The sequence below is a fragment of the Strix uralensis genome, chromosome 11 (assembly GCF_047716275.1).
Source record: "Strix uralensis isolate ZFMK-TIS-50842 chromosome 11, bStrUra1, whole genome shotgun sequence".
In the NCBI taxonomy this organism is placed as follows: Eukaryota; Metazoa; Chordata; class Aves; order Strigiformes; family Strigidae; genus Strix; species Strix uralensis.
The window spans coordinates 23659047-23945750 of NC_133982.1; the positions used below are offsets into that span (position 1 = coordinate 23659047).

A 286704-nucleotide genomic window follows, 5' to 3' on the forward strand; every position below is an offset into this window, starting at 1 on the left:
CAGACACATCACATATATATAGAGGTATATGTATGTATATACATTTATAATGCATACATATACATGTATGTATATAAAATATATATATAATGTGTATACATATACATATATGTGTATGTGTAGTATATAAAACTATATATATAGCCTTTGCAATACTTGCAGCCAGGTAGGAAGCACAGAGGTGATGACTAACCTCTGGGTTTAATGTCTAAAACTGCAGATGGAAAGAAGTCATTTTACTGGCAAAAATATTCAGGTGAGTACTTTCACAGGCACAAACCGAGCAGCTGCTTGGTGGCCAGGTAGCAAGTGGCTGGGGGAGGGCTATGGAGGATGCTACTGAATTTATGCTCATGGAAAGCTGACAGCAACATTTCTGAGTTAGATAGACATCTCTGTAGAGAGGAAGGCAGCTGAAAACAGAGATGACCCTTGTTAAGAGAGTAAATCCTATCTGGTTTTGCAAGAGGCATAACATGCATGCTTCTGTTAAAGTACCAGCCTAAAGCACCAAGAACAACCACTGGAAATTTGGCAACATCTGGTTTTCAGTGCTGAAAACATGCCAGCCTGCTCAGGCAATATGAGACAATTTTAGGAGATGAAAGACAAAAGATGAAATGGAGCTACGCCCTTGTGCTTTGTATCTGGTGTGGTGAGAGGCTGGCCACCACGCTCTTGCGCTCTGCAGGCTGGCTGGCAGCCTACTGCCTGGCTGGTGCTGGGCAGGCTCAGCTGAAGCCCCAGCATCCCCAGCTCAGGAGTGAAGCATGCAGGAGACAGTGCCTTGGTTTGCAGACAAGATGGCCTCTTGCTCACCAAATGACACTGCTTGCCCTTGAGCAGCTCAACTTGCATTCCCATCAGCAGGTAGCAGTCCCAGCCTGATCCTAACAGAGCACCTGTGCTGCAGGAGTCCAGCCTTACCTGGGTAGCAGCAGTATAAACAGGCAAAAAACAAACCCCGCAACAACCTCAGCTCATGCTTGACTCTGGCTGCTTTGGTAGCTTCTCCTGACGGGTGGGATGAAGGCTCTGCTCTGCCTAGAGCAGACCCCTTGCTGACTCCCAGGAGCATCAGCACCAGCAGGGCTCCAAGGGGTTGGCCCTTCACCAGCTTGGCCCTGGGGGCACCTGGGGCTGGACCTCTACTCACAGACAGATTCACGGGCCTCCTTCACTACATGACCTTCACCTCCTGTTCTTTGAGGCTATACCTAAGGAATTTAGATTTAAATTAATCCTTTGGCACCATCAGGTTCAGGACTTCCACTCTGAAGACTAGTGAGCTGCATTAAGAATAAATCCCATCAAGGAGAATACCGGTGGTTTTGCTCCTCGGTGCTGGTTCAGATTCTTCCAAAACCGCTGTCGCAGTGACATGGTTCACACTGTTCAGGCTCAAGGGGCTCATTGCTGCTGAGCAGCCTGATGGAGCTGGACTCCTGCTGAGCAAGAGGGAGGGCCAGATGGCCTCAGGAGGCCTCTTCCAACCTAAATTTCCCTGTGGTTTTGATACCAAAAGCCATCTAATGGAAATAATAAACTGAAAACTACCCATGATAGATGGACCCTCTGTCTTCCGCTGTTGTTTTTGTGTATAATGTGGTCACAAACAGCACTTTCTTCTGTACCTATCTTATCAGGAATAAAAGTGACAGAGGAAATGCACAAGAAAAGAGTCATTTTCTAGTAAAGTCTTTGGCATAAATAAAGAACTGTTACTTGCGGGGCTTTTGGACTCTCTCCTCTCTCTGGCTGAAGTCCACAGGTGCTGTAAACTCAGCCACTCTCGCCACAGACCACATGGCCAGAAGCACCCCAAATTCATGGCCACTTTTGAAATAGCTGCATGAAAACAGAATTAAAAAGAAATCAAGACACAAACCTACAGGATGCTCATGCATCGCATAGCTGAACCAAACCTCTTCATCTGCCTCTTGAACTTTGGGAAGATTATCTTGGGATTTGGGCATAGATTTGTGCCTGAACTTTGTGCCTGTCAGCCATCTCAAACACATAGTTTAAACTCTTCAGTAATCTCTGATCTTTCAGGGTTAATGATCAGATGCAACTTTGAAGCTGCTGAACTTGTGAACCAGGATGTGTTGGGAAAGGCAGAGGCATGTAAAGATTAGCCCTTTCTCAGGAGGAGAGTGTTAGCCGAAGCAACGGGAAGGGTTTGCATTTGGCAGGGATTTTGCTAACGGGGGGTGATGCCATGGCCCTGCACATCTGCAGCAGCCCCTGTGCTTCAACGAGCTCAAGCCCCTGTTCCCCTTTTGGACTCTGCATTCTTGTACAATGCTGTGAAATCAGCAGTAGGCATAAACCCATGGCTGCTGCATTGTGCTATATGGGGTTGGGTTCTTTTAAGCTTGTTTCAGGTTGAATGAGATCACATCCAATAATTTCTTACCATTTTTCTGCAAAGCATTGCTCTCACCACCCTGCAGCTACTCACCCAACCCATCCCCTGATGAACCATTTGGACACAGGCGGAGGGTGCCCTGCCTCAGCTGGCCCTCAGCCTGGGAGGAGGCAAGCAAGGGGCAGCTCGGCAGCCCCCACTCCGGGCCCATACCCACCCCACCAGGCTGCTGCGGTGTAACGCCGCTCTGCACCCACCTGCTGCCAGGCTGCGGCTACGGCCTGCGGGTCCCGGGCCAAGCCACGACAGCCCCTGCTTTACCTCGGATTCTTTTGCCCTTCACTCCTCCCAGGCACAGCACATATTTCCCAAGTGACTTCAACTTTACAAGCTATTAGGGTACTACTACCTGGTGTGAAAACATAAGTGGAGCAACTCTAATGGGATGCAAGATATGTTTGTGTGAAAACTCATTTCTAAAGAGATAAATTTGAAAACTGTGTACTTCTCCAGAAGAAGGTATTTTCTTCCCATTTTTCCATTACATATTTTAAAGCTGAATAACATAGGATTTTTAAGTATTAATCTTTTCAAAGCCATAGTTGACCTGGCATCATGCCCATCCTGTTTACCTCCTCAGCAAATCTACATTTCCCCACAGAATGACCTAAATAAGAAGGGTAGTATCTTTAGGGTTGAGAAAACACTTGGAGATCGCTGTATTAACCATTCGTACCTTCTTGCTCTTCTCCTCAGGCCTTTTCTACAGTGCAAGGTGTCCTGCTGCCACAACACAAGCGCAACTCTTTGGCCAGGCTTTTATGGGGTCTTGATGTTTCCCTCCCGAAATAGCCACACGAGGGGCACACATTCAACCTGGCTGCGGGTGCCCGGGCACTTGCCTATTCCCCTCAGCGCTCAAAGGCTGTTTAAATGCAGGGTTTCTTCTTGCCATAGAGAAGGAAGAGCTGCAGCTCCCCGCAGAGCCAGGCCGCAGCAAGGCTTTAAGGCTTAAACAGCACTGGTTTAAAATACATACAAAATTATACACATGTACATGCAGATGTAAATTGAATACATATATGCATTGTACACACTATACACGTATGTATATATACACATATGTATATGTCTATATGCATGTGTGTATATGCATGCATATGTAATTTATATACATATACACATATGCATGTGTGTACACATATATGTATATATTATATGTGTATATATGCATCGATATGTATAGAAATTATGTCTATATATGCATCAATATGTATAGAAATTGTATACATGTACACGTTTGTGTGTGTGTGTACATAAACGTGTGTGTACAGCTATATAAATTATGTGTGTATGGATATATAAATTGTTTCTACGTATTTATTTCTACGTACGTATTTGTTTCTACGCTATTTATTTCCCCTCTGCAGGAAGAGCCGACTGTGGGAGCTGGCTCCTGCTCTCCTTCATCCGACGCCCACCCCCTCAGCCACCGCGGGGGGCCCCTGCAACCACCCGAGCCCCCGCAGGGGGGCGGCTGCGCCCGGGCATGGAGGGAGGGAGGCGGGGAGGGATGGAGGGAGGGATGGAGAGAGGCGGGGAGGGAGGCAGGGCTAGATGGAGGGAGGGATGGAAGGAGGCAGGGAGGGAGGCAGGGCTAGATGGAGGGAGGGATGGAAGGAGGCAGGGAGGGAGGCAGGGCTAGATGGAGGGAGGGATGGAGAGAGGCAGGGAGGGAGGCAGGGCTAGATGGAGGGAGGGATGGAGAGAGGCAGGGAGGGAGGCAGGGCTAGATGGAGGGAGGGATGGAGAGAGGCAGGGAGGGAGGCAGGGCTAGATGGAGGGAGGGATGGAGAGAGGCAGGGAGGGAGGCAGGGCTAGATGGAGGGAGGGATGGAGAGAGGCAGGGAGGGAGGCAGGGCTAGATGGAGGGAGGGATGGAGGGAGGGAGGCGGGGCCGCAGGCTGTGGAAGCCGCACTGCTGGGGAGCCCACGCCTGAGGAGGCCGGTTCCCACACACGCCCGGGCAGCTCCGGCAGGAGCGGAGGTGTTTAAAGCCTTGTAAATGCCATCACTGAGCTGCTGCTTCGGCTGGCTGTGTAATACCAAACAAAAGACTCTCCTCATTTAGTTATTCTCTGGTGCCACCGAGAAGTGAGCTGACATCAGAGGTGACAGGTGGGAATGGAGATATGAGCTTCGATGATTAGCCCAGTGTTCATTCAGAAACACTAATTGTGTCAGGGTAGTGTTGGTTTGCTCCTGCCCTGTGTGGTGCCCGTATCCACACACCTAGTCAAGAGGCTCAGGCACACCAGCCACTGCAAACCCTGGCTCAGGCAGCAGGGTGAAGCTTGGCTCTGCTGAGACCAGCACCCCAGAAAGCTTCCTGCTGCAGCTCGCCAACACGGGCAGGCTCCATCCTGCAGGACAACCCAAAAATGCCAGCCTGTCATGCCTGCACAGATAGTGCCAAAGGCACCCAGGCAAAGCACTAAAGGCCTTTGGAAAATTAACCCCCTGCAAGTGGATAGAAAGATCTTTGAATCTGCAAAAGGGAAAACGTGCAAAACTAAGAATTTGGGGCAGGGGACGACCACCCCAGACTCTGCCCAGCACTGCAACCTGGACTGGAGTCAGGCTGGACATCCACCCAAAGGCCTCCTGCTACAGCAAGGTAAGCCTTTAAAGTTCAGCTTCCCTTCACCCATCATGGTAAAACACATACCTTTAAGTACAAAGCACAGCAGAACATCAAGACTAGCCATTATCAATTGCATTTCCTACAGCCAGCCTCCAACAATATCAGGTTTCTGCCATTACGTCTTGTCTGGAAAGTCTAAAGACTTCCCTGTGAAGTGTTTCACCTATTTTAGAAGCAGAAGATCCCTGCACCCAATGTAAAACACTTATGTCCCACAGTCAGCCTTTAGTACTTCATAAAATTTCAGATCATCTGGGCAATATTGAACTTTTATGGAGTAAGGGGAGGGGAAATTTTTTTCCTTATGTTTTGCTTTTGACATTGCCAAAGAACTTTCATGTCCTGATTTTCAGAGTCATTTGATTACTGGTGCAAGATGCACCATATGATCCCAGCGTGTGACATGGCATTTGAACGGGGGGAGCTGCGGCCCTGTGTGCCCACAGCGCTGACGGCCCCCCGCTGGCCCTGGGCACAGAGGCTCTGCCATTGCGGTGGCGGTGGGATTGATCTGGGCGGCTCTGCCCCTGCAGCACGCTGTGGACCTAGGCAGAGCACGGCTGCAACTTGGGGCTGCAATTCGTTATGGCATCTTGTGAAAGCTCTCATCCCTTGTGCATGTTACCTGGGCTTTCCTCTCACCAGAACCGACCTGCTGCCCAGCCGCCCGCAGAGCCCCCACCAGCAGCTCACCCAGGAGGGCTGCGGGCGCTGGAAGGGGCTGAGCTCTGGCTTGGCTCACAGCCAAGTGAAGGAAATCTCCAGTGCTCCCCAATATTTTGCACATGCCACCCCCGCAGCCCAGCAGCACACACAGAAGTGGTCTGTCGTGGGGATGCCTCTGGCTCATGTCCTCCATGCAGGTTAAATAGCCTCTGGGACTTGTAATAATTATTAAACATTTTCCTTTAACCAACAGCTTTGTTCCTGGGAAATATCCAGAGCCTCCCAGCCTGCCTGCCTGCCTGCCAGACCCACTCACTCATCTGCACTGTTGTCCCATCGCAGAGACAAGGCCTGGGACAGAAAGAGCTTTCAGGACACAGTGAGCTATTGGGATGGAAGGAGCTATCAGGGTGAAACACAGGCACTGGCAGTGGGGAGACGGTGGGTCCCCTGCTCATCTCACCCCAGTGGGACAGGGTGACCCCGAGAGGTGCTGCTTGCCCCATGGCACAGGGAGGGGAGAGGCTGCACAACCAGCTCTGACCGCGCTTCTGCTTTGGTGGCAGCCCGGACCCTCTGCTCAGGAGCAGCCCAACACAGGTTCCCTGACATCCTCAGCTTTACTGCAGCCCATTTGCATATGGAAAGGCCATGTCAGCCCTCAGCAAGGAGCCTGTCGTGGCTGGTAGTTAAGGCAGCGAGTACTCCGGCTGCAATGGTTACCAACTGCTTTTTACAGGCCAAGGCCAAGGAGTCTGTAATGAAAAAAAAAAAAAAAAAAAATCCCAAAGCATCAATCTCTGAGCAATAACCTTGTGCCCCACAGGAGCACTCAGCAGACCGGACACGTTGGAGACATTGTGCAGAGCTGTGCTGGTTTCACTCTGATCAGATGAGGATGAGGTTGGTTTTTGCAATTTGTGATAACAGCATTTTGCAAGCACGATGAGAATGTGTGGTAAACCCCAGGCGAACTGGAGCAGCCTGTGCTCACAAACCATGCAACATGGGTTTTTAGCAGAGTCAGGCTAAGGGCTTTAACTCCACTGTGCCTGTCCCCCGTGCCCCTGCGGCACACGGCAAGCTCTGCTGCCCGCGCCCAGCCCTCAGACACCTCCGGCTGCTGCCTTGCTTCCCCTGGGGCCTGAGCCTGGGTTTTGGCCGTGCTACCTCGGTCGGAGGTGACCTGTGGTGTGGGTGGCCCTGGTCCTGTGGGGCTCCGGCTGCAGCTTGGCAGCAGGTCAAACTGCAGCCAGGCCAGGGGGGACGATGAGCCTGGAGAAGCACAGGACTGAGCACAGCAAAGCGAAGGGCATGCTCACTAGCTGGGGAAGAGCATCACTAGCAGCTGCCCAAAGGCTTGAAGCGGGTGAGCAAAACGGTAGAAAAAAATCAATTTGCTTTGACAGAGTGTCCTTACTGCCTGTGAACTGGTTTGTATTAATAAAATTATTACTGCAGGGTAGTGGAGTGCCCATTTGTCCCGTTAGTTTGCTTTCCTCAGAAGAACCCGACATTAAAGTGTCCTTCGCGTCCACTTGCTTTGCTCCTAAAACGCACATTGTACCTGGACTAATTGAGGACATCCACACTGGCACAGGAGCAGCCATGTGTCCTGCCCTCACCCCAGATGCTGAGGGACTCATCCAAAAGAAAACAAAGATGCCATTATTTTGATAAACAGGACAACGTTAGAGGCAAGTCAACATGACCCAGAGCCCAGGCATGTGCTGATTAATTCGTTTCCCCTCCCTTAAATAGTTTATTTCTGCTAATCAAGAAAGGTCTGCAGAAAACAGATCTGGTCACAGTAACTTGCAGTGGTGCCGATACAGGCTGCTTATATTTGGTACACCTCTTACTTGGTATTGTGCTTTGACCGAGAACCAGAATAACGCAAAAGGTAAGACAGCACATAGTAACAGTGGCAAAACCTGCCCAACAGATAGGTCTGAAAACCAATTCTAAGTTGTGAACCAGCATCAAGTAGATACTTTGTCAGAGAATTTTTTTCTTGCCACTTCGAAATGTCACATTTTTAATCAATGAACTGGACAAAACCACCATAATTAATAGGGAATCCAGGTCCTGGCTCCAGAGCTGGGCACACTGGACACACATAAATGTGTTGCTACCAACAAACATAAAAATCAACAGCTAAAGCTAAGACAGACTCAGGGATGGGATGTGGTGGTTGGACCAGCCCTGGGCAGCACATGATGGACCCTCATGGAATTAACAGGACTCATCCAATTTATGAAAAAAGACTCCTGAGTGGGAGCACCCCCAGTAGGGCCCAGTATGAGTGCTGCTGGGCTGGCATATCCCGTTCTGGTGTCCACAACCCCTCCCCAGCAGAGAGCTTCAACAAGGGGAACGGGTGCGCAGCACAGGAGCTTCTCCTCTGCTGGGGGTGAGATATGCAGCATGGAAAAAGCCACCTACAACCCACCAAGTCTGCTCCGGATCACCAGTCCTCATGCAACATCCCCGCTTCCCAGCAAGCCCACACAGCCATGAGCATGCAGGGGAATCCTTGTGCTGTGGAGGCAACCTCACAAATAACACTCAACTGCTTCAAATGGACAGCTACAGGTGGCACTGGCAAAAACAGACCCCTAAAAAGAGCCACAGAGTCTGTAAAATCTTTTATGGCAAGACCAGCTAAGACCAGTCAGGCACACAGCCACTGAATGGAACTTTCTAAAGGAAATATTGTGTTTGGGGGATCTTTTTTACAGTTGCACATACTTTTCAAAGTCCATGGTGAGATTATTAGAGCTCATTTCACAAGTGAGAAGCCACAAACCATGCAGAGCAAAAGGTACCTTGAAACCACCATTGGAGCCATGAGAAAGCCTCTTGCCCAAAGAGTATCCACAGGCCCACAACAAACACACCAAAAACACCATTTGGTGGGACACAGTTAAACCATATTGGCCTGGGCAGCTGGATGCCTGAGACATGGGCTGATGTAGCTTACTGTTCTCATGCTTTTTTTTCCCTAGTTATCAGCTAAATCAGTTTTGAGACTTTATTCCTCAAAACAGCTTCCATTATCCCAGAGGAGCAAGGAGGCAAGGTAGCTCAGTCACTACCTAAGCAGACACTGGCAACTCTGGGTGTCCTTTCCTTCTCTTTGTGATAAATAAGGGTGACCAAAGCTGGCCAAGAAACTTGTGCTATTCCCCAGTCTGAAGCCTCAGAAATAAATGCTCTTGGACTTCTTTTTTGTTTGGTTGTTATCTCCTTGAGGAGTCTCTAGGACACTTTGGAGGCTTCAGATAAGATTACAGCCAATTACAAAGGGAAGAAAGAGTTCATTTCTCGGTATCTTTTTGGACAAACAATCTGAGGCAAACAAGGTTTAGCAATCTTTCTGGGCTTGCAGGGTTTAGGTTCCAAATAGCTCATTTGATGCTGTAAACCCGAACGCAGCCCAGCCAGTTTTCCGGCGTGGCACTCTCTTATCTGCTCCGACCCCTCGCTCCTGCTGGCCAAACCCACCAGCCAACCTTCTTATTGCAATCTGCCCATGAAACGCTGTAGGGATGATGTGGTTTCTTCACCTTTTGTCCTGCTCTTTGGAGCTGTGAGTAGTCATCAGCTACCTTACACCCCGGCTGGGTCAGTGCCAGGTATATGCGGTGGGGGCTTTGTGTCCCCACACAACCGACACAAACCCTGCATGTCTCCTCTGTGACCCTCATGCTTTGCAAAACCCTGATACAGCTGCTCACTGGCAGACTGGTGAACAGGCCCAGTTCTCTGCCTGAGAGGAAACATCTACAGAGGAGCTGCTATTCCTGGCATACCCCGTTATTTGCAATCCTGCTGCTACAGCCCACACCACACACCTGGCGCCACCGAGGTGAAAAGTGAAAAGAAGGTAAAATTCCTGTGCCCACACAACAAGATCTTTTTATAGCCAAGAGGATGAGGTTTTTCACTCTCCTCCTATTTTCCACTTAGGGAGTAAACAGGAAAACCAACCTGGCCTGGTAGCTAAATTGGGAGCACACAGTGTCTATCCGTGTGCCTCCCAGTGATGCTTCCTCATCTCTGCTGCCATGCCAGGGACAGTGGGACGGCACTGGGGCCAGTACCCTGTGTCCCCGAAGTGTCCCTCAGAGGGAGGCAACTGCCCTCAGCTACTCCTGAATGGGGATGCTCCCTGCTGGGACTGTCACCAGTTACACCCGGAGTCAGTGTCGGGCATGTGGGGCCGGTCAGCATCTGTGCCAACTGCGGGCAAAGCGCAGGGCGAGAGCATGAGCACTGCACCGCAGCCACTCACAGCATGGACATTTTCACCTTGCTTTGCCACTGGGAGCCTTTTCTTCTGCCCTTACCTGCGAGTTCTGTGACATTACTCTGCTGCAGTGGAGGGGGGGCCTGGGAGAGGGCTGTGGAGGTCAGGCTGGGGGAGCATGAGGACATGGGCTTAGTTCAGTGTATGCAGCTCTCTCATCTCCTCACCATGTTCAAAGCATCTCTACAGCTCCTGCCACAGAGGGGCTGGGAGCCAGCGCCTCTGAGCGAGCTGCACATGGCCTTGCAGCTCCCTGCATGTAGCTGAACGGGTTCGTGTGCACTGGCATGCACGTAGCCTGAACTCATCCTGTACCTGTGGACCTTCACCTGTGTTCATGTTTGTGTTGCCACATAATGACTTGCCACAAAGAGGATCTCAGGCTCCCCCAGGAACCGGAGTACGGCACTGCCCTATGTCATTCTTCCTTGAGTCACTGGGTGATGAGCTAGCCAACATCTGCCCCACACATACACACACACTCACACGTATCATCACCAACTCTGAAATTCCTCCCCCTGAATCCATCCAAATGCAACAAAGCCAAAGGAACCCCTCCATCCATTCCAGCATCCCCACCTCCCGCCCCACTCCCACCTTTCTGGGCCACATTTCTCCCACTGTCACTGCCTGTGCCTCAGCACTCACCACTCCAGTGGGGTGTGATGGACGCATGGCCCCAGGAGGGTGACCACCAATAACTGAGCAATTGCTCTTACAGCAAAGCATCGCCTCCTCGATGACGCTGCCCAACATGTCTTTGCCTTTAGCAAGGGAAGGACATCAGCAGCTGCAAGAGAGAAAAAAAAAAAAGCAGTAGTGTGGACAAGTGGAACCCAAACTGTGGTGAGTCTTCAGGCCCTAAGAGACATAGCAGGTCTCTGGCCTGCTCATCAAGACAGCTAGTGTAAAAGCAGTGAGTGCAGCAGAAGGAGCCTTAGTAGCAACATGATGACTTTAGTCATAGTCACAAGGCTAAAACAGCCAGGAGGGGGAAGTTTTCTCAAATACCAAATAGGAAAGTTGCATAACCACTGCCTAGATCCTTCAAACAGGGCCTGATTTCCCCCTCCAAAATTAGGATGACTTCCCCTTGCATCAGTTTCCAGCTGCATCGGTGGCACAGAGTGAACCGGGGGGGTTGCAGTCCCTGTCCACGGGGTGGGCTGGGAGGGGCGGTTGTGGAAGGAAAGTGCTCACCCTGTCACAGCTCAGCAGCCTCTGGAGAGTCCCACATGCTCAAGGGGGTGGAAAAGCATCTCAAAAAACATTGCCTGCCAGGCTAATCACAGAAGACAGCTTTGAAGCTCCTTCATTGAGAGATCACACGCTGGTAACCAAAAGGCTGAACCCAGGGGATGTCTCCTGCGGGCACTCTGCTGCGACGCCTCCTGATGTGAGCCTGGGCAAGGCGCCGTGCCCTACCCTCTCCCAGGCCTCCCCTCTGAGGCTGCCTAGGACAGCAGCAGGAAAGCTTCAAGAGGCTTTGTCAACAAGACTGCAGTAAGGGTTTAAGTTCAATTATTTTTGATCCCCTTCCAAAATGGACAGAGAAAGCAAGACAAACAGAACTCAAGACACGAATGCAAGAGCTCACTGCAGACAAACGGGTGTTTGCCCAGTGCAAGGACATCCGTGAGAGCAGTCCTGGTACCCCCAAGCAGCAGGAAAGAGGCTCGATGCTGGAATTAAAAGGCTGCCTCAGCCCGTGTTGCTCATTCCCAGGCACTGTTCGTGTGCATGAATCACTGGCCTTCCCTTTAAATCATTAATCACTGCAAAATCAATAAAGGCCACATACGTTTTTCATGTATCAGCCATTAGTCTGACCTTGCGTCTATCTCTGTAGAGGGTATGAAATAAAAGCATTTCAGATCAAAGCAATCAGCACTAAATGTACCCAGCCCTAGCACCCGGTGGAGCCCGCTGATTTACAGCCGCTGAGCTCATACCAAGGTTGTTTTGGTTCCTGAGAGCCCTAGGCAGTTACAAAGCCCTCGTTGTCCTCTAGGGACACAAGCAGGCAGGAGGAGCCACTCCAAAAGGATATTCTTTGGGATTTGTTTATATCCTTAAAAATAGGGACTGCTTGCTTGTCCAGGAGCAAGTGTCTGCACTGCCCTCAGGGATGAGCAGATGCATCTCCTTCCCCAGGTGCTCACACGTGGAGTGATCACACCCAGCACTGCTGGGTCCCCTTCCCATGGCACCTGCCCTGGCTGCCTCCCTCTGCCTGAGCCTGCCGCGCTCTGCTGCCACAGAACAAACACCTTGCACAGCAAAACCTGCTGGGGACACACCACCACCAGTAAGGGAGACCAGAAGGACTGAAGTAATTCACCAGGGATGGGGCATTCAGCCCTCTGCAGCCCTTGGACCTCAGGCTGAAGTCCCCTCCAGCTGATGTCCCAGCCACCAGAGCCAGACTGCCTACATTTTTTCTGAATGCATTTATTTATTTTGAGACTAAGATCCCAAGAGCCAGGCAGTGCCACCAACCAATTACCATTACTATTGATCACTTCTGCATCTGGCTTTCTGGGTCAAGCCTGCTCTAATTTTGTTAGGAGCAGGGAAAAGGCCAGCAAACTGGGAAACCACAGTGCTCAGAGATGAGCCTGGGGCACAGAGACAGGTCTGCCAGGTCCAGAAAACCCAAACTCCTTCCAAATGCCCATGAGCTGGAGGCAGGTACGCCAGTCTGCTGCATGGACCACTGATGACTGCACACCAACCCCCTCATTAGCGTGTCAAAGTGCTTGTAACAATCTCTGGCTAATGCTGCTGCAAAGGCCACGGAAGTATCTGCCTAAGGAAAGAGAATAGTTTGCTTTTCGAAGCAAAAAAGTTCATCTTTGCACTAAGTGGGGAGTTGGGAGGGTGGGTAGGGACACTGCAAAGTGAAGTTCATATGATAGCAGGAGACACACAACTTGGACCTAAACAGTTTCAAGACTTCTCAAAGCTTGAAATCAGAAATAACCCTGCTTACTAGAGACAGCTCTTTATTATGGATTGCTTTGGTTTTAATTTAAAATCATCTCTTGTTCACGCTTTCCCAGCTCTGAACCTAAGGACCGTATCAGGTCCCAGCTATCCAAAGCCTCTCTCACAAACACCGTGGTCCCAGTGAAGGTGCAGGGGCCAGCTGGACCTGGCAGGCTGGATTTCACCCAGTTGTCACTGCAAGCCCATCATTCAGCCATCCTCCCCAAAACATCGGCGTTTACCTTCCTACCACAATCAAAAGGCCATTCACCACATCGAAGGCACCCAGCAGGCACCCTCCCTTCGTGCCCTCCCTGTTAGGTGGGGTGTCTTTTCATTGTGCCCCTCTGTCCCACCTCCCCGCCTCCGTGCTTGACACCAGTGCCTGTTTTTACTGGAAACACCTCCGCGCTCAGCCCTCTCTCAGCACCGAAATAGCTGTGGCCAGGCTGTGGCTGGGCGCTCTTGCAGGCGGCGCTTTCGTAACTTGGTTTGTACTGGCTGCCTCCCTCCAGTGTGACATCCACCCCTTTATGTTCCTCCTTGCAGTTACTTATTTCCAGGGCAGCTACTGCAGAGTTTTTCACCCTGTGTCAGGCTGACACGCAGCATGTCACACACAGGCATAGCCCCTTTAGCCGTTCCTGGAGCATGTCCCCTTCCATCATCCATGCCGGGGCCAGGGACACAGGTCAAGTCTAGCCACCCATGACCCTGTAAATCTACAGCCCCCTCCCTGGACAGGCAGAGCCAGGAGACCAGCAGGCTTTAGCCAGGAATGTATGAGGCTTATACACCTACCTCCCAAAAGACCGCAAAGTTTCTGGACGCTCCTGAGGCTCAGCAGCCACCGCGGACTGGCCGGCTCTGCACACACCAATAGCCCCCGGGACAGAGCAGTCTGCAGCAGCTCGTTGATGCCATCAGCCTCCTGAAATATTATGGGGCCTTTTTAGTTTCGAAGGAAACCACAAGCACCTTTCTGCTTTAACCTCTCTTCTCACTCGCTCAGCTGTAGTTGCAGACACAGTCCTCGCCCTCCTGTGCTCCCCGGTCCCCACCCTGAGCCTGGGTGCGCAGGGACCCCCGAGGGACCCACCAGTGCACGGTGGCACGGCACAGCACTGCACTGCAGGACACCAGCACTGCAAACACTCACTCAGCAGTGCCTGAGGTGTAGTACTGAGTAATGGGGGGATGATGCCAGGCTGGTCATCCCGCATGTGGCTGCAGAGGATGCCCAGCCTCGACTCTTCCCACAGATGCAAGGGTCTGGCATATATGCAGCCAGGGGCATCCCACAGATAGGGGATTTTGGAAAGTATGGCCATGACCTGCTGCATTTTCCAGCTCTGTGTAGTTGCTCCCAGCACTGCACAGACAGAGAGACAGACACATGTACACACTGCTTATCTCAGCCTGCCATTCCCAGAGTAATCCCACTGTACATGCAAGTCAGGTTTGCTGTATATATGCAAACCGTGGGCAGCAACCTCCTTATTCAAATTTAGTAGTCAATGGTACACACCTCTCTGACTCTGAAAATAAACAACCCAGCCCCATTGCGTTGCCTTGGTCTCTCTTCAGTGAGAACTCTTCTCACATCAAAGCTTTCAGCCTCCTGAATGCTCATTTCTCAGCAGCCTCCATGTCAGCACCAGGATGGGTTTCTGGGGTTTTTGGTGCTTGATAGGCATCGTCTCACAGAAGTAAACATACCCAAGCTGCACGAGCAAAATTCCCCAGAGATTATATGGGGGATTTTATTCAAGGGTGATTCTGGTTTAATCTCGCAGCTAGTTTTACTATAAACCTTTGGAGTATCAAATAACTCCATCTGCCTAGCTGATTACATTGGGATATTGTTATAAAAAAATGTTACTTTGACATTTATAGTCAAACATGAAAGTTTAATGTTAAAGGATGGCACAGGGCCAGTGTTGGGCAGCCACCAGGGGAGGGCAAGCTCCCCCTGCCCATGCCAGTGCAGGTCACCCTGGGACAGGCAGCCCCTGCCCACCTCTGCCTGCGCAGGGGTGCGCTCACACTGGAGGGGAGGATGCCCACGTGGCTGAACACACCAACAAACGATTGCTCTGCCCTCACCGATGCTCTCCCCACAGATGCTCTGCCCACTCCAACACTCTCCATCACGGCTGCAGTGAGCACACGTGCAGCCCATCACGCTGGAGCCCGTCTCCTGCCCTGTCCCAGCAGCAAGCACAGCGCCTAGAGCAACACTAACCAAATGAGGCAAGGAGGCTTTTTTTTTTCCCCTTTCTTATGCTGCTTTTTCCTCTTTTCCCCTGACTTTTAAAATTCCAGATGAGAAAAGTAATATTGGAAGGTTATCCTTTGTATCTCATGATCAGATCACAAGTTAGCATGTGACTTGGGAGGGAAAAACAAGTCTTTCCAGCAGATGTCAACGCAGTGAGCGAGCTCTGCTGACTGCTGTACCTTGGTGTCTGCTGCCAAAGTCAATTCTTGTGCATCCTTGAGGTAAAGAACCTCATGATTCATCAGGATCTTATTCTAATTAAAGAAAACTCAGATGACTTTCATTTTGGCTTTGCCTGTTTAGCAATTGTGAATGCAATGTGTATGTAAGGATAAATAGCAGCCCTCAGCCACTGTTTTGTAAACAGGCTTCAGCTCAGGAAGGGCAAGGACAGGTTTGGAGCCACCCTATAAGTCGTGTGCTCAGGGAACTGAGCAAAAACCTCCCACTGAGCAAAGGGACTGATGAAACAGGAGCCCAGATAGCCACCCTGCTGGCTAATAGCCTGCAAAATGGCCCATAATGTACTCTGAAGGCCAGCGCAGCATTAGTGAGCGGGCCCACACCACCCTGGGGGACTGGGGAAGCATCTCTCTGTAGGGGAGGGGATCTGGTGGTAAATCAGCTTGCTGCCTTCCCTCTTAAAGCATGTTGGGGTTTGCCCATTGCCGGAGGACTGGTGCCCAGGTGCTGCCTGTGCCCCGGCACACGCGGGCACCGGGAGGCCCTTCCCCACCTGAGCACCGGGGTTTGCCCACAGCCTTGGCAGGGCTCGATCCGCCGGTGATATCACATCTCGCTGCAGCGGCCGCCACTGCTGCTGTCACATGATGGGTCAGCAGTTCGTGGGAAATCACAGGCTGAAAGCTTAAAAAAACCCCAAGTTACTGTAGCCAGCTCCTTCCCCACAGGAAATAAAAACTGGAGCTGAGCTTTAGCAATTTGTATTTGACCAGACTTATCTTGCCTGGGGCCTGGGGTGGGTTTGTCTTGCTGAGCTCCTGACCAAGCTCCCAGCCATGAAACCCATCAGGGAAAGGACTCGGAGAAGGGCAGGAGGGGCAGAGACGGGCAGGTGAGGGGGCAAAGGGGGTTGCTGTAACTCTCCTGGAGCTCCACATCAGGATGACTCTGCATGGAGAAGAAAGTCTCTCCCAGACCTTCCCATCCCCACGAGGCCGATGGGAAAAGCCGGCACAGCCAGTATTCCCACAGCCGCTGTCCTCGTGCCCTGGCTCAGCCAGCAAAGGCGATCCTGGCGCACAGTGCAACACGGAGAGGCTTTTGCCCTTCCTTTGCCCAGGCTCCATGGACAATCAGGCAGTTATTTTTAAAGTGGCTTTTTCTTTTCCCCTGCAGAGGCGCTTGAATGGCTTTCCCCTAGCACACGGAAGCGCAGAGAGCACAGATGTCGTCTCTCATTGTGATGGGAAAGGTTATCGGGTACAAAACAAAAGTGAAATCATCCACTGGCATTCCTGGGACCAAAATAGCCGCCTGCTCTCTGGCGCTGACGTTATCGCAGGGGAAGGAAGGCTCCGGATACAGGCAGTGTGGCTCCAGGCCTCATGTACCAACCCTGCAGCAAGCCAACACCCTTGAGCAAAGTGAAATGAGGCATTCGTGCCATGACTAAAGATAACTTAGTGGGTGAGGTCCCAAAGTTGCCATCAGTCCCAAGTAGCCACAGAGGATCGCACAAGCATCACACCAGCAAAAAAACTCATCTCTCCGGCAGAGGGACACCCCTAACCAGGGATCTGTGAGCTGCCGGCTCCCGCTCCAGCAGCCTGGGGGCTGCGGTGCCCTGCCCACACCACCGGCTGTACCCGGCTCCCCAGCAGCAGAGCCAGGGCTGCCCAGGGACACAGTGAACAGCAAAGGCAAGGCTTGGCTGTCAGCTTGCTAAAAGTGTCTTTGCTACTGGACTTACCTGGGGGTTTGTTATTGGCTTTTTCCTCTCGCACAAATAGATTAAATCCAAGAAATGGCATTGCTGCAAAGCCAGGTGTATCAATCAGGCCTGCCCCAACAGAGCTGCCTAGGCGTTTCTCAACTGAAATTTGTCACAGACCACTGGTTTGCTGAAAGCAGAGCTTACCGTGGGCCCACAGGCGTGCATGCTCAGGAGGGCTCCAGCGTGGGGCTGCCCAGCATCACCCTGAGCCAGCATCACGTCCTCATACCACCGAAGTGCTGCTCCCACCCTGGTCCCCTCGTTGCCTTGTGCCTTTCTGCAGCCACTCCTGTCAGGCCCTCTTCAAGAAATGCCAGGGGATCCCTGCTGCCAGCTGCTTCCCGGGGATCTCCTACGCCTCCTGCTACAGGAAACGTGACCACTGGAAAGTCCTTGTTTCGATTTCTCTCCTCAGGGCAGAACCATGCAGGCACAGAGTGAAGCTCTGGGCTGGCCGTCCCTGGGGCAGTCCCCACAGAAACCATTTCTAGTGGCACTCTGAGGAGAGGAGCTGGAAGGCAGGGGATCACAGGAAGACTCCAACACCCCAGGCTGGTTGCTGCTCACAGTCCTGCTTGCCATCTGCAACTAAACCAAAAGCCTGGGTAAGGGCTGCAGGACCAGGCCAGGAGGGCTGTGGGGTGTTTTGCCAATGGAGAATGCAGAGACACCAAAGGGATCCCTCGGAGTCCGGTGGAGATGGAATAGCTGGCAGCTGGCATGCCAGAGCTATGGCATCAGCCAGGAGGTGGGGAGAGTGAGATATGGGGAATCCTTCAGTGCTGGGCAGCCTTCTGTGATGCCCTTGGCACTTCTCAGTCTGGAAGAAGAGCTCATCTGGGCTGAAGAGGTAAAACTCCTGCAAAGCACAGAGACTTCATTGCTTAAATATCCCCCTGTGAGACAACTGCCAGGGGCGAGGGGTGAGTCACGGCAGCGCTGAAGATGAGAACCAAGGAACATGAAAACTAGGGCTAAACTTTACTCCCCCAAATACACAGTAAAACATTTACCAAAATTGTCCAATGCCTTTTCAAAATAAGCCGAGCACTCCACTGCCTGCCAAACCCAGATTCTTTTCAGAGAAGATTTAAGATTCTTCTTCATTTGAATTGCAGTAATGAACTAATACCGTGAGTGCCTCCAGCTGCCAGCAGCTGGCTCAGACTTAATTGCACCCAGGAGCCTTTCCTGAGAGCTCTGGAGCCGCTCCACACCCAGCGCAGCCTTGGTGGCTCATGCAAAACCAAGCAGGTCGGAAACGTGAGCCAGCGCTGTCCGTATGGACCCTGGCAGGGACAGCAGAGCCGCCAGCGTGGGCTCCGGTGTGGCTTTCCTGGCTTTGTTGACGGGTACGGCTTTATCGCTGTTAAAACACCGTTTGTTGCTGTGACTTTTTCCCCCCTTCTTAAATGTCAACTTGAAAAATTCGGGAAAGGTCACTTACCAGAGGGACTGGAACAACTCCAGTCACTTGGATAAACACGTGTAGTGTCAGCTGCTGTGAGAGGGGATTTTAAACCAGTTATTTACCTGATTGAACAAGTGGTGTGTTTCTGCAGAAGGGCGAGACTTTATGTACCTTGTGGGAGGCAATAATCTCTTTACCACGCATCCATCCGCTGCCAGGATTGTTAACCCTTCGGGACACCCAGGCCAAGATGCTTCACTCAGGATGCCTAATTCCATATTCTAAGTGGGCATGAGCACCCGTCAAAGCCCCAGGGTTACCCCAACACCACTGGTCTGACACGATGGAGAGCAGGTCGCCAGCAGCCCCACAAGACCCCTTTCCCGGGCACCCGCCAGGGCTGCTCTGCACCCCTGAATCACACTTGGTTCTTCAAGCATGCCGAGGCACTAATACTGGGCTGGAAGCAATGTGCCAGAGACCCCGTTAGTGAGGAGCAGCATTATGTGTACATAGATGTATGCAGAGCGGATCCAGAGTGAGGCGTGCTGGGTCCTGCTCTTACTGGCAGCGTGAGCAGAGACCAGCTGCACTCCTCAGCTGCCCCCAGCTGCAAAGAAAGGATAACCAGGGCATCCTGTGGATAAAAAGGCACCCATTTAGAAGATTAGGGGAATGAGATGGGGTTTTCACTATCCCCAGCTATGGTGGGGATTTGGAAGGTGAGAACTGTGCACTGCAGCAGACACAGTGAGCTGAGCTTTCCCTTACTGCCTTCCCAAGGGTGCTTCAGCATCCAGCAAACACCATGCAATCCCTGGCAAAGAGCACCTGGAACAAAAGCTCTTCCCCTGCTACCCCTTACCTCCCAGTCAGTGCCCAGCCACCTTCAGTGCGTGTTTGAGTGTGCCCAGCACTCACAGCCCTCCTGCCCCTGCAAGCTGGTGGCAGTTTGACCCTTGATTTGCAGGTAGTCATCAAATCTGGTAATTGCCCCTGCTGACAGCCGTAGAACAGGGCAGGAGTTTGCCTTCTGACCCGGGGAGTGGGGAAGATTTGGCAGACCCAAGCATGCCCGCTATTCTTTTTGGGGAGCCTGGGCAGCTTCGGTGGGGCAGAACCGCAGAGGGTTTCCTGCAAGGTCTCACCAAATGCCCAGCAGCAGAGCAGTGGGCATCCCCAGCAGCTCTAACTTCTCCCCTCTGCCCAAGCACTGTTCCTATTTCAGTGCCAGCAGGGCACGGTCGGAGGCCTGATAACTACAACTCCTTCAGAAAAATTCCCAGCTACCACAGGCACAGGTGGCAAGGGGCTGCTTTCACAAAGAGGTCAGCAGGCGTGTTGATAAAGAGCAGCCCCTACAGACATGGCCTCATGATACCCTTTAGCTCTACCTGCTGCTGCTGCGCTTGATCTCAGCAGGTATGTTTGTCTCTCACCTGGTACGTTTCCACCCTGCCGCTGAACATGCTGGCTGTAGTCAAGTCAAAGGATTTGACTAAAATAATAAACCTTTTTCCATTTGTCTTCCCCATCCCAGCCTTCATCCCCATGGCTTCTCAACAAGGGAAACTTCAGAATTTCATTCAACAAAAATCCATTGATGTTTGCCCTTATTTATAGCCAGTGTGCTCATTTTTGACTTGCAAAGCGTGCTCCATAGCTCAGTAGCACCCAAACTAGCACAGGGACCAGAGCGGTTCCAGACAAAACTACTGTAAGTTGGGCCTCCAAACCACCACCACCAGCTGAACCTCTTTGGTTGATCAAGGTTCCTAGACACACACCATCCCCATTCTCTCAGCATCCTCTCGCTGTCTGGTGCGCATCCTGCACCCAACACTTCTGCGAGGGCCTGGATGAGACCATCAGCACTGCAAGCTGGGAAGGCTGGAGTTACTCCAGAGGGCTGGTGCTAACCCCACAGCAGGCAGGGAATGACTTTGCAGGTGCCTCCTTCATGGTCATCCCCTGCGGCCACATTTGCCAAGAGATTTCCCAGCGGCAGCCCCAGTTTCAGCGGGCAGCAGAACACACCTCCCCCAGCCCATCAGCAGCTCAGTCTGTGGAGAGATCAAGGCAAAGACTGAGGTATTTTGGTGTAAGCACTCTTCCCACAGCAAAAAGGGCACTGTCTGTGATCAAGTTTAGCTCTGCTGACAGTTGCTGTGCTTACTCCTAAATAAAAGCGGAGCACACAGCCTTATTTGGGACAACTACTTGCCTGCAGGAACCTAAAGGCTTATATTGACCCTGTAAGAAAACCAGTGCCTGTAAGAAAACCAGTGCCTGTCAGGGACCCCACATCAGTCTCGTCCAAAACAACCAACGCTGCTCAAACCTAACAACTCACATCATCGTGCTCAATGAACAGCTTTGTGGCCTCCATCAGCCATGCAAAGGGTACCACAGCAGTGCAAGGTCAAAGGCATAAGGTCTCTGCACAGCGGGGAACCACCGCGAGGCTTTCAGAAGTTAAGCGAGACAGAAGAATTGTCAGCAGCAGGGAAAAGGGCAGCTGTTGGTCCTGCCAGTAAAAACAAAAAAGGAGAAATCAGCGCACCACCGCTTCCGATCGGATGTGACAGCTCTGTCTGAGGTCCTCAGCAAACCCAGCCTGTGTTGCAAGCGCAGCAGGAGACCCAGGCGCTCCCAAGCAAGGGGAAGTGGAGAGCCCTGGCTCCAGGGGTGTGGGAGGGGGAGCCATGGAATGTGGCCCCCACTTCTGCTCTTCCCCATAGCCAGCACTACACCCTGGCTCAGGCATGTCTCGGGAAGGAGCCCAGGACCAGGTTATGTGCATGCCAGGGCCCCGTTAATGCTGGTGTCCTGTCCTGGCAGCCTTCCCCGAGGAGAGGGTGGGTTTCTCTAAGAAAACCAGAGACAGATTGTTCCATATAGCTGAGGAAATGAAGAGCCTCTTGCACCCCTGTGCTGGCCGGGGGAGACGGCTTCAGGCAGCCTGTTCCCAAACACAGCAAAGTGTTCCCACCAGGCCCCACACACCCCTTGAAATAATTCATTTTTTGTGGAATTCAGTCACTTTTAAAAAACACAACAGAAAACCCTTCCACAGACTTGCAGCAATATTTTGTCTGTAAATAATCTAGTGAGCAAGGTCACATTCCCAAGTGAAAGCAGAGGAGGGGAGGGTGGGCAGGGGGGCGGAGGAGGGGTGTGGTGCAGAGGGGTGTGCAGGGGGACCAGGAGCAAAGCAGAAAAGTGGGGGTTGAGGGAAGGGGCTCTGGGTGTAAGAGGCAATTTCACCTTTCTTTTGCTGGCAGGCCCTGAAGCAGGGACAAGTGACACCTCTGTCCTCCCACACCTTGGCACGTGTGCCGGCAGGATGGTGTGCTGGTGCAGAGCCACGTGGGGCTCGGCCTGCCCCGCTGCTGGCTCGCAGGGTCGGTGGCAGCGGCTGGCTGGTGGGCACGGGCAGCCCCGCTCGCCGGGGAGCATCTTGCACCGCTGGTGCATTGCCACGGAGATGGCAACACTGGGCACTCCCAGGGAAGCAGAGGCTGTCCTGCCCAGGCTCTCCCTACAGACACAGCACAGGATGGGCTGACCCTGGCACCCAGACACCGCAGAGGTGTCCAAGTCCCTGCTCTGCTGGATCGCTGCTGGAGCGGGCTCTCCGCGGCAGCTCCCGTGTGGCCACGGGCACTGCCAGCTGCCGCCAGCCAGGCCATGGGGCCCGGCTTCGCCCTGCCAAAGGGCAGCTCCTCCGGGAGAAAGGAGATGCAAATCTTGCCCGGCTCTGCAGTGCCAGCTCGGGGAGTTCAAAGCTGTCCGCCAGCCGTGTGGCAGCGAAGGGAGCGGGAGCACGATGGGAAACCACCCACAGCCCTGGATCGAGTGTAGAGCAGATGGCAGAACAAACACCACTGGGATTTCTGTTTCACATAATCTTTTGCCCTTCTCACTCCCACGTTTAACCTTTTCCTCCCATGGAGCCGATCTTCACTTGGAAAAAGTGACCAGGGACGCCAGAAGGGTTTCAGAGTGGCAGGTGGTGGTGTGCTCTGCACATCACCAAGGACAATGCACAAGACCGCAGAGGATTTTTTTTTTCTTTTTAAATATTCAGGCTAGTTTTTTTGTCATTTTGTGCCCTTTTCAAAAGAGTTTATGAGAAATTAGGGTTTTTTTTCTAGACCAGGGGAAGGGTAATGCCAGTATGGCAGAGAGTTGGCAACATGACTGGCAGTAAGGACTTTTAAGGATGCTGGGTTCATGCTATAGCTGTGAGTGTGACTTGTGCTGAGCAGCAGCCTCGCACAGGAGGGGTGCTCACACAGGGACTGCCAGCAGGGCTGTTGCAGGTATATGCTCTTCAGGGCATGTAAGGATAAGGGAAAAAAAGAAAAAAAAAAAAAAAAAGAAAAAAATTCAACCCCTGCACATGTTTTACAGACTTCTCACGCTCCGGAAAGCTCAGGGGTTTCTGTGGAGTTTTGGGTCGGAAACCACTTGCTGACTGGCTGACTCTGCAGGGCTGGGTGTCACCCACAGCAGGCAGTGGCTGGGTGACAGCCCCACGCTGAAGAGGGCATGGTCCCTGCCCAGCGGTGCTGCCCTGTACGGGGCTGCGCGAGGAGACAGAATCCAGCACAGCCCGGGCAGGAATCAGCCCTCTTTGGCAGAGTTGGCACCTGCTGGGCCACGTCCCATGTTCTGCTTGAAAATGCCACCATCCAGCTGAGGTATGAAATGCTCAAGGAACCACATCACTTGCGGGCTCCCAGTATAATTAGGTTCAACATTTAAAGCCCTTGTCTGTACCAAAGCACCCACCGTGCAACGTGCTGGGTATCAGGAAACAAGCATTTGCCCTGCGTGTCAAGCACCGTCAGCTCTCAGCTGCCGCTGGTCTTGTCGTTACCATTTTACAAGATTACTTTACACCCAGCTGGTGGAATTTGCTCTTATTCACATTATAATCATTAGAAAGTCATCTAACCACCACCCACCCAGTATAGCACCAACATGACCACTCCTTCATAGCCTTGTGCTTGGCACCAAGAGGCGGCGTGGCCTTGCTGTCAGGGGCAGGACAACACTGGGTGCATCCCAGCACGGCCACGCTTCCAGCGGGCAGGCTGCTGGGACCTCTGGGAGCGCATCTCCCACCTGAGAGGTGGGAAAGCCCCAGGCTGGCAAAGGCACAAAGCAGCCGTGTCCAGCCAGAGGAGCAGGAGGGTCCAGCCTACGTGCAGGAGCGAGCTTTTGCTGCTCTGTTAACAAGAGGTAACACTGCCTGCCCTGCACTGACTCCTCACCGGAGCCACATGGCTCTGCCTGTATTTTAGGAGTTTCCAACCAGCTCATCATGAAGCTTCACAATTAACACTTAGAAATTAATTACAACGGTCTGAGATTCTTCTAAAGACACTAACAGCTACAAGGAAGAAACCAACCAGTCTATTAGCTCAGCACGCTACAGACAGTGCTTTCTCTCTAGAACTCTGATGAAGCGAAGCCCTTTTGCACTTTTACTATTATGCATTGCAAATTAAAAGCGCCAGCAAGAGCTCCTGGCTTTGGTGTCAGGCTGCAGAGCAGGCAGCCTGTAGCAGAGCTCCAGATACTATGCGTGGTCCTCCCTGAGGTGCAATGCAGCACAGACAACTTCCCTGCGGTTAGACTGAACCCAGCCATCATTCCCCACAGACCTTGCTGCGTGTAAGCCACATTTTTTTAAAAGAAAAAGTATCTAAAAGCTGTAAGCAGGGTGTGGGGTTCCTGCTGTTACTCACCATGTGCTGAACTGTGCAGAGACAAACAAAAGAGCAGGTTGGGTCAAACACAGGAACTCCCTTGAGTGAACTGTTGTCACAGGTCAGAATCATTAAAGGGATTAAATCCAGAGAGCACAAACTTTCTGCTGTACCAACAGTAGCTCTCTGCAGACAGGCTTTTCTAATTCCCTGCACCATGGTGTCTCTTACTACAGGACATCATGGATTTCAATTGCTGGTGTGGTCCCCTACTGAATTAAACCAGCCATTTTAACAGGTTTAATTCTTAACAGAAATGTGTAAGGCACGTCAGCTCTGACACAAAATGGGTGAACATTCAGAAACCACGAGATTGCCAATTGGCAAGTATCAGTTACAGGCTGTAGTACTAGAAACTTATCACAGGCTGGGCAGAAACAAATGGCCTGTTTGAAAGGAGACCGCTTTGAGAAGGAAAGCCAGGTCCTCTCTTCCTCATCTCATTTGAATAAAACAAATAGACCAAGCCCAGGCAGAGAAAAAATCCAACTAAATGATCTTGTTAGTTCAGCACAGAGTTGATTTTTAGACTTCCTACATTTGACTTCAAGTTAATCAGGATTTTATTTTTAACTCAGTTCTCGTTTAAGAACTTCAGTTTGTGACAGGATAATTGTTAAAAGTTTGAAGGTAACATTTTTAAGTGCTGCCAGTAACAGCAGTATTTATGAAGGAATCACACTGACTCTTTTTAAACCTGAAAGCAAGTAATTTCCCAGCTGCGCCAGCTCTCCCCACACCACATTTTGTCATTGCAAGGATGACCCAGCTCGAGTCTGGTACAGAAAGCAGCCAGAGAAACAGAAGTGAAACCCAGAAGTTTTGTTTTCATTATCCAGACTGAATGAACACAAGAAGTGAAATTATGTGAATAAATAGCACACACTTGATCTTTTTTCCTTCCAATGAATGCCCAATTAGTAAGCCATTTGTAACGGGGCTCTCCCATCCTACCTGGGCTTGGGTACCACCCTGCAGGTCAGACCCACGCTGCACCCCCTCGCGACGGCAGCATGCATGGACACAAAAAGGACGCACCACCAGCACCAATTCCTTCAGCGAGACATGCCAGACCAGATTTTTTGCATACCACAGCAAAACAGCTCACAAACTGCCATATAACACCATTCTGCAACTCACATTTTCTGAGCTCTAACAGCGTCTCATTTTTTCCGAGTCAAAACAGAAACCCACTGGCCAGTTCAATGCTCTTAAGAAGCCTGATGAATAGATTGCTTTTTCCTTTAATGAGAAGGCAGCTGGGCTCCTGCAACGGCACTGCAGCCCTCGCCCGTGGTTACAATGGATGTCCCTTCAGAAGGGAACTGCGTAGGGAGCAGGTGCAGTGCCAGCAGATAACGCTAACAGCTCCAGTAAGACCATTGTGAACACCACTGCAAGCTGGGAACACCACCGTCTCTGCCACTCAGCCCTGCAAAGCTCCCCGTACACAGCCGAACAGGAAAGACCCAGAACTGGTACGAGCAGCCAGGCGACGGATGCAGCTCAGCCAGCACCTTCACTTCTCTCCCCTCAAACACAAGACCCTGCCCAGCACTCAGGTGCCTTCAAGCGATCCACAATTGATGGCTTCTGCAGGCGTAGGCACATTGGGGCCCCAACAGAACCTACAGCAATTACTGCACGCTAATCGTTAGCTAGGACGAGGCCTGTTGCATCCGCCACCTGCCCGGGAAGTACACCGACGCTGAAGGTCTGAAAGCTGTCATGAGGATTAGACGCAGCCTTGTACTTCAACACCACCCACTCTCCTTCTGCATTTAAAGAAAGGAACAGCGGTGTCTTGCTTCCCTTTTCTGAGGCAGAAAAGAGGATGAGCAGGAGTTTTCAATTGAAATACAGGACTTCATTGAGACAAACTGTCAGGCTGAAACGGGAAAAAAAAAAATAAAAAGATCAGAAGAGTCATACAAATGTAAGTTAGTCTAAACTGCCCCAAAATCAAAGGGGCTTCAGTGATTTAAGCCCTGTTCTTCAATCCTACATCACCATGGCCTCCATGGCAGCAGCGAGTGGCTTGGGGAGCACAGCTCCAGCTGGAACGGGCAGGTTACCCCCCTGTGCCGGGCTCCAGCACCCCGGGCTGTGCCCACACTCCCAGGGTGGCTGAGCAAAGCAGCCTCCCAGCAGAGTCTAAAGCAGCCTGGCTTCAGGCATCAGGAAGCTACAGGCAGCATCGCTGGTACGCTACTGAGTTGCACTGCGGTCTCCTGATTCAGCCTTACAGCTTTCCTGAATTACCCCGTGTTCTTGTAGCTCTTAGGAAAACAACCCCCAGCTTCTCCCAGGCCAAGAACAGTGGCCAGCACTCTCCAAGCTGCACCTTGTAAAGGGTCAGGTTTATGCCAAAGGCTGATGTAACTTTATTCAAGGACATTTCCAGTCAGTTTTCTTCTCTTTTCCAGAGCACACTGTAAAAACCAGCATAATATCCTCTCTGCTATTACTCTGTGGGGCCTGGCAGATCAGGTTACACTGGAAATCAAGATACTGCTATTTTATCTTTGTTCTGCTTGGTATCGGAGAGACATTTCCATGCAACATTTGACCTCTGTTTTGAGCATTTCTTGCCCTGTTATTTGACATGCGTTGCAGCACACATCCCCCTAAGCACCCCACATTTTGGAAACTACCTTCACTTCCCAGCATCAGCCAGCTCGCTCCCACCGTAGCCAAAGTTTCAGGCACCGCAGCCTCCTGGCCGCCCAGGAAGACTGGAGGCAGACACTCAAGAGCATCCAGCTGCCGCAGAAGCAGGCGCCGTCCCTGTGGGAACTTGAGAGAGGAACTGAGCACGACGGTCCCGCGCTTAATCCTTTTGCTGAGAGGAGTCAAGCTGGAGTTTAGAGAACTGGAAGTCAGAGAACAAGCAGACGTTTGTTCAGAGCGGGCGGTGTGAGGGGGAGGACCGCCAGCTCCTTCCCGCCTCCACGGGACTTACCATCCCTGAATGTCCCTTTTTGTCCTTCTCCCTGCATCTGTGGCCAGTCGGCACAACGCCGCTCTGTCCGGTGCAGGGCCGCAGCCCCCCTGCACACCTCCCCCGGGGCCCAGTGGCCAGCAGAAGGAGAAGTCAGGTGGCCACTGCCGGCCACAGCAATGCCGACCTGACTTGTTGGGCTGATCTCTCCCAAGAGGAAGTCTGATGCCCACCGGGTGTCTTCCCTCTCGAAGGGCAGAGCCGTGGGCCGACGGGCAGCCAGGGCAGGAGGCCCAACAACAGGCTCACACCATTTAACAGGCATCAGAGCCACAAGTGCCACAGCAACATCTGACTTGGAGATAGGAGCATGAGACCGCTTTTTAAGAGTTAAGACCAACACCCTCAAAAATTACAGCTGCTCAGTATTACTAATCCGCAAAGGTTGAACTGCTGTCACCTATTGCTCAGTCGTCATCATAACTCCTATTAGAAACTCCAGTTTCAGTAAAAACCATGCATGTGTGAAACGGAGGCAGCAGCAAGTCTTGGCAGAGAAGAAACACGAGCTCTGTTGCTCTCTACAAGCAGAAGCAGCTCTCAGAGGAGTCTGTCTGTACCCAGCTATGTTAGTAAACTTTGGAAAGTTTTGGCCTACAAAACCACCGGGTTATTTCCAGACACAGTGGTGTAGATGGGCCTTTTGGACTGGATTTTCCCCTTAGGTTGTCTTAGCCCTAGTTCTGGCTGCAGAACTCCTCTGCAACGAAGACTGGTATCACACTGCTCTGGTGCTGCACAGCTCCTCATTGCAGGTCAAAGCACCAGCAAGAAGAAAGCAGACTGATGGTAACCACCGAAACACTCACTGTCCGAGTACCATCACCCATCCAATCAAATAAGCAGAAAGTTAAGTTTTTTAAAATAAAAATACTTAACATTTATTCACCGTTGAAGTCACCATAGTAAAATTGTACACGCTATGAGTAACCCAGGAACGTTATTAAAAAGTACCAGAAACATAAGGCAATTTGTACAACCATTGAAAGAAATACACAGCATGTTGAAAATAGAGTGAAATATTACTCAAACAAGACAACGCTTGATACGCACTAGAGTGACAAGAACCAGCATTAAGTTTTAAACAAAAATAAAGATGTCATGGCTACAAGTATTATACAGTGATAAATACTTCAAAAATATATTAAGATATATGGAAATTCTCGTTTTGTCAAGGAAATCCAGAGAAATTCCAGCCTCCACTGGATTTCAATATACCAATTAAGGTTTAATATTTAAATTCCTTTCAGTACAAATCAGTACTGCAGCCATTACTGTCCTGTATCAATACTTATCTTCTTGTAGTGTAATGAAATCAGCCTTATGTTATATTAAGCCCTAATGCCTCTCGCATCACAGGCGCTAATTGCTCTAAATCAACCAATGAGTTGCCTTTCAGTAACAAGTGCTGTGCACTGCATTTGAAGCCATAAACCACGTTAAATCACAGTCAACGTTCGCCCAATTTACAGTATTAATGGAAGGCAGGTTCAAAGACTTGCCTCCATGTAAATAAGACGTCTCGAACACAGGGTTTAGTAGCAAGTCCACCATAACGTTTTCCTAGCATAACATCGAGCACTCAGAAGTTACAGTACATGAACCATGCTAAGGTTTAGGTTACACCTTCAAAAAGAAAGTCCAGAGGATGTTTGGAGATGACAGATTTTGAACATGCACAAATGGTAGTTTAGTACACATTTGTTTGTGCTGTTACTGGGTAGCGAGTGAAGCAGTTTATAGCCAAGGATTTGGTGAGACGCTTTTCCGAGCCAGTTTAAAAATATAAACTTCTTCTTAGAGAGTCTGTTCTATAGAAAATAGATTGAAATCTGGTAAATTGTCAGTTTTGAGAGTACTTTCCCGTGGCAAGATCCGTTCATCAGCCTACCGCACCACCAAGAGAAAAGCCAATCCTGCTATCCCAAAGCCCGCTGCGGCCATGATGGCATTGCTTATGGTACTGCTCTGGTCAGCCGTCTGGGAGCCGTGTCCGCCGAAGAAGCGACAGAAGCCATCCTAGAAAAGCAAGAGAAAGGACATTGAGTTGGTTGGCTTACAGCTAACTGTCTTCGGGCATAGTTTGGTTCACACTTCCAGCACAGCGTTTGTCAGCTGTGGAAGCCTCTATTCTAATCGGGAAAGTCTAAGCCTGCTGCCTTGGGCACACAGAAAGGCTTTGGGAGAGCCTTCGCTCTGGGAGAGCCTTCGCACAAGGCGTCTGAAAGCACCAGCTACAAGTGTTTGTACACTTTGCTCAAAAGACAATGGCAAACTTCCTATCAATATGCTCAGCATGTCAATACGTTATTTTTGCCCTTTTAGGCAAGTTTCTGACGGGAGCTGCCAGCATTGTTCCCCCTCATTCAAGTTTCAGAAAGGATCTGAAACACAGGATATGGAAATTTCCACTTGAAAGACAGGAGCCCGAAGCTGGTCCCATCTCGGTGGATGCAGGGCTGGTCACACACTCTCCTGGAAGGGCCAAACGGACACTGCTCGGAGCTGACCTGCGACAGAGGAAAGCTGGCAGCTGCTCTCCCAGATCGTTATTTGTGATAATCAGAAGTGGCAGCAATACAACTCCAGATGGTCATGTTTGAACTCTGCTCCGCAGATGTCTATGTAAACAAGTTATACTCTTAATTTCTTCCGGAACTTTGTTCTTTACACTTTAATTTGTGCGAACAGGCAATGTGATTTTGCCAAGTGATGGTGTACATCGCAGTCAACCGCCACGCTGTTCCGAGCAGTCAGACCGACCAGCGACCACTGGAAAACTAAGTTCATTTTGGTCTCTGGAAAAGTCAACGAAACCAGTGACTGCTTCCCCCAATTTCTATTTTTAGTGCTTATTTGTACTGGCATCAAATATTCCACTAGGACTGAAAATAGGGAATGTGCAGTTCTGTGGGATAGCTGACATTTTGTTCAGAAACGCAAGCGGAGCTGCACGGATGCCTTAAAAACATGCGTCTGAAAGCCAGAGCAGCCATCGCTTTAGATCTCAACGTACATGAAGGCGACTGCCCACACCTTCCCCAGCCCCCGACCCGACCAGTTCCAGGACAAGCAGGAACCAGAGCAGCAGGTCTAGCGGACGGGTGGCTTCGCACACAGGCGTTATTTACAGACAGGCACACCGGTGTTTTGTGTTTACGCTCGGGAGAAGACCTGTGCCAGCCTGCCCTCCAAAATCCGAAGGCTGCGGACCGGAGGCGACAGGAAACCTTGTCCCCACGAGCCAGCTGCATCATTCCAGTATTTTTAGGAGGCTGCAGCCTGACAAAGCTGGCCACTGGCACCTTCAGAGAACTGGCCTAAGCCGCAACACAGGACACCCGCCGGCACCGTAAATACCGCAGCGGGTGCCCGCTGCATGTCGCTCTGAATTAGCCAGACCCCGCAGACGCTCTGCAGCCCTTCCCCGCGGACACCTCCCCGCCGGTGCCGCGCACGCCATCCCCGGTAGGTACCCCGGCACGTTTCCCCGGCAATACCCCCCAGGGCCAAAGCTGCAGCACGGCGCCGGGGGGCTGCCCGGCTCCGCCAGACGGGCCTCCCGGTACCCACCCCGGGCCGGGCTCCCGGCTCCGCGCCGCCGGTCTTCCCGGGGCCGCCCCCCCGCCTCCCGCCCCGGTCCCCGCTCACCCATCCGCCGTGCGCCTCCAGCCACTCGCCCCGCTCCTCGGCCAGGTAGGCGGCCAGCGCGGCGGCCAGGCAGCGCGGCCCGTCGCCGCAGCCCCGCTCGGCCAGCGCGGCGGCCAGCGTGCCGGCGAACACCACCAGCGCCAGCAGCCGGCCCCAGTTGAGGCCGCCGTCGGCCTCCAGCTGCGCCGCCACCCGCTCCAGCAGCGCCGCCGCCTCCCGCGGCTCGGCCCGCGCCAGCGGCGCGCAGGAGCGGAAGAAGGGCCGCTCCCGCCGCTCCAGCTCGGCCGCCGCCCGCCGCAGCGTGGCCGCCGTGGGGCTGGGGGGCAGCGCGGCGCCGCCGCCGCGGTGCTGGAAGTAGTCCTCCAGCAGCAGCGCCGTCTCCTCCTTCAGCGAGCCCGGCATGGCGGCGGCCCCCGGCGCCGGCCCCGCAGCAGCAGCAACAGCAGCCGCAGCCGCAGCAGCTGCCGCCGACTAAGAGGCGGGGCGGCCCCTCCGCCCGGCCCGGCCCGGCCCGGCCCAGCCCGCCCCGGGGCGCCGGGGAGCGCTCCGCTCCCCTCCTCCGGGGCGGGGCCCGGCGCGGGGCGGGGGGGGGGTCGGCCCCGGGCCGGCGCGGGGGTGCTGCCGGGGGGGGGCACCTACTGCACAAAGCCGGGGGGTCCCCGGGCCAGGCGCTGCGTTGGCGGGTCCGGCCGGCCTCATACGGGGCTTTTGTCCACAGGAGTGGCCCGAACCTGGCGTTCTCTGCACCGAAGGAGCTTGAGGGTCTCTAGGGCGGGAGGGTGCGTGCGCTCTGTGTTTACCAAACAGATGCAGCGGCGTTTGCTTTTTGATGGGCACGTGCGCGAGATGTAGGATTAGGAGCTTTGTGGTGGGTCCTTCGCTACTGCTGCTGTAAAATAAAATGGCTGAGAACAACACCGGCCAAGTGATGCCATTGGCACGGCACCACCGAGCCCGCTCAGCCAGAGGCCTGCCCTGCGGCCCAGCCCTGCCCTGCAGCCCGTGACCACCAGCAGCTGCTTAACAGACCGTCAGAACCCCCGGTACCACCTCAGGGTTTATGGCAGGAACACCCACCCTGTGCCGCCTGCGCACTCCCGCTGAGGCTCCGATGGTGGCCCGGTGCAAAGCGTGGCTGTGGCTGCCCCCTCCCTGGCAGGGTTCAAGGCCAGGTGGGACGGGGCTTTGGGCAACCTGGGCTAGTGGAAGGTGTCCCTGCCCATGACAGGGGGTTGGAACTAGATGATCTTTAAGGTCCCTTCCAACCCAAACCAGTCTATGATTCTCACCTCTCATCACACAGTGGGCTCAAGGTACCCCACCTGCCAGCACAGGACTGCTCAGCTGCACCCCACCTATCTTGAGTTACAGCACTCTGTCTCCATTTTACACCCCTGTTAGAAAATCTAAAAATAGATGGTTGGAATAAATCCTATTGCAATTTCTTAGATCACTATCAAGAGTTGGCCTGATCTCTTAGTCATTCCTAAGGCAAACTCTCTTAGTTTTACATCCCCATATTTGGCTTTTGTTTTGTTTTTAAGCAGAGAAATCTAGTCTGTGTTTATGTGCTAGAGCAGTAGCTGGAATGATATCTTTACTTTTCACCAGTGCTTTACACATATCCTTTTTTAACTAGAGTTTTCCTTACAATTGTTAATCCTCAAGCAGGAATTTCCTATTGCATTTCTCACAGCAGGAGAGCAAGAGGGAGAGGCTGCTCCTTCTCTAGCAATATCCTTTTCCACCCTTCCTGTTTATATAGCACTTTTGTTTAACAGGACGGAGCCGTCTGACAGTGATTTTGCCCAAGCTATAGCTCCCTTGCTCTCCATATGCTTAACCTGGTCACAGCCCGCTTGCGTAGCCTTTCCAGCCCCGCTTTTCCTTCACTCCTGGCTTGGCTGAGGAGCGGGTCAGGAAGGTAGGGCCAGTGCTGGGGCTCTGGGATGTGATGCTGCTGCTCCACTGCTGCACCCAGAGCGGCACAGCTGTTCTCCAAGGCTAGGGGAAAAGGACAAGACGTGGGTTAAAACCTCTCCGTCTGGAAAGGAATAGATGTTTTTGAGGCACAAATAGCCTGACAGACCAAAGTGGGGGGTGTCTCAAAACGCTGGGTTTTCCAAAGCCTCCCTGGCCAACCTTTAGTGAGTCAGAAATACAATGGATACTTCAGTGCCCTGTTCCTCTATCTTCATTTATCTAACGGGAAGTTGAGGCCCATCCTGGTTCACGGTTTTCACCATTACTTCAGACCAAAAATGTGATTTTCACAGGTGCCAAGTCCATGCAGCCCAATTTAAGAGTCCACAGGCAGTGGCCCTGAAGCGCAAGAACCGTGGGATTTCTCCTTGCAAGAACAGAAGTGCAAAGACGCGATGTCAGCCTCATCCTTGCTGGAACTGGTGATTGTTTGGGCACTGATGTCACTCAGAACAAGCTGGCTCAGCACTTTCCCCAGCCCCTCAGAGGAAAAGAAATGAAACAACGTGCCTAAATTAAGGAGGTGCTTTTTTCAGTGTCTAAACTGAGCATTTCCACCACTCACCTTCATGCTGACCACAAAACCTACACTAAAGTGGAGAGGACAGCTGACCCCAGCACCTCTACTGACAAGGCAGAAAGCCGAACTGCTGCATCTCAAGGTGATCTGCAAATATGGTTTAGCCAAACAGTGACAGCTTGAGCCCTCAACAGCATTTCGGTGGCCAGCTTTCAGTGGCATCCCACTGCAATGCGAGGAGAATCCTGCGCTCCCACAAAACACACACACTGCATTTTTCCACTGCATTCCTGAGTATGGTGATAAGGATCTGGAAAGAAAACATCATGTTAGCTGTGATCCTTCTGAGCAGGATTACCCAACCTCAACTCTGGGCTACTGAATGAAGAAGTAGCTCAGATGGAGTTTCAGGTATTTTCAAGGACTGCTCGCTCTCAACTGCTGTGGCTCACCTTGGGTATTTCCAGAAGATATTCCAGAAGCAATTTTCTGGTAGATCTGGATTTTGCCCTAGATTGGTGCAGGACAAATGATCTAAGAAACTCTATGGTGCAAAAAGTAAATGCCAAAAACCCAGAAAAAACAGCTACCATTACAAGTACCTAACTGACGGGAAAAACAACTATATACATGTTCTCAGTATGTAAAATACAATTTATTGTATTTAGGCCATTCATAAGTATCAACACAATGTAGTATGTTTGAAACAAACATCTTACCAATAAATACTATCTAAACATTAATCTTTTGATCAAACATGTACAGTGTATTGACTCAATATTGCACAGTGAGCTCTATATGACATTTCCATAGTGCATTCAGTTTGTTACAGGGATAGTTTGCCACAAACATTGCAAGGCATCAGAGTTGACTTTTCCAAGTGAAAACAGCTGAACTATTTCATTAGGGACTGAGGGCTGATACAAATGTCAGTGTCCTAGGTTAATTGGTTATGGATTCATGGAACCTAATGTTTTCGTGAATGAGGAGACTTTTTTTCTAATACAATCTTTATAGAATTGTAAAAAAAAAATCACCCTTTCCAACAGAATGAGGATATTATCATCAAACTTATGTGAACAGCCAACTCCAGTGATCAGTGAGCTTGTGACTCGTTTCAATCTAAATATAAATCATATCTTTGATCTTTCCAGAGATGTATCTCACTGCTTGCATTTCAAAGGCCAGACCGTGCAAGACGCCAGCATTAATTACTCCTGCACTTTGCTCCCTATGTGCCTCTGCTCAGGTTAGACTCAGTACCTGTCGGTATGAGCAGAGGCAACACATGCTGGTCTCTACAGTTTTCAACGTATAAATGCAGATATAACGTCCCAATAGTTCTATAATTGTATAAAACTGTATCTCAGCTTTATCTGATTAAATTTTAATTCTACAGCATCAGCTCCACATGGGGGTAGTCCTGCCAGTTTGTATTGTGTTACCATGCTCACACAGAGGGCTGGGTGCTGCCAGCGATGTGGCTGCTGTACTGCCTCCCCGAAGCCCAGCGGCTCCTCGATCAGATGGGCTCTGGTGAGCACGGCATCAAACGCTGGCAGGACTGTGGCTCACAGCAGGTTTTCAACAACTCACTGTTCATTCTCAAGTCCAACTACGACAAAACTATCTCCACCAGTGGGAGATTACTGTTAGAGTGAGGACTGTACAATTTGGCTTGTAAGGTTTGACCCACATTTGCATGAACTTAAACTGCTCTGATGCTGCAGAAGGACCTTAAAACGGGCATATACTGCCTTAATACATATTTAAGCTACACTGCCCTCCAAAGTGGTATGAACTGCTCAAAATACAAATAAGAATCATGATCACAGAATGACTATGACTGACTTGGAAAAGATTTGACCATCAATATAACAGTGCTCAGTGCTTAGCTGTAGTATCTCTTAGTGCTTAGCATGTAGTATTCCTTTAAGTAAAAGAAAATTCACTCACCAAGTGATACAATTAAAAATTTCTAAGAAACTACTGGTTAAGTATTACCTCATGATCATGTAAATCATGTTTATATCCCTCCTCTTTGCAGTTTATCAGTTTGTATATATTTAGATTCTTTATATTCAGGTAACAGAGATGAAATACTTATTTCTACCTAAAAAGACAGTAGGCAAAAACAGGGATTGAAAGGATTCCTTTTTTGTACAAAAAATACATTTTTATGACAACAACTGGTACCTTCACAGTAGGTCCTTTGCTCCTCTACTTACTAACAAGGTTCAGTCATCCATAACGCCATCATAAAGTATCAGAATTGTTTTTCTTTCCGCTTTTCAACACCAGAATTCAATGCACTACTACGGAATGTTTCCGAACTCTTATGCTACATCCTGATAAAATCAGGAATCTTTTTTCCTTTTTTCTTTTTTTTTTTTTAATTTTACTTTAAAAAGGAACGCAATTCATGCAAATAAATACATAATGTGCACTGAACTACTCAATTCTAGGATACAAGTGACTTCAGAGAAAAGTCCCTTCATAATTATCTAAACTAGTTCTAATAAAAGAAGATAGTTTCAAAACAGAATTAAAAACATCTCATTTTACTACAAGTTGATGTTTGCTATTTGTTCAAGCAGATTACATTTTCTACCTAGCTGTGTTAATCTGTGGGTTCAGTGTCACGCTTTTGTAGTGTAGCGAATATTTGATTTTGAGGGGTGGCTTTTTTATGCAGTTTTTGTAGTCCGGGGTTTGTCTTCATTTGATTCTGCACACAGGATCTCAGGTTAAGCCCAGATCTGCAGAGAGAGTTGAACAATCATTTATGACATTGACTATTCTATCAAACATTTAATTAAAATTTGGCAAGGGAGTCAGATTAGTGGTACAGAGTATCAGCAGCAATTATATTATTTAACCCATACATTCAAAATTTAACAGTTCTGCTATCACTTCGTGGGAATTTTTTAATTTGAATTTTCTGATCATGTTTTACGCTGTGTTTTTATATCCTTGTTAGTCCCTCTAGAGTCAATTTTCCTGTAACAACCCTTCCTCCCCGTCCCTTTTTTTTAAACAATCAAACAAACAAACAAAGAAACATCCAAAGTAGGTGCTCCCAGCACTTACTCGGAGAGTGTGGTCCCAGGAGCCCGAGCAGAATGCCGTTCCATCGGGAGAGACCCGCAAGGTGCTGACACGATTTTCATGTCCGAACAGAATGGATACACGGGACCCTTTCAGTACATCCCAGACATTTATGGTGTAATCATTATAGCCTGCAAACAGCAGGCGACCTACAAAGAGAATGAGATTTTACAAAGTGAGGCCTTAAGTAGCTAACACATCTTGACTTCCACAAGGGCCTTCTAGAGGACATTCATTCATCACGCAGTGAGCCACAACCCAGCTTTCCTGTGCCACCCTCTGCACACAGCAAGCCCTGACCACTGCTTCCCCCAGGTTGGCTGTGCTCCTGTTAGACACACTGCTGAGCTATCCGTACTAAATGCTGAACCAATTAAACTTTATTAGTTAAAAATATAGTTAAAATTGAGTTAAACTATGTAGAAACTGTTCAGTCATTAGAGATGGGGGATGACTCCAAATCACAACAGACTGAAGAGCACTTCAGCAGCTAATGCAGGGTAATAATATTTTGCTCAAACTTTAAGCAAGAAGTTGAATACAAATGGTTGAATGGTGAGTAGACAATTTGGTGATTCATTGTCCCCAGCAGGACAAGCTGAGGTGCTTGAGACATATGCCTGTCCCAGGCAGAGGGCACTTCACCACCCACTCATCCCCGCCCAGGGTGACTGAAGAAGCTCTGCATTTGTGTTGGGGCAGGAGAGAAGACTCGAGCTCATGTATCCAGATTTGTAGTGAAAAATGGTAATGTCTCTGTTTTCATGCTCCTCTAACATACTTTTACTGTCCATTAATCGTTTATTATCCTTTAAAAACTATGTAAGTGCGCTTAATAGTCTAGTTACATTTCGTGTTTCCTTTGAAATGTTTTTAATCATTATTGTGAAATTCTAGCCCAGTTGTAGTTAATGGCAAAGTATTTCCTGCCTTCAGTAGGGCCAGGAAAATACTTTTCATTGCTACAATGAAGCAATAGCCAGCTAGGTTACTTAAAGAGTAATTATTTTTAGAGGGGAAAAAAAGGCTTCCATGCATTAAAAGTTTCTTTTGATGCTTATTATTACTTTTAGTAACAAATGCTTTATCAAATTAAAGTCTCAAAATTTTACAGTTCCCCTCAAATCCCAACACTAAGATAACCTCCGAAGTTCAGGTCTCACCGCTTAGAGAGAAGTCCACACTGGATGCTCCAAAAATGATGCTCTCTTTGGAATAAATTGCTACTTCTCTGTCTGCACGAAGGTCATATAAACGACACTAGGATTAAAACAAAACCAGCACACATGCCTCAGTAAAGGCTGGAGTCAATGGCTACTGCATTTCATTGAAAAAACGTGAGCGGGAAGGACTGCAGCCTAACAGGCATCATGGGAAGCGGCTTCTTTCCTTCCGCTATTTCTGCCCGCTGTAGCTGGGACTCCTCTGGAGTCTAACAGGAATCTAAGCAACACAAGGCTCTTTTGTATAAACTGAGTTAAGAACTTGCTTTTCCAAACCACTTCTCTAAGCCTCCTGCCTGTCCTGCTATAAAGTGGTGGGCTTTGGACCATGGCTACCCACTGAAAGTCTCCCCACCGCGGTTTCCTACATATTAGGGCATCCTGCTGCTGAGGAGGTGCACAGAGAGACAGCCTCTAAAGACAACAGTTGAGCCACAGCTGGAGTCTGGGAAACAGAGGATTAAATCTCTAGTCATCTTTGAGAAAACAGACCACGTGGCACAGTGCTCAGACAGTCCCTTGGCACAGGGAAGCCTAGATGGTAGTCCTCGCTCTGGGTAAGACAGGATAGCAAACAGACCCTGCCCTCCCATGAGGCCTCTCTGTCTGAAAAAACCCACATGAAAATAATTCAAGTGAAATAATATATTTTTATACAGATCTTTGGTTTTTACTTCTCATGAAAAATCCCCAATCACCTCTACAACCTGCACTTCCTGTTTGTATCATTTGCCAGCATACTTAGGCTTGTTTAATGTGAAAACAATGTATACAGCCCAGACTTTGGTGCCATGCAGAAAAGCAGTCTGTTAGCCCTGAAATCAAAATGCACTTTTGAAACTCTTTGAACTAAAAGCCTTCCTCAATAAGTTAAGTTTAAGCAAACACTGGCCAGATGGGTTTGCTAAATATTAAGAATTCACTAATGAAAAATGGCTGGTATTCAAGCCTGCACATAAAGAAGAGGCTGCTTCACTCACAGGGCGGTGGGGAGCTGCCAGGTATGTGAAGTCCAGGTTTCCCAGTGCTCCACACTGATGAATATTTCCATCAGAGTGTCCTGATAGGGAGTCGGGGTCACCGCAGGTGACAGCACTGCCATGTGAGCATGCTTTTATGGTTTCCCTCCAGACAGTCAGGATTATCTGTTCCTCAAAATCCCTAAGTATATAAATCAGGTCAAGGATACCAGTCAGCATATCAGTCCATAATGCTGAAAACACCAACCTCTTCATTTAAAGAATGAAGTAGATGGAAACTGCCAAAACCTCCATCAAAAGTACAGAAATGGAATTTCCCATTCTCCTGCTCAAGTTGGGGGTGTCAGGAGTAGTTAAGAGAGAAAAAAAAAAAATCAAGTAAATTAATAAGCACAGGAGCCCAGAGCCTGTGGTACTGGGCATAAAAAGAGAGTGCTCTCATTAGAATTTAATGATGGACAATTTCTCCATCTCACTCCCTCAGCATTTCAACTGCTCAAAGTACTGCAGGCAAATGGGCAGAGAACCACTAGGCTCACCACAGAGCTAGAGGTATTAATTTATAATTAGAGCTTTTAGACCTAAAAGCAGTGTACATTCTCTCCAGAAGTCTTGGAAGGTCTCCACATCCAGTGAAGACAAAGGGAATGCTTCTATTGAGTTTAGCTAGTATTGGAGCAGACTCAAAACATGCTCTGAAGGCAAAGTACTTTAGAAAGAATCTTCACCCTCATGCAATTTGGTATGATGTTTGAATAAATTGGAGAAACAAGGTGCCAGGTGCCTAGCAAACATCTGGCTCTTGAGTTAACTGCCAGCTCAGTCCTGCAGGGCTGTGGTACAGGCAGAGCCTGGTCCCCCATGGGGATCCACCAGTTGCAGTGAGATCAACCAGCTGTGTGCATCACTTAGGGGCCCAAAGGCACCAAGAGGTTAAGTGGCATTTTTCACACGAGGCGCTGACCAGAATTACCTGTCAATGCATACTGTGGCCTTCCTAGCTGCTTGCTCAGAGATAAGATCCAGTAAGAGTTATTATATCATCTAGGATGACCTGGATGTGGTGGTGACACATTGCAGTGAAAAGCGCTGGCAGTGAGTCAGGCTGACAGTGAGGAGATGGCCCTGGCCAAGGCCACCCTGGGGCTGCACGCGCAGGATGCACAGAGCTGCAGAGGCCAGCTGACAGCATCTGCCCAGCTCCACGCTCAGCTCATGCTCAGCTCAGCTCAGCTCATGGCCCCTCCGCTTGCCAGGACACACGTGCTCGTGTGCAGGCTCCCTTCATGCCCTTGTGCTGTGCTGCTCCTTCTGACACGTTTCATCTGGTTCCTCCCATGTTGTGACCAACAACTACATGAAGCCAAATCTCTTCCAGTAAGACAAGTAATTTTGATCATGAAACTTCAAAACACAGAAAATCTGAAATTAATATCTGGACAGTACCTAATGTAGAAAAGTTTGCAGAAGTGACCTACAAAGTGTTACTAGCTTTCCCTATAGCATTATATATAGTATTTAATATGTATTATATTATAGCACAATTATTTCTGCAACTTTGGTGTCACAGGCCCAGTTTAGTCACTTAAAAGTCCTCTGTGGATGTGACCTAGTCTTTCAGGAAAATCTGACTTAGGAAGCAACAGAACTTCCCTAAATTAGGTTGCTGAATTAACATACCGTGGCATCATCTGAACCAGAGGCAAAAGCATCTCCACTTGGGTAATATCTGTGCATGAGTAAAAAAAAGACCAGAACACATTACATGACTTGGATGAGGTCAGACTTCAAAAATAGAACCAGTGCATTGCTCAACATTGCAACTGTGTCCTCTCCCAGAAACATACTGACCTGACACTGTTGATATCTGAATCGTGGGTTTCAAATGACTGGATGCACTGACCAGACCGCATATCCCAAACCATGGCTTTCTTGTCACATCCCTAATAAGACAAAAAAAATTCACCACAGCTGTGCAAATGGTGACATTCACTCCTCAAGTGCCTGACACACATCATCAAGCTGAGCTACATTCAAAGGCTCCGGACATCACAGCTCTGAGGGGATTTAACCAGCAAAGCAGCCCCAGAACTGGCTGCAGTGGTACCCCCAAGCCTGGTGCAGTTGCAGGAGGAGCTGGAGGCTGGAGCCGCAGCGGTGCCGCAGCCCAGCACGGGCACGGCGCTGCCGTGCAGCACAGAGGGGTGCAGACGGGCCTGGGGTGTTTGCTCAGGCAGTCCCATCCCAACCAGCACGCACAGCCCTGTTCCACTTGTGCTGCTGCTGTACCTGCGTCTGCAGTCCCACCACACCACAGAGCTGCAGAACTGACTCATTCCCTTACCACTTAACGTGCCCAATATAAAAAATTAATACCCAGCATTTAAAGTTTTATAACTAATTCTTTTCATATACTGAAACAGAAAATGAAATAAGTGCATCCGGATGGTCTCTTGCCCAGCCTCCTACCAGAGTTAACCCCTGCCGTGGCTCTGCTCCCACATGCTCAGTGGTGTGGTTGGGATGAGAAAAAGAAGCGTAACAGCATTTCATTTCACTGTCAAGCTCTAACCTGCCCTTCCAAGCTGTGCTTTGAAAAGATCATTTAACACTCAGTGCTTGCTGCGAGGTGCTCAGCACCCTGAATGCTTTGGGCAAGGGGCTCAGCCCACATAGTTTGCAACGTCCTTGGGGCAGGAACCACCTCATACCCATAGGGCCACGCTCTCAGCTGCGATGTCTCGCTGCTGTCACAACTGTGGTGACAGGAAAAAGAAGATGGACTTTTCTTTTAAGACTCATGGGAGATTTTAATAAATATGACCCTGCTGAGGGCCAGGCTGTAGGTAGGCTCAGCTCCAGGGGGCTCAGCCTCTCTGAGGCTGTGGGGAAAGCACAGGGCAGGCCAGGCAGCTGCTGCTTCTGCTGAGCTAGAGCATCCTGCCCAGCAGACCGTGCCACACGTTATTTATTTTTAAGCAAATATGATTGCTAATTAAATTAAACGGTTTCTTCACAACTCGCATCTTTCTCTCTCTTTTTTTTTTAAATTCTCTTGTTATTTCAAAGAAGCAATGTTCCTTTGTACCAACTTGTGGTTTCTGTGCAGGGGAAACCAAACAGGATAGAAAACCTTTTGGACTCAGCATATTTCCCTCTCAAGCCCCACCACAGCCCAAGCTCAGCCCTTTGTATTGCTTCCACATGCACTGTTCTTACTGACCTCTCTGGGAATTTGGAGGTAAGACTAATCTGACAAGCTGGTGCTTTGACTCCTAAGGTTTTGAAGGAGAAACCAGCAACAACCTGCAGAGACGGGCCTCCAGAGTGCTATCCTACTGGCCCGAGGAGCAGCGCTCAGAGGGCACTGAGCACAACAGCCCAGGACACAGGCCTGAGATTACCCAGGAGGGCTGGGATTTTCAGTTAAGTCGTTAAATGTAACAGCACCCAGTCTACCTGCTGATGTATTGGCACTGCTTATTCCAGCTCAAGGTTACCGTATTACACAGGCACAATAGACAGGGAGTCTCTCTATGCCACCAGACCTTCAGGTTGCACTGTTTTGGCTATACCTGCATTGACATGATACAAGACAGATCTTCACTGAAGTGGTATTTTGCATGTGATGAAGTAAGCAAGTCCCTGTAAGCACAGACATGCCCAAGCTGCTACATTAACACAAGTATGACATATCCTCTTAACAGTACCATAGCTGCTTGCGATTCTTTGCCCTATAATAAGCTGAGCTGTTCTCAGGGAGAATGAATCTATCCTTTCTGGGAAGCAAGCTCAGTGACAGGAAAGCCCGGGAGGAGTAATGCACTCGGAATTAGCTTTCAGTCACGCTTCGGAGCAGCTGTGCTAGCAGCAGGCAAACCGGGCCAGCGTGCTGGGCTCTGCTCCTGATGGGCCAGCCAAATTTGATAAAAGAGCCGTAACAGAAGAGGCCCGGGTTTATTGTGTAGGGATGGGACCATGACTCCGAGCACAAGTGGAATCCCATAATCCATGGTCAGCATCCTCTGGCACAAGGGCCATTTCCATCAGCAAGCACAGAACCAGCCTTGGGTCAGCGTTGGTGGGGCTCAGAAACCAGGTACCTTCAGCAAAGCTACTGGTAGCAATCTGTCTCCAGTAAGAGAGGTCATCTCTCAGCTTCTGCCAGCTCTCACCTGCACACTCAATTTCTGATGTGGGAAAGACCAGGACCATCTCAAAAAGTCGCTGAGCCCCATCCCACTCACCTTTATGCCTTGTCTGCCTCACTGCCCGGCTGCATGCCAATGGCTCATCTGCCCAGGAACAGTGATTCCTCAACAGCAGGACAAGATTTGAAAGATGCCCTAGGTGCTTTCTCAGACCAGTCCTGCAGCCCCAGTGAGGTTTCTGTGTTCCTCTGGGCCAGGACAGGGAACAGGCAGTGTTCAACTGACGAAGGGGCTTTACATGCCTCTGGTACCACTGGAAGGCACAGGGGACTCAGCAACAGCTGAAGATGTGGCCACACCTCATCTCCCTGCTCCAACTTGTACAAGAGTTTAGCCAGCGTCCAAGCTACCCCCTGGTTTCTGGGGAGCGGTTGAGGGACATAGTGGCACGCACGTTATTTGCAGCCCCACTTCGATGCCCTGAGCAGCCGCCTGGCACACCCTGTCTGGCTCCAGAGAGCTGGGCACGAGAAACAGCCAAATGCGGGAAGCTGTCTGCTGTGCCGGGCTCCTATCCACAGGGGCTCACACCTCGTCTGCGGTACCAGCCCGCTGCTCTGACTCTGAGCCTTTCCCTTCCCGGGAGAGGCGTTGTTTTGATCTCTGGATGGGTTGCTTTGGTGTGGGGTGGAATTTGCTAAGTAAGCAGAACTGCAGTCAGACTGGCTGGGTGGGTTTGACCCCACAGTCAGGGGTTTAATTTGCTCCAGCTTGGAAAATGTGCTTGCAATGAGTGGATTGTACTGGGGCTTCCAACACATACTCCAGCACTCTCTCAATAAGATCACGAGCCTCTTGCTTTACTCCTTTTCCCTTCCACGTTCCTCAATTTTATATTATGACAAGAAGCTCCTGCTTACCCCAGAGACAAATGTATTTCCCGTTTCAGAAGGGGCCAGGTCCAGGCACAGGACATCAGCTCCATGACCATGGAAACTCTGTAGAAGCTGCCCACTCTCAACATCCCACAGAGCACAAGTTCCATCTCCACTTGCTGTCAGGATCTATAGGATGTGGCAAGAAGAGTCACAATACAAAAATCAGCAGATGATCTTCAAGTTCACAAAGAAACTACTGACTTCCTATATATACACCAAGGACAGTTCTAATTTAACTAAATATTATGCAAAAAATCAAAGCCATAAAGACAATTTGAACCTAAGCACAGTTTATGTTTTTTATTCCTAAGGAAAGAAGTGGAAAGGAGAGCTGCATTGACACAGCTATACCTATACAGTGTTTCAATAGTGGTCAGTTTTGTGCAGTGGGGTTTGGAGAACTGATGGCAATAAGGATCTGCTGGCATTTCCATATCCTCCAAAAAGGAGGTAGAACCAGAATGGTATTCCTGCCTGCCTCTGTATTTAACCCTATCCCTATTTAGGCTGCTGGAATTCAACCCGGGTAAAAAGAACTGTTGGAGTTAAGTACACCTGTTTAACACTCCAATTTTTTTTTTCTGCTTGAAATAGCCAGGTTAAACCCAATTAATTGGGCTTAAGACATGGATTTTCTGAAAGGGAAGTAAGCCTGTCTAGACAGTTGTTTGATAAGTCCATCACCTCTCACTTGTCCAAAACCATTTGCGTGTGAAAGGGCTTAAACATACACTGGACCGAACACAGCTCAGAGCTTCCCTCATCTGCTACAGTGCTTGTAGAAAGCACATGTGATCAGCGCTTGTTATTGTGGCTAAATCCTGATGATGCTCAATTGTTCAAAATTTCCCCTTGGCACCCGAAGCTGTTATGCAATCACAAATTCTGTAGGTTGAAATGGGCCCTGTGCACTGGCGTGGAAGGAGGCAAGGACGAACTTAGGAGGGCTCTCAGTCTTGTACACAGGTTTTTCTCATGGTCAGTGAAGAAACTCAAGGGATCCCAGTGGGTAGTTAGAAAGTTAAAAAGAAAATACTCTTCAAGAAGAAAATGATCACACAATCATGAAACCATTCATAGAGTTGCATAAAGGTTAAACACTGAATGTGTTTGACAGATGCTTCAAAAACTCCTCCCATAAACAGAGGTCTGCAAAGCTGCAGAACAGACTGTTCCGAATCCTGCAGTAGACACTATACTCTGAGATGATAATAGCAGAAGAAAGTCCTGACTTGTCTTTCTGGCCAGATTTTGAGTCTACATCAATGAACTTCTCTGTTTTGAGGAATATTTGTACTTGGCTGAGGAATGAAGACTTTCAGCTCTGAGGATTCGCTCTTGTAATAGCATGTAAAAAAGATATGAGGGGAATAGGAGTAGCTAAAGGTGTAAGGGAAGGGTCTGTTGGAAACCCAGAGCTGCAGCTAATGCTTAATTGTTACGGACTCAACTTCAGCGTATTGCTATTGAAAACAAAACCAAACCAAACCAAGTCAAAAACCCCCCAAAAATCCAAAACCAGAAGGGAATTAACAATCAGACTCCGGCTTGCTGCACAAGGGGCTCCGGCAGCGCTGGATGGGGATCCTCGCCTGGCGCCTGGCGGCAAGAGGCAGCACTTGCACAGGGCAGGGGACAAGAGGGACACAGCTCCTGCTCGCCAGGAGCACACGCACCGGGGCTGGGAGCAGCGGGCAGAGGGGCCACCCTCACCTCTGCCTCCTCCGCCACCGCCACAGGCCTCGTCCTGCTTCTCAGCCCCGCCGCACTGGGAGCATGGCTGCCTGCCCTGTGCAAAAACACTTGAGATCCCAATTAACTGTTGCTATTAATACACATGGAGCATTGCCACGTGGGGAGCATTATCACACCGCAGAGCTGCAGATACCTAATTTAGGAAGCGAGGCTCCCCCGCTCTCTGAACACTGAGGTGGGGGAGGCTCTTTCTGGCAAGACTGATTTGGGGCACCAAGAATGAGGGGCGCACATCCCCCAGCCCTGCAGCTCAGCACTTGTCTCAGCCCAGGTGGGAACGTGATGAGGAGCAAGGATGGGAGGGACCCTCTCTTTCAGCACCCACACAGCCTGACAGTGGCTTTAATCAATGATGAACCACCACCACTCCTCTTTCCATTGCAACTCCTAAACTCCTACCCTGTCTTTCATTCCTCTGAGAGAAAACAGCTGTAGTTTAAGAGAGCAGCCAAGGCAGAACAGCAGCATTCACAGCACCCAGCAGTGGGTGCTGGGTGCTGCGGGGGCACTGGGCTGGGGACACCTCTGCCATGCGCTAGGGCTGCTCCACGACAGGTACCACATCCCTCAGTGACACGAGCCAGGAGAGCAGAGCTGCTCTGCACACAGCTGGGAAAGCTCCTGCACAGTGTGCTTGTTGCAATGTGTACCTGCAGTTACTGAATAATTTTAATTCTGAGGCCATTAGGTAAAACAAACAAAAAAAAAGGAATCTGGGACTCTCTAGGATGCCTTACGTAACAGGGGCCCAGCAGAAGCTTGACTAACGCACTTGCTTGTAATATGCAGTGCTATAAAAGATCACTTATAAGCCTATCAATCACAAGAAAATTTCTTTTTAAAGTCTTCAGAAAAATCTCTGAATCACAGAATGTAAAGCACCTAAATCCACTGTGCTATTATTTAACAACAGTAATACATTACCTTCAATATCAATGCAGTTTGCTGTATTTAATACGGAGAAAAAAGACCCAACTTTTCTTTCTTTTTTTATTATAAAAAATAAGTAACTCTTTTTCCTTTCAGAGGATTTAATCACAACGCATATAGGTACGAACAAGAAAAGAGAATACTGGTTTTCTATCTCATCAAAAACATTCCATTTAATTTACAGACTGCTCCAATTACACAGGGCTCCTGCACAGTAAGGTCAGGGCTAAACAAGCCTGAGTGCTGGGTACCTCCACCACTCGTTTCCATGGCAATGGACTTAAATTAGCACCTCGGAGTCATTATAGAAACCATAGAAGGACAGACAACAACATACTCTCGGGCATCTCATGTCCAGAAATAGAAGCAACGAGAGCTGATATTTCCTTCAGAAGAGCTCTAAATATCTGGAATAAGGGAACACGTTATACTCTTTCCAGCAGCTCTGCTGACACAGAGAGGAATGCTGAGCAGAGCTTCAATTCAATTCAAAAAACAGAAAGGACAAGGGGATTATCTTGGCTCCTTTCATCACCTTTTGTGTTCCTGGTGAAAGAGATCTTTGAGATATTCACTACAGAGGAAGGCTGGCCTGGTCTCAGAAGATCTGCATTTGGTTCCTGGCTTTGCCATCATCTCCCACTGTGGGCCTCTATGCTCCAACCCCCCAGCTGCGAGACAGGGATAGCATCACTCCTTTCCTTCAAGGGAACACACCACTGCATGTACAGACAACAGGGCTGGCCCTGTGGGGCCATCCTCAAGCTTAAATATCTTACTTGGTACAAACTAAAAATACTAAGAACGAAAGGAGACGCAAAGTTGGCTGGACGTCCAGGATAAAGCAGACAAACAACACATTCTCCATCAGCTGGCATAGCACATACCCAACCCAGTCCTAGCCGAACTGGGTTTTTAACTACTTGTATTAGTTTGAGCTCCTAAAAGCACAAGCCAGCACGGACCCAGTGAGCAGAGAACACACAGGTAAGAGCGAGCTCCCTCTGCAGAAGCGACAGGCCTTTGCAGGGTGCAGGCATGACAGCCTGGCCACGGGCTGTGACAAGCATTTCCTTAGAGAAGCTTTTGCAGCACCTTCACTGCCCCCAGCGAGGGTTGTCCAGCAGCCCCCTGCATGGGGCAGGACACAGCCCTGGGTGCCCCAGGTGCAAGGACTTGCACCGCGTACGAGTGCAGCTCATATAAGGTGCTGCTGGACGGTGAGCAGCGGGTAGGGAATGCATTTACCTGCATGTCTGAGTTAGTGAAGCTGCAGGCAGACAAGTAGTTTGTGTGCATTGCAACTGATTTCTTCTTTGCAGCCATATTTTCATTTTTGTCAAATGTCAGAGGGTACACAGAACACTTGTTGTCCAGGCCACTAAAGAGAGTAATAATAGCAGTAACAGAGAGAGGAGAACTGGTTAAAACTGCAACGACAAAAGGCGAGTGGTGATAAGAAGGAAACCACCTGTCAGTGCTGCGCTGCCAAACCCTTACAAGTACCGACTTCCCTGTATTGTGCTGTCCGGGATCTCCCCGTGCAGGGAAGCCCCAGCTGCCTCACCAGGCTGGCTACTTTACAGAACTTCAACAGCTGCGCCTCAGTATTTTTTACCCTCATCGAGTTTATAAATGGCACTGAATGAAACCTCACGAAAGTATAAACTGGGAGATGACATAGCAGTCCCCTCAGGGTTAACGTTTCACATACAGCCAAACTGCCATTTTTCTGTTGACATCTGTCATGCAAGGATCAGCATTTAAGCATCATTATTTATCTACTTTAATAAATTTGACCTCTTCCTATGGAAGAGACAGTATAACAAGTAGTGGGTGAGAAGACAGGGTTTTTAGCAGAGTTTGGAGAAAAGGCAACAGAAGCACTGACCTCTGTAGCTGGTGTGTCCCTCCTGGACAGTTGCACCAGTTAAGCTGTGTCTCCCAGGACAGATGTGGGACTCTTTTCTAAAAGGTCTGACTTGTGTCTGACCCTTTTCTAGAGCCATAGTAGGTCAGCCCTGCCCTGGTCCCTCGGATCCCAGCATACCACCAGGTGCTGGTTCTGTGCCTTATATTACATGCACAGAGAGCACTTAACTGGCAGCACGAAGAGAAATACAGAATTAGGTAGTGCAAGCAGTCTCTCTTACAAGTGTGAAGACAAAGTTTTCTTGCCATTCTTCGAGTTTTAGTCAAAAACACAATTTCCAGACTTCCTCTCCACACACATTTATGGAGTCTGCCTGTCTGTCTCACTCTGTTGCTTTCTAGATTTGCAAGCTGCACAGCAAAGTCTCCCTTTGTTCCTTTCTCTTGTCCCAAGCTTGCTTTGTCTGTTTGATCCACCCAGTCCCTTTTTAAAAGATGTTTTGCCAACATCTCATCTCTTTGTTTTCTCCCCTGCATAAACTCAATTTTTTCAAACCTGAGCTCTCAAAAAACTTGGAGAAGATTATCAAGGATGAGGTTACTTCTCCCCACCCCATCTTGGCAAGATCTATTCATGCACTGGTAGTCATTAATGACTAACCTTCTCTGCGTTGTAGAAGAAAGAGTGCAAAGTGAGAACAGGATTAAAATCCCTCTCCCTTAGAAGATATATCCAACACACACAACCAAACTGGAACAGGGAAGTCGCATGCATGCAGAATTCCTAACCCATGATATAAATGCTGAAAGAGGATTATTTTCCATGCTTACACAAATGTTATTGCACTGAAGTCAGTGGAGATAACGTGTACAAGCCATTATGGGAATAGAATCAGAGGCACTAAATGTAGTCCTTTCACCCACAACTGAGGCACGCAAACTTCTAGCTGTCAGCATCTGAAGGCACTGGGACACCACTACAAATCAAGCTTCTCTGTGTAAGCAGCTGTGGAAACTGGGAACTTACCCGCAAGCAATGGCACATCCAGATGGGGCGTATGCACACGCCATCACCCAGGTACACGGCATCGTCACTGCATGTTCCTGAAACACAGTATTTCTTTAAACTCAGATGTCATTGTTTCTCTAACTGGTGCAAGGAAAACAGAGTAAAGTAGTATGCTGAGTATTTCTGTGGGACATTCTTAATCACGTGTAAGGCTGGGACAACCCTTACTGCAGAACCCAGCAGAGCAGCAGGAGGATGGCTAGTCCCTCCCTGACACTTTCCACCTTATTCATGAGCCTCAAACTGATCAGAGAATGTTTTATCTAGGTTATTCATGCTGTAAAAGGTCCCCACTGCTGCATGTGTAAAAGTGAGTCACAAACAAGCTGTTTTTTCTCAGTTGTGTGGAGCAGGGTGCCACAAGGCAGCCCTGGCAGGACTTGGAGGAGCAGCGGCACCATTTCACAGTGAACACCACGGCTGAAGGATCCCGGGTGATCACACATGGCACCTGGTGCAGGGGTTACCCAGGGAGGAGCCCTCCCTGTCAGCAAAGAGGCTGGATCAGAGCCTCCCACTGGAGACCACAACAAACCCCAGTGCCCTGATTGGGACTTTGCTCAGAGACAGGTCAAGGGAGGTGGTTTGCCCTGAGCCCCTTTGATTTGAGGTGCTGGTGGAGGTTTGCATGTTACCCCATCGTCCCGCTGCCTCCTGTGACACCTGTAAGCCCTTCAGCCCTTCATCTTATCCCATCATCGTTTGCCCTGTGTACAGAAATCTGATTTTTGCTGAAGTTTCACTTACCTTGTTGGTAGTGAAGGAATCCCACACAATCACCTTCCCATCCTAAATGAAAGCACACAGAGAAAAATTGAGGCCTTCCAGAGACATGGCTGTCAGCTGACTTCCCAGATTTGGGGAAAACTCTGCTGTTCCTTTCCATCCCCCAGTCTGTTATGTCATGAAATTTTTGTCTCCTTTTTAATAACAGCACAATGGTCACTGCAAAGCACCGAGGGGACACTCAGTAGTGCCAGTTATGTCTTTGACCAGAAGAAAAGCGTATCTCCTCCTCACTGAGATGACTGATGTTGGCTTAAAAGACTGATTTATTTTTTTATTTTTTTCCCCTTCCCTTTTAGCAGGTTTATGAGAACTCCTCTCACTTGCAGCACATGCCACGGACAGGACCATCTCCTGAGGAAACTGCCACTAGTGAGCCCTCACATGCCTCCTTTCATCCACGATGTGTTTCTCCCAGCCTGTAATCACCACCCGCCAAGCCAGCCACCCCTCCCAGGTGGTATCTGTCAGTGGCTCAGTACCGGGCCTTACAAATACAAGAGGTGACCTGTATTACAAATCACTTGCCGAGCTGGCAGCACTCATGAGGACTATTTATGGACGTTGCACTGTTCATTCATCTTCCCTTTCCTGTCTTTTCCTGGTTTTCCCTTTACTTCTCACTACACTTACTTAACCTTCAATTATCCATTGATACAATCTGCTAAATAGCCATGGTACGAACCCTCCACAGAGAGCTACACAATCGCTTTGTGTATGCCAGCTACTTTGCCTTATGTACATAATATTGTTACCCTCCCCATATCATGAAAGCAAAATGTTTATTACTGAGCAACAATTGTTGCTGTACCTAGACTCACTACAGTTCTTAAAATAGAGTAAAAAATGCAAAAATGCATTACAACTTGCCTGTTCAGCCTTCTGATCTATACACTGACATTTTAACCACATTAAAAAAGTGACATCAATTATTTAAAATTATTCTCTTTGCTGAGATCACCATGAATGGTAAAACTCACAGTAACTGAAGGTGGCTTGCAATGCAGATTGCCTATTTTTATCCCTCAAGTGAGACCCCTGACAGATTTCATATAGGTCAATGAACAGCTGTGAGATGCAACAAGCTCGCTCACTGCCATACAGGGCTCAGAATGAACCAGGGGATCTAGAAAGTAATTATCTCATTATCTCCTCCAGCTCATGAGACTGGTCTTGAGCAGGTGCTAGGACTGTTTCTCAAAATGGCCAAGTAAATGCAGTAATTTTGGCAGGATGTTTGAGGCTTTCAAGGTCACACCAATCACACAGACTGCAGAAGAAATTTCTGTACACAGAAATCTCTAGAAGAATCAACACTTCTTCCCCTCCTTTTTTGTGATTATTTTATCTGAACACATAAACTGAAATCATTACTAAATATTTTATCTGTAAAGAACAAGGAAATAAAAGTGGCCTCAGGTAGGTTCTCTCTATTTTCTATTGTAGCAGGGAATATGGGGAAAATCTGCATATGACTGGACAAGAAATATTTTGGGTATTAGCTACAACAGGTGTAGTGATGATCAGAAGCTTGGATTTATGCTCTCTGAAAAAATACATTACCAATGAACTGGTTTAAGGGCATCCTGAAAATATTTACACCATACACAGGTATCGTCTGCAAAGAGTGGCACATAGCACAACCAGATTTGTATAGTGCCCAACAGTAGCTTGGAAAAACATCTGCCCAACAGCGTACCTGGGAAGAGCTCACAATTCTTCTCTTGTCTTTGCACCAGTCCATACAGAGAACCTTATTTCCGTGGCCCTTCAGGGTCCTCCTGGTCTTCATCACGAACTGGCCCAGTGCCTCCACACGCTCTGCCACCTGATGAACTGCAAACAGCTGATGGTTAGAGCACCCTGCATCAAAGCTCTGCTCTGGCAAATGTCTATGTTTATGAGTAATGTCACTTGGAGGAATTAATCCATGAAGTTTGAGTCTATGGTGCAAGCCAATGAACTCTGCTTCAGAGCTGGCAGGTGGTAAAACCAAGGTGGGTGGTGTATGAACATATTCACCAGATAAAGAGAAGGATGAATTCACTCAGGGCTTGAATTCCAGAGCTGTAGCAGCTGAAGTTCTTGCAGACCATCACACCCAAGTATAACTGGAAAAGAGATTACCCCCTTGCCCCCTCTTATTGGGAAATCCTCAACCTAACTGAGACTTGAAAGCGCACAGACAGCCTCCAGCCTAACACATACCTCAAGGTACTCAGCAGAAGTGAAGACCACTCTGGGTCTTGGAGGAAAAATCATACAAAAGAAGAGGGTAAGCATCAAATCTCCAAAGCTTCAATGGTAAAACACTTGTTCTGGATGCGAGACTCCCAGCTGCAGTCAGCTCTCGGCACCGCAGTGGTGGTGCAGTGTGATACAGGTACTAGCCACTGGCTCTGGAGACTCCTCTGCTGAGCCATCCCTTCTGGTGGCCAGGGGAGCACTGAGGGCCAGGACACAGCTCTGAGCGAGCAGGGAAGCTTGGCATTCACTCTAAGAGTGCGCTACCCAACTTCTCAACAGCGTCTATGGACATTGAGGACTTTGCGGGTGGGTCAGCTTTTTCTTTCATGGGAAAGAGAAACAGGGCAGGCAAGCATCCTCTGGTGGAGAAGTCAGTTCTTTCACACCTCATTTAATAGCGGTACTTTCAGCTGATATTCTTAAAAACCCAACAAATTTACATTTCCAATTGTGCAAACTCACTTTGACATAAAATTCATCCCACTGCAGCTGATACAACTAAAAGGTGTCTCATGTAACCCCGATGCCTCATGCTGGGGTTATCTGCACATGGCTGGGAGAAGGCATCATCTGAGGAAACCTATCTGCTCTGCTTCAGCGTTGTTCACCCAGTGTGGAGCTTAGTAGGGCCATGATGTATCTTGGCACCCTGCGGCAGCACTGACACATTTCACACAGAGGATCAGGGAGGGTGGGCATTGCTTCAAATGTCACAGCAGAGTAGGGGTCCTGGGGTAGGAGACCCTGGCACCAAAATTAAAAATTAGTCTGTCTAGAGAAGAGATAATAGGACCCAGCACTTCCCTGTGTTGTGTGTTTGTCCACACAGACATCTAAGATGATCCAGCTGCTCTCAGCTAAGGGGGCAATGCCTGACTCAAACCTTTTGAAATAATGCAGAAGCTCACATGCTTTAATGAGCTGGTGGAGGAAATCTTAAGCTTTTCCATGCCATGCTGGAGACTGAGCTCCACATCCCACATGGCAGGTGATTGCTCTGGAGCTGCATTGCTGCTTCACCCTTCGTCACTTTTCTAGAGCTGCAAGAAAGCTCAAGGGCTGTCACAGTGAGAGAGCAGGCATCCTCAACTTTGAGATCATTCCCTGGCACGGGGTCAGGGCAGCAAATTCTGCCTAAGGCAGATACTGATTTCTAGTGGATTAACTGTTCAAGAGTTGTCTTTCAAAACCACCAGCCCCACAGGCTGTGCCAGAATAATGTTCTCACCTGAAACCTCTGCTGGACCAGTCTCACCCAGCCAGGGGACAAGTGCTGTCCACCATTCCGGACAATTTGTGCACACCAGCTCTAACAGAAGGTCAGAAGCAAGTTTCTGAGAAAGTACCATATAAACCCACTGAGGAAAAGATACATTTCCTCCTACTTCTGTCCATGGAAACATGCCAAATGATCCAATCAAAAGACATGAAAACACAGGACAGGAGGTTATTATGGCAGCTGGAAAGATGCTTGTGTCCAGAACATATCTGAAAAAACAAATGTTTCACAGACAATGGACAAAGTGTTTCCATTATGTCAACACAGCCGAGAGCCTGTGGAATTGTCTGGTTTAGCCTTACTGATTCTCTGAGGACGCTTATCTCCAACCACAGCCATAATAATCCTGCACCTGCCTAGCACAGGTTTTAGAGTCAGATAATTATTTTGAAGCATTCTCCAGTATTGTTTCAAGATAGTTTAAAATTATGCACTCAGGCAAGTAGATCAGATAAAGCCATAAGTAGCTTGAGTGGGTTTACAAAGGTCCAGATATAGCAGGCTATTTTTCTAAAATTTATGATTTGATGCAGATTATGACTTGATGCAGATACTACTGGGTCATTGATCTTTTCTGTGCTGGAAGTCAGTTGGTCCTAATGGTCTCTTCTGACCTTAAAAATTTATGGATTGCAGGAACAGAACAAACTGTTTTATCTACACCTAAAATTTTAAGCGATAGAATCGAATCCTTAAAATTGTAGGATTGCAAATGAAATGAACGTTTGGTATTTCCTTTTTCTATCCACATTTTTGAGAGCTGCTGTTCAAAGCCCGTTGAACAAATAAGGGCAATTCTAGTTCAGCCAGCTGTTTGTTTTGGGAACCATAGAGGGAAAATCATGATCAGAGCAAAAAAATGCAAAAGATACAATTTTAGATTAGGAAAAAAAAAAAAACAACCAAACTGAAGAGATACTTTATACTGAAACTTACAATCTCTGCAGAAATAGTTGTTGGGGAAAATTTAAGTGCAAAAAAGCTCTGATACAGAATCAATGCTATAAAACATCATGAGGGAGCATTGTTCTACAGCAGCATAAGACTTTTGTCTTGGAAATCACATCACGGCTATGCAAACACAGCCTTCCAATGTAAATGTACAGCTTTTACATGTGACAAAGACATAAATATCCTATGACCATCAATGATACACACAGTTGTGGTATCACTGCAATCGTAAGTAAAACTCTTTGTGAGCAAAAATGGATTGAAGCAATGCTTAAGAGATCTGTTAAACAGAGGCCCCACTACTTCTGATACAGAAATTACACTGTAGGAATACAATGATTTATGGTAACGTTTCTATAATGATGCCATCTCATCTGTTTTAACGATTCCTACTAATAGGACACCCATATAACATATGATTGTCTAATTTAGACAAGAAAATGCTCTACTTGCTCCAGAAAAAAATCTTTTAACCCTCCCCCACCTGAAATTTTAGAATGTTTGCCAGTCCTGCAGTTACAAAACACTGAGAGCTAAATCACTGGGTACAAGCTCAGATTGCTTTTCAACATTTAAGGCACCAAAACAGACAAAATAGAAGTTTTAACGGCCCGCTGATATCTCTACTGAAGTGAGCTGTATGGTTTCAGAGGAATACAGTAATTTACATATTTAAAAAAAAAAACCCTGCAATATATATCATGGTAATTATAAAAATGAAATGATGAGAAAGATTTTTATGCCTCAGGACAGATGAATTAATACCTGTTTGAGAAGCTCCATGAAAATAAGGTTAGCTTATTTTTTCCTGACAGGGGCGGGGGGGCGCGGGGGGGGCGCAGGGCTGGGATCTGTGCCTGGCATTTCTAGGACGGTACCAAGAGCCGTGGCGGTGCCCGGTCAGGGTGCGCTCTGCGCTGCAGCCCGGGCACTGACTCAGCCGCAGCTCTGAATCAGCACCGGATCCCCGCAAGCTGTTCCCTCGGCGGGAGGCGGGGACGGGAGCTGCTCCGTGAAACACTGTTCCTTTTTGACGCCCTTCCACCTTGGGTGAAACCCCGGCCTCGCTAACGCAAAGTCCCATTCCTCAAGGCGGGGTTTAATCTTTGTTTCTGGCACTAAGATGGACCTAAAGCGACGCAAAGAACTCTCGGCCCCGCTGCGGGGGTTATTTCACCGTCTCTCCCTCCCGCCCCGCGCCAAGGGCAGCGCGGGACGCGCAGCTGCGTGCGCGCAGCCCGGGCCAGGCCGGGAACCCCCCGCGGACGGGCCGGTGCGCGGCCGCGGGGCCCAGGGCGGCTGCGCCGCGCGCGCTCCCCGCCGCTTCCCGTTTCCGCCGGCGCGGAGCCGCGCAGGGGTGTTGCGCGGCGCGGCGGGGCGCGCAGCCCTCCTGCTCGCAGCGGCCGTGGGAAACCGACTGCCGGGCCGCGATGCCTCCCGCCCCGCTCCGCGCCGGGCCCCGCCGGTGCCGCTCCCGGGCCGGAGCCGCCGCCGTGCCCCGGCGGTGCCCGCGGCCATCGCGCCCCGGCCCCACTCACGCTCCACGTCGTGCAGCTTGGCCCGCTCCTCCTCCAGCTTGCCCTTCAGGCTCTCGGCCTCATTTTTCAGCGATGCCAAGGTCTCGTTCTCGCGCAGCCCCTCGGTTGCCATCTTTGCAAAGGAAGCGGGGACAGAGAGGAGGATGAGAGCGGGCGGGAGGAGGAGTTTGCTCGCCTGGCTCTCGGGGATGCTGCGGAGGCTCCTGCTGCCTCAGCAACGGTGCCGGAGCCGGCCCGGGCTCCCTCCCCCTCCCCACGCTGACGTCCGGCCCTGCCTGGATGCGCCTGCAGCCAGCACCTGGCCGCAAAATCACCGGCAGCAGCCCCTGCCCGAACCCGCATCCCCGCTGGCCTCGGGGCAGGCACCTGGGACCAGCCTCACCTCCTGCCCTCCTCAGGCTCCCCCCAGCAGGCAGTCGCTGTACGTCCCAAGCCCTTGCCACAGCCCAAAGGCTTCATTTCCCCAGAAGTACATGCAGAAGGGTGTTTCTGCTTTGTACCCAAATTTCTTTGTACTAGAAGTTGCGCGCCCTTTGGGAAAAGAGAAAAAAAGTCAGCGGTCGGCCCGATGGTATTTTAAAATACCAGACTGGGAAGACAGATCCCATCCAGGCTTAGCAAATCCCAGCTCAGCTCCATCATTCCCTTATACCCCTATGGGTAGGGGACACCAGGAGACTCAATCACACAGGTGGTCTCTGGCCCAGCTCCTGCGCCAGCAGGACAGACGCAGTGGTGTGGACCCTTCTCTCCTCATTTTAAAATCCAGTGTTACCAGAATTTCCTTCCTTTTTTTTTTTTCCCCTTAAAGCCACCTCTTTCCCCTGCACACAGATAAGCACAGTAGGGTCTGTGGCCTTCCCAGCCCTTGAAAAGGACCAGTTTCCAAAACCCCAAAGGGAACAAGGAACCTTCCAGTTTGGTGTGAGCCTGGGGCCCAGCTCCACGGCTTTGCCTGGTGGCAGATCAGGAACATGTGCTGGGCACCCGGAGCAGCTGACACTTCCAGAGAAAGCCGTGGCACATGGCCTTGCAGCTTTTTGTTCCCTGGGAGTTCCTTGAAAACGCCCTCTTCTTGTTACAGTAACTGCCCTTGATTTACACGGAGTAACTTTGCTCATATTGACTCCCATTGTCCCCCTTTAGCCAGAAAACTGACATTCCAAGGGCTATTGTTTAACCTGGAGATGTGCCAAGACTGGAAAGGAAGATAAGAAAATACTTGTTTGCAGCTGCTGTTTAGACTCTGGGCACATCCTGGACACAGTGTGAGTCTTGGAGAAAATAAAAAAATCCTTTCCCACACTGGGCTTAGCAGCAGTGTCACTGTCCAGCTGGGACGCAGGGGCAGAGCTGCTGAGCTGTCACCCTGGAGGCTGAATTCCGGCCCTGGTCCAGCTGTGTGCTCCAGGTCTCTGGTAGTCAGTGGATCTGCAGGCAGCTGCTGGGTTACTTCGCTGGAGAGTCAAATGCAGGGGCTCTACTTCCAGTTGTCTTTGTCTGTGGAAACTGGTGTGACCTAAACCCACCAGCCTGATGGCCATGTAGGCAACCCTGAACTTGAAATTTTGAATCCTGAACTGAATTGGTCCAGCTACATCCTGTATCACAAAAGAAAACATAGGCAGTATAATCTATGGAGTTCACATACTGCTGGATATGGGAGCATCCTTCAAAGCCCCTCAGAGTAAACAGTACATTGGAAATGCCTTCCATCACACTGACAGTGCCAAGGAAATAAAAATTCAGTATTTTTAAACTGATACCAAAAGAACAAAAAAAAGCATCTTTCAGCAGGAAAGTGACAGGAAGCTTCTAGTGTGTTATCTTCATGTCTGAAAAACTAAACCTCCTTACATTAAAATCAGTAATGCAGCTGTGTCCTGGGGGAGTGGCAAGGGAAGATTTTGAAGAGAAAACCATTTTTAAAGGATTTTAATCTGTGACAAACACCCTGTTTCTGACACCTGATAAGCGTGAAGGGGGCCAGAAATTAAATCCAACAAAAACCATAGGAAATTTCTTTGCCTTGATAGGGATGCATCAGCTCTGAGAAATGTGGCTTAGATAACACCTGTATGTCAGATAGTTGGCACAGTTCTGACAGTGAAAAACCCAGACTTTCTTGCCTTACTGATGTGAACACTCTCACTGCCTTGGGGAACGGGATTAAAAAGTCTATGGTTTGGGAACCATACATGTTCAGACTGATACACGATACAAGTCCTGAGATGACAGGGATAAGCAGAACCACGAAGTGAAAGAGCAGCTTCTACTGAACAGAGTAAGCTATACAAGTTTGTGATACATAATGTGTATTTCATTAGTTTGAATAGAAAAGTATTAAGCTCATCTGTCCAAGCTGCTTAACTACCCATGTAGTTCTTGGCTAACTATGCAAAAAACCACAGGTTAGAGTAAGGCCATTTGGGAGCTTTAACTAATAAGAACCAGGGTTGGATTAATTTAGAGGATAACATAGTACTAGGTCAACTGAAAAAGAAAAAAATATTACTATTTAGTAAACAGTCAAGGCTTTTTGTTTCTCACTTTTCATAAAATCTAACCATACTGAAGGCAATGTACTTTTAACAATGTATTAGCAATTGCTTTAAAAAAATTGTAAGTAGTAAACAATTTGTTAACACATGATTAGAATTCACTATGCTGAAGGCATGTTTAATCTGAAATGGCAGTTCAGTCAGCAGCTGTGGATAAAGTATAGGTTATCTTAGTCTGGTCTCTGCTTTCAGGTGAGTTTCAAAACACATCAGCACAGGACAAAAAGCTGTGAAAACATCCTGCACAGGAGCTCTGGTATGTGGAATATATGGAAAAGCAGTAACAAGTAACTGAACTCAACTTTGTAACGTTATGATCTGTTAATTGTGCAGTAACGACTGGCACATAAAAGTGTTTGTTGCTGTGGCTTCATACTGACCACCAGCATTCCCTAGAAAGCTGACCACTTACAAACTGGCTGCTATGTCCTCAGCAGCAGTGAGCTTCCAAGTTGCCCATAAGCATCTTATAAAACAGCTTTTTTCCTCTGACTCTTCCCAATGGAGCAAAGGCAAGCTGACCCATGGCTTCATCTATTTTGAGGTAACCACTCTGAAAGCAGTCAGCTTCCTATAGGTCATTATTCTATGGAGCTGCTACAGAAACAGTAATCACCAAGAACTGTGGCAAAACCAGCCATTACTGCAATCATAAATGTGCCTTCCACACACGGCAAATACATCAGATTGTAGTGATGGGGATGCATAGAAGAAATCTGGTACTGTTCCATTAATAAGGACTTTGGGGAAAATGGAGGATCTAGCAGCATGTCACAAATTGTTGCCTATCTCAAAAGTTAGGTCTTTAAAATAAAGTTTTCATTCTCACTAATTCACCAGCTGATCTCTTTAAATTGTCAGCTAATTTACTAATACTTTTGTGGGGAGACTAAACCAGCAAACTCTGATTGAGTTTCTACTGATTAGCACCAATCTCCAAAGCAGGCAAAACCCCAGAGGGAAAAGATTATTTTGTCTAAAAGGCTGTATTAGGTTTACACGGCAAGGTGTTGGTAGCAGGGAGGCTACAGGGGTGGCTTCTGTGAGAAGCTGCCAGAAGTTTCCCCCGTGTCCAACAGAGCCAATGCCAGCTGGTGCCAACATGGACCCACCGCTGGCCAAGGCCGAGCCCATCAGTGATGGTGGTAGCGCCTCCGGGATAACATATTTAAGAAAGGAGAAAAAAAAAACTGGGGGAGAGCAATTGCAGCCAGAGAGAGGAATGGGAATATGTGAGAGAAACAACTCTGCAGACCCCAAGGTCAGTGAAGGAGGGGGAGGAGGTGCCCTAGGTGCCGGAGCAGAGATTCCCCTGCAGCCCGTGGTGCAGCCCATGGTGAGGCAGCTGTGCCCTGCACCCATGAGGGTCCACGGTGGAGCAGAGACCCACCTGCAGCCCGGGGGGGACCCCACACCGGAGCAGGTGGGTGCCTGAAGGAGGCTGTGACCCCATGGGAAGCCTGTGCTGGAGCAGGATCCTGCCAGGACCTGTGGCCCCATGGAGAGAGGAGCCCACGCTGGAGCAGGTTTGCTGCCAGGATTTGTGACCCTGCAGGGGACCCACGCTGGAGCAGTCTGTGCCGGAGGGACTGCACCCTGTGGAAGGGACCCACGCTGGAGCAGTTCGTGAACTACAGCCCTTGGGAAGGACTCATGTTGGAGAAGTTCATGGAGGACTGTCTCCTATGGAAGGGAGCCCACGCTGGAGCAGGAGAAGAGTGTGAAGAGTCCTCCCATGAGGAGGAAGCAGCAACAGGAACAATATGTGATGAACTGACCGCAACCACCATTCCCTGTCCCCCTGCATCACTGGAGGGGAGGAGGTAGAGAAATTGAGAGTAAAGTTAAGCCTGGGAAGAAGGGAGGGGCAGGTATTTTAAGATTTATTTCTCATTACCCTACTCTGATTTGATTTGCAATAAATTACGTTACTTTTCCCAAGTTGAGTCTGCTTTGCTCGCGACGGTAATTGGCAAGTGATCTCTCCCTGTCCTTATCTCCACCCACGAGCCTTTTGTTGTATTTTCGCTCCCCTGACCACTTGAGGAGTGGGAACGATAGAGCGGCTTTGGTGGGCACCTGGAATCCAGCCAGGGTAAACCCACCACAAAGGCAAACAACTGAAGTAGGACTATCTCAACAGTGGGAATCAGCAATTTCTAATTCTGTTATCCCTCAACTTACATTAGCTTTGGGAAATCACAAAGACTGGCTGATGAAGATGCATGTGTGCATCTGCTGGACTGAAATTAGGAGCTGCATGTGCAAACAGGATGTTGCAAAAAAGATTAGCCAATTATATACCACATTATGCACATGCATCCACAAACACATGCACAAGTGTGGCAGGGATATATTGTGTATTTCGATATAAGCCAAAGCTACCCACAGCTCTGAAAAATCAATTCAAGAAAGTAAAGGATACAATTTCCCTACCCATATGTATTTCAGTGCTAGTGCAAAGAGCTCTCTATGTTCTAAATATTTGTTTTTAAATCTTTTACAAAATAAATACGAAGGAAGCTACCAGAAGATCTACCAGATCTTCCAGAAAGCCCAAGATCCTACTGCAGTGCTAATAGAAAGCCTAACAGGCTGTTAGGTACTGACACAATTCTTCCTGAAGTCTCAATCTGATTCTGCCTAGCAGCTGTTGGTAAGAGTCTAACTTCCATAATGCGAATAACAAGGAGAAAGTTGCAGGAACTGTAAATAACAAAACAGCCAGTTTCCTGCAATTCCAACATGCATTTATAAAATCATACAAAAATTTACTGGATAAATAGCTATTTATAGGCTCTTGGCCAAGAAGGACCTGAACAAAGCAGCAGTTTCAAAGTCAGGAGAAGCAAATAAATCGGGGAGTGTCTTTTGTCTTGCAGTCATTACATCTAAATTTCCTCTTAAACAATGTAACGCATGAGAATGTGCAGCGTCAGCCAGTGAACTATACACGCTGTACCACCTACAGCCACCAAATCAGTGCTCTCATCTGCCTGTAAAACAGTGTTTTGTAAACACAGCTAGATAAACATTTTAACATTCCTGCAGAGATCATTTCATCTGACACTCAAATACAACAAACTATTGGACCCTACTCAGTCATGATAGAGACCAGTTTTGGGGAGGAAACAGTGAAGGATGACTTCTCCAACTGATAATACACAATGGTTCAGAAAGATAAAACCACTCCAAGTTAGAGTATAATCAGGACAACAAAATTCTGAAGTATACAAAAGGAGTTTTGGAGACCAGCTCTGCAGTAGCCACATAGGTTCATGACCTTAGCTTTGTATTTTACCTAAAAAACCCCACTGTGATCTCTCTAGAACACTGCTCCCTACCAGGAGAGTGGGATATCACCTCACCAGTAATTGCTGGAGATCAGAAAGCCTCCAACATCATCCCTTCTTGTGCAGGTATCCTGGCAGGACCTGCTGGTTAGGCTAGCAGGTTTGCTAATCCCCCCCATTACCACCTTCTGTGGTGATGCATACACAGGGTGACAGAAGACACTCCACTGCCCTGCAACCTTTTCCCACCTTATCGTCATTGCAGCTACTTCCAGCTCTCACCCAAGTACTGCACATAGGATATGAGACAACATGGTCTCAGTATGAAATGTGGGCTGCGAATGAGTTCTGACAGCACTTCACTTGCATCTTTGTTTTTGAGACAGACTAGATGAACTTCATATCCCCTAGTCACTAATGAGTGAGTTTATTGCAATGGTTTCATCTCTTCTTGTTAAGTTTTGTTAAAGATAAAGGGAAACACTCGAGATTGTAGGCCAAGCAGACTTGCACACATATACCTCAGAGCATACACGTGCACAGCTGAGGAATGCAGTACCCTAGGGGAAAAAGCTTGTGGCCATATTCCAATCAAGAATCATAAAAAGTATCCTTGAATTCCAGGGCCACCTGTGTTGCAGGCTTGTAGAAACACCAGGTGTCTGCAGAGCTGTTTGGCAGTCTACAGGCCTAGCAATGCTTATTTGCTGTCCAGAAAAATTCAACATAACAGACCGTTAATACATCCAACCCCCATTTTTTGCAGTCTTTGCACATTCTGGCTGATAAAATCAGTAACATACCATTTCCACACATAGCGAGCAGTAGCTGAGTTGTTCTGATTCGACGTAAACAGGCCTAAGAGGCTTGTCTTTGGAGCACTTGTCACATGGACCAAATACCTCTGCTAAAAAGGTCTGGTCACACATCTTTGCAGTTCGAGGGAGCTGAAAGAGACAAAGAAGAAGGAAAGAGTGCATTCCAGTCCAGTGCAAAGCTTCCCACTACTAGCTCTGCTTGCTAATGCAGTTTAGACTCTATATAGCCATCTGTAGGCTGGATAATCTCTCTGTGACTAATCTCTTGAGCTTGATGTACTGTCATGCAAGGCAGTCACATGCTCTGTAGATTATATTTTTATGAAAAAAAAACACAAAGCAAAATAAGGATTGTGTTATAATGTGCACTGATTACACATTGTTATAATGTGCACTGTGCACATGGACTCATTGCAGGAAAATTACTCTTAGTTTTTACTTAACTACTGTCAGCAGACAGTAACCAGAAATGCATAACAACAGCTGGATTTGTGAGAAGTCTGCATTGATCAATATTTATGTTTTTTCCACTACATTATTAAATAGTCAATATTATGCATAAAAGTTGAAAAGATGACCTAGGATTCAGTCAGCAGCTACAAAAATGTTATGAACAATGTGCTGCTTTAGCAGAAATTGATGCTTCAAGCACACTGAAAGCTGGGTCATTATGAACTCACTTTTGTTCTCAAGCCAGGCATCTCTAGGATCAAAGCACTATCATCAGTGAATTAAAAACTACTTGAGAGTCAGAAAAACAAACAAGAATACTACTGTAGTGTCATTTTTCTCTGTACATTTTTCATAGGGAAAACGGGACCTTTCACCACTTCTAAAATGAAAGCTTTTAACATTATTTAGACATGTACATAAATAATGAGTTTATGGTTAACAATTAGAAGAAGCTATTGCAAGAGATTTAAATCGAGCAAAAGAATTTCAATGAACTATGCAGATTTTAGAATTTGTTTGGCTGGACATTATAGAAAAACCAAACCAAACTTTACTCCATGTACCTGCCTGCATTCTGCCGCTTATTCTTAAGTGTTTCAGTGGACTACTTGAAAAATGAGATGATAAACTCAGAAATCCTGCCCACACTCATGTCAGTAAAACTTTTGCTGTTGTCTCCAGGAGATGCACAACTTCATCCCAAATCATGTGGGAAGCAATCTGTCCTAAAGGAACTACAGCACGTTAATCTGAAATTTGCATGGGCTTTCAATCAGCTACATGCAGTCAAAGAGGTTTATATCCCATTTGATGAAAAGCAACAAATATGTCCTGAAGCTTTTAATGCATTCTTTTGCAAACAATGAGCCTGAGACCACAAGCTGCCAACCCTTCAGGGAGCTTCTCTGTGTTAGTATTGCTTATAGCTTTAAAGTGACTATGGCACCAGGGCTCAGTTCTGCTAGATTCTTAAACCTGGACATTTACAGCTGAATTACCTGCTATTCTGAGGAGCACTCGGGTGACATAATCACAGATTTATATACTTTGTGTGAAACCTCAAAACACTAAGCCAACTAGACTTTGGGAGGAAAATTTTAACTTCAGAAGTGTAAAATGAAGGTATTACAGGGAAAAACACCATCTTATTTCAACAAAATATTAACTAGATCTACAGACTTTAGACAAGGATCTATTAGGCTTGGAATAAATACTCTGGGCAGAATTAATCTTTGATAAATTTGCTGGAGTAACATACATGGTGAATCATATCTACTATCCATATTTTACTTCAGATGAGATTATGACATATTACAAAATCTCGCTACAAGCCAACAAAATGTCTGAATAATTAAAAACCAGTATATACCTGAGATTGTTTGTGATAATGATGGATTTGTATACTATTTTATAAACTATTTAAACCAGAAAGGTCTAAAAAGATTACAACCTCATATGCTCTAGCCTGAATTTTTAAACTTAATAGGTTTTTAAAGTTACAGTAGAAATTTAAAAATAGTAGCACGGTGAAACATTAAGAAATATGCTATTTACAGAGAAATTCTGTACAATGAATCTTGTTGATAAATATTCAAAATTACCCACCTTTTCAAATAGCAAGAACCAGGAGATTCTCAAGATGACTAAATAAGCCGTGTGCAACTTCTAACGTAGAAAGGCAACGTTCCTATTAAGTCTACTTAAAGGGTATTTAAAGCTCAGCCTCTCCAGCTGTATCACCTCAGGTCAGTTATGTACTCATGATTATAGTTTAAAGGCTTTAACTGCCCTCTTTCAGAACACAGGATAAAGAACATAAACTATTAGGCATACTAGACCTTACCTGCCTGTTCCATACAGCAGCAATTTTTCAATGGTTTCCAAATGTTAAAAGTTTAAACATACTGGGGAGGTGACAACTGATTTTTCTAACTATCAAGTTGACATTCTGACAGATAGCAGTGTCAATGTTAAGTTTATCTCATACACTTAATGAAATTTAAAAATCAAACAAATTGATTAGTGGCCATGCTGGTTCTCCCTTGGATATGTTTTTACTATTCATCTGTTTTAAGACAATAAATTTAAAATCAGTAAGATTAAAAATTGCTGGTTTTTTGCACTCTAAAAAAATTTGGGGGAAATTTATGAAAACATGTCTGAGAATTTAGAAAGTGCTGAAGGTCACATCTACTACTGAGACTCTACTGAAGTCACTGAAATCATGCCATTAGATGCTTGCATTTGATAGTCAAGAGGATCTGTGACAAAATGAAGAAAAAAAAAAAAAAGAAAAAATGTTGGGTCTCAGCCCAGCAGAGACTTGGGCAGAAGTCCTAATCTTTTTTATTAGAATATTATGGGAACACAGGACTGAAAGGGACCACTTCTGCTGCTGAGTCCTATTCCCAGAAACTGCAGGAGTCACATGTCTAAAGACATCCGAAGATGCCAACAGCATCTCACACATCTCTCCATAAGCCATTTCAGTGCCTTCGCACTGCAGTAAGGATCATCATTCGACATTTTCACATTTGAATGAAATAGCTTTCTCCTTTGCTATCATTCTAAGAAAGTTAACCTCAGTAATGGCTCTTTCATTCACCTGCCTTCACTAAAACTGCTCCTTATATTTAGAAGAATTACAGATAACAAACAGAATTTTGTCCCTACACACTGGTTGAAAGCATTAATGTCAGCACAAGCAAGGTAAGTTTCTGAGAGCACACAGTAGACATCGATCGTTTTGAACTTTCTTTTAAAAATATATTTGTTGTTTGCTTACACAGTGTTAATAGCATACTTCACACAAACCTCCCAAAGTAACCTAGTATCAAACTGTCAGAATAATTTTCCTTGATCAAAAATTTTTGTCATAAAGACATACATGCCTCTGACACTTCTATGCGATGTAGACGTAAGAATGGGCTGTGATTTTACTCATACCATCCCAGGTAACAGACATACAGCTCCAGTAACTGTAAAAAAAAGGCTATATACAAATTACAGCAACAAAACTTGCTTGCATTAAAATATTTACAGAAATGCATGAGGAGCCAAGACAGCATACCATTCTGACAGGAAGATACACAACGTCACAGCAAAGCAACTGGACCATTAAATAAATGTTTATGGTGCAATACAAGACTGACAGTATTCACTAATATTCACATAGTTCCAGGTAACTTCTTTCAAATGATCCCATACTGAAAACATAACTACTGCATCACTCAAAGCACTACAAATTGATTTAAAAGTTACTTTATTTAACAGATTAAAATACTAAACTACCTATGTCTGTGATATTTTGTACAGCTTTTATTTTTATTGAACTTTTGTTTTTCCTTCATATATCTCTGTGGATAACACCATGACTATTTCACTGTACATAGTAAACACAAAGAACACTAAACAGCAAGAATGATTCCTTCTTTATATTTACAAATTGTTCTGTGAAATTAAACAAGCAGTACTAATACTGTGTAATAAAAAGAAATCAAATCAATTGTTGGTCCCTGTAATATTTAAATTAACTAAATTAATTAGAACCCTTTAAATATTTCAAAGCTTTAAGACTCGATTTTACTAACTATGTCTAACAGAGTAGCTAGAAATCTAGCCTTATTTACTGAGGAATTTCTAAGGACGGGTGAATGCTGTTTCTCCAGTTGTTCTGACAGGATTCAGTACTCAATAAAGTTACTGTTTGTGGCATTCTGACTACAGGAAGAAGGCTGAACAAAGCAAAAAGGGGACCACTTCTGCTTCTAAGGATCCTGCAATTGAAATGAAATGAAATAAAGGTGAAATGTAAGGAATTAAGCTTGGTTTATCAGTAAGACCAGACCACAGTAGTTGCATTCTCTCCTACTCAGTGTCTGGTCTGGAAGAAGGAAACCAGCAAAAAAGAAAGGAAGAAAGATGATGTGCACATGTGTGCATACTCAGTGTATATTCTGAAACACTGCACGAGAGATGGAACCAAACCAGGACATGATTCCTGTTTTTTAGAGAAACAAAGCTTGTAACTCAAACCTGGATCATGATGTGAATTTTATATCTGTCTTTTCTATTATAATGACTGATATGAAAATCCAAACTTGTCACTGCAGAGAACAGAACTGCAATCTGTCTTCAAGAGCACCTGAGTCCTTGCCCTGGCTGAAGAGCTGCCTGGTGTGCCTGCGCTGCAACGCAAGCATTCAGGGAGGCACGCCAGCATGCCTACAATGTGGGCTCGTAACAGCAACTCTCTTAGATTGATCTCAGCTCCCCAGCTTCAATGTAGCTATTTATATTGATTTTTTTAAACAATTGTGGAAGGATCTTCCTTCCCTCCTACTCAGTCTTCTGGAGGAACTGTTATAAAAGACTTCTTTTATGAAAGGAATAAAGGTATAAGAAGTATAGAAAGGTGAAAGCTACTGTAAACCAGATCCAGTATATCAAGGCAATGAGCAGAATTACCTTGGGAAAAAACTTTCTTGTTACAAGAAGCGAAGGCAAGGAACACTGTAAAATAATAACATTTATCACATGACAGTCTTCCCCTCTCAGTGGTGCTGACAGGGCACCAACGCAAACTTGTCAGATAAATGCTTTTCTTGTCAGGTTTGGGCTAAAAAACTGTATGGTTAGCTTTGTGTCCAGCTGATGATATAAAGTCATCACTGCAGGACTGTAACGAAGGGAGAAGAGTAAGAAAAGAGGGAAGGAAATCACAAGCTGAAATTATTCCTACTTTTTAAGTCTTGACTCAAGAACAAGTTTTTAACAGTTTAACTCACTGCAAGCTGCCATACTACCCATCAGCTGGAGATATGAACCATGAAAGTCTGACTGTCTGTATATAGTCTCTGAGGAAATACCAATGCACTGGTTTTATTAAACCCTTGTGAGAAAGCCAAGTTTGAAGCTGCTGGGGACTTGTATCATTTCCAAGGCATGTGGAGAGGGGGTGAAAGGAAACGTCACTTGGAAGAGGTATTTGGTATCGAGCATCAGCTGCGGAACATCCTCACGACTGTTTAGCATAGCCTGAAATTATAACAGAAAGGGTAAGAAAATATTGAGATAAGTATTAAGAATCAAAGCAAAACCAGTACATTGTTTGCTTCCCATTGCAAATCTTGCTTTCCTACGATGTTAAGGAGACTCGTTTTGATCAGTTCCAAATGTCTAGAAGCTGAGCAACTTAGTAATAATACGATGTAAAGGTCAACTATGACTACATAGCATCAAAAACTATGTGTGTGAAGTATCCTGTAACTTGAGTATGAGAAATAATAGCTGTAGCTCTTACCTGGACTTTACGAACAAATGATGGAGTCACTCTTTTCTCAAAATCATCTATCGGAGTGTATGAGTTGAGGATTTTAACTATCTGTTCAAATCATAAAAGACTGTTTTAGTACGTCACAAAAAGGGAGAAGACAGAAGGAAGAAAGCATTAATGTGACATCTTTATTGTCATTTATGAGAGAATTTTGAGTGGTCACCTATTGAGTTGTTACATATATGACAACTGCTATGACTAATTTCCAGAAGTGTCAGCAGGATCAAGGAGATGTAGAAGAAGCTGAATTGGTTAAGGGAAACAACAAAAAAAGCCTGTGACAAAGTAAAGAAAACACACTGTGGAATAAAAACATGGATAGAACAAAGCAGGCAAGTATTCACTACGGGAGCAGTTAAAATGGGTTAAATTCAATTTAACAAGTGGTGGTGTGGAATGCTGAGGAATGCTATTTTTATCAAATGAAAGGCCAATAGCTCTTTGCAACAAATTATTTTAGATAGCTAAGATTCTGCAATTGGTGCTGCCAGAAGAAAACAGATGGTTCATTACCTGCACAGTAGAAAGAGATGTGCAATGTTCACATATTTCCTTGGCATCATCATCTGTGATCTTTTTGACCTGAAGGAGCCAGGCTGCTTGAGATAGAGGTTCCAAAGTTTCTTTAGCATTGCTGCTTTGAAGATTCTTGTCCTTAAGCCATTCTTCCAAGTAGCTGATATTACATCTGGGTTAAACCATGAATGGACAACAGAAATGTCAGGTTCCCCCTAACAAGCAAGTTATATTAAAGACTTCTAAAGAAGAAATGCTCCTCTAATGCAGTGTTCAAAATCATACATTTTAAGTTAAAAACGATACCTGCAGATCATAAAAATCAAATAATAGCTTGTTGATCTGTAAATTTATTCACTTGTATATTTCAGTTCTTTTTATCTTTTTATTTCTTAAAGCTTGGATAACAGAAAGCAAGTTATTAGTTTAGCTGTTCTTTACAGAAAATTACTAATATATACTGGCATTACCTATTACACTGTAGCACGATATGTCTTCAAAATATTAATTTACAACTGAGCTTGTACAAGAAATGAGAACAATCTTTGCACATTACAAAGCAGGGCCGGGCTTATAACTGATGACCTAAAGGTTAAAGCAGCTTTCTTCTAGTAATATTTCCAGATGGCTCAAGATTTTACTGATTTTCTTTCACCTTGGTCTGCAGACTGTCTAATGGAGAACAAATGAACTGCATCTTCCCACTCTACACCCTCAAAGGCTCTGTCTCAGTGCCCTTCTCATCAGAGAGAATGAAAAATGCAAGTCAGCTTCTGTCTGTCTGCCAGCCAGGGGACACTGCACCTGTTTACCACAGTAAGAAAGAATTAAAAATACTGTTCGGCACATCATGAGTGAACTAGCATGGAAAGAATCCTAAACATCTCTGACTTTAAACTCCAGACTGTAATCTTCTCTGTCTTTTCCTCCATTAGTGTTTCCATAGAAAAAACAATTTGTAATATGTTATGCTGTGAAAGCTCAGCCCAAAATGCAAAGAACTCCTTTTTCAAAAAGAGTAAAACATAACTGGATACTTCCAGCAGAACAGTTACAGAATATCCAGTGACTTTAGAGATAAAGTATATTACAGGAAAGTGTTAAAAATTAATTCTCAAGCTTGTTGAAACTTTACTGGCTTTACCTTATCTGCATTCCTTTTCTACAGGAGCACATGTCCTTGCGGAGGAAGAGACTATTGAGGGTGATAGCTCCAATCAGAAAGAAAAGCTGCTTCACTGCCTGCTTTAGAAGCTCAGAGTCCAAGCCATTCTGGCACATAGTACTATAAAAATAGCTGAGCTGTTGCAGGATAGAGGTCATTGTGTAGGTATCAGTGTCGTCTATACTAGAAGAACGTTTACGGAACCCTGTAGGTTTCAAGCCAGAAATTCCTTGAAGACTTTCATATTCCAGCATGCCTGGTACTGAAACACAATAGAAAATAACTGATGAGACCAAAACTCCTAAGGCTACTTTCAGTTACCTTAACTTAATTATTGAACAAAACCTACTTTCAGGATATTTCAAAAGTTAAATGATACAAGAAAAACAAGATACCAACAAAGGCTTCTGGAGCACACAAATTTTAAAAAGCCTTTTTGTTTTTGTAGAATGTTCATCAGTTTCAGAGCATTACCCCACACCAGGAAAAGTCTTTCCAAATCCTGTGGGGATATACCATTCAGGGGAATTTGTATGTGCAGAAACACACATGCAGGTACACATGCATATAAATCAACAGGAGAAGGAAGTGTGTCCCATCCTTTGCCTCCATACTTCACAAGCTACATTTAAGTTTGGTTGGATTGCTACTGTCTTACCAATCATGGGCTGAATGTTGTTCTCCATTACAATAATGAATTGGTGATAGATACGAATAGCCAAATCACTAAGAATCTGTCTGTATTCTGAGAGATCAAAATGCTTCAAACAGTTCTTATTCTGATGTGGAGTGTTAAACTTCATAAATTCCTACAAATTGTAAACATAATTATTAGAAATCACATAACATGATTATAAATTGTTACTACAATGTAATGTATGTATTAGAGTAACTCATTCCACCTTTGGCTGAACACAGTCTCAGAATGAGCCAAAGCTAGAGCTAATTTCAATGGATGCTTCCAGTTCTGGGCTTCCTGTACTTAATTTTCCAGTTTATGTTGACATTTACTCTGTTCCTAAAGCCTGCTAAAGCCAAAGGAAAGACATGCATAGATTTCAATGGACTTCAGAGCAATTCCCAGATCACTTAAGGAGAAAGCAAACTCCTCCTCCAAAAAAAAAAAAAAAAAAAAGCCAGAACGTGGTTGTTTAAACTATGTTGGGAAAAAAAAAAATTAAAACTACATTTTATTGCTGCAAAGGGATCTAATGTTTGGACTTTTCATTAGGAAAGTTCTGACTTCAAAAGTCTACACTGAATCCCAACTTGTGTGAGGTCTTGAATGTTCATTAGAAATACAGATTAAAACTCTAAATTCTGCATTCAGACCTTTCCCTACTGTTGCAACTAAATTATAAAAGACTGTTATTAATTAAGTTTAAATGTTTTCAATTCTTCACTGCTCTTTAGAGGTTATCGATATGACCACAAGAGGGAGTATTGTTGTTTAGACAGTACACAGTTACTGTGATTCTTAAGGCTTTATGGTACCTCTTTGCTTTAATCTTGAAGACTATAGTCTCAGGTGTCTGTGCAATTTCAGTTCAGTACCTAAGTTTATAAAACCTAGCAAAAAAATATAGTAATAGTTTTCATTTTAAAAGAATTAAAATAATTTTGAATCTCAGGATAAAACTTAGCTTAAACAAACAAGTGAAATAAGGAATTTTATTGTTTTGCTCCTTTCCTGAGGTTGTCATCTGTAACCTTATTTTGGTAGCAGTACGTGTTTGAATGGTCACAATTATAAAATCATAAAACAGTTTTTCACATATATATGTAGCTGGATATCTGAAATCCAGCTGACATTAAACTCCTGTGGAAGAGTTCAAATTAAGTAGCAGTTTCCATGTCATGTCTTTAATCTACTTTAGCACTTTAATGTTTCCTTGACTTCACTTAATCCATTAGTCCTATGCTGTTTTATTATTTGTGTACAACATGTAACACCATTGCAGAGCAATGTGAATATGTAAATATTTAGAAGGAACAGTGGTGAGCTGGTGAATAATTATCTATCTGACTATTTTTAATTCCAGTTAAAGTCTGTCAAAGGTAAAGTAATGAAATTATTTGATTAAATCAATCCTACCTCTTCCCCGCTATACTGCTTCAAACAGTTAAGAAAATAATATGCATTGGAAAGCCAAAAGGACAACATCTCAAAGTCTTCTGAATGATCCTGAAAATAATAAGTAAAGCAATCTTACATTGGTATTGTCTTACAAAGTTAATTTAATTAACTAAAGACCATTACAGAATTGGTATAATAGAGCCTATTTACAGCAGAAGGAGCAACATGCTAGCTGAACAAATCATGCTGTGTTTTCAGGCTAATACACACATAGCAAAGATCTTTTATCTGATAAACATTGTTTAAGTCTTCTTGTATGACAGACTGGCTAAATAAATTAGCCTGAACCAAACAGTTTTACACATTGCTATGCATAGTGTCGTAGTGTACTGGAGGCCTTCCTGCAAAAAAGTGTGAACAACACCTGTATACACAAATGAAACTGAACTACATATAAACACAATTCTAACTATGTGTAAGTATGTTTTATTTTTGTTAGCTAAGTAAACACAAGCTTTTCTAATGGATAATCTGTGGTATGAATTTGTTTGTGAACAAACTATAGGCATCCTCTATACAACAAGTTCAACTGCATAAACCATAGTCCATTCCTGCCTGTGCTACAAAGTATGCCTGGTGTTTGATTGCATTACAAAACCATAATAAAGCATTCACACAGCTGAATTTGTTATGTAGATGAGACAACAGGCTAACAACTCTTGTTTATAACTTGATTTTGTAAACTGGCTGGCAACTAATGCTGCAGTACCAAATGACATGTCAAAAAAAAATTACACTAGTAGAACAGCAGTGTAAAAACCTCTTAAAATTCCGATACCTGCCCGCTGCCAGACATACTAACCTTAATTTCTGTCCATCCGAGTTTTATGAGTGCTGAAAGCACAGGTGCACTTCACCTAATTACCTACTCGTTGTAAAATGTAAATGATTTTGCCAAGAAGCTCTTCAGATAAAAGCAATTCATGTTAATGCATTCTGTGCATTCTGTATTCAGCACAGTAGAACCTTACCTGGAGGCTTTACAGGGATACTACTACAAACTTCAAAAAGAATGTCACTAATAATTATTACTCTATTATAGGAATACTAGCAAATGAAAGTGTCAGCATTCCTCAGGTACTATGCATGCATCTTGTAAACCATACATTAAAAGTCAAAATGTACAGTACAATACAGCCAAACATAAATCATACCTTAACAACTTGTTTGATACCATCAATGGTGACATTCATGAAAGATTTCAGCATGTCAGCATCATTCAGATAATCTGCATACCGCACACACATGAACAGAATGTGAGCTGGAAGGCCAGGTATCATATTAACTACAACTCCACGTGGCTTTAAATCTGCATAAAGGAAAGTCATCAGGTTTATTATATAAAAATTAACAATTCAACACATCATTCTGAAAAAGACAAGCACTATGGGGTTCATTTCTTCAGTGACCAGTCACTTGATAATGGATCTACTGATCAATTGCTTGTAACTGGAAACTTCTGTAACAGCATTGTTCATATAAGAGTATTAATTTTATTAATTAAGCTTTCCAGAGAGGTAGAAGAGGATTGTAACAAATTCTAAGGTCCAGCATGGGCTATGCCAGACAGGACAACTTTAAAAAGCAATCTGCATTTAACTACCCACTGGAGGCCCCACTAAATCTGGCATTGCTTAATTTTGTTCACAAAAATATAAACATTCACAAGGCTGAAGTAGGTGAGAAGAAAAAGATGATGTTGTTTCCAAGCAGTGTTTAATAATGGTACTAATGTACATGGAAAATCTGTCGAGTTTACTATTAATTGTAAACTAAAGCAAAAAGCTGTTTTGGCAGTAAGATTGATATTGTAAAGTAACTCAGTGGAAGGACAAAATTCCTCTACAAGAGAAACATGAAAGTACAGTTCCTTTCAGTGAAGGGAATGATATGGAAAGGACAGACAGGAGAGTAATCCATCACACATGGACTGACTTACAGACTTAGTAGATGACCAGGAAGAAAAAGGTCCCTGATATGCTCTTGAGATTTACAGCTTTATAAGTGAATAAATAATAAGAAAGATAATAGAGTCAGCATTATGTAGTCAGACAAATGATTTTCACACTTCTGTACTTGAAATGTCTGGCAGTAGAAACAGAGCAGTATAGAGCCTCCAAGTTGTATTGGTGGTAAGAGAGTGGGAAAAAGGAAGCTCTGAACATAAGTGAAATATGGTGCCTTGTAGTTTTTGCTGTAGTGTTCTACGCTCAATAACGTTGACTACTGATAAAATTGAAAGTGTTACTAAAATACCGAGGATCAGATTTTGAATGATCCTTTCTTCATCCTCTTTTTTGTACTCCATCATTCCAATGTACTCTTTGGACAAAGCTGGCACATGAGCTTCAACTGCCAAACACAAAAGCACTGTTACTTACAGGTAAACGGCTAAGCTAATGTTCATGTTAGAACAAACTATTGGAGAAAAGCAGTTTTCTCTGTAATAAACATAGCATGGGCCCTGTTCACAATAATGTTCTTAGGTTATGGTTCCAAGCATTATAAGTTAAGTAACATTTATTTTATTCATGTGAATAGTTTCACTGGATTCAGTGGAATTACTTGGAATTAAGACAAATAAACAGCAACAACACATCTCTACATTAGTCACCTTTGCAATGTTTTTAAGAGTATTTTATAGTGAATAATTACTTGCTATAGAAGAGCTTTGTACAAACTAACTTCATAGCAGGAACCATCTGTCATTTGAAGGCTAATGGGAGGAGTTACTCATCTGATGCAAAACTAACATTCTGTTGGCTCAGAGACAGTTTGTGTGAGGGTATGTATTAACTTTTGTCGACAGAATCTTATTCCTCTGGCTTAATCTTTATTGTATAGTCTAGGTCCCATATGTGCGTAATATTTAGCTGGGGAGAGAAAAAAAAATACAGGAAAGGACTTTTATGTCATTTCAGTTGATGACTCCCCTGGCACTTCTTTCTGAGGTTTTAAATTTATAACCCTGCCCAAAACCCTACCTTTTTCTTTTTTTAAAAAATATACTTTCCTTCAAACACACACATGTTCAAAGATATTAAAAAAATCACCCATATAAGAGTATCTTACCTTTTTCAATAGTCTTGGTAAGAGTTTTGATCTGATCCTCCAATTTTTTTATTATTCTATCTTTCATGTCTAGTTTTTCTTCAAGATCCTATAATAAGCAAAGTCAGTGAGTTCAGAGCAACCACAGTTAAAAAATATGTTATACTGCTACATGTTATTGCCACAATTAAAGAGCACTATGATGTGCTTTTACTTATATCTGGTGGAAGAAGCATGAAACCTTCCTATCTTTTCTTCTCCCCCAATGAACTGAGAAAACATCCTGTCCATACCATGAAATCATGATTTCTTTCTTTTTATCCTGCATTTCAGGTAGTTTCTTAATGACGATTTCATTTCCTCACCATGTTCTCCACAGTAAGTCGAGTTGTCTCTTGCTTTATCTTGCTTTGTAATTCATCCTGGATTTCATCTTGCATCAAACCATTGCTCAGTCCCTCAGTTTCCCGGGTTGTGACTTTCAGTTTCTCTTTTTCTTTTATGTCTACTTCATTCCGGGCCTCATTAGTTCTAAAAACAGATAGATAAGAAGGTCTGTCTTTTATTCATCTTTCATTAAAGCATATTCGTATCATACCTGTCCATTACTTACTGACTGTACACAAGGCTGTAAGGCAAATCTAACACTGAATGTGATACTTCAAAGACTTTAAGTGACTTTGTTACTGCAACTTACAGCAACTACATTTCTTACATTTAAAAAAAAAAAATATTTACCGTCTTTGCGTTCTATCCCCTTCTAGCTCATGATGCAGCCGATTAGACATCTCTTTCATTTTTTTCAGTAATAATTAGCAAAGCCCAAAACAAAAGAAAAACAATAAAATCAAATTTGCTTTCTGTTCTGTACCAGTATTCAGTATATGTCTTCTTACACTCATAATTTTGTTTCATCTAACAAAATCAAATTAGATGCCAGATAATATATCAGAGAAATATCTGACTACTCCGCACCACACAGAAGATTATATGAGATGAGGAATTTTGACACTACTAATTTCTTGCAGTTGGCAGTAAAACTACTTGCAAATTTTAAATCTGTTGCCTAGGAAGACACTGCAGTTAGACAGGCTCAGAATCTTCAGCAAAGTATGCCTTCCCAAATTGAGGACTTTCAAACAATCAAATTTAGCAAGAACTTTTCCCTCTGGCTCCCACTATGATTTTTTCAACCAGCTCTGAAGTCCACCTCATAGAGTATACCTTAAGTTCCAAAACATCTTTACTTTTTAGGATTGTTTCCAAATCATAGAACTGAATGACCTCAAAAAGGTAAAAAAGAGAAAAAAGTGCACATACTTTCATGTATTTTATTGTTTAATAACAGAGATATGAACTATATAACACGTTTTTTTTGTTGTGTTTCTTACCTTTCACTAGCAAGAAAGTAAGTAATAAGGCAATGAAGATATCATGTAATATTGCTTCAGCTTTTAAAAATTCAAATATAGGGAATTCATCTTAAACATCTGAAAGACTAGGGACCATACTGGTACTTTACCTTTCAACTTTACAGCCTGTTCTTGAAGACGGTTTTCAAGATCTAATTTTTGATTTTCAAGTTCAGAAACTTGCTGTTTAAGATCTGGGATAACCTTTCAGAGAAAAAGATTTGTGTATTTCAGCACATTCCTTCTTTTCAAATGTCTGCAATAGTTCCTATGACACTGGAAGACCTTCAACTGCAAATAGTCAAAGATGGGGAAGAGACTGTGGAGCAGTACTGCTACCTGCTTGCCTGACTTAACTCTTCTGGAGGCATCTACTCTGCTGCCACTCCTAAAAACAAACTAGTGAGCTAACAAAATGTTTGGACTGCCCCAGTACTACCATTCTTCTGTTCTAGTTTAAAGGAAATTACACCGTGGCTTTAATATCCCTAGCTCAATCAATACTGGAAAAAAACCTCAATATGTTATAAAATCATTTTTAAAAAATGACATTATAAGTAAATTTTCTTTATATTTTCAATTATAGTAACTTTGTTTTGAAAATATTTCTTTAGTTATTTTTCACTCAGCAGAAAAATAATATGGCTGGGACAGAGTTAATTTTCTTCCTAGTAGCTGGTACAGTGCTGTGTTTTGGATTTAGTATGAGAATAATGTTGATAACACACTGAAGTTTTTGTTGTTGCTAAGCAGTGCTTATCTTAAGTTAAGGATTTTTCAGCTTCCCATGCTCTGCCAGCAAGCAGGTGTACAAGAAGCTGTGATGGAGCATGGTCAGGACAGCTGACCCAAACTAGCCAAAGGGATATTCCATACCATAGAACATCATGCTCAGTATATAAACGGTATATAAATTCTTATCTCAACCCACAAATTTCACTTTTTCTCCAATTCTCCTCCCCATCCCACTGAGAGGCCGGGAGGAGTGAGCAAGTGGCTACGTGGTTGGGGGCTGGGGTTAAACCACAACAATGGTATATACTGTCTTCTGGAGTAACAGCACTTCCTTGTGTTAAGATAGGTTTTACACAGTAGTAGTAATTAGACTCTTAAGCCTTGCCTGCAATTAGTTAGCAACCTGATATGCTTAGCTGCCCTCTGGTGGGGAGAGCCTCGGAACTGCACAAATCTCTAATCACCATAAATCCCACTGGCGTTTGGTGTTTTACTATTAATTCATAGAACTTGTCAACCTGAGAGACAGAAATAGCTTTAAAGAGGCTTCTGAGAAAAAGATGCTTATTTCTGTTCTATGACTACATGAAAAGAATGAAGTAACTAAACTCCCAACTTGAATGCCTCAGTACAATGAAACTGAAGTTGGTTGATGTGGGTTGACCCTGTCTGGCCAAGCACCCACAGAGATGCTCACTCCCCTCCTACCCCCACCCCACACCCCAGCAGAACAGGGAAGAGAACAGGAAGAGCATAAGTGAGAAAACATCTGGGTTAAGATAAAGTCAGGATGAAGCCAAACACCCCCTTTCTTCTTCCTCTACCTCAGTTTTTCTATGTGAGCATGACATTACATGGAAGGGGACATCCTTCTGGTCAGCTCGGGTTGGCTGTCTGGGCTGTGTGCCCTCCCAACTTCTTGCCCACCCCCAGTTTAACTTGCTGAGGTGGGCAGAGTAGGAAAAAGAGAAAGCCTTGACTATGCAAGCTCTGTTCAGCCACAGCCAAAACCCTGTTATCAATACTGTTTTACCCACAAATCCAAAATGCAGCACCATACAGACTGCTACAAAGAAAGTTAACTCCATCCCAGACAGACCCAGAACACACTTATAATACTGACCCATAGAAAGTTACAGTATCACAAAACTGCTTTTTAATAAGTCTGAAATACTGAAAGGCCATATTTGTTTGAGCCTTGAGATTTCAAGGATATGACTGCAAGATTTTGAGGGCTTTGTACCACAAACACATTTGGATTGTATTACTAAGTAACAAAAACATACTTTGCTTGGTCTGACACCTTGATCTTACCAGGTTTTCTGAAGTTAGCCTGCTAACTTCAAGTCGAATACCATCATTTATGTCATTTTCCTCTCGAAATAATTTTTGGAGATGATTAATATCTTGGCTAAGATGTTCAACTTTAAAGTTCAAACCTTCAATCTCCTTTTCATATATTTCTTTCTGAGACTGGAAATGACTTTCCAATACTCTGTTAAAAAAAGGAGAAAGAACATGGCAGATGCAGTACGACCTTGATACAATGGGTCAAGTTTAATACAAAGTGAAAACAAAGTACTGTGGTTAACACACAGACATTCCATTACATCACCTGTGCATTAAAGGAGTGTAAAGTTATGCATGATATCTCAGAGGAAACACATTTCCCGAACTGACACATACACACTTATCTCACTGACTTAGTAGAAGTCTGTTACACTGATTTTAAGCTGCTCAGCCAGTCATATAATGCAGTGTTTGTTCATTTCTTAAACAGATGTTCAGTATTGTACTGTCAAATTAGTTACTGATCTTTCCGTTTATTTTCTAGATCACAGCTTGGAGTTATGAAAACACTGAAGAACTCAACTAACCTTGTAGCTTTTTTCAAACCCTCGTAAGCAAACCACAGTTCTCCATCCTCATTTAAGTGCTCCAAATCCTCCGTAGAGAGTCTAGAATACAAGGTAGTATGATTAGTGGGCAGGTGAACAAAAGCTTTTTTCTTAAGCTTTTTTAAAGAGGTCTCAGAACAAAATTACCTGCTTCTTACATCTTCAAAATCGTAACTTTCAAGAAGCTGTTTTGTAACTTCTGACATCTTTTCTGGAAAAAACAAAGTTTATTACATGAATAATTTTCTCTGCACATTTCAAATTAAGTTTGATTATAAAAATCAAACCAAACTCTTCCTAGATCGACAAGGTTCTTTCCTAGTACTCAGCAAATATATCTGATTTACTACAAGAATATGATGAGGTACTTGGTTCTACTTCGGGACATGTAAGGTGCACCAGATAGGTATACCACCAATATTGTTTTTTTCTAAACAGATCAAACTTTCAATGCAAAGTTACATCTTTCTGTTCTGAATCTGGACAACTGCTAGAGTTGTATAGATGATTTGTCATCTAGTGCTAGGCTACTACATTAAATGCTGCAGATACAGGCTTGCTCTATGACATTGTTAGCATGAACAAAGTGCACAACAGCAGGGCACCTTATTAAGTACCTTTTCCCAAAGACAACTCAACTCAGCAAGTTATTTAAGTGTATTTGACATTTATGGGACCTAAGGTTAAAGACAGGACTAATGAAAGCTAGATAATATATTATTTACATATTCTTGGGTCTCTACAAGCTACTTGTTAAACTGTAAGTGAAGTTTAAATTATTAGTATTGATTTTTAAACACAGAGGAGAAATGTCTGAAATCAAGAGTTTCTTCAAAGGGGTACCCCAGATCTCAGTATTCAATGATCACTTTGTAAAACTCACCTGTTGGGGTTTTTTTTCCCCTTGTGAGTAAAGGTATGAATCGAATGAAATCACTATGGGATGGGAAAAAGAACTGGGGTTTTGTCAAAGCTAACATGGAAGAAATCAATTTAAACTGGCCTCGTTCACACTGTACTTGGTAAGTTTTCTGAATTATCTAGTATGTAGCTTACCCCTCAATTCTCGCTTCTGCGAGTGGGCCTGCTTTTCAACATCCAATTTTTGTGTCTGCAGCAGTTCAATTTCCTTTTGCAACTCGGGTATTTTCTGAATCAGACAAAAATTACAGACTGAGACAAGGAGTGAATGACAAGGGATGAGTATCAGTTAAATCATAAAGATAATTATAATTAAGAACAAGTTCACATGGTAAAAGGCTTAAAATGTGTTGTGTCTAAAGCCTCTGGTTCTCGGACATCAGAGCAGAATGGTAATGTGATATAATGAAAACATATGTGTTTGTGTCATGGAACTGACTTGGAGGAAAAAAACATGACTTTACACAAAAGTACTTTTTTCAGGTTTAGTTTATAAACTACATTTATGAAAAATCCCCTGAGAAACTAATACTTTCTTGGAAAAAGGAAGAAAAACAAAGATCCACCCATTTAAATGTATAAATATTCAGGCATAATTACTCTTCAAAACATGCACTTTTTTCTGTGAGCAGCAACTTACTCATATTGTATACTACAAGAAAACAATGCAACATTGTGGTGTATCAAATACAGCTTATTAACTACAACTTCTTCTAAAAATTCACTGGAGACAAAAAAATTAGTGAAGATAATCTATAAATAAAACACCCACATTCTCTACTTGCTTTATCTAACAAAGATTCCAAAATGACATGCGTCATATTTTACCTGGGCTTGTTTTGTAAGTTGTTCTACTTCCATTTTCAAGCCATCCTGAATGACAATTTCTTGCTGAATTTGATGTTGTAGCTGAGTTTTTTCTTCTTTCAGAATCTTAATTTCTCCCTTGAGCAATTCAATCTCCTTTTCATAGTCCTGCTTCTGATTTTGGAAATTTTTCTCAAGTATCCTAAACAAGACAGCAAAAAGGTGGTTTTATTTTCCTACATTTGTAATTGAGAGAGTGGGCTCTGTTTTTATTTGAAGGACATGTTTCATTGAAGAAAATGTAAATGAACCATAATTACCTGAAAATGCTATCCTACATCCTCAGAATCAATCTACAAAATGGATGATAATGGGATGGGAATGTCCCTAGGTTTTCCTACATCTAATGCTGGTCATGCATCATTATGACTGGGACTGAATTCAAGGCAAAACTGAGTTTTTACCACTTAAAGGCTAATTCTCTAACTCTTTGAGAGTTAGCCTAGCTGAGCAGCCTACCACTACATTTACAGCCACAGTCAGCACTGAAGGACACAGCAACAGAGAGCCCTGTGTTCTTCTCAGTAAAACACTGCAAGAAGCTTTCTATTTTCTACTAGTGCCTGCTGGAATGGACTGGCTTCCAACATAATATAGCTAATGGGCAAAGCGGAAAAACTAGCTAAGAAGTACTCTTAGTATAGTCTGACGTTATTTGCAGCTGAAATCAGACTGAGCTCAAACACCACACAGCTTTCAACCTTCAGGAACAGTGACTGACTGCACTCTTAACACTTCAGAGAACAGCATTTATCTGGCACCTAAGGTTCTCTGTCTTATACTGGAAAAGTTACTGGGAAATAACACTTGATCTGAGAAAAACATGTTGCAAAGCAACAACCATCTATTGCTAAATAACAGGATTTTTAATACTGCAAATAAAATACCAAAGGGGAAAAAAAAGTTTCCCCCCTATATTTTTAACCAAATGTCCTTTACAAACACTGCCTTTTCTTCAAGCTGAATCTTCCAATTCTGTCCTTTAACAGTCCACAGGAATTCTGACTGGTATGGCCATCTTTTGGTCAGGCTTTTCCAGTCCTGACAGAATTCTGAGGATATCTCCAAAGAAACCACTATGATCAGGGTTGCCTTTCAATTTTCAGAAAGACACATGAAAAAACAGGAAACTGCCAAAGCAAGATCAGTCTCAAGTCTATGGTATAATTTCCTGCATGTGACTGACCCACAAGCAAGCATGTGCTTTTCCTCAACTGTCATGAAGTACTTCAGTACTAGCATTAATGTCCAAGAACACTGACATAAGTGATGTGAGCATAACACATTTACAGCGGGAGAAAGAAAGGCAGGGAAAGAGAAAAAAGGAATGCTGTTTCAAAGGAATAAAATTCAGATTCCATACATTCTCTGATTTTCTTCTTTTTGTACATCACTGAAGAGCTGCTTCGTGAGGTCATCCATTTTCTCTGTCAAAAAACATTTCAATATTTCAAAGACCTTCATGCAATTATGTGCATTTATTAAAACAGTATGACTACAATGAGAAGTTTTGGTTTAATAAGTAATCCTTAACATATTTTAAGGCTGAAATTACTCTCTTAAGTGCCAAAAATTATCACAGTAAATTTTAAAAGTAATACTATAGAATAAAAAGGTTCTGAAACACCAAAGTGTTATTTATCTAAAGTATACTTGATCTCATGTGCTGTCTGTGTCCTTTGAAATTAGACTCTTAAAGCAGTATATTAAAGGAACCAAGGATGAAGCAACACTTTGAAGGAAAGCATGTGCATGAGACAGGAAACATAATAGAAGGAGAGCTTTTGCTACTGAAAGAATAAATTTTAATTTAATTATTAAATTAAAAGCATTTGCACTATACAGTCTAAGCAAGAGAAGCTTAGGACCAACTTTTAATTTACTGTAAACTCAGCATTTATGTTGCTTTTATTAGAGCAAAAGTAATTTACCTTGGCTGAAAACCTGACTTTACAACTTTACCCCACTGTAACTCCTTTATAACACCTTTAAAACTCCTTTTAGTTATTGTACCTTTCATTTCCTCAGTTTTTTCTTGGAGCTTTATTTCTAAGGTCTCTTTCTGTTCTTGTAATTCTTTATTCTGATTCTCAAGTTTTAACATTTTCTGTACACACAAAAAGAAAGCATAATATACAAAAGAGGAAGAAATATGTCACAGAAGGTCTTACATTTTAACAAGCATGTATGGACTCCCTCCCTTCCCTGCCACGCCCACCAAAGGTGAAGTTACTTAGTAACTCTCAAATCATTCAACTGAAAAAATATTTAAACTAAAATAAAAGCACCAGGATGGCAATTAAAATTTACCTGTTCACTGTCCTCTTTATATTTTTTCCCCTTCTCTTCATATGTTCTCTTCTGAGCGGTTAACTTTTCAAGATCTAATTCGAGTTTCTGAATTGTATCCATGTCATTCATATGAGTTGAAGCCAGACTCGTCAATCGTTCCAGCAAACCATGATTTTCTCTACTCTACAATGAGCAAGAAAGGTTAAAAGAAAACAGCAAAATGCACACCTGAAACTGTTTAATAGAATTCTGAAGGAAGCACCTGACCTATTTCTGCTCACCAGCCCATATCAGTCATGATTATTTCAACCAAGGATTCTTTCCATCAATTAGATTAAAGCTACCATCTTAAAGATGATTTGGCTGATACGGCTCTCAAAAATAAGCTGTAAAATAAACATAATATGGTTCCCAAAAGTTACTAAAGATGTTGCACCAGAGCAGTATCTTACACATCCTTCATCCTAGTACAAATAACCCCATCCAGAGATTGGATGGATTACTTAAGAAATAGTAAAAAAAAAAAGATTGCAGACTCTTCTCATTGGCACAACTAACCCAAAAATATAAGGAAACCCTAGATAATTCTTTCTACACTGGATGTAGGAAGAATACTAGTGGTTTATTATAGAGGACCGTATCTCTTAGATATTCTCCTGTCTTGTCAAGCAAAATATGGATATTTTAATTCACATAAGCCTGTAGTCAACATGAGAGCTCTGAATAAAGCAGATATGACCAAAAAAAAGTTAGTACAAATCATAAATTGTCTGGTGTCCTTCACCTGTTCTTCTATCTTTTTCTGCAGTTGCTGAACTCTGTATGAAAGCTGGATATTCAATACAAACCGCCGAATATTCTGAAATCTGCGCCTGGCAAGCCATGCACGGGCGTATTTCTGAAGGATCACAGCCTTGTGTTCTTCAAGCATCTTTAAAATAAAATATTAACATCTGTCTGTAATTATCTATGGCTCAATCAGCATCAATTGTAACATTCTGTGAATCTACATACACTGGTAATGACAATGATTCTCATGGAAGTATCAAAATACTGAAATATCCACACTGCAGACACATTTGAACCACTGTAGCAACCACGCTAAATAATCTGCATCAAGTATAAACCAGACAGAGTTCTTGGTAGCTCAGAGATTAGATCTAAGCTACTGTTTATCAGCATTTTTATAGTAACAATATAAAGATAGAGTAGAAGATATGAGAACTGGACGTGCAAAAGGTAAAGTATTAGGGATCATTGCCCTTGTCTCCACCTTTCTTACAGAGCAATAGCTGTTTCCAGTTACTAAAATAAAATTTTTGATAGGCTGTACCTGCCGATATTTTTTTCTCGCTAGAAATCCTCTTGTGTAAGCTTGAATTGTTACAGCAGCCACATGGATGAGCTGGCAAAGTCTACGGACCAGGTAACCCCGACAGTATTTCTGAATAATTATAGCTGCCCATGTTTGTTTCAGAGTTCTTGCAGTTATAGCTTGCCTTAATTCAAAAGACAATAAAGTTTACTTAGGTCACATTAGATTTCTCATGCTCATTCCCTTGGTCAGTCAAATCACACACGAAGGAAAGAAGATACTGAAAACAGGCATCCACTATCTAAAATACAGCTGCTTCTTTGATTAAAGTGAGAGAGAGGGTATTATCTACAATCTTTGAAATCCATTTCACAGGCAATTGTTCTGACGGTCTCTTTCTGAAAATTTCGAAGCCTACATGGAGCCATCTTCCTCTCAGTCTGCTCTGTGAATGACTGGTGCAGTTTTTCTGCTGCGTAATTCCTCTTAATGATTTGTACACACTAATTTGTAGACCCTTGTAAACTGCTTTTCCTTTCTGCTACCTGACTTCTTCTCTGGCTCTAAAGCTAAGCAGTTAAGCCCAAGCCGACAACTGGGTCATGCATCATTAGCTAAGGACTGACCTTAAGCCAGGCCTCTCAGCAATCTGGCAGACAACATTTGAAATCTGCTAGAGTACCTTCTTCATATCAGCTGAATAACTTGAACATTTTCAAATACATAATTACAATCAAGAGGAAATGGAAATACAATCTGAATTGCTCCTTCATAAAAATTACACTTCCAAATTAGTGTTGGGCCTTAGTTTGACCTTCTATATCCCTTCAGGCACACCCTAACAGCAAATTCATTTATCAGCCAAAAGTACCGTACAGTCCGCTGTCCCCGGAAATACTGCTGTATTATTATAGCTGCTTGTTTTATGCGAAGGAATTTCTTCCGCTGCAACCAGCCTCGAACACATTTTTGGATCACAATACATGCGTGTCTCAGTTTATCTGATCGCAGTTTTTCTAAGTAAGCAACCTGTCCTGCTCTGAAGAAAATTTTTGTTCTCCCAAACTGATATTGGTTATGATCCTGAAAAAGAAAACAATAGGTATATTTTTTAGTTTATTATTTTAGACCAGACACCTTCTTCCTTTTATAAATTGTCACTTCAGTCAAGCTCTTCTGAAATGACATGACCTCGCTAAATAAGAATATCCTCTCTGCCTTCTTTGTAGATAGGAATATACGGGGGGAAAATCCACTTAGCAGGAAAAGAACCAGAGAATTACATCCAAAAATTGCACCCTAGTGATCTCAAATTAAAAGGAGTATCTGGACTTACCATCAAGGTCTTGAAAGCAACCTCTTACCCCCTCCTACAAGCCTGGTTCCTTGAGCTCAAGGCTACCTTTTGGTGCACATGTCTGGCCTTGAATCAGTGAGCTGTGTGAGCAAAAACTCAAGGGAGAACCTGCTTTTTAGCTCAGGCTCTCACCCCTGGCCTGTGCTGGAGCTATGTTGCAAGTATGCCTGTGTTCGGTCTTGTATATCCCTGAGCCTGAACTCAGTCCTGACATGCTGACTTGAATTGCTGGCTTGACTTGGACCAGTCTCATCACTACAAACTTGTCTAACAAATAGGAGCAACATGCAAAATAGTACATTTTTAGAACAGTTCTCCAATATACTGCATTCCACCATCAAAAGCCCTCTTGTGTGAGTAAACTTCTAATACTTGACGTTTGGGTACCATTTACTGTTCAATGGTTTATAAATATAGGTAGAATACCTTCCATTTTATAAGTGAAGATATTAAACACAGAGAGATTAAATCATCTGCCTACAGACTCATCATGACTGTGTCACAACACAAGGTTACTGACTTGCAAGCCTACGGGCAACACAGCAACACAACTTTCCTAATCAGGAAAGTTAGTAATAATGTAAATCTCTTTCTTATTTGAGAAGCAAGATACTACTGCTGGCAAAAGAGACCTTTTATTAATATAGATGCTATCATATATAATGGGTCAAGTGCATACAAACCAACCTGGATTAGCCGCTGCAAAACAATCTTGCAAATCTGCTTCTTATCATTTATGGAGAGTTCCTGCTGTGTCATAAGAATGCTGTAACGGCTGAAAAACTCAATGTAAGTCCACCTGGAAAATTAAAAGTTAGCAAATGAAATGCATTTAAGAGACACCTAAATATTTTTTGACATACGGAGGCCCACTGCTATCCCTACCTGGATGGGTAGCTCTGTGCACTAATTCGAATAGTTTCCAAAACACCACATGCTCGCAGTTGTTGAGCAACTCTTTTTGAATCAAACCTAAAAAAGTAGAGTTATATTTTACATTTTTACTGGGTTTGGCATGCTATAATATTTAGAACCATTCTACTAGTTGGATTTCTATTTCTGCCTATAGGACGAAGGGTTCCCTACTTTTTATACAGTGTCTCGCTTAGGTTTTTTTTTTTAAATATGTGATAGGGAGCATCTGAGTTTTCCTTTTCTTCCTCAAAACAAAAGGAAGACTGTATGTATTTCTCTCCTATGAAAAGACCTGCTTCCTTTCAATATTAACTGCAACAGTTCATATCAGCAAGCGGCAAAGAATAATGCCACTCTCAGCACAGAACATGCACAGAAAGAGATTCCCTCAGCAGTCTATCAGGAAGAAACTCTCTCTAGGTACCCTTTAGCACACTGATTATGAATAAAGCAGGAGTTACTCATGAATATCTGGGTTCAAGATTATCAACACAAGGCATGGAAAGACCCTTTACGATTCTGGACCAGAGCTCATATGCCAACAGAGCACTATGCTACAGTGTCAATCCAGCACTAGCTAAGGCATCCCCATGGCTGACAGGGAACTATACTGTGCTTTCACAAACTTATGGTACACTCTTCTAGCTTAATTCAGACATATTTTCATATTATCCAAGCTATTTCCCCCTCATTGCTTTTACGCGGAATAATGAGGTCTTGCTGCAGTGACAGTGAAACATCACTAGTATCATTTGTAACATGTTTTGCATGGACAGATTTTGTCTGGCTTCAAGAAAATGAGCTAACACACTTAAAAAATTTGATTTAGAATCAAAGTTTGCCTCTTCCCTCCTACTCAGATATGATAAAAGCTTTTATTTCATTTGTCAGTACACTACCTTCCAGCTGAAAGCTATGTAACTGAAACTAGAATGCTTCCACATGCCTGCCCACAAAACAGATCAATAGCTGCATCAAAGTTAACTCCTACTTGGAAGTCAGTGGTTATCAAGCTGGTCACAGGAATTATGCAAATTATCTGGCATCGTATTCTAAGATTAAAATGCTATAAAATTGTGGAGAAAAGCCAAGGCTGTGTTCAACACTGCTTATTCCTTTTCTGAGTTCTAAAGCTCTTCTAAGTATTTCTGTGGGCAAAAGGGAAGTTCACAAAGAAAATGGCAGTGGCTTTTATGTCCTAAATATGAATTGGTGCTAATCCATACTGTACAAGAGTAAACACACCTATACAAAGCGTCCATCAACTTAAATCAAAAGTGGACAACTTTTCCCCTAAAAATGTTATGACAAATACACTAATAACCAAATTGAAAAATTTCAGGATAAGAAAGACTTTCTAAAGTATCAGTAACTATTACTGAATTATTCTATTTTTGTGAGACAACTTTTTTTTTTTTACCTCAGCTATCTTGAAAGGAAAAATACGTTCTGCATGGGAAGTTGTTCAACAATAAGAATTTAGCTTGCTGACATGTAGCTACTGTGAAATAGAAAAATACTCTTTCAATTTTAAAGGTAATATAACAGCTCAACACCACTAACATACTTACTCAAAAGGCAACTTCTCATCATTTGGCTTTATGCATCGTACATAATGAGGGGTGGTTGCATTGAGTGTCACCATAAGTAAAGATAAGGAACTCCGGAACTAGAAAATACCAGACATAATAGTTTTGCTAATGAAACATTTACAGCTAAGTAAAAAGTCAAATCTTAGGTTTTTTAATTATTTGTTAGGTTTTGGCTGGACACTGGGAGATTTTCTTAGGGATTAGATCTTAAATGCAAGAAATTTAACAGTCCTGCTCTACTTAACAGTCTCCTATGTATAAATTAAACACACCTACTTATAGGCAGGCCTGGATCACTGCACTGTGCCTGGCTCTTGCTGTACTGAGAACTGGATAGTCCCCCGTGAACAGTAACAGAATACAGTATCATAGTCTCAGACTGCCCAACACACCTCCCTGAAAGTACGAGCATCACAGAACAGGACGTTTATGTAGTACCTTACTGCCAACAGTCATCCGGAGTTGTTTGTTAGGGGACTTGAGAACAGGTCTTGCAGATCTGATGTTTATAGTTGAACTGAAAGGTGAAATGGACACTGGATTGTCTTGAAAAGAATTTGCACACAGATGAAACTGGAAGTGTGGTGAAAGAATCACAGTTAAATACTTTGTAACTGTAGTAACATCTAAATAAAAATGACATTTACTGTAATCTAAAATGCAAACCCCCTCCATCTTCATGCTTAGGTCAAGTATTGCAAGGCTTGGAATTGGATCTTTAAGCCACAAACAAACAACAACTGAAGAAACAGTTGCAACAATTCTGAGTCTACTGTGAAGCACTTACACATTTCACAGACAAAACTCAACAACTGTTAGGTAGGCCTGCAAAAGTTATTTCAATATAAGCAAACATGGACATAAATCCAGAACAGAGTTAAAAATAAGACCACTTAAGGTTATATTTTCACAATATTTAATTTAAATTAAGAATATGGGTTTTGGTCAGATTAAGTTAGCTTCTTAATAGTACTCCTGAACTCTCAAGGCTGTAGACGTGAAAGGGAAAGGGCCTTCAAGCAGATGGGAAGTGGCAGGCACATAGAAGACATGTGATGTTTTCCCTGCCTTGGCATTCTCTTAATCTCTTCTGAAGAATAAACAAAGGCAGCTGTTAATGATAAACCACCTATCAAAGCTACGTGTAATAACTATAGGGGAAAAAAAAAAAAAGTGAATTGTTCAGTTACAAGGATTCCAAAATGCTCTTCAAGGGAGATACTAAGGAAAAAAACCCCTAACATAACTAGCAAAGTAACTACACATATATGAAAAAGTTGAATACTGTAGTTTTCCATCATTGACATTAAAAATACACACTTGTAGAATATTATTAAAAATTAAGACTAAACTAATTGATTCAACCTATTAAAAAAGTTTCTGTCAGAAAAAAATCTTTTAGATCAGATCTGAATGAATTCCAGTAAAATCAAGTATTCAGAAAATTAATCATTACTGATTGTTCACAAACCTTGCTCTCTGTCAAGATTTCAACCAATACTTCATGTACAGTATCCCTGTTTTTTTCCAGAAATCCTTCACATTTATATTCTACCTGTGCAAACAGGTGAAATCATTAACTTTTCAGCAATACATGAACAGTTAGAAAAACAATAATTTTTACTCTCTACGCTGTGGTGGCCAGCAGCTGTTTATTAGTCTTAAACACAATAGCTGAAAGCCTGCTTTTTCCAGTTTCATTATGGCAAGCATACATACATGCATACTGCAAATACAGAAGCAAGATAAACTGTCAGCATCCACTATCAACTGCAATTTCCTTCTGCCTTCAATAGGAATTTCTTTCCTCCTCTCTTCATTATTGTATGATTTCAAATCAAAATATCAAAAAAGGAATACTATATTTGAAATGTAAATAACAGACTAAATGTGTACAGACTGCAATCTTAACTTTTATACATTGTATTCTTTTTCTGACTCTTTCTCTTGATAATTTATTTTTATACTCTCAAATTAATTATCTCAAGCACTTCTTATGTTTAAATGGCATGTTATGGGCAGTATTACCAATAAATAAATAGTACTATGTATTGAAAATCAATTTTAGAGAAGTTCCAAACAAGTGTGGTTAGTATTTCCTCTGTTTTCTAAGTTCATTTCTTTTCTGAAGGAGTAACTGCTAGAAACAGGGTGAAATACTGCTGGGTTGTTTACACTCTACCTTATCAGCAAAGTGTTGAATGATGAAAGACGTGTTTGACATCCTTGGCTTTTCAAAGAGTGCATTTTTATTGACAAAATTATTATACAGCTTTTGAAGCCAGTTTTCATCTGTTCCATGAGGTAACTGTAAAAATGAGAAGGGCAATCTCTTTAACAAAACTCTTACTATCAATAAATACTGTTTGATAAAGCATCTTCAGTGAGTTATGAAGCCTGGTAACAACCAGTTTTTGTCTTTCCAGATTAGCCAGTGGCCCCCTGTAGCAAATTATTTTAAGAAAGAAGGCCATATTAATCCACAAATTTGCTGACTAGAGTTAATTCTCTGATGAGTCGTAAGTCATTTTGTCCTAAGAGGATGCTACCTGCAGTCAGGGACAATCTGATCCCTGAGAATGCTAATGAGCAGAATAACAAATAAACTAACGAGTTAGGGAATATTCCCATATTCCTCCATGGTTTGGATTCTGAGAAGTACGAATTGCCAATATCACCAAAACACCTTTTAGAGACCATTTTAACAGGGGTCACCTTTCCCTGCTCTGTTCTTCACTGACAAAGTTACCAACAGGTTTGGAAGCCTAAGAGAATTGCAACAGTCAGGAGAGAGCACAGAGGGAAAAATAGTAATACTGAAGAAAAAAAATCAAAGATGCAGGTTTGGTGCATTCAACAAGAACTTGTAAGAAAGGAAAGGAAGACCGGTTTTTTGTACCAAAATTAGTGATTCATGGAATAACTGAGTTGTAGAAACATTAGTGGAAGAGATCCCTGGAATTCCTGCTCAGAGCAAGACTACCACCAACACCAGAGCAAGCTGCCATTTGAACTCAAATCCAGAAAGTATCCAAGGATGGGGATCCTACTGCACCTCTGCTTACCCTGTTCTAGTACTGCACTACCCTCACAGTGAAGTAATCTAGTTGCTGGGTTAGCTTCTAGGTAAGAATCTAGTTTTAGGTTCTTAATTTTATAAAAGAAAAATACACTAAGTGGCTTACAATTAAGACTAACAAATAGAGGCCAAACATTAATGTTCCTTTTATGAAGAAAATGCTCTACTTCCCATTTAAAAGGGCAAAACATGGATTACAAGCTCAACTTGTAAAAATCTATATAATTTTTTATGAGCTCTAAATAGAAGAATTTTTAAATTACCAAGCACTCTTCATCCAGAAGTTCTAAAATTCCCATTTTAGCTTCAATAAGGTCAATGACAGGTTGGTTGTCATAGAAGTCTATTAAAGTCCATGGGATATCTTCCTTCATATACTCTTCTTGTTCCAGTTTAAAGACATGCTAGATATGTGAACATTATGAAAATGTAAGGTTACAATTAAGGAAGAAAATAAATACAAGGTGTGCGTGTGAATGTATGTGATTGTATACATAAGATAAAACCAAAATATTTATATATTTTGTACTATATTACATGTCTGTCTTGTAAGAAAATAAACTCAGAAATTTTCATTTATATATACATGTGTATGTATGTATATATATAAAAAAAGAAAACATTTTTATCTATTACTGGATAGCCATTATGCATAAATATCCATTACTCAAATACAAACAGCATTTGCTAATATCCATTATTGATAATCTCAAAACTGAAGCAAAATAAGATAAAGTCTGTCACAAATAAAAGAACATACCAAGTTAAATTGCTGCTGCAGTTTTTCATTAGCATAATTGATGCAAAATTGTTCAAAACTGTTCACATCAAACGTTTCAAAGCTGGAACACATGTCAAATAAGAAAAAAAATTCCTTGACATTTAAATACAAATAGTAGTATTCTTGTAAGACTTTGGAGCTATCCTAATATTTCTAAGAAAATTAAACAGCCATAAGACTAATGAAGATGGCTAAGGCATTTCAAAACTTCCCTAGAAGTTGATGTTACCAGACATAACAGAGCTAAAAAATCCAGAGTTAAAAGTATTACATCAAGATTTAAATTGAAACCTCATTCACAAAAATTACTAACCTTTATAGTTGCTGAACATTTTCACTACTCTGGATGCTAACGAACTTAGACGACTATGACCTTTTAGTAAAACAAACCCCTCCAAATTCATTAGCAGCACAAATTGGAAAGTGCCTCTTATCAAATCCAAAGAAAAGGAACAACTTAAAAGTAAATTTGTTTCCAGAGGCATTCTTACCCGTAAATGTCCAAAACACCAATAAAAGTATGTTGTTTGCCAGGAAACTGCAAAGCTTGGTTAATTCTTTCCACAATAAAGTTAAATAAATGAGAATAGATCTTCTTTGCCAGAGCATCCCTTGCATTAACAGCCTGAGCTCTTGTCATTGGCTTTATTACAGTCTCTGAGGTAGTGATAATCTTTCGGTGGCACATCCATTGTGCCATTTTGTCACAGTTTAAATCCAGAAGTTCACAGAATATACTGAGATGTTTATCTTCCAGCTTTAAAGAAGATAAATAAGATTACATTTAATACTTTAACTGTTGTCTAGACAGTGAAATCCAGCACCACTGACATCAAACTATGACTCTTATTTTTAGATAGACAAGGGGCTCTGTTCACTTCTTCATCTGCCAGAATAACAGGAAGAGCTAAAGCAAATAATACTGGATAGAGCTCCTGATATAGGAGAGAAAAACTTGGGCTGGGTGAGATGCTTTGGATTACGACACTGAACGAAAAAGTTACTTTAGTCTAGGTTTAGGTCTCTGTGCCTTTTAGACTTGCACAGTCTGCCGGGACATGTTCTGAGCACCTTAGACAATGCTCTGTTTCCTGCATCCTGCAGATAGTCCCAAACAGCTTTTCCAACAGCTGTGGCTCAATTGGATATGGGGTTCTCTTAGCCACATTTTGCCTTTTGTTCAGACTTTCTGAACTTGGTCACAAAACAGGATTCACATAAACATTCGCTGTGATTCTATACAGATGAAGACAGAAAAATCTCTCAAGTTTAGAATACCACATTTAATGCTGCTCTGAGCCCCAGATAAGAGAAAAACTATTGCTAAAGGACTTTTGGCATAAAATATAAAAGAAAATGTCAGTATCTGAATGAGCTACTTCCTTACACTGATGGATGATCTTTCATCTCCAACAGCTGTTATTTCCACATTGCCTAAGTGTAGGATTGCTGCCAGCATTTTAAAAACATCCATCTGAAAATCCCCCTTCAAACCTAAAAAAAACAATTCTTGATTATTTTAAATACTCAGAAACAGTATAATTAATTAAAATAGCACAATGCTGGATTACTTGCTTTGTTGTATAGCCAAGAATTGTACAGCATCTCTGCAGACTACTATGCAAAGCCTTGGTTCTGCCTATTTTTTGCCTGTCTGATCTGATGAGAGCTTAGGCATAAATTCTTGTACCTCCCCAAGTGCCAGCTCAAGTCTGATTTGGCTTTCACATAAGCCATATAGGGGCAAAGAAGCTTCCAAGTCCACTTCTATTATAGCATGTTAGCTTAAGGGCCAAGAAGACTCCAGCCCTTAGTGATTCTGACCATTAACAATGAACACCAATTGCTAACAGACATTTGTTCTTGCCTAGTACTTTTAAAACAGACCAAGAGTACAATGGATAAGGTATGAAAGAAATTATTCTGGTCATTACCACTAATGTTTTGGATATTTCAGAAACAATCTACCTTTGTCCATTTTGGAAGAAAGCTGTATTTTTAAATCTACTGAAAAGGTATCCTCAAGAATTTACCCAGTAAGGCAAATGTCTTCTGAGTCTCCACCATATTTGCTCTGTCATCAACTCCTTCTATTACGGTGCTGCCACCCATTCTTGTGTAGTTAAATTCTTCTGCACTTCCTATAGATAAGAAGCAAAAGTTGTAATGCTGAAAAATTTGGGACTGATGTAACACCAGAAAATTCAAGATGCTGTCAGATGACAGGTCTTCAGCAATGAGCTGGAGGTCCTCTTTTTCTGAGAGAAATCCATGCGCCTAACTCAGTTAAGCTGACACAAATTAGTATTCATAATTCCTAGCAATGTTAATACTTGATCTAATAAACAAACAGAATGAAGACTGAGTAAACACATACCTAAGGCCTGCCTCTCCCAGGTGGCATTAAAGCTTCTCTGTAGATAAATGAACCAAGCCCCTAAACGGTCATTATGGCATCTGTCACTACTGGAAGTGTTAGAATAAAATCTTCAAAGACATGTAGGTACTTGCTCATGCACTATTCAAGTTACTAGGGATTTGCTACCAAGCTCAATTCAAACAGGATTAATAGCTAAGTGACTTAAAAATGCAAGTCCCATTGTAAGTCTGTGAGATTTATGCTATAAAGCACTTAACATCCCAGCATTTAAAAATCCAATCTTCAAAATACTGCACTGCAAAAACAAAGAGTAGGTTATTTTCTTGAGACCTACCCAATTTAAGATGCTTAAATTCGGGTTGCATAGCAGATGCACACAACTGATAAAATATATGGTAGTTTCTCTCACTCTCTGACTGTAAATTAAAGCAAAGAATACCATTACAGAAAGAAAAAAAAACAAACAACAAAAAAAACCCAAACAACAAACAGAAACACATTCAATATTCAACACTACTGTAAAGAGATACTTGAAGGCTAAATTCTGCTGCAACATAGTTTAGCAAAGAAATTGCCCAATATAAAATGGCACATCTTAAGACTTCAACAAGAGCTTTGAAAGTGATAAATTCAAGTCTACTTTATTTCCATTACTGATATGCTGAGTTCTTTCCCCAAGGCTGTTACTTTAATAATTTCTTCAGCTTGAACAACCATCTACTGATAAGAACTGACAAATACTGTAATGAACGACTGTGTAGCAGTGCCAGCTGAAACACTGCCCTGTGGTAACTCAGAAAACTATCTATTTCCAAACCATCCTTCAGGCAGCAGATATACAGAAGTATTTTTCATGGTACTTAGAAAGTTAAAAATACTACTATAAAGGAAAACTTTGTGAAAACAGTTTTATAAAATTAAAGGCTTTCTTTAGTAGATTGTCACATTTATGTTCTGACACTGTAATGAATCATATGCAGTAAGCCCCAGCCTTACCAATTTTGAGCCAGTTTTTAACCAAGACTCTCTCTGCCCTATATACACTGTTCCTTTCCAGATACAATTGGCACATGTTACTATTGTGACTGAAAGTCACAGATTTCTCAAATACTTCTTGCAATTATCTCAGGGAATTGTCCCCAAGATATATCACCCACTTAACATAAGGAAGAACATGGAACAAATTAGTTTCTTACTATAAATGAGATTAGCTCCTATTAAAAAAGAAATCAAATGCTGATTAGACATACTATTCAGAACTTCACATAACATTTTCTACATGAAACTAGTAAAGGACAGTACATTAGTAGCTATACTGACATTGACTGTTTTTAACTTTATTTTACCCACCTGAAAGACAACTCTGGATTTCTCAAGCAGGTATGTTCTCATGTTAGCTCCAATGATTTGGTAACTCTGATCAAAACTGATTTCAGTGTATTTTCCAAATCGACTGCTATTATCATTCCGTGTGGTTTTTGCATTGCCGACAGCCTATAAAAATTCGAACCTTTTAGAACTTGTTTTACTTGCATCTTTCATAAGAATAATGTTGTCAAAACTGACTCAACTACAAGTTCCTAAAATCAAAGGTGCTCAAGGATCAATCTCAGCATTGAGCTGTGAGATTTGAAGATAAGCCTCAAGTCAAACAGTATAACACTACATAAACTGAAAGTACATTTTCCCAACATAAGGAAGTTTAACCAGTTTCTATTTCAATTAATACGAACAAACAACTTGTTCAATATGGTTTTCTCATCATCTAATTAACATGATGTGGTCAGATAAAACTCTGGAAGCAAACTAGTGCCTCCAAAGGGCCATTGGTAAATTAGGCAGAACTGGGTGTTCCTGAAGCTCGACTACCTCTTTCCATCAGTAACATTCAGATGTTAAACTTCTAATTTAGATATTCAACTCAGGCAGCTAAAACATCCCTAGAGATTTCAAAGAAAGATTCCCAGCAGCTCTCAGAATTCTCTCCTTGACGAGTACAGACTTGGCAGATACTCTCTGAAACTTACCTCAGTTATTGGATTGGATGCCAGTACTTTATCTTCCACATGTGCATTGCTGCTTGACTTACTCACAGTGGCAAAGTATCTCATAGTGTATCTTGCAGACACAGTCTTTCCAGCTCCTGATTCTCCACTGACTATAATAGACTGATTTTTGTTATTTCTAAAACCAAATAATCAAGACAGTTTAAATCAGACATGTCTAAAATGCACATATAAATGTAAGAGTTATATATATGAAACAAACGTATGAAAACACAGCTGTGGTCAACTGTCATATCAGTTCCATCTTTCGTCCATTCTTCTCTTACTCCTCTTCAGCTTAACCCCTAGACTGATGTCATTGCTATTCACTCAGCTAAGACAGTTTTTTGCCCCTCATCAAGAATGAAAACATTTATGAGTTCTAGAAATTTCTCAGCTGGTTAAAGAATTACTCCTGCTCTAGTTAAGCTACCCATTCAAAGGTATTCTTAACAGCCAGTGGCTGTTAAGTTACAGTTAAATTACAATTAACACTGACTGCCCCTAGACTTCAAGAGTTATTTATGGACATTAAACAACATACTGAACCTTGCCATTTGCTTGTATGCTTCTTCTGCCACAGCAAATATATGTGGATCCATGTCCCCCATGTTTTGCCCACTATATGCATGGATAATAGCATCTCCATATATTGGCAACTGTTTATAGGGGTTTATTGCAACCAAAATTATTCCTGCAACCGAATGTACAAAACAGAAATGAAACATAGGTTAGTTCAATGATAATGCCAGTTTCTGGCAACAACAGTTAAACTGATACAATTGCAGTATTTTCTAAACGAGGTAGGAGATCCTGATCAACAAACAAGTCTACACTCATCCAAAAATGAGTTCACTTGAGTGAGTTAAAATACACTTGAGGAAAACATTATGCACATCATATTGCAAACTAACCCAAGATTTATTTAAGATTTTTTTTTTATATTTTGCATTTTAATTGGCTTACCACTATAGGTGTAGATAAGCTTAGACTCCACAAAACGAACTTTAAGATTGTGTAGAACAGCTGGTTCATGGAGATAACTAAGTGCAGTGAGATCATTTTCACCAACAAGTATGTCAGGATTTCGTAGGGGTGGCAAAGCAGCTGGATCAACAGGGTAATTCAGTTCCTGTCAACAAAAATGACTTGAAATATCATAAAATGCATTATGTTTGCAACAAATTGATCTTCTACCTTTACACAGAGTTACAGGGTTGATGGAGCTCTGTCTGATCTTGTATTTCATCAACTCCAGACATCCCACTGAACCTGTGGGACTTGGAGATCATGGAAGTAAGACGGAGGTAACTATGACTGCCTTGCATTTCTGATTTACTTCAACTAAAGATGAGTTTCAGTGCTTGTTTGAAAAGTGAAGCGATCTTCGAGGCATGTGTTCTATACTAATGTTATACACATAGTAGAAATGCACTATTCATATTTTTAGGTAACAGCTGTTTACTGTACAAATTACAGTATGATAAAACTCTGGGCACTGCAGGGTTAGCATAAAAGAAAATACGGACAAGTCATTTAGGTCTCGTAATGGCGAGTCCTATGTTTCTACATAAACATATCTCAGCAAACCCCACAATAATTAAGGCGTTTTTCCTTACAGTTCCATCTTCTAATTGCACATGGAGAAAACGGTCTCCAGCTTTGTAGTTTTTTGTGATTTCTGCAGACTGCCAAACTTCTTCATTATCAGGGATCCAAACCCTATTGTACTACAACAGAAAAACAAGATAATAGTTAGCTTAGCTATTATCATAATACTAGACTAGGACAAAAAAGTAGTTTTCAGATGTCAAGTGCAACCTAAAAGCTGAACTAACTGGATGCCAGGACTTCTTGGGATTATTATTAGCTCTGTACAGCTCGCTGGTTTTTTGTATTTTAGTTATTCTTCATGACAGAAAAAAAAATGAGAGCAGACTCATTAATCTCAGACATGCTTGTTCTGCTCCTGTTTAGTGTAAAGTCTGCAGAACACCAGAGCATGCAGGCAGGGGAACAAGGGCCAGACTGTTGCCAGGCTCTTCAAATCCTCTAACACCGAACAAAGAGAATAAAATACAGTTAAGGCAGAGCCCTGATTTCTATGAATTTCAAATGAGCAAGCACCAGAGAAAGCACCTGGTTTACCAGAATTTAGACAATCACTTCCCTGAATTCAAGTCTAGCATACTGAACTTAGAAAGGATTTTGCCATAGGCACAGATGTACACACAAGAAAGACTCTGCAGTTACCTTTCTTTTAATGGGACTGAAGTGCAACCTCCAAACATCTTCCCCTGTTCTAGGGTGAACTTCAAAGACTACTGGCAGGTTTCTTTCTTTACAAAGAACCAGCTGGCTTAGCTGAGCTCAGTCCCTGTAAGGTACTTCAGTTCTGCCTCAGGAAGAAAACACCTTTCCTAAAAGCACTTATTTCCAATAGAAGCAGATGCACTATAATTTTCTTTCAGGTATTTGAAGAATCGAGACAACAGAATTACCTCGAGCCTCTGAAGCAGAAATGTTTGAATGTAAATTACACCATTAAAACCATCTAGTTCTATTCGGGAGTTAAAATGCTGAAGCATTAGCAACATCTTTAAATGTTCTGCCCTAGAAGCTATAGGAAACAGCATTCCTTAAAAGGACATAACACAGCTGGCAACCTCAGTAAGTCAGGAATTTCTTCACCGATGTGGTGTGTCCTTCTCATCCTGCCAGGGTTTAACAAAGCAGCAGCATCCCTCAAAGTCTCCCTAATGCATCAACCATGCATTAATAGACATAGTTTTTAGTTACACTGAAATCACTTCTGTTCAGGGAGTTGCAGTTTGAGGCAACTTCTGACACATCACCATCTTCCTTAAACCTTGGTGGAAAATATTTTTTATGCCATATAGCGTGTATCTCAGATGGCAATGAAGATAACACTGAAGACTATATTTGGATGTAGGAGAGGACAGGAGGAAGGATAGTGATGTCAGAAAAAAAAACCCTGAATACTGCCAGTACATGTTAGTGCCGAGTTTTTTATGGGCCATCTCTCCTCTAATTTGTGATAAAGTAACACCAGAGAGCACAGAACCATTCCATGTCTCCTTGCACAAGCAACCATGCCAAATAAGCTTCTTCCAGCATCCTTCTGCTTTCATAGCCAGAACTCTTCATTTAATTCCCCTACCCTAGTTATATTCACAGTCAGTTTAAACCAACTGTATTTAAATAAACCCATGAGAACTGCTATAGCTGCTTACTTGAAAAATTAACATTACTCATGGATTTCATGAAGTGTTAGCATACCCACTGATACCTTGGAGACTCATATACCTTTCATTTTGGCATTGCAACTGTTGCTTTTGGCACAAATGGCTTTTTACCTCTCTAATTTGGAGGAAGCCCTGGAAGCTCCAGCAGATGCTCAGAATATGAGGGTCTCCGCCCCAAGAACCCCACTGAACACACCACCAATGGTGGGTGCCTACAGAGGTCCATACAACTGCATTGTACCTCAACAGTAGCTTTCTCAACTCTAACCCCCGAGGATCAACACCAAACGATCTAGGGTAAGAGGGACTTTCACAGGGATGTCCTACAAATTAGCTTGGGTTGCTTGGTAACCTCTCCAGTTGAGTTTTCCGTGTCTCTAAGGATGGAGGTTGACCTTTCTGGTCAACCATAAGCCAACCTGGTATGCACATCAGGTGATGAACACTAACCAAAACCTCAGCTGCTTTCAGGACACCTCTTTGCTGATGCCTTCAGCATGATGGCATTTTTGACACAATATCCAAATTCGCAAAGACCTTTTCTAAACAACCACAAACCACTATGATGACAATGTTTTCATCTATTTGATCAAAGGGAGAAAAATCCAGCTTCACATATATGTATTTAGTGGGCAAATGAAAGGCATGGCTCAACTGAATCAGTTTTAACTCTGCTTTTTCCACGTGTATTTAAGTATAAACTGACTTTTGTGTCATTCCTACACTATGTTGATTTTCTGGCTTATAAAAAATATCTATTCACAGCTGTTAAACTGAATTCTTTATTTGCTGTTATTCTACGTGAGTCAAGAATATCACCACCAAATAGCCTCAGGGCACATAGCGTGTTCCCATGTAAGAAAGTGAACTGCACTAGGTCACTGACAAGAAAGGGAGGAAGCAGCATGTGATCGAAGTACTTAAGCCTCTAGAAAAGGTCCCTGCAGTTCCAGGAGCCTCCATCGGCAAATGTACCCAGCCTACCAAAGTTCGCTTTCTCCAAACCCTGCCTTACAAGTAAACAGAAGAGAGTTTGCTCATTTTAGTATCAAGTTACACCCATGCTCCTTCCTCCCCTTCACCTGCCCAACACTATTCCTGATTAAAAAAAACCCATTTGTTCTTTCAGCTGCTTCAAGTGTCGTACCAACACAACAAGTGATAAATATCACTGCAGCACCACAGGAGTTTGTTACGGCAGCTGCTTCTGCGATAGAGGAGATACAGGCTTGTAAAATCACATTGTGTGCATGTTATTTTTGTTATTTGAAGCTAAGCAAACAAACTGTATGTCTCAACACTCTGGTGACTACAGGAAAAGTGAGAAAAATGGTGCAAAAAATACAGCAGCCGCATTAAGGAGGAAGAATCTTTGTTTCAGTGCCAAATTCTGCCAAATATTTGCATAACTAAAAGAGTGAGCACTTTGCGATTAAGCGGCCAGGAAAGTGCTGTTAAAATTGCCTAACCGCTGGGTAGCACATCAGAGCCCTACACCTAAAGACCAAAAGTCTCAAAACCGAAGTATTCTCCCAGGCCGCCCTGGGATTTTAGAGCCGCTCCGACACGCTTTAGCTGTCCGACACAGGTGACACGTTCCCCCCGTCAGGTCCAACCCAAGTGGCTCAACATGTTAACGCACCGCCACCGCCACCCCAGACAGCACCAGCACGCTCCGCTGAGCCTGGCATTACTGGCCCGGCCTGGTCACCCCTTCCCTTCCCCTCGCCCTCGCGGGGCGGCCGTCGCCCCTCAGCGGGCGCGGGAAAAGGCGCCCCCGCTTCCCCTCGGGCGCCGCCCCCGCCATGGCGGGCCGGTGCCCCTCAGGGCCGCTCCCCGCCCCGCTCACCTGGGTGTAGAGCTCGGCCAGCGCCATGGGGGCAGAGCAGCCGCCGCCCCGGGCCGCCCGCGGGGAGAGACGTGGTGCGGCGAGTTCCGCAGGGGACAGGTGGCCGCGCCCGCCCCCGGCCGCCGCCCCCCGAGGCGTGGGGAAGCGGCGCGGCCCGGCCCGCTCCTGGGCCAGTCCCAGGCGGGCGCGGCCCTGCCCCGCGCGGGAGGAAGGCGGGTCCCCGCCATAGGCACGGCTGAGGCGCTCGGCTCGCCTCGGTGACCCGCAGCACCGGGGTAAAGCATTCCTAACCGTGTGGGGCTTTTTCTACGGACAGCTTGCACGCTAGCTCCTAATTTTGACAGGTATATTAGTAGAGGTGAGTAGTAGTCCCAGTGACGATGTTGGCAGAGCTGGCATCTTGGATAGATCGTCAGCGATCAGGAATAATGGCCACTCGAGCTGCCAGCAGCATCGTGAGGGAAGCCATTCCTGCCCGAGTAGGGAAAACCAACAGCAACATGAATCACCTTCCTATAAAACACCATGAAGAACTTTCTCTAACAAACTTAGATAAAAAACTCAGAATGCATTTAGTAAGCTTAGGGCACTAACAGGTATTATATTTAACTATCCTCTCTTGAGGAAGAAGATTTGAAAAAACAGTCCCAGGTTTTGGCAGGTGGATATATGCCAGAGGCCCACTAGCCCTCCCTGCCTGCCTGGCACCAAAGAGCTTTCATGGCACAGAAGACAATTTTTTAGCAAAGTACAAATCTTAATTCTTATTTCAGTAACCATTAATACTTGGTGACAAAAATATCGTAACAGAAGTGGGTTATGTCGAACAAAGTTTTTTCAAATACGCACTGCAGTTTATGGCACAGTCCGGGTATCCGGGTGTGTATTTATACAATCCTGAGATTTTAACCAACTCCCTTGGCAGTCAACACTAAGTCTGCCATGAAGGCAGAGGGAACCTGTGTGATCGTCTGGGGACTATGCCAGCACACAGCTTATGAACAACCAACCAACCAAACAAGCAAACAAATCCAAAGCAAATCTTACAGTTGTATTTTTATTTGGACATTTTCCAGTGATAGCTATTAGGCTACAGTTTTTATGATGCATACATTTACTAAGTACAACATCAGACACTACAACATATCAGAGCTCAGGTCATTCTGACAATGTTTTGGTTTTCATCTATGTACTGTAGTGGCATTGAGTGAAAACCTGTGTTTAAAGGCTTTTATTTATCACATGAAGTATCAGCATCTTAAAAAAACCAAGTGTTTACGCATAGTTTTTGTACGGTATTTGAAATGTGTTCAGATTAAATCACAAATTACACAGACCTTCATATTGCAAATGCTGGTGTTTCCAAGTTGGGAACAAATGTTATTTGATATCAACCCACTTTTCAACATTGAAGTTGATCCTATTTTTTTCCTGTGATTGATAGATTAATCACATTTAACGGACTTAAGTAGTTTCATGTTCCATCCCAGATTGAAGTCTGAGAATCAATTTTTCAAAATTTGGATAGAAGACTGTGTCCTAAACATCAGAATAAAATGATCACTGGAATAAAAATACACCAAACTGAATGAGGTAATTATTGTGCAAAATCTCTAGAATAACTGTATATAATTCTAAGGGGTCATTGACAAATATTTTTCCAGCATTGGATAAAATCTATCATAGCAATAGATAATAAATTAAAATATAAAAGATATGTCCACATTAAAAGAGCATAACAATGATTCAAAGGAAAAAAAACGTTGTTAAAATAATTCTGCATTATATTCCATGGTTAAAGAGATATTAGTCCTAAGGTGAAAGATATATTATACACTGACACTAAAATTTTACTTCTGAAAAGTGCATGTAAAATACTGCCATGTAAAATGTTAGATGAATTACCAATTACACATCTATTCCAACTTAAAAATATTTTCCTTTAAAACATGTCAAGCAGCATATACTTTTAATGTGATATAAAAGTAATACCAGTCAAACCACTGAGTTTAAGGATAATACCTATAAATTACTAAACACTACTTTTTTAAAGAAACAAGATACAATAAGGCTTTTTACAGGTAAACAAACTTAAAAAATAAACAAAAATATATTTAGGCGTACATTTTAATACACTAATGCTTAAGTAGTGGATACGTTTCCTGATCTACAGTATGAACATACTGTAATGCCAATTGTTTGTTTTTTCAATAGGAGAAAAAAATTTGTAGGTCAGCATGTTCTCACGTATTTTCTTTCCTAACCTCATTACTGGATGTGAAGGCTTTCCTATTACATTCTCACCAGTACAGTACTCCGACAGTCTGAAAACTACATTATACCTTATATGGAGCCACTTAACAGCAGCCGTAGTTCCAGAAATCAAGTAACATTTGAAAAAAGAGTGTTTGGTATACCATGCACAGGAAAATAAATCATTTAGCAAAGATCATTCAAAAGATTTATGCAATGCAGTATTAGTTCTTGGAAGTACTGGCATGATCCATCAAACATAACATGGGGCATTTGAAAATAAGACTACGTGAGTATCTTAAAATGATACTGACAAAGTTTAGGTTGTCTTTACTACCAGTTTTAGCCACCATACGAACAGCATGTCCACATCTCAAGTAAAACATAACTGAAAGGTTTCAGTCTGCTTAACAGAAATTTTTTTTTCCGTGAGTTCGCAGGCAAACAGATTAGTACCAAATAGTCTAGTAGTGTACCTCTAGATTATTTCTCAATATTTTAAAAGAAATTAATGTTAAGTTGCTAATTATTATAGTACATAAAAAATATTGCACAATGCAATTGAGCAATGTGTGTGGCTTTTTTTTTACATGTATATTTGAGCCATATACCACAAACTACCTGTTTTAAAGTTCAGAATTGGAACCTTAAGCAAGGCTTCTGCACTTACGTTGCACATTGGTGAAATGTGAATTCTATATAGCAGATCCAAGATGTGCGAGACAGAAAAATATTTCCAGTAAGATGTGCAGTATCCAGAATAACTCAGTTTCTCGTTATGCACTCTGGATCTCCAACCATTAAATCAGCATGAATCATAGTCAAATGACAGCATCATAGTCAAAACCTACTTAACATTCTTGTTAGTCAACTTTCAAGGAATGAGAGCCTTGGGCTACTGCAGAAATTTTTTATTAAAGTTCTTCCTCTCAAATCCCAGTATGAAAGAATACTTTTTTTCTTTTTTTTAAAGTGGCAACAAACCAAAAGAGATTATACTCAATATACACACTGTCATCTCTGCGGTCTACAAACAAAGAAGAACATTAGACAGACTACAAAATCTAAATAAATACTAAAATCATTATTGACTTCTGATCATTTGCTTCAAGATTCTGTATTTTTAGCTAACTACTTTTAAAAATAACTAAACATGTAATTTCCAGTGTGCTACTTGTGCTTAGTTACCATTTTCCTCTACAGGTGTTATTCAATACCATTTGCGAAAATCCAGTTAAAATAACAGACTGCAACAGACTGTAAATAAGGTTGACAACAAAAAAAGAAATATCTTATTTTTAGTGCTTAGTATGATACTGTCATACATTTAAAAGAACACAATATGCAGCAGCGATTTCGTATGCATGGTAAACCACAATACTAACAAATGAACACCTAAGTTAGAGCATATAGTGAGCTGTAAGACTTATCACTAGAATTTATGTCAAACTGACATAAATAAGTGGTTTAAGAAATCATTTTATATATTGCCAGCTTCTCCATTCCAGTTTTTACAAGTTAAATGTAACAGGCTCCCGAGTGACACTGTATTCTACTACAAAATGCCTTACTTTCAAGTCTTCCATGTTCAGGACTGTGACTGTCCCTGTTGGTCCCTGCCTATGAGAAGATTACATACGGAGTTTAGTTTACACTATTTAAATATGTTACTAAAGATCTAAAAATGTCTCTAGACAGCTGAAGACACAAATTTTTGCCCCAGCCCAATTTCCATATTCTGGAAACGTACGAATCAGTGATGTCCTCATAAATGCAATGACTGAACACAAATGCACATCTTGCTATTAGCCTTCAATCTGTGGTGCTGTTACGTAGTTTTCCAGCTACTTTTACTACAGATCTGGGCATATATAGACTGTTTGTTCAGAAAATGTGTTTTCAGTGGCTCACTATGTTTTAATGGGTAAAGATATCAGGCAACTGATTCTCCATCTAACACTGATGGTACATCCTTGGGATCAGACACGTGATATGAAGCCCAGGCCCAAGCTGGCTGGGATCTGAATGGTTTCTAATGCCAGAGAGGATGGATTAAATGGAAAAGTAACAGGAAAGATGTGTTTAGCATCCATGAGCAACTGAGGAGAGTCCTTCCTGTCTCGCAGACGCATCTGCAAAGAGAAGAAAGTCATTACATTAGCACTTAGCTACTTCATTGATAATAATCATCTTGCAAAGAGGTAGCATTTCACCTGTGCTTACAGAAACATGTCTATGTGCAGACACACTATGCTAACTTGACCTGACACATTTGCTACAATTGTGCCATTAACCTGTTGTTACTTTCATCATTTTTGGTTCTGCGTATCTTCCCCTTAGAATGCAATCTGAAGATATTTGGATTCCCTGCAAAAGGAAGAATTTGCCAACTATTTGGTAACTGCATCTTTTCAGTAAGTGGAATTACAGTTTTATCCCAGTTCTACCTTCCTGATCTCCCTTATCCTGCTAGTAATGTCATTCGATTTCTAATAGACCAGAAAGATCATCTTTGTTTCTTTTATTTTGCTCTACTGGCTGCTTTTCTTTGGAGTTTTCAAATCGTTTCATTTTCATCATTGTATATAAAACTTGAAGGGCTAAATGAAGAACTTCATTATGAACAGAGGCCTCAGTTTTCAAAGCAGTTGGAACCTCTCATGCAGACACAGATCTGATAAAAGTAAATTTGCATATATAAATGTTACCACTTGAAAAGCTGGCATACAAGTGTGTTCACATAAACAAAGAGGTATAAGCAAAAACCTCTCACCTTCCAAAAAACTCATACATAATGACAAGGAAACTAACATTTCATGCAAGTCTGGAGGCAGTAAATTATGGTTGCTTAAAATTTTAAGGCTAACATCACCTTTTCAACATAGCTAAAAAGCCTAGTTTACACTTCAGATTCCTGAATGTATTTCAGGACACAAGCTATTTTGGGTCATCTGAGGGTTTCTTAGAAATAGTCAAATGATTTTTGATGAAAAGATATAGCCATACCTGTATTGTACGTATAAATGATACCAAGACTCTCTCTTCAAACTCATTAACTGGAGTATACAAATTCAGAACTTTTACAATCTGTGAAGAAGAACAACCATTTTTAGGTTCATTTCACTGATGAATCAACAGATGCATCCATGGTCACTAATAATATACTTTTAAAATTAGCTATTTTAAAAAGAAAATTCTTTACAAGTATTTTGGGTTTTTTTGCTTTATTGGTTCACACAGAATTCCATCACCTGCTTAATGCTACATTATACGACTGTCTCCTTCAGCACATGTGTTCTTTGGAGGTAGAAACTCTGTATTTCTACATGTGTGTGGAAAATACTAAACTATGGAAAAAATCAGATGATAAGTAACTGATTGTGTTCCTACACCCCCTGGAAACCTGTATTTCTCACCCTAATTTTGACCCTATAATTATGACCTTCTGTGACTTCCACTCAAGAGAGTCTTATGACTTCACTGTTTTTCAAGAGCATGAGCTATTTCTCTAAAAACAGGGATAAAACCACCAAAGAAAAGAACTGCATCACAAAGACTTTAAATAATAATATGGGTTCAACTTGTAAAACCTATAAAAAAATATCTTTTTTACATGAGTCTCTTTTTTAACAAAACAACACTTTTTGACAAAGTTCCACTTGAAGCACGTGGAATTCTAACTTCTTATTTCAGTACAAAACTAACAGATCTTCCAGTGATGTGAATTACTAAATCAAAACAGCTGTATCAATGCAAGCACTAATGCTGACACCATGGTGAAAGAAATGGAGAAATTTCTTCCTTTTCCTGTTGGGAATTTTCAGTAATCATGAAAGATGCTTGGATCCATTTATTCCTGTACAAGCTCTATGCAAATATAGCATGGTTAAAAAAAAGTGCAACCTACCTGTACAAAATCTAAGCTTTCATAAATACAAGTCTTCAGCTGTTTACTGAGATACACTTGGTTCAACCTTTTGAGGCTGATGGGTACAGTAACTTAACACTTTTGTTCGCAGACCCTGAGAGAACAGCTCTGTGTATTGTCCATTAACTTAATTGGATACTAACTGATGGCAGAAAGATAATTTCCTAGTATCCTAGGCAGAGCTGTCTGGAGTACAGCGACGTCTTTGAATGAAGAGTTTTCTCTAAGGATTTTCACAAACTGAGAGACTATGTATAGTGCTACACACTGCACAATCACTTGAGCTTCCTCTCATTTGTTCAAAATTTATCTTGAACCTCAAAAAGGTCTAGTCTAACTTAGTCCCTCTAGTCCAACTTAATCTGTTTTAGTTGTCCTAATGCACAATGAAGTAAGAAATCTTCAGTCCATGTGTGACAGCAGTGCAGGCAGGCATAGCACTCACCAACAAGAGCACAGAAGTGCTCAAAAGTGACAGCAGAACAGACAGCTCCAGTTTGCTTACCTGGGCAGTAGTCAGTGCATTGCACATTGAACAAATGGCTTCTGCATCTTCATCTGTTTTCTTTTTTACTTGCAACAACTGTGCAGCCTGGATGAGGGGTTCCAGTGTTTCTTTAGCCCCACTATTCATCAAATTTTTATCACGTAGCCATTCTTCCAGTTGACTCACATTGTATCTGTACAAAGAGGTAGGAGTATCGAGACATTAACGCTTGAGTATGGCTAAATCAAAAGCACGTGCAATTTCTCTTTCCCAGTGTTTCTTCTTTGTCCTTAACATCGCTTTCCTTCACACTTGTGATTGTGTCTTCATACTGTTTCCTTCTGATTAAGGCAGGAAATTTTTAGTTTCAAACCAGTTAGAAACCATGGCCAAAGACTTCCACTAACTAGCTTTTCCCATTTGTTTCCGTTCCTATTAATTTCAGGCATGTGACAAGAGGAAAAGCAAATGAGATTTTGTCTGTGCAAATGTGCACTGAGGCTTTTCAAGGTTACTTGAGGGATTGTAATGCCTTGGCTAAATCTCCTGGCATATGCCAGTAGAATGCACTGAACACCTGATACCAAATGCAGGAACAGAGTAAGATGGCTTTACCGCAGGATGCAGCAAACTACAGTGTGGTTGAACACAGCATGTATCCACTGAGCAACTAGCACCCAAAGAATGCAGCAAGCATATTTGCTATTCTTCTCTAAAAGCTAAAAAAAAAAAACCAAACTATCAACATTTTACCTACAGTTCTGATTCCTACTTGATGATGAAATAATTTTGTTTTGCGTCTACCAAAGCAAAACAAAAAAAATTTCCTTGAGCGCTAGGTAAGGATTTGGCCTCAGTTAACCAAGCTTTTTTTAACTGAACCTCAAAAAAATCAGTCTAACAGTATCTGCAACTGTTGGTGTGGAAAAATAAATTTTCAAAATGTATCTGCTATTCCATCAAAGTTATGTTCAGCAGCATCAAGAGTTCACTAAGATTTCCAGCAGCACATTCAAGAAAAGTATAACATGAGCTCTCCCACCTTATCTGCATTCCTTTGCTCCACGAGCACATGTCCTTGCGCAGGAGAAGATTATTAAGTGTTACAGCCCCAATGATGTAGAACATCTGCTTGACAACCTGTTTGATCAGCTCTGGATCCATTCCGTGCTGGCACATCACTGAATGGAAAGAGTTCAGCTGCCGAATAATGGAGTCCAAAGTGTAGGTTCCTTCATCAGCAATGCTGGATGTTCTCTTCCGCAGCCCTGTTGGTTTCACCCCTGAGACACCCTGGATAGTCTCATGCTCCAGCATTCCTGAAACTGTATTTGATCGACAACATTATTATGATGACTGAAAATTACCAATATGCAAGCATACTGTGCCAGACAGCAAAACTTAGTATTTACACAGAAAGAGCAAGCTAGGCTTTCTGCTAGCCACACTACCATGATTTCCAGCAATTCTGTGTCCCACTATGTTCTGCAAAATCTAAGCTTCCAGGGTTTTTAAAAAAATTCCATCGGGTTTGAAAGGAAGGTCTAACTAGCTCAGCAAAATACTTTTTCCCTCACATGGTCATATGAGCAGCAGAATCAGCAAACCAAAAGCTGTTCCATTCTTCTAAACATTGTGGCTGGAAAGCATAATGAAAATTTCTGTGAGAGGACTGTCTGACAAGAAAAATGAAAAGTACTTTCAATGAAAAAAACTCTCTGAATGTAAGCTTCATCACTGCTAGCTATTTCACTGCTAACAACCAACCATTTTTCTCCATATTCATTTTAATTATGAGTTCTCATGTAAAAAGTCTAATTTTTCCATGCGATATTTCCCAACAGACAGGGCAACAAATGTCAGACTGTCCTAACAGTGTCTTCCTGTAAATGCATGATTTACGACAAGCATGAATAAGGTACATCGATTTATTGTCACTGCCAGAGGAACCAGCCACAGTTTACTTTTTCCTTTAATCCAACCTGTCCAGTGTAGTCCTTGTCATCTATAAACAGAATACCACAAGAACTATTAACGAAACTCTACTGGTTGGGAGGAAATACAAGATACAGTATATTACCACCATCACAATTTTCCTTTTGGTACTATGGTGTGAAGTTTAAAGAATTCAACTTTGTCTTACCAATCATTGGTTGCAGAATGTTTTCCAACACTCGGACAAGTTGTTGGTAGATCTGAATAGCCAGGTCACTCAGTACTTGTCTGTATTCAGCTAAATCAAAATTAGTGAGGCAGTGTTCATTCTGACGAGGTGTATTATGCTTCATAAACCCCTGAATTCATAAAATAACAGAAAAAATGCTTAAATGGAATACAAAATATTACACAAAACCAGTATTGATATTTTTTCATGTAACTGACTAATACTTTCAAAATAACAGTCACAGCTCCTCAAAACTTTAATTTATAAGTTCTTCTGATTGAGGTTAATGCTACGATTTGTTTTTCAGTTGTGACTTGTGCCACTTCCTTGACTTGCAAATCCAAGTATCTGACACAGGAACAAACTCTGCCAACGTTCTGGCAGGTAAGACCCTTTCCTCCCACTCCAGCATGGGCATTCTCACCTAGCCATTTATAGCCACGATCCCAGTTAAGTATGAAGAAGAAATTAGGCATGCCACAGGCTCAAAACATAAATTGGTCTGCCATACTGTGGCTAAAGGGCTTAATACAGCCTTTTTCATAGGAAGTGCAGTGAATCATTATAAGCAACATAATGGTCACAGCCAGATTCTTCTACTTAATCTGAGCTTGGGGGCCTGCAATAAAGAGAAACTGGTTCAAATCTTATCTCCTCGTGCTTCCCACTGATGTCATCACCATCATTCCAAAAAGGGTCGCTGTTTTAAGAGACTTTGACTAGACTTTGAGATATTCCAGGAATTTCTTAAAGAGTAGTGCTCACAATAGTATTGTAGAGCAAACGAAACCAGAGTAAGAGCAGTGCTTACCTCTTCTCCACTATATTGCTTCAAACAGTGCAAAAATCGGCAGGTGTTAGACAGCCAGAAGGACACTGTTTCGAAGTCATCGCCTCTTTTCTGAAGATAAAACAAACACATTTCAACAAAGACTGGTAGGAGGAATTAAATAATAAAATGTTAGATAAACAAACACTTGAAATCTACTTTCTGGTAGCTATTCAGATTCTGATGTTTTGCAGAACTTTGTGTATTCAGTAACATATTAGAAAAGCAAGGTTTTTGACAAAATACCATTAAACACCCTCCCTGTTTTCTGTAACGTTTTTCAAAAACTCTCAAAATACGATTTCCTCCACAGATACGATCCTTCTATGTTTTACAAACTTATCCTAACTGCTCTGTGCAGAAATCACAGGGCAACGTGACTGCATTCCCCAAGCACTCATTCTGTGGCAGTGACTCTTGCGAAGAGCCCAACATGGAGAATGGGAATGATGCAGAGCCAGCAGGAGGAGCAGAGAACAATTCAGTTTGCATGAATGTCACTTACATCATAACCATTTTGGCAGCCTGAGATGGAAAACATAAAACAAAAAGTCCACATTGCCAAAGAACACAGAATCTACTATAAGCTGAGTAATTAAAATTTCTAGAGCTCTGTAGCATGCACTTCATTCACTTAAATATGTCCAAAAGTTTCTATGAATATCTAAGCTCCTACATGATTGTTTGCAAAACATTATTTCAAAACAAGTAGCTTAGTTAAATGCTTGGGTTTTGAGCACATCTGCTTTATTTAAAAACTATAAAACTCCATGAAGCATAATGCATGTTTAAGTCTTAGCATTGCTTTCTAGATACCCTTGGAGTAAACTCCTAGCCAACTCATTGAGAAGACTTCAGGCAGTAACATATTATCATCAGTGTAATCTGTAGGTGAAGCAAATGAGGAAATCTGTGAACCAAAACTGCAAATGAAACATTTCAGTTAAATGTTCTGGATTACAAAGCCTCACTATGCAAACTTTGACTGCACCCAAAGCTTTACAGGCATAGCTTCAGAGGAGGAAGTCCATTCAAAATAAAAAGAAGGTAGATCTCTTTCCACTAATTCAAACCATCTGTGGTATTATGTGGATAAAATACTATCACTATAATTTGCTGCTTGTTAACAACTTCTTGTAACTTCGGTGGGAGGACTTTACTGATGAGAAAAATCCAGAGGCAATTCACTGAAAGTCTTTTCCTCACTCCTCTAACATAAAAATCAAAAGCAAATTTTGAATTAATGTTTTCCTAAACCAAGCAGACTAACTAACCTTCAACACTTTTTTGATGCCATTGATAGTGGAAGTCAACAACGACCGCACTTTTTGGTCATCATTAAGGTAATCCGCGTGACGTACACACATGAACAAAATATATGCTGGTAGTCCTGGAATGAGGTTGACAGCTACCCCACGTGGTTTCAGCTCTTGGGAAAAACAAACATACATTGTTTTGTTAAGTATAAAGCCATTGGAAGGTGGTATATGTGGTAATTGCAACCTCCCCAGTTAACTGTACATACATATCTATATATGGGCAGTGAAAACTAAGAGGAGCCACTTTCTTCGTAAAATATCAGAACAGAATAAAACATAACTGCCTGCTAGAAAACATGCAGACACATTAATATGTATTGTACTCATCAGAAAGGATGATTAGATTACAACAGACATTTAGGAATTTTAGATAAATTGAATGCTGTCAAAACCAAAATAAGCTATTCATTTCATAATGCAAATTCTGTGTTCTTATCATTCATTTTTCAGAGTGTGTTGGAGCAGAGGAGGCTGCAAATGAGAGAGATGCTTACCTAAAATAAGATTCTTGACAAGTTTTTGTTCATCCTCCTTCTTATATTCTAACATGCCTTGGAAGTCCTTTTCTTTCCGTGGAATGTTAACTGGACGAATAGGTTCATCGATGATTTGTCCAGGTGATATGTTCTCCATCTGGCCAACTTCAGAGGGGAAATGAAAAGAAATGATGTAATATAATATTTTCCAGTGAAACCAATACATATCAGAGGAAACTATGACATTTCTAAGGAAGAACTCCAGCATACAGAACTAAGAAATGTTTTTCTTTGGTTCAGGGTGACACTTAGCAACAAAATGCCTATTAACAACAAAATGCCTATTAAACAAGAAGACGAATTTTTGATAGATGAATCTTGGAGTGACATTCTTCCTTTGAAGAAGAATGGAAGTGCATGAATAGCATCCATTAATGAGCACTTACTGCTGATTTCCTGGATTTTATCATATAAAAGCACAACAGCAAAGCCATAGCCATTAATCACTTAATCCCAGATTAATATTGCAAGGGTGACTGTTAATTGTTCTGCAAAATGCCAGTATTTTTCTAGTAGGTTTACCCTGACCAGCAGGGAAGCACCCGCACACCCACACTAGCTCAGTTCCGCCCAGCCCTCCAGTGGGACAGGGAAGAGAATATTGAGAGCAAAAGCGAGAAAACTCGTGGGTAAAGATAAAGACAGTTTAATAGGTGAAGGAAAGAGGTGGGGGGAAACAAAAGCAAAGGCACTCACTCATGCCCCTACCCCAACCCCGGGGGGACTGATGCCCAGCCAGCCTCCAAACAGCAGCCACCTTGTACGCAAAAAGCCCGTCTTCTGGCTCCCGACATTAGGTGGTACGGAACATGGACTATCCCTTTGGCCAGTTCGGGTCAGCTGTCCTGGCTGTGTGCCTTCCCACCCCCTAGCTTACTAACTGAGGGGGCAGAGTGAGAAAAAGAGAAAACCTTGACACTGTGCAAGCTCTGTTCAGCAACAGCCAAAACACCAGTGTGTTACCAACATTGTTTTAGCCACAAACCCAAAACACAGCAACACACGGGCTGCGAGGAAGAAACTTAACTCCATCCCAGCCAGACCTACTACATCTAAGTTAATTAGGTAATAAACACAGCCTAAACTACGTTTTCAGAAACATTTTCCCACTCTATTTTGTGTGACTACTACTGTCATCTTGTCCACAGTAGTAATTAAACAATATTGAGTGAGGTTTTTTAAAAGAACCTTATTAGAGTAACTTTTCAAAAGGATATATAAAATATCTACCTTGTTGCATACAGTGTCTCACAGTATCACATTCAACACCTGCACTCTACTTGATTAGGCTTCACGTTTGTTTTTGAAAAGCAAAACTTGACTTCATCCCATGAAAGCTACATCCTCTTCTCACAACCCTCCTAACTACGTGCAATCTCTACAAACTATTGCACATCCTGCAAGCGTGCTGAATGTGTGCACCCATCAAATTGGATAGAAAATGCAGAAGTCCAAACTGGAGCTCAAGGAGACCTGCCACTAGCTAAAGGATAATATACTCTTGTTAATCCAAGTTTAACTTGATATCACTTCTTTTCAAACACTGAAGACTACAGTCACTAATTTCAGTCTTAGTACTCAATAAAACAACTCATTAGGCAGTGAGCTTGTTTCTGGAAAAAGTAGATGACCATAAAAAGCTTCTGAAAGATTAGGACCAGAATGATTTAAAAACAAATTCATACTTCAACTTTATAACATTATTAATTGCTTTTAGCAATTAAAATAATCTTACTTATGCAGAGACATAATAAGCTCTCAGTCTCGCCAGTCCTAAGATCCTAAGGCATCTCACTCTGATACTCATAAAAATAAGATTAGCTTAGTCCGTATCTCAGCATTCTCATACTCAAGTTTGGCTAGCAGCTCTGAAAGAAAACCTCAAACAGAGAAAGACAGTCTCGGCGTTCTTGGCTCCAGTGATATAGGAATTCACAAAGGAAAACTGGGTAAATTATTTCTGCCTGGTTCATATTTAGTATTGCTTTTGTTTTTACAAAAAGAGATACTGTCTTTGAGTACACAAACAGCCCAGGTAACATTCCTTTATGTTTAAATGGTTTCTGCCTTCAGAGAAACATCAATCTCCTTTTACTCATTGCTTCAAAATACGACAAAGATTCTAAAGGTTTATAAAGGAACACACAGAGCTCCTAGTGCATCTCCTGTTTCTGGAATCAATTACAGAGGCTAATACTACTGAAGACCTCACGCCCTCCAACCACTAAGACAGATGGATATAATGACAATGGGATCACAAAAAGTAAACCAAAATCTTTCTCTTCCTCTCAAAATGTAAAAGTACCTTCAAGTTCACCAATCTTCTTAGCAAATACTTTCAACTGTTTCTTTAACTTGCGAACAGTTTTGTCTTGCTTTTCAAGCTGCTCCATTAGATCCTGTAAATTAAAATGAAAGAAAGATTACGATACGAGAAAGTGCCATCATGTGTGACAGAGACAAAATCAGTGCTGTTAGAATTACAAGGTGGTAAGGAAAGCTGAACTGTGGTGCCATCCTCTGGCTGAGGTTTGCAAGCTGGTACGCTGCCTATAACACAAGCCAAATATCGCAAATATTATTAAGTTATGTGCAGCATGACAAAGGCAAAGCTCTTAGGCAGGTATATTCTGCAGACACTCAGAACTAGGTCAGTTCTTATGGCAGAAGACATTTTGCTGCAAACACATCTCCCTAATGCTTCCTCCCTGCTCTTCCAAATGTCTCATAAAAATAATTTTCTTTATTATTTAACAGCTAGCCTGTACTTCTGCATCATTTATTCTTGCCTTCAGGACTGACTCGTTATTCAGATCTATCCATTTTATAAGACTACAAGAGAGAGAGATCTGCAGAAAGACTGTAACTTGCACTCAAATTTACCAAAATCATCAAACATCCAAACATACAACATTACTTGTAATTCTCTGCCATCTCCCTATCACTTGCTGTCATCACATTTCCTTAGATTGACACTGCGGTCTTACATCTTTTTATTCTGTACCTGAACAACACCTAGCACCTAAAAGTCCTACTCTTGCAAGAAAGCTGTATCCTTCTTTCAAAGGAGCACTCCCCAGAAATCTATCTTTGAATAATTCTGTGACTTATGGTAGTACATTCATGAAATAATCATGTAATTAAAAAAGGGGAAGTCTTTCTAGAGGAAGCAACACCTCAAGCTCAAAAATCCTGAAAGCCATTCCAGGTTAAGGATTTGAAAGCAGCTTAAAAGAAAAATCTCTTTTGTAAGCGTGATTTTTCATGGTACTCATAAGAACATAAGGGACCATGAGCTGCGTGCATTGAAAACATCACCTGGGAAACTACACCTTTCCTAAAAGTTTTGAAAAGTATTGGTGTAGCATTGGCAACAAATTTGAATTAGGCACAGAATTGCTCTCAATCATGTAATAGAGTTCACAGCCTAATGTACTGGAGCAGTAAGATATTAGGTCTGTTGAAAGAACAGAATCAAGGCCATGCTTCATATTCACAGTGTTCAATATGACAACAGAAATCCTGTTAATAACACAATATACTTATCATCAGATATAACAATTTCTACTGAAATTAATTTAAAAAAAATACATGTTAGTCCAACAGAGTGTTTTGAAAGTATCAGTAAAGGGATATGATTTCTAAACAACAAATATGTGAGAAGGAAGAAAGTTCTTTCTACAATTCCTCTAAACAAACTGAACAGATTTCACATCTCATTAAGATTTGGAATCTCATAAATTATATTCTTTAAAGATTACATATAGTGCTATCTCAATATGTTATCTTTAATTATTATGGAAATATAGTATTATTTCCAAAGTTATCCTTCAGACTCTGAATTTTTGAAAAATATTAAAAGGTTATGTATTTCGATTCTGCTAGATTTATTCATTCCAGATTTCAGCACTGTAAAGAGATCTATGAACAAATTCAGGCTAAGACTGGGCTACTCACAACTGCAGGCGTTATTCACCTTCATAAGTATCTGTATGGTCAGGCCTCTATTTTGCTGAACTGAATTTACATGTATCAAAGTTTTGAAGCAAAGAGTGGTTCTGAAAATTGAGCATCTTTTACATCATGTACCTCTTTTTCAGGGCAGTATTAAGTAGTATTCAAAAAGAAACGGCTTTGGTCACAGTGCAAGACTTATATTAGTAACAAAACTGTGAATCAAAAAGAGACACAGATTACACAGAGGACACTAAGACTAACAAAAAAAGCAGTGAGGGAAGTAATTGGCATCGTGAAGCTCTCTGCAGGGGATTTCCTTTAAAGGGGGAAAAGGGAGGCAGCCTGGCTTTCAATTAGTGCTCCAGAAATAGCGAACAAGACAACAAAGAAACAGGATTCATGTGATCTACATACAATCATCCGTTTGTAAAGTGAAATCCGGTACGATTGATACTTCTTGGGATCATCTGCATACAACTCCTCATAAAACTGTAAAAATAGGTACAGGATTGTTTTTCCCCTGCCTTTGAGACGCTGATACTTCAGTAAACACTATATAAATGAAATCAGATTAAAACAAGATCAAGAATCTCTAATTTTTAGGTAGTCTAGTCCTTAGTTGTGGTGCTCACTCCAGCCTCTTCCAGAGAGAAGCTGATGTAGATGAGTTGCAGGACAGCCAGCTCTTTTAAAAATGGGCAGTACTAATACTGTGAAAGCCTGGAATATAACCTTTGTGAGAACCTGGACAGGATGTTTCTTACACTAATCAAGATGGGATTGCAGTGAATACTGCAATTCTACTATCACATCTGGAAAGCCTGTAAATTATTTCCACTCTAAGGCTAGGAGTGGAAAAGAAGCATATTCCTGACTTGGAGTGGACTTGCAATACTCAAACATCAGAAGTGAAATACTAAGGAATGAGTCTATATTTAACAAGTAAAATTACATTCACTGTATTTGAAAATAAAGAGAGCTCCTCTGGGATGTAATTATATGACTGCGTGTTGCCCTGGGAACACAGAATGTGATAAGTAGGTCTCTTGGGGGGGGGAAAAAGGCTAAAAATCATAATATATGACTAAGCAGCAGGAGGGAGCTGTCAGAGATGGAAACATTCGCCATTTACCTTTGTCAGTGGGAGACAGCTGCTGCTGAGGCAAACTTATACTTTGGATCAGTTTTCCAAGATCTGTTCACTGAATTACCTGATGCTTTCCTCAAAACCTTTGGTACTAAGACAAGAGCCCAACAACGATAACTTCTGTGACACACATGAGCAGGAAAGACTACACTGTGGCTTGTTTAGAGGAAGCAATGACACTCAGAGCTAGGATTTTTTTCCCTGAAGTAGCATGGTTCCTTACCAGTAAACAGTGATAAGCCAACAATATTTCAACATGGACCTCTTTGGAAAATTGCCCCAGAATTGAACTAGCCTGCACATGATGAACATACTCCTTTGCACGGAAAGGTAACGAGGTTCACCCAATCTTTTCCTTCATACAAAAATGTCGTGCAGTAAACAAGGAATGCCAATTATTAGTAAAGTGACTTCTAACCAAGTTTCTTTTTCTGGAACTGTTTCTTTCTTCAAAACATACTGAATAGCTGGAGCTCGTAACACAGTGGATTATCTGTGTAGCTTCAGGCAGGGAGGAGGGAAATGGGAAGAAAAGTGACATTAAAGAATTGAGGAACTGCATCAGAGTTTTCCAATGAAATAAACAAATGTATTTCAGAAGAAACATCACTACTTGGCACTAATATTTTTTGTGAGTATCCTGGATATCAATCACTCTATTTAGCCATAACTAAACTCATCAGTTGAAAGCTGGGATCCACAAGCTTTCTCCATGCCACAAACTTCAAACAAATTCCCTGAAACATTGTTACTTCATCAGCAATTGTAAGTCTCTCTCTCCCATTAGCTTACCTACAAAAAGACCCACTGCACTCCTGCAATTTTTTGCAGGAGGTCGCCATCTGAAAACTGATAAGAACTTACAGGCGCAGCAAGTCCGTAAGTCCCCTAGCCTGCTCCTGCAGCATCATTTCCCTTACCAAGTTCTCATTAGTCAGCCGGGTGATCTCATGCTGTAGACTGGCTTCAATGCGGGCCTCTGGAGGCAGCTGCAGATTCTGTGCTAGGAGCTGCTGCTGGCGATTGTTTTCTTCCTTCAGACTCTGGATCTCACCTCGCAGTGATTCCAGTTCATTCTCATGGCTCTTCTTCTGCGACTGAAGCTGAGACTCCAGCAGCCTAAAGAAGTTGAGCAACAGTTGCGTGAACACACGTAGAAAGTTACATCCCCAATTCTCACAGGGAGTGTAAAGCTTTAGCTGCTGCTCAGGAACAATTAGCCATGGCTTGCAAAGGAAAATGAAAAAGGCAGAGTACTCTTTAAACCCTTCAGTATGCCTTCTAATTAAATTAAGCTTGCAAGATCAAAAAGTGGAGAGAAATTAACTGTGACACTGCTTTGCATTTCCTTTGTGATTGAACACATACTGTGTATGGGGCCACTGAGAACATGTGGCAATAAAGGTAATGCTAAGTCTTCACAGATTGTCACTGCTTTTAAAGGGGCTTTAAGGAGGTTTTACCTCTAATCAAATCAAACAAACTGTGTAAGATGAAGAAGACGCTGTGTTCACTTAAGCTAGGGCCCTGCAATATTAACAAGGGAAAAATCTTTTTAGAGTGGACTGTTCAGTCAGAAACCATTCAATTGCAAATGCACATAAATAATCTTTGTTTTTACATTAAAACCAACATTTGGCAGAGGGTTGTCGTTAGTGTATGAAAGGTTAACAACAGAACCAAACTCAGGACTGGGATCCAGGACCTCTATTTTATCCTCACCACTGACTCGCTCCTTCCCCTTGGGCACATCATGTCTCAAATTCTTCTCGTATGAAATGGGGATAACACGTACCAGCGTCCTTCTGAGCAGTGCTGTGGGGATCTACTCCTGCTTGCGAGGCACTGTCCAAGTGCTCTGATTCATCATTTCTTACATACACACACACACAGGAAATGACATTACTAGTGACTACTAGCATTCAATTAGACAATCTTTCAGGGTTTAAATATGCATAAGACAGGCACATTCATTAGTAACCAGACTGATCAAGCACGCAAGGGCAAATAGTCATTTACCTGCCTTGCTCTGCCATTTAATATACAGCTTCTTGTCTCTAGAGTGCTAGGACAAGAAACAAGAGGCACAGAGCAGACACTCTCACATCCTGCTCTGCAGAACACTTGCTCTTAAGTTAGCTCTTTGCAGGCTTACAAAACAATGTTAGGTGTAGAATTTGTTAGCACAAGAAAAGGGAAGACTTTAGTTAGTGGCATTCATTGCAAAATACCTCCTCCTGTAGTTACTGCTACCAAATGTGTATACTGAAGATGATCAGCAGTGCTGACCTATGGAATTAGTTGCCAGTGCAGGACTAGGAACCATTTTGGAAGTCTGGGACACATCTATGGATACAGGGCCCAGACGTGCACACAGAGCCAGTACTGCATTTCCTAACAAGGCAAATCTCATGACCAGCATGCAGTCTTTGCAGAGATTGCAGGGATTGCACTGAGGCTTGAACAGCACCACGATGAACTAAAGATTACTTCTGTTTGTTGGTTATTTTGTGTCTTACATTTTGAATCTGGCACGGAGAGACGTGGGAGAAGAATGTTCAATTTACTGAACTTAAGTCACAATAAGGAGAGTAAGACCCGTAACTATTTGAAAGTTAAGAGTACGCTGAAGCTACTCAAACACTAGTTTTATAATTACTAAAATTATTGTACTTCTTTAGGCTGAAAAACTGTAAGAGACAATAATTTTGATACCTGATGTAAAGGCAGACAAGTAATACACAGCTACAAATCTTTTCCAGTTGTGGAGCTTCTGCTATTTTACAGTCTATTTTTGTACAAGTATTCTTATGAATTACATATTAATTGTTGGTGCCATCTTAACTTTTTAAATGATAAAATTTGACAAGTAGAAAGGTTTGAGGACTAAGTTTGAGGAAACTCTTTAATTTGTATAATTTGTGATGAATTTTTTTCTAGCTGTTAAAAGCAATAGAAATATTGTAGCTAAAGCAAACCCATAGCGAGGGGCACAGTTAGCTAGAAAAGAAGATGCAAATGAAGAAAAAACCATTCTGAGAAGTCTGGTAACCTGTTGGCTTGTTTTAACCCTTCATAAACCAGCCAAAGTTCTCCGTCCTCATTCAGCATATGATAGTCCTGGGGAGATTGCCTTTCAAGGAAAGTGTTTAAAAAAAATACAAGAGAAATATGTGATGGTGATGAGATGACATGTTAAGGACATTACACACTAAATTACAGTTACTATAAAAGAGAAACAAAAAATGCTGTAAAACAACAAATTACTTCTCTTGTTTATACACATTTCTTCTTAATGATGAAATTCAGTTATCGGTGTTAGCCCAAGTGGTTACAGCACTTCATGCTGTTACAGTAAGTGTATTACAGCAGATGACTGTGCCCACTGCTGTACAAAAGACAACAAACCAGCATGGGGAATGGCACCCAGTTTGAGCAATGTAGCAATTAAAGGCTAAGAAGATGTAAATCCAGGAAGCTTGAGTTTGCATTTTCCCTTTGTTTCCTTATCCTTTCAAATACTGCATACAGCAATTTGACTAATCAAATCAAATGATAACCCCAACTGTAAGTGTTCTCTAAGTACCTAGACTTGATGTACATAGATGGAACTTACTGAATAAGATATACACAGTGTGTCACAGCAGACCCCAAATGGTCATAGATTAAATAAAGAGAACCTGTACCTGTTTGTTTCCTTCAGTCCAATATATGCCTGTGCTATTTCTCCTTTGTCTTTCATCTTTTGTACATCCTCCAAGAGGATTGTAGAATCTGTCATGGTATTCTGGAAAAAGAACGATGATTTCCAGGGTAAATTTAACAATGTAATTGTTCTTTGAATCCATGTTTTTGTCACTTTACTAATCCTTGAGCAGCCACATTAAAATTCGCACGGGAACCTGAGCAGAAGGTTGGTCCATAATTTCTATGTCCATTTGGCGTATCTTTTAAAATGAATGCATGCAACATAGTCAAAGATCAGCCTGTCTATCAAGTGAGTACATTTGTTAACCTCTTTTTATTTGTTCATCATGTAAAAGGACAAAATAAATTTAATGAAATTATGAATTTACATTTTATTTCAAATTACCAGGAACAGCTGCGAAAACTGAAACTGAAGAAGCATATTTTTGCAAGCTTAATTCTATTAATATTTCTTAAACACAGCATTGCATGTAGTCTTTCAAGTCTCACAAATAAGGTCTATTCCTCACTTCATGTATTTTAAGCACTCTGGCAAAGCAGGAAATAATTTACAAGGCACTGAGATGTTTAAAGTTAGATATCACCATAATACCATTTTGTCTCCCTTTTGAACGTTTATTATGGCACTTTTGCTTTTTCTTCAGTAAAACTTGAAATACGTAACAGATGTTTACAGTCACCTCGGCCAGCCTGATCTGAGTCACTGCTGTGGAATAATTACAGTGGAACCACAGGACTTAATGAACGTAAGAGATGGAATTCTGACTTTTTTGACTTTCAAAACAATCAAATACTATTTTCCTGAGTGAAATTTTGCAAAGTATTTACAATAACAACTTTCTGGACATAAACTTTGGCGCTTAGGTTTCTATGCTAGTATGATTCATGTTACCTAATATGAAAACCAATAAAATGTAAAAGCTCCTTAAAGAATTATTCCCAACATCCTTACGAGATCTTTGTGATTCTTCTACTATTATTTTATTACACAGTAAAACTGCTGTACCTCACCTGACAATCTATCAGGCTTTAGCAGTCAGGACATATTTATTATTTTTGTGCTGATGGAAAGAAATGCTATAATCACTCTTATATTTTCAAGAATACCCTACCTGCTGTAGTTGTAATATTTGAATTAACAGCCTTCATTTAGAGTCAGTTCAGTTTCTCATACTCCTAAATACTACGTGTTCAGCTACATTTTCTAATCAAACATTCAGCAATTCCTGTCTAATATCTACAGATCACAATGTGAGTCCTCAATGTTTGCTGCATGCTGAGGACAGCAAACACTATAAAGTAAGGTAGTTCTTCATACCATAGACCTTTTTTTTGGTGAAATTTATGGATTTTGCAAGTTAAAAGAGATCTGATTCCTGAATCACAGTGCTGCTCTTACTCTCCAAACACACTCGGCAAGATACATTGATTGAGCTGACTAGACCAATTCCTTAACCCTTCCTTTCATGTTCAGGTTACCATAAACCAACAGTTCAGAACTGTTAAATCCGCTTGTTTTGAAGTAACTTGTTCCCTTGCACAGAGCAGGAAGACGAGGACAGAGGAGGCACAGGATAATAAGAACGGATTTTCAATAACAGCAAAGGAAAGTGCAATAACAACTTCAAATACATGTAGGTTACTTATGAGAGGCAGGGAAACGGCAGCTGAAGTATTGTTGAGGGGGTTTTTAGCATTTAAGAGTTCTGGTTTATAACTGTAGAAGAAAACATGTACCTTATCCTCCTGGCAATCAGATTGGTAGGCAAGAAAGAAGAAAAACAAATCATTAAAAAAAATCTGTCTGTGCTGCAGCTGTCCAACCTAACAAGCAGAAGCTATCTGCAAACTGGCTGTTAGCCACCCCACAGGTCACCTTCATACTTCCCTCATACTCATAACTGCTGTAAAAACAACACTTGTATCCCACCATTGCTAGAGACAAGTTATTAAAGGATTTACTATGCAAGTATTTCTTTACAATGTTCTAAATATTACAGAAAAATGAGGTTTGTTTTCTTTAGAATTAATCATTTAAAACAAGATATGTACACCTTCATGTATCACAGACTTCCAATTTATTTAGGACAAATATAAACATAACCTTGCAGCAGCAAAGGAAAGATGATGTATCTGTTCATTCCTTGCTGCGGTTATGAAACACTGGATATGGAAATGACTAATTCAGTGGAAATGACTAGTTCCTGGATTTACATGATACCTTTTCAGGTTGAATGACTTATTTTCAAAGCTATTACTGCCCTAAGTATCTCATCAGAATTAGAGATTTTTAGAAGAGATGCATTTCAGTGGTTGTAATCTGCTCTTCTCAACAAAACCCCATAGCACCTATCAAGCAATAATATGGAATTTATATATCTTCATAGGTCACCTTTATGAAATGTTATTGATTTGCAATCATAGATTTAGAAGAAATTGTTCCTTGTACTTCCTACTGAACTCTTTAATGAAAAAGAATTCCTGAGAACTACTGTAAATTTTCCAGTCAAACTACATACTCACTAGAGAAATGACACTGCTCCAAATGAGAATTATTTCTGCATTGTTAAAGGGGTCTGGGGAGATCCTGGCCATACCACTGGTATCTGCCAGCCTGGTGTGATCAGTACAATATCTCCACATGAATGCTGGTAGACAAACCCAAAATTGGTTTATTAGTAGAATCTCCCAATTCGGACTGCTGCAATTTGTGCACTTGCAATGGATCAGTGGATTATGCTTACAAAGGCTTTCAAACCTAGACCATTTTTTTCTGCCTTTTCAAGCACGCTGTGAAATTAAATAAAGCATGTCAGTGATGCAGTGTAACTTTACTACACAGTGCATCTGCTGACTACTATTTACCTTGGGTTGAATAGCCTCTTTCTGGCTAACAAGCTGAGACCTCAAGATGAGGACTTCTTCCTTGCGTACTTCAAGCTCTTCACTTACTGAAGTCAGCTGGTCCAGGAGGACTCTATATGCAGGGGCACCAGGAGCAGTTACCTCTGGAGATCGCGTTTCTGTGAGGGCCTTCTGCAGCTCATTCAACTCATTCTTCAGTTTTTTATTTTCAGATTCAAGTTCTTGACGCTGCAAGAAATAGGGATAATTCTGTCACCCAGCAGCATTCCAACATGCCTATAAACCACATGTACAAAACTAGGGATAGAAATGGCAAAAACGATGAGTAACTGCAACAAATCAATCAATCCCTCCTGTATCCCTGGCCTCTTGACTACAGCGCATAGTGCCTGGGAGGATTTCACTTAACAAGGCTAACCTTTTGTCTGAAGTGCAAAATCAGAACACATATACATGAATCATACAGATTTAATGGGAAAAAAATTACCAATCTTTTTTTCCCCTTAATCTCCCCTTAACAGACAAGAATAAAGTTCATAACAAATAGTGGTCAGCAAGCTAAGAAGATTCTGCATCATTCAGTGATATTCAGAAATATTTTTAGTTTTAGTGGTCTAAGGTATGCACTAATTTAAATAATGTGTTTGGAAAAGAGGGCTACATTTATCACTGTATTTTTGCTCAAATTAACTTGCAAGCTGTACTAAGTGTTTCAAAAGAGATTTCTCCCTGTTTTAGGGGATCTTCTTGTTCTGCAGCCCCAGCCACACATTCTACACCTCAAAAAAGGCAATTCTACAATAAAATGATTGCTGGGGAACTTTTGTTCTGGTTTCTCCAGCTAATATTCTGAAGCAGGAGGGCTAATTTTCTATGCCAGCACATACAATTGGTGGCAATATTCTCACTAGAAAACAACAGAAACCACCTTTTTAGAATTACCTTGAGCGACTCATACTCCAATTCTGCACCTCTTATTGGAGGCCTTTCCTCCTCCTATGGAAGAATACAGACAAGTGTGAAAAACAAAAATCCAGTCCTTTCTATTCTTTAATTTAGTTGAGACAGCAAAAGGAAAAGGAGCTCGAATTATTGTCCTGTGAAACTGGAAAACATTCATTCTGTTACCACTGAGTGCTTTAGTTAGAATATTGGCATCGTCTCCTTTCATTTACTTATGAATTTATGGCACATAATTGTTTTATATAAATAAAATCATGTACAAATCACACTGCTGTCACTGGTAACAACAGAGCAGGATGAATCCCAGGATGCTCAAGAAATTGCCAAAACTGGTTTCATTTAAAGAGACCAAATCAGAGGAGAATTTTAAATAAAATCTGCTAAACATGTCTAATCCCAGCACTTTGGCTCTGCATCCTCATTGAAACACTTCTTATTCTGCCTAAAATGAACAATTACTCATTCTCATCATTTAAGTAGATTTCTATATTGCTATTCCTTAATAAAAACAGACTTCTTTTTTTTTTAAGCAAGTCCCAAGCACTTTTTGTTCCTGTTTACTTCTATCAGAGGATCTCAAGGATCTTGGAAAACTAAATAACCAGTCCCTAGTACTAAGCACCAGGCGTAAAACTTGTCATTAAATAAAGCAAGTACTAGAGGAAGATTTAGTAAAAGCCAGTCAGCATTCACACAGCTACTATTTCACAAGAAGGGATAACTCTGGTGTCAGCATTTGATCAGCTACAAGGAGTCCACCTTAGCTTTAGCACGGAGAGCCTGTTCTTCCTTTCTGTCCAGTTCATCCTGCAGGGATTGCTTTTCTTGCTCCAGCTCCGTAACCCGTTTCTGCAGCTTGAGGAACAGAGACATATCCAATGGTGCCTTTTTCTCACTTGGTTCCTGCTTTAGAAAGAACAGAAGGAAGTCAAGAAGTATTCCCCTTCCACATCACAAGGAAGCACTACAGTGAGTAAAGATGGGAAACAGACTGGGGAAAGAGAGGAACACAGAAACGTTACTTGATTTTGAGAGTTGACTACTAGCATCTAAAATATTTCATCAGCTATCAAACGCTCTTTTAAAAAAGGATCTACTAGTATAAAATGTATCTAAGCCTAAAGCCTAGCAACAGAAAGCACTAGAGACTCCCTAGCAGACAGGAGGTCTATAATTAAGCATACCTTTTATTCTTATTTGTTTGTAGGGGGAAAGGAGAAAAAAAAGTCCGTGGTTAGACTCACCTGGAAACAACTGTAAATAGAGGCTTTTTTTGTTTTGCTTTGTTTTAGATTATATCTACAGTAAGTTCTTCAGCTACAGAGAAATGTCTCTGGTGATTGTAGATTTACAGGTTAATTTAGTGAGATGCAACATAAATAGGTACCAGAAGATATATTTTATGCTTTTTCTCTTTTAATATTCTAATTATACAGCTTGTTCTGGGCCTAATGCACTAGTTCTCTCTCTGTTTTCTGGGCAAGGACAGCGTTTGTAATCTGAAGGTGCATCAGAAATTGTCCATCAGCCATTTTGTACTTTATGTATCAAGAAGATCAAAGCACTTACTATGAAGTGCACCACGAAATTCTGAAGCCTAGAAAGTGAATTAGAAAATTAATATTAATGACTGTAGCAGACAAGCAAGCACAGCCATTTCCACTTCATCTCCTTCTACTGTTGAGGTGAAGAGTCGTAAACCACACTAACAGCTCAGGAAAAAGAAAACAGACTGAGTTTTCTGGTTTTACTGGTTTGTATTGAGATGGACCCTATTTTTTAATGTGGTTTTGTATCAATCTACATTGTTAGAGTCAAACTGGAGTTTGAAATCTTAAGGGGTTAAACAAACACAGATTTAATCTTCTCAGTGCTGCATTTATTCACACTCTTGTGTGACTTTATTTTTTTCATTTATATTCTAAAGACTAAACCTGGCTCTAGAACAGCAATTCAATATGTCTATTAGCCAAAGATGACATTTGGCTCCTTTGTGAAATCCAATCACATGTAGTTGCATTGTCCTTTTCCTGATTATTCATGAAGGTAGGGACATCTTTCTGAAACAATTATGCAACGTAAAAAATACAAGTGGGAAGGCAAATTATGAAAGAGTCCGCATAGAATATGTGTCAGCATCAATGTGTCAGGGTATCTGCATCCATAGTAGAAAATAATTTTCTGCGGAGGCTTTCAAAACCAGTAATGACAGCCTGTAAAAAGCAACTGCAGAGATAACTAACCTAGACAGCAGGCAAATGGAGTGAGCTGTGCAATGGCTCACAGTAAAGATCTCTAGAATGCACAGAAAAAGCTTTGCATCTGCAAACTGCAAAGGACAGTCACCAACCTGACAGCTCAACCATTCAACCACTGATCGATGAAAAGCTGTGGACTTTTCTTAACATTACCTCCATCCTCACTGGTAAGTCTTCTGCTTCTGTGATCTCAGAGCTAAAAGTATATTCAGATTCATTGCTACTGTGAGTTGAATCCGTTCTTTTGTGTCCAGGCTTGGGGACGTTCTACAGCGGAAATGAAACAAATCAATACCACTACATGGCTTTGCCTGTGACTGTCTCTTCACAACCCATAATTTAGCTTGTAATACTTGGTCTTATTTCACAGCTATCAACATTTATAAGAAAAGATTTTTGATTCTGGTCTCTCATGCCACCTAAAGCATATGAGATGTAGTTCACAATCAAATCTATGGAGACAAGTCAGATCCTACACCCTCAAGTACTGCTGCAGAAAGCAGAATCAAGCAACAACACAGCATTTTGTGGGAAAGAAAAGCTGAGTTTACAGGAAGCACAGGCAGCAATTCTCTAACTTCCTAGACATTGTATTGAGGAGTATTTTTTCTTCCTGCCACAGAAAATATTCCTAGAACTACTTAAAATTTAACACTGGATGAATGTGGTACAAACAACCCCAGCACATGTGAATAACTTCAGGGCAAAGTAAGGGCGGACGGCACATACAATACCACTAGCAAAGACACAGCAGAAATTCATCCTTCTTCACAAACATGAAAATAAGAATTTTTTTTTTAAAACATCAACCACAAATTTTAAATGTATTTGTTTTGGCTGAGCTAATCTAATTAATCAATATTCGAAAGGACAAATTCTCTTTTCAGGTACAGGTCACCACCACACAGCTGACAGCAGAATCTGTTACTAACTTATACCACTAGATTCTGCCTAAACACATTTGTGAACAGCTTTTGATTTCTCAGATGTTTGGCCACTTACCACCATTAAGTTCATTTCGTCCTTGAGATCATCATACCGCTCCTCTAAACGGCTGAACTCATTCAGCAGGTTCTGGTAGCGCAACCGTTCATCATTCAGATCTAGCTCCAGCTGTTTTGTTTCCTCCACTAGCTTCTTCTCCATCGTCTCTGCCATGGAGAAGAGGAATCCAAAGTGAGAACTCCAGTTCCACCTACCATGCAGTGCATCCATCCTGGAGGTACAGGCATGTGTCTGTACCAGGAACACAGCTGGTGAAGTCTGCTCTTTGAAGCTGGTGTGTGGTATTTGTGCTTCCGCAGGCAAACATTAAGGCAAATATATGAAGGACCAAAGCACTATTGTGGTAACCACAGAAGGGTTCACTCAGTCAAGTTAACCATTCCACTAATACCTTGCATTAGTAATTCCAGGAGGGAGAAGGAAGGGGCACTAGCCCAGTGCTGCATTATGTAAAAAGCAAAACGTGAGATGTTTTACACCTCAAGCACACTGACCCTCCTCATTGCAGCTGCCTCCATCACAGCCTTCGCACCTAGAGATACGCTCTTCTGGCTGCTGTCTACATAGTTACAGCAGCTGGAAGAGCTGCAGGAGATTAATTGTATTAAATATCAGAGCCTTCTTTTTAAAAGTAAAATGCTTTGCAACAGTCACCCTCGCCAGAGAGACCCCAAACCCTTAGGACTTCATGGAAACTCAAACAGTAAATAATTCTGATGCATGTGAGTTCTTAAAACAACAAAATGAAACCATTAAACTAGAAAGGAATGCAAACTAAGGCAAATTAGCCCAACCTATGCAGTAGAGTGTTGCTTTACAAGGTAACATGAAGTAGAAAACCTAAGTGAACAGAGCCAACCTGTTATTTCCCTCGCCTGGTCATGGATGCGGCGGTTCAGCTCATCCTTTTCTGTTTTCAGTAGTGTGTTCTGTTCTTTCAGTTCCGATACCAGCTACAGAGATAATAAAATATTTGACTCAGAATGCAGTTCATCAGTAGCTCTAACAGCAACTACATCCTTGTTGTAAGAGTTCAAATACTTAAACTTCCTCTGAGAATGAAATCAGTGAACTAAGTTATGACATCATCATTTCCCAAATTACATGTGTTAAATGTCCCACTGCATTCCCCTGTATGTTCTGCACTCTGTTTCCGATCAGATGCCAAAACTGCCTTGAACCACTCCACTGTGCCGTAATATTTTTCAGTGAAGTCCCAAAGATGTAATTTATTTCTTAAAATAGAAATATTCCTAAAATAGGAACAAATTTGGTAGTTCTGCTGTATATTCCATTGCATTGGGTAAGACCATAATCCAACATCCTGCCTCTGGCCAAAAGCTGTGCTACTTTAACCATGCTCAGGTTTACCAGTTTCTCATTTGACTCTGATTACGGTTACTACGCATTCCCTTTGCTTAATCAATGAATATTTTTCCTTATGTTTATCTGATCTTGAAATGCATCACTGCAGCATCACATAATGACAGAGTGTATCTTCCAATATTCAAAACTTGCACCGTTATCAGCAAGTAACCTTGAGAGGAAACAACCTGTTTGATATGTTCATGGTTAAGGCAAAGATAAGGGGCTAGTCAAAACCTGTTGAACTAGACTGTGCACACATACATGTGTTTAGTAGGCTACTTGTTTAAATTAGGTAGGATATAAGCAGGTACCTTTGAATACTGCGTATGGGACAGATCTCTGGTATCTAAGTGATTACACTCCCTAGGCAAGTAAAATGATTTCTTTTTATGAATGCGTTACCTCTGACTAATTGAGGAAGCTTAAATATTTGGATTTGCAAATACTTTCAATATCAAAATCTGAATATATTGAATACATGTATTTACATGCAATATATAGATTTAGTATATTCTTCTACCACAGGTGTACTTGTTTAGGTATCAAGCCTATTTAGGACTGTACAGGTTAACATTGTTTCAAAATACTGTAAAAATATCAGCCATGCAACTGAAGCAGTTAAGCCTGGGCAAAACCTGAGTGGACACCAGGCCCCCACATATCTTCTCATGCATCTGAGACTGCACACTTGCCTGCTCGGTTTCATGTTTGTATTTGTCTGCCCATTCCTCAATGGTCTTCTTCTCAGACTGAGTTTGGTGCAGCTCCTTCCGGAGCTTGGCAATCTCCTCCTGAAGGCTGAGGACACGGTTGGTTGCATTCTTAGCCTCCTCCTCACTCATCCGAAGCCTTTCCACATCACTCCGCAGCTTCTCTGTCTCCGTACTGTACGTGATCTCCAGGCTGGTCAGCTTCTCCAGCAGAGATTTGTACTCTTTGTTCTTTGGAAAACACAACACAGACATAGCAGCTGTTGGAGAAGTTCTGGTTTAAGGGAGACTTCTAGTTCCCTACAGAATATACCCAGACACAAGAACAAAAGAGCAGCTTCCCCATTCCCAACAAGTTTCAGTCTGGTTTTGCAGAATTCCTTAACAAGGTGACAGAAGAGTCCAGTCTCTAAGCCTGCACATAACATCCTGAACTAAAATCAGACAGGAAGCCCACACACATCAAACATGATCACCTCACATTCCCCTTAAAGCAGCTGACATACTTCAAATGAAATACTGACACTGAGGGAGCAGATGTCTTCTCTCAGTGCTGCTGAGAGACACAAATGGATGCTTTACTGTTCCAGTTCTACTGTGGCCTCCCTTTCTCTTCTATCAACATTCTTTAGCAGAAAAGAGAACTGATACCTTACGATGAAAACTCAGTGCATTTTTCTGTGAATGCCCCCAGTGCTACTGAGAAAGGTAATACAAGATTTCTAAATCTTTCCCCAAGGTCAGGAAGCTTTTACCTGCTCATCAATTTTTCGCTGCAGCTGCATGATCTTGTTCTCCAAGCCAATGTGAAGCTTCTTGTAGCGTTCTACAGACCGGGCCTCTATCTTCAGTTTCTTCAGCTCCCTCTTGGCCATCATGCGCCGGTAACAGCATTGCAAGTAAACAATTGCCTTCAAGGTCCTATGGTAGCGCACTCGAGCCAGCCAGCCTCTTACATGTTTCTGAATAATAATAGATTTGTGCTCCCGAAGCATCTACAGTTAAGAAAAAACACCACAAGGGGTATTAGAGTTGCAAACTACACCTGGTCAGTTAAAAAGACTCCATAATGAGAAGAGCAAAGATGATGTACACAAAGAATAACCTTATCTTGAAAAGAGAAACTTCTGGTAAAGAGGAACAAGAAATGAATATGGAATCAATTTAAACAAAAAAGAAGAGAAAAAGAAGACAGGAATAAGGAAGATGACAGGGAATAAAATGAAAAGGAAGCAGAAGGAAAAACATGGAAAGAAAGAACTGGCGGCACACTGAAGAACCAAGCATTCCTTTGTGTTGATGTCAGATCCAACCTAATTACAAAAATACATCGTACCTGTTGGCAAGATTGCAAATACAATCCTTTTTGGTTTTACTGCATCTTTTATCTTGAAACATCTTAGAATCATTGACATATGCTGCATAGGATTCATCAATACAGAGTTTAAAATTACCACACTTGATATGCAATGCAGCTAGGACACACTAGGACCCAGAATAAATTGCAGCAGCTGTTAAAAACAGCAGCCATAGTCTAGCTGATAAAACGACAAGTTCCAGCCTTTTTTCTTTTTTTTTTTTGCCTTTTTTGATATATCTTAGACTTGCCATGATGGAAAAATCTCCATTTAGTCTAATCAGAAATTTTATATTGTAATAATTCCAACTTATTGCATGGCAGAAATTTCAACCATAGCTTTGAAATGTTAAAAAAAAATTATAATAATTTTAAAAAAATAATTTTCAACAAAGAAGTCAAGAATGCCAGCAACCTTCATCAGTGTGTTAGCCAGAGACTTCCACTAGGAAGAGTCTACTACTTGTTTTTGGATCCTTCACCCACTGATTCAATCAGAGATGCCCCAGGTCTGGAGCACCTGAATTCCGGCAGACCACAGCTATGCTTGGAGAGCCTGCCCAAGCCAACACGGCTTGCAGGACTCTAGGAACTTCAGAGTTCACTTAATAAAGCTTCTGCAAATTAAAGAGTTTATTCTGAAGAACAAACTATTTAAGATTGTTACTTCTTGGATTTGATAGCTTGAAGATCATATGCAGTTGACATTCTTATACTGATTTACCACAAAGGTAAGACAAACTAGCAGGGTAACAACAATTTTGTTTTCTTTTATACTTCTTAGCAAATGAATGAAGATGTGTTAAAGTGTTACATTTCCAAATCAATGAATTTAAAAGGTTCACTGTCAAAGTGGCAAGATTATAAGATACACAGACTCTCTCCCTTAGCACTTATTTCTGAAGAAAACACATGACTTGAAATACCAGCACTTGGCTCAATAGCACACTGAGGTAAGGAAATAGCTCTCTCAAAAGTACAGCAAAGTCAAAAGCCAAAGTCCTTCTGACTACATGCCATGCAGTCAGCATTCCTGCTTCCTGCCTCCTTATTACACATTTCGTGGGACAGTCCTTCAGGTTACCCACAGATGCCTGAACAGCTTGAATACAACTAGCTTTCAACAATGTTTCCATCTCAAGTTTGAAAGCAATGAGTCCCATAAAATACCTCCATAGTGCAGGGATGGTCCTCATCTGCCAGTGAATTCTCACACCCATGCAATCCAGTGAGGAAACACGCCACTCCAATGTAAGGTGAGAGTATCAGAAAACTTACTTAATTCACCAGGTATTTCCCAGGAAAGCTTATGTAAAAGCTGTGGAGGAACTAAACTCCTTGTTCAGCTGAGAAGCACATCGCAATGTCTCAGGCAGAAGCTTTCCCCAGGATGTGTGAAATAGATGATTCAACCATTTCAAATTCCTTGTATTAGTCATGTGACTGCAACACATGCCCTCTCTTCTAACAACAACAACAGGTACCTTTCACAATCCTAACGAACAACATGTGTACCATATATTACTTACAGAGTCACAGCTCAGCCCAAGAGTGCTGTCACAGGGCAACCTTTCGGTTTCACTCACTTGCAATCATCGTAAACTTCAGAACAACCTTGTTTACCTTCCCATGGCATGCAGAGCCTGTGCCTCTCTCTCTGGACATCTCTGTATCTCAGCTTTAATAAAACTCCACCTTAGGAGGACAAAGTATACACAGCACACCGCAGGTGCACTTGTCAGAACTTCCATGTTTCACTGCGGTGAACAATTCACTGCTCGAGGGGGATACTCCCTGACAGGCAAGTCTGACCACCCTTTATGGGCACCCCTCCAGAAATCTGCCATCTCTATTAAGAGGGAATATGACAGGTTTATAAAACTCATTGATTGCAGTATCAGATCTTTCTAATTTCCAGGTGCTGTCCTTCAACCAATGGTGTGATATTTTGTCTGTGCATTATGCATAACAGCACGCACACAAACATTTCAGATCCCCAAGGGGACACCACAGAGCAACTTCGTCCTGAAGGTATGTGGAAATAAAGCTAGAGTGAAGAAGTAAAACATCATAATTTCTTACCATTTGGTACTTGTTCCTCGCCATGTAACCTCTTAAGAGAGCCTGAAGAGCAATAGTAGCAGCTCGCATGCATTGGTATCTTTTGCGGATGACATACATGCGCTGGAACTTCTGAATAGTGATGGCAGCCCGTGTTCTCCGCAGGAACTTGGCATAACTAAGCAAGAAAGAGATTACAAATAATACCTCTAATTATTTTGCAGTGCTTGAAAACTATTTTTTTACATCCTATAACTTTACCCTCTTTCTCAAGAGCTACATTTTCTACTTCAGTTTCTTCCTAATGTTGTCAGTGACACAGCACGTTTACTTGCTATTCTGCTGTGCGACAGTACAACAGAATGACAAATTAACAGAAACCTTGCAAGGTTTAATGGGGAAATGTTTAAACTTCCTCTGAGAACTGTGCTATAGAACTGACAAGATAATCTCAGTTTAATTTCTCACCACTTTCTCCAGCTTCAAAACTATTTCCACCATGCCACCTTCCACCTGTAGAAAATGTTTGCTCATTCTTGGCCCTCTCAGCAAAAAAATTACAAAGCATCTTGACATAAGCCTCCTTCCAAAGGTTCATTCCTAAAGTCTTCATAGCCACCTTGTCTTTGAACGATACCACCGGTACTGCTACCCTTTTCTCTGGCCCATCCATGGCCATCCCTCAGAAGTCAATCCAAGCAAATGACTCCGATGTATCTCCCTTCACAGCTGCACCCTGGATGAGGAACAGCTTCTCCAGCAGGATGGACAAACCCAGCTGGGAGGGCACATGGAAACTGAGCAATAAAGACTCAGTCAAGAGTCCTGCTTTACCTCACCTGCAACATATCTCCTAGTACTACCTGCACCCTGCTCTCACTAATGACACACTGTTCTAAGCATCCTACAGCCAGGGTGCTACTGTCCTCTCAGGAAGGTCAAAAACAGGCAGGACAGACACACTCATTATATTCAATTTCCTTCATTTCCCTGGAAAATCATTTCCTCTCAGCCAGTACAGGAAGGAGAGAACAAGTGTATCATATTTAAATGTCCTACTTAAAGGGATGTGAATTGAGGCTAGTGTGGGTTTTCCCACGAGCATTGCTTACCATCGTGCTTGGTACCCTCTGACATATCTCTGGATGGTGATGGCAGCCTTCCTCATACGCACGTACTTCTTTCGCATCAGCCAGCCTCGGATCGTCTTTTGGATGCGGATACAGGCAGCTCTCAACTTATCTGCCCTTATTTTTTCCAGATAGGCTACTTGACCAGCCCGGAAAAATATTTTTGTCTTACCAAACTGGTACTTATCCTTGTCCTATTTTCAGAGGTAAAAAGAGGATCAGTTACAGCATTAAATGTTAGTGGATTAAAAAAAGGCATGAAGGGCTAAATGAAAGTACAGTTAGTAAAGAGGCAAAATTATCTGTGTGATATTTCAGGTAAACCTAGACTGAAATTAAGTAGTGGAGAGAGTATTTTCTCTGTACGATTCTGTTAACAAATTAATACATTAAGGCCACAAGCATGGCCTAAAGGACGCGCATGACATTTTTGCTTAGACAAGAATGCCACAAAGACTATGAGAGATGTGTAAGGCTACAGGAGGTGACAAAGGGGCCCAGAGGATGAAAGCAATACAGGCACATGTAGAGTTTCCTGCTTAAATTGTGGATGACCCCTCTGAACAGTCCATCTTCAACTATATTACACAGTACAAACAAAACAGCTGGGGCTTCAAATATGTATGTGTCACTTATTGCATCAGGACTAAGCCAGAACAAAGCATCTCGCTGCTGCTCAAACACATTTGAAATTTCAGAACTAAACCAGAAAGAATAATATTCTATTTCTATAGGCTATAGTACTACTTGGAGGGAAAAACTGAGAATATACAAAGGTACATTGAAAAAAATTAATTTTGTTGATTGTTTGATGCAAAGTTAAAAGGAACAGCAGTCAAAGAGCTACAGCTTAGGATACATTTAACGCTATAAATACAGACACATGCATATAAACCAAAAGATTTTAGTTAAGTCCACTCAATGACACGGAATTAAAAAAGCGAAGCCCCAACCTGCTTGCACAGTATTTTTTTTTTTTGTTTGTTTCCATAAACATCCTAACTTTGGCATTGCACTTCAGCAAAGCAAGCTTTATGCTTTTATATCTTCAGTAAACTTTGTCTCTTTTTCTTCCTAACTGACACTTCCGAGTAGTCTCAGTTAACCACCTTCTACTGAGAACTGGCTGGAACTGTCTCTTTGGAGCCTGCCTGCCCCCCGCTGCTCATAGGTCCTTAAGAAATCCCAAGAAACACATCAGTTCAGGTGCAACGCCAGTGGTGTGGATGGCAGAGCGTGGGAACGTAGAGTTGCAACTGGAGGTAGGAGGCAAAGCAAGAGGCTGCTGAGGTATGAGGACAGCCATGGTGCTAAGCAAGGAGACAATGTCACAGGGACAAAAGGAGTGAGAAAAGTTGGCTTCAGCACAGGAGCTGAGAGGAGCAGTGTGAAAGACACAAACACATACACAGACAGAAACACCTCCACATTAGAAAATTCCCAGATAACTATACCTTACTTAAGGTGTGGTTAATGCATCTTGCCGTTAAGCAAGGTAAGGCTCACCCTCCACCCACCCACACTTAAAATCACTGTGTTCCTTCCCTGTGATCACTGGGAAATTCTACAGTTCCTGTGCTAATACTGGTGGTTTCGTACTTTGTGCAAGTACTAAAATAGTGTGGCTATGAGGGAGTAAGGGATGCTATCTTTACTCTTTCAGATTCCAAATGCTCTCAGCACTAAGTCTAGTACCAGGATCAGCTTCTCCAGGACATTTTTACATGTCTGCTTTCGGTCACTAAGGACATCTCTCTGCTTCATCAGAACACGGTAACGGCTGAAGAACTCTTGGTACGTCCACCTGTCCCAAAAACAGAGACAGTGTCAGTCCCAACAATGAATAATTCTCTTAAAAAGAAGAACTGCAGCTGAAAGCAATCTAAACAGAGGTAAACACACCTGGAGGGGAAGCCGGCTGCACTGATTCGGATGGTCTCCAGTACACCGCAAGCTCTCAGCTGCTGCACTGCCCGCTTTTCATCGAATCTATGTAGGAATAAAAAGAACCTGTGGATGTGGGGCTAGTTTTGCACTACAGGGGGTCTCTGGCCCTGCACACACCCAGGACAGGAGTGGCACAGAGGGGGAGCAGGGGTGGGATGTGATGGGCTATTAACAAGTCCTGCTAGTGCTTCTGCAACTCATCAATAACAGAGGACAGCCTGACAGGGGAATTGCCCAAGCCTGTCGGCTGCTGCACGCTCCGTGTCCTTTCCTGTTTCCCTTTGGCCTGCCCATTATCCATGGGTCTTTTTGTGCCTGGATTTTAGAGCTTTTTGAGAAAAGCTCTAAGCAAGTTCATATATGAAAACAAAACAAAAAAAAGGACTAAGACATTGGGAAACGTTGGAATCTGAAAAAGCAAATTCCAGCAAATGTCAAATGAATTCAAGGACTGCCAGTCACATTTAAAACAGCTAGCAATGAAAATGCTGTTATTTTTCCTCATATACTGCCATAAACAAAAAAAAAGCATCAGGATTTCTCCCTCTTTTCATCTCCTGCTGTAAGTACATGCACATGCACACAGTGAATCCATAACAAGAGAAAGGAGACACACCACTCCTGAGTGAGCAAGGTTCAGCAGAACATCGGTGATAAAAGGAAGACTAATGAAAATGTGGGCCCTCTCCAGAAAGAAATGGGAGACCTGGGTACCAGCATATGGAGAAGGCTGAGGTACTCAAATGACTTCACTCCCTCAGTCTTCACTGGCAAGTGCTCCAGCCACACCGCCCAAGATGCAGAAGGCAAATATGGAGACTGGGAGAAAGAAGAACCACCCACTGTAGGAGAAGATCAGGTCTGAGACCATCCAAGGAACCTGAAGGTGCACAAGTCCATGGGACCTGAAGAGATGCATCCAGGGGTCCTGAGGGAACTGGCAGATCAAGTGGCTAAGCCACTGTCCATCATCATATTTGAGAAGTTGTGGCAGTCTGGTGAAGTTCCTTCTGACAGGAAAAGGGGAAACATAACCCTCATTTTTAAAAAGGGAAAAAAGGAAGACCCAGGGAACTACAGGGCAGTCAGTCTCACCTCTGTGCCCAGCAAGATCATGGGAACTATACTAGGGCACGTGGAAAATAAGGAGGTGATAGGTAACAGCCAACATGGCTTCACTAAGGGTAAATTGTACCTGATGAATTTGGTGGCCTTCTACGATGGGGTTACAGCACTGGTGGATAAGGGAAGAGCAACTGACATCATCTACCTGGACTTGAGCAAACCATTCGACACTGTCCCACACAACATCCTTGTCTCCAAACTGGAGAGACATGGATTTGACAGATGGACCACTCGGTGGATAAGGAATTGGCTGGATGGTCACGCTCAAAGAGTTGTGGTCAACGGCTCGATGTCCAAGTGGAGAGCAGTGACGAGTGGCGTCCTCAGGGGTCGGTGTTGGGACTGGTGCTGTTTAACAACGTTGTTGGTGACACGGACAGTGGGAGCGAGGCACCCTCAGCAAGTTTGCCGACAACACCGAGCTGTGTGGTGGGGCTGACACACTGGAGGGAAGAGATGTGCCATCCAGAGGGACCTGGACAGGCTGGAGAGGTGGGCCCGTGCAATCCTCATGAAGTTCAACAAGGCCAAGTGCAAGGTCCTGCCCATGGGTCAGGGCAATCCCAAGTACAAATACAGGCTGGGTGATGAGTGGATTGAGAGCAGCCCTGAGGAGAAGGACTTGGGGGTATTAGTGGATGGAAAACTGACTGTGAGCCAGCAATGTGCACTCACAGCCCAGAAAGCCAACGGTGTCCTGGGCTGCATCAGGAGAAGTGTGGTCAGCAGGGTGAGGGAGGGGATTCTCCCCATCTACTCTGCTCTCATGAGACTCCACCTGCAGTGCTGTGTCCAGCTCTGGGGCCCCCAGTATAAGAAAGACATATAGACCTGTTTGAGCGGGTCCAGAGGAGGCTACAAAGATGATCAGGGGGCTGGAGCACCTCCTTTATGAGGACAGGCTGAGAGAGTTGGGTTTTTTTCCAGCCTGGAGAAGAGAAGGCTCTGGGAAGACCTTATAGTGGCCTCCCAGTACTTAAAGGGGCTACAGGAAAGATGGGGAGGGACTCTTTATCAGGGAGTGTAGGGGTAGGATGAGGGGTAACGGGTTTCAATTAAAAGAAGGTAGATCTAGATTAGACATAAGGAAGACATTCTTTATTGTGAGGGTGTGAGGCCCTGGCACAGGTTGCCCAGAGAAGCTGTGGCTGCCCCCTCCCTGGCAGGGTTCAAGGCCAGGTGGGACGGGGCTTTGAGCAACCTGGGCTAGTGGAAGGTGTCCCTGCCCATGGCAGGGGGGCTGGAACTAGATGATCTTTAAGGTCCCTTCCAACCCAAACCATTCCATGATTCTATGATCCTCCAAGGCCCTGGGCAATTCCCTCCCATGCACAGGCTATAGGAACCATACATGAACCAGCTTACGTGAACGGAAACTTGAAGTCGTTAGGCTTAATACAGCGCACGTAGTGTGGAGTTGTAGCGTTCAGGGTTTCCATCAGCAGATGAAGAGAATTTCGAAACTTTTTGAAAAAGGAAAAGGGAAAAGTATCAGGGAGTAGCCTCAATAAATTCAGTCATGTTTGAGATAACCTCAGGAAATGGGCCTAGGGATATTTGCTTATTTATAATAATGCTTTTGGTAATAAACACCAGCTTGGTTTTGTTATGGCAACAGATTTTAGTTTCAGATACCACCTTTGGGTGAATTATGTTACAGTGAGAATTCTAAATGTTAGGCCTTACAGGAGTAAAGGTCCCATATCTACATGCGATAAATTACTAAAAAACATGGCAAAGATGGTTGTTTTCAGCTTCTGACTGCCTCATCAATCCTTATCATTGTCTAATCCATCTCTTCATGACTAAACCTCATGGCATATGACTAAATAGTAAATTCATTTAAAATGAATTTGAAATCAAATTTAAAATCAAGAGTGGTAAGAAAAAAAGTATCTGATCCCAATGTCAGACCTACCGAAGATAACTTTGAAAGTCCAATATCCAAGAGTTTTAGGAGCTTTACTTTTAAAGAAGTATCAGGACCACAAATACCTAACATACTGCAGTGTATCCTTCTAACCCTAACAGATAAAGAAAACTATGAAAACACGTCTCAGATGTTTTAAACGTATTGGTATGGATTTCCCACTTTCTGTTGAACTCATGATTCTAAGCCAACCTCTATTTCTACACAGAATATGATAAAAATCACTTTTGTATCAGCTTTCTTTAAAATTTATAAATTCAACCTGTAGTTTCAGTCTGACAACAAAACTGTAAGGCCTCTACCAGCCTCAGATACTGTCCGTTTGCAAAATCAGAAATGAAGTTCAAATTAAAAAGATAACTGGGCAGGGGTTCTCTCGCACGAATTGCAGAAGATTGGAATTTGCAGCCTGTACCATGAACACATGCCAAGCAGATTTGCAATCTGTACAGCAGCATAAATAACCATTCCTATTCCTACCAGCAGCTTGACATAGCTTGCCTGAGGAAGGTTATAGAGAAATTATGAATATCCAAATCAAACATTCTCTGAATTCCCTGATTTTCACTTAGCAGTGTGACTAACTCATGACTGCACAGACACTGCGCTAACATCCTTGTTAGGGTATTGACAATCATCCAAAGCAGTGGACAAAGCCCAGGCATTTTTGGTGATTTTACCAGAACTCTGAGCACCCAAGAGATGTGGCTGCTTCAGTCTTCAAGAACTGGCAGGGGACTCTGATACAAAGAACTTATTCTCCCTGAGACCTCATGTATATTCCAGGCTGTCCTACAGTAACATAAAAAGAGTTATCCACGCAGATCTCCTGGAAGCCCCAGGCAAAAGAATGCTACTACTCACTAGCAAAGTGGTACAGGCTGGCAAGTAGAGAAAAACTGAGTACTAAACTGTCAGAAAAGTTCCCCCTGGCTCCTATGTATAGTCTGAGGGACAATCTGCCATATGAAGCACTGACTGGGGACATAACCATCTTGAGAAAACACCTGTTAAACCTGTTGAGTGGAAAGTAACAAAGAAGTGAGCTCTCCAGCCATACCGATCTGCATGCTTTTAATTTAATTCTGGCACATACACATGGATATTTTGTTTAGCCCATTGATAACTGGAACCAAGTTTTCTTGGGGACTAAACTCTGACTTTTGATTTGAGTTGGACAGTGTGGCACATGATCAAAAAGACCCAGTACAAGATTTTCAAAGTCTCTCAGCATCCAGCATGTTAAATCTATTTTGAAAAACATGAGTTTTGGTTTTGGTGCCACAATAAGAATGGAGCTCCATGAAATTGTAGCCCAAATGTATTAGTAATTTAGGTATATTTGCTCCAAACTGTAAGTCATAATCAGCTGCACCTGTCTCAAAAATCACAAGGGATCCCAAGAAGCACCAGCATACCCTAAGACCTATGAGACAGAGGGAGGTAGAGGGTGAATTTATTTAATAGAGCTGCATCTTCAAACTCACCTGATGTCCCACAGTTTTCTTATGCTCCTTGCTTGCTTGACCTGGCCTGGCCTTGGCTGGTTTTACAGCTGTTCGAGACAAAGGCACGCGCCCTGAAGGGGTTGCTGATGTGGGACTGAGGACCTTCTCCTCATCCTGGAATAACTCTGGTAGCAGCTTAAACTGGTTTAACAGCAGAAAAATATACAGAGGGTAAGAATCCAGCAAGTGATTGCACCCATTTGTGCTTAAGGTAGTTAGAATCCAGGCTGTTTGTGTAAGCACTGGGGTTTTGTTGAACTCCACATAGGGGCAAAAGCAAAAAAGCATTCAAGCTAGTAGTACAGTGGGCCATGATTTAATACTGAAAATTTTGTGGGTTTGATCAGTGAGTCTCCTTCTGAAGATAAAATTCTGATTTGAGGTTTTTTTCATAAGGCCAGCAATAGCTTCCATGTGAAACTGTTAGGTACTGACAGCAGTTTCATAAGTACCACTTGCAATTATATATGGCTGCTTTGATCTAAGAAGGAAACAACAGGGTCCTCTCATATTCCAGTGGTGCATCAGACTCCTTTGTGGTTGAAAAATATCTAGGACACTGAATAACCCAGCAGGCAACAAAGAATATTCCTGCTTTATCACTCTAAATTGAAACAATCAACTTAAAAGAGTAACCATCAATTAAAAAAAAACATTAGCCAAATTGGTCTGACTGAAGATGTACTCTCAGGCCAGTGGGAGTGGAGGAAAAACCTGAAACATCCTTCCAAGTATCAGACAGGGCTTCTGGTTTCCTTTCTCTACTGGCTACAAAATACACCCATGTATAATAGCTGCTTTGAAGTAACTTGTAACTAAAAATAAAACCACCAGGTCTTTCTACTGACAACTACAGCACTTCAGAAGCATTATAAGAGTAAGAAAATCTGAACTTCACTACCTGTCAATGAATAATCTTTTATCTAGCATCTGTGCATTTTCTCCCAAGAGATAGGAGCATTCAATTTTCAGTACTAGAAAGTGCTTGGGCTAAGTACAACCTAAAAAATAAAAAAATTGGTTTTGCCTTATAAAACTTGGTGAGCATGCACAATATCCAATGAAACATGCGGCGCAACAAAATGGTACTTGTGCTCTGTGGTTGTGCCAGATGGACTAGCAGAAGGCAAAGTAGCATCTAGCACAGCACTCCAGCATAATATAATGACGACAAATGCTACAAAGGTATCCTAAATTCTTGAACTAAAAAAGGAGTATCACAGCTTAGCTTTATCTCACCTGACTCTGCAGGATTAGGAGCAGAATCACCTTAGATTACCTCTAGCTGGTGGAAGAATGACATTTCCAGGGGGTGATTTAGCCCATCTCCTTCCACTGACTCAGCAAAGAGTTCAGGATGACTGGGCCACCACCACCTCCTTCAGCTGCCCGCGGTCAGATGGAGTGAATCGGTATGCACAGGCATCTGAGCTACAGAGCCAAGTCTTTTCATCCTGTACAGAAACTTATTTGAAGGCAATATGCTTTGTCTGAAACTCCTGATGCTCTCGCACAGCAGGAGTGGCGGTGGGAAGGGGGTGCTCAGTGTTTCGATTGCAGATGGATGAGCTCTTTTAAGCTATCAGTACCTAAGACTCATTCCCTTTTTCCAACCCTGGGAAAATCCGCCTGTAAAAATGGGTTCAAAGGTGCCATTTTCATAGACACTGCCTCAGTTACTGCATGCAGAAGAAAGGAGCACTGTATGGCCTTCTGCAGCCGAGGTCAACAACAGGAGAGCATTGCTGAGATGATCCACACTGTGAGGGCATTCATGTTTTCTTTTGGTTTTTAGTACCTTATCAATTTTCTTTGTTTCGCAGAACACTTGGAGTGTTCAAAGAGATGGAAAACACTGATCAAAGGGCAGATAATTCACGTGGTAGAAAACAAGCAAGCAAGCATTTTTTTCCTTGTAATTTTTTCAGACAACTTAACAGACATGCTGCTAACAATCTTACAGATCATTTCTTTCAGTACAGAGCCACAACAGAAGATTTTAACAACATGCCAGTAGCAAGCATAAAAGCTGAGGACTGTTGTACTGTTTTCATGATACATGCAAGGAAACTGAACTAGTTCAAAGAGGTCCTGTGGGTGGACTTATAGAGAAGGCCAAAATAAATAGCTAAACACTAAAGAGCCTGCCAAGAGCAGTGTGTCATGCACTTCGGAGAGCAATGCAGCATTCGAGCTGTATGTGAGAGTGGGCATGGGCAGGATGACAGATGATGCATTCAATTTAGAATTACCTTCTGTTGAATGTGCACAGCAAACCCAGAAAACAGCAACAACAACAAAAAAAAAAATCAGAAATGCAATCCCACTACAACTACTAATAAAGAGGGCCTGCTGAAAAATAAAAATGGAACATTCTTCTTTTGAAAATCTATTTGCTTCACAGCTGATTTTTTTTTTTTAAACACTGGTTTTGGTAAAATTTACCACTGGGGAAAACCATGTTGTTTCTTAGTGTTGAGACGGAGTTGACTCAACCTACTGAGCTTGCCTGACCTGTTGTCATGTTCTTAGTGCAGCTATGTTCCCCCTTCCTCACTGGGCTACATCCCTTGGAGCAGCCCTGCACCTCCACCCTGCACAGCGCACTGCTGCGCCACAGCAGAGCCCCAGCTACACGGGCAGCTGGTCCCTGCCATCTGTCTCCCACACACTCAGAAACTCACTTCACTCAAACCACGTCAACACTTAGTGGAAAGTCTGCTGTGGTTTTTCATTATACTACACGTTTTAATCATTTAGCTTCATATATCTGCTCAGAATAGAAACAGAAGAGAAAAATGTTGGTTTTCCTAATAGAATAGTATAATTTTAAATAGCCTGTCCTTGATACCCAGCTTCCTGGGCCATTAGAGCTAGCAAATTCCCAACAGCCATCACAGCACAATGTCAAGTTAATTGCCTTTACATTTCAGAAGACCACAACTAGCATTTTTGCCATTAAAAAAAGCAGACGGTGCGACTGAAGGCCTGTTCTATAATATTCCTTCATGGAGTAATTTTCAATTCAGATGTTATCTTTCTTTCACAGATATCAGGAAGGCAAAACTCCATAAATTCTGGTTTGTGTCCTTAGGGTCTATAAATTTCATTCCTCTCTCATTTTATTTCTGGAACAGAACTTGTCTCTCCTCCAGAAATTTTTTGCTCAATTGTCAGGCCATAAACAAGGAGCTTCTGTTTTCAGATTACAGAACTAAGGGCTTAACTGTTAAGCCTTCTTATACTACTACAGTATATTAGAATTCCTTGATGCCTTTACAGGAAATATAGCAAAATTTTGTGAAAAGTAAAAAAAAAACCCAAACAAAAAACCCAATCCCCCCCAAAAAAACCCAAGCAGTGAAATCAGTGGCTAACACTGATCTTACATGGAGCAAAATTAGGCTACAGGACTTTCTAAATTCATACAGACAGACAAGAAAAACACAAACTATGTTCAATTTCAGTTGATCTGATACCAAGGGAGAAATACTTCCTAGGCTTATAAGAAATTTTATATGACCCTTGATTCAAGGATTCATAACTGCAGAAGAAAAAAAAAAATCCTTATACTAACCTTACTTGATTTTAGGACCTTAATTTGTTCTTCATAAACTGTGTCTTTATTCTTTTCCAAAAAGCCTTCACATTGATATTCCACCTGAAAATCATAATTTTACAAAAAGGTAAGTATTAAAAGTATTTAATAAGAATGTTTTGCATAGAATTCACCAGCTGTAACATTCACATTTGAAACAGGTAATTCTTGTGGATGTTGAAAATATCAGCTCCCAAGTGCATCTTTATTAAATATTTTCCTCAAAGAGAGTGCTTTCCTGTAAAATGTGAAACATTAAAACATAGAGATGAACACTGTTATTGTATTACAGCACATATATTTCACTGCTGAGATGCTTGTGGTAAGAGAGCAGGATTGAATGGTTACAATAAAGATGAAGAATCAAATGTATGTTGAGCATCTCCTTCATTGAAGTTATCAGGGCTGCAAAAGTGTGTGAAATGCATCTGAGAACAAAGTATCTCATCTCATTAGCTGAGAGGCAGTAAGTAGATCTGCCTGCAGCTTATTATGAAAATGCCTCATTTGTACTCAGAAAGACTATTTTTACCAGAAGCAATAAAAAGTCTGAACATTGTGACAATACATAACCATCCTCTATCACAGGGCCATGGAGTCTCCTGGACCAAAGAGCTGCCAGTGGGTCAGATAAAAACCTAGTACTTATTTTACTGTCCTAATTCAAGGCTGAACAAAAGCCAAAAACTATTGTTAAAGGTCTATACCTTAGAATTCGATCTTGTATCAGTGGGAGTGCAGACTATAAAATAGAAGAGCAAACCCTTATAGCAATTTTGTTCTTTCAGAGCAAATAGACTGATAGCTATCAGCAGCCCCTCTTTCAGTACAGCCATTTATCAGTGCTCACACAATGACACCATACCCCAGGCTGCAAAACATTTCAAAAAATTCTTAGGGGGTAAGAAGGCAGAGGATCTCCTCAAGGTTTGCCCACAGCTGAAAGCCCACTCTGAACATTACCTCAGGTGCCATTAATGTTCTTACTGCGGGAGAAAATGCCACGGGAGGGCAGCAGAATCTCTGCCTTCTCCCAGAGAAGACAACGTCAAGGCACAGAGGTTACTAACCTGCCAGCTACAGCTTTATTTTTTCCTTCAAGATGTCTGTATGTGTTCACGTAAGCACACAGGAAAGCATATAATGCTTAGCACAGACAGTGCATCAGAGCTTAGAGCTTTGCCAATACCTGCTTGGAGCTACTTTTAGCTTTCCTTGGCCCTCACTGCTCAGACTAGGCATAGGAAAGCCTTGTTTTCAAATATCAAAGTTTAGCCTAATGAACAGTACATAAAATATTAACTAAATCCTTTGTGTTCTCTCATCCACCAAATAAAACAGAACTCATGAACCTAAACAGTTACAGAGATATTCTTGCTGCCTTCATTAAGGTAACACTAGACGCAACAAGAACAGGACCCTCTTCTACCCATAAATTCAGGAACCTGGGAGAAATAAGTGGAGGCAAATAAAGGCCTCCAACCCCTCATGTCAGCACGTACAGACCTCCTGATAAGAACTCCAGAGCTTCTCCAAACTTTTTTCAACAAAGCCAACAATATTCTGAGGCAGCTTCTTTAACAGGACAACTATCTTAAACAGGATTTTAATTTTTTTTTATTTTAACCTGAGGAGTTGCTCAGTTTGATGATGCATTGTGGGAGCTGAGCAACACATGCTCCACTGAGATATCCCTCATCCAGCTTCCCAAAACAGCTGTTCACTGCCCAGCAGAGGCGAGGGTGGGAGCAGTACATACCGCTCCTGATAAGAAGGGTGTGTTAGTCTCTTTCCTGCTTGCACGTTAAGATGGCAGCAAAACCAACATTGTTTTGTTGTTGCTCTTTAGCTAAGACTACGGTGAGATATATGATTTTCTATTTTGTGTATTTCTATAGCATAACTGGAACTGATACAATTATGCTGTGAATTGCAAATACACTAAGCTGTCGTGTTGTGAAAAAGGATGGTTACAGCATGTGACAGGAGTCAGGAGCTCTTGTTTGTGCTCCTGGCTCTGCACAGCTGCCAGGCCAACTTTCTTCTCCTGATTGGGTGTACAGACAGGCACGCATTTTGCAAGAAGCTGAGTAGAGCCAGGGATGCTGCTACTCAGTTGCTGCCTGTGACAGCCACCCACCCCAGGGTCCCCTCCCGCGCACAAGCTCAAGCAACACCAGACACGGGAAGAGGTACCGGAGAGAAAGTCCTTACCTTGTCAGCAAAGTGCTTGATGATAAAAGCCTTATTTGACAAACGTGGTTTTTCAAAGAGGGCACATTTATTCAAATGAGTATTGTATAGTTTTTGGGCCCAAGTGTCATCCGAGCCTTTCGGCATCTACAGAAGAGAACACACAGTCGTTTAAAAAGTCTTGAAAACTTTTCAGTAGCAAAAGAAGCTAGGACGACAGGGAACAACACTCCATGGTTTACTTTCAAGCTCCAACTGCTCAGATTTCCAGCACTGCCATAAGCAAGGAAGCCAGTAACGAGCTATGCACTTGCCTTTCTAACACTCTGGACTGGGTGCAGCCCGGCAGCAGGTATAGCTGCTATGTGACACATACGACGCTAATAACACTTCCAGTGTCACACACCTGAAGGCAGGAATCCAAGAGGTACGTTATCTGACTGAGCAGCATCTCAGCAGGTCAGAACTCATCCACCACCATTAGAGATTGCTTGTGATGCTTTGTGATACACAAGAACCCCAAGCTGGGTTTCCACTGAAGCAGACACCACACGCCATCCCCTGTACACGGCTTGGCATAAATTAAACTAAGATAAAAGACAAAAGGTGAGACACCAAGCGAGAAGCAATTTGGAGAAATCTGACAGGACCAAAGACTGCACTCGCTATGCTCAGGAAAGAGAAAGTTGCCAGAGTCAAAACAAAGGTTGATCAGAGACTCAGAAGCAGATACATGATGGAGAGGAGGGAAAAAAGGCGTGACTAAAACCATTTTTTGTCCTTCTGTAATTGCCAATTCTGTTTGTGCATTCTCCAAATCCTTTCATCATCAGTGTCAAAACAATGGCTGTATGCAGATGACTTTTCCCCGTGAGACCCCAGAAGCAGGACGGCCGATGACCTCTTTCTCTATGAAAGCCATTGAACACACACCTTGCACTCCTCATCCAACAGATCCAGAACTCCCATTTTGGCCTCTATGAGGTTGATGCAAGGCTGATTGTCATAGAAATCAATCAAGGTCCATGGTATTTGTTCCTTCATATATTCTTCTTGTTCCAGCTTAAAGACATGCTACAGGACAGAAAGAAAACAGTTCTCTGAAATCAAATGCAGAATAAATACATTGAACTCTCACTTGAATTCATCTCGGCACATTAATCCAGGCTGTCAAGCGACCCACTAGTTCAACTGAATAAACCCTTTAACAAGTAAGTGTGTGAAAAATAAATTAACCTTTTTCCTGGCCTAAAAACAACAGACTAAATTAAAGCACTCATCCATATTCTGTGCAAATAAGGTCTATTTTTTCCTATTTTTTTACTATATTGTTCCACAATTACTGTAAGCTCTTTTCTCTTATAACAAAAACACAAAACCCAGAAAAATCCTCAAGTGCGGGAACAGAAACTTATAAAGTGGGATGTGCCATGCATTTATGATTTTGAAGTTATGAACACGGCCCTATTTCAAGTAAAATTTCACTATAAATACTTTCACGTTTCCTTGTAAAAGAACAGAGCTCCATTTTCTCTTAAATGGCTGCTGATTTTTTTTCTAAGATGACGCACTGCATTACAATTTACTCTTCAGCAAAAACCTGCAAGAATGACTCTAGGAGTATTAGCACAAGAAATCCTTTAAGCAAAACTTTGTGGAAGATTTATCTGGTACGAAGATCAATAACAATGTAGTTGTATATTTATTTTAAAATATTATCACAAAAAACCTGCACACCTTTAATGAAATGTGCAAAGGAGATGAACTAGAACTTCAAGAAAAAAACGATAAGATATTAAACAGGCAAACTGTGGTCTTAGTAGCACAAGCACTCTTTTTAAAAACAAAAAGCCTGCTGAGTCCAGTTATTTCAAATGATGGTTTATCTCCCATTTACATTTTAATGCACACTAACTGCTCTGGCAGGCAGAACTGAACCCAGAGCACACCCCAGCGAGCGGCAGCGCTGTGGGCAGGGTTCGGGGGCCCTGCAGACACCTGTATCCATGGAGCCGGCCTCAGCTGCCCCTCAGCTCAGCACACAAGCCCACAAACGCCTCACAGCTCTCGGGCACTCATCTGCTAGACAGCAGAAAACTATCCTGACAAAGCGCTTTACCCCTTTTATTTCATTAGCTTAACGCCATCCTTTCCAATGCAGCGCTCCTTAACAGCGCCCACGGGAGCCATTCCCACCCTGCCGCTTAACGGCTGCGTTACACGCCGAGTTAATTCCTGACAGGAAAGCCAATGGTAGCGTTTTATTGGCGAGTCATATCCAACCTAAGTCCTCAAAGAAAACGTAAAACTATTTCTTCACTGTAAAGGAATTAGCAATTATGTGGTGAAAAATGTCTTCAGACCTAATTTGCCTTATGGGCTGTGGGTGGCCAGGCAGGGGAAGGGTGGCCAGGGAGGCCAGGCTGGCTGTGGAGACATGAGTGGCACCGGGGCAGTCCCCGAGCAGCCTGCCCTCAGCTGGGCTCGGGCCGCCTTGGGCAGCACAGGAAGGCTTGCTGGCTGCCACCAGACACAGGGCTTTAATTTAAAGCACCCACCCTGTGTGCCTGCACGGCAGCCCAATGGGTCTGTGTCCACCAGCACTGGGTTTGGTAGCTTGGCGGGGCATCAACACAAAAGCCCCATGACCCTGTCCTTCGTGAGATGAGTGCTTACAACAACAGCACAAGAGGGAAAAGAACCTGGGGACAGTGACCTTTAGTAAAGAAGTGAACCCTTACAATTCTTACAGTGACTAGATTTTTTCTGTAGAACTGAGTAAACTCTGAGATACCTTGCACTTAGCAGTTATGACATCCCACTTACGGAGCTGAAGCCAGCCATGGCACTACCAGCACAGAAAGGGCACGCCGGGGCTGGAAAGCCCAGCCTCCGCTCCAGCACCCGGCTTACTCCCCAACAGGCATCCCTGCTGCTGGGATGAACAACGGCGCGGGGGGATCCGGTCCTGTGAGCATACACTGCCATGGAGGCACGCTCGTAAAGAGAGTTCAAAGCTATTCCCATACTGCAGCACAGCCTAGCAACAGACCTGGCATAAATAACTTGCCTCATCATTATGCAGGTAAGATATATAATTACAAACGTCACTAAGGCTGAGGAGAGAGAGAGAATCGTGATCTCTCTGGAGGAGGAGGAAGAGGCGCCTCTTGCCACACGTCAGTCATCAACTTCAGGATGAGGCTGAAAACCCTCAGAAAATAACGCCAGGAGAGGAAGCGCGGGTGGCAGATTTCCAGCAGCGAAGCCCTGCTCTCTGCTGCCCATGCACAGGCTCTCTTTGGAGGTTACAGAGACACAACTAACTCCAACTTCATCCACATGGTGCTCTCATTGACAGGCAATCTTGGAGTCTTAATTGCCAAGCACTGCTTCTGCCTTATAATTGTTACTCTGATCAGAATTTCAAACAGTCCCAGAGCAGCAGTTAGTCATAAAAATCTATTTCGAGGAGATAGTCGTTCTTTCCCCATCCCCCAAAGCCCACGGCCAGGACAGCTGGTTAATAGAGTGAAGGAATTCATCTTAACCACTAGGGACCCAATTAGCAGAATGGACTTGGGTGAGGGGAAAGGGAAGAGGAAATGCCAGTCATTTCCTACTTACCATATTGAACTGCTGCTGAAGTTTTTCGTTGGCATAGTTGATACAGAACTGTTCAAAGCTGTTGATTTCGAATGTCTCAAATCTAAAATAGGCAGATATCAAAATTACTAGTGCAGTGAAAAAAAAACAGATTAAATGACCCCATAATTTTAAATTCCCTCCCTCCAGCCAAATTCATGGCATTACTCCCAGCACAAACAACCACAATCAAGCAACGAAGTACACAGGGAAATGGCAAATTGCAGTACACGAGCAATTCAGTGATGCGCCCTCTTTAGGCAGGGATGAGGAACACAGGGAAGAGACTGATGTTCCTGGAGAGCATGTCAGTTATCTTTGTCCTCTCTAGAAATGCCACCCTGAAGGAACCATGAGATGACAATTCCCTTGTAACCTTCCCCAATGCAATACATAAAGGAACTACCAACAGCAAAATTCTGAAATCCCACTATAAATGTCAAACCAGAAACTCAAGACAAAGATCTTAGATAGCATGTCAAAACTAAACACCTACTAAATTTCAGATGGAATAAGCAGCTGCTAAGGGTTTGGGGTTTTTTGTGTAATCCACGCAGCGTTACATGATAAAGACAAAGACACTTTGCAGTAAGATAATTATGTAAGAGGTGACATATTTCTGACAAAAAGACTCACCCATAAATGTCCAACACTCCAATGAAAGAATGTTGTTTTACAGTAGCGTGAAGGGCTTTGTTCACATGATCTACAATCCAGTTAAAGAGATTAGCATAGATATGTTTGGCAAGTGCATCTCTGGCATTGATGGCATGAAGTTTAGAAATTGGCTTGATGTAGGTTTCGGTGGCGGTTGCAAGCTTCCTATGGCAAAGCCAGTGTGCCATCTCTTCATACTCCACACCCATGAGGTCACAGAAGATGGTTAGGGGTTCATGCTTGGGCTAAAAAATCCAATCTTGTTAGGTCTTGAAACAGTATTACCAATAGTACACAATCATTGCAATCATGCAATCGGAAGAACTGCCTGCCTGCAGTGATCCAACAATAAGCAGCAACAGCAGCTTCCTCAGTTCCTACTCCTTCAAAACGTAACAAGTTTCCTATCCACTTATCACATTCACATCGCTGAAGTATATTAGTGAATCACAGTTTCCCCAAAGGTATTTTGCTATACTTGTGTTCACTAAAAAGCCCCACACAGGGAACCTGCAACCTTTGCAAAAAGGAATCACCTAGCTTCACAGGGATGGACTTGGTATTTTGAATTCTTATAACTAACTGTCTCAGTTTTGAGTGAAGAAGCTGGAGAAATGCAGAGGACAGGACATCAACTGTGTGCTAGGGACAGAACAGACTACAGCTCCTGAGCAGTGCTCTTGTCTGCTCATACGCATCCACGGCAGGGAGTGATGGGCAATGGGGCACTGCAGTCCAAGCCAAGAACAAACAGGAAGAAGTGTGGAAGGGCCTTAGTGTTCTGGTCTCAGGATTTTCTCGGTGAATTCTGGAAACATTAAGAGATTGGAGCACACAAATGACATTCTCTAACTCTCAAACTGGACTGTGAAAGTGAAAAAACTGACCTTTGTTTAACCAGGTAAAATCAACTAGCAAGGCTCGCACACTGAGATGGGTGTGTAAGAATTCTGCACAAAAATCCGTGCAGTGCGTTTACCACTCCATGAGTTAAGTTACTACACCTTGTGACTAACAAGCAAACCGATAGCTGGAATCAAGGAGGATAGACAGGTCTTTCCTCCTAAGGAACTCCCGGAACACTACTTCCTCATCACATTCACTTTGCACCCGGTGGCTCAACAGCATGCTGACAAGCAGCGTCTTGACAGGGACAGATTACAGGGGACTGCTACTACATGCCCAGTAGCTTCAGGGTGCCTCAGCTTTATCTTTCTGTTTCCACATCCTTCTGACTTCTCTGGGGCTTCTTCCAGTCCTTATAGCATACAGGCTCCGTGGCAATGCTGTTACACCTCCAAAATTCAGTTAACTGAGCATGTCTTCTTTCAGTTTAGCCATACCACTTTGGCTCAGAAGACAATAATAAAGTAATAATTATAATGAACACTGCACAAAAGAGTGTCACATTAGGGTTACTCAAGCTGACATCAAACAAACCGATTCATTCACACAGCACCATGCAGAGCCCTTCACTGAGCTCCCTGAAGCACCACCATTGCATCACCATGCCAGCGCTTCCCAGGCAGACCAGTCTGCATGGTGACAGAGCTCTATAATGACATGGCTGTTGTCAGAGAACAGCACAGCTCAGGTAGCAGATGCCACTGAGCAGACATTCGCCCCCACCTGCTAGATGTTTACCATGTCGGGATAGGATTGCACAGGAACTTGCCGCTTTGTATGAGCTCATTCAGTGGGATTCCTCATTGGGGATACCCATTACAACACAAGCTAGCTCATCATGTCCTCGGGCTCATCAGCTTTCTACATGTGATCATTAAATGACACTTTCTTTGTAGTGAAAACCTTTTTAAGACACACCAAGGAGGCAGACTATTGCTGTGGTTTCACAGCAGCTATCCATTAGATCCCACAGACACATGGTGCAGAGGCACACTCATCATCTGTGGCCTGATGAGGATCTGTTGTCTCAGCTCCAGAAACTGTGACTGCAGATCCTTGAGAAAGCAACTGACAGTAAAATGAGAAAAAAAAAAAAACCTGCAACTGTTGCTACTATTTGAAGAGAGAGAAAGATGAAGGCTGTGTAGTCCAGCAGTAGACATTCAAGGAAAGGCAAAAGGAGAAACTGGTCACTTGTGCATCCAAGGAAGAGAAGAGTGACAAACCAGATCTTTTTTATTTCTCATCTCCAGAATATGGACTTCACTAAGAAGTCCTGGTCCTCACTGAATGAGGAAATTTTTTTCAAATCAGACTATGCAGTCCTCATTGCTGACCTCCACAAAGGTAAAAAGGACTGATAAAACCACAACACTTAGATGAGTCACATGAATCACATCTGTATATCCTATGCTCAGGTCTAGACATCCCAGAGGATTCTGCAAAGCATTTGCTTTGCAATTATTTAGGCCATTTTGGCATTTAACATTAAAAAAACCCATCCTGCCAAGCATTTACTGTGGGCAGGGAATGTATTAATGTAGGAATATAAAGATCTAGACACCTGCCCGGGACTTCAAAGCTAGCCTGTCTGGTAGACTTTTCTAGGACAGATCAGTTACAGTTTTGAAACGAAATTAAGGCAGCCACTGTTATAATACAGAGAGTACTGTCTAAAGCCTCTAAACTGAGAAGAGTTGAATCCATCTGCAAAAAGAACTGTGAAAATGTTAACAAATTAGAAATAAACACACTGCTTGCGTTTTTATATTGTTACTCTTTTTCAGAAGAGGTCCCTGCAAACAAGCAGAAGGCAGAACTGTCAGAGTAGAAACCATACCCTTCAGCTCATCTTCTACTCACAGGAATAGTGCAGCTGTCAGAATCCCGAGATGCAAACTCCACGTTGCCCAGGTGAAGGATACCAGCAAGGATTCGAAAAATTCCCATCTGGTAGGAATCACTAATCCCTGAAATATTATGAATAAAACGCTTTTAATGGAGAGAGACATAAAGAACCACAAGCTGCAGCTGATGAAAAATTGTATTAAGAAGAGAAAAACGGTGGCCGCTGTGTGTTTTTTTCAGAGACCTGGGCATTTGACAGTACTGCTTGGCCACACTTCTATTAAAAATATTCTACAACCACATGCAAAAAAAAATAATCCATTCAAACAAACTATTTAATTTGTTGTTTCAAAGTGCTTTGTCAGTGACCTTCAACGCTGTATATGCTACACACTGCAATTTAAGTACCTTCTTAATGCAGTAAAAGCATCTCAGTCCCAAAGTTTATCAAACTCTCCTGTTTTTAAACACAGCAGCATATGAAGAAAATACACACAAACAATGTAGAAAACACTTGCTAGTAGACCAGATTTGGGATATGACTATGCTTTACAAATTACCTAGCAAAGTGCAGGCCTGCCTGGTGTTTACCATTTCCTTAGCATCATCAACACCATCAATCACAGGGCTTCCACCTTGCTTTGTATAGTGAAAGTAATTTGCATTCCCTGCAAGAGAAAAAACAAATCTTTTACACACACCGATGCAGAAATTCAGAGCACACCTGTAAAGCCATGTAATGATTAAGTTGCTCTTGGCAGAACCCATGATTTGAAACATGTCAGTGTATTTTTACCTTCTGGTTCATGGAACCCACTTATTCTGGAGAAGAATTTTTTCAAGCTTTAACAGTACAAGTAAGTACTCTTAAGCTACCTGTTGTATTGCTACAACAGGTCCTCAAGCCTATTCTCTACCTAACCCTGGTTCAGACTTCCACACCTGTAGAATAATCACTTTGGAAGCAATTATTCTCCAAGTCTGAGCCAGCCACCCAAGTGGTAGGTGTAGAGTTGACAGCAGCACTTTGAAATTATGGGGCAGATATTATTATGCTATTATTGCATCAGGATATTTAAAAAAAAATAATCTATGTTGCCCATTTTCATGTTTCTAATTTATGGTCTGGTTCAGTCTTATGAGTATCTGTGATCCATTCTGGAGAAGTCATGGTTGGAGAACTGATAGCTTCATACTACTCTGCAGGCAGCACTGGGCTTCACTGGGAGAGCAATAGCTCTCCTGGGTACTGTGTAAATTCCTACAGTTTCAGTGGCCGTGCTTCCAGCTGCAGTTACAGACTCCTCTTCTGATCTGCTAAAGTTTCAAGAATGCTGAAAGAGAAGTCTGCAAAATGGCTTTTTCAGTCATAATTACATCAGTTCCTTTCTTTCCTGTGTCAGCAGATGTGAATCCTAAATGTGCCAGGATAGGGCAGAAGAGCAGAGAAACGCTTTAAAACCAGAACAGTATTTCAGAAATCATCGCTGACAGGCTGTGCAGTTTTCCCACTATGAAGCTAACTTTTTATAACCTGAAAGAAGCACTGAAATTTATACTGAATTTTAAAAATGAGGAGGTGATTGCCTGTCCCAAGGTCATCATCATGCCTTTCTTTTACGAAGTACCAGTTCCTGTTAAACAAGAAACCTTTCCTTTACCACCATTTTAATTTGAAAAATAAAAAATTTCACTTATCAGTTTTGTGATCACCAGGTTATCAGAGATGGTTAAGTAATTGTTGGTAACAGTCCAAGTGAAGGTATGCAGATGCAAAATAAGCTTTTCAGGTGCTTATACCAAAAATGTAAAATTCTCTAGTAGCTGGAGCCATGAAAAAAAGATTTTAAAGGACCAAAAGAAGAGAATTTCACCCTTCTCATTGGAAAGATACTCTGTAATCCAGGACATAGTAAGTCCTAGTGATTACAACTGCAGTGTATTAGAGTACGCTGAATAAACAAATCTGTTACTTTAATTTTATCTAAAAAACACAAAGTCTGAGACCCGCCATTTCAGTTATTTTCAATATATTTTAGTATTTGAAGGTTTAAAAGCTTAGAATTTAAAAGGCAGCAATTCTTCTTTCGGTTCTAGCTCAAAAAGCTCAGAAGAGCTGCTTTGTACCTGCAACTGCACAACACAATGAATGTGAATTTCATACCTAATCGTAGAGTTTTAAACTCAGGTAATGCTGCAGAGGCACAAAGTTGGTAAAAGATGTGATAATTTCTCTCCTCTTCTGCCTTTAAAAAGAAAGGAATTGATTATTTTTCACAACTTAACAAGTGCCAGAAACATCCATAAGTAGAGAAGAATTACTACGTTTAATGCTTTCTTTAGCATTACATTAAGAGCATAGAAGCTGCATGGAAAAAGGAAAGACAAATCAGCATCTATCATTTCCTTCTTGATTAATTCAATCCATTTTCAACAGCAAGAAGCATGCAGACATTTTCACTTCAAAAAAATGTATGAGTTTACTTTTCAGAACTGTGGATTACTATTAAATATAGATCAGGATTCTATGGGTGGGTGAAATGATCACACTTAAAAGCTTTTCGTTTTCCAAAAATAACTAATACCATTCGCCTCAGCACTTATAATAAGCTGGTGAAGGGAGTATCTTTCTTCCCAGGGCAAAGCTGGAATTTTAAAATGAAGGACAAACACAGCTCAAAAGGTTATGACTCATGACCAACACCATAATTCTGAACTTAAGCGCTCTAAATTTAATAACTTCAAAACAAACGAAAAAAGAAAAATACTCTCTTCCAGCTAAACCATTTGTAAAAAGTCTCTCATTTTTAAAATAGACAACAGTACTTCACCTAACACCCCTACATAATGCTAACTGTAATTATTTATTTTATATCTTTAGGCAGCCAGTCAAGGATAATTCATTTTCACTGAGCTCTAGACTCTAAGGTAGGCAAAGATGGAGAAGTAGTGTGGGAGACAAAAAGGTTGTGGATTGGTTCGAGTATGAAATACTAAAATCAAGAGATTTCAAGACAGATGAAATTACATACTCTCATTTGCCATTAAGACTCATCCGTAATTATTGTGATAGCAGTGCGTTTTAACAAGAGACTGAAAGCGAGCTAAGATGGCATCTTTACAAACCACAACAGAGCTCTTCTTGAGCATGAGTGCTTCTGCTAGGTTTTGAAGCCCTGTTCTATAATACTATGGTAAGCACAAACTCATATTTAGTAGTGCACTAAAAGTATTTGATGTTCAAATACACAGTCTTTTTAATCCACATTTTACAACTACGAATAAGTCATATAATGAAGGGCTCACCTGGGTTTTCCTCTTCTCCCCCCTCCCCACACAGGCTATATTACAAATACACTATTACAGCCATCTCCGAGGAGAGGTAACTAATATCAGCAAACAATGGCTTGTTTTGTTTTTTTTTAGCATAGTCACATAAATATACAGTAAGAAGATTGCATCAGTATTACCTGAAACACCACTCTTGATTTTTCCAAGAGGTAAGTTCTCATGTTAGCACCAATGATTCGATATCTCTTATCAAAACCAATTTCTATGTATTTCCCAAAGCGACTGCTGTTGTCATTCCTTGTAGTTTTGGCATTTCCAATAGACTGAAAAAAGGGAATATTGTAAAGGTTAAACAGCTTTCAGAAATTATCAGAAGAAGGTGTTTTAAGATGTGGTTTTATTTCTCACTATCCTACTCTGATTTGATTGGTAATAAATTAAATTAATTTCCCCAAACCGAGTCTGTTTTGCCCATGATGGTAATTGGTGAGTGATCTCTCTCTGTCCTTATCTCCACCCTCTAAGCCTTTTATATTTCCTCTCCCCTCTCCAGCTGAGGAGGGGAGTGATAGAGTGGCTTTGGTGGGCACCTGGAATCCAGCAAGGGTCAACCCATCACACTGAACTTCAAAGAAAAGCATTTTCTCTTCTCAATTAGATCATGTTTTAGACATCACATAGTAATTCACCTTCCAAAAAAATCCTGAAGATATCTGTGTATCAAAAGGAATGGCATTTGCAGTAATTCAGATACAGCACACTGCCTCCTATCACATGCCACTGTGTACGTTATCAAGAACCTAACTCTGAAGTGCACCATAACTAAAAAACACAGAGTTGTATCTATGCCCTGGTTTCCTAGTTCACACAGCCATCCATAGGAACTCTGTACTGAAATAAAACTTGGGAAAAACAAATGAGAGCAAGTAGCAATGCTGAGTATTGGTATTCCAAATCTGTAAACAAAAGGCCAGTGAATCGGTGAGGGCTAGCTGGGTACAGCATGGGCAGCAGGGATTAGACTTTCAGAAAGCCCATTACAGCAGCAGCAGCAGCGCACACGCACGCCTGACCAAGCAGATGTCCAAGTGGGTATCAGATGAACAGCTGCTGTAAAGGATGTAAGAACAAACTGCATCTCTGCAGTTCTAAGAAATACTGAATTCATCCAAACTGAACATACTCAAACTGCATTTCTTGCATTTTAAAATTTTAAATTGCTGGTGTTGGTAGCAATATAATATTACAATATTTTCAGAAACCAGTTATTACTTTGTATATTATTATAAAAACAGTCAAGAAAGTCTTTGGTATTATAAGATTGCTTACCAGAGTACACACTAAGCTGTACAATTCACATAGCTATACAGGGTAACAAAGAATGAGAGGCAGGAAGTGACATATAAAAATGTGCTTTAAGACTTGACAATTTCTACATTTGCAATAGGAAAACTGTATATAGTTATTGACCACAAAACTAATTATTCGAATAGTTGCTAGAAATGTATAATGGTCACTTGATATCACAGAGTATTTAGTAAGCAAAGATGATGTGAAATTCTGACACTAATGCTGGTAGCTCACAAAATGCTGATGTTTAGGTTGTCCAGATAGAAATGAAAAAACAAAATTACCTTCTGCTCCTACGATTTATTTTTTTTTTTCACAATCAACTTAGCAAATGAGGAGTTTCTTGTTTCTAAACTGAATTACTCATTTTCTTCCTACTCTACATGGGTTAATTTGTGTTTCTGCTGATTTATCAACTGAAGAGTTCCAAAAAATAATTTTGCTATCCTAGAGTCTGTCTCAACGCTCACTCTAAAGCTTATATAAAAGTTCACAACACTCACTCTAGAAGTTATTTAAAGTTGAAGTGTTTGAAGTTAAAAGGATAACTTTCATCCAATTATAACAATGTTTGAAGTAAATGAAATTTTAGGTATACCCAGGTTCATGAAATAGTTGTTATCCCTAGAAAATAAAAATAAAGCACCACCATTGTTTTTTGGTGGATAAAAGAATGCGTGGATGGAAAGTTCATTTCTAGTCCTCAATTTAAAATTCCTTGCTTTGGAAATTAAATCAGAAAATTAGTAGTGAGCTGATGGCCACTGATGGGGAGGTGGGGTCCAAGGAGTGAGAGAGAAGGATGTTTAGTTTAGGTTTTGAGACCAAACAAAGTGGCACAGGGAATCCTGTTTGTATTTCACCCAGCAAACAAATAGCAAGCTGCAGACCCATCCTGCAGAGTCTCCTACCATAGCTGTCACTTAGCAGATGGGCAGTGAGGATGTAGCCACCTGCCTGGCCCCAGGTACCAGCTCTGTAGGATGCAGGGGAAGGCAGAAGGGGTGTTTGGCACCCCCAGTCCTGTTAGCCATGCACCAATCTCAACACGGCCAAGGATGGTACGACACTGCAAATGCTGGAACAGTGAAAGGAGTACTCTGGGGTTAGCTCACACCTGCAGAACTGCCATTGCTCCTCAGGCCCCAGGCTGCTCCCGCTGGGGTAGGTGCAGCTCAAGGCAAGGCTCAGCTCCCCCGGCTTCCTCCCATCACTGCACATTTGGTTGCCTCAACAGCAGAGCCCACTGCCCATTCACAGCACAGCTTGTTTTATCCCACAAAACAGTTTCAAAACACCACACAGCACCACAAACCAGGCACAATTACCTTGTGACAGAACACACACAACTGTGATGGGGCAGCTATAGTCTGAGTATCATGAACTCATGCCAGGAGGAAAGAAGGAATAAAACATAGTTCATTTTAAAAAATACCTGAGAAAGAAAACAATGGCAGGAATTTGCATTTTGCATTTCACTGTACACAGTCCATTTACTCATGTCTATCCACTAATACTTCAAACTATTGCATAGAGATGCTAAACATCTACCAAGACATCAGTTGTCCTAAGCATTTTCTTAGGTTGTCCATAGTCACGCGCGTGTGCGTGCCTACAGACAGTGCTACTTCTCTCAAGGAGTTCCCCCACGACTGCTTCTCTATGATGAATCATTTTTTAACGTAGTTCCTTAACTTCAGCTACAACTTGAATCTACACATGTAGGCAAAGAGACAAAAAACAATTCAGATGAGCCTAAGAAATGTTTTCTGCTTGGCCATGGCATCAGAATTACAGCATCTCCTGATCTTGCTGGAGAACAGGGATCCTGAAGCAGGAGGGAACTGTACACGTTATCTCACAGTCTGTTGCCAGCACCTATGCTCCCAACCCAATGGCTTTGGGACTTGACTACAGTTAGTTACACAAATTTCTGAACTGAAACATTACTCTGAGCTAATTATAGCAAAATTACATCTTTTGCTGTGTTTTTCCTCTCCAAAAGAAATTGTGTGCATCTCATGTAACTTTGCTTTCTCAGTCTACCTTCCCTAATCGCATTTCCTAAAACTGAACATTTGCTTTACTCAACAACTCTCTTCACTTTAAAGTGTAATCTACCTGCCCCCACTGTGTGATGTACATGTTCGGTGGGTAGGACCAGAAGTTTTAATCCTCTTTGGAATTTCACACACAAAACCAGTCTTCTGCGCTTGCATTTGGTCAGCAGTCTGGGAACTACCAGTGTAACAAAGCTGAACAGATTGAAAGCAGCATTCATACAAAATTACTTTGTTATGTGAAATACATTAACAATACCGAAACATTACTGCTCGTCTTCTCTCAGTCTTTCATAAATACTACACAAAAATATGCCTAAAGCACCTCCTGGTAAATGGATTAAGAATAAAAATTTAAAATATATTTATTCTAGGTTCTTTGATCCTTGAAAAAAAGTATGGATTGCTCTCTCTATTGAATGCTTACGTTAGTCCCAGAATAATAACTGCAGCTGGAGGGTGGGGATTAGCTCTCTTACCTCCATGATGGGGTTGGAAGCCAAGACTTTCTCCTCAACATTGGCTTCACTGGCAGATCCACTGACCGTGGCAAAGTACCTCATGGCATACTTAGCAGAGACGGTCTTTCCGGCTCCAGATTCCCCACTGACAATGATTGACTGATTTCGCTCATCTCTGAAACACAAAGATATGTTAATTACCAGCTGTTCTCTCAAGGACTTATTTTCTGTGTCCCCAACTTGGCAACAACCCTTCCAGTATAAATGTTAGCAATACAGCATAATGTAAATGCATGTGGCAGAAACAAGGCTGCTGGTGCCCAAGCTCCTGAATGGCTGATTGCCTGCAACCAGGACACTCAGTCAGGACTGCTGCTGCTGTGACAGCCCAGCCAGCCCGCAGAGCTGCTCTAGAGAACCTGGCTACAGTAAAGTACCTGTTACCACTATTCACTATGTGCTTCTGCAGCTACTTCTATCCAGAGTCTGTGGTACAGTGCTCCACTAGATTGGTAAAGATCATTAATGCCATCTTACAGATAATCAACAGCAAGTCAGTAACAGAAACTTTTCATCCTTCTGATCTAATCACCAGCTTTTCCCAGAATTGTTCTGAATATGAAAAATTCTTCTCATTTAAAAAAAATAATCTCTATTTGCTACTAGAACAATTTTCTCTCATCTCAAAGAGGGCTCTATCCATAAACCCCAACTGTATGACTAATAAACACACTATAAAATAACAAGGATAAAAATTAGCATTTATATAACCTGAATCTTTTAAAATAAAGACCATACAGACTTTATACAGTATTTTATATTTCCAAAGCAAAGAAAGTTAAAATGAATGATATTTCAAAACACTCCTATGAGCTGAGTGAGCTTAACTCTATTTTACAAACTGGGAAGTGGGGAAAGAAGGGATAAAATTTTATCCCAAAGCTTTGCAGACCTGGGGCTGGAACACAGAAAGTATAGCCAAGCCCCAGCCCAGGCTGCACTTACAGCACAGTAACTGTGAATGGAATTTCAGGCATGCACACATTCAGGCAGCACACATCCAGTCTGCGAGGCCTCCAAACGCCTTACTGAAGCCATCGGTAAATGCTATGCAGGGGAAGCAAAGAAATATGCATTTAAAAACTATTTGTGGTTTCTGTAGCCTAAAGGTCCTCCAGAAGATCTAGGGTTCTATTTCTGAGATGGTAAAAAAAAAAGCTGCTGATGAAATTTTGAAGCTAAATTACAGATCACATTGTTACTCTCAAGCTGTTACCTATCTTCAAAAACATCACCAAGCCCTCAGATAAGAGCACAACTCCAGCACCTACTTTCTGCTGCACAAAGACGTAGGCTAAAGGAGCCTCTGGTTATGTTACACATCTCCAGGAGACCCAAGGTGGGATTCATTTAACCAAATCAAGGCATCATCAAGACTCATGAGTCTTGATCATTGAAATGGCTGAGTGATGATTTAAATTTAATAGGAAAGTGTTAAGAAGATCAAAGCAACCTAATTTTATGCTCTCAACTTCCATTTAACACATGTGATAGGTGTGAATGACTACAGCAGAGTTCACACATTCACATACACCAAGCTGTCAAGTCTCAATAGGAAAGTTGTGGGAAACCATAACTATTCAGCTTGATACCAGGTTGTGTGTAGTCCAGGTTACAAAGACTGAACTGCCAGAGACACCAGCCTTGGCCACAGGAAAATGAAAACACCTGTCGATGAGACCTCTTATTACAGCAGCCACCAAGCCTGCTGCACATGCTCCTCAGAGAGGTCTGTGGTGCCTGGGATGCCTTACAGTAGCAATTAAGATTTCCAGCCGGGAAGAGAAGAAACGCTCTTGCTTCTTCCCCATTCCCCCTCCCAGAGACCACCAGCAGTAGACAGACATGCACCAGGGACAGCCTGTAGCTCTGCACATCAGGAGGTGGCACGAGTTATATGGACGCTCATGGTCAAAAAGCGCAGCGGAAGGATGTGGGAGAAGTCCAACCAAAAGCATAACGTCTAGGCTTAAATGGGATAACTGATGATAAATAATTTTCCTCTCACACAGACAGTTCCTGCAGTGAGTCAGAGAATAATTTCTTCATAGGACTGGCATTGCTCTCTCTTTTATTCCTCCTGTGCTCTTTCAAATAGAAAAAAACCACCCATACCATTCTAAAATATGAAACTTCTGGTCTGATTTCAGGAGCTGCCTAACACAGAAGATGGGCAACAACATAACAAGCTTTTCATTTGTAGGTCACCAGCTCTGTTTCATGTATTAAGTATCATTAAATATATGAAGACTCAGGAAGCTCAAGCCCTATGAAATGTATCCTCTGATGATTAAGCTTATTTTTAGCTTAGTCCCCAAATACAGAAGGCTTTCAGAAAACAAAGTAATGCAGCCTCAAGTACAAGACTTCTGACAAAACTGTCAACAAAAAACTAACTCTGTTGCCAAGAGAGGAACCTCGAAATAAAGGTGTCTCATTTTAACTGTCACATCCCTAAAGGACATGTGTGAGAGCATGGAAAGTGCATGCTGGTTTTGCAGTCCCTATTTCCTCCTCGGGACCTCAGGAGTGGTAGCAAACACTAGGCTCTTCAGAGCACTGCGGAGGAGGGAGCTCCATGTTTTCAGAGACAGTAATGAAAAAATGAGGTTGAAGTAATTTCTCCTTAAGAATATTGCTTCTAATTAGCCAAGAGTTTCCTTCCCCCACGTCATAAGATACGAAGACGTACTCTTCTTAGCACTCATTCACATGCTCAGGAATAAGGGATTCATTACTGTACTACTGTATAAGTACACATATACATACGCTCTTCATAAATTCGCCTAGAGAAGACACTGCTGGCTCTGTGCGAGCTGAAAACATTGCTGCAATTTCTTCTGCAATGAGTATTTGTGTTTGCAGCAGCTACAGCAATCGTGAGAAACAAAGGGCTCACTCATTGTCTGCAGGACAGTCCTCTCGCATTGCCCTGCCAGCGCTCCATCCACGCTCAGAGCCACTCTTGTCTTCAAAAGTACATTAGTCCATTGTTTAGCTTTAACACACTGGAGTGACCATCTTCTAGCACATTATTCTTTCTGCTTTTTGGCAGAGAGAAAGGAAAACACAACAAAACGCCCAAGATCACACTCAACATGTGAAGGAGGAGAAAGGACAGCGTAACACAACACCCCAAATACAACAGCGGCAGGGAATGAGCTGTTATTGCCACAACCCCAGGGAAGACTTGGCATATGGATGTCCTACCACAGGCGGAAGATACTTAGTCTTTCAAGGAGGAGGGTGGGGTAGTCCTGACAGGCAGCTGTGTCAGCTCAGCAGAGGGCTCTTTTATGTCATTAAACTTTAAAGACAAAAAATGCCACATTAAAAAGAAAATAACAAGTACAATTGAATCAAAACACCTTGGATATTGCATGAAATGTGGTGAGAATTACTTTTAATGGTTTGGTATAAGCAATGGTCCATCTAAAATATAACCTCTGCTTATGCCAAATGAAATTTTAACCATCAGGCTGCATTAAAACCACAAAATAACAAAAAAAACCCCAAAACAATGGAAAAAATCCCCAGAAAACATAAGTAACAACACCCTGAGTTCTTTCTCAGCTATAAATAACACCTTTGGAGTTATTTTTAGTTAAATCATTAGCCCCCAACCTTTGACCTAACATTCTGAGCACTTAACATGTCACCAGTCAGAAAAAAAGCTATAATTAAAACTTTCAGCCAATGAAACAACTAAGTAGGGCAACAGTGTTATGTGTGACACCACTTTGCTGCCTGATGCCACAATCCATTATCTATGCAATACTTCTTCATCTTCTTGGGGCTTTTTCTCTGATAAAGCACATAATTAGATTATTTTAAAATTAAGATTACTATTGAATGGAGGGAACATTTTAATTATGCTTTTACAAAGAGAAATGAGGGAAAGCAAGATGGGAGACGAGAAGGTGGAGGAGTCCTCTTTCACCCAAAGGTGGATAACGATCACATCTTGCATACAGAACAGCATTGCAGTGATATGATACTAAGCCAAATTATCTTGAAAAGAGTTGCTTAACCCAAGCAGACTGAAACAGATTGACTGGGAGCAGTTTACCATTCATGGAAACACAAAGTACCATGTTCAGGCATGGGTCAGGATCATATTCAGCTTTTATCATTTCTGAACAGTGCAGAACAATAAAGAAATGACAAAACCAACATAAAACTTCAGGCCCAGAGATTTCACAAGCTGAAATGTGAAATGATAGGCTGAGATTGCTTACAGTAGCAGGGGACTTGATTCAGAAATCTTCAATATCCATTCTCTCAGGCCTGTACTTTAAGAGTCATGTGAGGATAATGCTATTTCTTGTCAAATAAAAGAACAGTAACACATTATGGAATAAGTAACTGATAATTTAAAATAATTAGTGTTATCTATCAGAAAAATAATGCTGATGTCTAATTTTGAAAGTTAATATTCAGATCCTATATCTTTGGCATACACAACTCTACTCCTTATGACAAGTAACAGCCATAGAATGAGCAATAAATGTCACTAATTTTTCATACTGTAATTCCAGTAAAGGACAGAAACAGATTTGTGCCTAGGCTTGTAAATTTTAAAGACAATTTTGCTTTACTTACAAAATTCTGTCGACAGGCAATATGTTTATGAGGAAATTCACTGTCAGAGTGCCAAAGCAGAATAGATGTAGACTTACCTAACTCATGGAAGCTTGAGACTACAACCTACATTCCAGCAGGGGGTTTTTTATGCTTTGAAAAAACACTGCAAAATTCAACACTGAAGATAGCTTCTGCTCAAAGGAGGTTCAGCACTGGAGAAAAAAAAGAATGCTACAAACTGACTTGAGATACCTTACATGCAGAAAAGGGTTTTGCAGAATACAAATGAAATGACAATGCACAAGAAATTAGAAAGTGGTTTAAAAAAAAATAATCTTGTCTTCAAGAGATGAAAAAAACTCTTTGTTGAGGATATGCATGTATCTTAATAAAATACTTTTAATAGCATTGACTACTACTAACTTTAAATCAGAATTTATTTCATAGAAATCTAAAGGAGATGCTCAGAATGGAGGAAATGCTATGCCCATGAGGCCACAGCTGTCAGCTGCAGTGGAAGCAAGAGCAAGACTGTCCCTGGCCTCCTTCAATGTGTACAGAGTGCTGCAGCAGTGCTGACTAATCATTGATAGCTGTCATTATCTAAGGCAGCTTTTAACAATTTCAGTTGACCAATGGAAAAATTGAGGGAAAAAAGAAAAAACAGAGCAAGAAATAAAACATTAAAGTTGCTAACACTAAAGGCAGAATTGTCAATTTTCAAACAGTTTTCATTCCTTAAGATCACTACACCCACTTAGGTCGGTTCCCTTAAAAACCAAAACAGCTTACTCCATCACGGCTATTATTTCCACAGCAAACTGTCCAACCTGATCAGGATAATCAAGACATATAGACTAAAAAATCCCTACAGAAATCTTTTGTTTACCTTCTTCCTCTATACCAATAGAAAATCTCTCTCTGAAGCAGGAACACTAAAACAGTTAAAAACCTATCCATCAATAAGCATTTCAGAGGGGATTAAAGAAGCCCAGAGCTATTCAATTTAATCATCAAAGCACAACATTGTTTTTGTGGTTTTTTGCTTCCTATGAGTGATGCATTGGATGTATCACTTGATCTTGCCTTTCAGACTCATGACTCCACAGCAAATAACGTCAAATGGATGTATATAAGCATACATACCCCAAAAACATCAGCCTGGGAAAACAAACAAAAGGAATACATAAATATTGACATCAACTTCAATATTTGTATCAATCCATTCACACCCAAGCCACCAGCATCTCCACCTGGCAAAACGGTATCATTAGAGCTGATTTTAAAAGATTCTGATGTGGACTTTGAAATGCTTGCCTGTGATGAACTACTTCAAAGTTGAGTTGTCTCAATGCCATATAACATAGATGAGATTGGCAGAAAAGATCAGAGTGAGATATCCTTAATATAAAATGAAGAGATCAAATAACAGGGCAATTTGATGCGAAGAACATTAGTACTTACTTGCCTTTAATCCTACATCATCTACATTTGTTAACCTTGAGGACACTGCTGAGGTGCTGACGTTTTTAAAGAAGCTTCTTGTCAGGGTGGTTTGAAGGCCACCACCTTCAGGACATCTCTCCTCACTGCTCCAGTGCTAAGAGATTTAATTAAATCTATTGCCTTTTTTTTTTATGGAGTTGCTACTGGTTTCTTCTTTTCTTTTGGAATAACAGGTCTAGTTTATGGCTAAGGGCACCAACCCCACAGCATGTGACAGTTTCATTTTTTATTTAAATCAAACAGCACAAACTGCTACTAAAGCCCTGATCCTGCGATCTTCAAACATTGAAATCTTCTACTGCTTCAATGCAAGAACAAGAACACAATAAATAGATTTTATTTAATCTAGCAGTGACAGTCTGGTCTGCTTTATCTCGCTCCTGATTCTCTACGGTAGCTCTGTGGTAATAAGGTAGACTTGTAAGCCTGAAATTGCTTTACATTTTCAAAACAGTGAATCTTGAATGATCAAAGAACCTGACACAAACTCCCAGGGAAGGAACCTGTGACTCAGGGAACATTTAGGATAGATCCTGTTCTCAGCATACACACATAATTACCACTAACATCAAGATGCATTGTGCCCATCAAAGACAGGAAAGAAACTTAGTGATATGCCATCCTACAGCTGAATTATGGCAGCAGGAAAACCAACCCAAGAAAATAACTTAAAAACTAATGACATTGCTGAAAGGTCAGATAGGATTCACTCTGAAATGCTGGCATGTTTGAAATTTTGCTGTACTTCCATTAGCTGCAGCTACTCTGAGAGCCATAGGATTAACTAGCGACCAACACAAACCTCGCTTAAGCTAAGTGATACGTTTTACACCCTACACTATAAAGCAGATTTCCAAACTGCAAGGATACACGTACATACATGCAGCTGACATGATTAAGTGTCTCCAGCAATGCAAACATAACTCTGACCTAAGTAAGCATCCTATTTTTTGTATCAATCTCTCAGCATCCCCGCTGCATATTTGTGACAGCATATGACCAAAATAACCTGCAGTATCTAGTCAGAACATTCACACATCTTTGTATCTGAGAGCATGACTAAACAAATCTGTTTAATAAAGATCAGTTTCCCACCATGAGGCAGCTATAACAAAAACAAGAGCACAGAAAATTTTACCAAATAACTTCCTCATTGCTAAGATGAAATAAAAGACGTTTATACAATGCACTGAAAATAAAAGCGGTGTGGAAGTGCTAAATATTATTGTAACTGCTTTATCGGTGTTCCCAAATGACGTACAAGTATTAATGTTATAGGAACAGAGAAATATGCCTAATACTCCACCCATTCCAAACAGCTTACTCAGTCTTGGAATAATTACTCACAGAAAAGGTTTTAAATTCCTTTCTTGTGAAGTGTATCAGCTTTCATCAGGTATCAACATAAAGTTAAGAGTTCTCTGTAGTATCAAATGTTTTGCGAGCTTCACAGAAAGCAGATTGATTAACTTATTAAGAAATTTAGGAAGGAACTTCCCAGCCGCAGGCAGCCAGCCCCAGCAGGCTAAAGGGAGCACTGTCTTCAAGGGCCTGGGCATCTTCCAATGTAGGAAGGCGGATGCATAGCAGACAAATGCAGGGAAAAGAATAAAGCAACAGAAGAACAAATCTGTGGTATAAGATGAAATGATAAGGTTTTGCACACCTCATCTGAAGGCTCACTGAATAGGTCTGACTTCAATAAAGGCTGAAATGAATACAGTGTTGAAACCAAAATACGTGCTTACATTCTTCGTTTTTCAGGGCGCAATGTGGTTTGGGAGAGATCCAGGATTTTTTGCAGAGCTCACCAGCCTGTGCTCTCCCCAACACCTGCCCTCCTCAGTCCCCTTTCAGGGTAGGTCCCAGGTTCACTCTTTGAGCAACCGTGCTCCACTTCTGTGTGATGTTTCCATTGTTACAGTTATTTTCTAAAAGACTAAAATTGCTTTTTACACTTACCCTAAAAAGAAAGGCAGCTGTAAAACCCACCAGCCCTGGAAGGTTTAGCACAAGTCAGTGCTATATATTTAGCTTCACCTTTGCCTAAGTGCAGTGTTGTGTGGCAGCAAACAAGGCTGTACATGTTTAGCAGCACTTGTTCAGTGCAAAGGCCTTTGAAATTCAGCCCAGGGTGTACAGCATCTGTTACAAGCCATTATAAAAACTGGCAACTCTACAAACCCAGGATTTGCTTTTCAAATAGAAGTAATTTAACTGTTCAATAAACAAATAAATAAGAATTCATTCAGCACTTTTCTAATGTTCTCAGACTGATCCAGAACAGCAGCAGCCAGGTCCGGGCAGCCTTCCCGGCAGCTCTCACATCGAGGGCAGGAGGCAACGTCTTGCCCTTCGTCAACCTTCTGAACAAACTATTTTAATCACAAAGTTCTCTGCAGCCCTAAATAAGTTGTGTTCTCCCATGCTTCTGCATTTGGCTCTTAGCCTCCTTAACATGGGAAAGCACCCTTGTTTTGTCCTCTCACTTTCCAGTTGCTTCCCAGAGCCCACACGATACAAGCCCATCTTTCCATTCTCTTTACGTAGCTGCTGAGTCCCTCTCCCTGGGAGGTCACCTGCCTCTGCAGAAGTCTCCCCTGCAACCAGGCAGCACGGATAAATGCTACCTCCAGCGCTCTACCTTCACCTATACTTCAGGAAACCCTTTTCCCTCATTTCTGAAGTTTCCTCCATGCAGTGCTCCTTTGCACAGTGGGCACAGCCCTTCCTTTCCCGCAGAGCCACGTCATCCCGGCGTTCCCAGTGCCGAAGCCTCCAAATTCACTTGTGTTGGCACATCCCAAAAGGTGCGGCCTGACACAGATAATTATTTTTTCCACCCTCAAAGGGCTGTTGTGTGGCTTAACAAGGCAAATTTTGTAAAATGCCCAGAATGTGCAAAGTGCAATGTAAGCGCTAAGGATTATTATTAGAGACTAAAGTGCTTTGAACCATTCTGTGGTGATGTGATGGGGGGGTAAAAGAAGAACAGAAAAAGTGAATTAGTAGTGCTATGCCCCCGGAGCAAGAGTCACTTCTTGCGCACAACAGCAGCCACATTGCTTGGTCTGTTCCACCAGCACACCCTGTACCCATCGGCTTATTTTGACTATCTGGATCTAACATGCTCTGACCTGACACATCCTGGTCTTCACAGATGCCATGCATTACCAATTCAGAGAATAATTCAGTTGCACCTTGAGTCACAATTGCTCCCGACTAAGCAGTAAATTAATTCTTTGTAAAATCATGCATTTTTAATAGGCATGAAACATTAGTCCAACAAACCATGTTCTTTAACCACATTTCTAAATATATCTCCAGTTTCTTTAAGCCTAACAGCATTTCTCACTGACATCTCCTTTAGCCACTGGAGAAAAGAGGACGTTCTGAGCACAGGACTGGAGGCTGGAAGCTCAGCACCTGGGACCAACTCTGGGCTGATCCAGACATGGCCACAGGACACCATCTCTGCCTTACTCGTCTTCTAGACAAGCAAAAATTCATATACCAGTATTAGAGGAGACAGACTTTGGTGAATGCTTGTAGTTCCTGGAATCCATGAAGCCTTCCATGAAAGCAAACATTATTATGCAATATATGTTACCTGGCACGGAAACCCCTTAATGCTGCAGGAAATTAAGGCATGCAAAATACAGCATGTTAATATTGAAAACAAATTAGCTTTGGGAGAATGTTACCAGAAAACCCATTTAACTGCTGCACTATCAATTACATACTCTTTTCTCACGTATTTTATTGTCAAGTTGGTGTGATCAAGTTACCAGACACTGGATCAGGATTTTGATCCAGGGGCTCTATGCCCTGCTTTTGTCACTCCCCATGGCTGTTTTAACCTATAAAATGGAAATAATGATACTGATCTCTTCTATAGAGCACTGAGATCTGCTCATGGTAAGTGCCAAACGAAGGTGAAATATTACTATTATACATAACCTGAATTCTCTTGAGTGTGTTCCAGCTGCAAACTCAGTCACTCCGAAACACCTCAAGTTCTTAAGCATCTTTTGGTCCTCTTCAACAGCAGCTTGGTAAAAAAGTTCTGCAATATTCTTAAAACCAGCAGATGTACTTTTTTAAAAAAAAAAATTAACAAATCACACCACTTGCCATTTTAATTGTATCCAGGAAACACAGCTCTTGACTGTAAAAATGGCAAAAGGTGAAAAGATAATGAATTGATGGTAACATCTCTCGACACATACAAATGAAGAAAACTGAGGTCAGCACATGCTGCAAAATCATGACAGATTGCACTCCAGAGGAGCACAAAGATGAGCCAGCACTATGCAACTGATTTATCTAGGGATTAGTCAGAGGTCACTCCTGCAATAGTTTAGGAAAGCTCATTGCTTAGCTACCAGCAGGACACCTCACATGAACTCTACTTTCCAGCTGTGACCACACTTAACCTTTTCGTTGCCTAAAAATATCACTGCTCAGACAAGTAGGTCCCTGATGTTACATCAAGTTGATTACCCCATCTGCTGTCTTTTACCTGTAACATCATAAAATGTCAGACCCAAAGTATAAGAGACTATTCCAAAATCATCTGTTCTCAACAGAAAGGGCAATTTCCCTTTTCATTCTAATTTTAACAACAGAGCCCCAAAAGTACCATCTCTTTTCAAGGTATTTCATTTAAAAAGTCATATGTCAAAGCCCTAAGTCAGAGAAGGCCATTTTATGTTTGTACAGCACCCACCACAGCAGGATCTCATTTCATAACTGGATGCAGATCCATGATGGGCTGTTAATCATCCCCCTCCCAACTGCTGCCAGGGGAGAAGAGAGTATCCATTTACGAGACACTCGGAAGCAAAGCAGCAGCTGATCAAACATGCATTTTTATACGAGGACATCATCTTGGGATGCCTGGGATAACTGGCAACTGTCAGTAAAGGTGCTTTCAAAACACCTACTCAACAGCTCACCAAGCTTCCTTTTGAACAAAAAGCGATAGAAAAAAAATCTTCCTGTAGCCAAGAGCCATCAAACACATGCCAAAAATCTGACAAAACAAAGAGGCAGCCTGCTTATTAAAGGTAATTTAATGAAAAAGATACACACTAATTGAATAAATCATTATACTTTGTCCAAACAGAAAAAGCAAAACTTTGAAGACTGCTGCTTTAAACACTGTTGCTTTTCGTCCTGGTATTCATTGGGTTTTATAGGGATCTCATCAGTATGTAATTCTGTTTGCAAATGTTACATTCAACTTGTACTATGCTAGACAACTTTACTAATTTATCAGAAGGAAATCTCCAAAGTTAATTTATTAAACTGAAAAGCACTGAACTCTGCTGTATCTGTCATCAACCACAAGTAGGATGGAACAGACCAACAAAAAAAATGCATTATCTTGATTACTGCAATATACCCTTACTAGGCAGGGGAAGGGAAAATGATTTTTAAGTTCTTTCCCTAATTGTATTATGAAACTGATAATCATAAGTCTCATACATTAATGCAATTCTTAACAGTTTCAAGAGTATAATCATCAACATCTCCTCTTACTGCAAACCATAACAGTTAGAAATGGAGGCTTCTACTGAGTATTACAAAGAAAATGAGCTGCACCTGCTGATGGTTATGATTCCTACCGAAGTTGTAATGCTTTCAAAAAAAAAAAAAAAAAAAAAAAGATCAAATACTTGCCAACTGATGCTTTGCCTCAATTTTCATAGTTACCACAGAGGGGTAGCTGTGAAGACTGAACTTTTTTGTTAATAATTTGGAAATGCTGACTTACAGAAGAGGTATGCATTGCAGTTCAAAGGGTTCAACACATGCAAACACCCACATGCTGACATTGTGGTTTATATTTCAGAGACAAAAATAAGTTTTTCAGTAGTAATTTACTTCCTTTTAAATTGCTCATCTGCCTTAAACATTGTCCCAAACCTGTATATGTTTGCTCAAATGAAGCAAACTATCCATGAACAAGACATTCCCTATCCGTGAGGAGACACCTCTCAGTGCAGGTCCCAGCTCTTTCCAAAAGCACAGCTTGTTACAGCTGTTCCTGCAGAACCACAGCAGCCCCCAAACCGCTCTGCACGAAACCCCTGTGACAGGGGGGAGCCTCTCAGACAGGTCCCCATCCGACCGATCCTGCTCCCTCCCACCGGGACATGCTCGCAGGCAGATCCCTCTCGCTCCGACAGAGGAAGAGATCTGCTCTGGAACCCTTACACCTGCTGTCTAGAGGATCAGAAAACCCAGACCAATAAAGTTATTAGTAAGTATGAGGCGTACATAACCCTAAGCCTAACACAATTTAAATGCAGTTGTAAAAGTAGTTCATTGCTTGTTTTGGGCACAGCAGAGGAAAGGTGTTGGGAATGAAGCTGTCAGTCTGTGCAGAGGAGCAGTAGGAAATGGAGAGAGAAAAGGAAAAGGGCACAAAGATGGGGGGGGGGGGCAGGGAGAAAAAATAAAAAAAAGAAAATAAATAATAATCCAAAATAGGATTAGTCTTAAAAAAGCTATGCACATTCTCCTGTGCTGAAAAAGACAAGAAGCTACTGAGCAAACCATAATCACTTATTTCATTGTCAGCTATGGGTAAAAACAAGCCATATTCCTTTTCACTGACCCTCCGCTGGAAACTGGTGACAGAACTGCTGTTGAAAGAGGAAGTAACGGATGCCCAAATGGGCACACCACAGCCCACACATACCACGTCATTTGGCGCTCTCTGGGCAGAAAATTTCACATATGAAGGTATCTTTATGTGCCGCATTACATTGCAATTAGCCCCAAGCAGTTACTGAATATCACTTTTTGTGCACAAGACAGATGCGAGCTCCATCCCTGTCATTCCAGCAGCCAACATTTTTGCACTGTTATTTTCTTCTGAAGACACAATGCAAATATTTAGCGTACAATCACTAGCTTTCCTGACTGCTGTCATAGGGCATTTTCTTTGAAGAAGACAACTGAGATCATTCAGTTACAACCATGCACATGGAAGGAGTTTCTCAGCCACAGCAGATGAAGTAATGAAGTTGGCAAGAACAAATTCTAAATCATTAAATTACAACTTAACAAGACGACCTAAGGAGTAAATATTTAGAGGAGCTCACTGAAGCCTTATGGATAGAAGCATCATGCCTAATTATTCCAGTGATCATTTAAACATCAAGCCAGGAAAAATTAAAAACTAACACAAAAATAAATCTCACCAAGCACATGCATAAATGCAGATTAATACCATACGAGTAGCTACCATATGAATATTCAATGCAATTATTAAAGCATTAATGAAACAGTCACAGACAATCTGATTTTCATTTTTAGATAACCAGCTGCAGAAATGCAAATCTGCACATTTTTTCTTTAACTTCATAAGTCAGGAGTAAAAGGTGATTTGTTCAGAATGTAGAAAGTATCGCTGAAGTTAAAGGGCAGGAATTAAGGAACTGATTAAGGAACTGGAAACAGCACTAGAAAACAAAATTCAGTGGGCAAACCCACTATGTCCAAATGACAGAAAAAGTTCTTAAAAATACACAAGCCAAAACAAAAAAATAGAGAGAGAAAAGCAAATAAACATTGGGAAACTAAATAAACAATGAAATTGTTACTTCAGTGTAGAGGGATTTTTATTTTTCACTGGGTGCTCAGATTTAATTTTGCACCTATGAAAGCACTGTCAGTTATTCATAAAAGAATAACATTGTTTATAACATGTTGTAGACACACAAAGGAATTAATTCATTAATGCAAAAGGATTATTTAAGATCATTTCCGTGCTTATATAATTTCTCATAATTTGTTTCAAAAAGGAACTTCTGCTGCATCTTATTTGTTGTTATTCAGGACAGCAGAATTGCCGGAGGGCGCAGCAAGAGCTGAAGAGCAGGCAATTAACACAAAAAGGAAAAACCACAGCAGAAACTCCAGCCAAAATCTCAGCCCTGAGTCTTCCTCTGACAGCAGAGAATGCAGATGGTGGCAGATAGAAATCTCCACTGCGCAGGCTTCAGCTAACAAGCACGCAGAATACAGGCAATCTGACAACCCAGCTCAGAGGTAAGCCTGCTTCAGACAGTGGTTAGAGACAGCCAGTGGAGAGAGATCCCCCCCCAGCCTCTCACTTTCACTGGTTAATATTAAGAGCAAAAATTCTGGGAGAGTCTGGATTACATTCATCACCGACATATAATTGCAGGTCACTGTACCGTGCCTCAGATGTAAAATAAGGCTAATACATTCTTATTTGGTAGCACTTTTAAAGGGACTTGAGTAGCAAATCTGTTTAAAACAACAGTGATCTAGACTGAAAGAGCCACAATGCAAACGTGACTGTAGTAACACAGTTTTGCCTTTATATTCCCATACCAGATTATATGTCTCTTTTCTTAGCAGAAAGGAAGAATGGCAGAGGTATTCACCTTACAACAGTGCAAATGTAGAGTATTTTTGAAACACTGGCTATTTCGCAATTACTGTAAGTCATGAAACGTTGCAGTGTACCATACTGTTTTCTTTTGAAATTATCTATTACGTGGGTATCATGAATCACCATATTCGCGTACGCAGCTGACTAACTTCACAGCGTATGGAGCATTTGGTTCATTCCAGCTCTCATATGGATTCTTAAATTAACAGATAGCTAATTTAAAACATGAAATTTCAACCCATTCTCCTCTTGCCTCCCCTCCTGAAGTACAGCTTGAAGGCCACCACAATTAATCCAGAGATCTGACAGTGTTTTACTTGATTAATTTGATCTTGGGCCGTACTGTCAACAAGGAAAACTCTATCAATAGCTTGCAGCTAACCAGTGAGATTATCATGGACCATCTTTCTAATCAAAGACCACACAGTAGCCCAAAAGATCTTTATTCTAGAAGTGAAATATTTCAAAAGTTCCTCAAACTGGCAGGCTCTTGGGGTGAAGGGGAAGAAGTTTCTAATAACCACTCTGCTTGGGTGACAAGTTCGTTTTCATGCAATATTTAAAGAAATGAGGATTTTCTGCACAGCTATTACAGTGTCCTCAGAGACACCGTTTTCAGGCACTCTGTGCAATTGTCCCTCTGCTCCCTCTTAATTCTAGTCAACAACCGTCACAGGCAGATTGCGGTAGCTGGGACTTTACTGGCATGACTAGGAGCCTGTAATAGCACTCATAAGCTGAGTGGGTTTTTTTTTTTCTGTTCTCAGTATCACATGTAAATATGAAACAGTTAAGAATCTGGCACTCTTTAGAAGTCTACTGATGATTAAAAAGTATCTCCACATTTTGCTAATCAAACTACAACCACAGAACCTTCAAACGCACTGGGCTAATTTTAGACCTAAATACTGACAAGATCTATGGTTATTCCTGTTACCTGTTAGTGGCCATGATCTCCACGGCATTCATAATGCTTTACTGTTCGCTAATGCAGGCAACTTACCCTCTTGTGAAATGTACCAGAACACCGGATAAAAGACAGATCTTGCAAAATATTTCATGAGCTATAAATTAAAGAGAAGGCCATTGGCCAGAAATGTGAAGTCTTATTCCTTTTAGAAAAACAATGAATTCAAGATTCATGGACTACAAACCTGGCCATCTGCTTATACGCTTCTTCAGCCACCGCAAAGATATGTGGATCCATATCCCCCATATTTTGGCCGCTGTATGCATTGATGATATCTTCGCCATAGATAGGCAGTTGTTCATAAGGATTTATGGCCACTAAGACAATACCTACAAAGGAGATTAAACAAAAGGAATTATGAATAGTTCTTTCAAAATAAAACAAACCAAAAAATGGCTGTAACGCCAACAATTGTTCTAACCGTTCTAAAAATATCAACTAGAGAAGAATAAGAATCTGATATTACTGACTTCAACAGATATTTATTCTGACCACAGTTTTGCACACAAAAAGCATCAGAAGAGTCTACTTCTACCCTGCTTTAGGCAACACATCAGGAACAACTTTTTACTTTTTTTCCTCTATCTGCCTTTTCTACAGCTAGCATGCACAAAACCAGATTCAGTGTGTCCACCTGAAATACCACCTGCTCAGTGCAGTAAACCAATGAATGTGCATTGTAGTTCCCCGTGTTTTACAAATGATAACATGATTTGTGAATTATAACCACGTTTGGATATGTGAAGTGTGTTAACCCATCACCCCTTACGCTGTGCCCAGGAATAACATCTTCAGTTTTTGTAACAGGCAACAAAGTAGAGTCATGGTGTAATTGGGATTCCAGGGCATCTCTGCCAGTCAGGCAGGACAACCTCCCGCTCAAAGGGATCAAAAAAAATACATGTAGACGTATTTCATAGGGCTGACACACAGCAGTACAGAGTCATGACAGGAAATTAAGTAACTACAACTCTAGAAGGCACTGTAAAACCCTCATCTTATACATCCATAACTACTTACACCTTCTATTTTCTAGTGTCTATCTGCCTTTTTTAATACCACTCATTACTACAGCATTTCTAAACTCATGCCATCCTTCTACTCTCCCCGCACAGGAAAACTTAGTCTTACTCTGTACATCTTTCCTAGCCACAAAGCGAGATCTCAAATGCTTTTGGTACAATCTTCTTTTTCATTGACAGATGAGGATTGCTCTGCTCACAGAGATGATCTGGCAAAGATTACTTATACCTTCCCCCTCCTGCAGCATTTATAATGGGTAGGGAACACTTATTTGCTCTGTGCAGGGGTGAAAACACTGATCAGTGCCACATGAGACCCAGCTGTGTCAGGCAAACTGTACCCTCTTGACAGGGCAATTCCTCCTCACCTTGACAATGTGATAAGGGGAAAAAAAACCAGAAACTCTAATTTTAACTGTGGCCATTTTAAAAATAGAATTTCTTCTTACATATATATTTTGGTGCCTAAAAGTGACAATGCAGGTGCAGATGGCTGCGTAGTGACTATAGCAAGCATTCTCCTTGGACAAACCATCCCTGAAGAACCTGCACCAGAAGCATTTCCATAGCACTCAACTCGCTTCTAAATTTACTCAGAAATTCACATGCACACAGAGACTTCCTCAGTGCAGATCCCAGCCCTCTGCTCTGTGCAGATTACAGCATTGTGATGTCTATCTAAGAAATTTTCCATAGAAAAACTGGGAGAAGGGAAGTGAAAGCATCTACAGTCTGGCACTGCTGCTGGGAGCATCATCCCGTCTTTAAATCCTGTCATGCATTTGTAAGATCAAGCACAAACCATATAGATCAAGCACCAACCATAGCAAATAGCATATCTTTTGCAAAAAGATCTGAGAGACCTCTATTTCCTCAAATGTATGGCAAGTTTTATGTCTAGACACGCCCATGTAAGTAGAGTCAGTGTTTTTCCATCAGCTGTGACTTCACTGAAATGACTCAGGAGCTCAAGTGAAAAGTCTCTATAAAAATTTGTGCTAAATTCTAATGCTGTAGTGATGAACCAAAAAATAAGACGGGGGGTTAGGGAGGGGAAGGGGCCTCAGTACTAGCAGACTCAAACAATATTTTCAGTGTCAGTCTTTAACATCTGCCCTTTGTAACTGTGAAAATGTAAAAAGTTAAGTAAGGCCATGCTGCCAAGCCTCCCAGGCTTGCAAACCTAATCAAAGAGACATTAAAAAAAAGCTGTGTGAGACTTCAGACAATTCCCTCCTGCTTTTGGCTACATTGGCAAAAATAAACCCTTGAATTCAAAACAAGCAGCCCCATGACAAGTCTCCAGCATATTAAATCACTTAACTTCAGTAGCAATCTGTAAAATCAACAAGCAACTACCATCTGGAAATATCCAAACCAAGTGAGTTAGAAATTATATGTTTTCTACGGAACTTTTAAATCAGTCTGTCTCACCAGACTACAATCCAGATTAATTTATATATAACTTCTCTTTATCTCCACTAAATCATATTGCTATTTTAAGAAATATCATGGCCTTTCCCAAATCAGATTTATGTGTTTTTTCATTCCTACAATCACACTAAATTGAACTCTGGATACTCTTTTTGCCATTCTTCTTATATATACCCAAAATAAGTGTATCTAGTTCTTTTATCTTGAATGTATTCACCCATCTGTGGACAAACTGGATATTTAAATAATTTATTAATTTAAATTAAAGGTTGCTCTCCTGCATAGCAGGCAGTACTTCACACATCTGAACTAAACAGCAGTATTCACTGAGTTTTCATCACAGCTATAGCAGTATTTCAATGTAAGCATTCAAATTTTCCTTTGTAACTTTTCAACTTCCTTCCTTAATTCTTCATTTCGTATTCCCAACAGTAAAGCACAGTTATAAATCACCTCTGAATTGCTGGTGAAAGGCTGACTTGAAATTAAGAAATCAAGAAGTTTTCTGTTGAAAATTTGGATTACTTCAAAGTGAAATTTAAAAGAATTTAAAATCCATTTGACATATTACACTAAGACAGCATGGCTGAATTAACTTCTAGGTCCGTGGATATTCATCTGCCCCAGTTCTAGTTCTGCTGGTTGAGAATAATGTTACTATAATTCTCCTGGTGGATTAAAGTGTTTTTAATATCCTTCAGGCTAAATCAGCTGGGTTAGCTCAAACCACCTTCCTGGGGTATTTAAACTAACCCAGCTAATGTGCGAGTCAGATTAAGGAGGCAAATACAATTCCTTCCGCAGGCAGAGCTCTAAGGCAATAATCTTTGTAGAGGGGAAGTAACTTGTACTCAGGACAGGAACTGATAAGAGTGGTTTGAGCAGTGAATGTCTGTGACCAAAGGATCAGGTTTTTAAAGACTGACATGCCAACTTTATTTTCCTTAGCTTATAACATAATGTACGTATGCCTAAATCCTAAACTAATAAATCCACAGCATACTGCATTCCTCAGGCCACCAGTTAGCGCTAAAGATCCTTCACCCACACGCTGACCACCGGGAACCCCCACGCTACTGGATCCACACATTTCTAATAAACCCGCATGCAGCTCCCTGAATCATCACTTGAGTCTTGTTTGGGAGCAAAACAGCTGACCAAGCTCTGCCACCCCAGGCCCTTTGGCAGACCCATCCATGAAGAGCTAAAGGCCTTCCAGCCCTATGAGAAACTATAAAACCACCCAAACCCACAACTAAAGCCAAACACAGCAAAACAAAACTAGCAGACAGCACATTCCTTTTGACAGCCTCTTAAATGATGCTAAACACAGAGCATGTCTGCAAGCAGCCAAAACACAAACCAGGCAGGCTGTTTTGTGGGAGTGGTATGGTGGTATCAGTAGGCATGAGACCATGAAACTCAGACTGAAAACCCCTTACAAGCTCAGGCATGGAGACTGTAGTAGCACAAAAGCCCTTTCACAAAATATTCCCCCATCAAGAGCTTTGCTGTGGGGACACTAGCGTGAGAAACACAGACAATGTCTAAACTGGGGGAACTGTGGTGGTTTCCCAGTGCTAGGACCAGAACGTGCACCCTCAGCAGGGGTTGCCCAGAGAGGCTGTCGTGTCTCCATCATTGGCAATACTCAAATACTCAAGATACTTTGGTCCAAGCCCTGAGCAATGTGATCTGGTCAGACTTGTTTTAAGTAGAGAGCTTCACTGAAGACTCCCAGAGGTCTCTTCCAACTTATATTATTCTGTGCCTCTAGTCATGCTCTGACTGCATGATGGGATGAGATGTGGGTATGAATCATCTCCCACTCCTACAGGAATGGAGGCTGGCTGCAAGCAGAGGGTGTCAACGTCTGATTCAGTCCCCTGTGGTCTGGACACTGCTGAGAGCAGGACTGGGAGCAGATGCACTCTGCTGAGCATCTGCAGGTGAGGAATAGCTGGAGCGAGCAAAATGCGGCAGGACATGAATGCCTGCAGTCTGCCCATCACAACATGTTTAACACGCTGGTTGCCTTAGCTCTCAATACCCATCATCATGGGTGGAACTGTAACAGTGTCCAGAAGAGGGAAAATCTGACCCTTGGCATATTCCATATGCAGACCAGGACAAGACAAGCCCTTCAGCTGCAAAACACAAAATCCTGCTTCAGACACCTGCAGCCATGATTAGCTGATATCTGTCAAGGGCCACCTTGCAACATGACTTCCCTACTCTATAGTTTGCAAAACAGTGTATAAACAGCAAGTTGAATAATATATGAATACATCAAGAAGGCTCAGTACACTTTGGCTTGCGGTATCAAGAACTGGGACTGTCCTACAAAAGTCTGATTAGAAACAAAGTTAAATTGCGTATTAAAAAAGAAATCATGGCGCACGCCTTCTGCTGGCATAAACTGAGCTACAATGAATACGCAAATGATAATTTGACTACATGTACTGGAAAAATGTGTCTTTGCCTTAATCAGACAACCACGAGAAGGAAATTTTCAGTATCTGGTTTCTAGCAATCACATCATCATATTATGTTTCGTCTTACCTGAGTTAATGTAAAAAAAAAAGTAAAAAAAATTCCTTAAACTGTTCCTTCTGCACTAGCACAACATGCAAAGAACAGCTAGAGAACTATTTGAAAAATTTACAAAGTTTATGTATATTGAAAGTTTATACTAAATAAAGTTAGCAATGTATTTTGACTAAACACTAAGATTTAAAAGAAACACGTGCACACAGAGAAAAAAGCCCAGTAAGTGTGAAATCTAAACTTTAAGCCTGAACTATCTCTCAATGTTTCTTTAAAATAGACCACTCAGCTGCAATTTTGCACTTATGATGAAGTAATCATTAAAGTAACTTCCCCCCCATTCTGGACATTTGAAAATATCACATGCAATTACAATTTTGGGTAACCTCTAGAGTGAGTTAAATGGTATGTTTAAAACCAAGATTGTTCCTGATTGTGATCAGACAAGCATTGGCTCATGCACTGTTACAAATTCACTCCTATAGTTGCACTGATTGGAAAACATGAAAAAGAAAATTAACTGATATCTTCCATACAGAGATGAAGGAGCTCAATGCAGAGGTACGCAATCATAGCTGGGCAATAAATCCACCAAACAGCAAGGCTAGCCTAGACAATTTTCTCTGAACCTTAATACTTTCAAGTCCCCTTGATGCACTTAACAACCACAAACATAGGGACTTTCGAAAGAATAGCCCAACATGCCCTATCATTAAATGACTTTAACTTAAAGGCAGACATATCAATAATCAACTTTCCTTTTTCTGTCTAGGGCATTCTCTGTAAAGATTATGGTATGAAAAGACAGTACTTGCCACAATAGGTATATATTAGTTTAGAGTCTATAAAGCGAACTTTGAGGTTGTGTAAAACAGCAGGTTCATGGAGATAACTGAGTGCTGTGAGGTCATTTTCACCAACAAGTATGTCAGGGTTTCGCAAGGGCGGGAGTTCCTTTGTCTTCGGATCTAGGCAATATTCTAGGTCCTGAAAATCAAATGGAAACACGTGTTGAAAGAGGTGGTGTTTAGGTTTCCTTCAGTCCCTCTAGCCATTCTTCCTAGCAAAACACACCCAAGTTACAAAAACACAATGCAAGATTTAAATTATCTGGTGATTTGAGTTAGTAGTTCTTTCGTCAAAAATGTCATTTAAAATTTCCCAAAAGGGTTTTTATATACATAACAGGCAACTGTAAACAGATATCATCTTTTTAGATTATTACTTAAGCAAACCACTTGCTTTTGCTGCCAAATCTTGTTATTAAATAAACCAAAATACGTTATATCATAAATCTACACAATTTTTCCATATTATTTTCCTCTTGAGCAGAACAGACAGAGGAAGCAGATTCCCGTCAGTCTACAGCCAGCTTCATACACACTAATATGACATGAGAATGTTGGCAGAACGCCATGAAGAACAGATAAAATGAAAAAATATACTTACAATTTTTGCAGATATAAATTAATCTCTAATATAGATGTTTTAATCGAGATCTGTCTCTAGATCTAATATCACTTTATCTACCTGCTAGTTCCTTGTCGCCACACAATGTGACTTAACTGGCAAACACCCCCATTCTACTACATGCAACGTGCAAGTGTGCAGCATCACTACACAGCCTGGAATATGTGGGGCAAAAATTCACTTCTGTCAGATTAAAAAAGGTTGTACTGAGTTTGCAATATAAGAAACGTGAGTCAAACAGTGAAATTCATTCAAGTAAGATATTTTATTTAGAAGCTACTCTATATATAAGTCTGTTCTTTCTCCTTCATTGCTATGTAGGCCTCAACATGACAGTAGAATCTAAGCTTCCCACTGGTAAGAAAAAAAGAAATTAATAATAAATATTTGACCATTCCATTAGAAGATCTGAGGAACCACCATCATTATATATTAAAATTAAATAATCATTTAAATGGCATGAAAAAAAAATGAACAGGCCTTCACTAGAAGGATGTGAGCTTTTTGTAGATGTCATCATTTCTCTACACTGTACACAGTATCATTTTCATAATGCCCTTAATCCTTGCCCCTTTTTATCTTTATCATCTTCCAGTGGTTTTGCTCAACTTAAAAGTCACAGTTCTTTCTCGGCAACACTGTTCTCATTGGAGAATCAAACCAGGGTTATAAATTTACCAGCATAGGTAGAAAAAGATGATGCAATTGAACGTAATAGGCAGTTGGATAAAAGCAACAATTTTAAAATGTTATTTATTTTAAAAATCAGGCAAAATGAATTTTTGTAACTAAACAGTATAATTTATCACACCAAAAAATACTACTGAAAGTTGGTGGACAAGAATAATTGCACATACATAAATACGGATACATTTTGACAGTACAGCCTCCTGCATTAGATACTTCAGTCTCCGGTGGGGAACAGGAACGATCAGCTTACGAACAATACGCAGACCTACCTTGCCCTCTTCAAGTCGAAGCTGCAGGACTTTATCTCCAGGTTTATAATCTTTGAGAAGTTCTGCTGACTTCCAGACCTCCTCTGGATCAGGGATCCAAACCCTGGCATACTGCAATACAACAACAACAGCAAAATATCAGTGACTTCTTGTTGCAATATAGTTAAATCATCAATATACATGACACCAAAACCATTTTTTTCTTTTCTAAATACATGTTTAATTGCCAAACCCTTAAGTAAGAGACAAGTTAATTAGTACGTCTGAGGTGAATAAGTTGTTCTATTGATAAAAGGCTACATGAGCTTAATTTTATCACCTACATGGAAATAAAAAGACATTTTCCATGCAAAATAATGTTCCAAGATACACATTCAATGCTGAAAATCTACAAAGCGAAAAATCCGTGTTTTTGAGATCAAAAACTTGGCTATCAAAAAAACTACTCAGAGTAACTCTTCTGAGTAGGTTCTAAATGCATTTGCAGCATAACATTATACAGCTTTTTTTTTTTCCTTTTATTTCCCCCTAAGAGAACACTTTGGCACATCTGTGTTAATTCAGGCAAAGCTACCCAATCTCAAGTATTAAAAGCTCTTTCCTTTGTGGCTGCAAATAGAGCAAGTTTAAAATGGATTATCTCCAGAATGCCAAAAAAAAAACCAAACAGAAGAGATTTGGTTGAAAAGGCCTCCAAACAATAGAAAAAAGCCCAAACCAGCATTCTAGTTAATGACCATTTTCACCCAAACTTTATTCATAAAAGTAACCCAAACAAACATATGACTTGTTTTCAAAAACAGAAAGAATATTTGTATTTTTAAAAGAATGAAGATGTAATGGTTATGTCATATTCAAGAATCAATGAGAGGTATACAGAAACCATCTAGTTACTTATACAGTTGCATGTACACGCAAATACAAATGAAACTAGCTCTTGAGTAACAAAAGGAAAAGGCTATGAAATTTATAATATATTAAAGCTTCTGAACTGATGCTCTTGCAACGCCTGGAGAGCACTGAGATCATCCCACACCCATCCCCTCTGCAAACAAAACAGCTTCTTGGCTTCAGAGGTGCAGCCATATTGCAAAACAGTCTAAATCCACTAAATTATTTCAAAATAACTGTAATGTATTTGTCAAAGCATGGCATTTGATGCAGAGAAAACTGCATTGGGTCATACAGCTTCATCACCTACTCTTACACAACTTATTTTTGTATAGCATCTTCTGCCTCAAAGAATGCTGAAGCTTTTTTTTTCTCCCCTCTTATTAACCCAGTTTTCCCACTACTTAAAATGACAAGCTTCTTGTTTCTACTAGGGAAGACCAAACTTCATATTGCCTTCTTATTGCACAAACAGGAAACAATCAAATGTGTTCAGCAAAGGCAGCAAGTTGGGGAGCGAGTCCCAAGGAGCACCTGGCCCAGGAGAGGGATACGCACCCTGCCTGCCTGGAGGCTGCCAGGGAAGCTCAGTGCCTGGAATTATTTTGAACTTCACAAAGCAATTCGCCTCCCATACCGTGGATGCTTCTCAAGAACAGTGCACGTGAGTGATTTACAACAGCCAAAATCAAGGGCTTTTACCCTCAACACACTGCAGCCTTCAAAGCACCGCTGCTGCCTTCATCTAGAAAGCTCCCAGACTCCTGAGAAGCTTATGCCATACATGTAAACGAATTCCCTCTACCAAGTGAAAGGAGAAGAATAATGAAATAAAGAATTAAAAATTAACTTTCATTGTTTCCACTACAGAGCATGTTATGTTCCCACACCTGGTCTTTCTCCATCTTCACTGGATGTTTATGCCAGCCCTAAGAATCTACTTATACAAAGACAAGAAACTTTGTTCTTAGTAGTAAATATGTGGTTATGTTGTTTTTTCCTTTGAGTTTTATTAGTTTCATATATATTTGCTATTGTTTTCAGTACCAAAGTGCAGTGCTACTTTATCATTTACATACCCTCTTCCCCACTCCCCCAAAAGACTTCCCTCTCATCACAGGAATTAACAGAAAGCAAAGTAAATGTAATACAAAAGAGGAAAGCATTTAAATACTGTCTAGCAAAACAGGTTAGCAGGCTGGTTTCCTCTAGGCTACACAAAGAAAAGTTTTCTGATGTAAAAAAGGCAGCAGCCTCCTAAGACACAAATACTGTTAACTTCAGGCAGCAAATGCTGTGTAGCAATCTCTAACATGATCTATGCCAGCATGAAATAGGCACCTTTAATTTCTTCAGCTGAAACTGTACATTTTCTAGGGTCTAAAGAAGGGAAAGAGAAAGCAGAAAACAGATCACCATAGAAACTGGGTTACTACAGACAGCTGAACCTTCCACATGACATAACCCTACAGCTATTAAAGCCGTCCTATGAGCACTAAGCTGCAGCTTTTCATCTCTAGCACCATTGCCTAGCCCTAAATCCCTGCCAAAGAAAACACCTGGTAAAAAAGAACAGGTGGGAGGAAAGAGAGAGAGGTTCCTAATTATAAGCACTGAATCATTTCACAGCTTTCTCACCTCATTAATTTAGCAGAATAATTTGCAAAATCCGATTTTCATTCTATCTTTTATATAATCAGTTGATGTTAAAATCCACTGCTGCCTAGCCTTTAGTGGGATTCAACCCCATAGCAGAAAACAAAGCACCACCACTGGTGGAAACAGGACCAGAGGCCTCTCTCTTGGGAAATACCTTACTTAGTATCTCTACTATTGATCTCTCTTTATTTATTATTATACAAAATCAAGTTTATGACTACATTAAAATAAGAATAAAATGAGATAAACTTCCAGAGACACTGATTTATAAATTAGCCTTCTAAAAAGGGAAGGAAATTCTAGCCTAAAAATGACAATAAATTCCAAAATTCTAGCACTGAAATGACAATAAAAATTATGACAAGAATCAAATGAACTTTAGTGAAATTGCACCTGATTATGATCAATTAATATATTACTCTTTGTAATAGTTCAATGTAAATTTTGAACCACCAGAATAAAACTGCTGATAGGGGAGATAACAGTATGATTTACTCAAGGAAAGGCAGTAAATGAAATTTTAGGTAAATATTGTTACCTTTCGTGTCACCCCAAGCTTACCAATAGCGTCACCTGCACTTTACGTTTCAGTACTCATTTGGCTCTAATAAACTTAGCTTTGCTATCAAGGTGATAATGTTGTACTTTCTTTGCGGGTGTGTTTCTGGCTCACCACTGATGACTTCTTCCTGTCCCCATAGGAGATGTAGGACTGAAAGAGGCATGAGAGGAGGACATGCAGCCCATCCTCTCGCCCTACGGCAAAGACACAGCATCATGCAGGCACTATGGGCTGGAGACAGCAGCCAGCTATCTCCAGCCCAGCATTCACTGGACCATTGCTTACTCTAAACTAGCTTTAAAAAAATTAGAATGAAAATATAAGGCACACAGATGAGATGCCCTTGAATTCAGGAGGAAAACAAATAATTAAATGCATACTGACAGGACTATTTCAAAACTCAATGTCTTGCCTAGACTCTCTTCCAGTCTCAGCAGACTAACATAAAAAACCCCACCCCCTCCAAAATCACATGGAACTGTGGAATCACCATACTTTGTTCAAGGAAGGACAACTTGGGCTGCTGAAAGGCAATGGCTTAGTGATATCTATATAGTGACTGTAAAAGAGTTCACAGCAGAAAAAAATACAGGGAGACGCTTTTGTTTTTTACTGGTGGGTCAGAAAGCTAGCTGTATTGCCACAGTTCTACATAATAAAATATAATAGGAAATTGCAGTATTCCCTCATACCTCATGATTTCATCTTAGATCACATGAAGAAATCAGCAGACTATAATAATTATCTATCAAATAAGACCATATGACTCACAAAGCCTCTCTTCTGTGATATTAACCTCTTGAAGTACTAATTGACATTGCTGACAACGGAATTAGCAATGCAAGCGGCTCGGCCATCACTTCAGCAGTCAAATAGTTTTCTACTTCCACTGCACAATCACAAATACTGCAGGAGATAGAGGTATCTTCCCAGCTTAACAGCTCTTTTGATAAAAGCTGCAAGAGTTCATGAAATTATCTACATCCTAAAAAGGAAATTTAAACTCATAAAAAGCTGTCCCTAGTTTCTCAGCAAGATCTACCCATACAAGTGAACTTGTATGATTTTCACTTCAGCAGAGATCATTATTTATTTACAGCCAGGCTCAAAACCCACAGTTTTTCAGATGTTAACCATTAAAAATTTAAGAGACATTGCCTCTCCCTGTTTCAAGAATGACCTTGTTTTTGGGTGGAATAAAGTAGCTCATTAATGCCTGGATCAGAGATACCATCAATTCTGGCACCACTAGCTGAAGAAGCCAATGGAACAGAAAGTCAAAGCCAAATTTGACCAAAATTGTTCAGTCTAAACCTGTTGCTAACTGAACATGGCCACCTGGAGAGAGCAGGCTGCATTATTAGGCTGGAATAAGAAAAGTGTCTATGCTAGCAAGGCATAACAAAAAAACAGAGCACAAAGTCATAAAAGTTCACAGTGCACAAGTGTTGAACTTATCTATGCAAAATGCAGACTCATTAGAAAGGGATTTCTGAGCTGTGCAATTTCCTTGGATAGGGTTGCTCTGAAAACATAATTTGATACTATTAGAATAATTTCTTTTCAGCTTTATATTTTTCCCTATACTTGGTTCACAGTGCCTCCACCATGAATGATAATACTAAGTCCAGAAACACTTGAAACAGAAAAGTTTAGCTTTTATATTAACAACATAAGCAGATGCACAGCCAGGTGTAACAGGTCGAACACAAGTCTTAACTTGACCAACCTGGATCCCCTACAAAGAGATCCTGATCACTCCCACACAAGGTGGGAGGATGTCCCTTTCCTTCCACTGCTGAAACCACTAAAATTTCTGCCATCTGTCCTGCGATTCGCAGGCAGTCCCAGGGAAGGACTGCATTTCTATTAACAAAGTTGCAGTTTAAAAAGACAGACAAGACTTTACTCCCCTTTCATAAAAATGCCAAGGAGCCAGGGAGGATCGGAAAGTAGAGCATTTCCACAACAAGCAGGCTGCTGCAAAAGCTCTGACCAACTCATCTAAATTCTTCTTACAGCCTGGGGAAAATGGCATCATTAACTTTGCAAAAGAATCAAAGCAAAAATTATCGATTTTCTTAAAGGTAGCAGCATTCTTTGGGCACAGAGTGTATTTTGTCTTGTTGCTCAGCAACAGCCATTTATACACCTCTTGCACAGTTTAAGGCCTGGTATTTAGAAAGCATTAATTTAAAAAGACATTTATATTACGATATATAGTGGGGACAACATATGTGACAATTTGTATTTATGTTTTACCTGAAAAATAATTTCACATAGTTTACCTAATAGGAAGATGAAAAGCCCCATATTATTCTGACTCATGGGAATTCCCTGACTGGCCACACGCAGAGCTGCCAAACTGGGGGACAGTGGTAACCCACGCTCTGAGCTACACCCTAAGACACCACCACTATGAGATTGCATACCACTGACAGTGGGCTTGCAAATTTAGGTCAAAGTGCCTGCAGTACTCAAGGTTAGGCACATAAGGCACTGTATCCTTCACCACGCACAAGGAAACTACTTGAATTGCAGCTCAGTGAAAAAGAATCTGTTGTACCTGAGCAATTCATCTACCATATAAATATCCACTATATTTGAATCCTAAGGATATAAAAGTTTTGGGGTTTTCTTTCTTTCCTTCTTTAAGCATTTTTATAAGGCATTCTTTGTTATTTAGGGCCTGGGGATTTGTAACAACAAAACCAACTTGTACATTGCCAAACGTGCCTTGATTGTACAAGGTACAATCAAAAACTACCACAAAGAATCACTGCAGCAAGATTTACATCTTCAGCCGCTGGAAAAACGTCCGTTGACTTACATTTACCTGAAATGTCATCTTACTTCAAAATGATGTAAAAAAAGCTAAATCCCAAACACAGGATATATGTATACATGCTACTACAGGCAAATTTGGTCATCAAACAGAAATGTAATTTTTAAAATTTCTTTAAATATTACAATTATCAGCAACCTTTTCACTGAAATTCAGAGAAAATTATCACCCTGCAAATCTATGGCCTGACGTCAGGGCCAGAAAACTCAAGTGTTTTACTTTAAACTCCTAAATCTATCAAAGAACAGTTATATTCCCAGGTTGTATTTGATACGATTTTTGTAAGAAACATTTTTAAGGAGTTAAAACACATGAAATGTTTAAAAGTTGTGAATTTTCTTCATCTTTAAAAAACATAGCTTTCTACATTTTATGTAGATTGTACTTGACCTTCTCTTCAAAATGTTGTACAAAGGGAGACAGATCTGGTTTACACTCATTATTACTGGTTTACAGTATCACTGGTTTACAGTCATTATTAACCCAGACAATACTTTAGCTATCAAAATGTTGCCCATTCACACCCCCCCCCAAGCCTCTACATGCAGGAACAGCATTTCTCAGCTCCCGTTTTATTTCACAGACCCCCTTTCACAGACTCTTCTCCATCCTCCCCAAGCAGCCATCCTCAGCCAGTGGCCACGGTTACGATCTTGTACTCCGTGACATACTCAGCTTGTGATGCCAGTAGCACCCACTGCCGAAAACCACTGGACAGTAATGGGAAGTCACATGCAGCACCACTTGGGTACACCATGAATTTGCCCACATGATGCTTCTGACAGGGCTTAATTAAGGCTGTATTCTCAATTAAAGAAAAATAAAACATGTTTCAAAGTGCCACACAAAGACTGGGACAGACACTGGCCTGGCCAGTGTGTTAAGAGGAAAGTGCAGCTACATCCTTCCCTATGAGCCTGTGTAGGATGACAAGGATGATGCCCCTGCAGCTCCCCACCTGACCCGTCTGCCTACGGGATTCCTCATACATCACCAGTCATCAGCAAACGTACAGCGTAAGATCCCACAATAAAAACCCAGTGAAACAGCAGTACTTCTGCCTTACTTGCTGCAGTATTCTACCCTCTAATTCAGCACACTTCTCAATAAATGTTCATTTAAAGTAAATCAGACTTAAAAATATATAGTCAAAGAAAATCAATGTTTAAGAAAATTTTGTGTTTGAAATAGTTTTGATTTCTAGACCTGTCAAAGGAATGAATGCGGCATTGAAAGATCTTCAAAAAAAGATGGCAATTACAGCTAGATCAAAACCATCACTGTTTTGGTCACTACTTGAGACACAAAACAGCTGAATAACCACAAGACAATCAGTGAAAACTGAGCAGAAGCATGACGCCTACCCCAGACTGAGCGACAGGAAAATATTCTGACTCATGTAAAAACTTCATTTGGGGTCATATCCACACCAAGGCATACGCTGTATTGCATTTCAATCCCTACCACCAAAACAAAGGCCAACACTGAATTTATATGCTAGTGATTTCAAAAAGAAGTTAATTATAAGTCTGTCTTAAAACACCTAATTCCTCCAACCTGAAAAACATGTTACAAGAGCTGTAGAAGAGTGGTCACAAGAAATTTAGGAGCAAATGAAACAACTATAGCCATCCGCTGAATATTAAGCTAATGAGACATGTTGCATTTAAGAAAAAGTATTAGGAAAAGGATGCATAATTTCATGTTTGTGTGCTTACAGTGAATGTCGTGGGTATATTACAAAAATACTCCAATTTAAACATTTTTAAAAAACCAATACTTAAGGAATACACAAAAACACATTCAACATGTCATGATTAACTTCATGTGTACCCGAATTTAAGATCCGAGAAAACAAATACTATGAGGCCAAACGAAACAAGTGGTTGCAGGGTTCTGTTTTAACATTACGATGATGCAAGTCATAATATAGACTTCACAGCATAATTAACTAAATGCTGAAGTATTATTTGCAGACCACTGGTACAAATTCAGTCAAGACCCTCATGTTTCTTATATATATTTACGTGCTGATGTCACACAATGAAACGTTGATTTCATTTTCTCAAGTTCTTAAATGGATTTAAGATCTTACAGAAGCTTTTTATGATTATTTTCCCCAAAGTTTCTAGAAACCTCACCCACAGGAGGCAGGATAACTGAATTGTTTCGCACAACACGCAGCGTGGCCCAAGTTTTGGTCGGGGACAGAAGGGGCTCATAGCACTGGCTGCAGCTGGTTGTTCATCCTGGGTTCATACACACAGAAAGAGGAAGCGCTGTCTTTTGTCTCGTTGTCTCTGCTTCAGCGCAGAGCCATCTGCATCACTGACATGAGATTTTTTTGGTGTATCTAGGACTCGCTTAGGCAGGAAGGGAAAATAAAGGGCTGCATTGATCAGACAGATGCACTGCGCCGTGCTGTGCTACAGCGCTGGAGTTTGAAACAAGAAGTGATTGAGTAAAAAGTAGTGGAGCCATAACTGGTCACCTAGCTCACAGAGGTGAACTAAGGCTAAATATTCTGATATCTGTAAAACATTTGGAGTATGGACAATTGCCGACTTAACTGTGAAAGCTTGATGTAAAAGTTAAAAATGAAAGGAAAGGTATTTGGCATAATCTTTGTTAGTAGATAAGGCTGTACTTTTCTGAGTATCTTTCTGTAAAGTTGAGTTCAAGTCCAAACAGCATTCTTTTGTTTATACTTAATCCTAGCCCCCACTGAAAGTCACACTGAAAGTAAAATAACTGATTGAGGTTCTAAAAATCAAAAATTAACATTATTTTTTGTTAGAACACAGAAGCCCCAGGCTGAGATGTAGTTACATCATTAAAACAGAGTTTTTACTGACTTAGCTTGAGCTATTCAGGGAAAACTAGTTTTACTCAGCTAACCCAGAACATAAGTCTGTCATTATGGTCAAGTCTATACCACAGACACCTTTCTGCCATATTATAACAGCAACAGTGAAGCACATCTAATGAAGCCATGTTTAGTCCCATCATTTTTTCATGGGAAATTAACAGCAAGCACCCATGCAAGGAAACCAGAATGACCTGGTATGAATGACCTGGCAAGCTCTAACTTAAAACCAGCAAACAGAGTTAAACCTCCCAAAGAGCCTCCACAAGTGCTGGGGGAAGCTGTGAAAGCAGAACCAGGGCTAACGGCCACAGCGTTGCTCTCAGAAACTCCGGCGAAAGAGGCTGCATGTCTTCCCCTTGCCATCTTCAGCCCTGCCCTCGTAAACCCCCAAGAAAAGCACACACACGAGCCGCTGGGTGCAGCAGGGCTGCACTGGGACCCGAGTGCTGCCTGGTCCAGCCCATTTCGTTAGTGCATTTCTAACCTTGATTGGTGTGAGAAATTATGGAAAACAGCTCTGTGTTGGAGAGGGGGGTGAAATTAAAACCTTTCACACTAGTTGGAAATTGCAAACCATATTTAGCCTTAGAGAAACTATTCCACTCCTTTTCTCTACAAGCATTATCTATTTGATTGTTTGCAAAAAGTTTGTATTGCCTTTGTAATTCCAATGCATAAGATTGTCACACGGAAGAAGTGTACTCTGACATTAAATTCTAACAACTGCAAATGCTTCTCCTCAGATAAGTTTTTCTAAGAGAGACAATGTCCTAAACAAACACATTATTGTCTGGCATGTTTGAAAAAGTCTTCTTTCTATCATCTCCAGATCATAAGTCAAAACTCTACTTACTTTAAACCTTTATTAATAAACTATTATACTAATAAGCTATTACATGCTTGGCTATACAGCCTTCATCTATGTTAAAAAAAGAAAACAACCAATCATATTCTACTTACTTTAACATACATACAGTCTAAACCATCTATTTCCATCCCGTATCTCTTGTAACACAGATTTTCAGCACTTTCAGAGGCAGCTGGTGTTTCCTTTTCAGGCAAAACAGGCTTAATCTCCATGGAAAATATGTCCATATTTCTTGTATTGGTGTATACTAACTCATAAGGCAACTTGGGAATCTCTCTCTGGTTTCCTCAGCAAAACAACTGAGGTCATCTGCTTTAAAGATACTTATGAATAACCCATGGAGTCTGCAGAGAGTAACGTGTGACAAGCCATGTTGGGGCAATGAATTCCCACATTGTTAGACTGACTCATAGTATTTTTAGTTTCTCTGGCTCTACAAAGAGCAAGAGTGTCCTCTTGTAAATCACAAAATTCTCTTGTCTTGTGATAATCAAATGGAAGAACTCAAAAGACACCATCAGTAACTGCAGCCAGACTTCATGATTTTTCATATCCATTTACAAAAAAGAAACCATATGGGTATGAAAGTCACTCAGGATGAGAAGTCTCTGTTCTATATTTAGGACTGTCAAGCTAGAAACGTGCAGTTTACATCTAACCACACAGCAATCTTAGGAAACTTGACAAGTCACACGTCGTATTTCCCCCCTGTGTTAACTACTATAAAGACAGAATCAGAGCTCTTTCAAAGCCAACACTGCTTTAGCCTTTACGTTTAATTTTAAAGCAAGGGCTCTCATCAGACCACAGCGTAAGTAAGGAGCCTGGAAGAGCCTGCTCTCAACCATCCCCACTGCCTCCTAAGAGCTAAATAAACTCAACAAGCCACTTCTCTTGCTAATTATCAGCGAGAGCTTTTATTCTATGTGAATTACACTGACAGCCTTACCTACAGCCACACCTGAAGTGGGGTTAAAAGGCAAAAATGAAGACTTGATGAGCAATGACAGAAATGCAACAGCTTTCAAGATGTTCAGAAAATAACCACAACTTTCACCAAACAGGATGGAGGTAACAGACTTGAAGATGACCCTACAGGCACATCTGCATTCTGCATTCCTGATTCTCCTCCCATTTAATCTTCATACTGCTCCCTCAGACTGTTCATCAGCATGGTGACTTCTCATTCATACTTGCTTATCTGATGTTAGGTTTGTACCTTCCTCTCCCTTAACACTTTAAGAAGCTTTACCCTAGCCTTGAGTACCTCCATGCTATTATTATTCAGGGAAAGATCTGTGACAATTCTTGCTATTGTCCCCGATTAACAGGCCAAAGAAATTAAATCCATGCCACTAAGGAGAACAGATGGTGTAAAGACACAAGATCTCTGCTGTTGTAAGTAATCCATTTTCACTCTCTTCAGAATTTGCATTAAAATTCACATTAAAAGTTAGGTCAATATCTGTAATCCACAGACATTCAGTAGGAGTGAAGTCTTTAAACTTTATTAGTAGTGCCTAATGTTTCTTGTGCTTACCTTCCAGCTGCTTAATGCCCAGGATTCAGCAAGGGCACTTCTCTAAATGCAGTCACACCAAGTACTTATCCTCTTTCAAAAAACAAACAAAACCCACACACACACACACAAAAACTCCACAAACTTTTTAGCCAGCACTGATCTCTTCTTTACATTTTATTTGTATATAAACAGACTAAGATATACAGAAATAAAAGTACTAAATCCTGTGATTAACTGAGAGCAAGCAGCAAAGCAGCTATATTGTGACAGAAAAGGCACAGGTTATGACCCAGATGGCCAGGAAAAGGAAGACCCCAAAATCATTAAGATCACCAGCTCAATAACTCTGGTGCTTTCCACATTTGTGCAGTGCTGGGCAGTTCAGGTTATCCATCTCACACAGTATTTCACATTATAACGGCTGCGCCTGTAGCAAACTGAGAAAGTGGGCTACAAATATGAGTGGAACCATTATCTCCCTGAGATGGTGGGGGTCCTGAAAGCAGAAGCTACTCCTGAAAATACACTCTTGCTGTTAAATATTAAAATTGGGTTTTAAGTAGACAAGTCCTAACTTACTGCAAAACTGCATACACAGAGCTTAACACAAAGAACTTGACAAGACGACATCCCTAGGATATGTTTTCAGGTGTTTTCCTGCACAAATTAGTCTGAGTAGGTATACAAAAGCCAAGTTATTTCCCTGCAATAAGAGGAAATAGAGAATCAAAGGCCCAATCTTTCAGATTTACGTGCTTGATTTCAAAGCATAAAATAAAGCAATGCGATTACTCATGTGGAATAAAGATAAATCTTTGCAGGATCAGGCTTAAGAAAACCCAGGGATAAGCAAAGCCAAGCAACACTGAGAGCGAGGAGGAAATGATGCAGTCCTAAGCAAAGGGTGGCACAGAGCGCGGCACTGGCACAGGCATGAAAGTGCTGTTCTCTGCCAGGAAAGTCACTAAAAGCCTTGCTATTCACATTGGTAAACGAGGCCTTAGCAACACAATCAAACTCTCCATCCTGGATGCAGCTCAGAAGTAAAGCCAACAAAAGGAAAAAGTTACTGTGTAAAGAGCCTTTGAATTCAACACAGTTTGAATTTTCTCTTTCATGACCTTTAGATAACAGGTTTAATGTGCCTAATGCATTTCTACTTACTTAAAAGTTTTGATACCAATATAAACCAAATCAAACTCTTAGAGGCATCATTCCCAAAACAAAAACATACATCTGTTGTGGCATATCATGAACAGGGTTATGGTCCATGAAAATAACAAGCAAAAAGATTTAGTGTAAGAAAAAAGTCACAGACATGATGAAAACTTCCAAGAACCATGGGTTTATTCTGAGCCTAACACTGTATTTTCTGCAACAAGAACCACCTATTATTCAGGGAAAATGGGAAGTTCAGAGAAGACAAGCAGAAGGTACAAACTGCTGCTTCAACTCACTGGAGTAGTTTGCTAATGAAGCAGCAGGAACAATAGCCTTGCCCAAATGCTGTTTCTTGGCCCTGGGCCCAACTGTGCAAATACTCACTATCAGAGTCAAGCGCGATACACACAATAGTAAACACTGCTCCACTACAGCGAGCACAAAATTAGATCAGAGATAACCTCTGCACCTTCAAGCGTACGAAAGAAAACCCGAGTAAAGGAGTTCAGATTCTGCTCGTCTCTTAACTTCATACATGCACACCAAGCTAAGCTGACTTTAATCAGGAGGCATAAAACAAACCACTGGCTCTTACCAGAGGAGCTCCTGCTGCTTGATAGCACAAAGTGAAACTGGGTCCATCGTTGTCCCCTTACCCAAGAGGCCTTTCAAACCAGCAATGTCTGTACGTACACTCACATATACATGCAGGTGTCAAAGACTCCAGCCATATAAGCAAATAGTTAAATATTTGTTTTGTGTATGCTTTGTGTTTTCAAGTAATGACATTCGAATTCAATGTCCCTGTAGGACACCGCACAGGGCTGGCTCCTTTGAGGTCTGCTGCAGAGGCTGTCTGACTTGCCAGAGAATCCAGGCACCATCCCACTGGTACCCACAGGACAGCAGACTTGTCAGCTGCACTCTGCTCTTCCCTCACAGCAGAAACACCATCCTCGATTAACCTTACTATCACTTCTTGCCTTTTTAAAATCCTATTAAAAACAGACCATCCAGAAACAGTGAAACCTTGTGATACTGGTCGTTTCTGTGACTTCCTCCAATTCAACTGGTTCAATGAGCAAATTTCAATAACAAAAATGCTTTCTTTAGTGCTACAGAGATTAAACAATGAATCTCATTAAAGAGAGACAAATTATTTTGTTATTAGAACACACGGAAGGGATTAAACTCCCAAAGGCCCCACGAGGAGACCTTAAGAGCCAGGTACATCTGCCTGACCGGTTGCCTATCCCTTCCAACTCGACCTGGAGTTCTGTGGCTCACCGGAAGATAGTGGTGGTCACTGCACACTTTTCCTGACATAGCAGGAGCTCAACAGCACTTTATCTGATAATTTATTTATCTAAAAAATAATAGTAAACCATTACCTACTGGCACATGCTATAAAATCACTGCAGTAGAAACAGACCGCAAATAACCAGTGGCAGCTCAATATACAGACGTTATTATTCTGCAAAGATTGCTGATGACAGTTTGTGGGGGATCCCACATAATCCACTAATATTATTAAGTAAATGCTTTAACATGATACCCAAAGAATTAAACAAATAAGACCAATTATTATAAACGGGACCTTCACAATTATTCTTTACGTGTGAAAAAGAATTCACACAACTTTCAAGATTAGGTCTACAGCAAAAAAGAAAAAAAATGTTAACGTAAAGCTATGATCTCTTCTCCTGCAAAAGTAGCTCCCAACGATGCTACGCTGTCAGTGTTTCATTAGGCCTACAGGATATGACTCCCCCCAAACTATTTGTGGGCTGCAAGAAGCTTTCGCAAACAGCTTGCCAGCTCTCCGGCCCCACCACCCTGCCCAGGGTGGTATCATTTCCTTCTCCGGACACACGTGGCACTCAGGGGAGCAGATCTGGCACAGCCTGGGCTCTGAATCAAACCATCACTCGCCTTGCTTCCCAAGGCTCACAGTTTCTTTTAACAAGAATGATAGATTGCTGACATGTCGCAAAATTGCCATTAAAAAGCTAAGAGTTTTTTCAGTTTCTTAGGCTGGTGTGGTTGGCATTTGACTACAGGAAACTTTTTTTTTTTTTTTCCACAATAACATAATAAAATGTCAAGGTTAGGTTAAATCAAGTATTGTTGCTGTTGGGTAATTAATCCCCAGCAACTCGAGTTAAAGGCAATAGGAATAAACCTGGTGCATACAGTTGTGAGTTGTCACTGGTAGAGTTGCCATCATGTTTATTCCAGTGATGCAGCAGGTCTCTGAAGCAGAAAAGCAACTGAAATATCCCCTCTTCTGCTGCTGTGTTAGATTTTTAGAAGAGGCAGAGATACAGGTCTAAAACACACTGTAAAGGCTCACTGTCACTTGCAGATGTAACTGACAGTACACATTTGATTTCTGCAACAGCCTCTCTGCCCTGAACTGCACAGGTCCGACTCAGCAGCAGAGTGGGACGCCCAAGTTGTGCGTGGAGATGAAGGACTCCCATCTCTGCATTACTGGGCAGCACGGCTCTGCAAGAACAAAGCAGCGATCTACTGAGACAACTGGTCACTGTTTAATGTTTCAAAAACACTTATGTCACATGCAATTGTTTGAACAGCAACATACAAGACTATATAATCAAGGCAGCTTTTTTTAACCCCCAAGAAAAGCCTACTAATACGCACAGAAATTTGCAAATACAGTTATATTTTCTCTCTTTATGCTCAGGCTGGTTTTTGCTGTATTTCCCTCCCCATGAACCATTAACGTACCCAAGGAAAGGCAGAATGTGGTCAGAATCTGCCTTTTGCCATTTTCATTTGCAAGGACCCAGGACAGCTGAAGAGGAAGACCAAGTCTGTAACACCCTGGCTTCACACCCAAAGCAGCTGCCTGCACACAGGCCCACGTAAGCAAGTTAGGGCTCCTTGCGATGCTGGGGACGGCACAAGCAGTTTTTTGTTCTATGCGGTTCCTTCTGACACTTCCCTAAGTCAATGTACTGTTTATAAACCCTCAACTTGAACCATTTCAAGGAGAGAGCAGCAGGACTGAAGGTCAGCTACTGAGTCCAGCTTGCCCACACCATGCTCTCTAGTGAAAACTGTTTACTGATTCCTCTATGTTCAAAGGAATATTTCCACTCACTTAAGCAAAATTGCATGAGGCCCTAAATTAGGAGCAAGCTGGAGCTAGCTGCCCCTAATCTCAGATACTGGAGAGGACCATATTGGTAACAGCAAGAATAAAAATAAAAGAATGCCTGACTGAATTGATAAATAAATAAGTGCATTGCACACAGCCATACAAAACTGAAACAGAAATCCCAAGACGGCAAAGCAGCATGCTCTAGGAAAGCACAGCATGAAACAGAAACAACCCAAACGCAGGGAAAAAAGGATGGAAACAGAGAATAAAAATGACTGAATGACATCAACTCTTCACTCTTGACTTTAAAGAGGTGGCATAAACAGTGTCTGATCTGCCTTGTTAATTTTCATGTACAGGCAATGAAAGCACGCGCTGGGGCTTGGTGTTACACACCTGAAACTCACAAAGGTGATGTCTAACATGAAACGTGGTGGTTTGGCCAGTGCAGAGAAGTCAAATGAGTTCCAGGTCTAGGCAAAACGTTGTCACTTGTTCTTAATTTTGAAGGAAAGCAGATTACACTTAGCAAAAGCCAACCCATGGCCTAGATTGTCCCTATCCATTTTTACGGGTCAGCAGAAGTAGGTATATATCTGTTGTTGGTCAACAGTTAGTGAAATGCTGATTGACTACATCCCAGCACCGCTCAGCCAGGCTACAGTGATTCAGGAGACACAGCAAGATTCTCCCAAGTTTGTTTCCAAAGTCAAAGAACCAAAACTTCCAGAAACGATCTTACAGCAGGACCACCAACCTGCCAGTGATAGACGTCCCACAGCACAAGTTAAACAGAGCTCACAGACATAATATTTTAAATAAGAATGCCTGGGATATCCCACAAAGCAGTTTTAAACTGCTACACCCCAAAACTGAAGTTCATGCCTTCAAGCAGAGTCTGTATTTGCAGCACCACCGGGCACAGGAATACAAAGCCCAGCACGGTTTGGGCCCATTGTTCACAACTAGCTTGTGAGTGCACTAGAGCCAGTCCTTTATCTTAAACCCAATACATGCACACACATAGCCAGCAATGATGTACTGCAAATTCACACCCTACCCTGCTTGCCAGCGAAATATCTTTGCCAATACCATACGTTAAGTGTCGATGCTGTACTGGAAGCTCTGGTGCTTTAAGCAGCTGTCCTGAATGACAGTCCTGACTCTGCCTGCCAGTATAAAAAAGATGTGAAAGTCGCTCTTTCTGTGCCTACATATGACTCTAAAGAGGACAAGAACAGCCTGTGGTGTGAGAGTAAAGCACAGAAGCCATCTGACTGGCCTTCATCACCCATCAAGTCCCTACTGGAGGATCACCCCTGTGCTTGTTTGACTTTGTATTTGCTCTTTTTACCTCTGCGTGCTATGACCTTAAATTCATTATTTATGTTACTTAATCAAGGATGAGATACTGAACGTGATTTAAACAGCATGATGGCTTTACTTGGGGAAGAAGACATCAGAGAGGGAAGACAGCAGAGTCAGTCTCTCTTGGACACCCAGCAGCTTTCCTATCCCAGCACCCGATTAGAGCCATGCCTTCCTCGGGAACTACAAGGGGCCCTGAGCTTTCCGCTGTAATGCAGTCCCAAAACAGGACACCAAACATTTTTGGGGCTGCTTCTGACCAAAGGATTTAACCACTCAAGGAAGTGAATTCAAGGTCAGGCAGGGCTGAAAATTTTAAAAAAGGTATTTCTGATCAACTCTTTAGGAGACATTTTAATTCCGTAATCAGAACATCCACAGAGAGATAAATCAAGATACCTTTCCAAATACCTTTCCAAAATAAATCCTTATGTAGAGGAGGGCTGTTGGGCACCTGGGAACAACTCTGCAGTACCACTGCTCTCTTGATCAATATGCCTTTCATGCCTTTTTGCAAAAACAGTTAACAGGCATACTCTTCTGTGAGACACAAGACACCGAGGTGCCTCCTACCAACTAATGTACTGAGCATTCTTTAGGGGGTGCAGGCATGCACCTCACTTCCTCACATCCAATCCCTCCTACACAAATACACTATTCAGGTATGGTCAAACCTATTGAAGGGACTGTCCAGTTCGATTTGTACTGATGCACAGTCAACGTGCTGTCCATCGCATCCGAGTGGGAGGACTCTACAAATAAAGTGAACTATTCATGCCAAAACAAAAAGGCTGTTTCCTTTCCTTTCTCTCCTCACACAATGAGCTAGACTGGGGATAATTTCAGAGTATTTTATAAAGTGGTTCAAGGATCTTGATGACACAGCTTTCCATAAAACACACTTTGACTGCAAAAGCTTTCTGAAAGAAGTATTTGGAGTTTGCAATGTTGTTCTGCGCTGCTCAGTTCTGGTGACCCCAGTCATCTCTTCTGCCCTTAAAAACCTGTGGTCTGTCATTTTTTTCAGATTTTTGCACTTGGTGAAGGCAGAGCAATGAAAACCACGCATTGCTAGTGGATAAAACAATCACTTCCACAGGTCTCGATTTGCAGGCTTTGCCATCACCAAGATGCATAGGGCAGTAACTGTTTCCGGGTAGAAGCTGAGGAGATATTAACGCACAAGACTAAAAAGATTAGAAAAATGTCTGTTTAAAAAGCGTATGAGAGTCATGCACCGCATCACTGCTGACTGTAGGGCTTCTGAACGACTGCCAAAATAATAAATATAATCTTAGAGGTGCAGTGTCACCAAAATGGATAGTTTAGTATCAACGTGTCTGTGATGTAAAAGGTGTTTTTCTACAAGGAACGGGACGGTATTTCTGAAGGAGATAACCGAACGGCACCGGACCGCGGGGAACCACGGTTCTAACCCAAAGCTTCTCTCGAGGAGCGGCGCATCACCCCCGGCCCGGCTGAGCCGCCCCGGCCGCTCGCTCCCGGCAGGTCCGCGGTGCCCGGGAGGGGAAGGGCAGCGCGGCCGGCTGCCCTGCGGTGCTCTGCGGGCGGACGGCGCCTCAGCGGCCCTGCCTCCCCCCGCCCGGTCCGGCCCGGCCCGGCGGGCAGAGCCGCTCCGGGGACCGGCAGGGCCCTGACTCACCGGTCCGGGCACGCACCGGGATGCGGGTCCATCTTGGGAAGAGGCGGCGGCTCCCGCCGGGGCCGCGGATGGCAGCGCCTGCCGCTGCCCGCCCTCACTCCGCTCGGCGCGGGGAGCGGGGATGGCCGCCCGGGCCGCGCTCCCCCCCTCGCCGCCGCCGCCTCGCCCGCCCCGCGGCCCGGCCGCCCCCGCGCAGCCCCCGGCCCCGCCGCCGCCCTACCTTCGTGTAGAGCTCGGAGGCTGCCATGGCGCAGGGCGCGGGCGGGCGGCCCCTCTGCGGCAGCCCGGCGGCGGGAGGCGGAGGCGGCGGCGGGAGGGAGGGAGGGAAGGAGGGAGGCGGCGGAGGAGGGAGGGAGGGAAGGAAGGAGGGAAGGAGGGAGGATGCTCAGGCGGTGGCCCGGGCGCGGCCCGCCATGTTGCTACCTGGCGGGCGGCGGGGCTGCGGCCGCTCTGTGCATTGTGGGAGCGGCGGGCGGCGCGAAGCCTCCCCCCGCCGGGCCGGCCGCTGCCCTCTCCGCGCTGCCGGACCCGCGAGGGTCGTGGCACGGGTTTTACTGAGGGCGGAGGGCCGAAAGGCAGGGCTGCGGGAGACCTACACCTCCAGCCCCGGCTCAGCTCCCCCTCCCGCCGCGGCCCCACGGCGGCCTCCGCTTTGTGCAAGAGCCGGTATCACAGAATCACAGAATCATTCAGGTTGGAAAAGCCCCTCGGGATCATCGAGTCCAACCACCAGCCCGACTCTACAAAGTTCTCCCCTACACCATATCCCCCAACATCTCATCCAAACGACCCTTAAACACACCCAGGGATGGCGACTCCATCACCTCCCTGGGCAGCCTATTCCACTCTCTGATCACTCTGGGAAAATTTTTTTCCTCATGTCCAGTCTAAACCTCCTCTGTTGCAGTTTAAAGCCATTCCCCCTTGTTCTGTCACTAATTCCCTGTGAGAAGAGACCACCACCAACCTCTCTACAATGTCCCTTCAGGGAGCTGTAGAGAGTGATGAGGTCTCCCCTCACCTTCTCCTCCCCACACTGAACAGTCCCAGCTCCTTCCATCGCTCCTCACAGGATTTATTCTCCAGGCCCTTCCCCAGCTTCACTGCCCTCCTCTGCACTCGCTCCAGCACCTCGAGATCTCTCTCATATTGAGGTGCCCAAAACTGGACACAACACTCCAGGTGTGGCCTCACCAGTGCAGAGCACAGGGGGACTATCACCTCCCTACTTCTGCTGGTCACATTATTGCTGATACAAGCCAGGATGCCGTTGGATTTCTTGGCCACGTGGGCACACTGCCAGCTCCTTCCCCTCTCTCCTGATCCTGCCTTTTTCTTTTTTCCCTCTCTCAGCCTGAACAAATTACTCCTTTCTTCATCAGGGACGTTTGTAATTTTTGTTGCTTTCCAGCCCGCGTACTACATGAGGTGCGGTTCCCCAACCCGCAGGCTCAGCAGCCAGGGCAGCGCCAGGGTCAGGGGAATGATCCCTTCCTCTCACAGGCAACTCTCAACACGAACAGGAGATGAGCCTTCCGTCCCTCATCTGACTGGATTCACACTGGGGTTACAGCCTACTGCAGCCTCCCTGTGCCTGGCTGCCATCCTACCACTTGTCCAATGTGTATTTCTCCATGTATTTCTCAGGTGCCAAATTTTCAATTTGTTTTCTCTCTCTGATTCTGATCCCATCCTTCAAATTGCTTACAACCTCTTCCAGCTTCATTGCATCTTTATCATTCAAACCACTACTGAAAACACTGAAGAGAACTGGGCCCAAAACGGTTCCTTCCATAAGTCCAGTTCTCACCAAGAAATTAAGGTACACACCTTTGAAAAGTTTAACGTCCATGTCAAAAGGGAATGAGAAGCATAATCCATGTGCTCGCTAGGTCTTGAGATGGCACCTCATTGCTTTTTGAATCATTAATGGGTGTTTTTTACAGCTCACGTATGGCCAGAGTTCTTTTGACAGCAGAACCAAAGCTATTACTAACTTACTGTATTTTCCATTTTCACCTCAGGAATGCATTCTACCAGTCCAAGTGGTCCAAAATACAAAATAAGTTTGAAATGGTTATCTTTGCCACACTCTTCACCAAAGTGCTTTTACTTTTTAAGTGGTATTATCTTGCAAAATTCAACTGTTTAGATAACAGCTCTGTATTCAGTGGGTAGTATCTGTACTCCCTCTGAAACTTGCTGTGACTATCAAAGAAACAAACCTGTTCTACAGAGAAAATGAATCGTGAAACAGATGAGTGACCTGCTCAAAAATCACTCATCAACTTAGTAACAGCCAGAAATAAAAATCAAGTTATCTTGACTCCCAAAATAAACATTCCCAATAAATCTATTCCCAGCAAAAAATCTAGCTGTACTTTACTGCTATCTGAACAAAAGGAGATGGAGAAAGCAGCAAGCACAAATGAAAAATAGTTAAGATGAAAATGCAGAGCCTTACCTGGAGTTGTTTGTATTAGGCACAGGTATACGGTCTTCACAGCTAGTAAAGTAAGGTAAAATTCAGAAAAGAGGTTAATAAAAATTCTTGCTTTTCCTGGGAGAGTTCAGAGTTGAAACTCTGAGAATTAAAAAAATACCTTTCTTCCCATGTTCTGCCAGTATGTCCAGGATGATCAACCATGATTATTGTTACTGTCCCATGCCTAGGAGGCTCACTCCCATCAGCAGAACCGGACATTTGCTCTCAGAGCTACAAGAAGCCCGGAACTGGTTCCTGTTGCTGTCCAGGGCAGGGGTGAGGTATTTGGCTAAGAAGTTTGCACAGCTGCTCTTCACGTGTACACTATGGCAAAACAGAGAGCTCTATACTAAAACTACCAGTCATCTTTCATGTGTAACACAGAATTGATTTGGGATTCATTTAATAGTGTTTATCCCCCTTTAGCAGGCTTAATCTAAGAATTTGAATGCATGAACCACAGAAATCTGTTTTGTTTTCAGAAGGAATCTGAACCTCCCCTCTGACTGTGCACTGCTTCATATCCAATACTCAATATCCTTTCTTGAGGATGATACCTATTCTAAATTCAGACACTCATTTCAGGAGTTCGCTAGGACTGTGGATTACTGTATCAGTCATTCACGGCTGGAGCTCAGGAGCCAAATGTAATTATAAGCCCCAGCAAAAAATAGATATCCAAGTCCAAAATATGCTATGATTTGACACAATTTGCATAAACCAGGATTTCAAATCTGTCATTAAGGACAGGAATTGGGGACACTGAAAGTTGCCATGAAACAACCTGTTTGTAATGTACGTAGACTGACTACTTACTACTTTTAAGATGAGTCTCCTGCATCAAACATTCGCTGGCTAGATTTTAAATGTCTACATGTCGTATCTTGCACTGCATCTTTTCAAAAAGATCATTTATGGCATTTGATTTCAGAGCATATATCCCAGGGTATTCCAGCTGACAGTGTACAGCTGATGTAGCTGGCATAGTCCACACACTGCATTTCAGACTGAATTGGAACCCAATCGAAAAAGATGGAAAATAACCCTTCTATAAATGCAGTTATGTAATTTTTTTCAGAAGCGACTACAAAGGATGTCCTATCTTTTTTCTTACATCTATGTTCTGTTTACATCCATGATGTGTTCAGCTGTGGCAGAAAAATTCCCTCATCAATTAGGACTTCCTATTCTGTTGTTGGCATGCTGTACCTCACGCGAGCAGATTTGCTGTTGCCCGAACAAAAAAGGGAAACATTAGAGGCACAGAAATAATACAGAAATAATAACATAAAGAACATGAGATGGTTTATGTGGCACAGTGGATGGGCCTATCCACTCCTTCAGAAAAGCATGTGTATATTCAACATTGACCATCCATTTAACTCCAAGGGGCTTTCACTGGAAAGACAGACAATGCTAAACTGAGGAATTCATAGGCTTACACTCTCACACTACAAGGATTAAGCCTGCACCTTTTAGCTGTAGAAAACAAACAGGGCTGGTTTCAACCAGTACTGATTGAACAGTTACAAGTTAAGAACTCTGAAGTGTAATGCAAGAGATCTGTAGGAAGAGATAAAATCATGTACCACACACGTGTTCTCCCGGCAACACTTTGGATTTACTTCCAGGTTTTCTGGTCTTGCAGAGAAGGCAAGACAAAACCTACATGATGAAATTCCCATGCAGAAAGCTTGTCTCCATCCATCTATGCCTGTACTAGGAAGACTCCTCTTGTTTCTAGAACATCACATTTATTTCCTTTTCAGTGTATTAGCCTTTTTTAACAGTATAAAAACCATCACCTGAGAACAGACCTGAAGTTCAGAGGAATCCACAGCTCCCATTCTTGCATTTAAGCATCCTTGTAATTTCAGCCATATAATTCAATGCCACACATTTTAAAAAAATATAAATCCTGTTTCTCAAGACAGACTCTTACAGTTGTTTTTTCCTCAAACCCAGTAAGGAAACAACCCCACTGTGCTAACACAGACCTAAGTATCAACAGTGGTTGAATCCAGTCTCTGTGGAGACTCCCTGTCAGTGACAGTTATTTGATTATTCTGTAATACTGTTAAGGGAAGTTGACAGATTATCCAACCATATTCCTCTTTTAATAAGAGCCACAACTCTGTTTTGCAATATGGAAAAAAAAAACCCACCCAACTGAAACCTGTTATTAAATTTAGATAAAGTCAGAAACAAAGAGTCCTTCATCTTCCCATTTTAAACCAGTCATATAAACATCCATCTGAAATCAGTGGAGGCTTTGTCAATATTTTCCAAAGCAGTAAGTCAACAGACTTCTGTGACTGCTATAAATATGCAAGAATATTTATCATGAACATGTATCAAACAACATCCTCATTGCAACAAAGATGTACCGCCTGAGAAAGACAACTCAGTGATCTGCCCTTAAACTAAAGCTTTTTAAAGCACATCAGTTGAGCTCAAGGCTGTCTCTGTGCTAGTACTCCAGAAACATTTTTAAGATAAATATTTAATGGGAATAAACACTTTGAATATGCATAGAAGTTTTCAGATTTCAAGTTACTCTGATCTACAGATGCCAGAAATTGGGATGAAAAAGCTGAAGACGTGAATCTGAAACAGTGTGGCTCACTTGTACTAAAGCAGGAAAAAATAATCAAACCACACATTCAGCCCAACTCCACTTTAAGTTAAAAAAAAACAACCAACCAAAAAACCCATCCTGCTTGCATGCTCACCCAAGTCTGTTCTTCCCAAGCTCAGAGAAAGCCCCCCAGCCACAAAATAAACAAGTCACTGCAATCTTGCCTCCTGAGTAATGTGCTCATGTTCCGTGAGCACAGCCACTAAACACAAAGCTCCTCTGAGTGCAGGACTGTGCAACCGTACCTGTCTCAGCTCCAACTAGAGACAGATTTGGGCAATAAGCCTGTTAAATGGCTTTGTCTTTGCCTGAAGAATGATGCCACGCCCCAGAGATTCAGGTAAATTACTTTAGGTTACTAATGCCAGTGTTAATGCAGGCCTTGCACTGTCTCAGCACGGTATTTGAATGACACTACTTGAATTGGACGTTTTTCTCCTCAATTTGTTAGAGATGCAGATTACAGAGAGCATTACTATGACCTTGGTGACTGGGCTAATTGTGTAAATATACCACATAGATCTTGAGGTTGTGCAAAGATCAGTCATAGTCTGAATACAAAATTAGTTGGACTTTTTCCAGCATCCTGATTTCTTGGAAATGTTGCCATATTCAGGCCAATAGCCTATAGCAATGCAAACTTCTACATGTCAAACTAATTCCCAGATATCCCCCTCACTCTGTGCAAGGGACCAAAACAGTCATCTGTTACGGAGTTTTCAAACAATAAGCTTTAATTGCCTTATTAGAAAAATAAGCACTGAAATATATATAAATGTGATTACATTAAAGTAATTCTGTAGTCTAACATACTAGAAACCAAAGCCCAGTCATATTTTTAATGATACAGAGTAGCAAGATTTAGGTTTTAGAAACTTTCCATAGAGAATACCGAAGTATGCAGTATCTTTTAGGAAACCACAGTAAAGACGAGACAAATCTCCACGTTGCAATAAAAACTAAGTAGATCAATTTATTCTGTATACTATACAATGTGTAAGTTTGTAAAGAACAATTGACATTTTTATCACCTTAACATCCTGACTGGGTGTAAATATGTCCAACAAAATGTACTCCTGTGGCCTTTACACAAACACTGTCCTACTACATCAAGAACAATGAGAGGGAAGCCTTTGGTGCTACAGATTTGGGGACGTATCTGCAAAGTTGTAATTAATCCACTTAACTACCTCAAATAAAATATTGGTGCTATCTGCTATTATAAGCCTACATGAATACTACTCTAAAAACTAAACACTGTCTCTCTTTAAAGGCAAGATATGAAAGGGACTGCCGGTCTACAGTGTGGACAGGTTTTCTTTGAAAAAGGCAATTATCAAATGGTAAAACTCATATAATACATTATGTACATAAGTTTGGATAGCTGAGTTATCTTGCTGGAGTAAGCTGAAAGTAAGCATCGATTTGCAGTCATATTTGATCTACTGTTAAGTGATTATTGGACTTAAGTTTTATACAGTGTATAGAATCAAAATAGCTGTGTCTGCTGCTGAGGTCTGTCAGATGTGAAGGCTCATAATCAGTCATTGACCTAGTTAGTATTACAGTACTTCAAATATACACATGGATAATATATTCATAGCTGAACTTGTAGTAATCTTAAGAACTGCAAGTCACTGAGGGAACATCAGAAGAGCTTGTGCTGTCCAATGAGCAGGACAGGCTGATTTGTAGTTGAGTGAGTGGAATGTTTAAATTTAAATGGCTATTTTTTTTTCTTAAACCTTCCCAAAGATCAAGAAAGCTCACCTTATGTGAGCTACAGAATAGTGGCACCAGACAATACACAGCAAGTCACCTTAAATTGTTTAAAATTCGTTTCAGGCCCAGTCCTATCATTAAGTTTCAATTTCATTTATACATACAAAAATAAAGAGGGATTTTCACATTAGGACAAACATCTATAAAAAGCAGCTTGCTTCAATATATCCTGTTTCCTTGCTATTCTCCCAGCCTAATTTCTTACTTAAAGAAGTCAAGTAGGTTGTGTTTCTTCAACCTGTTCTGCAAAAATCACTAATTCTTTATAATACTAGTGGAGGATAAAGACAGGCTTGACACAGCCCATTTAATTACCAGAAAAGGGCTCTACATACTTGAATCAGGTTAGCAATTTCAAAATTCTCTGGAATGACTTCTCTGAACTGAAGACATCATATAGACACCAACAGACTTTGCTCACGTTCTGATCAAAACAGGACCAAATTAAAGAGTATTCATTTTCTCTTGATCATTTTCTTATGTTTGCCTTTAGAAGAGAGCATTGCAGAAAATATGGGCCAGCATTCTTTTTGACTAGCAGTCCTTTATCCTGTAAGACTTTTCTGAATGTCAAAGCACATCCTTCTAAAAACATGCCTCTTGAATAGTGTTTTCTCTTATAATACCTACACGGGTGCTTTGTTTTTAATAGGCTGTTTCAGAACTGTTTCTTTGAAGAAAAAGGTATTCACTAAACTGATCTTTTTAAAGAGTTTCTTATACTCCCAAAGAACGGGTATGAAAATCAATTACATTATGGATGGCAAGCTAGTACTTACGGCCTGCATCATAAAGATGAAGTGAAGTTCATTCCTATTTTCTGACATGAAAAGTTACCTATTTCTCAATAGGTCATTATATAAATACCACTTCCAGTTCTTTGTTTCCCCAAAGCCAGTGAGGGGCTGCTGTATAACAAAGAGAAAAGGACATAGTTTACTACTACTCCAGGAGTCCAAGAAAAAAAAAAAATTATACCCTTCTGCTTCCAGAAGTCTAAAATAGCCCAAAGACAATTGCGTATCAAACCTTAGCAAGCCTAGATTTGGTCTTTGCCACACAGGAAACTCTCTACAACAGTACATTTAGCCATCTTCCATGTCATCAGACAGAGCATTTCAGCTAATAAAAGCTCAAGGAGCTGCTGAACAGAAAGGGCACTTGCCTCCAAATATAGGTACAAATTCCGCATTTGTATTTGAATGCTGGACATTGTTGCCAAACAAAATATACAACCTCAAAAGCATAAGGCTGAGTCAAGTGTAAATGTATGTGTTTCACAAATTTCAGGTATACAATTTTTACTTTCAGTAGCAAGATTCTGGGCTCTTAGTTTCAGGACAAGACTTTGAAAGATACAGAATCACTTGTGCTTTGACTGGCACATTATCTGCTTTTTAAAATGTAAAACTAATAGACATTTGCAAAAGGTTGTGCAAAACTATTGTATTTACAAAAATGGCACAAGAGTGAATTCAACAGTCTATGCACATGCACACTTCATTCACATCTTCAACAAGTGTGTCCTAAGCTACGGAACTGAAAAGAATACCAGCTTCAACAGGCAGTTGTCAATAAGCACTAGATTCACAAGAGTTACACCAGAATGGGCAAATATTGCCCAAGTAAAAACTCTATTGTTAAAGCTGAAACAGGTTTAAGGCCGTTCAAGTTCAAAAGCAGAAACAAAATTCAATCAGAGCCCTGTCTTTGTTTTTATACATGCTTTACCATCTAGCAACTTGTGGTCTAAACCTCTATTTTAGACAACAAACCCAAACACAGAAGAAAAACCCAACACAACTGGAGGTTATATTAAATACAAATATGCTGTAATTAAGATGAAATAACAAAAGCAGAAACATTAGAAGTTGTAAAACTTGCGATGTCACTTGCTGGAACCAGTCCTACACTAGGAAATGGGCAATATGTACATTTTCAAGTAGATTACATTGCTCTAACCAAACTTGTCCTTTTTAATCAGTGCATTGTTCTCAACTAGTCCAAATACTACACGTTTTACTCTTAACAGTACTCCCTTACAATAGCAGCACATGCTATCGCTACCTGCAAAGCTGTCAGTCTCATGACTTAGTGTAAGAAAGAAAGAGGGGTATGTGAGGGGTGAGAAATAACTATTAAGGAGAAATAACAGGAATGAGAATAATCATGCAGTTCAGCTCTTCTCGTCAGCCAGCCAGCTTGCTAGCAACAAGAGATGGTTTCCGTTGTGGAAGATCCTGTGGAGTAGGAATATGGTCACCAGTGACTTCTGTCTTGTCAGGAGCTGCAGTAGGCAGTTGCTTATTCTTCATCTTTGCTTTAGCCATGTTGTAATCACCAGAATCAAAGTATTTTTGCTGGAAGACAAAACACACACGTATTTAAAAGCCTGAAATCTTAAGACACATACACTGAATCACACAGTTAAATAGATTCTTCAAATTTTAAAAACAGTTATAAAATCTTTCCAATTTGGCAAGATAGCTCTATGTCAATTAAAAAAAAATCTGACCAAGATTATTAAGAACAGACGGATAAACTCTTAACAATAGGCAAGTATACAGTTAAGGTTGTACCATGTACCGTTAAACTCGCACCATACTTGAGCATTATTTTTGCCCTGGTTTTCCCAAGTGCTCTCTGGTCTCCCACAAGTGAAACCTCGGGGTTTGTAAATTTTGTTGCAGTGAACAAGTCCTGCTGCACAAAATTACCAAACAATGCATGAACTAAAGCTGGAGAACAGAGCCTGTTCTATCACACCAGAGATCAAAGTAGCACGAAACTGCACGCTAACAAGAAAACCTCTTATCTGCACACATTAAAACAGTGAAACTATAATCCCTAAAGTTCCCAAAGCAATTATTTAGCAAAGTCAAATCTGCTGTGCAGTCCTTCTTGAAAAGCACTGTGTGAAGGAAATTCTTATCCCACACTCCAGGTTTCTTCTGAATACAAAAGTGAATACATTAAGTTTGAATTTCTAAGTCAGTGATCCTTAATATTTCAGCAAATTTTTATTAGCTTTACTTTAACAGTCTTTTTTGTTGTCATATTTCTCAAAATACTAAGGTATCTATGGATGTTAAAGCCAAATGACTAATTTATCTGCATCATGCTAATGAGGCATGGAATTTCACCCAAATTCTGCATCAAGTCTTCAACTGCTCATTGTCACATTTTGCAGGAAAAGTTGTATTTTGTTTACATCTTACTGTGCAATCTACTGTTAATGTACTTGTAACCCGTAATCTTGAACGGACTGTCATATGAGGACAAAAAAAAAATCAGATTCAGTAAAAACATTTACACTGGTAACTGCTGCCTACAATCACAACCTTCTCTGAAGAGAACACTCCCTCGTTAGCTTTATACAGGCTTATTCCTCAGTCAGTTGAACAACAGCCAACACTACCTGCCATCTTTAAAGTGTTTCCAGGCAGCATATTACTACTGTACTCTTTATTTTGCATTAGTACCAACCAGCTGCAAAATGTTCAGTAGCAGCAGTTGTTAGAGAGAAGTAATTTGAACACCTGACTTAACAGGACTTTACCTAAGGGTAGGGGCCTCCTGAAAAAGGCTTTCAATATTCCCAGCCAGAGCCTTAAAGTTACCAAATCTGTTTTTCCCATGCAGTCAGTAGTACATCCGAACCACACACTTTTATTCATAAACTTTTATTCATAAACTTTTTTTTAACCCTTTTGATCATGTCATCCCTGTTTACACCACAATGTTCTAGTACCACATCTGCAGACTAGACCTCAATGATCTGATTTGGAAAAAGTCTTTCATATTTTGCCCTTCAAGACTGAAGCAACCAAAAGAAACTTTTAAACTGCATTTAGGTAATAAGAGAATTGATCAACCTTTCAATGTGTTATTGCTGTTAACAGATACCTATTTCTGTCCATGTAAGAGCTCCAAATAGAATCCCTCTACAGGAGCATGGTGTAGCACAGTTCTCATCTACTCTTATTCTGGAGAAAGTGTGCTAATAACGGTGTCTGCATCCAATGCAGAACATTTCTGGACAGCAAATATCAATGGGCAGAGTGTGTCCTAGTTGCCAAATTGAAGAAAATCTGGGCTACAGTTGACTACATACATTTAGAAGAATATCTGAGAAAACCTACCATCTTTCATGCATTAGATTATCAGTCCATTTCTTCCTTTAACTTATTCCTGTATTTTCCTCTGATTTACTCTAGCTTCTCATAGATGGCCTGCATTTGAACATCCCTTTCAAATTGACTATATCTGTCCAGGTGTCTTCGTGTCACAAACACTATCTGAAATCACAGTCACTACCCTCACTCTATTTTAAACTTCAGCAATCCAGGCAGCCCGAAGTACACCAGGTGTCTATATCAAGTAAAGATGCTTCCTCATTTAAGACACTGAGCACACTAAACAAAAAAAATAAAAAAATAAGATGAAAGAAAGTTATTACCACCATATTAGGAGTGGAGAACTGAAGAAAGCAGATTATGAATTGGAATCCACTACTTTACGCCATCTTTCATCACAGCAGAAAAATCCCAAACACTTAGTCAATTAAAATGCCCGCTGGTCTACCTCTGCTCAAATTTGAAAATTCAGGCTGCAACAACTTTTGCATTAAATAGTGCTATAATCAAGATGACAATATTGTACAGAGTGTTACTGTCGGTGGCGAGTTTTCCTCACATTTGCACTGAGTGCAAGCAGTCATAATTCCTTTATGGCCATCAATTCTTAGGGAGTGGATGCTGGTCTGTTTTCCTGAAATATCATCACAACACGTACTTACCTTCTCCCTTCTGTGTCTACACATACACTGAAGTCTCATTTAGGCTGCCTTTGACCGCATAACAGCGTAACTCACAAAAGGACTCACCCTAATCTATTACCTGCCCGTTCCCAGCAGCCATTAACTATGCTGCATATGCTCCAATTTATGAGAGAAAGCTTATCCAAAAAAACCTGCCAACAGTAACAATTCCCAGGAGCTGTTACCAGATAGCACAGAATTAGATCAGCACTGAACTCCAACAGCTGGTTTGCGAAGGATTTATACTTGGAATCATTGCGTGCACTCAAAGGGCCTAGACAACAGTAAAAAAAAAAATCAAACCAGCATGACAGCAATGAAAGCACCATCAGTAGTACTGATATACCAGAATTATTCCAAGAACAGAGTTCTAGCATGCCTGAAAGGCATTACATAATCACTTTATGAATAATTAAACTAAAAAACCAAGCAGTTAAGTAACTAAGAAAGTAAGACACACTGGTTAAATGTGGAACAAATTGAACTACTAACTCAACTCTTCATTCTTCTATCATTATTTTTTGGTTAGGGTGTATATTCATCATTACGCTATCATTCTCAAGCCACTGATGTCTGCTGTTTGACACTCAGCTTTCATGTGCTAAAAATATGGATAATAAGAGTGGACATATGTTCTGGGGACATAAGAATGGGCAATATAAGATCCATACAAAACAGGGATGAGGTTCTAACCCTTCCTGTTTACTGAAATATTTTTTATTAGGTCTATCACAGCAGCACTGGAGCAGCTTCTAAGTTTAATTTTTTCTAAAAAGTGAAGTTGAGCCATTGATGCTGTAAACAGTTATCCTGGCAATCTGGCATTTGTTTTGTGGAAATAAATTTCTCTTCCTTGTACTTTCACAAAGTTTAAATTTCTTAGCACTCTTTTACTCACGTAAAGGCCTGTGGAGTGGAAAAAAATCACAGATACAGGAATTTTGGAATTTGTTGTCCATACCCTATGGACAATAAAGAACTCACTCCTTTTTGAAGCCTCTTCCTCAAGAAGTCTGAGCCTCCTGGCTTCTGGCCCAGATGAGGATATCTTGCTTTCAATTTTGCTTCTTCAGCTTTTTCTGGGCTGATCACCTTATCCTCCATTTCCTGAAAGACAATTAGCAATACTGTAAATGAAATACACAATAATGAACTATTTATGCTGAATACCTTTGCAGGTAATTCACCAACATGCCATCTGCTGCTACCAAGTGAACATATTAATTATTTGAATACACATTTTCATATATTCTCTCTCAAATACTGACAGCAACTGTAGGAGTTCAGCCTCCCATCTTAGATACCTTTGCTGGACATGTGTTTGAATCTAATCAGTGCATTTCTCTTTCACATAAAAGTAGTCTATACTAAAATGAAATTATTCAATTTTGAAAAAAAAACCAAACCAAACCAAACAAAACAACAAAACAAGAAAACCCCCAAACAAAATCCCCCAAAGAAAAAACTTTTTGGTCAACACAAAGGTTTCAGTAAGGACAAACAAATACTGAAAGCTGGGCAAACACCACAGGACTTTTTTCAACTGCCTCTCTTTGGTCATGAAGTTGCACAGACTAGCACTTGCATTGCCACAGTCTAGTCTGCATGACTGCTCTAACTGTAATGCATTGATATTCACTGGGAAACAGCGTTAAAGCAGCCCAGCCTCAAAAACATGTCTGCTATCATATTAATAGCGACAATACTGTATTTATAAATGTCTATAATTACCCTAAAATTATAAGAATGAAGACTGTTGAACAGTACATTCACGTAAAATAAAATGCCTATTTTATGAGTATACTGTAAAATACAGATGCTCAAAGTAATCATTTGAAGATACTAATTTGGCAAAAACTGCGGTTTGTACAACCAGTCTTTCAGCACTGACCTCTACTTTACACTCATCTGTTCCAGTCCATGTAGCAATTTGATGTATGAAGTTCAATTTCTTCTATTAGATCATTTCTAAAATACCTTCCATTCAAAATTCTTGGTTTGCTATTTTCCAGCATTTGGCCAAGGCCTTTTTTTTTTTTTTTTTTGGCATGGAAACCATTGCTAGTCCAGGGAAAATATATATTGATTTGCACTGGCTGCTGTAGTTCTTGAATTGTTATTATCATCTGAAGTCACAGAAAGACTTTTACACAGGAAAGAATTGCCACTGAAATCAGGAGGGCCTCACATGCATCTGTGACTAAGGTTTCATAACCACTTTGAGCTGCTTAGGCAGCCCCTTCACACTTTTCCATCCATGTCATCATCCTTTGCATTGCATCAGTCAGCATGACTCTGCGTGCACTCCACATGAATGGGTTACTGCAATTAATCCAACAGAAAAATAACTTTTTTTTTTCCCCCTTCTTGGGCTGTGTTTCATTTGGATCAGTTTCCACAGTCTGGATCACCAAGCAGCTGCACAAACAGGTATGTCAGCAGAGCAGCAGGGAGGGCAGAGGAGCACAAGCAGCTGGGAGCTACTTAAGCCAAAGAACTAGAGCCACCACACTAGCCTACCCCAGTGCTTTCCTATGTCTCTTACAAAAGCTGTAATATTCAAATCTTTCTGGTAAAAAACCTCAGAAGCAACAGTCATAACAGAGCTAAAATATAACATCATCTAGTTGCTCCATTAGGCCAAGACATCTCAAAGACGGCTTTGCACAATACAGTGGGAATCTGAATTAACAGCTCTACCAAGGAAAGATAGAAATTCCCCTAACAGTTCAAGAGAAACTTCTGTAAGGACAGGAACCCACGCTTTTTATTAGATGAAAACACAGCTAGGCAATACAATGCAAAATACAAGCAAATATAGAGGGCAAAGTTTCCCTGACACTACTGAACGTAACTATACAATATACTAGCCAAGACCATGGTTTTCATGTGTTATAAAGATAATTCCGTTGCTGCTGTTCTTTCTATTGTGCTTTATGATCATGCTGACACTGACTGGATTTTCTCAAAAGCAATCCTTTCAGCTAAACACTTTCAACATCTAATGCTGAATCACTGGATACTCACTGTTGAGCCAACAGACAAAGCATTTGAGGAGGCATGTTTTGCCAATACTAACCAAAAGGAGATGTTTTTTAAGAACAGAGGGCCAACAATAAATAGCTTACATAAATATGCATTCATGGTGCATCAAAGGAGACATTTATGCAAACTCACAGGGCTGACAAATCACTGCACAGCAGGCAATCAAAACGAAAAATACTGTGTTATGCATCAACGCAGCTGAAAAGGATACAGACTACGGTCACTTACTCTTGATGACCAAGAACAAATCAGACTCAAAAAACTACATACAACAAATTAGAGAATATCGATACAAAGATTTGGGGTGTCAAACAAAACCAGCTGATGGCAGATTCAAAAAATACTTAAGACAACAGTTCTTTATATAAAATACAGTTAAGTGCAGAACTCCTTGCCAAAGGATACAGGTGGTGCCAAGAATTTAGATGTATTCAGAAAGCAACTCGATGTGTTCATTCGCAGCTCAGAAGGCTTTTAAACCACAGATTGCTGAGACCTGGGATAGTTTTCTGGGGAAGATCACTGCATGCATGTCCTGACTTTATATTCCTCTGGATTAGATGGTATCAAGCACTCTTGGAGATGTGTTGTTGAGCCACAAAGGCTTTAACCCAAGCCAGGAAGACCATTCATGTGTTTACAACATTCTCCCTTGAGTTACAGAAGCAACAGCCAAGTGACTAGCAAATGATTGGGGGGGTGAGGGGTGTAGCAATCAAGATATACCACATTCTTCTTCCTGGTGACAACCACCCAAAAATTATAATTTTAGTTCTCTATAGGAATTTGACACAGCTAATGCAGTCTGCTTATTTCATTAAAAGGATCTATCAGGAAGGCAGTAGTTACCCAACTCATTTAAAGATAGCTTTTGCTTTTAATCTTTACAGAGGAACTAGGAGTGTAAAGTTGGACAACTGAACTGCATGGCTAAAGAGCCATCAGCCTTTTCAAACTCTGGTATGAAGAGCTCATCCCTCTTTAGCAAAAGGTATCAGACAAAATGTAAAGCAGAAAATGGGAAAACCATGACAACAGCACAACTCTACAGCAAACTGATATGGCAAAAGCCAGTCCAGAAACAAAATGCACCACCTCTAACAGCTTCCTGAAAAACGTAGGTTTTTAAGGCAAAAAGAGTCAGTCAACCAAGCACATGTTCTCCAATGTCTAAAGTTTCTTTGTTGTTGAACTTCCCCCTTACACCATTCTGTGTTTTCACACCGAAAACAGGAAATGCTGGTCTTCGTCAAGTTTTCAATTCATATAGCTCTCTTATCTAACATCTTTCTTGCCTACGACATGCACAGGCTTCTTACAGCATGTTAGAAAAGTTTAGAAAAGAGGTCTGATCATGAAAATACTGCCTCAAAGTTCATTTAGGGCCTTCATCTTTTTTAAGCATACATATAAATAAGTACTGCAAAATAGGTTGTTTATATAAGTATTTCAGAGCTAAGCATTAACTGAGTCAGTGTTCAATTTTACCTACCCAAACAGTTTTAGTGAAGGTTACTATTGCAGTGCCATAATAGCACTGATATCACAGTATCCTAAAAGGATGTAAACTCATAGAAAACAACATTTTATTTTATTGACATTATTGTCTTGAACACATCAGATTAAAACTAAATTAGCAGATCAGTAAGAGACTCCCATCTCTCGAAAAAAGGGTAATTTTTTAGAACACTGCATTTCAAGACTTCACTCTGAAACACAGCAAAATCAGCCCCAGTCACTTGACTTCATCAGAACACACTAGAAGGCATCACAATAAACTAGCTACCACATGTTTCGCTATGCTCTTATTACAGAGCTATTCTAGGAGTGCTGCATAGGCCAGGGATTTATTTTTATAGGCTTTGAACAGGACCGGTATCCCTTTAGTAGCCTACCTAGCATAAATGTTAAGTCGAGCTGCAGAACGCACACATTTAAGAGCGGATTACAGGCCTGCCATAGAAGCTGGTTCTGATTACTGCACCTATTGAGAAGGTATCATTCCATATTAACCCCCAAAGCTCGCCTACTTGTATGACTAACTCATATTACAAATTGTAAATTATTAAACAAAAACTTGACAGCTGACGTAGATTAAGCTTTTTCTTTTAGCGTCCTCCAAAGCAGTACTTGTGTTTCATAACTGTTCCCTATCAGAAATAGCTGTGGTGATTGCCACCGAGTCCATGTAGCAATGACAAGTCTAAAAACAAACGGCTTCTTAAAGCAATGACATGACTAAAAAACAAACGGCTTCTTAAAGTCACAGCCAACAGAAGGGAACTGCTAACCGCAGTCATCTATGAAACCAAATCCCGCTTAAGAAACTATAAAATTATTAGTTACCGAGATAACGTAATAGTGCCATCACAAGATAACCCCATCAGTTATTCTTTCTAAAAGCCTTAACTAGAACAGGCCGCAGCCATTGTGTTTTGAATATTTCTCCTCCTAAACAGCTTACATTAAGACCTGAAAATTTTCTAAAAGTGAAACAAAAGTTTAGCCATCGGATTGCTACTGGTCTCCGGCCGCTGCGACCGAGAGCTGAAATCCTTTCCCCCAGGACGCCCTGGCAGGCAGAGAGCACCCGGCGGAGAGCGCGGCCGAGGCCGGTCTAGGGAGCGAGGAAGCGCCATTAGCCCCTCCAGGCCAGAGCACGCCAACGATTTACCAGAGAACAGAAATTCCCAAGTGCAGAAGCCAACATGGTGGTGCCGCTCCTCCGCCTCCAGCCTCCGCCAGCCACGGCGGCAGGGCCCGCGCCTTCCCAGCCGCTCCGGCCTGCAGCGCGGCGCCGCTCCCGCGGCAGGCCCCGGGCCCCGTCCCGCCCGAGCCGGCGGTGGAGGGCGGCTGCAGAGCCGCCCGGCTCCCCGCTACCCTCCTGCGCGGCAGCGGCAGGGCCGGACTCCTCCCCCGCGAGGGCCGCTGCTCTGAGGGGGGTCCGGGCGCGGCGAGGAGAGCGGCCAGGCCCGGGAGACGCTGCCTTAAGGGCTGCGGCGGCCCGCGAGGCCCCCCCGGCTGAAGGATGGAGAGGCCCGGCCGCGGCGCCCCCGCTCCGCCTCAGGGCGCAGACGGAGGCGGGAGAAGCCCCGCGGGCCTCCTCCTGCTCCTCGGCGGGGCTGCCGGCCACCCACCTTCTGCTCGTCAGCCGAGGCGGGCTCGGGACTCTCGGCAGACATGGCGCCGCGGCAGCAGGACGGCGGGGAGAGGGCAGGCGAGGGAGGCGCGACCGCCGCTCCTCCGCGCAGCGCAGCGCCGCCACCACCTCCCGCACAAGATGGCGACCGCTGCACGACGGTGCGCCGGCGGGACCAGACTTCCTCCGCGCGCAGCCTCCCCGGCAGCACGGCCCCGCCCCGCGCGCCGCTCGGGACCCGCTTCCGGCCCCGCCCCGTGACGCCACGTCCGCTGCCGGGCGGGGCGGCGGGCGGTGGCTCTCGGCTCCGGGAGCCGCCTACGGCCCCGTCCCGAGGGACCCCGCGGAAATGTCCCCGGGGCTTTCCTGGAGACACGGGCCCGGCGGGCCCCTCTGGCGGGCACAGCGCCCTCGCTCAGAGCACGGCCTCGCCGCCATCGGTAGAGACCTGCCCGCAGCGGCCGGGGGTGGCCGAGCTCCAGCGCGCCGCTTGGGTGCCGCTGTCAAGAGGCCGAGGCTCGGCCCCACACCCACGGTGCCTCCCTGGCACCCCACTGCACCCCGGCACCCAGCTCGGGCCCCGCCACAGCCCTGCCGCGCACTGCTCCTGCCGGCCGGCCTGCGCGGCCTCCCCAGCCCGGCACCGAGGTAAAAGGCAAAAAAAATATTTTAGCTGCTTAGCTAAAATTAGTTCTCTTTTACAGATCAAAACATGAGAAGCAGAGTCCTCAGCAGCTTTACTTGAGGATCTTTTTGAATCCCAGACACCAGCTGACAGGATATGAGGTCTCAAATAGTCCATTGAAACTTCTTGACAGTGTGGTATCAAGTTATATGAAGTATTTTCTTCCATCCCCATCTACTTTTCACTGCCTGGTTCTTGACAGAACAATAACCTCCCTTGGACTCTCTTAGACTTTAAGAATGTAAAGAAGGGGCTTAAATAGCTCACTGTTAATATGGTGAGCTATTTAATAGGTTAATTAAATGGTTAACAGGAGCCCCTAAATATGGGGATGATGTAAACAATAAAGTATAGATCTTACTTAATAGTTAAATGATTTAAATCCCACTTTTTATATACAAAACATCATTTCCTGGCACCACTTCCATGTGATTTTGACCTCCAGCCCTCCCACCACAGCGTATGGGCTGGGAACCAGCACACGTTCCCCACCCTGCAGGCCGGGTGTATGAACCAGCTTGAGCACAGCTCAGGAAGGATGGGCAAGGCCAGGCTTTGTGTGGTTAAGGTCCAGAAGACAGACAGGTCTGAAAAGTCTCTCAAAACAGAAGCTGTAAAGTCAATGATTTTCACACACTTGAATTTTACTAAAAGCCCCCCAAACCAGTAGTTGGAAGCAGTTTTCTGAGCAATCGGGAGATTAATCCAGACCCCAGGATTGTGTAGTAGCAGGAACTCAAGGAATGTGCATATCCCTCGTTCGGAAAGGGATACAGCAGAGCAGATAGCACAGGAAAATCATACATGGCACTAATGAGGTTTTTTTTCCTAGTGATAGAAAAAGTGGTAACAAAAGAAAAAAAAAAAAGGTCAAGAATAAAAAAAATACGTGGGTATTTTTTCTTCAAGCTTCTAGCAAAACCAGGGAGAAACGGTCTGAGGGTGTAAAAAACAGAGCAACACACAGAATAATGATCACAGAAAGGATGAAGTTCATAGATTTTGAAAGGAAGCAGAACAACAAAGCAGTGACAGCACACAAGAATGCAAACTTCAGGAATTTCTTTCAAATCTCGTAAGAAATTAATGTGAGGGAAAAGACAGTTTTGAGGATTCAACAGTTCCTTAATGAAATGATTTAAGGGAACAAGTGTAAACTGTACAATTCAGAGGAAGGACAGGAAGTAAAACTAAGAACCTCAGGAAAAGCACAAGTTCTTCAATGCCCTCAAATACAAAAAAGCAGCATACAGAAACTAGGTCAATTGTATAAGGATATGCATCTAAAGCAGATCATGAAGACAAAGGGGCACAGGATCATTACTGAAAATTACTGAACAAACTTTGTAAAGAACAAAGGATTTATGTTTCTTTTGTTCAGTTTGCTGTGATCAAGATAGCTAGTGTAACAAACAGAGTATAACCTCAAATTGGAATAAGGAAAGATTAGTTTATAGGATACCTGAATCAGTTACTTTTGTTCCTTATCTGGTAAATATTTTCAACTTGGATGAAAAATTATCCTTGAGGGTTTAGAGAACTGACTGAAGCAATCTCCAATTAATTAGTGGTCATCTATATAGGAACCTGTGAAAAATGAATGGGTTTCCAGGAGACCAATAGCTTGGCCATTTTTCTGAATTTAAATAAGAGTAAGGGGAAGACAAAATACAAGCTATATAATTAAGCTGTCTAATCAATAATTACCTGAGAAATCATCTAAAATAAGCACTCAAAAGAAACTAAGTAGCTAGACATGAATTCACAATTAAGAACAAGGGTTTCAAGCAATCATATTTCCTTTAACAAAAAGGAAACAGACCATGTGGAGAAGTGGGTGAAGGTGGCTGAAGTTCCAGATGCCTTCTGGTATTAACAAGGCTTCTGACACTTTCCCATGCAAATTAGGGAAACTTAACTAGATAAAACTTTAATGCGGTAGATGCAAGTTTTGTTGGAAATGGCTATCAATTGTTCAAACAGCAATGCTGTGTTTAGTAGGGTTTCACGAACCCAGGGCCAATATTGCTCATCGGTTTCACTGGTGACCCAGAGAATGTACTGTAAACTTTATTAATGTTAGATTACATTCAGTAAGAGAATCTACAAGAACACTAGAAAATATTTGCAATTCAGATTCAAACAGAAGATCAGATACAAAATCTTGGGTAGTGAGTGAATGAAGTTCAGTAATGACGCGTGCAGGAAAGCTACCATGTTGGGAACACGCAGGTAGGACACCTCTGTTATACTGGATAACAAGATGAATGCAAGTTGACATCTCCTGATAATGAAAAATCAAGTATTATAATGGGATGTATGAAGAGGACTTTAACCCATAACACTTATTAACCAATCCTTCCAGTCAAATTGGCACAGAGGGGCTCTGCGTGGGATGCTGTGTCCAGCTTGAGGCACCTCAGGACAGATTCAGACCAAAAGAAGGAAGCAAAGAGCCATAATGGTGAGAGGTACAGAAAACAGAATCCATGAGGCAAGGCTGACTGAACAGTCTGGGGTTGTCTCAGATACAGAAAACAAGACTGGGAGAGGAGATACAAGAACTAAATTGTTTTCTTATAGTGAAAAGGCCAAGTAGCATTTGACTTGAACTGCAGCAAGATTAAGTTGGACACTATAAATAGCTTTCCTGTGATGAGCATAGTTTAACACTGGAAGAGGTTATTTGGAGCCTCCCTCACTGGAGGCCCTCCTGAACAACTCAAGCATTTGTCAAAAATAATTCTGTATGGTTAAACCTATTGAGGAGTAAAGAGAAGCAGCAAATGACCACTCAAAAATTATTCTGGTCTCATTTCTTAACCTATGCATAGAAGGTCATGTAGAATTCAGTTCATATTTTATGAATGTTCAACATTTCCCCAAGTGTGTCCCTAATGGAAAGTGTTAACTTGGATCAGGCTGTAAGTGGAGAATGACTTAGTTAAATCAAAGATGTGCATGGATAATCTAAGGTCACTTTCATTCCGAATCCATACAGGGACTAAGTGTCACTTGACTATTTAAGTCAATACAAATTTATTTCCTAGACATGACTTATAGTGACCATATCTGCAAGATCCACACTTCTTTGCTGTTCAAAACAAATGAATATATTACTCTGAAGGGAGAAAAGGATGGCTTGAAGTCATTTAAAAGTTATCAAGATACAAACATACAAACATTGCATATTGTCAGTGCAAAATAAAAGGTTAATCTACTACAGGCGAATTGTGACTTTTCATTAGAAGTGTGGCCTTTTCTCATCCTTTTTTTCAAGTATGCAAGCAGATGTGCACCATGACACAAATAAATACTTTGAGGATACATGCTGTTTGCTTATGACTCAATAGTAGCTACAAAGAAACTAGGACACATTCTCATTATACTAGTCTAGATCCTAGTTCTACACACAGAACAAATGCAGTTGTATTTGACTTCTGCTACCAAAAGAAGCCTTTTCTTAGTTTTACAGGGCACACAAACAACTCGAAACTGCAAACAATCTTTTCCTGTACAGTTTTTCCCAAGTCTCTATAAAACAAATGCTAGCTAACCTTTGAAAACCTAGTGTAACAGAAGGGAAAATACTGCTGAAGTGGGAAATGGACTCAGTAATATCTGAGCTTTGCCCTTTTGTAGCAACAGTCATTTGAATATAGTTGATAAGAATCATCTGGAAAGTCTGGTCTCCCTTACTTTCCCTGGCAGACTTCCTGGAGATTTCACGATACACTGACTTCTCCTCTCATCTAAGGGCAGTGCTGAATATACAAGATGCACGTTCTTTGTTTCTCTAGAGTCTTCATCAGATAAGCATGTTACACTCCCAAATATGAAGGTCACCTTTCATATTACTGACACTCTGAAAACCTACAGCAATGTAAAAAAACCATATAAACCAAGGTAAGACAGTTGAGAAACCGAGATCTTCGGCAAACATTGTAAAGCTTCACATTCATTAGTAAATATATACCTCATATATAATCAAATGCTTCTAACTTTATTTCTCTCAGTTACACAGTTTAACACTTAGCATAAACTGTTTATCTGACTGTGTTTTGTTTTATGAATACACATATATATTGGAAAATACTTATATGCCCAATGTAGCATTTCTAGTAAAACTTCCTATGGCCACCTAGTGGCCTAAATGGAATTGACCTATTAAAAATATTTAGGATTACATGAAGATCCCTCCTTATCTAAAAATAAAACAAAAAGTACAAGTTTCATAGCTTTTGCATATATTTAAGATATAAATACTAATTTGTTTGCACAGTACATCCTTTAACACAATCTGAGAAATCACATGGGGGAGGGTGCAAATTTTATGTGAGCAAAACTAATAACAAAGCAAAATTAAAGCGGCCCTTAAGGAAAGAAAGAAGTTGAAGGAGCAAAATATGAATTGAACCAATGATCTGAATGCATGAGTAAGTAAATAAACAATGTGCACTATGGTCGCAAGTGTTATTAAATCTGTATGTGAGAAAAAAAAAAGGAAAAGGGTACCATTAAAGAGAAAAAAGAAGAAAGCCAAAAGCTTGCATAGTATGAAATGTAATGGAAATTCACCTGTTGTCCCCATTTGCAATAACTTAAATGAATATCACTTAAAACATCACACAGATTAAAGACATCTGTATATATTTCAGATTTCAATATTAATGCCAAAAATACATAGTATGATTTTACATAGGATTTATGCTACATTAGAACACTAAAGACAAACATCACTTGAGTATTAAATGAAACATTAAATATTAAATAACTGAAAAATAAAATAAAAAGTGTAAACACTAAACTAACTTGGGAATTTGCTATTGCAACACATCCAATGAAGTGGTTTTAAACAGTACAAAAAGATTATATTTAAGTATGTTTCCAGTCTACTTGGAATACACAAAGCTCATTCCAGAAACCTTTTAAAAACTGGTCCAGGATCACATAAGAACCTTCTCTCTCGAGCGCTATTTTCATTCCTTTACAGACTTAACTTTATACTGTCATCTCTACCAATCTTCGCTTGTAAGGAGTAATCAACAGTAAAACAAACACTTCGCCATTGTTTGCTAGCATCTTGGTGAAAACTGAGGATTTGTTGGAGATTCAGTGTAAGATTTGAGTTCATATGCAGCGCCACTATCAACTTCCATGGATTTCCGAGAGAATAGGAGCCTTACATCTCTGTGGAGGTAGATCTTTCCAGATTTAGAACTCTGGAACCTGAAAAGATACAAATATCTGTATTACCCAAACCAAAAGATTAATCTTTAAGTATTATTAAATGTATTCCTTTAAGAGATCAAGGCCAAAAAACATTTGAACATATAAAATCAGTCAGTTAAACATTTTCAATCTACTTTGTTTCCTTTATCATTTAAAGATTCTGTTCCTAATCACTAATCTAGTGCACAGCTTTGAAAGTGGCATGGAATATCTAAAGTTCACACTGCAGTTACGTATGTTGAAGATTAAAGTTCTCTGCAATCTAGAAAGGCAAAAGGTGCTCTTCAGTGAGCACTCCTGAAACTGCCCAAAGGGTGGCCTAAGCACACACAAAAGGGAAGGTTCAAATATCAAAGGCATATATAGAGATATGTATACAAATATGTATTTCAGCACTAGCTATCATACAGGCAGATTTCATTGCTCTCTATGAACGTACCAGCAAGAAGTTTACTACTGCTTTATACCACATACCAAATCTAAGTCCAACTTAAGAAGCAAGTAGGTACGGGGATCTCTGCACGCAGGCAGAAAAAAAAGTTTTTCACACAGAATACAAAGCTGTTTCAAAGAGACTATAGTTCACTGGCCCAATCCCCAAAAGTAAACAGCAGCCAATTCCTAGGTCCGTTTATCCTTTATGCTGCAGCTAAACAGCCTAATTCAGGTCCCTCCAAATCTGCCAGAAATGTGCCAGTTCCACTTTCCCTGAGATTTAACAACTATATTATAGAGACGAGATCTGCATTTCAGAAAACTGTATTCTACAGTCTTCATCTGGCAGAACTCCTTAATTTCCTTCCCTAAACCAGGAAAGGCAGGAGAGCCTAAGGAGCATTTCTTGTGGCAACTAAACGTCACTATCACTATACCATGGCAAGGGAGAAAAGCGGTTGCTACTGTAATAGAAACAAAAAAGCTATTAGAATGACAAAATGATACCATTACAAATGCTTGAGAAAGCAGTGCACAGTCTATTATCACATGTATTACAATTTGCACAGATTTTTAATAAGCATTTACTCATTGACCCCACTGAAGAAAAGTAGTATCTCTGGAATAAACCTAGCCATAATCAGACTGAAATTCTGAGAGGTAGGAGAAAGACACACAACTACAGAAGGTTTCTTCGTCTGGGGCAGGCAGGTTGTAGAAATGGATTCTCTGCCACTGTTTTGTTCATATGAGTGATGCAGAATAGCCTGTAGTCATCCCCACAGCCAAAGGAAAATTCTGCTCTCCTAGATACAGCTGTCAAGGGCATTAAATGTGGTGGGGTCCAGCAGAATGCTCCTACTGGCTCCCACAGAGCTCCCATCTGTCACTATTTATTTGCTTGGTGCTGTCAGTGTGAAAGCCCTTTACCTGTTAGGCAAAGGGGAGAAGATTCTACCTTAAGAGAAGACTCTGGAGGAGAGCACAAGAAGGAAGAGTGAAAGAGGCAAGGGTCAAACACCACCATACACAGCTAATTCAGCATGTAGCTCAAGAGATTTTAAAATGAAAAATTTTATTGAAATATCTTTTGCAGCAAAAGCTTGATTTAAATTAATTCATACAGAATAGATAAATCTAGTTATCAAAGCACCATCATAAAGTAGAGCTCAATTCCCATTTTATGTATGGATCTATCAGAAAACAATTAGCAAGGTCTATTTTTGAACTTCTCAAGCTTACTATTTTCTATTAGGGAGAATCCTGCAAGACCCCCTTTGCCTAGTAAATAACAATTCCCCATAACATGGCTTTTCTGAGCATGACATTTTACAAAGATCGAAGGAGGACGAGTGGGAGACAGCAACAGAGTTCAGGGGAGTCTTCTCATCTCTGCTTCCATCACCTAATTTTTTTCTTTGAAAAATGTTTATTGTAGTAATTGGGATTTAGAAATGTGGTTTTTCATACATGCAAATACACTGGAATAATCAAAACACAACTATTATATACTCCCTTGCGGGGTGATGATGCAGTGGCCAGCATGGGACTGGCTCCAGAAGTTTTGTGTAAAGGAATCAAGAAAAACACAACAGAGGTCTGACAGATGGTGTCCTAGGAACAGTAACAACAGACAAATACAGGAAGGCTTAAACACTCAAGTATCAGATGAGCTAGAAAGTCTGGCAGAGGGAAGAGTGATAAACATTACTGAAGATATGACAAATACAAGTACAAAACCCCTATATATATATATTTTATAGACCATCAAATTCAGAGTAAGCCACAGAAACGATGATCACAAAAACATCACAACAGGATGATCACAAAAACATACATAGCAAGACATGCTTTGCAAGTGGAAAAGACACAATCTATAAAATCTGTAAGTAAAATCATTAGGACAAGGATACCAATTTCTAGACCAGGAAAAATGCTGAGAGATCAGAAAGATCAAAAGGCAACTAGTAAATCAGTAATAGCACGTATCTGCAGCTCCTACCAATAAATGTATCATATGCCACATTAGGAAAATATTTTTTTTAAAAAAATTTCAACACCTTGAGGAATCACTACTTTTAACAACCAGTTTCAAACTTACCCTTCACCTAACCTTCAGTAACAACCCCTGTTTAGCTGTTAAGCAACAACAATTATGTTCCATGCTGTTAAAAGAGGCAATATGTCAGTAACTACAGCTGCTGACCAAGCTTTAAAAACTTGAAAAACGCTGAACTGTGGGTAGGTTAACTGTTTAATTGCCTTTTCTAGGGGTGCCAAAACGTGACCTAGAAATCAACGGATGGTCGTCACCCTCACAACACCGGGCAGAAATGAGGTGTGAGCAGAGCTGGACCCACAGCTCTTGTGCTCACGTAGATTACAATTACAACACAAAAATCATTACTTCACAAAAAAAAAAATTTATCCCCAAAGCATCTTCAAGAAATGACTTAAACTGCAGGTGCAACTCTTACAGCAAATAAAGCTCTGCTGCCCGTGCAAGCTACATTCTATATCAACACTGTAACTGTGGGTACAAATACGGTCTAATGACATATTGAACAGTATCTCAAACATACAGAACTGCATGCAGAAGCTGCATACACAATAAATTTGACACTTTAAAAGAGTGTTGTAGAAAATCTGGCCGCCAATGTTAAGTTCCAGACCGATGCAAGCATTTTTGCTGAATTACCACTTGAAAAGAAGCTTTCATAATGTGAGTGCTGACAACTGTGATTAAGGCCTCGCAAGCAGATGCGACCACAATGCAGCTTACTGGTGGTGACTTCATTTGGTTTTTTGAGCAAAATTTCAACACGTAAGCTTAAGATGCTTGTTTTCAACAACTACTACAACTAAACCTGAAAGGCTGTTCTAAGCCAACTTGAATGACCAAAAAAAAAATCTTAATAGATTAAATTTTTTAGGTTTGTATAAGTTTTCAGCAAAATGGTCTTGAGGAAATGCTGCTTTTAAAAATGAAGTTTTAAAACCATCTTACATATGAATGAATATACTACTAAGACTTTTTAAGCCTTCCTAATCAAAATCCATCTTTAGTAAAGAAGGCTACTAGATTGACAACCGAGTCTTTTGTAAAATCTAAAGTACTCTGTATAATAAACCACAAGACAGATCAACATAAACTACTGTAATATTTCAAGGACTTTTGCAGTTCTTCCATTATGAGAAAAGACCCACTGTTTGGGTTCATCTCTGAAGCAAAAAACTTCTGGCATACTCTGCCAGTATTCACTTTCCAAAGTAAGCAGCTGAGCATCATAACTATTAGTTTGCTTTTCCAGCCAGAAATGGATGCGTTTCCAATTACACAGTACAAACCCATGAGTTGATCCCTACCAGAGGTCTGAAAGCTGAGCAAAATTGTACAGGTATTTCAAAACTAGAGGCCTCAGAACTGCTACATTTTCTGTCCCTCAGAAATAGGAAGCTCATGGAAGTAATTACTGGGTCCATCTACAACAAATCTGCAAACTATACTAAAGCAGAAACTGAAAGGAGACACAAGTCTGCTACTCTTCATGCCTGTAAGCCAGACCTGGCTGGCCACAGATTTTTGCCCATCTCTGCAGCTGATGCCTGTCCCCAATTCCTCTGCATAGATCAACATTACAAGTTAGATCAACATTACACGTGAATAGAGCCTTTTATTTGGGCTACACACTCTTTTTCAGAATTTACCTCAGAAGAAAATTTTCAGAAGGTAGTTAAGTTAGACATGGCAAGTTAGTGAGGCCTGAAAGGATAAATTTCAATCCAGGCTAAAATTCAGAATGAAAACACAGTTCAGTCTCATCGTGATGCTATCTTCACACTCCAGTAAACCAACACACATTTTTTATGACTGTCAACTTTCATTTATCGGGAAAGCTTGGCTTGGAATCACTGCCAGAGACAAAGATGTGTTTGAAAAGTCTGCTGGGTAGAAATCAATGCCACTAAATAGGGAAAATAATATGTACCAGAAGTAATTCTACAACAAGTTAAAAAGAAAAGTGTAAGAGATTTGATTTTGTTCTGCCTCCTCACTTCAGAATGTCAGCCACCACTGGGTTTTGAAGTGCTCCAATGAAAGCACTGGGTCTGCACATCTGTGGCTTGTTTACTACAATAACGCAGGCAGCAGTCTGCAGACTGTAGAAGGACAGAGTATATCTATCGTTCCTCCTGTTTCGAACTGCAGTCTCCAGAACATCTCAAGAGCAGCAACACAGTATCTGGTTTCAGGCACTGCTTTGTAAATCATTTAAGGAAGAATGTGTGAATATTTTATGAAGTGAAAGGCATTATCAGCAGTATTGCATTATGAAACAGGTATTTACATTTTTACCACTTAACACAGCATTTCTAGGAGTAACTCAGAATGCTTTTCACATTACACGCTATGCTGGTGAAGAGGCATGTGTGCAGGATACTGGGCACCTTCTCTACATTGATCCTTAGTTTTGGCTTTTACCGATGTAACATCCACACTCACTATTTCCTGTAACCTCAAAACCAGTTCATGGATCCAGCCAGAACTAAATCTCTCTTGCTAAAAAAAATAATTAAGCTTTACAAGGCTATACAAAATACTTCAATGCCAAGAAAGAGCTTTATATTTTAGCTTTGTTTCTCCCAGGTAGAATCCAAATTATTTATTAGCTCTTATTCCTCTACTGTCTAGCTTAAAGACCAAGTTAAAAGCGTTAATTTTTAAAAATAAGTATGTATACAGAAAGGTTGGCTGGGAGAGAAATAATGAGATAAATTTTGGCAGGTACTTGGTTTTTGTGGGTCTGTTTTTGTTTGGCTTTGCATTGGGTTTTTTGTTTTGTTTTGTTGTGGATTTCCTAACTGAGGAGCTTACCTCAGATGTATGAGGTAGCGTAGTAGCCTTTCTTCAGTCTGTTGACTATTTTCTTTATTGACAGTTCTCTTGATTTCTCGTCTCACAGGAACAGAAAAAGTTCTTTGCCGTAGGAATGTTTGATGATTAGCTGGCATTTCTCTCAAGTCATAGATCACCACAAACATCTTCACCACAGTTTTGTTAGGGTTAAATAAGGTCTGAAAACACAAACAGTTCGATACAATACTCTCTAGAGATGACAAATTTTTAAAAAACCAAAATCTCCACTAGCCAAAATAGTCACAGTCCTCCATGCACTTTGTTCCAGTGGCATACAGAAATGTTTATGCAAAAACATTGTGCAGTTTTTCTGTTTGTCTACACTGTTTTCTAGACACAATATGCTCACAGGAAGGACAGTGGTGGGCTCTGCTTTTAAACCTGAAATTACCAATGTGTTACCCTGGACTGGGTTCTTAAAAGAAAGAGGCAGATCGTTAGTTTTAAGCAATGACTGTGATTTACCTTTTGATTGTATTACAAAAAATAGGTGGTGTTAAAATGTTACAAAATTTAGATACAGCTGAGTATCCCTTTAGAAGGATTTCACAATTTGGACTGTGGCCTAATTACTTCTCCATTACTTCTTCAAAGCCACCATGTCCCCAACTATTCTGAATCTTCAGTAACTGATTTTAAGTCTCTTCACAGCACAGTTGGGTTCAAAGGTTGGGAGTGTCTTTTGTCCCACAAATTACACACAGATTTCTACTTTGAATAACTACAGTACCTACGGAGATGCACATTTCCACTGCTAGCTTCATGTTCATCTCCAATAACCTCATCTCCTCTGCATGACTTGCTTGATATTAGTAGTTTCAAGGCACCCGTATCTGCTGAGTACGTACCACTTGTATTGTTCCTGAAGGCGGTACCCGATAACCCCTTTTACCAAGGGACTCTAAAGTAATTACACCCTAGAAAAAAGACACACATTTAGTTCACAAGGATAGATATAAACAAATCAAAATGTTCTATTCATTTAATAGTATTTACTCAAAAAACAATCAGTAATGTATAAAAACTAAAAATAGAGGAGGCAATGCATTTAAGATGCAGCTAAGAATCAACAGTAGGAGCCTTACAGATACTTTGCCAGATCATTAAAAGCTGTGCAATAAGGGGTACGTTCTCCTCTTGAAACAAGATCCACATTTCCACACCTTCAAACCAACAGTCAGGAAGTTGTGATGAAATAGAGCTTTCTTTTCCAAACAGCTTGTAAGCTAAAATGGAAGATTTGTCTCCTTTCCATTTTTTTTTTTTTTATCACCTACAATCTCATTAATACTACTCCAAATCTCACAGTACTAATTTCTGCTTTTCAAAGGCAGCAGATGCACTTAATCTTCCATTCTAATCCAAACTTTAGCAATGACGACATCTGCTTTTGTACCAGCTGTGATCTACAGAGCATCTGAGTGTCCCACATGGAGCTGTAACGCTGCTGAGGCTACCCTTAGGCTACTGTCCTAGAGCACACGTTTGATTAACTTGCAGTGCACAACTGTTGTACCCCACTGCACTGGACTTAACAAAAAACCCAACCCCAAACAAACAACAAAAAAAGACCCAGAGCAGAAAAACTAGCTATACAAACAGCAACAATGGTTTCTGATGATGGAGGCACTATACAAATGTTGTATTAATCCTGGAAGACTCAGCCATAATAGCATGTTTAGAGCATGTGGAAAAGCCTGAAACAATGAAACCCAGCTAGGAAAATAAGCAATGCTACTTTAACCATTTGAGGAACATCAGAATCCCTTCACCACCTGGAAAATCAGGTGAAATAATCTAGAAAGAAAGGAAAACAGTAGATACTTGTTTGCAGTGGTTAAGAGAAGACATATACAAGTTTAAACTATTACTCAAACTTTTAAAAACAGAAGGTCAGAAATATGGCAAGCACGATGAATTTAAAATCTAAATATTGGGATAATCAGATGTTCAGTGCTTTACTTACATGTTGAAACAGACTATTTACCATATTTTAGACAAACATACACATATGAAAACCTCTAAAACTTAGATCTGTCACCTAGGTAACACTGAGGATCCCTAACAGGTGTTCAGAACAAGACATCTTTTGCTTTTTAGAAGGAAGCACTCTAGACATCCAAAAACCACCCTATCATTGTAGAAATGTGGAACAGAATTAGCACACCTATCAAGAACACAAACACTGTGTCAGTGCGAACATCAGCAAACCATGCACTTCGTGAGAACGCCGCGTGTCACGCTAGCTCAGACAATATTTGCTTTAAAAGAAAGGGCTGAGTAACTTCTGAGTCTAAGGTCTCCATCAGCAATTGTACCTTGGCCTGCACCTAAGCCACTCGCTGGCAGAGTGGTTAGTTGCCCAGGGCAGCTGCTTGTTGGGACAACAAGATGTATCCCATTAAGTCCAGCTATTGCCTCACTGCCTATTTTAAGTTAGATGGATCAAAAGAGATGGTGGGGGTTGATACTCCAGTGTGGAGGGAGACACATACATTCAATACGGCAAGGTAAGAGCAGCTGGATGGTGAGGCAGAGCCATGGGAAGAAAAGCACTAGTTAGGGAAAGGAAGAAGGGACAGGAGAACTCCATCATAAGTACTTGAAAATCCCCTGCAAATCCCCACTTCCTGAACCCTCTATTTGCAGAGCTCTTTTTCTTCACCTCCACCTATCAGAATTTAAAATAAATCCAACCACGCACCATGTAAGGAGAGGGTGCATTATCATCTGAAACGCTGTAGAATGACACTTCAACTGGCAGAGTCATGTGCGTGGGACAAAAGACTCCACTTGCTCCCACTTCCGCTGTGAAACCCTCCACGACGCCAAGCGGGTCTAAGCGAAAATTCAGGACAGATTCCTGAGAAACAAAACATGTGCAGCTTAGGTTGGGAATGCCTCAAATAAGACATAGCAAAACTAAGCAGCAAACAAGGAAACACACTTCTCTAAGAACTTGGGTCTTTCAGAAGGTGACCTGTCAAAAATCACAATGTTTAAGAGAAGCATCATCAAAATCCAGTCTTCATCCTACTGAAACTGGTGCAAAAGCTCACAGAGAATTTTATTGCAGTAGGATCTATGCATGATTTTTCTTGACATACACTACCTGAAAAAAATAATAATCTAGAATCTGTAACTTTCCTCAACATATTCACTCCATATTTCACCAATATGGAGTACAATACAAGCCATTAACACATGAGCTACTAGTTGCTGATATTTGACATGCTACATGAAGTGAAAAGCCAGAGGCTACACTTCAAACATGTTCTGTTTACAACACTGATTTAACACAGCTTTTAAGAGTGAAAGACTTTAAGAGTGAAAATGTAAATCCTCTTTTCTAGGTATATACATTATACATGAACAATTACAGATTGTTAAATCTCATTCAAGTCAACAGAACACCTCTTAACTTGACCGTAGTGGAAAATAAAAGTTATAAGCAACTCATTGTATCTTAATCTCTGAGACAGAAGATGTCTGGGGTACAAAATATGTGCCTTTACAGCTGGAAATTAAAACAAATTTTATTCAATTTAATTATGAACTTTTACATTGTAATCAGGCTGAAATTATTCACAGTAATGCACTTTTAAAAGCAGTACAGAAGAATACTAAAAATACCACAAGAATTCTAGAGAATATGCAATACCTCAAAGTTTCCCAGAAGGCTAAGACTTGTTAGTGGTGGAGCACTAGAACTTAGAAATGGTTTCCCATGGCTCTCTGGATCGCTGTCTCTGTTTATACATTGTTGTGGGCTATTAAAAAAAAAAAAGAGAGAATAAATATAAAGGATAAACACATTTGCTTTTGTCTTCTGGGTATAAACAGCTCTAGAAAGAATCATTTACTCACTGTATTACAAAATGATGTCCTAAAGAGGAAACAGATGAACATTGCCTGTTAATCCTTTAGCAAAACATTTTCTAGTTAACTGAAAAAATACTTTCACAAGTTTTACATTACAAGGGATAAAACCAGTAAAAATCTAGGTTGTCCATTAACTCCATAACCAAAGTATCAGATTATTTTCTCTTGTATGCAGGTATTTTTGTCTCATATCCTGATGTTTCCAACATAAAACTACAATCCTAAAAACTGTTTATGTTAGTGTATTAATGTACAAAGGGTCACAGTCAGTCCCTTTTAGAAATTAAGTTCTCTGAACAAGTTAAGGCAAAACGTTAACCCATTCAACCCTAAGAACAAAACACAAAAATAACACTGATTCGAAGAAGAATCAACAATTATGATCTTTTCCGTTTAAAAGTTCAAATGTAACTTACAGCATACCTACCCCTGCACAGGACAGAGTTCATCCTGGCAGCAGCTCTCGTACCATAGTTACGTTCCAGAGCCAAGCTAACCCAGAGACCCCTGGGGCAACTCGGCTGTCAAGCCTTATTTCAAAATAAGGATTCTTTTGAAAGGCACCCATTCTTTGTCTTTGCTAACATGCTTTGTTGTTGCATACAGATACGTATGTATATTATGTCTCCCCTCAAATTCTTAATGTTTCTGGTAAATAAAACATACCTTCTTGCAGACAGACTTTTCAACTGCAGTAGTGATGAATCCAGATCAAAGCACCCAGACTGTGTTTTTCTTTGAGGAACCTCAAGAGGGAAAGAAGAAGCTAATTTGAAAACCGTACTTCTAACAAGGCCAATTTTGCAAAGCAAGCACAAGTTTGCAAAGAGTTTTCATGACATTACAAAATTATAAAAACAGAGCAGAAGAGAGTAATTCCTATACATTTTAAACTTAGTGAAGAAAAATATAAAATTAATGACAAGACTGTAAATTCTGATTAACAGGAAGTACTTAAATACTCATTCAAGAGGCTAAAGTCTCTTTGGAACGGTACAGAACATTACTAATAAAAAGGCTGTAACAATTTCCATCTAAGTTCCCTGAAAATATGATAGCCTTTACAAGCACTGAAGAATAAAACATATCATGTGTTGATTACAGAACATCACTACTTTAGTAGTTTTAACTGGGACTGTCTGTTTCTCTAAAACTCCCAACAACATACCAAGAACTGTAACACTTCCCCAATGTCTTTCTGTCTTATCACAGCAGCTTTGTATCACTCAGTCATTCAGTATATCCGATTGCTGAAGAATATTCAGCACAAACTGTTCACAGAAACAAAAGCTTTGGACAATCAGGTATTAATAACTCACACAAACTCTTAAATAACAAAATATGTTAGCTTACACTTAAAACACTAATCTTCAAAATGCTTTCTTTTGGACTCTAAAATATGAAAGCATTTTTTTTTTGCCATAGGATTTTCTAATGTCACCTTTTGTTACTCTTGATAGGATCTCGACAACTACCTCTTTAATATTTTCTTTTCCAGAATTATTGTTCAACTTCATTTAAGTGTTAACTCTCAAATTTCCACTTGCAAGAGTAGTCACTCTGACACTGAAAATAAACACACACACACTTTGCCTAGGTAATTTGTCAAATTTTCTACTACATACAGATATTAAAAGAACAAAATCCTTTCTTCCTCATTTAAAAGGTAAGTTGTAATTTCAACAATAACTTACAGGACTTGAAAGCAGAGGCAATCCAGTTCTGGGATGAAAAGCCTTGGTTGACGTTCCATCCAAGGACCGAAAATTATGTTTCCGCCATATATTTGTGTGTTTTAGAGATGGTGCTTTCTGTCAGCAAAACAAATTTACTCAAGATATCAATGGGATATTTCAAGGCTTATCATGGTAATGCTTTGCTTGCTGTAACAGAGAAGACTTCTGAACCAGGGGGATCTGCATCACACTAGCATATTACAAAATATTCACCTCAAATCCCCGTTGACTCACTCCACAGTCACACAGACTGCTCACTAAAGGTCACATACCACATTCAAACACTGGTGTATTTATAAAAAGACAGGATACCTAACTGCCTGTGGAAACTGTCATCCATAATGCTATGACCATGAGCAGAATAAGACGATGCTCTTCTCAATGTTAAACTTATAATTAAGAAGGTATGGGGGAGGCACTACTTCAGACTAAGAAGACAATAGTAACACGCTACTTCCTATGAAGTCAAGACTTAAATGTCTCTTCATGTTGGTCCTTATCAGATATAAGGTACAAGCTATCTGACTAAGAGCAGCTATAGGAATTGGTCTTTTCCTCTATGTATTTACCTGTACATCTGGGTTCTTCAGCCGCTCACACTTAACTACGCCGTCTTCTGTAGGTTTCTTCTGACAAGTGCTTTGGAAATCGAGGCCTATTGGGTCTTCATTCTCATCATGTGCAGTTTTCATTTTATCTTGTTTGGCTTTGTTTTTGAAACTGTCATGGTCTTTATTTAAATAATTTTCAATACTAATAAGCTGAGTATTTTGCTCATAAATATTTGGTTTTTTTGAGTCTTTATCTAAACACTTGAGCTCATTTTTGTGCAAAGAGTCAGATACCTGCGTCACAGTTGCTTTTTTTGTACCTTCAAGTATTCTGCATTTATCTATCTGTAAATTGTTAAAACTGTCCGTGCTGTTGTTCTCACTAACAACTGTTCTTTCTTTAAGTTTATTTGTGCAAATCTGTTCATCAATGCTGCTGAAATTTGAACACTGTTTCATTCTATTGGTTATCTGGTCTTTCTGTGCGTAACCAGAATGTATCGTTTCCAATTTATCTGTCAATTCAGATTTGTTTTCTTTAATACATGATGATGATGATGTGTGAATGTTAGTAAATGCATGAGAAGTTTTATTTGAAGTCTGATGAAATGCATTTCGGACAGCTTCACTGGGTTTTGCTAAAACCAATTTTCTTCTTGCCTGGAGTTTCAGAGAAGCCTTCAATTCTCCATCAAACCTAGAAGGACTGATCGGAGTATCAGGTGTTTTCGTCCTTGATTTACTGCTGTCTTCTAACAAAGAAAAATCAGATTTAGCAAAAGAAACAGGAGACGGTTCCTTGCCTTTCTTCAGCAAATTTTCATCTTCGTATGTACTTCGGAAAATTTTTGAAGTAACTGGGCTAGTATCATGCACTTTGAATGGACGTCCAGTAACTTGAGAAGTAGCTGGATCACAATGAATCAAGTGCTGGGCAATCCTCGCTATCACCTCCTGCCGCTCCTGAAGCAGAGAATCAATCAGGGGATTACTCTCTCCTGTCGACTGACGGCCACAATGGTTCACTGGAACACGGGTGTCAAGCAGTGTGATCTCTGGTATCGCTCTAGTTTTGCCTTCACCATCTTCTTGCATTGCACTGTCTAAGTTGGCAATAGAAACAGGGGAGGTTTCCTTGCCTTTCCTTGGCAAATTTTCATCTTCATAAGTACTCCGAAAAGCTTTTGGTGTAGCTGAGCTGTTTTCATGTATGTTGAATGGACGTCCAGCAACAACTGGTGAAGTAGCTGGATCACAGTGAATCAAGTGCTGAGCAATCCTTGCAATGACTTCTTGTCGCTCTTGAAGTAAAGAGCCTATCAAAGGATTGGTTTCTCCTGTGGGCTGATGAGAGCAATGACTATTTGAAACACGGGAATCAACTAGCGAAAAGGATTTAAAAGTTCTGACAGGTGTTTCATGAGATTGTGTCTTGTCTGCTGTAGCATTATAGCACTGAACTTTAGACTGTGATGCCCCAAAGTCAGATCCAAGTCCGGTAGATGGATAAAGTTTTAAATTTCTGATAGATGTAGTAAATTCAGGTGTCTTTTTTCCATTAAGTAGGCCTTCAGGTGTCATTGTCCACGTCTGTTTCCCACAGAAGCGCTGTGGACTGGAGGTACTGCATTGCCGTGCCACACTGGAATCACTGTGCTGATGTAACTTACGCTCTTGCATTCGCTTTTCGTAAAAGCTAAGGTTGGTGTGAATACTACAGGTCAAAACTGGGTAGTTCGATTGTCTGGGCAAGGACTGGACGCTGACTCTCAAGGCCACATTGTGAGAAACATTAGGAACAGGAAAGACATGCTCAGTTGGTGTCTGGGAGAACGTCCATTGCAAGTCCACATCTGCAGCGCTCACCCTGAAATAATAAAAAGGGCATTTACAGAGATATCTAAATGAAGAGTCTTTCATTATCTACAACACAAATGAAGAAGCACTAGAGACACCAGTAACTGCCGTACTTTGCTAAGTATATGAATCCCATACAAATGTCAAAGTACTGGGCCAACAATGTGGTCTCTTCAGAAATCAGGAAAGCAGAAAAACAGGAGGGAAGAATGGTTTTAAGACAAGTTGCAAACAGCAAACGAGTCTTTTTCCATCCCAGACGTACCTGTACAGAATGTTTCGGGGAACAGCACCGTGTGAAACACTCAGCCACGCGCTTAGCTGAGAGAAGAAAACAAAAGAGCGAACAGCCAATAAAAGGGTCTTCTCTTCAATAAATCGATCTCCGCTCCTAAAATGTATTAAGAGAAGCACATGGGTGTGGGTAAGAATATACACAGAGAACTATTAAAACTAGAACATTTTCAGATCTTCATTCTGAAAATAAACCACAGCTGAATCAAGCAAAACAACAAAACTCCTCAAACATTTTGAAGATTTTGAAGAAAGTATGAGTACAGGAAGACTAAGATTAAAAGATGCTTACGTTTCACTGGTAAATAGCGGTTTTCTTAGATCAGTCCTCATGGCAAAGGGCCAGTTCAAAACCACTAACCGATTACTTTAAGAACTTTAATATGACTTGATTCTTGCAATTATCAGCTAAACCTAACATCCAACTTACTGTCGAGGAACTGGCTCCAAAATCCACCTTTCTAACAGCAATGCATCTTGTTTGATTGCAGGATCATTTAAATCATTCCCCTCGGTGGTGGGCCCTTCATCACTATAGCAACAGTCTGGAAGTAGCATCACTTCTACCATGATTGGAATATTGTTCTTCCACAGTAGCATAACCTCAGATCTGGTTCGCCTGGCTTGACGACACTGAGGGAAAGAAAAAATATCAACACATGCAAGCCATAAAAATACTAGCCAGATTTAAATCTACTTTACAAACATGTTCCAAAGTACTGGAAAAGGGTAAGGGTCAAATTCTGTAAACTAAGTTTTACCAAATCAGAGATAAGATTCCAGAGCTATTAAATGAAAAATAATTAACAAATCCTTTGCGGTTGCCGTTTGAGCAATTTCTGAAGAAAATATAAAGAGCTCATAAAAATACATTTCCCCAATCACTATACTTTGCTACCTCGTACTTCTCTCTCCACAAGTCATCCTCTTGGACAAACACACTGAAGCAGTACGTTTATAAATTCTGTGTCTTGGAGGAGTCTAACTGCTGCATGAATAACAACTTAAATTCACACAGTACTTAGGAACTTTTACTTGAGAGATAGGATGCTCCAACCTTACTCCCAAAATAGACTAGCTAGATTTGATGTGCTCATGTTTTTTGGATCACTAACTTCTCAAGAATACCTGGAAAAGCAAAAGAGTTAGGCAAGTCGCCTACGTTTTCTCAAAAAAACCCCAAAACAAACAACAAAACCCACAGACCAATAATGCTAAGCATAGTGCTTTCCCTTTGCATAATAAATGCAAACTTATTATGCAAAAAAACTCAAATAGGTCCTACATTCAGGTAGTCGTGCAGAATTTCATGTTCAAGGATAAAAGGCTTAATGATCTCTCATTTTAAGGACAGATCTATTATTAGTACAATACTGAATTACATACTCTTTTAAATGCAGGACTGACAGAAAGCAAGAGTTATTCATGCTTAACTGTGAATCTACCATGGAGTTCTCAGTTGACTTTAATCATGGCAGCAAGGATGCACACCACAACACTTAAAATGAAGTGGGTACCACCATACCTGAGCCAGTTTGTCGCTGCATTCATGCTTAGTTGCTGGCGGCTGACTTGATTGTGCCGGTGGGCAGTGAAAGCCCTCTGTTCTGCCCTTGATAGAATACTCGGGCGTTCGACCTTCAGTGATCAACAAGGCCAAGGAGACCAGGAACTCCTCAGCTTCATACTCAAAGTATTCATCCAAAGTATCTGTCATTTCAAAAACATAAAAAAATAATTACATCTGCTCTATAACAAGCTTTCAGCTGTTGGCTGACCCCGCAGTTTCAATTTGCACTTAAAATGAGAGCTATGGGAAATGGATCTTTGTATCAGCCTGGCTGCGCTCCTCATAAGACCCAAGTTACTGTACCACCAGAAAACAACTTTCCTCATCTCATAACATTGTCACTACAAGCAGACAAAAATAGAAATATTCTAAAGAAAGTTTTACATGTCAATGCACCTGACTTCAGTGGTGCTGAGAAACAACTGTTTGTGAACCACAGCTGAATCACAGCTTCTCCAGAAGAAAAGAAGTTTCCTGAGCTCTAGTAGAAGTCTGATGGCAGTATGACTTGGCATCATTAGTATCATGTGACAGAAAGAGAAGCCACAGTACATTATAAAATACATTAAAAATAGGAAAAAAATAGATTTACTTCTATTAGAAAAAGTGGGACACAATATTCTTTAAGATTTTTATTGTGAGTCCCTCCTGCTGAGAGCAAGGGTTACTTGAGAGGTCCATTTTTAGTTACCATTAACACACAGGAAAGGTTCCCAAGGAACATATATTCATTGTTTTATACCATGGTCAGTCTAAACTTGTGCAAAGAATTACAACTCAACAAGTCTCCGTAGAGAAAGCAGCAGCTGGCATTGCTCTTCGTGAATTATCCTGGCACACTTGATTCCCACAGAGGTAGGATGCACCAGTCCCCTGATTTTATGGTGTGTTGCAGAGCACCCTTCTCCTCCTCCACCCTCATCACGAGGATGTCACACATCACTCAAACAGATTCAAGTACAACCAGATTGTGTCATTCCCCTCTCTGCTTGGAAATGCTTAAATTTCAAAATGATTTAGTTACTGAAAAGGTTACAGAAAAATCTCCCAAGAAAGCTAAAATACACTCACTTCAAAGTCTATTTTAAGAGCAGCAAAGAAAAGCAGGTGGAGGCAAGGCTGCCAGCAGTTCTTTACCTTAATGCTCTAGGGGAACAAAAGCACAGGACATCTTTACAATTTAAGCTTAAATGACCTATGTCATCCACCAAAATAAAACTGCCACAGGGACAGAGTTAATTTCTATTCATGTTTTGATTGCTATGCACAAAATACATTTCCAATTGGAAAAAAAAAATCAGAAGTCGTTTTTGTCTTCATCCCCTAGTAGCAGAGTATATGGCAAATATGGCAAGACAGACTTGACAGATCCATACAGGAAGGGATGCATGAAACAAAAGCTCCAATTAAATGGGCAATTACCTGCATATGCAAATTGTAAAGTGTGTAAAACTAGCTTTTGTATGTACATATTTGCCTAGCCCAGGCTTGTACTCCACGGACCCCAGGGCTTACAGCCTATTTTGAGATATCTACGTAAAGTAAATAAGAGAAGTCAGCCCACTGCCAGGGAATTCAGTTCACTGCACAGGAGTCCTCATCTTTACCGACTCTTTTTTCCCCCCTTTTTGATGGGATGCACTTACACAGATGCTTTGGGTGGCAGGGATGGGCTATAACCAGCATCCTCTTCCCACTGTGCACCCACATCTGTACTTGGCACATGTGGCCAGCGGTACAGCACTCCTGACCCACGCTGTGCATGCCACATCTGCATGCACACAGCTGTGAAAAGGTGCCAGGCACTGGACTGCCACAACCAGCACAAGTCCCATGGCTCCATCCTCTAGGGGGCTGGAGGGGAGCAGGGAAGGGGCTCTTCCAAAACAGCTCCCTGTGTCAGCTGCCTGCCCCCTGCCTTGGAAGGGACTGTAGGCCCTGGAAAAACAGGGTGCTACCAAGAAAACTCATCTGGCCACTGCCTGCCCTCAGGCAGAAGAAAAGCCAGAGGATAGATGAATTACCCTGGAGGACCCCATATGGCACGTGAACAATACATTAAATCATCTGACATGAGTTAAAAGGGTCATTCATCTGACGGATGGCAGAAAATGACTAATAAAGGGTGCACAAAAGATTAAAGGAATGGTAAATAACAGAGAGGACAAGACACTTAGGTAGTGATATGAGTCACCTACAAAATTTGGCACCTGCAATTTTTTTTTTTTTTTTCAGCTGAAAGTCTGGTGAACAATAGGCAGGTCATACTTGGGGATAGGGAAATTTGGGAAGACTCTGAAAAGGATTTAGGTATTACAGCTGACAAAAAAAAAATAATTGCAGCATTATCTTGCTACTAGCGCAGGCATCATGCTCATCTCTATGTCCAAAGGCCATGGTAATGTTAAGAAAGCCACAGCAGGAAGGATCCCTACTGAAGTATTTTTCCTACCCTGACACAGAAGTTTCAAAAACCTAGAGTGTTCAGCAGGAGTGATGTTAATTTAAACAAGAATTGCCTCATGCTCTAGCAGACTAAACATCCTTAAAAAATGTGTAAGAGGAATTCTGTTTAGTTAAAATATGTAAAAACATGTATGGTTTTAAAGAAAAAAAATTAAAGAGCTTGATCAAGAACTGCACATGGTTATGCAGACAGATCCTATCTCAAATACCTTCTTACTGTAACAGAAATGTGCACACTAAGATGTGATACCTGAAAATTTACACCAGAGAATTTTAAATGGCAAGTAACAGTAAAATAGACATGCCCTTTAATTTACATTAGCAGCTTACCATGTGAAGCACTAGACCTTCTATTATTTGGCTCTCTTTTAGAGAGAATCCCCGCTGGACCAAAAGTTTCTGGACTCGACACAAATTAATAGATAAATCCTATGGCCTGAGTGCTTTTGCTGAATTGGTTAGATTCAGGTGAAAAGCTCACCCCCTTTTTGCATTAAAAGAATCGGATACCAAAGCTTATATTGTATACGTAAAATGCTCAGTGTCTTCAGAGATATGTATCAAATTGACATAAGCCATAGTCAGTTTAAGCACGTCCAAATGCAAGATTCAGTGAATCTAGTAAATAAACAAGATCTAGTGAATAAAGCAAGGTAAATAAATCTGAAATAATCATTACTCAAGCTTCAGAATACATACATGATATTACTTTAAAATTAAGTTTTATCTGATTATATAAGTTGAATTTACAAATACTGCCTCTGCTCCTGTATCAGACCTATTATTTCAGAAGCAACCAGTTTCTTGCCTTAAGGATGGAAAAGGAGACCCAACCAGCCAGAGACACATATTTGTATTTGCTGCAGTTACAAAAACACGATGTTGTTTCAGACTAAAAACTGCATCTTGTTAAAGGATGATAAACATCAAATATTGAACTAGGAAATGCTACTGTTTTCATAACAGCATTATAAAGACAGGGCCAACACTTTAAAATTATGTCAGCTATCTAACAAACCAGGTATTTGATCTGGACTTTTAAAAAATATTTTAAAACATTGATAGCAATAGATATTAAGAAATATATTTTCCTACAAAGTTCATGTGGCATATTGACTGTTTTTAGCTCTACTAGATTTCTGTATCATTTAGCAACTTCCAAGAGTTTTCATAAAGGAAAAAACCCTATGAATATTGAGAAGCCTGGTTATTGTTCCTATACAACAGACACAGATGATGCAAGTTGATGTAATTGAGGACAAGGGTGGAAAGACATTTATAGAAACAGCAAACGCAGTGTTTAGTTTAAAAAAGTCTTACTGTGTGTGCTGTAACTGCTTTTGTGTATGAACCAGCCCTGTTTAAGACACACATCATATACTGTGCACAGAATAACCTCAATCCTATAATCTGACTATACAAATATGATTATTAGTCTGCTTCATCTCTAGCAATGGAACGTGCAAGGATATAGCATAAAATACGCATCCCAGCAGTGTCTGGGGTTTATTCCCCTTAAAATAGCAAAAAATCGAGTTAGTTGACACAAGTATATAGGAATTAAAGTAACAAGGCACTACAGCCCTTTAATCAATACATTGAAACTAAAGTTTATTGACCAATGGTCACAAGAGATAGCAGCAGATGTCAGACTACTCTAGGAGCCAAAGAGAGAAAAATGCAAATTTAGAAGCTTCTACACATAAACCGAAACATAGAATACTGGAGAACTGAGGCACAACATTTTGTCTTCCTCTCTCTCCTGAACATACCAACCTCAACAAAGACTGATTTTCTACATCTTCTGGACAAACAGAAAAGCCCATTTTAACCAGACATGTCATAAAGAGAGTCTCCAAATCCTTGTTCTCTCCCATCCCTCATGCACAATCACTGGAGCATTGGAATAAAGAGTAAGAACTCAACTTCCCCTCAGAAAGTTAAATTGGCTCACATCCTAAAACATCGATGGAAGTTAGGTATGTGGTCCTAATGAGTCACAAATCCACTTAACTGTAACCCAATGACTCCCCAAAACTTCAGTTAATCTAGTTGTGCCCAGCTGACTCCTTTCCCAACTAGGTCACGCTTGTGCGGACCAACTCCCTTCCCCATTACAGCATTTTCTGTAGTAATTACAGAATATGTTTTCCTGAAATATGTGTATTAGAAAAGCATTTAATCTATTTTCTAGCCTTAGACCGGAAACAAAGACATTTGGTACCATGTAACCCATTGTGCTCCAGGGGCCACCAGAAGACACATCTAAAAGCCACTGCCCTGTCCTGCCTGGGGATGGTGAGGCAGTGAATGGCCCCAGCAGAGCTCCTCCTGCCCTGGGCCTTCCTGTCATGACCAGGCAGTGCTACAATTGTAATCTCTCTTAGTCCATGCTTATTTTATTATCCTAGAACCTTTCATACTGCACTAGGCACCACAAATATCTACCATGCTTGTCCTCCTCTTCTCAGGAGAAGAGCTCATTTTCGTAAAGCACCTTTCTTCAAAGAAAGGCAGATTTGTTCAACTTGAAGTATCCATTAGACCTGACCTCCACTGATTTGGAGGGATACTTTCTTTGAAAGTCCATGAAACAACTAATAATTGCCTTTAAATATGCTCTATTAACAGTTCATAATGGATTTTGAAGGCCATTGATTTAAAGTAATCAGATTTCTATTTCACTTCTTCGAGAACTGAAACCCAGTAAGCAAAACACTAAACAAAACACGGAGAGCATGGTGTAGGCTGTCCACATTCCCAGCTGACTCAAGCCCTGCTCCTGCCCTACCCGCAGCTGTCCAGCAGGCACCGTGGCATGGTTGCCCACCGCTGCTCTCTGCTTTCTTCATGTGCTACAATTTTTTTGAAAGACTAAAAATATTGCTTAAGTACTTGGATCTTATTTTTTGCACTTTTAGTACAGGCAGTCCATAAGGAGACACTTCAGTCCAAGAGTCCCGTGGCAGGAGAGTCAGGTACACTGGGGAAAAAGTGGCTGCACTGTCAGAATTCAGAACACATCACCTCCTAGCAAAGGCATCACTGCATTTTAAAAAATAACAGCAAAAGCTCTATGGCCCTTCCCCCAAAACGGTCAACTCTGAGTAAGTTTTATTATCTTGCTATTTCAAAAAGTAGGTTAAAGGTAGTTCCATATTTTAAAAGTAAGGCAGGGACTCAAGAAACTACTGTAAAGGAAATGAAACACAATGTAAACATTTGACTAACAGCTTCTCTTCTGGAATTAGAAACACCTACGGATGCTTCAGTTAACTAATTCCATGTTGTGCTTCACTTCAAAAGAAAGTTGTCCTTGAACCCCCCAAATTCATGATTCTCTGAATGAGTAGTCAGGTCATATCTGCATATTACAAACCCATAATTATATCTGAAGTCACATGCTCCGAAAGCCTTGCAATATTAAGAGTTTAAGTATAATTTAAGCTATCAAGAGTTAAAGCCATGAGATTGTCTACTTGCTTCAAGAAACAAGCTATTCGTTAAGCTTACTTAAATTCAAGCAAATGCAGTGAACTGGTTACTCACCTTATTTTAGGAATACTCCTAATACAGATATTTCTTTTCTCCACATTGACTCCTGTCTTAGATTCTTAGGGCTCAAGATCTTTGAGCTCAGGGACAGCCATTATGAAAACATGAGGAGAGCAGCACCATAACTCATCTTACTCTTGCTGTCTCCTTACTTTTTCCAGGGTACCAAACCGAACCACTATCCAATTATCAAAGCAGTTCAGCTGTAGGCAGGAAATGGTAGCACAGGAACTTTACATTAGGATTGATGCATACCTGCTATTCAAAGAAAATAAGAGTATAAGCTATCAAAAATTGCTGGATCTACTTAGTTTTGTGTAGGAGAACAAGAAGAAATTCACCTGCCTTTGTGTTGTTATGCCAGTTTATAATCAGAAAAACAAAACAAAGCACACCATTTTATAAATAAGGGGGTATTTTTAAAAATCAAGACACAGCTACATGGCAGCTGATGAAGTTACTCCAGAGCAATAAAAATCAGTCAGTACCAATCAGTGCCATCAGCTCCACTCCAGACTGCAGTGCTGCAGTAACTCCCCGGGTATGTGTGTATCACTGCCTATCTACCACACGCTTCTGCTGGATGCCTCTCACAGCAGCCAGAGGTAATCTCAAGGCAGCTTTACTGTAAATAAAGTTACCAAAAAGAGACTGGTCTTAAAACCAGGCTGGAAAAAAACAAAACAACATACAAATCACATTTTCCTAAAACTTACTTAGGTTCAAACAGCTTAATAAGTACAGAAATAAAATGCAGTTCAATTTCCTGCAGTAATCTCAGAAACTACCGCTCTTTGAGAGTGCAAAATGCAGACTGTTAAACTGATCTGGGTGTTCCCATCTTGCTTCCTGCATTTTGGCTGACATCCTATTTTGCCATCACCATACTGCTTACTGAGTCACTTCTCTTCTTCCAACTGTAGCTTTCTATTTTTACCTAAGCAACAACAGTTTAACCTGCTTCTTTTGCTTTTTTGGCATTAAACCAAATTCTAGATCAAATATTTGCGTTTTGATCAGGGAAACTGATTTTGTTTTCTCTTAACTAGACAAAGAAAATGAATACTTAAAAACAAATTATGTAAACGGAATTGCTTTTTGCTCCACAAGGAAATCACAAATTGTGAAGTAGGTCAATCATTTTGATTTCATTGTCTGTATTTTGAAGGAAAGCAATACCTGAAAATGTGAAGTTTGAGGCTCGTTTCAAACATCACTAAAAGTCGCAGAACTCGTACATTCTAATACAGTTGTTCCACTGTATCCTGACAGGTAAACAAGTGCTGAAATGTCAGTGTAAAGCTGTAAGATCATCAGTGCTGCAATGTTTAGTATTTTAAATATAAGCCAGTTAGAGGAACAGAACACACATTTTTTGCTGATCCCTAAACTTACTAGTTTACAGAACGGGTTACAAAAGATGCTACTTGTACCGACATGCTATAACCAGACAGGCACTGAAAGCAAAGAGGACTTGTCCCAGCTAATGCCCTTACTTAAGCACACATCAATGTGTTTTCCTTCATATTATGGTTTCCTAGATTGTGATTTTGTTAAATGTGACTACACAAAAAACTCTGAAGTTATATTATAATGAAACAAACACGCCTATCAGGAGTAGACTAAGTAATTTCTAAGTTTTCCATTCATTCTTCTCTAGTTTTTTACATTTTTCCCTTGACTAGCTGATGCTTTGCCTAAATTAGATTGTTAGAACAAACCGCATGACTTAATAAACCTATCTGAACAAAAAAAAAACCCCTTAAAAAACCTGACAAAGCAATAGTATGTCTAATTCTGCAACTCAAAACTACTCTTTTATGTATTTGTTAGTTCATAAATGAAAATAATTAGGAGAAAACGTTTCTTTCAGAGCAAGAATATGGCGCTAAGTAGAGACTAGACACTCAGCTGTAATTGGGAGGGAATAAAGGGTTTATATCTAGACTTCACTCTCACCATCAATACAGTCATTTACCACCCTTGTAAATATGCTGATATTTTGCAAAATTATATTGAAACAAATTACTGAAATGCTCCTGTTTTAAATCCCACCCTAGTTCACAGGAGGAAGCAAGGGCAAGGTGGAGATCAGACCTAGGCTAGCTTCACAGTCACTGCCACCATAATGTGAAACCGCATCCAACATGCTTGGTTTGGGGAGCTGAAGGAGCCGTGTGTCACCCTAGAACAGAAAACAGAGGGCACTTAAGCTTACAGAACATGTGAAAATTTCTTCCTAAAGTGTTTTCTGGAAAAAACAATTAAGTACTTTTAAATTAAAATACAGATTTTTTTTTTTTCCAATATGAGATTTCTAGATATATATTCAATCTTCAATTTTTTAATTTTTTTTTTTTTTAAACACATCCTTCACTGATGTTGATGATGACGACTATTTCGTCTTTCATCAAGGCTTCCCCAGCCAAGGGAACTTTGGAGATGAGGATGATGATGGCTCATGACCATCTTCACTATTGTTACTCACTAATTCAAGAACCAGCTTAGCAGCAACTATGTAGCTGAAGACATACAGACTGAAGGCTTTCATCAACTTACTCAACTTTATGTTAGCTGTAAATATCATACTGCAGTGGCTCCACAGCTGTTGCTTTCCTTCCAAAGGAAGCCCAACAAGAATTAATAATGAAAAAGCACATGTATTTGGCTAACCCTCATCTCTTTCTGTAGGCATATCATCCATGCAACAGTTGCAGCAATTGAGTACTGAGAAGTCTAACTCCATTTGGAAGCCAAGACATCTCTCCCCTTAAACAGGTTGGCGGCAGCTCTGCATTAAATTCCAGCTGTGATAGCACTTTTATAATACATAAATAAAAATGCATGCCAGAAATCTTGTATGAGGCCTTAAACACAATACAATTCAGGACAACAGACATAAGTTTCCTCTTTAATTTGTTTAACAATCCAGCTTGACAAAGATTTAACTATTTGCAGACTTCAGCAATATTTTATGCAGAGATTGGTTTAAAGATGGAAAGCAATAAATTGTGATAATAAATCACTCAAATGTTACTGAAAAACAACACAGGACTGTTTAAAAACCCTACAGTAGGTATTTCAATGCTTATGAGAGCACTCTCTATTTAAAGCATGACATGTTTGCATCTTGTGCTGATTGGATATTTGCTAAAGTGTTACTCAGTTTATTCCTCTGTAGCTTATCATCTTCACAATATACTCAAGTATCTCTGGGAACAGTATTCACAGTGATGGAGGGTTACACTTGCCAAAAAATGAGGTTTTTTAAAGTTTCCCCCCCAACACTAAATATGAATCTCTTTGGGGTATTTCATGTTTTGTCTCATCACCTTAAATGTTTATTGTGCTTAAAAACTTTGACAATATACTTTAAAATGTTCTTGTGCTTATTTTCCTGTTAACAGCGATAAAGTAACACTTCTTTTCTGAGGAGGGATGTAAAGTAGCCTTCAGCTCTCAAGAAGATTTTGAGTGAATGATTTGGAAGAGTCATTAAGGCCCTGAACAAAACTGTACTGGGAGCACACAAAACTCTTGCTGGGGGAGGCCAGCTATGCTCTGTGTGAACACAGGTTCCACTTTGGTTTATAATCACCAGGCACAAACTGGTATTCTTCTTCCTTAAGCTCACTGCAAGAAAAAGAACAGTTACATCATGTGCCATTTGCTTCAGACCATAGTCAGACTTCTTGAAAATAAACCAGAGTGAATTTGAAACGTGCAGTGTGAAAGCACTGACTCATTTTTGGGTGGAATCAACAGGGATGCTACAGCTGCTGGAGTCAGGGAAACCCCCTGAAAAAAGTACCATGTTGACTTACAGGATCATACATTATGGAAACCCTTCACTAAGCACCCAGCCTTTGACACAATATTGTTGTCAAACCAACTGAAGTTTTATAAGTACTAAAGCACCCAGCCTTCCACACAGTCTGAAAACTTTCAACCACCAGTAGCCAAACACTCTCACCTTCACACTATGATCAGGTGCCAACAAGCCCAACTGATTGTTTTTGACAGTCATGACCTTCAGACTCTGAAGTCAGGAACTATAACAAACTAATTTAAACTTGCACAAATCAGACATCCCTGGTAATTCCTCCCTGATTTTAATCTCTTGAAAAGTATATATTTTTTCAATGTACGGAAAGATACAAGACTACTGAGGTACCTCCTGTATGTTGAAAATCTCCTCAAAGCTACCTATCAGTATGCATTTTTAATAGATATTGCAATTTCTCAGTTTTACTGCGGTAAAAAAAAACCCAAAATAACACTAAGCCAGAGAAGGCTGTGGGATGGGGGTGGGCAGAAGCCTAGATGTTCTGGGGGGGAAAAAAAAAAAATAAAAAAATCTGTGACCTAGTCTACTTTTTGGTGAAAGTAGTCTACTCTATTAAAAGACTATTAAGATAAAACAACTGAGGCCTCCCACGTGCATGATTAGTATGTCATTTCTTCAGGGGCAAGAATTTTGATCATCATTTATGTGTCACGTTTTCAAAAAGTTTTGGTTTCGTTACTAGCATTACAAATTTGGAAAGGGTGCAAAAAAGGTGCTATCAGCAACTCACCAGCACAGCAATATGCCCTGCACCCACTCAAAAAGCAAACCCTCGCTGTCAAGGGCACACAGCACTCAATTTCAAATATTCTGTTGTCTTAGAGGAACCTATAAAAACTATAATATTATGAATTAAAAGAAAGCCCTGATAATGCCAGCACTGTTACCCAGGTCAGCTGATATCCCTGTTTCGGTTAACCCAAGATCCAGATAGGTGAAAGCTAATTTGCTTTATTTTTCAATTCTAGAGAAGATGACAGTCTGTGCAGTTTTCCATGAGGCTGAAAAGACCTCATGGGCCAGGAATTAAAAACCTGCAACTGCCTGAGCAGTAATGAGCTTTTAGTTCAATCCAAACCATCAGAAGTCATTTTATGTGTCTAGAGCTATTTCATCTGTGCAAGTACTGAATAGCTTGATGGATGCAGGTTTAGTTCCTCTTCGTTTTCATGCAATTTGAAGAATCGCCAGGATCTAGCTGAGTGACATTCATCTTGTTACAGTTCAGATTTATTTTAAGATTTAAAAAAAACAAACCATAATCAGACTAATGAAACTCTCTGGACCATTCAGACCTTGTTTGGGGAGGTTTTCCCTTCACACATACACACATCTTGGAAAGTACCTTTTTAAAAACTGGGCCCACTTGAACACTGAAATTTCAAACAACATACTTGTTTGCTTACAAAATTTAAATGTCTGCTTTCCCTCTCCCCTTCATTCAACCATCCTGCCAGGCTTGCACTGCAGCTTTGAAAGCTACCAGAAACATCCAGCCACTGGGCACCTCGTGGAACAAAACAAGTTTATGACAATCCTAGATGCAAGACACTCATAGGAAGTGCCAAAATTAACACTATTAGAGCAAGAATAATAGTGATGTATTCATTACGTATCTGCTCAAAACAATCCTCCCTTTAAGGGAAAAAGTGAGTTCATGGATGACTGTGCTGTTGCTGGCGCAGAGAGAAGACAGGCATGGTGAGGGCCAGCAGGCAAAAGTCTCCCTGCACTGCGCTGACCTCGAGTCACCCGTCATCCCTGGCCTCCACTCCAAGTTTATTGGTTGCACGTGTGTTTCGTAACACCCTGTACTGTGTATTCTTCGAACATACTTTCCAGAGAACCAAAGGGACAGGGCTCACCCCTCCACCACCACTTTTAACCCCATCTCACCAGCAGCAGTATCCTGCTCCTCAAAATAAACTAGCAGTTTAGAGAACATTAAAGGATCCAACCTCTACGTTTGCATGCTCTAAAAATCAGGTGACCTGCGAGTCAAGAGACAGAGCAATAAATTATTAGGAAAAACAAAACACTACACTAAAAATAGTGTACATGAGCAGCCTATGAAGAACAACAGTTTTTATCCAGTCAAAGCTCAAGGCCCTCCACAGACTCTTTCATATTCTGGACGAAAACAACTGACATAAGCAAAGACAGATAAACAAATAAAGCCCAGCCTTAGTTCCTCCTTGATAACTTGCAAATATATATTTAATCAAAAGTACCTAGCAGGGGGGGGGAAAAAAAAGTTGAATTTGGGACCAGCAGAAAAGATATTAATGTCCAAAGTAAATATTCAATGAAACTTAAATCAGAAGATGTCAAAAACACTTTCTTTTAGGGAAAATTGCTCCAAGCTGCCTTCAGCTCAGAAATGCCAAAAAGTCACTATTTGCTACACATCAACTACTAGCATAGTTCAGGCAACATTAAGGATTCACCCACTTGTCAGGTTTAATAGATTTAATAAATTATTGTGAATGCTCAAGTTGAGCATCAGGCAAAAAAAAAAAGCCCCCACAAACATTACAGAATCCAAGTGCCTGACAGCCATACTGGTTTTGTCAACCCTTGCAGTTACCAAAAACATTCTACAAAGATTTTCTGTTAGAAATCAATAAAGAAAACAAAGTTCATTACTATCAAGTGACAACAATGCATAACTTTGTTGGAGGAAGAGGATCTTTTTTTAAGAGATAACAAAGTAAGGGTAGAAGAATACAGTCAAAAAGATTTTAAGTTTACACTTAGGAATATATGACTACATTGGCTATGACTGTAAACAGCTGGTTTTTGCAATCACTTATCTTCAAGAACTAATAAAAAACATATCTGAGAGATTTTTAGCACAGAACATTTTATTCTTACCATCTGAATTAGCAGCTGATCTTGAGAGGACCAGAATCTGGCATGGGAATTCAGACAACAAGCAACCTGCCCTCCTTATCCCCAGAAAAATATGCAAATTGTGTTTACTACACCCTTATTGCTGGGTTGGATCCCTAGGAAACAGCATTTAGAGAATTGCTTTCAGAGTAACTTGGTTTTGCTCTTGACTATAGAAAAACACTTCCTGAAATCCTAAAATTTTCCTCAGAGATAAATTCTTCACACTCCAAGCTGTGCTGAATCTGGAAACATGCCCTGCCAGTGGGGACCTCTGGGCTAGGCACAGCCCACGTGAACGCCACCCGGGCTTCGGCTACCAGATGGCAGTGCCTTATCTGCCTGTTTGGGGAAGTGCCAGTGGTGCCTGCAGGATTTCTCATGAAATCATCACTGAAAATGAGTGTGAAAGACATAGAAAAGATTATGCCTCACCAACATCCAGCCTCGTGAAGAAGGTGCATCTGGTTGGTGTCTAACATGAAACCCATATTTTCCTGTTGTCTTTTCTGCCTCTCAAAACGTCATCTTTTACAACAAGCAAGTGACTTTAAAAAAAAAAAAAAAAAACAAAAAACAAACAACTTTCAAGATCTTCCACAGCTAACCACCATTCCTGTTGTCTTCCACTCACTATTGCAATAAGCTTCCAATTAGCCTCTGATTACTTTAATCACTTGTACTCCCTCCCCCCTGTGTTGTCCTATAGTCGGGAAGAACACACTTGATATAAAATGACTGCTTTCCAGCTTCTCTCTTAGAGTGATAAAAGCTTGTTAGCCTGTACGCTGGGAGCACAGTTTATCTGCCTCATCAGTATTATCCCTTTGTTTCCTTACAGCCCTCTGTTGGAAGTCATTGATTTCGTGTTTGATACTTGCATAAGGTCTGAGGTGAAGCTGGCCTTTTGTTCCATGCTTGTATAATACCCAGGAAAAGCTGATACTTGAATGTGCCTCAATTTGTATCACAGATAATTTTTATAGTAATAATAATCTTCAGGTAAGAACTCCAGGAACTTGCCTTCCTTCTCTTTAAAAGTAGTTTTATGACTGAATTTATATATACCTGGAAGCTGAAGAACTCAACTCCTTGATCCATTTAGACAATCAAACACAGCAATATGATACACTCTGGAAACACAGTTTGAGAATATAGTGGCTTGGTACACATCTACATGAAGGACTTCCTTCAGGCTGCAAATAAGGCAACTTTGCAGCGTAAGATGCACAGGCATAGATATTCCTCACAAAACCAGCAAGAGCTGAAGAAACTATGTGTTCCTTACATCACTGATTTACAACGGGTTGTTTATGCTTTATGAGAAGTGACCTGCATTCAGTAATACACACGGGTCTTCTTCACAGCTTTCCCAGGGGACCAGACCAAAACCTGCCTCAGAAGTGCTTCCCTCCAGTAGTTTCAGCACCATGAAGCTTAGTCTATACCAACGTTCCTTCAGGTGTCCTACCCTAAAAAGAGATATTGAACCTTCCATTCTGAATTTAACTACAGTAGGTACAGGAACTGTTGAGTAACTTTGCTGTAAAAATACGAAAGATAGCACTTGGGATCCTTCTAGCATCCTGCTCACAGCAGCCAAAGGCAAGCACCTTAGCAAAAAGATCACGGACAAAGCAGGGCTGTAGCATTATTTCTCCAGAATACTCTCCCCGTCTTTAACAACTGAACAAAAGGGGCAGAGAAGGTCCTACCCCATCCAGAGGCAAACAGCTTCAACCCTGTCCGTGACCCCCACTACAGACCTCCACTGTCCTACAGTGACATTCCCCTACTCCCACCAAGGAGGACAAATGCCTGGCTGCAAGTGCAAGTCAGATGAAAGGCCACATCCACCCCACAAGCTACAGGTTCTTCCTCGCTCCTCTATACCATGGTCAGGCCAAATACCCAGAGCTTCCTACCTGCTTCTCCCTTTCCCTCTTGCAATGCTATTTGAGTTGCAGTAGGTAATTTTCATGTTAAAGTAAATGAAAAAGATTCAGATAGATCTACTCAGATTATAAACTTTTATATTTAAACTAACGCTTTAACTGCCAGGCACTTTAAAGTCTACAGCACTTCAAACATCTTTTAGAAAGATCTTATAATAACTAAAATACACAAGGGCTCTAGGAATTCATACCCACATTCTCTTAGTTTATGTTTTTCTCCTCCTCCAGCTGGTCTGTTTTGCCTTTTAGAATTTATTTTAATGTCGTAAAACCAACAAGTTATCATCAATTTCATAAACTTTGCTAAAACTGGAGAGAAAAAAAAGTTAGTTGCCATGGCAGCAGTGAGGAGTCTCTGGGTCAGGATGCAGAGAACTTCTCTTGTTCTGTCTGATCATTTGCATCAGAAGTTCAGCCATCTGTTATTAACTATTTAACAACAGTCTTGCTTGTTAGCGCTGGTGCTTGCTATTTAAGTTTTCAGAATCTATCTCCCCACCTTCAGCCCTTTTGTAAATCTCCTAATTAATGTGGAAATTAATCTGAGGGCTCAGTTATCTTTCAGGTAGGATGACCATGATTGCTTAAACTTGGTCAATGTTCTCCTTTCTCACCAAGGAAAAAGCATACACTTAAGCAGACACCAACCTCTGGAAGCAGCAGCTTTATTGTTAGAGCCATCAATTTGAAAAGAATTTCATCAGACAGTAGATGATGTGGCTGAACTGCGAGACAAGCTATATCCGTCCCATTTAAGCATACTCCACTATGTTACATTCCCAAGTGCCACAGCATCCCTCAATCTTCTATGTCCCATCAACTCAATACTGTAGAAGAAAACAGTTTTGTCATTTTATTTCAGATTATAAATAGCATAGACTCAACTATGTGTTACTAGCAAGGAAATACTGCCTTTTATCCTCCAAGAGAATCTGAAATATATTCATCTACTAGCTGTATACATTAAGAAAACAAAAACTTAGTTCTCACATTTCCAAGCTTAGAATTGGAGTTTAAAATCTTTTACCTTATCTTGACTTCACTATCTTCATTCAAATCTGTATGACCTAAAGCAAAACACTGACTCTTTTTGAATCTAGTCCTAGGAGAGCAGGCCCATCTTGTTGATCCTCACTCATGCTCTCAGAAGAAAGTGGGAGGCTATACAATGACAAAATGAGAACAACATGACTGTTTCTTTTACTGTTCCTTAAACTTCTTCACAAAAATGAAATTAGTACTATCAGGAGCAAGTAAGAGGCCTTCAGCAGGAAGTCCTTGTTTCAGTCATTCAACACCTTAAACACTGCATCACATATGCTAAGAGCACTCTGTTGACAGGTACAGCCCGTAAAGCTCAGATGCTCTGAACTTACAAAGTGGAAGAAAAATTTGAGAAGTATTTATTGCAGAGCATCAGAAGACTAAATCACACATCCAAATAACAATACAGTATTTTCCAGGTTAGTCTTTCATTCAGATGACAAGCAGACCAGCAGCCTGTTATATGCACTAGCAATCTCAGTGTGGCAAGACCACAGTGCAGACAGCACTGGCTAAGATGCCTTCCTAGATTCTATAAAGATGAGAGATTTGGTAGACAGAACCACCCAAGCATAGGATAGGCCTGATATAATGCAATGGTTTAGAGACCTGGGTGATACTGTATCAAAACAAGAACCCAGTTAGTTTCATTACTTCTGGTTCCCATGAGAACAATGCAACTAAACAGTCTAGAAGTGTCTGAAAAGGTTTTCTTTCAGCATGTTCAGGAAAAGATTCATTACAGATATCCAACCTCACATACGAAGGCTTAGTGAATTACACCCAGGGCAGCTTTCTGACTATCAAACCTTGTCAACTCCAGAGACTTGGTTCAACTCCAAGAAGCTATGCGAACACTGATGGCATACCTAAGCCCAAGATAAGTACAGTCACACTGGGGAAGAACTGTTAAGCACATTTTCTACCTACATATGAGGCACTTACTAATGCTGCTGAGCTGCCTTTTTTCTTCCCCTCCCCGAACAAGTGAAAAACAAGAAAATGAGAAACAAACCAAACAGTGCAAATGCACTGTTAATAATAAAGCTTTTAAAGAATATTCACAAGGAGAAGAGATAGAAACACTCAAGAATTCAAGAATTTTATTTTAACAGACAACACATCAAACATCAGATTTATAGTATGCAGGTTAAGTAGGAGCTGATACTCTTATAACTTTATTACAACATCATCTCAGTTAGAAATCACACCCACAAGCTGGAAACTTCCACAGCACTGCTGCTAGAACAGAACTAGCTATGAAGGTACTTATAAAAAAGCACACAAGAAAAAAACATAGGCCTTGTTAGGAAGTGTCCTCAGGTGAGGAATGTAGATTAAAAATCCCATTATTTTATCTGAATTAAAGAAAAAGACAAAACAAAAAGCCCAGAGCAAACTATTTGCATGGTATCTGACCTTTTCTACTGCAGTTTCTTTCTGTATTCATCTTCTCTTTGTGCTTTCCTACTTCATCTCTCAAAACTTTGATGTTACAAACTGTTCGTTGTCATCTAAGTGGCGGGTAATTTATCTTGTGGAACTTTGTCAGAACATGTTTGACCACCCAAAATCTTCCTCCTAGCTAGTGAGGTTACCTACAGCTTCACTAGGTTTGTTTCAGTATTTGCAGTCCAGATTATTTAGAGGGTGGGGTGGGGGAAAACGAGTAAGGCTAGCAGACCAAAGGCAGAGACTGTACTACTTCATCAGGAATGCAAAGGACTGAGATGAAATTGATGATGGTGGAGCAGCATGAAGCTCCCCAAGTAATTTTTCCAATGCTATTAACCTTCACCTACAAGGCCTGCCCTTAAGCAGTTAAACAGTAACCTGCAAAAGTAAAAGAGTTACAAAAGAGACAATATATGCTTCTCATTTAAAAAATTTCTGGGAGAATGGCCAGGCCCATAAAATTGTTTTGAAACTTTATTTGGAAGGATAAATGAGGACATTACAACTCTCAAGCTGTGTAAAAGACTGCTCATTTTAAAATGGACACCAGAGCCTACTATGGAATTTTGAATGCATAAACAAAAGAACGTTTTTGATAGTTTAAGAATTGAACTGTGTCACACAGCATAATTCAGCTATTTACAAGCATCCAGCTATTAAGCTTTAATAGCCTTCTGGTACTCAAAAGAATAAAATGTTACATAGAGTCAAAATTTAAAGGCTTAACAGAATTTCAGCCAAGAATCTAGCTTGCCTCCCTCTCTCCTAATATATGGTAATTTTCTACACAGCAAAATGGCAGACATTAAATTAACACATTTAAAATTTAATATATGCAATTATGAAATTTCACTTTGTCCTCTCAAAAATTCCGTACTACTTTATAAAGCAATGCTTCAGTGATTCAAGGCCAGTATTCCCACACAAACCACAAGAGTACACTAGTGGAATTGTTCCTCCTCCTGTATCAGGAGGTGAACATCTAATGTCAGCAGGCTCACTTAAGCTAGAGCTCTGGCACCTTTCAGAGGAATATCAACATGCTCTAGACCCAGGATGAGAACTCATTCAAGTACTTGGTCGGAACAACATTTGCATTTTTAGAGAACAGGTTTGCATGAAAAGGAAGGGATAATCCTCAATTCAGCATTGAGTTCAGTATGCTATTTAATTAGCTTTAAACATAGCATATAGTTGAGCAACCAGTAAGCTGGTAATTAAAAATACGTATTTTTAGTTGCCCCCAAAGCTGACATATTTGCATCAGCTTCATTTGCCTCAAGACAAACAAGTAGTGGCAAGGGGCTGATAATGTTTTCATGCATTGTTTCTAGCAGAAATCAAAATACTGTAATAGTTACCTCCTGCTAGAGGAAAAAGAAAAAAAAAAAAAAAAAAGAGAGAAACTTGACCTACATAACAAGATACAGAAGAAACTCAGTTAAGCTTCAGGGTGTTTCTGGGAGGGGGGAGAAGGGTTTTTTTCTTCCATAACAATGAAGAGTCAAACAGTTACATATGGCTACACTAACTACAACTGTTAGCAGATTTGACATTTAACTAGATGTCTCACTTTTAAGGCTTAAAAATATCCCCCTCCTGTTCCAGGCCATTTAATACTCTTGCCCTAACAATGTAATGAATTAACAGAGTTAACTTTTAGGCTCTCCATTACTTTCCTTTAAAGGGAGGTTGGAAAAAAAAAAAAAAAAAAAGACAAAAAAGCCCTCACAAAACCCAACCTTTCATAGGCTCAGTATACGGAACGAAAGGAAGAACATATGGTGAAACTGTTTGGTTTTTTTAAAGGAACTATTTACAGACTAAGTACAGCACACTTCTTCAGCTCAACCGGAGAGGCAAACTTCAGCATAGGCGGATTTTAAACCGCCTCTCTTCGGCAAACACCAACAAAACCTACGGATTACTCTAACAGTTACACTGCCTGAACTCGTTCCGAGCCCGGAAGACTGTCCGGCCCGGTGCGACCGGCCTGCGAGCCTCCCCGCTGCCGCTCCTCCCTGCACCCTCCCCCGGAGCCCCCTCGCCCCCGTTTCGGTTACACGAGAACTGCCTCAGCCCCACGATCCGAGGACACCCCGGGCCGGGAGAGGGGGCGGCCGCGGGCCGGGCCCGCGCCAGGCCGCCCGCCATGCCCGGGGGACGCGGGAGCCGCCGGGGCCCGCGGGAGCCGCCGGGGCCCGGTTCCCTGCCGGTACACACCTTCTCTGCGCGGCCCTGCGCTCCCGCTGCGAGCCCCGCCGGCGCGGCGGCGCGGGTGGGTGCCCACGGCATCTTCCACAAAGGAGGCAGAGTAGGGGCGCGCATAGCAACAGGGCCGGGCGCCGATTGGCCCCGCCGGGAGAGCGCCGGCCTCCTCGGCCGCCCGGCCCGGCCCCCGCCCGGCCCCGGCCCGCGCCGCCGGGGCAGGTGAACGGGGCGACAAAACCCAGGGCAGCAGAAGCCGCTAATAAAACCGGGACCAAAGCGCTACTGTTAACGAGAAAGAGCGTTACTGCCGCGCGTGGCCCTGCCCGGGGAACGGGCTGTGGCGGAACTGCCGACACGCGTGGGAGGGCGGGCGGTGCCGGGGCACCCCCCGCGGGGCCACGGCGGCGAACGCCGAGCCGGCAGGAGCCGGCGACACCCAGACACCGACAGTGCGTCCCCGCTGCGCCACTGAAAGCCCCGACCCGGCCCCAGGCACGGCCGGCGGCGCCTGCTGGGGGGAAGGACAGGACACGCTGCACAGGCGGCACGCTGGCCCTCTGGCTACCCGTACCAGTCCCCACGCTGGCCCTCTGGCTACCCGTACCAGTCCCCACGCTGGCCCTCTGGCTACCCGTACCAGTCCCCACGCTGGCCCTCTGGCTACCCGTACCAGTCCCCACGCCGGCCCTCTGGCTACCCGTACCAGTCCCCACGCCGGCCCTCTGGCTACCCGTACCAGTCCCCACGCTGGCCCTCTGGCTACCCGTACCAGTCCCCACGCTGGCCCTCTGGCTACCCGTACCAGTCCCCACGCCGGCCCTCTGGCTACCCGTACCAGTCCCCACGCCGGCCCTCTGGCTACCCGTACCAGTCCCCACGCTGGCCCTCTGGCTACCCGTACCAGTCCCCACGCTGGCCCTCTGGCTACCCGTACCAGCCATTAACTCGAAGTTCAGAACAGCCCCCAAGTCTCTGTAACATTGGCACTACACAAGCAACGTTCACACACAGCACCGGTTTTGAAGAGTCAGCCCCGAGTAGCAGTGTATCTGCGGTGATGAACATTTACATCTGGAGTGGAAAAAGACAACAGCCCGTCTTCCTGCCAGGCAGCACAAGCTGACTTCCCACAGCACTTTTTCCGCTGCTCTGCTCAGTCCACTCGGAAGCGGCTCAGCCTCACCCTCCAACCCTTACAGTGTACACGGTGGGGAGGAAAACCCCACCGCTACCTCTCCTCACATTACTGTCATTATTAAACCCACCTTACGCGCTCCCTCCTTCAGCATTTTTTATGACCCCCTCCTCAGTTTTTTAGAGGGCACTTTTGGGGACTAATTTATAAAGTTACTTCAAGAGAGTAGTCTCAAAACTGCACGTATTATTCTAGGTGCAGCCTAAACAACATGCTGTCCGCGTTAATTTCATTCAGTTCTTACCTATTTACAAGAACTAAAGTCAGATGACATTCACCATATTAACATCATCAGTACCAAAAAAAAAAATCTCACTGTCAGCCTAACCACGTTACAAAACAAGACTAAAACTCTTGTTCTGTAATTAGATGCCATGAAACTATGAGAAGTCCAGATCAAACTAGACTTCACAACCACATTCAAAATCCAGTAGCACTCATTAACCTATTCAAGAGCATGGAAAACATGCTACTTACTTCACAGAACAACTTTCCCACTCACATTTTATATAGCAGTATCATGTAGCTGTGGTTGCAAGAAAACAGAGTCTAGACAAGATTTTTAAGCAGACATTTTATCAGAGGAAGTTGGATACCTTTTAGTAGCTGGCCCATTTAAAGACTGTAAATACAGATAGTGACTTACAGAAAGTTATACACAAAACATACCATTTCGTTACTTACTAACATTCAAGCTTCCCGTATATTTTATCTCAGTTTGCTTTCCAAGTATTTTTCCTTCATGGAACATTTACTTCTACAAAAACACCATAGTTTATGCAGTTGTCCAAAAAAGCAAGCAACCACCTAGTCTTTGAAAAAAAGTACTCAGATCATTTTCTATGAAACAGTTATTCAGTATCTATAGGAGGGGTAAGAGGAATATTTATCGCATTGGTAAACACAGTAGGTTTAGAAGTTTTACTAACAAGATGCAGAAGCAACAACCCTGAGTCAATTTGCACAGGGGCCAGCAGAGACAGCATTCAGGAGCCACCAGCTATCTTTACAGGCCAACTAACAATGTTTTAGTGAGGAGCAGCTGCCTCTAGATGACAGACATACCTACCCACCATAATGCTCCTGAACAGTCTCCCCACATTGGGCTACTGGAGTGCAACCACAAAGATTCTTTTCACACCTGATATTCTTCAAATATAGTAAAACTAGGACAGCATGTTGCCACTCCAGCTTTTAAGTTTACAGTCATAAGCCAGCTGTAGGTATGCAGAGCTGAGCTCTGCGCCTGTTTGTGGAAGAACAACCCAGAAATGAATGCATCTGGCTTAATAAAATGCTAAATTCAGAAAGTGCAATATTAGAAGTTCCACCAGAAATCCCCACCTTGAAGCACGCTACTCATTTATCAGTTTGATCACATACTCTTCCACAAATTCCAGAGGCACAAGACACATAGAACAGGACATTGCTAGTGTGAATGAACATTGCTAGAGAATACAGCAGCACAGAGAGATATACGTAGGACTTTATCCTAAGCTGCATATTCCATCATCATAAAGTAGCTGCACTTACAATACTACTAATACCCTTGCAGTTTTAATGCTTACTACTCATCATTTTGCACAGTAAGATAAATAGACTGTATTTTAACCCACCTTCTGCCACAAATGGGATAACACTTACTAAAATAAAAAAAAATGAGGTCTTGATAAGAATGGATTTTATTCCAACACGACCTTTAGGAATAAGCAGTCCTACACATTTCACAAATCAGGAAGTCTCAGCCAAGTGTGGTTCATCTCAGTATCAAGTCACCTATGCATCAATTCAGAGGCAGAATTGGTCAGTAGACAGAATTGGCACCATCCCTACGTTACAAAAAACGCCCAATTTCAGCCTTTGGAGGGCCATGCCAAAGCACAGGACGCCTAGTAACAAGCTAGTTCAGAAAAACACTCTAGTTCAGATTCCAGCCCTGTCTTGTGCTGGAAAAGCGAGTTGTGCACATGACTGCTAAAGAGTGAAGCATACGTGACTTCATGGTTCCTTGTGTTTACACACCCTAGTTGTAGAGACAAGCTAAAAACAGAAGCACACTTCTACCAACACATCCCTGGCTTGAAACAATCATTGTGGATTGAGTTGTTAATTTGCAGAATATAAAAACACTTAAGTACTCATGTAGACAACCCTATTCCTCTTCTCCCCCATCAGATGTCCAATTTCTCAGAACAAAGCTGAGGTCAGTTCTTGATGCTTGCAATGCATGTTAAAGAGCTGATATACCACTCACAGTCTTAATTTATGTATAGTTTTCCTTTTTCTGATGTTTAAGCTCAAGTTTCTTAAGAAAGACTACATACAGTCTACAGCACACCTAGAAAAGTCAAAAGCATCAGATGCTAGCAGTTCCACTATGACTTTAAAACAAAAATCAGTGCATATCATAAAGCTGCTCAAAATTTCATACTAGAAGCTTAACTGAGGATGAACACAGCCAGCTTACAAAGTGTCCTAAAACACTGATGAAAGGCCATTATATATTCTCAACATGAAGATGGGATGAAAGACCATACAATGCATATCAAGCATCACCACTTAACCTTTTCTCTCTAGTGGATCCAAAATAGTCTCACAGAAACTCATTAATTCAGCAAAACTATCAGTAGGAAACATCCAAAGGCAGTACAATAACAGCCATTTATGCCAATTTTAGTGAACTTAATCGCTCAATGTAAAATGAGGCAGATGTGTATTCTAGTGGTTTTACATTGATATTCTGATCTTTACCTTCAAATTTTTCTGGTATTATCAACTATTCCTCCTGTTTCAGCTTCATAAACTGGCTACTTGGTTTTACTCATTCACTTTTTAACAGCATGCACACTTCTAAAAGGCATCCTCCACACCTTGCTTGTATTAGCATGGTATAAGCAGTTACGCTGTGAGTACTGGTACTAGTGTGGTTCTGGTAGCAAACACTACCCAGCCCATTCCTACAATTCTAATTCTCCATATACTTTGTTTCTCACGGCTTCACCACGATAAACCATGATTCCGTGTGTGAGATGTTGTGGATGTCCCCTCCCTGGAAGGGTTCAAGGCCAGGTTGGACGGGGCTTTGAGCAACCTGGGCTAGTGGAAGGTGTCCCTGCCTATGGCAGTGGAGGTTGGAAACAGATGATCTTTAAGGTCCCTTCCAACCCAAATCATTCTATGATTCTATGATAAACAAAATTTCTTTGGCCATTCAAATAGCATGTGCTTCAAAAGGAAGAAGCTGTTTACCCCTCAAACTAAAGGAAAACAAAGCCATACTTTTCACTAAAAGGCATCTGAAGTGGGAAACCTCACATAGGAAATATGCTTGAAGACTCATTTTTAAAGAATAATACACCAGAGAAAAAAAGTATTTACCTTTGAGTTGCATGGGTGTTGATATTAATCCCTTTGACCTAACCATGTATTCCCAGTCCATACTGATCTTGACAATTCTGTCCCCATTCAATTCCTACTGGTAGGAAACTTCTCCTCTTTCACTCCACATCACTGGAATATTTGCTAAAGCTCTTCTCCGTGCAACTGTTCTCTTCCCCCACTACTCTCAAGTCCAACTACTTTAGCAGAATTAAAAGCCCAACTAAAACCTATATCAAAAAAGAGCAAGTAAATAGGATGTCTTACTGGGGCTGTGTTGTAACATGCAAACAAAATGCACTGATACTTGTGACTTTACAGAAAACTGCACAGAAAAAAGCATCAATCCAACATATCAAAAATTCACTCTCTGCTAACACAGAAGTTACGTGTTCAGCAAGTAGTCATCACAGACATTTACTCAGATATTATTCTTAACCACCCTCTCTGCCCCTCCAAGTCTGCAAACAAAGCCTTCTACCAAACTTGCTGACCTCCCTGAAAGCGTGAGTTTGAGCCATGGTTTGTTTCACTTATGTTGTTGGGCTAGTGCCCTGGCAGGGAACCAAGGAGAACAATACCTGGCAGGGGACAAGGGCTTCCCATCACTCCGAAAAAAAGAGCATGCTGACCACAGCAGCTCTTCCTGCACCTCTCCTCCTCCTTCCCCTGACCCTCAGAAGAAACCACCACCCCCTACCATCTCCCACCGTGGTACTGACTGTAATGAGGATATGGGCTAATACTCACCATCCTCAACTCTGCTGAACTTCTCTCTGCTCTTCCCTCCCCCATTATACCCAACAAGATGATACTTGCACAGCACCCTGAGAAAGAAGCTTAATTTATTGCAGCACAGAGAAGTGTGAAACATGCCCTAGAAATCCTGAAGGTTCATCAGTGGGCAAGAGGAATCCCTGCATGCACAGCACCATTAAGAGGTTAAACAAGCATAAGCAGTCACCTGCTTGTAGTCTCACTAAAGTTCACAATCCAGAATGGACTTAGTTATAAAGCTGGTTCCCAGGGTTCTTAATGGGGAAAAAAAAAGAAAAAAAAAATCACTAAATTCACAGGATACACAATGTAAAACAGATGACATGGCTCATGTGCAACCCTAGATTCCTTATTTCAGATACATTCTCTTTTGTTACTATACCTCAGAAGAAAATCCAACTTGTTTTTTCCCTAGAAACAAAGAAGTCATACTTAGCAATAGGCTTGGGAAATGCATTGCTGACTGCTAAGAGAAAAGTGTCAGTGCCCTGTGGTTACTGGGTACTACACACCTGGACAGAGAGAGATTGTATGCCTTCCCACAAAATGCAAAGTGGTTAAATCAAAATAAATGTGTATGGGAAGCAGAAGAACTCCCCTTACTGCTCTTAAAGCAATAAAGTTTTCCAGAAGACTTCTCAGTAAGATTATTTTGTTTACCTTTATTCATAATAAGGATTCTTATATTCAGAACAGATCTGAACGTGTGTGTCATTAGTATTTCACATGTGGAGTGCTTCTTTCCCCATGTGTTCATCCACCTCCATTGACTCACAGAGCTCTCCTCTCCAAATTACCCCTGAGAACATCCTCATACTATCCTATTACATCTTTGCATTTTGAGTCAACATAATGTAGTAATACCATCCCAGATAGCAACTTTAAATAGCTTTGGTCCCAAAGGTAACATTAAAAGGTAATGCAACAATCACTTGCCAAAAGAACTAGTCAGGCCCATTTAACAATGAAGAAAATGAATTAATATACGAGTTTGATTTGATTTGGTCAGAATAACACTGAATTGTCAAGAACAGCTGGAGAATCTTCATTAGTCTTGCAACTCAATTATACTGTTTACAAGTAGCCTTTATAGAAAAATGCCACGTCCAACCTTGGCACAGTTATGCAAGAGAAACTGCACATGGCTTTGGCTGTGTGGTTATAGGTGTAGTCATCCCACCCTGCATGGGACCAGCAGAAAAAGGAATGTGTAATGAATGTGAAGTCTTCCAAAGTCCAACTAACCTACCCAAGTCCAAGAAGCACTCTTCTGTATTTGCATTCACTCAAGTTTATAGTCATCCTTAATTGCCTACTTATACATGAAGTTTTTGTACTGGGTAGTACAAAGGTAACCATGCAATTGTACATGCACTTCTAAACCAATTTAAACTTAAAAACTGGCTTCTGTCTAAACATTAAATACAAATGACCTGCAAAGACTGAACAATTTACTACCACCTTGAAAGACAGGGATGTGAGACACCTTTGAAAAATCTAAAAAACAGTTTACCAAGTATCACATCAGAATGGAGAGTAGTTACTATAGCTATAATTACAGTTAAACTGCAAGACCCTATTGACTAAAAGAACAGCTAGCAACTGCCAGACTGTTACTCTAACCTTGCTTCTGATAGGATAAAAGGCTATGGCTATTTCACCACCATTTAACAGTTGCTATTAGTAGACATTTGTCAAAATAACAAACATTTTGTAAACAGTGAAGCAGACAGGGCAAGTTCTTTTAACAAATGTCATATAGCTGGTTTGTTCCCGTCAGTTACCGTTTTCAGAGAAGACTTCTAATTTTAATAAGCAGAATTTCATTTGGCAACAAACTCGCATCTCTCATGAGAATCTGTATTTATAAATGTTAGCTTATTTTTAAAAACATTTAGAAGCTGGCAGACCTCAGATCCAATAATAGTTTCAACACCGCCCTCAACAACAAAGTCCAATCTAATATGCTTCAGCCCAGGGATCTGATCTGGCATGCCAAAGTTTCTCACTTCAGCCAGTAAAGAATACAAACAGAAGGGTCAGTTGTATAGCCCAAGCCTATGGGCTTGGTGTATCCACAAGCCCCCAAATATCCACCTAAATGCCACTCCAGCAGCATCTGTTTTAGCAGCAAGAGTCCCGTGGAAGGCGGCCAGTATGGACAACACCAACCAAACAAAAAGAAAATGGCCAAGTTGTTACTAGTACGGTCCTCTCTCTGTGGAACAGGCATGCAGTGCAGAACTCTCACTGCTGAACACCGCTAAAAGCACTCTTCCAACACAAAAGCTACGTCTACAACAGGAGGGCTTGCCTCACTGTCGACATCTAGGTACAAGTTGCAGAACAGGTAGGAAAACTTTAACATAAGCAGGCATTTCAAACCAAAACTTAAAGATTTTTCCAATTCTACAAATGCATATCCTTAGATTGGGGGGGGGGGGGGGGGGGGATTAAAGCACCTAGAAGCTAAGAATTCTTCTAAGTTTTTGTAGTAGAAATTTAATAAAACAGATATTCCCATTTCTTGGGTGCAAGGGCAGAGCTGTATTGAAAGCATCCAGACTCCACCCTCAATTAAAAAAGCAGCTCATATTCCTGTTCCCTCATTCTCATCCACTGCATCTTATATATATTTTTTATATATATATTTTTATATATATATATATCTATCTCCTGTGTTATCAGGACAAATCTGCTCTCCCCAAAGATTAGAGCTAGATAGCTTCATGCCTTATAAATGGAATCTGAGTGTAATATCCTGACCACCTGTCAGTTTGGTCAGGTTTTTTATCCTAAACAGTTTAGGGTTTTCTTTCTTTTAAAGTATAAACTGGTTTTATTTGAAAGTAATCCACATAGGAAAAGCATACACCCCCCACCCTTTCCTGGCCGTCAGAGCCAGCCTCCCTGGCCAGGCGCACGTGCCCCTGCACAGCGGAGCGTGTTTGCCAGCACGGCTTCCTCTGGGGCCAGGGCCAGGGCCCAGCGTCACCTCCAGCTCATTATCACCCAACCTGCACTTACCTGTGGCAACCAAGCCCGAAGCATTGCCCAAACGCTTTTGGAGTGACAGCTCCACTAAGCAGGAAGCACCTCATTTCCAGTTTATTACTTTGTTTACTGGCTACATCGTTCCACCACGGAAAAGTTTAAGTGCTTCATGACATTTCACTGAGAAGATATAATAAAATTAAAGTGTCTGTATCACAGTGCAATATAGGACACCAAAATACCACTCATCTTTTTTCAAAGGATATTTTCACTTCCTGATCTGCATACTCTGTAGCACATCATCTTTGCTAAGAAGTTCTCCACAAAGTTTTATGCCCTGTATTAACTCTGTAAAGGATTAAGTCTTTAAAAACAAGGACCTTATCCAGATCGCCTAACTTAACAGCTAACTCCAGAACTCCCAAACACACTGGTTCAGCTCACTTCCCCCCAATCCCATGCCTCATTCCTCCTAAGAATTTGAAGAAAAGCACTCAACCTACTGTTCATTAATCTCTCCTCCATTTTTCCTCACAGAAAAATCCAGAAATCCTTCAGCTACATTTCCAACCGAAGGTAGCAAACAGTCTTCTGTTGAACCCAAAGAGTTAGTTCTTTCTGTACCAAACAAGGTAGAAGAAAGTCTCTCTTAACCCAGTTACTACAAACAGACCCGGAGGCACATATCCGAGTTTGACTTGCAAAGAAGGAAGAAGAGAAAACGCAATCTTCAGACTGATTGTTCCTCTCTTGTAGACAGAAAGCCATTTCTTTAAATTAGGATAATCTCAAGGAGGGAATTAATGCTTCAGAAAGTAAGAGACAACTGCTTTTTGCTTAATTTGTAAGTGAAAACAGAATAGTCTCTACACAGAGAACACACAGCAGAGGAATAAACAAAGCAAGGTAATAAAAAAGTAAGAAAAGACTAGAATAAGGTGATAAAAACCAGCCAGCATGCATTTAGAGGCAAACAAGCCTGTCTTCCTCCTTTAACTGATCACTCATGCAGTGAGGGGGAGGGAGGAGGAAGGAGCAGTAATGCTGAGCTATTTAGACTATAGTAAGACTTTTGATGTCTTGTAACATTCCCACAGTAAAATATGACTATACTGTAGATTCGTCTAAACCACAAGATTTTTTCCAGTTGTGCACCAAGTGTACTCTAAGAGTACATAACAAGCCCTCTGAGTTTGGCAGCAAGCTATCACCCTGACATTATGCAATGTTTTCATTAACTCCGATGGTGAAACAGTGTGTTTATACAGTTTATGAACAAAGCTGAACTGGAAGAGTTTGCAAGCACTCTGCTACAAAGCCTAGTTCTGTCTTCCAAACTCAATAAACTGGTGAAGCGATCAGAAGTCATTAGAACGAAGTTCAATAGAAGCAAGAGCAAAGCTCTGTACTTCAGAAAGGAAACAGCGGTCCAAACATGCAACATGAAGCAGCTGACTAGGCAGCTGTACTGCAGAGACTAAATCGTGATGATATCATGGATCAAAGCTAGGTAAGCTGATACGTTGTTACTGCAGAAAGACAAAAAAACAAAACTCAAACAAGGTCCCTCCAAAAACACTGTATGTAAGAAAGGGAGATAAATCATTCCTCTCACTGGCACTGGTGAGGCCTCAGCTGAAACAACGTGACCACTGTATTTTAAGATGCTTCAACACTTCACTTTAAGAATCGCAGCGTAGGAAAGGTAAAGCCAAGCCAGCAGCTATCAGTATTTTAGTTACCGCATTCTCTACACCCGGTATAGAAGTAGTTACGTGATTATGCTTAGAGCAACCACTGCCCTTCTACACTGACACCCCACCTCATGGGTAAGTCCTGAGCGATGCTCATGAGAAGCGTCCGGTCAATGCTCTGTGCCTTTGCATGGCAAAGGAGTAAGTCCCCATTTTTACCTGCACTTTCAAACCTCTCTTCCTCACTTGCAAAACTGCTGCGTAGGTTTGCTATGCAACACTCCGCATTCCATCTCCTCTATGCCGCTCTCGTGTACTGCATGTTTCTATCTGTAATTTTCAAACTTTATTACAAAAGAAGGTAAGTACCTTAGGGCCAAATTTCCCTTTTTTCTTCATTTCTGCTCATCCCTCTCATCTCTTGAAATTAAAATACAACATTTCCCACTGTTAAAAAAAGTGGTTGCACATTTAGATCTCCCCTTTTTTTCTCCTGCACCACTTATTTTTGCTGGCGATAACAAGAATTGTATTGGTAATTATGACAAAGGCTAAACCATACCTTCTCCCGACATGCCTGGACATTACAATCTTAGTAAGTACAGTTTTAAGCTTAATTCTAACTACAAGAACTACATCTCTCTGCTCCAACTGGATTCTGATACACTATTTGCAAGAATGAAAAAGCCCCAAAACATTTCAAGTCTTTTTTAAGTCTGTTTGTTTAATGTTTCACTTGGTGTGCAGATTTGCAGTCTTCTCAGGATTTTGAGGGTCACTAGAGAAGTGAAGACCATGGCAGGCTGAGTGGTCTGCTTCTCCCCTGTCCTTTGCTATTAATTTCCAACGATTGTAAGCAGGTGACTGCACACTTGACTGTTTGTATCCTGTGGTGCAGCTGCTATGCAGAAAGCAGCACATGTAAACATTTGCATGATTTGTGCCTCCTAAGAGTCTCTGTGGGCGCATGTGGCATTTAGGCAGCACTTTCACAACCCCCTTTGTGCATGGTACTGCTCTGTTACATTAGCACACAGTTAAGCTAGAGGTATCTACTAAAATGGCTGGAGATACTCTCCAATGTTTGGCAAGATCCATGATTTATTTCAAGATTTTTTGTTAGTTATCTCAAAATAATTTCAAGACATTACTTCTGAAGGGTTTCACCCAGTTTGTGAGAGACATCTCAATTTCTTAACTGTCAGGTCAGGGAAAAAAAAACCAACACACAGCAACCCAACAACCTAATAACTTGCTTTCTTTAGAAATTTGGTTCACTCTACACCAGATTGGTTAAAAAAGGCATCTGATCGTTTATCATACTGCAAGTAAAAATGTTTCCAACGTTCTAACTTTTTCTGCCTAAAAATTAAACAAAAGAATAGACAAAGGTCATACAGAGGTTTTGAATTGCTACAGCAGAACATTTTAAAACTGCAAATATTGACTTGGGTTTTACCTGGCTATTTTGAAATTTTATTTCACCTTGACAGTAAATAGTTTTCAAACTTTAGGGTCTGGTATTAAAATCTAAAGAGATTCTAAAATCAACCTGCCTTGCTGCAATCGATCAGATGAAGGTTTAAGCAATTAAGAAACAAGGAAAGCAAAGAGAAAAGCCCATTTCAAATCCCTCGTATTTAAACCCCATTAATTTATGCATATGTTTATGATAATTTCTGTACTATCTATGCTATCGTCACACCATATAATCCTTACAACATACACATACAAGAAATCCACTTAAGAGTGGTCATTTATGCGGTGTTGCTATTAGCAGACATGTCATTAACAGACCTAATTAAGATGTGTATGTCATGTAAGTGTTAGTATTTAATACACAGATATCTAAGCTGTATTAAAGAGTTTCTCAAAACACCAAAGTGATTATAACACCCCCAAAAAAGTGGTTTTAAAACTGAAAGTAAACGGGTAAACAATACAATCATCAAAACTTTAAGAAACCAAAATAGCTAAGCAAGACTTTTCATTAAAAAAATTAACATTCATAATTCTACGATGAGCACTCATAAGATTTGTTCTGAAAAATAATCTTGCTTTAACTAACAGGAATCAATAATCACTGCTCATGTGGATCAAAATAGAAGTCATGACATATTTTCAACTCTAGGGGCATCAGCAGCTGTTGCTATACTGCAAAAGAGCTGAAGTGTTATATACGTAGACAGTCGACTTTATTTTTCTGTAAAACCAGATGTCAGTAATTCAGATAAGATGTAACCCAATGATCGTGAAAAATTAATATTTCAGCACGCTTGTTACGATACATCTCCTTTATAACTGGAACAAAAAACACTGTCCGGTTATAAAACAACACTGATGGAAGTTCTGGTTATTTTCAGGGTGTTTTTCAGCTACGTTTTGACATTTTTGTACATGTGCTGCCATTGTCTGTCGATGCCCGATTTGCCTTTGACCGACTCCCGCCTCAGCACTGCAGTTCTCTGCTAACAGGCCGACTGTCTTTGACACACAAACTGCAGCATTCCCAGAGCAAAAGCAGTTTGCTACGCCGTCTCCCTTCCATCCAACCAAGACAATGGAAAGCCGAAGGGCAGGCAGGACAACGGGCTGTAACCACCTTCGCAGGGTACCCGCCAGTATCCCACTCCCATCAGCATTTCCCGAGTTGAACCTGGATCGCTCCCATCCCCCAAAAGTGACAGGGGGAGGGGATAAGGAGATAGAGCGATAACACCGAAACAAAATACCAGGATACTTCTAATCCTAGGAAGAAAGGAAAAAAGAAAAAAATATATCTTGATAAACCGTTTACCTCGTTCCGGCTTCATTTTCTCCGTTTCCTCTGAGAGGTCTGAAAGGAGCCGAAGTGCTCTGCTGCCCTCCCCGCGAGGACTGGCTGTCGCTGCCTCCAGCTAGCGATAGGAATTATTTCTCGCGTGTAAAAACAATAAGCCGGAGGCCGGTCGCGCGGCCGGGGGCTCGCCCGACCCCGCCGCTAGCAGCTGGGCCCGCCGGCAGGCAGGCGGGCGGCGGCCGGCCGGGGGAGGCTGAGCGCCGGCGGCCTCTCCCCGCGCCCGGCCAGGGTGTCCTTCCGTGACACGGCGCCGAGCGGGGCTATTTATAACCTGCCGGGGAAAAAAATCCCACAACAACAGACCTCGGCTCACCCCCGGCCGCGCCGGCTCTGAGTCACCGCGGCCCCGGGCGATGGCAGCCCCGGCCGGAGTCCCCTCCCTCCCGAGGAGGGCAGCGAGCGGCGCCCCCCCCCCCCCCGCCCCGTCACCGGCCAGCGGCTGGCGGCGGGGGGCTGCCCGGCACCTTCATCCCTGGCCCCGCCGCTGCCGCCCGGGCTGCCGGGCCGTGACCCCCGCGCTTCGCCCCGGTCAGACAGCCCGCCCCCCCCGCCGCCGCGGAGCGCTGCTCTCCATGGCTCTGCCTCCTGCCCTTCCTCCTCCTCGCCGCTGACTAACTCCCCTCCTCTCCGCCGGGCACTCCCCGCCTCCCGCCGAGCGGGGCACACACATCACAGCCCGGCGGCAGCGGGCAGGGCGGCTGGGCCGCGGGGGGGACCCCGCCACGCTCGGCCGCCTCGCCGGCAGCGGGCAGCGCGGCAGTCACCCGCCGGGACCGCGGGACCCCGCCGCGCCGCGCGCCCGCCCCGCCCCTCGCGCGCCTCACGTGCCCCTCGCCGGCCAATCCCCTGCCTTCACTTCCTGCCGGGCTGCCCGCCCGCCGAGCAACTCGGTTGCCATGGCAACAGCGCGCCGGCCCGACTGGGGCCTGCCGGCGGTGGCGGGCCCGGCCCGGCCCAGCCCGCCACCCTGCCGGTTTGTCGGTTTACTCAAACGGCATGTTCCCCTCCTACCTTTCCCCCAAGTATCTCGGCAGGCAGGTTCCCGCCCCGTGGAGGAGAGCGGCCCCTCACTCACCCGGCCCCGGCGGAGGCTGGCGCGGCCCCTCAGCGCGCTCTTGCGAAGGGCCGTTCCCGTACTGCCGTCAGCCGCTCGCCGCCTCTGCCTCTTCGCCCAGGACAGCCGCCCCGGTGCTGCCACGCTGGCCCCCAGGATTTCCACGCGTGCCCATTGCTGCAGGGATTTATAGAGAGAGACGTACAGGCGCCCGTTGAGCGGTGATTCAAAGTGTGAACGGCCCGACCCGCGGGAGGTTGTGTCCCCGCCCGCTCACACCGCCCGGCCGGAGGAGCTGCGAAGGAGGGGAGGGGGCCTCGTTTGTGTCCCTGGCCCCAGGGGACAGGCCGCTGCCCTCATGCCTTCCCTCACACGCCCATCGGCTGCCCTGCCTGGCAGCCCTGGGCTTGACGCTCACTTTACACTGATAACTATTTTGTGCGGAGAAACAATGGAGTCAGCTGGGCTGTGGTTACACAACCGCCTTAATCCAGCAGAAATTCAAGTTTCCCCGAAAGGGACGGGCCTGCGCCATCCCCCATTTCAAGGCCTGCGCGGCAGCCTGGCAAAGCAGGTCAGGAGCCGGAGCTGCTGAATGCGAACCTCCCCGCGGCTGCCGCCCTGCCTGGGCCCCGAGCCCACGCCGTCCGGGTGCAGGCACCCTGCTAATGCCACCACAGAAAACGGGGGAGCACCTGGTGCTAGGGCTCCCTCCTTCACCAGGGGCCCAGATCTAGGCAGGCTAAAGCGGCTGTGGTGCCACAGCCTCGTGACAGTAAGGCCTTTCAGGGGAAGACCCTAGACTTGGGAACTGCAGCAGTGCCAGGGAAAGCCCCACAGGCAGCAGCTCTATTACTCTGAGTTGGACTCAGAAAAGACAGATGAGATGATACAGGCCTCTCTCTTGCTTTAATGTGGTCCTATAGTTGGGATATACACAGACACCGCCACACCTCCAGTCATTACATTGGCAATTCCCTGCCACTGTGATTATTGTTTACAAACACTTCCATCTTATAGACTGAGCCCTATGGGGGGCACTCACTCCCTACAACAAGATGATTTATAAATATGCACATCTTCTGCCCTTTCTATAGAGAAAAAATGCACATGGGTCAGTCAACACCCCGTCATTTCTGGTGTGCCAGGATCCTCACAGATCCATATACACCGAGGAACTGTGTAGCCACCCTCTTCTCGCAGCTAGCTGAGCAGCCACTGAAGATACTGCAAAGAATGTGAAGTTCCAGAACAACTCATTTCTACATTGTTTGGCTCAGATGAGCTGCACCTATTTCCCTCTCTTGTTTATCAGCTGTACATCATTACACTGGGAGGTGCTTCACAGAATAAACTGTCCGGTAAACACCTCTCATTTCAGTCATGCCCTGCAATACATAGGCAAGTAGGAGGGTATCACATGCAGTGCTTTGATATTACACTCATAAGTACATGAGTGTCACTTCTGTTGCTGTGTGACTGCTGTAGATGTGTTTGGTAATTACAGATCTCACAGCTCACTGCCGGATGCAATATAATTGCAAATGTGGCAATCCAGAATTATAAAAGGAGGAATTTGACTGAGCAGTAAATAGTGTAGATGTGTGTATGTTAAGTTCAGCATGACTACACTGGGCATGATTCAGCCACCTGTCAGATCCTCCTACCAGTGATAGTCATCCTAATGAAAAGTCACATCCTTTAGGCCACTAATTGTTGCTGTAAGACATTGCAAATTAGTTTGTAGCTTGTTCTACTATTGGTTTTACAGTCAAAATCAAATCTGCCTTTCTACTGTTTAACTACAACTGTAGCTATTTAATTGGTATGCTTCACATAATATTTTTTAATGCTCTTTAAGTCTTAATCTCACTTCAGCACTTTTTTATAAACAGCTCACCAGACATACGTAAACCCAACTTACAAGAAAATGCTCTCTCAAAGCACTTTTTCCATAGTGTTTTCTTAATGAATGAGCCAAGTAGTAAGTGCACAGTTCCCCATTACTTCATAGTTTTTAGGAGTTCAAGCCAATGGGAAATGTAAGTGCCAGCATGAAAACCACTTATCATAAAAAAAAGTTCTAAGGGATGTGACAAGAGTAAGCCAGGTCTGGTGTGCAGTCCAACTCTATGTGACTGCATAGGAGATTTCAGGGTCAGCTTCCCTTCTTGAGTAGAACCATTTCTGGACCCAGAGAGCGATGGGTATGTCTGAGATACATACTTCAGATCCTGCTTCACTTCACAGAAGAACAGTTTCCCTTTTGACCAGATAGACATATAACAGATCTGAAAGAAGCAAAAAAAATTGAGAATTATTAGTGAGATCTAATTATACAAAATTTCATGCATAATATTAAAAGCAAAATAGGGGTAAACATCCCAAACAAATTTGTGAACTTAGTTTGGCTAAACTGACTAAGAATGGCCTTGAACTCATAACTTTCCTCCCAGTCACCATCCAAATGAGGCCTGCATGAATACACAGAGAAAATATGGCATAAGGGGCTTCAACCATGGGAATTTGCTTACACATACTTGGAAATTTTTTGAGAATGATGACAGTACTGAAATGCATTTCTGACCTCAGAAGCTGAACATCAAGTTAAAACATCTGAAAAGCTTATGGCTGCATTACACATCACACAAAAGCAGGATTAGCTTAGAAACACTAACAGAACTTTAACTGCCCTCCCACCACCGAGTCTAGACCAACACGCACTTCTGGGAGCAGAAGCAGGGACAAAACCAGGTTTCTTACCAGCTTGTGTCTCATGGCTGATTAACTTTGGTGTCTAGACAGGTGAGAGCTTAGGCTGCAGCATCCGTGCAGTCAAAGCGGCTCTTGCACATACAGTCTCCAGTGTTGAAAACTCTGAGTTTCAGTGGCAGCCTCTTTCTCAGTGGAAACCTTAAGAGGGCCACTCTACCTCCTTTTCCTGAAATGCATCAGACCTTTCTTTTCTTATGACCACTACCCATGTGTGAAGCCTGGCTGAAACTGGCCACTGGATTTTTAAAAAAATCCCTACTTGGGACAGCATGACACAGTGTTGTCACATAAGCCTTGTTCATATAGATTTTTTTTTTTTTTTAAATTAAGATAAATGTATGGCTGTGTTTTCTTTTTGAACTTTAGCACTTTGTGCTTTTTGGCATGGTCCCTGCAACCTGGAACAGAGTGTATTTAGGTTATATGCCCCAGTGTCTTTTCAGCTTTAGCTGTCAAAGAAGTGATGTCCAATGCAGCAGATCAAGATTCCTGTGATTCCTGGAGACAATTACTGCCTGCCACGTGACGTGGCACAACTGCTTTTGACATGGCTGCCACCTCCATGGTATAAAGCCACCACACTTGGGAGAATATTACAGCCAAAGGGTGAAGACAATCAGAAATAGACTAGAAGATGCAGTATAAAATGAAATAAATTTGAAATGTGCTAAAAAAACCCAAACCAAACTATGAAGAATCAACTGTAATTTAATTGTCACCAGTACTAACCACTGTGGAAAGAGTATTAAAATAGAAACAAGTTATGTGCTTGTAGGAATTTATTAGTCTGCATGAACTAATAAATTCCTACAAGCTGTTGCTGAAACTGAGAGAATTATAAACCAATGTAATTAAAATAGCAATACATTCTGAAAGTTTAGTTTTAGGGGTTATAACCATTTTGGGTTTGTTTTTTAATTGATCAGTATATGCAGGTAAGTGGGTCTAGTTGAATGTAAGAGAATTCATCATAATTCTTTCTCAAGATACCAATAACCACAATAACAAGGGTAGCTTGAGAAAATGGTCCTCTGTATGTATGCCTACCTTTGTGTTACCGCCATTGGCTTCCATCTCCGATAATTCCAAGTATATGTTTTAACCCCATTCATCTTTATTTAACAGCTAGATTTAAGTATTTTAGTAGCATCAACCCAACCATATTCAAAAATACGTTAAAAATGCCCAAACTGCATTTCCTATCCTTACAGTTTCCAGGTAACATGGCTCATTATGTCATGCATCTGAGAGGTGCTAAGGCAGTGCTTCCCAAGTCCCTCCACTTACTTTGTTTCATGCTGATCTGAGAGGCAGGAAGACCTTGGTGGTGGGAGCCACAGAGGAGGTTTTGTTCTGTATTCATCTCCAGCCCGTGCAGAAGTTCCTCCACAAAGCTTATCACCAGAATAATTTTGAACAGCCCTCAGGCCTCTCTCAGTTACATTTGGAGCTTCCCTCAGGATCAAAGGGAGAAAAGTAAATTAATCTCATATTTTCATTTTCAGTACCCAAACACAGACTGTCCTATCAGAAAGTCTGGCAAGATAGGCTATACTTGTTCTACAGAGTACTACGTGATGAGAACTCTCTGTACTGGGTACATGCTGATACAGTTGTACATAGGGATAGGAAATTAAACCCTTCAACCCAGGATGTCCAACATTAGCCTGTAACGATATTTGTGCATTTAAATAAAACAGCCTGATTTTCAAATGAAAAATCATCTCCAGCTCCCATTGACTTCAGCAGAATTTGTCAATCCACAGCATTTTTAAAAACCAGTTCACCTCTACTCAGGTTCCTAATTATGGAATTAGGCACCTAATTTTAGATACTTATTTTTGAAAATTTTGGCCTATGGGCTTGATTCTCATCTTGTTACATCAGCTCTCCCTGGTTTAAATGTGTCAATTAAGTCAGTGGAGTTACTTCTACAGGAAACCTGCCCCATGACTGGAAAATCAAGAACTGCAACAGAGTAGGAACAGCAGTATTTCAGCTTTCTTTCTTAGAAATACACAAATCATGGTCCTGGTGCTAAATATTTTGAAGAGAGTAAAACAAACATAACAAGTGTAAATCAACAGGTGCTCTACTGTTAGACCCTGGTGTCTGCTAACAGGGATTTATCTTTTCATATAGTTCCTACCAAAAACCTCCATTGCTTAATTTCACTACTAATTGGCCCTTTTAAAATAAAAATATATAGCTATTATCATGTTTTTACCTCTTAAATTCACTTATTGAAATTAGTAAAATGACATCTGGTTGGGTTTTTTTCCCCTTGTGTGCTCTCAAATTCCTTGATTTTCCAAGTAGTACTTTCTCACTGGAGACACAGCCAAGACTAAGTTGAGAAGGAACTATGAGAACAACAGAGCAGCAATTGCACTCCTCTCAAAAAGAAAGCTTATCCTCCTCACCAGAAATAATTTCCTGGGCTCAACACTTTGCTACTAAACCTTGTTTATATACAGGAGATTCCTTCAGTTAGAAGCAACCTGGTCCCTCTCCTGTGCTGCTCCTCAGGTTCCCCTGATCACATAGGATGCCCTGTGCTGCCTTCACTCTTCTGGCGGCAGTAACAGGAGCTTAGCACCTCTCGGGATGGAATCTCTTCTTCTGCCGCTCTTCCAGAGACTGAGGTCTAGCAGTCAGACCTTCTTGCCAACAGAAATCAAGTCCTTCCTGCATTTCCATAACTCACTTTGGAGACAGTAACTTGTATAATCTCTTCTCTGTTTGAAGCAGCTCCTAAAATGGTATTTCATAAACCTTGTGTGCTTCTCTAGTAACTGATCCATGATGCATAATTAGATACCAGCTCCAAAAGAGAACAGTGCTGTCTCATGTGAAGCGGTGATTGATGGTAATGGAAAAATAGAAGTATGAAGATAAAGACACATAAAGGTCCTACTTTACAAAAAGACTAACCGCCCCTTCTGCATAAATGTCAATCTAAGCAGATATCTACTCAGTAGGATTGCAACAGTTAAGTTTCATTGCATCAGCACTTGACTAATCAGTCAGTAATGCAATGAAAAGTAAACCATCTACTTGTGAATAGATCATTAATTTCTGAGAGGGAAACTATTCTTTTACATAGATATTTTCTGTAGCTGTAATATTCATTCTAGACTGGAAACAGTATTTTTTTTTTCAATATTTTTTCCAAGGGGATTGTGCAAGTTCACTGATGAATGCTAACGTTACACAATGTTTACCCAGGACAAAGCTTGATGGAAACATTAATCAGAAAATATATAGGTCTCCATATTAAAATTGAAGTTTTTGCAGCAACAGCAAGCCCTGACATTCCCTGAACAGAAGCTAGAGGAATATGTTTGCCAAAAGAAACAGCAAGATGTCGCCAACAGTAGAAGGTTTTGGGAAAATAGAAGCACAAGGACTGTTTCCAATCTAGGTCATCTCTCTCCAGTCAGCACTCTGTTTACTTTTGAGCAGGTATATCCAGAAGCTATACCCCTGTTACTCATTGCAGTGATCCAGCAAGAATCCAAGCACCCTGTTTATATTATTTCTATTCATTTCAGTGGAAAGTGAGCACATAACACTTGGAAGGAGGTATTTGGAGTTTTGCAATGCTGTTTTCCTATTGCTAATGGCTTGATCTATCTCGCAATAATTTCCAGCGCAGTTCTGCACAAGTAATTGCACCAAATTAATTGCTGGTGTAACTCCATCTGGTAGGAGTTCATGAAGTTCAACTTCTGATGCCTCTGCCAGCCCTGTTTACTTTCCCTCTCCTACTGCAGCATGGGCCATGGTTTAGCACTGCACCAGTGAGTTGGCGGCACAGCCCAGCCAGCTTCTCCCCGCTCAGGCAGCTCTCTCATCTGCGGCAGGACTCATGTTCACAGCCTTTGCCCTCACGTGCCTCCACTGCTACTGGCTGCTCCACCTGGAGCTTGTACCACAACCATCTTTTGATGACTTTTTCTACATGGCTGTCTGCAGACTTGCCCTCCCATTCAGCCTCTGTCAGGCAGGCCTTTGGACTTGCCAGTTTCAGGCAAGGCTCATCCTCTGTCACATTCGTACCCATTTCATAGAAGAGTCCAGCAGTCACAGGTGAAGCAGAACCAGCATCCCTCCAAAGGGCCATCTTGTCATACATCTCACCCTGCAAGCATAGCTGTTGCACCTGGGAGAAAACTGACACAGTGAGCACATTTGCAACACATTAAGAATTACTACAGCTACACTGCTGAGTGTATTGAAATTACACACAACTTTCCACGAGCACTGTAAATGAAAAGGATAATTCGTTTATGTAGAGCAGCGATTACCTTGCTGGAACAACAAGTCCGGCCCATAGTTCCACCCAGGCTAAATTAATACCACAACTCCTACTAGGCTTGCGAGAGAGTAGGGCAGGAAAGTAGCACGTTGTTAAATACAGGGCAATATTTAGTGTAACCACATGCATGGTTTACAAGAGAAGTTGCATATCACTTACTAAAGTAGTCAGTGAGTTGGGGCTTATTAGGTAAATGCCGGAGCTATTGCAAAACTGCCATGGCCTCATTCTAAAAATTTTAGTTGCGTAGTTATTAGCCAGAGCCCTTCTAATATATTCATGGCTATTTAGTGGCATATACTACATGTTAATAGTGAAGACCGAATGGAAACAGCACTGAACATAAAGTGTTGCACATAGTCATCAGGACTGATTTCTTAATACAGAAGTGTGAAAATTACACAGATTCAGCTTTCACTGGTTCCCTTTTTTTTTTTTTTTTCTTTTTTATATAAAACAGTATTCCCTAGAATTTCACTCATTAGCTGCTGTCCTGTAATTGTCTAGTCCATAGCGAAGAATGCTACAGCCCACCTTGCTTGTTGGCAGGATTGGTTATATCAGTCACGGGGCCCAGCTCCACTCTCTTCATATACCAAAATTTTCTTGATAAAGACCACGCCCACATCTCTCACCCCAAGTGTAGTGTTTGCAAGCTTTACTGTACCTAAACAAAAACAATTTATCTTTTCAGGAGTCTGACATCCTCTGAAAGTGAGAGCAAACTAGCAACTGTAGCAAAAAAAAGATCATTCAAAGCTGAACACTGAAAGGCCTGATTGTAATTCACTGTGTAAAAAAAAATAATAGATCCATGCCTGGCAAATGTCATCAATGGTGAAATCCTTGGCCTTATATACAAAGGTCAACTCCCCTTCATACAGCGGGAGCTAGGGTTTCAACTCAGGGTACATTGGGTAGTGCTTTCTTTGCTAGTTTCACACTAGATCAATTATAATTTTAATCCTTGTGACTGATTTATTCTCATGTTGTATAACATTATTTGAAGGGGAAAGGAAGTTGACATTCAGGGATCTCAAATGAAGGTAATAAAATACGGTACGTATACTAAAAAAGTAAACAAAATTGCAATAAGTTATTAAAATGCTGACGTTTGGATGTCAATTAAAACTTGAAAATTTGAGACATCACTGTACACATTTATAACAAAGTCAACCTTTACTTAATTAGGCTAGGTTATTTTTTTTTTTTAAACTAGCAATACAGTTAGAAAATTGTAGCTGTCTCTGTGCTTACATTGCTTTTGGCTCCTTCTGAATTTCTTAGTTAATTTATTTTCTCTTTAAGCTGTTTAACTGACTTTCTTTCTCTGCACAAAACATAAGCAGCTTCACTGCCTGGAAAACATAGAGCCTGATTGTTCTCCTGCTTACACCAGTTCAAATCAGCAATGATCCCACCAGTCTATAGAATTACATCGATGTAAAGCTGACGTCAGAGAGATAGCAATCAAAGCCCTTGTTTCAAAGTTAATTGTTTTTGCTTAAAAAAAGAAAAGATGAGTACAGAACACATTTGTTCTCCTTCTCAACTGAAATGTCAAAGAAGCGCTGCAGTTTTGGCATCCTATCTGTGTGGGATTTGCACACATGGATCACATTTCAGAAACAGGGCTCTAGTCACAACCCATCGTGCTAAGAGTCCATTTCCTTGATCCGATTTTAAGGAAGGGGAGGGTTTTGCCCCTGTTTGTTTGCTGTCATTGAGAGGACTTTTTCCACTGTCTGGAGCCAGTAGCAAACTGTCATCAGCCATCAGCTTTGTTAAGCTGCAGCAACAAATACATGGCCCATTTAAAGCCATTCCTCAGCTTTGCTTCACCACATCAATCGCTCTGAACATTTAATGCTTTCAGATTTTTCCTTGGCAAATGAAAGAAACATCATACTAAGACTTGCAAACTTTTTTCCCCCCTCTTTAAATAAATATATAAATTGCTTGTGAAAGGGACCGAGTGGAGAAGCTGAGAAGAGGATACATTCACCGAGCTCCTGGCCTCTGAACTGCCTTAGGAGACTGCTATAGACTGCAGCATCTTTAGGGCTGCTCTAACTTATGGCAGGTACCTTCCTGCCATAAACTGTGTGAAGTCACTTTTCTCTGCTTCCTCCATGGCTCTGGCCACTGTAGCACTGAATCTTCATTGCTGCGTTGTTACCAACCTTCTGGATTCACCTCTCCTATGTTTAAAAATCTGTAAGCCAGGTCCTCACTGCGTTGGAAACTCACCGCGGTGACAGCCATCCCTTCCCAAAGCACATTCAGTCGTGCATGGCAGAGGTGAGCCGGGCTCGCAGGGACACCGTGGCATATCCTGCACTGCGGGTGCTGCCAAGGCACCTGTGAACCCTACCACCACCACTGCTCACATTATGCCACGTGCCCACCGACTGCTAACTGGCTGCTCCTGTTTCTGTTTCCCTCTGCAGATTTCAAGCGCTGGTTTCTGTTTGCACTGCGGGACTTCCCCTTCTGATAACAGTCTGCTCCAGCTGCGCAATAGGCACCCAAAAGGTTTACCTGGCAGCAGTTCCAGGTGGTTGTATAACACTGGCTCGACAATGCTTGTATGGCATTAGCAGGGATTAAGCCT

At 41.9% G+C, this 286704-nt stretch overlaps 6 protein-coding genes and 1 long non-coding RNA gene across 25 annotated transcripts; 1 reads left to right on the top strand and 6 right to left on the bottom strand.

Annotated features, from left to right (window-relative positions):
• Positions 1 to 28326: 28326 nt before the first annotated feature.
• Positions 28327 to 31609, bottom strand: BCL2L10 (BCL2 like 10). The gene is made up of 2 exons (XM_074880095.1): positions 31123 to 31609; positions 28327 to 29490 (listed from the first exon to the last, which is right to left on the bottom strand). The coding sequence occupies exons 1-2, from the start codon at positions 31522 to 31524 to the stop codon at positions 29359 to 29361; spliced, it is 534 nt and encodes a 177-aa protein (XP_074736196.1). The 5' UTR covers positions 31525 to 31609; the 3' UTR covers positions 28327 to 29358.
• On the top strand, positions 29498 to 34381 carry LOC141948075 (uncharacterized). The gene is made up of 2 exons (XR_012630355.1): positions 29498 to 30939; positions 33399 to 34381. It is a non-coding gene; the product is annotated as an uncharacterized LOC141948075 (long non-coding RNA).
• Positions 34259 to 65282, bottom strand: GNB5 (G protein subunit beta 5). Its single transcript, XM_074880093.1, has 13 exons — positions 65183 to 65282; positions 63110 to 63253; positions 56453 to 56564; positions 52137 to 52273; positions 50399 to 50440; positions 49610 to 49686; positions 47959 to 48091; positions 44008 to 44151; positions 40788 to 40879; positions 40617 to 40665; positions 37897 to 37993; positions 36716 to 36882; positions 34259 to 36384 (listed from the first exon to the last, which is right to left on the bottom strand). The coding sequence occupies exons 2-13, from the start codon at positions 63233 to 63235 to the stop codon at positions 36373 to 36375; spliced, it is 1188 nt and encodes a 395-aa protein (XP_074736194.1). The 5' UTR covers positions 63236 to 63253; positions 65183 to 65282; the 3' UTR covers positions 34259 to 36372.
• A 1044-nt stretch (positions 65283 to 66326) lies between these two features.
• Positions 66327 to 102512, bottom strand: MYO5C (myosin VC). The gene is made up of 41 exons (XM_074879988.1): positions 102486 to 102512; positions 98990 to 99100; positions 98337 to 98502; positions 97920 to 98064; positions 97353 to 97509; positions 96676 to 96819; positions 95660 to 95741; positions 94979 to 95086; positions 94333 to 94439; positions 93437 to 93702; positions 92925 to 93006; positions 92428 to 92568; positions 91268 to 91393; positions 90557 to 90640; positions 89524 to 89658; positions 89065 to 89162; positions 87464 to 87550; positions 87266 to 87377; positions 86093 to 86304; positions 85240 to 85405; positions 84691 to 84837; positions 83925 to 84089; positions 83628 to 83721; positions 82978 to 83041; positions 81576 to 81756; positions 80883 to 80976; positions 79974 to 80037; positions 79806 to 79886; positions 79243 to 79423; positions 77303 to 77397; positions 76520 to 76582; positions 76147 to 76312; positions 75803 to 75890; positions 74987 to 75082; positions 73885 to 74039; positions 72689 to 72778; positions 71252 to 71402; positions 70573 to 70855; positions 69426 to 69600; positions 68880 to 68960; positions 66327 to 68614 (listed from the first exon to the last, which is right to left on the bottom strand). Exons 1-41 carry the CDS (start codon positions 102510 to 102512, stop codon positions 68462 to 68464), a joined length of 5223 nt encoding a protein of 1740 aa, XP_074736089.1. The 3' UTR covers positions 66327 to 68461.
• Positions 102513 to 103528: 1016 nt separating this feature from the next.
• On the bottom strand, positions 103529 to 204935 carry MYO5A (myosin VA). Of its 10 annotated transcripts, none has more exons than XM_074879992.1 (41): positions 204791 to 204935; positions 186036 to 186146; positions 184422 to 184593; positions 178788 to 178932; positions 163068 to 163224; positions 159358 to 159501; positions 158052 to 158133; positions 156448 to 156555; positions 155903 to 156009; positions 153113 to 153378; positions 152459 to 152540; positions 149765 to 149905; positions 148853 to 148978; positions 146618 to 146701; positions 143020 to 143181; positions 140968 to 141065; positions 138433 to 138519; positions 138226 to 138334; positions 136513 to 136724; positions 135422 to 135578; positions 132738 to 132977; positions 131965 to 132213; positions 130764 to 130857; positions 129902 to 130050; positions 129053 to 129166; positions 127401 to 127544; positions 126621 to 126674; positions 125679 to 125906; positions 122792 to 122892; positions 122158 to 122238; positions 120026 to 120224; positions 118373 to 118447; positions 116307 to 116400; positions 113960 to 114106; positions 113421 to 113575; positions 112129 to 112218; positions 111297 to 111447; positions 110196 to 110478; positions 109172 to 109346; positions 107745 to 107825; positions 103529 to 106870 (listed from the first exon to the last, which is right to left on the bottom strand). In XM_074879992.1, the coding sequence occupies exons 1-41, from the start codon at positions 204815 to 204817 to the stop codon at positions 106718 to 106720; spliced, it is 5634 nt and encodes a 1877-aa protein (XP_074736093.1). In that variant the 5' UTR covers positions 204818 to 204935; the 3' UTR covers positions 103529 to 106717. The 10 variants fall into 10 exon arrangements, with proteins under 10 accessions (XP_074736093.1, XP_074736092.1, XP_074736097.1 ...); XM_074879991.1 differs by having other exon boundaries at positions 127401 to 127547; XM_074879996.1 differs by lacking the exon at positions 122158 to 122238.
• A 5466-nt stretch (positions 204936 to 210401) lies between these two features.
• Positions 210402 to 222720, bottom strand: ARPP19 (cAMP regulated phosphoprotein 19). Of its 4 annotated transcripts, none has more exons than XM_074881133.1 (3): positions 222477 to 222720; positions 217279 to 217401; positions 210402 to 213835 (listed from the first exon to the last, which is right to left on the bottom strand). In XM_074881133.1, exons 1-3 carry the CDS (start codon positions 222519 to 222521, stop codon positions 213665 to 213667), a joined length of 339 nt encoding a protein of 112 aa, XP_074737234.1. In that variant the 5' UTR covers positions 222522 to 222720; the 3' UTR covers positions 210402 to 213664. The 4 variants fall into 4 exon arrangements, with proteins under 4 accessions (XP_074737234.1, XP_074737235.1, XP_074737237.1 ...); XM_074881134.1 differs by lacking the exon at positions 222477 to 222720 and adding an exon at positions 222014 to 222134; XM_074881136.1 differs by lacking the exon at positions 222477 to 222720 and adding an exon at positions 218186 to 218327.
• Positions 222721 to 227147: 4427 nt separating this feature from the next.
• ATOSA (atos homolog A) lies at positions 227148 to 276721 on the bottom strand. Of its 7 annotated transcripts, none has more exons than XM_074881022.1 (13): positions 275899 to 276721; positions 251757 to 251844; positions 243594 to 243778; positions 242499 to 242701; positions 242040 to 242165; positions 239936 to 241784; positions 239325 to 239441; positions 238297 to 238376; positions 237410 to 237518; positions 236453 to 236611; positions 234597 to 234665; positions 233707 to 233906; positions 227148 to 228392 (listed from the first exon to the last, which is right to left on the bottom strand). In XM_074881022.1, the coding sequence occupies exons 2-13, from the start codon at positions 251806 to 251808 to the stop codon at positions 228239 to 228241; spliced, it is 3303 nt and encodes a 1100-aa protein (XP_074737123.1). In that variant the 5' UTR covers positions 251809 to 251844; positions 275899 to 276721; the 3' UTR covers positions 227148 to 228238. The 7 variants fall into 7 exon arrangements, with proteins under 7 accessions (XP_074737123.1, XP_074737122.1, XP_074737125.1 ...); XM_074881021.1 differs by lacking the exon at positions 275899 to 276721 and adding an exon at positions 263076 to 263111; XM_074881024.1 differs by lacking the exon at positions 275899 to 276721 and adding an exon at positions 249654 to 250942 and having other exon boundaries at positions 251757 to 252413.
• Positions 276722 to 286704: the final 9983 nt, after the last annotated feature.

Coding starts and splice junctions, on each gene's coding strand:
- BCL2L10 (XM_074880095.1), bottom strand. CDS start 31,524: ATGCCGGGCTCGCTGAAGGAGGAGACGGCGCTGCTGCTGGAGGACTAC. Junction 29,491..31,122: donor TGGAGGCGCACGGCGGATGG/GTGAGCGGGGAC, acceptor TTGCTTTTCTAG/GATGGCTTCTGTCGCTTCTT.
- GNB5 (XM_074880093.1), bottom strand. CDS start 63,235: ATGTGTGACCAGACCTTTTTAGCAGAGGTATTTGGTCCATGTGACAAG. Junction 48,092..49,609: donor GGATGTGCCATTGCTTGCGG/GTAAGTTCCCAG, acceptor TACTCTCTTTAG/TGGCCTGGACAACAAGTGTT. Junction 36,883..37,896: donor TGTGGACTTCTCTCTAAGCG/GTGAGACCTGAA, acceptor TTCTCTTTGTAG/GTCGCCTGCTGTTTGCAGGC.
- MYO5C (XM_074879988.1), bottom strand. CDS start 102,512: ATGGCGCTGGCCGAGCTCTACACCCAG. Junction 89,659..90,556: donor AAATCTTGACAGAGAGCAAG/GTTTGTGAACAA, acceptor CCACACTTCCAG/TTTCATCTGTGTGCAAATTC. Junction 84,090..84,690: donor AGAAAAAGATAGAAGAACAG/GTGAAGGACACC, acceptor TGCTCATTGTAG/AGTAGAGAAAATCATGGTTT.
- MYO5A (XM_074879991.1), bottom strand. CDS start 204,817: ATGGCAGCCTCCGAGCTCTACACGAAG. Junction 132,214..132,737: donor AGCGAAAAATTGATGAGCAG/GTAAAAGCTTCC, acceptor TGTTTTCCAAAG/AACAAAGAGTACAAATCTCT. Junction 125,907..126,620: donor TGGAGTATGAGTCGCTCAAG/GTAATTCTAAAA, acceptor TATTTCTTGCAG/CGTCAAGAACTTGAATCTGA.
- ARPP19 (XM_074881133.1), bottom strand. CDS start 222,521: ATGTCTGCCGAGAGTCCCGAGCCCGCCTCGGCTGACGAGCAGAAG. Junction 217,402..222,476: donor CCTCGGCTGACGAGCAGAAG/GTGGGTGGCCGG, acceptor ATTGTCTTTCAG/GAAATGGAGGATAAGGTGAT. Junction 213,836..217,278: donor GGAAGAGGCTTCAAAAAGGA/GTGAGTTCTTTA, acceptor TTTGTCTTCCAG/CAAAAATACTTTGATTCTGG.
- ATOSA (XM_074881022.1), bottom strand. CDS start 251,808: ATGTTGGATGCGGTTTCACATTATGGTGGCAGTGACTGTGAAGCTAGC. Junction 243,779..251,756: donor TGACTGTGAAGCTAGCCTAG/GTCTGATCTCCA, acceptor TTGAAATGACAG/ATACTTTGGATGAATACTTT. Junction 237,519..238,296: donor AAAAGTCTGTCTGCAAGAAG/GTATGTTTTATT, acceptor TTTTTTTAATAG/CCCACAACAATGTATAAACA.